The sequence below is a fragment of the Saimiri boliviensis genome, chromosome 7, assembly GCF_048565385.1.
Source record: "Saimiri boliviensis isolate mSaiBol1 chromosome 7, mSaiBol1.pri, whole genome shotgun sequence".
Classification (NCBI taxonomy): Eukaryota; Metazoa; Chordata; class Mammalia; order Primates; family Cebidae; genus Saimiri; species Saimiri boliviensis.
Genome location: NC_133455.1, coordinates 39,684,033 through 39,943,374, shown reverse-complemented (window position 1 = coordinate 39,943,374; position 259,342 = coordinate 39,684,033). Strand labels below are relative to the sequence as shown.

The following is a 259,342-nucleotide window of genomic DNA, read 5'->3' as shown; positions in this document are numbered from 1 at the left end:
GCCATTCTGCCAATATTCACAAGCCAAGAGGCTCAATTTGCACCCTAGTAGGAAAAGCCTTTAATGTTGCTTGAATAGGGAAGGAGAGGGAATAGTGGAACTAATCTTGCTGGGGGCGGGGGGGATCAAACCAACTAAACACGAGTGAAGCCTGTGAAACAATGAATGGAGTGCTTTTTGGAAAAGAAGCAGCAAATTCAATATTTGCAAATGAGTTAATAGGAAAATGTTTTGTAAAGTGTAATGCCTTATATAATGTAATTATATATATATATATTTGAGACGGAGTTTCGCTCTTGTTACCCAGGCTGGGGTGCAATGGCGCGAGCTAGGCTCACCACAACCTCCGCCTCCTGGGTTCAGGCAATTCTCCTGCCTCAGCCTACTGAGTAGCTGGGATTACAGGCACGTGTCACCATGCCCAGCTAATTTTTTGTATTTTTAGTAGAGATAGGGTTTCACCATGTTGACCAGGATGGTCTCAATCTCTTGACCTCGTGATCCACCCGCCTCAGCCTCCCAAGGAGCTGGGATTACAGGCGTGAGCCACCGGGCCGGCCCTGTAATACGGTATTTCTATCCCAAATATATTTCGTTTTTTATTATGTGTGTGTTTCAAAGGTGCAGCAGAACAGTCATGCCTACAGCTAATATATTAATAATCACTAGTGGTAATGCACTTACAAACCACATACTTTTCCATCTTTCTATTTTCAGACAACATGGGAAACATTCTCAGTGACATGGGGTGATAAAAGTAACTTTTTGGCTGGGAGTGGTGGCTTACACTTGTAATCCCAGCACTTTGGGAGGCCAAGGCGGGTGGATCACCTGAGATCAGGAGTTTGAGACCAGCCTGACCAACATGGAGAAACCCTGTATCTATTAAAAATACAAAATTAGCTAGGTGTGTTGGCACATGCCTGTAATCCCAGCTACTCAGAAGGCTGAGGTAGGAGAATCGCTTGAACCCAGTAGGCGGGGGTTGCGATGAGCCAAGATTGTGCCATTGCGCTCCAGCCTGGGCACCAAGAGTGAAACTTAATCTCAAAAAAATAAAAGTGAGTTTTTTTTCTCTTTTTGGTTTGTTTTTCAAAAATTAGTTTAGAGTTAGGTACACTGGTTTATGCCTATAACCCCAGCACTTCAGGAGACAGAAGCAAACAGATCTCTTGAGCCCAAGAGGTTGAGGCCAGCCTGGACAACACTGCAACACCTCGTCTCTACCAAAATAAAAAAATTAAAAAATTAGCTGGGTGTGGTGGCATGTGCCTGTGGTGCCAACTACTCAGGAGGCTGAGGTGGGAGAATCACCTGAGCCCAGGGAGGTTGAGGCTGCAGTGAGCTATGATCTCACCACTGTACGTACTCCATCATGGGTGACAAAGTGAGACCCTATTTAAAAAAAAAAAAAAAAAAAAAAAGGCCGGACGTGGTGGCTCACACCTGTAATCCCACCACTTTGGGAGGCTGAGGTGGGCGGATCATGAAGAGATCGAGACCATTCTGGTCAACATGGTGAAACCCCATCTCTACTAAAAATACAAAGATTAGCTTGGCGTGGTGGCATGTGCCTGTAGTCCCAGCTACTTGGGAGGCTGGGGCAGGAGAATTGCTTGAACCCGGGAGGCGGAGGTTGCAGTGAGCCGAGATCGAGCCACTGCACTCCAGCCTGGCACCTGGAAACAGAGCAAGACTCTGTCTCAAAAAAAAAAAAAAAAAGTTTAAAACTACTTATTTGTGTTACATGCCAAGGCCTTCTTTACTGAATTCTCCTGTAGAATCCTTTGAATAATATAATAGGCTGTCGTCTACAGCTGAGCTAGATGGATTATTTGAAAAATCTGTGTGCTCCCCTGCACAGTTCATGATAACTCCATCATGGGAATAATACACTAAAGAACTTAATTACTCCAAAAGAAAATAAGCAGTGGGTGAGACATAACCATGTGAGAATACCCTTCACTAATCTAACAGTTCTGCTTACCCTGTCTGATCACTAATTCCTATCCGTTCATCTCTTAACATTAATATCCACCCAGTCCCCATCTATTTATTTTGATCCCCAGCAAGGCTTCAAATCCATTGGCCCCCTCTTACTTACTATCAGTCATTTCCCTAGCCTACTCATTTCCATCAAAACCCAGCCTAAAGCCCGTGGTCCAACTTTAGTTTTCCCTTTGCAAAAATGCTTAACTTCTTTACCTTTCTCTTCCTCCATTGCTTTTGTCTAGCAGAGCTCAAACCCTGGTTAAAGTTCAATTAACCACCTACTCTTTGCCGAACCAGATCAATAGGAACAGAAGGCTGGCTATGGTGGCTCATGCCTGTTATCCCAGCACTTTGGGAGGCCAAGGCAAGTGGATCACCTGAGGTCAAAACTTCAAGACCAGTCTGGTGAGCATGGTGAAACCCCGTCTCTACTAAAAATACAAAAATTAGCCAGGGATGGTGGCACATGTCTATACTTCCAGCTACTCAGGAGGTCAAGGCAGGAGAATCTTCAATCCAGGAGGCAGAGGTTGCAGTGAGCTGAGGTCACACCATTATACTCCAGGCTGGGTGACAGAGCGAGACTTCATCTACAAAAGAGAGAAAAAATAGAAATAGGAATAGGAAAGTGTCATTGCTTATCTGTCTTTTGGCTAAGATCAAGTGTAGAAATAGGAAAGTGTCTAAATATCACTAGAGATACATATATCCAACTGGGATTGTTGGGCTCATTTTGCATTAATAACCACAGATCTCAGATAGGCATATATCTCCCCAACGAGAATGTCAATTTTTTTAGCACAAGCATCTTGTCCCCCCTCTTCAGTGCTGTGACCCCAAAACTAAAACATTGCTCAATTTATGGTAAGCACTAAATAAATATTTGTTGAATAAAGGAAGGAAGGATTGAAAGAATGAAAGGTGTGTAATTACTCCTATAACAGTTGCCCAGCAGCATTCCTGCTATACTTTATTTCTGTCTTCTATCTCAAGATCATCAAGATGGCCTACACATCTATAGTTGCTGCACTTTCTTACTCTATATTTTCTTCTCAACCCATTCCAATCAAGCCTCTGTAGCCTGTGTCCCACTGACTCCAATAAGGCTGCTCTTATGATCGCTAATGACCTGCATGTTGCCTATTCCAGTGACTTTATTGTTTTGACTTTGACTGTTTACTGTATAGAAAACAGTTGACCACTCTCTCCTTGAGTTATTTATTCCTTGGCTTCCTTGACACTATACATTCTGGTTTTCCTCCTCAATGCCCATTCCGTCTCTGTCTGATGGCTTGTCTACTATGTATCTTTTTTTTTTTTTTTTTTTTTTTTCATTTTTCCAAGATGAAGTCTTGCTCTGTCACCCAGGCTAGAGTGCAGTGGTGCAATCTCGGCACTTGGCAACCTTCGCCTCCTGGGTTCAAGCGATTCTCCTGCCTCAGCCTCATGAGTAGCTGAGATTACAGGCACCCGCCACTGTGCCCGGCTAATTTTTTGTTTTGTTTTGTTTTGTTTTGTTTTGTTTTTTCAAAAAAACAGTGTTTCACCATGTTGGCCAGGCTGGTCTCAAACTCCTGACCTTATGCTCAATCCACCCCAGCCTCCCAAAGTGCTGGGATTATAGGCATGAGCCACCACGCCTGGCCAAATCTATCTTTCTTTCTCTTTCTTTCTTTCTCCTTCCTTCCTTCTTTCTTCCTTTCTTCTTTTTTTTTTTTTTTTTTTTTTTTTTTTTTTTTTTTTTTTTTTTGAGACGGAGTCTTGCTCTGTCGCCAGGCTGGAGTACAGTGGCACAATCTCAGCTCACTGCAGCCTCCAACTCCCAGGTTCAAGCAATGCTCCTTTCTCAGCCTCCCAAGTAGCTGGAATTACAGCCATCTGCCACCATGCCCAGCTAATTTTTGTATTTTTAGTAGAGACGGGGTTTCACCATGTTGGTCACGATGGTCTCGATCTCCTGACCTCATGATCTGTCCGCCTCAGCCTCCTGAAGTGCTGGGATTACAGGCGTGAGCCACTGCACCCAGCCTACTGCATATCTTAATGTTGGAGTGCCCCCTTCTCTGTTCTGGGGCCCTTGCTTTTATCTGTCACACTCAGCCTAGAAGTAATCTCAACCAGTCCCCTGGCTTTAAATTTTATCTATCTGATCAGGATTTCCAAATCTGTATCTCTAGCCCTACTCGCCCCAGATTTCCAGACTTACGTAACAATCTACTTCACATTTCTTTTTGGATATCTAGTGAGCATCTCAAACTTAACATGGCCCAAACAAAACTGTTTCTTTCATTTTCATCCTCAAAATTTCATCACCAGTTTTCTTGTCTCAGATGTGTCACTACCAGCTATATAGTTCAAACAAAAATCTCTTTATCTCACCACTTCTTTTCCTTTCAACTAATCCATCAGGACATCCTGACAGATCTGCCTCCAAAATACATTGCAAATCTTCCACTTCTCGCCACTTTCGCCCCAGGTTATAGCCTCTTCATCTCCTGCCAAGACTGCTAGACCAGTTTCCTAGTTGGTCTCCTGGCTTCTACTTTGGCTTCTCTGTAATCTGTGCATTACACAGAAGCAGGGCACAACTTTTTAAAATGCAAATCAAAAATGACACTGCCCTCCTTGATTGGAGCTTCCCATTATAATCACAGTGAAATCCAAATACCTCCTCCTGGCTTACACGCCCTGCTGATCCGGGTCTGTCTGCTTCTCTGCTTTCCACTTAGAACATCCTCCCCTTGGTTCACTATTCCCCCGCTGCTCTGGACTTTTCTCAGTTGTGCAAAAGCTATTCCTGCCTATACACCAACTAGTTCCTATTTAGGGAATCCTTTCTCCTGAAGTCTCGTGGTTAATTTTATGTCATTCACATTATTCCCTTAATGTCACCTCCTTAGAGAAATCTTCGAAGACTGCCTCATCTAAAGTGCTTCCAGTCTCTAGACACGCATTCTAATTCGCTACATGATAGAGAAACTAACATTTCTGACTTCTCTTGTTTGTCTGCATATGTCTTCCCAACAAGAATGTCAATTTTCTGAGCACAAGGATCTTGTCCCCCCTTCAGACTTGTGACTTTAAAACTAAAACATTGCTAAATTCATGGTAAAAACTAAATAAATGTTTGTTGAATGAAGGAAGGATTGGAGGAATGAAAAGCATATAAATACTCCTCTAACAGTTGCCTTCCAAGGTTCCTCAAGCTAGTATCTTCCTATTTATAAAGATATGCTCCAAATGCAACAATCCTGAAAGCAATTCAACAATCGTTTGATCCTATCTGACAATCTTGTTTCTTTTGACATAATGTGTATGTATGTTTCTTGACTCTTCAGAATTTCCCAGTGTTTATGGGAAATAACACATTTCTTACTTTCCATAAATTAGAACATTGGGCTGGGCACAGTGGCTCATGCCTGTAATCCCAACACTTTGGGAGGCTGAGGTGGGTGGATTACCTGAGGTCAGGAATTCAAGATCAGCTTGGCCAACATGGTGAAAACCTGTCTCTATTAAAACAAAAAATTAGCCGGGTGTAAAGGCAGGTGCCTTGTAATCCCAGCTACTTGGGAGACTGAGGCAGGAGAATTGCTTGAACCTGGGAGGCAGAGGTTGCAGTGAGCCAAGATCACACCACAGCACTCCAGCCTGGGCAAGAGTGAGACTCTGTCTCAAAAAAAAAATAAAAATTAGCTGAGCATGATGGCAGGTGCCTGTAATCCCAGCTACTCAGGAGGCTGAGGAAGGAGAATCTCTTGAACCCAGGAGGCAGAGATTGCAGTGAGCAGAGATCTCACCATTGCACTCCAGCCTGGGTAACTCCCTCAAAAAAAAAAAAAAAAAAAAAAAGGAAGAAAGAAAGAAAGAGCGAGAGGAAAGAAAGGAAAGATTGTTACGGCATCTTTCTTGTCAATTTTCTGTGCTATAACCAAATAATTCATTTGCAACCAGAAGCAAGTCCATTAAAGAGTCACAACAAAAATAAGCGAAGTGTAGAGATGATGGCTCTGTAAGTAAGGCCAAAACAGTTTATGGATTCTAAAGAATACAGACATGACCACTAAACAACTAAAATAGCTTGCTCGCTTGCTCTTTCTTTCTTTTTTTCTTTCTCTCTCTCTTTCCCTCCCTCCCTCCCTTCCTTCCTTCCTTCCTTCCTTCCCTCCCTCCCTCCCCTTCAGTTTTAAATTAACAGAATTGTTCACAACTATGGTAGCATCATTGAACTAACTAGTTGAAGCCTAGCATCAATCTATGCTTCTTTCAGCCCTTGAGGGCAGGGTAGGGAGGGCAGGAAAGGTGAGGACCTTGAATTCTCTAGTACTTCCTGCTGGTTTTCTCCAGGCCCTAGCTGACTTGCTAACCTCAGGAAAAGTATCTGTTCTCCATTTAATTTATTTGAAGTCAGGACTAGGGTAAATTCAAAATAATAGAACTAAGTTCTGATTTTTTTTTATCTTGCCCAAATTCCTTCCTAAGGGGTCTAGGGAGTCATGTCCTACAAACCATAAATTCTCATCAGATGGGTTTTATTTGACCCTATATATTGTGACTGACTTTTCAATGTGACTCTGGTATAACATTATGAGACAAGGAAAAATATTTAACCCCAAAACATATTTTCTTGCCATACCTTGAAATTGCACTGCAAAATCCCTTATGGGAAAAATCCACATTCTGTAGAGAATCACCTTTTCCCTTTGTTTTTCCTGACCTCCTTTCCAGATCCAGGAGACAATCATCTAAGAGCCAGGCACCATTTCACAACCTGCTCTCTTTTCTTTTTCACCCTAGATGGAGTTTTGTTTCCAGGCTGGAGTGAAGTGGCATGGTCTTAGCTCACTGCAACCTCCACACCTCCCCACCATTCCCCACCACCTCCAGGTTCAAGCGATTCTCCTGCCTCAGCCTCCTGAGTAGCTGGGATTATAGGTGCACGCCACCATGCCCAGCTAATTTTTACATTTTTAGTAGAGACAGGATTTCACCACATTGGCCAGGCCGGTCCTAAAGTCTTGACCTCAGGTGATCCACTTGCCTCGGTCTCCCAAATTGTTAGGATTACAGGCGTGAGCCACCATGCCTGGCCTGTACCGCCTTTCTAAACCAAACCAATGTATTTCTTAAATATATTTGATTGATGTCTCATGCCTTCCTAAAATACATAAAACCAAGATATACCCCAACCATCTTGGGCACATGTTCTCAGGACTTCCTGAGGGCTCTGTCATGTGCCATGGTCACTTGTATTTGACTCTGAATAAATCTCTTAAAATATTTTATGCAGTTTGACTCTTTTTGTCGACAACGGTTACATTTTAAGATATATTATAAATAATGCTCTTTCAGCCTAGGCAACATAACAAGATTCTGTCTCTACAAAAATTTAAAAATTAGCCAAGCGTGGTAGCACACACTTGTAGTCCTAGCTACTTGGGAAGCTGAGGCAGGAGGATTGCTTGCATGTAGGAATTTGAGGCTGTTGTGAGCAATGACAGCACCAGTGCATTCTAGCCTGAATGACAGAGTAAGACCTTGTCTCTAAATAAATAAATACATTTTAAAAACAAATGAAAATAAAAATGATGTTCTTGGCTGGGTGTGGTGGCTCATGCCTGTAATCCCAGCACATTGGGAAGCTGTGGCAGTGGATCACATGAGGTCAGAAGTTCGAGAGCAGCCTAGCCAACATGGTGAAACCCTGTCTCTATTTTTTTTGTTGTTGTTTTTTTTGACACTGAGTCTTGCTCTGTCACCCAAACTAAAGTGTAGTGGTGCGATCTCAGCTCACTACAACCTCTGCCTCCCAGGTTCAAGTGATTCTCCTGCCTCCACCTCCTGAGTAGCTGGGATTACTGGCAGCTGCCACCATGCCTGGCTAATTTTTGTATTTAACCCCCTCTCTATTAAAAGTACAAAAGTTATCTGGGCAAGGTGGTGGACACCTGTAATCCTATCTACTCAGGAGACTGAGGCAGGGGAATCACTTGAACCTGGGAGGCGGTGGTTGCAGCGAACTGCAATCACACCACTGTTCTCCAGCCTGGGTGACAGAGTGAGACTCTGCCTTAAAATAAAAATAAAATAAAATAAAAATTTTAAAAGTGATGTTTTTAACATATGTGATAAGAGATGGCTGGGTCTATCACATTTAAACTTCAAGTTTGTAGGGTACAAAATAGACAATGTAAAGGTGGCACAATAAAAATTCCCATCTATGATAACAGGGTGAGTCTCAAATGACAATGTCTCCTAAGCAAGGCCTGCCTGTGGACCCCAAGTTGAGTGCCAACAAAATGTTATACAACATATAAAGTACTACAAAAGATGGTGTGGATAAATTTTAGAAACGGAACTAATATATATGAAGCTATTTTCTGAAATATGTTTGTGTGATTGTGGAAACTAAAGTAACTCCATCTTGGATGCTAATCCACCATGTTGACTTCTGATTAATCCCTGTTCCAGGAAGGCCTCTAAGATTTCTACTTTTTCAACTGTTACAGCGAATCCTTCCTGTGTGTCAAAACAACCTTGACCATAAATCCTACCTTACCCATACTCATACAGCATTCCTGCCTTTCCCTTGGAAGTCAACTTCTGTCGTCCAACACTATCTTTCCCTGCGGTATATAAGCCCTGGGTCTGAGGGGTAATGGAATGGGGGTCCACCATCTCCCGTGTGGACATCTGAGGCTATGCCTTGTGTTTGTAAATCTCTGTTAAATGTTTCTTTCTGAGAATTGGTTATGCTAGCCTCTTTCTTCAGCCTCTCAACTTCCTCAGACTTTGGGGTAGATTTGCATAGACCTACTAAGCACAGAACAGTGGCCAGGTAAAGTTATTCAGAGTGCAGTTTAGAGATGTCATCCCAGCATGGGTCAGAACTTACATTTCTTTACATTTGTGGAGTTCAGTGTTTTTGAAAGTGTGTTTCTTGAAGCCCTAGAGTCCTCAGGAGCTACCTCAGCAGACGGAGAAAAGCAAGCAATTGAGGCCCCGTGTTACCTTTGCATTAGCTGGTGCAGCTTTATTACACCCAGGCTGGAGTGCAGTGGTGCAGTCTTGGATCATTGCAGCCTCAACCTCCTGGTGTCAAATGATTCTCCCGCCTTGGCCTTCCAGTGCTGGGATTACAGGTGTGAGCCACTGTGCTCAGCCTGACATTATTTTTTTTACACTGTACACTTCAGGCATGCAGAACTATGACACATTTCTGGGCTCATCATAGTCTCTCCCTTACTTCTGAACCATTATAAATGCTATTTCATATGCCTAGAATGTTTCCTATGCTCATCCTACTGTTGCCTGTCTAATTCCTACTCACCTGCTAGTCTCACCTTTCCTCCCAAACTAAACTACATGGCCTATGTTTACCTACATTTGTGTACTCAACCCTGTAATTACAGGGAAGAAGAGATCTTGGGTCACACATTCAAAACACTCCAGGCCATGTGACAAATTTGACAAAAATGTAAGGCACATCTTCCAGCTACCTTCTCTTGTGCTTAATACACACCCTGCAAACTTTCAATTATAATTGGCTACCCATGTAGGTTTGTCTTTAAAGAGTAAATGCAGACAGGTGCGGTGGCTCACGCTTGTAACCCTAGCTTGTTGGGAGGCTGAGGCGGGTGGACTGCCTGAGCTCAGGAGTTCGAGACCAGCTTAGGGCACAGGGTGAAACCCCATCTCTAGTAAAAATACAAAAAATTAGCCAGGCTTGGTGATGTGCACCTGTAATTCCAGCTACTTGGGAAGCCGAGACATGAGAATAACTTGAACCCGGAGGTGGAGGTTGCAGTGAGCCAAGATCACACCATTGCACTGTAGCCTGGGTGACAGAGCAAGACCCTGTCTCAAAAAAAGAAAAAAAAAAGAAAAAAAAAGGGTAAATGCACTGGTCCTATTGATACAGCCTAACTCACATAAAAATTTTGTGGCCCATTGCAAATTAACACCATTTCAGCCTCTGTAAGTTTGAAAAATATGAGTCTGCTAAGAGAAGAATTTACTTTCAACATGCTGACAAAAATTCAAGTTTTGAACCTGCAGAGCAGAGATTCAGAGCCTGTACCACAGTGAATTTACCAATGTAAATGAGCTTCCTGAGTCTCTTGACAGCTAGCCAGCTGGTCTCCCTACATGATATAATTAGGATGATGGGCTGCATGCAATTTAGACCTACAGCACTTCCATCTCCCCTTCGAATTTGATAGAAACTCAATGGTAGAAGATTCCAGAGGCTAATTCTAATAGTACTATTGATTAAACTCATAGATTACTTAATGGTCTGAACATTTAAAGTAATATAGTAAGGACTCAAATAAATGGTTTTTGTGAAATACAAATCTGAAAATATCTTGCTAGCATCTAGTAGGCAGCATCAGTAAAGAATAGAGATGGTAAGGTACTCTTGTTAACATAAATATTATTACTAGTTACATTATTATTTTATAAAAATATATTCTGGTGAAAGAGGTATACAAACACACAGCCTTTCCTCTTACCTGTAGCTATTTCTTCCTAGAAAAAAATTTTTCAGAGAGAAAAACTTACTTGATAACTCAGTGAAATCATCCCTTATTTAAATCATTGATATAAAATGAAATTTAATATCAAAATTTGGAAATAACATCAAAAACACAATACACTTTTTTTTTTTTTGGAAACAAAGTCTCATTCTGTCACCCAGACTGGAGTACAATGGTGGAATCTCAGCTCACTGAAACCTCTGCCTCCTGGGTTCAAGCGATTCTTCTGCCTCAGGCTCCCGAGTTGCTGGGATTACAGGCACACGACCACACTTAGCTAATTCTTTTCTATTTTTAGTAGAGACAGGATTTCACCATGTTGGCCAGGCTGGTCTCAAACTCCTAACCTCGTGATCCACTTACCTCAGCCTCCCAAAGTGCTGGGATTACAGGCATGAGCCACCATGTTCAGCCCAATATGCCTTTTTAAAACATTTTCAGGACAATACTTGTAATGACTTGGTTGGCTAAAAATGGGATCCAAAAATACATTTTTTGACATATTTTGGTTAATATACAAAATGTACAATTAGATGACAAAGCAACACACAAATTAACCTGGGAAGAAAATTATAATTTATTGATTGGATGTACCTTGTTCTTTGGCTGTACCTTGTTCTTTGTATCACAATTTCAGGAACATGAAGCTACTAGGCAAGTCAGCTAGTCAAAAACAAAATGCCTTTTATTTTTCTTCCAAATAGTTGTATTTAAATAGAGACAGGATTTCTCTATGTTGCCGAGGTTGATCTCAAACTCCTGGCTTCAAGTGATTCTTTTGTCTTTCTAAAATGCTGAGATTGCAGGATGAACCACCATACCATTGTTTAAAATGCTTGTAAACAATTGTCCCTGACTAGGCGCAGTGGCTCACACCTGTAATCCCAACACCCTGGGAGGCCAAGGCAGGAGGATCCCTTGAGCTCAGGAGTTAAGACCAATAGGGTAACAAAAGCCATGATCATGCCACTAAACTCCAGCCTGGGCAACAGAGTGAGACCCTATCTGAAACAAAACAAAACAAAAAAATGATAAAGGGCATGTTGGCTTGTGCCTATAATCCCAGAAATTTGGGAGGCCGAGGAAGGAGGATTGCTTAGGCCCAGGAGTTCAAGATCAGCCTGGGCAACGTGGTGAGACCACATCTTCATACTCACACAAAAATTAGCCGGACATGGTGGCATGAACCTGTAGACCCAGCTACTCTTGAAGCCAAGTGGGGAGGATTGCTTCGGCCAGGTAGGTAGAGGCTGCAGTGAGCTGAGATCATGCCACTGTACTCCAGCCTGGGCAACAGAGCAGGACCCTGTATCATAACAAACAAACAAAAAACCTCCAACAAAAAACAATTACCCCTGGCATGGATGCAAGATGGTGGGGGAGTATAGAATGTGACTAAAGTCACGTACTCATGTCTCTCTGGGCCTGGCACCTTTTGCAGACCTGGCATAGGTCAGACTGCTCTGAGCTATATTTTTTTGCTCAGTTCACTCAAGAAACTGCTATATATGTTGTTACTGCATGAGATGGTGGGAAGAAATGTAAAGCTAATAAATAATTTCTTTTTTTTTTATGCGAAGTGACAAAAACCTTTAAGCCCTTTCGTATACTGAAGAAATAGTCTGAAATAGCATATATTGTAATTTTAAGTAGACAAGTTAGGGGTATTGAAATTGCCTTTGCAAAATTATGAAAGAGATCTGACCTAACTGACTCCATCTTATTTATAATCTCCAAGCTACCCTTCTTCATTCCTGAGTGCAGGCCAAATTAACTTTGGGAGGAATTTAATATATAGTTTAACTTTGAAACAAAGATGATAACAGCAGTTTCCCGAAACAAACTCCCTTCTTGCCAGCAGGACCAGAGTGCCTTTGTTAAGACTAACATTAACCACAAGATTAGAAGTTATGGTTTAGGAGTCATACAACCAGAAGCCACAAGATTTCAAGCCTCCCCAGTTGCTCCTAGGGATAAGATTACTATTGTAAAACCTAAGATTGGTGCTCAAGATATTTTTTATATCCTGAATTACGGTGCATCAGCTGGCATCACCTGATTAATCAGCACTCTCTACTCCCTGGCCCTCTACCCACCAAACTATTTTTTTTTTTTAATGCAGTCTCTGAATTTTTGGGGAGACTGATTTCAGTTATAAAATTCTAGTCTTTCACTCAGCTCACTCTTTGTGGATTAAACTCTTTCTCTATTCCAATTCCCCTGTCATGATAAATTGTCTCTGCTTGGGCTCTGGGCAAGGAGTAGTATTGGGCAGTTACAGTATTGTTAGGTAAATAAATATATTTGTCCAAGAATTTGAGTCCAACCTGGGCAACATGATGAAACTCTGTCTGTAAAACAAATACCAAACAAATTAGCTCAGCAGGTTGGCCCATCCCTATAGTCCTAGCTACTCAGGAGGCTGAGGTGGGAGGATTGCTTGAGCCCATGAGGCAGAGGTAGCAGTCAGCTGTGATGGGAGCCACTGCATTACAGCCTGGATGATGGAGCGAGTCTCTGTCTCAAGAAACAAAAACAATATGTATTTTTCCCTCCATATTGACAATCTTGCTAAATTTTAAATACTGTAAGGGAGAGTAGATTACAGGGATCTATTGTACCTTTCACTCTGACTTAAAAAGTTGAAAACACTTGGAAAGACCCAGCCATTTTTAAAAGCTGAAGGCATGCAGAACCACCAAGTCATTTTTCTTCCTTCCTTCCTTCCTTCCTTCCTTCCTTCCTTCCTTCCTTCCTTCCTTCCTTCCTTCCCTCCTTCCTTCCTTTCTCTTTCTTCCTTTCTCTCTCTCTCTCTCTCTCTCTCTCTCTCTCTCTCTCTCTCTCTCCCTCTCTCTGTCTCTCTTTCTTTCAGAGGAGTCTTGCTCTGTCACTCAGGCTGGAGTACAATGGCATGATCTTGGCTCACTGCAACCTCCACCTCCCGGATTCAAGTAATTCTCATGACCCAGCCTTCTGAGTAACTGGGATTACAGGCTCCTGCTACCATGCCTGGCTTATTTTTTTGTATTTTTAGTGGAGACTGGGTTTCACCATGTTGGTCAGGCTGGTCTCGAACTCCTGACCTGGTGATCCACCTGCCTCGGACTCCCAAAATGCTGGGATTACAAGTGTGAACCACCACACCTGGCCAGAACCACCAAGTCATTTTTCAAGTTTGCATAGTAGCTTCTGACCTCTAGTGGGAAGTTGGCTTGAATAACTATTCCTACAGTTTAGAGGGAGCCATATCTATTTTTGTTTTGTCTCATTTTATTGAATTTTTATTGTTGTGGCTTGCTTCCGTTGTTTGAAGAATTAATAACTACTAAAATTTGGTGTAAGTATAAATCCCCTGATATTTTTGTGGCTTGTTTCTATTGTTTGAAGAATTAATGACTTCTAAAATTTGATATAAGTGTAAATCCTCTAAAGAAATGCTTGCCAGATCTTTTCTTCACATTTTAACTTGCTTACTCAAGCAACAGTTCACTTAGGAAGTTTTTTGGGACGTGTGTGTGTGTGTGTGTGTGTGTGTGTGTGTGTGCGCGCGGGCGCGTGCGTGTGTGTCTGTCTGTCTGTCGGTGTGTTCCATGCAAAAGAAGTATCATTCGTTGAAACCTGGGTTTCAAGAAACAAAATAAAGGTAATTTGATAAAATACAAGACTCTTTTGGTGGATAAAAATTAATCAATTTTGACTTTAAAGAAGCTTTGGTAAGAATGTTACAATATTGAGTAACATTCTTCTATTGAACTTTGCAAACATTGTTTATGATTTTTAAAGTAATTTATGCAACGATAGGAAGCTGCATTGGTTACTTACTTGCTCTGTGTTACTTTATATATTGTAACATTTCATTGGAAGATACAAATAACTATACAGAAGAAAGTTTGTAACTAACATTGAGTGAGCATTAGTAACAATGTTCTAAGCATCTTAGTTATTTCATTTATTCCTCACAACAATCCTGTGAGGTAGAAAGTAATGAGGTTTAAAAAGATTAAATAACTGGCCCAAACCAAGAAGTGATTGAGCAAAGATTTGAAACCGGACAACCTGACTCGTGGGTCTGCACTGACACTTAAATATCTAGTGTGCTAGTTAAACTAGTAAAGAGCCAATATTATTCTATTAATTATATAATAAAACATTATTAAATGTTTTATTTATCTACATATTTTAAAAAACATTCTCATAAGCTTTCGTCACATATAACTCTATGGTCTTCATAGTTTTCATTTCTAATGCCTAACAGTAATGTAGCAAATCAATCCATAAGGATGGTTTTTTTTTTAATCTCTATTGTTTCGTTTATATATATATATATATATTAGGTTTTTGTTTGTTCACTCAGTAAAAAATATATAACAAATTAGAAGCACATGAAGTGCATTCTATATGTCATAGTATATATTTTTTTCTTTTTTCTTTTTGAGATAGTCTTGTTCTGTCACCCAGGCTGGACTGCAGTGACACAATCTCGGCTCGCTGCAACCTCCACCTCCTGGGTTCAAGTGATTCTCCACCTCAGCCTCCTGAGTAGTTGGGACTACAGGTGCCCATCACTACACCCAACTAATTTATTTTGTATTTTTTAGTAGAGATGGGGCTTCACCATGTTGGCCAGGCTGGTCCCAAACTCCTGACCTCAAATGATCCTCCTGCTTCAGCCTCCCAAAGTGCTGGGATTACAGGCATAAGCCACCATGCCTGGCCCATTGTATAATTTTTAAAAAGCTAAAATCATGGCTCTCATAGTACATATATCATGAGTTGGCTGAGCTTGCTGGCTCACATCTGTAATCCCAACACTTTGGGAGGCCAAGACAGGAGGACTGCTTGAGCCCAGGTATTTAAGACCAGCCTGGGCAACATAGTGAGACCTCGTCTGTATGGAAAAAAAAAAAAAAAACTTAGCCAGCTGTGGTGGCATGTGCCTGTGGTCCCAGCTACTCAGGAGGCTGAGGCAGAATGATCTCTTGAGCCCAGGAGGTCAAAGCTGGCAGTAAGACATGATTGTGCCAGTGCATTCTAGCAGCCTGGCTGACACGGTGGGACCCTGTCTCAAAAAAACAAAACAAACAAAAAAGACAAAAACAAAGTCAAAGAGCTCATAGATAAGAGAGGCAGAAAGCAGAAAGCCAGTTAGAAGGGCCATAGGACAGATAGTCACTGAAAGAAAAAACAAATGTTATACTATGATTACTAAATTACATAAAAACTGGTTAGTGCCCCATAGGGTAATAAAACTAGCTGTTGGATTGTAGTCCCTTTACCAGCCTCAAATCATCTGCCTCTCTATGGGACAAAAGTTATTTGCACTAATATTACACAATGATTTTTTAAAATCACTATCTGGTTCTCTTCAATTCACTTTCTGCTCTTAGTTATCTTTACCAATTATCACTGTTTATTATTTTGCATATCTTACATATTTACCTTGTTTACTGTCTTCTCCATTAAAACATTTTCCCACTTTTGTGCACTGCTGTATCCCCTATGCCTAGAACACTGCCTAGCACATAGTGTGTACTTAAAAGTATGTGTGGAATAAAAAAAGGTGAATTTTTTTTTAAATGCAGATCAATTCGCCTTTAAAACCACAAGCTATTTTTTTTTAATTTTACTTTTTTTTTTTTTTTTTTTTTTTTTTTGACAGGGTCTCAATCTTTTGCCCAGGCTGGAATGCAGTGGCATGATCTTGGCTCACTGCTGCCTTGCTTTGGGGCTCAAGTGATCCTCCTGCCTCAGTTTTCGGAGTAGCTGGGACTACAGGTGCATGCCACCATGCCTAGCTAATTTTTCTTATTTTGGGTAGAGACAGGTTTTAATATGTTGCCTAGGTTGATCTTGACCTGCTGGGCTCAAGTGATTCACCTGCCTTGGCCTCCCAAAGTGCTGGTATTATAGGTGTGAGCCACTGCACCAGACCTCACAGTTATTTTAAAAGAAAAAAATAGGGCTGAGCGCGGTGGCTCATGCCTGTAATCCCAGCACTTTGGGAGGCTGAGGCGGGTGGATCACAAGGTCAAGAGATCGAGACCATCCTGGTCAACATGGTGAAACCCCATCTCTACTAAAAATACAAAAAATTAGCTGGGCATGGTGGCGCGTGCCTGTAATTCCAGCTACTCAGGAGGCTGAGGCAGGAGAATTGCCTGAACCCAGGAGGCGGAGGTTGTGGTGAGCCAAGATCGTGCCATTGCACTCCAGCCTGGGTAACAAGAGCGAAACCCCATCTCAAAAAAAAAAAAAAAAAAAAAAAATAGGGAAAATGTAAACAACCCCGAAGTACATTTAAATGTAAATTAAATCAGCTTTATGAAGGATACCCAAGCCCTCGTATTGGTGATTCAACAGAGCAAAGCTTCTGTCTACCAATTTGTGGAGAGATGAATAGAAATGACGTGATGATTTAGTAAAACATGGAGAACCTGGAGAAAACCTACTAACCCCTCATTCTAAAGGGGAAGTGGGAAGGATACAATTTGAGTATGTAGGGCAGAAAAAAAATTTTTTTTCGTCTATTCTTTCTCATTGTGTGAGTTCCTGCAAATTAGACTGACAAAAGACAGATTAGGCTGGGCACGTTGGTTCACGCCTGTAATCCCAGCACTTTGGGGGTCCGAGGCAGGTGGATCACCTGAGGTCAGGAGTTTGTGTGACCCACGTCGCAAAACCCCATCTCTACTAAAAATACAAAAAATAGCCACATGTGGGGGCAGGCACCTGTTATCCTGCCTACTCGGGAGGCTGAGGCAGGAGAATTGCTTGAAGGAAGGAGGTAGAGGTTGCAGTGAGCTGAGGTCACACCATTGCACTCCAGCCTGGGCAATAGGAGTGAAACTCCATCTAAAAAAAAAAAAAAAAAAAAAATTAACAGGAGGAAAGACATACACATTTTATTTAATTTTAATTTTAACCAACAGAGGTGCTTTTTGTTTTTTGAAGAGATGAGGGTCTCACTATGTTGCCCAGGCTACTCTTGGACCCCTGGGCTCAAGCAATCCTCCCACCTCAGCCTCCCAAAGTTCTGGGATGACAGGCACGAGCCACCATGCCCAGCCACAGGGGCTTTTCTAGAAAAGAAGTGAAGACTCAATGAAGCAGGCCTAAGAGCTTAAGTACCACTTTAAACAAAGAATGATAAATTGTGGAGATGGGACAACAGAAAAGGTTTTAGGTTTCCAAGGGCAGATGGTGGGAAGGTAAATACACAGGGGGAGAAACTACTGGAGTAACATTGATTTGTGCAGGTTCACTTCAGTATTGACAAGCTACAGAATGGGAGGAAATGTTTGCAATCTATCCATCTGAAAAAGGTCTAATATCCAGAGTCTACAGGGAACTTAAATTTACAAGAAAAAAAAAAAATTCAGAAGTGGGCAAATGACATGAACAGACAACTCTTATGGGAAGTAGAAAATTTCCTTTTCAAAGTTTCCTTTCTTGTTTAAGAAAAATTCATAAGTATTCGAAATAATAGCTTGTTTTAAACACTTCAAAAGCCTTCTTGCCTTTTTCCTAGAAGCTTTATGCTATGTAGCTGTTAGACATGCTTACAGGCATGTAGTACACTCTATGACCTTGTACTTTAACCAAAATATCTGTGCTGGACATGCTCACAAGCATGCCCTAGCTCTCCATTGCTTTTACCTGTTTAGAAAGTTTTAAGTTGTTAGCCAATTGGGTTTTACTTTAGATTGTGAGGTCTGGCTCCAGCCAATGGAGATCAGACACAGCAGTATGGACAACCCCAAATACATAAGAAATAAATATGTCTGCTTTCCATGAGTTTGTTGTACTCTTATGGCAAGATTGCTAGTGGAAGTACCCTTACTGCATGAAGTAGAAAGAATTGCTTTGCTGGGAGATCCTTTGTCCCAATACTAATTTTTCTTTGCAGCCCCAAAAGAAATATGTTATACATAACACTTCTCAAAAGAAGACATTCAAGCAGCCAACAAATATATGGGGGAAAAAAGCTCAACATCACTAATCATTAGAGAAATGCAAAGCAAAATCGCAATGAGATACCATCTCACACCAGTCAGAATGGCAATTATTAAAAAGTCAAGAAACATGGCAAGGTCCATGTTGGTGTTGATGTGAACATGCACAAATCAACCTTGCTCCATTAATTTCTCCTCCTATGTATTTACCTTCCCTCTACTGCCAGCTAAGCTTTTTATTTTTATTATTTATTTATTTATTTATTTATTTATTTAGAGATGGAGACTCACTCTGTCACCCAGGTTGAAGTGAGTGGTGGTGCAATCTCAGCTCACTGCAACCTTTGCCTCTGGGTTCAAGTAATTCTCCTGCCTCAGCCTCCTGAGTAGCTGAGACTATAGGTGTGCACCACCACCACTGGCTAATTTTTGTATTTTTAGTAGACATGGGGTTTCACCATGTTGGCCCAGCTGGTCTCAAATTCCTGACCTTGTGATCCACTGCCTCGGCCTCCCAAAGTGCTGGGATTACAGGTGTGAGCCACCACACCTGGCCCAGTTTTTAATTTTTTTATTAAGAGAGTGTCTCTATTTTGCCCAAACTGGTCTTGAACTCCTGGACTCAAGCAATTTGCCTGCTTCACCTTCCCAAAGTGCTGGGATTACAGGTGTGAGTCACCATGCCCAGCTACTCTTCATGGTCTCTTTATGGAAGAGGTGCTTTATGGTGATCATCATTTCTCAGGAGTTCTGCTTTTAGTTAGATAAAGGACGTGCTGGAAATGATTTTTCTACATCTGTTGAATCTTAAATTCGTTCAGGTCAAAATAATTCTAAGCCAAAGTGGTCATTTGGGGGTGACATATTTTGATCTCCTATTCAGCAAATCATACTAATTGATTTTCTAATGTTGAACCAATCCTGCATCCCGGCAATAAATCCAAGTTGTCAAAGCTGCATGGCCTTTTGCTATGTCTTATTATTTTCAGTTTACCATTGTTTTGTTTTACAAGTTTGGCATCTGTATTCACAAGTGAGAGGGCCTAAAAATTGCATTTCTTATATTGAACTTGTCTGATATTTATAATATGAGAAGTTCAAGAAAGTTGTTAAAAAAAAACACCTGGCCAGGCACGATGGCTCTCGCCTATAATCCCAGCACTTTGGGAGGCTGAGGTGGGTGGATCACTTGAGGCCAGGAGTTTGAGACCAGCTTGGCCAGCATGGTAAAACCCCGTCTCTAATACCTTCAAAAATAAAAATACAAAATAAACAAATAAAAATAAATTTTTAAAAACCCCTTAAAATTGGTTGGGGGTGGGAATGGGGGCTCATGCCTGTAATCCCAGCTGTTTGGGAGGCCAAGGCAAGCAGATCACCTGAGGTCAGGAGTTCAGGACCCTCCTGGACAACATGACAAAGCCCCCTCTCTACTGGAAATACAAAAATTAGCTGGGTATAGTGGCAGACACCTGTAGTCCCAGCTACTCCAAAGGCTGAGGCAGGAGAATCACTTGAACTCAGGAGGCAGAGGTTGCAGTGAGCCGAGATCAGCCTAAGTGAGAGTGAGAATTCGTCTCAAAAAAAAAAAAAAAGAGAGAGAAAGAAAGAAAATTGGTTGGGAACTGTTTTTCCTCTCCTCTCTCATTTTCTGTTCCTTGGTAGTGTGGTAGTGGCCAGATGCAGTGGCTTATGTCTGTAATCCCAGCAGTTTGAGAGGTCAAGGTAGGTGGATCACTTGACTCCAGGAGTTCAAGACCAGCCTAGGCAACATAGTGAGGTCCTGTCTATGCACTTTTTTTTTTTTTTTTTTTTTTTTTTTTTTTTTTTTTTTTTTTGAGACAGAGGCTTGCTCTGTCACCAGGCTGGAGTGCAGTGACTTGATCTTGGCTCACTGCAACATCTGCCTCCCGGGTTCAAGTGGTTCTCCTGCCTCAGCCCCCAAAGCAGCTGGAATTATAGGCACCTGCCACCACGCCCAGCTAATTTTGTTTATTTTTAGTAGAGATGGGGTTTCACCATGTTGGCAAGGCTGGGCTTAAACTCCTGACCTCAGGTCATCCACCTGCCTCAGCCTCCTAAAATGCTGGGATTACAGGTGTAAGCTACTGCACCTGGCCCTATTTATTTTTTGAGACAGAGTCTCATTCTGTCAACCATGCTGGAGTTCAGTGGCAAGATCACAGCTCATCACAGCCTCCATCTCCCCATCTCAGGTAATCCTCCCACCTCAGCCTCCTGAGTGGCTGGGACTACAGACACTCATAACCAAACCCAGCTAATCTCTGTTTTTTGTTTTTTGTTTTGTTTTGTTTTGTTTTGTTTTGGTAGAGAAACAGTTCTGCCATGTTGCCCAGGCTCGAACTCCTGGGCTCAAGCAGTCCTCCTGCCTCAGCCTCCCAAAATGCTGGGATTACAGGCATGAGCAATTCTTTATTTTTAACTTTGCATTCTGGCCTACTTGATCATTATCTTTTCCCTAGATGACTATAGTATCTTCCTCCCTAAATCATTGTTTGGCTGGGTACAGGGGTTCATGCCTATAATCCAACCACTTTGGGAGGCGGAGGAGGAGTATTATTTGAGCCCAGGGGTTCAAAACCAGCCTGGCAACAAAGTGAGACTCTGAAAGAAAGAGAGAGAGAAAAGAGAGAGGGAGGGGAGGGAGGAAGGGAGGGAAGGAGGGAGGAAGGAAGGTAGGTAGGCAGGTAAAGAGAGAGAGAGAGAGAGAGAAATAGAGAGAGAGAGAGAAAGGAAGGGATGGAGGGAGGGAGGGAGGAAGGGAGGGAGGGAGGGAGGGAGGGATAGGGGAAAGAGAGAGGGATGGAGGGAGGGAAGGAAGGAGAAAAGAAAAGAAAGAAAAGGAAAGAAAAAAGAAAAGAAAAGGAAGAAAATTAGCCAGGGGTGGTGGTAAATGCTGGCAGAAGAAGTAGAAGGATCGCTTGAACCAGGAGGTCGAGGTTGCAGTGAGCCGTGATCACACCATTGCACTCCAGCCTGGGCAACAAAGCAAGACCTTGGCTCAAAAATAAAAATTAAAAAGTGCTTGTTTATATCACAGTCAGAATAGTCATATTTAAACATAAACTAGATTCCTTTTCCTAAACATAACCTAAACTATAAATCATTAATCAATGTATACACGTTATTCTGCTCCTTGTTCTATTCTCACTTAACAATATATATTGGACCTCACTATATTCAAATATAACATGGGACATACATTTTTTTTTCTTAATGTATTCCTTGTGTATATGAAACTCAAATGTAACAGGGTGTTCTGTATTTTAGTTGCTAAATCTGCCAGCCCCACTTCTGCTATTGGTGCAGCACAAGGTGGCTGTTCCAGTTGTAGCCTCCACTCAGCCATGGGAAAGGCTTAAGCAGGCTCGAAGAGCACATGCCCAGTTCTCTTTTTTTTTTTTTTTGAGACAGAGTTTCGCTTTTGTTACCCAGGCTGGAGTGCAATGGCGCAATCTTGGCTCACCGCAACCTCCGCCTCCTAGGTTCAAGCAATTCTCCTGCCTCAGCCTCCTGAGTAGCTGGGATTACAGGCACGCACCACCATGCCCGGCTAATTTTTTTTTTTTTTTTTTTGTATTTTTAGTAGAGATGGGGTTTCACCATGTTGACCAGGATGGTCTCGATCTCTTGACCTCGTGATCCACCCGCCTCAGCCTCCCAGAGTGCTGGGATTACAGGTGTGAGCCACCGCGCCCGGCCTAGCCCCGTTCACTTTAAGGCAAAACCTGGATATGTCACATATGACTTCTGTGCATATTCCATGGGTCATTTTTTCCACATTCAGCTTCTAAGGAAGCTGGGAAATGTAGTCTTTAGCTAGGCCAGCAAGTAGCCAACTAAAACCGAATGGGTAGGGGAGAACAACTAGTAGTACCACATAGATAATAACCTCAGCCTGGTGCGCTAGCTCACGCCTGTAATCCCAGTACTTTAGGAGGTTGAGGCAGGTAGATCACCTGAGGTCAGGAGTTCAAGACCAGCCTGGCCAACATGGCAAAAAATCCATCTCTACTAAAAATACAAAAAATAGCTGGGTGTGGTAGTGGGTGCCTGTAGTTCCAGCTACTCGGGAGGCTGAGACAGGAGAATCTCTTGAACCTGGGAGGCGGAGGTTGCAGTAAACCAAGATTGTGCCACTGTACTCCAAGCCTGGGCGACAGAGTGAGACTCCATCTCAAAAAAGAAAATAATAATAATTATAATAATCTCTCCCTTACTGGATACAATCTTGATGGCATTGTCACCAGAAGTACCCAACCCAACTCCTCATTCCAACTAAGACATGTGATCCAAACTAGGCCAGTCAGGCGCTTCCTCTCTGAAACTGAACAAAGTGAAACAGAGTGCTTAAAATAACTGATAGTTGAGTGATTCAGAGACTTAACATAGTTAAAATTCATTCGTCCTATTGAATGGAGATCTTCTTCAGGTCTCTTAGCTTCTTCAGCTAAGCATTGTGGATTTATACTACTTAGATTTTTTATTTCTGGGATTTTTCTGGTTCCTGAGATTTCCCTTTCTTAGTCTGCCTTTCAACATCCAGATTGTCCTTGTTCTGTGAGATATCCTACCCTTTTTTTTTTCTTAAGTTGGTCAGACTTCGTTTGTGTTACTTGCAGTCATAGAAACCTAACAGATCAAAGGTCAAGTCTGTATGCATTCCAAAGATGAGAAGATATAAAACCAGTTCATGAGTTACCCATTCTTGAGGCTTTTTTAAAAAGTACATTTTCAAGGCCGGGCGCGGTGGCTCAAGCCTGTAATCCCAGCACTTTGGGAGGCCGAGGCGGGTGGGTCACGAGGTCAAGAGATCGAGACCATCCTGGTCAACATAGTGAAACCCCGTCTCTACTAAAAATACAAAAAAAAAAAAAAAAAAAAAACATTAGCTGGGCATGGTGGCATGTGCCTGTAATCCCAGCTACTCAGGAGGCTGAGGCAGGAGAATTGCCTGAACCCAGGAGGCGGAGGTTGCGGTGAGCCGAGATCGCGCCATTGCACTCCAGCCTGGGTAACAAGAGCGAAACTCCGTCTCAAAAAAAAAAAAAGTACATTTTCACTATCGCAGTTTTCAGACATAAGGTAACAAGACAAACTATAACCTCAATGATAGTAGCTTAAAATGAGAACATAAGGCCAGGCATGGTGGCTCACACCTGTAATTCCAGCACTTTGGGAGGCTGAGGCTGGCAGATCAACTGAGGTCAGGAGTTCAAGACCAGCCTGACCAACATGTCGAAACCCCGTATCTACTAAAAATAAAAATTAGCCAGGCATGGTGGCTGGCATCTGTAGCCTCAGCTACTCAGGAGGCTGAGGGAGGAGAATCGCTTAAGCCCAGGAGAGGAAGGTTGCAGTGAGCCAAGCTTATGCCAGTGTACTCCAGCGTGGGCAGCAGAGTGAGACTCTGTCTCAAAATGAAAACAAAATGAAAACATAGTGAGAAATGAAAATTAAATCTGATAAGGCTAATACTTGGGTTTGCCAGGTGCTTTGCAAAATATTATAAACACATTATCTTGTTAAATCTTTTTTTTTTTTTTTTAAGACAGATTCTCTGTCGTTTAGGCTGGAGTGCAGTGGTGCAATCTTGGCTTGCTGCAACCTCCACCTCCTGGGTTCAGGAGATTCTCCTGCCTCAGCCTCCCAAGTAGGTGGGATTACAGGTATGCGCCACCATGTCTGGCTAATTTTGTATTTTTAGTAGAGACAGGGTTTCACCATGTTGGCCAAGCTGATCTTGAACTCCTGATCTCAAGTGATTCACCCGCCTCAGCCTCTCAAATTTCTGGGATTATAGGTGTCAGCCACCATGTCCGGCTTCATTAAATCTTTATTGCAACAAGAGGAATTATCATTATTATTATTATTATTTGAGACACAGTTTAACTCTGTCACCCAGGCTGGAGAGCAGTGGCACCATCTAGGCTCACTGCAACCTCCGCTCCTGGGTTCAAGTCATTCTCCTGCCTCAGCCTGCTGAGTAGCTGGGATTACAGGTATGCGCCACCATGCCTGGCTAATTTTGTATTTTTAGTAGAGATGGGGTTTCACCATGTTAGACAGGCTGATCTTGAACTCCTGACCTCAAGTGATCTGCCCACCTCAGCCTCCCAAAGTGCTGGGATTACAGGTGTGAGCTACCAAGCCTGGCTAAGAAGAATTATTATAATTTGTATTTGGCAATAGAAAAAAATGGAGCTTGTAAGTGTTAAGCAACTTTCCTAAGTCATATAGCTGATAAAAGATGTAGCCAGTATTCAAAACTGAGGTTAACTTCATTATGTCATATCACATTCATACCTTAAAAAATAAAATCAAGCTATCTGATATGTAGACAGAGTTTTGCTCTCTTGCCCCAGCTGGAGTACAATGCTATGATCATGGTTTTTTGCAGCCTCAGCCTTCTGGGCTCAACAATACTCCCACCTCAACCTCCCAAGTAGTTGGGACTATAGGCATGTGCCACCACACCTGGCGAATTTTTGTATTTTTTGTAGAGATGGGGTTTCTCCATGGTACTCAGGCTGATCTCGGAACTTCTGAGTTCAAGTGATCTGTCCACCACAGCCTCCCAAATTTCTGGGATTACTGGCATCAGCCATGGCTCCTGAACTTTAAACCTTTTATTATGGAAAATTTTGCATGTGAGAATAGACAGACCAACATAATAAAGCCATATGTACCTATTGCCCAGCTTCAATAATTATTTATACTCTGCTATTCTTCTTTTATGAATCCTTCTCTGCTGCCTAAATTCTCACATTTTTTCTTTTATCATGGAGTATTTTAAAACAAATCCCAGTCATCATATTTCTCTACCTGTAAATACTTCAGTATGCTTCTCTAATGCATAAGAACTTGAAAAACAAACATAACAGTAACATTGGCATGCCCTCAAAGAATAATATGTAATATCCAGTCCAAGTTTAACTTTTATTGATTGTCTAAAGAGTATTTTTATGGCTGTTCAAATAAAAATTTAAACAGTGCAGACACTACATATTTTACATATTCTCTTAAGTCTGTTTTGTGCTCACTTCGGCAGCACATACTAAAATTGAAATGATACAGAAAAGATTAGCATGACCGAGGAAGACATGCAAATTTGTGAAGCGTTCCAAAATAAATTATTTACTAAAATAATAACAATTTTATTATTATTTGAGATGGATGCTCACTGTATCACCCATGATGGAGTGCAATGGCACAATCTTGGCTCACTGCAACCTCTGCCTTCTGGGTTCAAGTGATTCTCCTGCCTCAGCCTCCCAAGTAGCTGGGACTACACGCACGCACCATGACACTTGGCTAATTTTTGTATTGTTTTTGTTTTTATTTTTGAGTAGAGATGGGGTTTCACCATGTTAGCCAGGCTGGTCTTGAATGCCTGACATCAGGTGATCCACCCACCTCAGCCTCCCAAAGTGCTGGGATTACAGGGTGAGCCACCATGCCCATCCTAAAATTAAATTTTTTTTTAAAATTCTATTTTAATGTATGACAGTCCCCTTGCCTTGTCTTTCCTCCCTTTCCTAATGTTTTTAACTCTGGTATCACGAATTAACTTTGTAACATGGTATGTGTTCATTGAAAAAGTAAGGCTGTTTGTCCTGTTGAATTTCTTACTTTCAAGATTGGGCTGACAGTTTTCTCCTGGTGTCATTAATGGGTTATGTAATTGCCCATATTTTCTGTAAGCTGGTAGTTTGTTGAAGAGACTAGATTAAATTCAGGTTCAAGTTTCTTTTATTTCTTTATTTGTTTTTAATTTTTTCTTCTTAAGTTATATATATGTAAATATGCAAGGTTAGACCATAGGTGGTACAGTAACTTACTTTTAAAATAAACCGTATAAACTGTGTAACTGATTTATTGAATGGGCTGAGTTGGTTATTATAATCAGTAAGCTGCTTTTTCTTTTCCACTGCTATTTTCTTTTTTTTTTTTTTTCTGAGACGGAGTTTTGCTCTTGTTACCCAGGCTGGAGTGCAATGGCACGATCTCGGCTCACCGCAACCTCCGCCTCCTGGGTTCAGGCAATTCTCCTGCCTCAGCCTCCTGAGTAGCTGGGATTATAGGCACGCGCCACCATGCCCAGCTAATTTTTTGTATTTTTAGTAGAGACAGGGTTTCACCATGTTGATCAGGTTGGTCTCGATCTCTCGACCTTGTGATCCACCCGCCTCAGCCTCCCAAAGTGCTGGGATTACAGGCTTGAGCCACCGCGCCCGGCCTCCACTGCTATTTTCAAACAAGCAATTCTACCTTCTTGGCCCCTGGATAACATTTCAGGCAGATCTCTTAGCTTTGGGGCCATCCTCAGATGTGAGAAGAGTCTCATTTCAGCTATGGAAAATTCCAGTTCAGTTTATATTAAACTTTATTTTCTCATCCAATTTAAATCTCCTGCTCTCTCTTCTCATCCCTATTCCTCCCCTGTCTTCTATAACAGTTGACAGGCAGGACCAGCACTGAGGAAATGGTGCATGGCCTGTCCTTTTACTCCATCTGGTGAACAGTCTTCATAGTGTCTTCGTGGTTCATGGGTAACCTTATGCCAAACAATGGAAGTATAATTGCTCCCACAGCAACCTTCTGTCATTGCCATGCCACTGGAGGTCACTCTAGTTCCTCTATACCCCTCAAACTCCAGAAGACCTGATGCAGGATTTTTACTCCTTAGCTCAGCTAAGTCTGGGTTCTTGTCTCACAACCAAGAAGAAAGGTATACAAACATCAAAAAGTGGAATAGAATTTATTAAGTGAAAAGAAAGCTCTCGGCAAAAAGAGGGGACATGGCAGGGGGTGGAGGTAGTTCTCAGACCCAAAGGACAGGAAATTTCCCCAATATGGCTGAGCACGGGGCTTTTTATGGGCTCAGAATAGGGAGTGTGTGTTGATTGGTTTGTGAGTATGCAAAAAAGTCATAGCAAAGACACCACTCAAAGGTGGACACAACAATGTTGAAAACGAATGAGGAAGGGGTAAGTATATGTAAAATAGGTGAAGGGTAGGGATCAATCAGAGGAAAGTACACCAAACAGGAAGGGAGATTCTCAATTCGGTCTGAGTATTTACCTGGGACAGTTTCCGTCTTGAAGGTTGGCTTTCACCAGGGACCTGCTGTATATCTACCTAGGTATTTGCCTGTCTCCTGCCTCTATCAAACACTTGTTAGGTTCTCCCCAAAACTCAATTGACTTCCACTCCTGTAGTAGCACTGGGCAGGCCTATACATTCCTCCAGCCCAGCAAGCATCTGGCCAAGGAGTGAAAGTCCCTCACCTGTTTCTGGCTAGTCCCCCGATTCTCTAAGGGGTGCTCTGACTGCCCCCCTTCACTTGGCTCCATCCCATGTAGAACAGGGAAGAAATGCCAGTGTGCTCTCTCTTTTTGTGAAGTCCCCCCAGAGATGCACCTGTCTAAATGAATCACTGACCTTCCCTGCTATAGGATTTTGGCAGTGATGATTCTTGGACCAGAAAGAATGACTGTGTCATAGTAAGGCCTGTGCACATGTGTTCAGATCTTTAAAATGAGGGCTACTTCCCACCCATTGTCAGCACCACCAAAAATTATCCTAAAAATAAATAGGAAAGTCCTAATCTGTATTCAGATAAATTTGTTAAGATTTACCCTTGACTTCGTTTTACAAAGTAGTTTAGCTAAACATACAGGATTTTCTAGTTTATTTTAAAATGAATGACTTACAGAAACTATTTTTTTTTTTTTTTTTTTTAGACAAGGTCTTATTCTGTCACCCAGGCTGGAGTGCAGCAGCGTGATCACTACTCACTGCAGCCTCAACCTCTCAGGCTCAAGCACCTCCCACCTCAGCCTCCCAAGTAGCTGGGACTACAAGTGGGCACCACCATGCCCAGCTAGTTTTTGTATTTTTACTAGAGATGGGGTTTCACCATGTTTCCCAGGCTGGTCTCAAATTCCTGAGCTCAAGCAATCCTCCTACCTCAGCCTACCCAATTGCTGGGATTACAGGTGTAAGCCACTGTGCCCAGACAAGAGAAACTCAAATATAAAAGATACCCTTACAGACACTTTTTCATGTGTCATTGGGATGTTAATAAACATCACGGACGAGAGCTAACAAATTCTTATCTTTTGTCCTTACTTTAAAAGACCTGGGTAGCCTACCAAATATCAACAGCAACAAAAGCAAAAAGAGAAAATCATTTCTAAAAACAGCAGAAGACATGGAAGCAGGTCCATAGTGATATATCAGCTACATTAAACATACTCAGTTTTATTTTCTATTTTAGCCTTTGTACATAGAACTACTTATTTGATTCCCATGCTTTATTAGGCACAATCTACAACCATTTTAATTGATGTGTTAAGGTCTATGTGTACTTTTTAAATTAATGAGTTTAATTACAATTGCTGGGTAGAGAATTGCTTATTCAATCCCGAAGTAGAACTAGAATTAGAAAATGAAGAGAGGGTCCACTGACTCACTAAAGAGTCAGCTGAGCACACTCTTATTTTGCTTTCAAAGTAGGGATGAACAATAATCTAATCAGGAACTACATGGTGGTGAGTCAGTATCCAAAGATGAATGGACCGAAATGAGAGTTTAAAAACATGTGAGATGTGTGGATGGATATTACAATAGGTCAACTGCATCATATTACACTTATTCTGGACATGGCTGGTTAAGTATGCTTGAATCTAAGTATCATATCTTGCAAATGTGTGCTCTTAGAAAAGCTTCAGGCTCATACTAGGATAAATGTTTGTGGGAGAAAGGAGGGGGGAATAAAAGAAGTAAAGGAGAAAAAGGAAAGGAAGGAGAAAGAGAAAGAGAGAGAGGAAAGACGAAATGGTTTTTACTACTTCGTTTCAACCACTGAGTAAGTATAAATTGTCTAATCATCTTTTCATGGCGCGGTTAAAATGTGGATTTTAGGTCTAATCATGTAAATGAAATAAAAGTAAGAGTTTAATAAAAATCATGTTATGGTAATAAAAGGATGACAGCACAGCTTGTGTTTGAAAAAGGAATGTTGACTGCTTGGTTTGTATGTTTTTGTTTTTAACTCTGGCATCATGAATTTACTTTGTAACATATTTAACATTCCAGAATATCAAGTCATTGATATGTTCTCTTAGAAACTCCATTTTCCAAGTCACTTGGATTTAATTAGAAATGTATTCAAACACAAAGACATGGTAATAGGAAGCATATGTTCCCTTAAGGGATACAACGTAGAATGCATGTTTAAAGCAAACTTCTAGAAATAGAATTTCTGGGCAAGACAATACTTCAATCATTCTTCTCAATTCTGTGTCACGTGTAGATTTCAAAATTATTCTTTGTGTATGTCTGAGTCTTTGACACAGATACTGCAGAGAGGGTCACAGCCACAGTCTTGTGGGGCTCGAATAGAGGTTGCATCCCTTGAACTGCCTTCTTGCTTCATCCTCCATTGCCCAGGAATATAGTTCAACCTGCTGTGCATTTGTCATGTAGTGTTATCACCCTTCCCTCATTTCAGTCCCTTGGAGTAATCTACAAGGACATGGAAGGAGTTGTGAAATTGCCTCATGGCCAAAGTAACCCTTCTCTTCAGGGTGTTCCTGTGGCATTTTATTTGGTTTATATTTTATTTTATTTTTTGAGACAGAGTCTCGCCCTGTCACCCAGGCTGGAGTGCAGTGGTATGATCTCGGTTCACTGCAACTTCTGCCTCCCAGGTTCAAGCAATTCTGCTGCCTCAGCCTCCCAAGTAGCTGGGATTACAGGCGCCTGTCACAGAGCCCAGCTAATTTTTGTATTTTTAGTAGAGATGGGGTTTTGCCATGTTGGCCAGGCTGGTCTCAAACTCCTGACACGGGTACACTTCCCTCGTTTGCAGCCAAGCTTGGGGTGAAGGACTCCTTTGAGGAACTGTGCCAAAACCAAGTTGTAAGAAAAGCTATTTTAGAAGACATGCAGAAAATTGGGAAAGAAAGCAGCCTTAAATTCTTTTAACAGATCAAAGCCATTTTTCTTCATCCATAGCCATTTTCCATTGAAAATGGGCTGTTGGCACCAACATTGAAAGCAAAGCAGGGAGAGCTTTCCAGATACTTTTGGACCCAAATTGACCGCCTGTATGAGCACATCCAAGATTAGGATAAGGTATTTAAGGCTGGAAAGGGCTCAAGGCAGCCTGCCTGCCCACTGCACTGCTTGTGAGACCATGGATTAAAAACTATTCTTACAGGGAAAAAAACCAAACAAACAAACTTGTAGAAATAGAAGTTTGAATCAGGTGATTCACTGCCGTCAGCCTGCCATAGTGCTGCTATTACAGGCATAAGCCACCATGCTCGGCCTTTTCTTTTTTTTCTTTTCCTTTCTCTTTCTTTTTCTTTCTTTCTTTCTTTCTTTCTTTCTTTCTTTCTTTCTTTCTTTCTTTCTTCTTTCTCTTTCTTTCTTTTCTTTCTCCTTTCTTTCTTTTTTTTTTTTTTTAGATTATGTTTCCCTCTGTTACCCAGACTAGAGTGCAGTGATCTTGTCTCACTGCAATCCCCGCCTCCTGGGTTCAAGCGATTCTCCTACCTCAGCCCCGCAAGTAGCTGGGATTACAGGCGTGTGCCACCAGGCCTGATTATTTTTTAAACTTTAGTAGAGATGGGGTCTCAGCATGTTGACCAAGCTGGTCTCAAACTCCTGACCTCAGGTGATCCACCTACCTTGACCTCCCAAAGTGCTGGGATTACAGGCATGAGCCACTGTGCCCAACTGACTTAATTTTTTTTTAACTTCTTTTAATTTTAATAGAGATGAGGTCTCACTTTGTTTGCCCAGGCTGGTCTCAAACCCCTAGCCTCCAGGGATTCTCCTGCCTCAGCTTCCCAAATTGCTGGGATTCCAGGTGTGAGACACCATGCTCGGCTATTTTTTTTTTTTTTTGTAACCCTCATAACTTTCATTGTTTTCTTGTCCAGAATTCAAACTGTAAGGTCTTTTAGGCCAACTGATAGCACCATGGATGCCATGGTAACCTTTGTGACCTGCACGAACACCCCAGACGAGTTCCTGGAAAATCTGAAGTAACTGGAAGAGCATGAAAAGGAGAAGAAATAATCAACTCCTGCAGCACCTAATTAACTTTGAGACACTCTTTTTGTTCCTTATTCCCACCTCAATTGATAAGGCAATTGGACTTTGTATCTGACCTTGGTCAACCAGACCCTAGGATCCACTCCCAGCTTGCAAAAACTGCCCTAAACCGTAACTTCTAAACTTTCGGCTGCCTGCTCCAAACCTATAAAACCAACTCCTTATCCCACTCCCCTCCGCTGACTGTTTTTGGACTCAGCCCACACGCACCTGGGTGAATAAACAGCCATGTTGCTCACATAAAGCCTGTGTTAAAACATGCGATCTTCATTCAGAGCACATGTTTTAACACAAACATTTCAGTCCAAGTTAAATACTGAATTAAAATCATTTTGGCAAGGCTAGCAAGTATCTCTTAAATTTTAAACAAGAAAAATTCACCTGATATCTCAACAGATTTTCATACTTTAGGTCAGCATATTTATTTGAATTTAAATGTGTGGAAATACTGTGGTATTTGGTTTATAAAATAGGCCATTCAGTTAAATAGTAATGTGAAGAGAAAGTTCTGTAGAACATAGCAAGCCAGGCACAGTGGCTCACACCTGTAATCTCAGCACTTTGGGAGGCTGAGGCAGGTGGATTACCTGAGGTTGGGAGTTCAAGACCAACCTGACCAACATGGAGAAACACCATCTCTAGTAAAAATACAAAAAAAAAATTAGCTGGAAGTGGTGGCAGGCACCTGTAATCTCAGCTACTCAGGAGGCTGAGGCAGGAGAATTGTTTGAACCCAGGAGGTGGAGGTTGCAGTGAGCAGAGATCATGCCACTGCACTCCAGCCTGGGAAACAAGAGCAAAAATTTGGCTTAAAAAAAAAAAAAAAAGAAAGAAAGAAAGAAAAGAACATAGCAGCATGGGGAATCAAGTAATTTTTTGCTAAGCTTACTCCAGGCACTCAGACATGGCCCAATTCTTCAGTGAAAGAGAAAAGTGTAATGAAAATTTTCTAACATTGTATCTTCTTCTTCTGTTCTTATGCACAAAATTGCACTCCCAACTATGCCCTTTACACCTCTTTTCCAACCTCTGCACTTCCAGGGTATGACTATACTGTTTGATTCCATTTGTCCAGAAATATATCGGGTAGATTCCAAAATTCTGAGAGAGGAAACCATCATTCTTTCAGGAAATGTTATTCTGTTGGCACTTGGAACAAATCATTTACATGCTCAAAGTGTTTCCATAATGTAACTTAGAAAAGAAAAAAAGAAGTCTAATTTGCACATCAGGAACTTTTTCAGAGAAAATAGTATCTCTGCAAAACATGACCAATAAAACTGGTCATGTTTTATTGCCTTGGCAAAACAAATGAATAAGAAATATTTGTTCCATAAAAGTACAACTGTGATTGCAAGAATTCTGAAATTTGATTTGGTTGCTAGTGGAATGAGTCTGACCACTGATCTCTGAACTATGACCCTTTTCATACACTAGAATTTGAAGTCAACCCCAAAATGGGAGGATTAGCCACATTTTGGAATTCTAGAAGTTTGGATAATGTGTTCAAAAACATCAAAAGGTGTGAGGACTAAACTCTGATTTTTTTTTTATGTTGCCCAAATCCCTACCTAAGAGGTCTAGGGAGTCATGCCCTACAAATCATAAATTCTCATCAGATGGGTTTCATTTAACCCTATATATGATGATTTACTTTCCAACCTGACTCCGGCATAACAATAGGAGACAAAGAAGAAAATCAGAATATTTCACTCCCAAAACATGTTTCTTTGCCATATTTTGAAATGGCCCCGCAAAGCTGCTCTTTGTTGGGGGCAAAATTGTATCTGTAAAGAATCTCTATTAACAGAGCTAGATCTTTTTCTTCCATACCCTCCCAATCCTAAAGAGATTAAAATCTGAATAGGAAACATTTGTCATCTGTTGTCTCTAAGGGCAGCCACTATAAGACTTCAAAAGAACTTTGGTCTCCACAATCTTTATCTTAACCTGAACATTCCCTTTTTATCTATTTCAGGTCTTTAGACAAACTCAACCAATTGTCAACCAGAAAATGTTTATATTAACCTGCAGCCTGGAAGCCCCCACTTTGATTTGTCCCACCTTTCTGGACCAAACCAACGTATTTCTTAAATATATTTGACTGATGTCTCATGCCTCTCTAAAATTTATAAAACCAAGCTGCACCTTGACCACGTTGGGCTCATGTTCTCAGGACCTCCTGAGGGCTGTGTCATGGCCCATGGTCACTCATATTTGGCTCATGTTACAAATAAAATTTCAGTGCTGCAAAAGAAATAGCACTCAAAGATAAACCCTCTCAGCAAGGCAGTTTACTTCTATAGAAGGCTGTCGCTCACAGATGGGGCAATGGTGGCTGCATGCCTGGACAAGGAGGGGAAGCGGTATTTACCCCTGACAGGGATCACTCCTATTGCTGTGTCGTTCCCCTAATGGCTAGGGTTAGACCACACAAGCTAGACTAATCCCGATTGGCTATTTTAAAGAGAGCAGGGGTCAAGCTGGAGTGGTAGGGTGGGCGGTTTTGTGTGAAGGACGGTTATGGGCGGGTCAGAGCAGGTAGCCAGGTGTGACTTAAGTCAAAGAAGGTGACCTGAGCAGGTGACTGGAGCAGTTGACCAAAGCAGGTGACAGGGATGAGTCAGGATAGAGCCAGGGGTGGGGTGAGGGGGGGAACAGATGTAAACTACTGATTAGGACTAGTGGAGAAGGTTTTTTACTGAAACTACAAGGAAGTTAAACTTTAAAATAGACAATTAAAGAATAAGAGACCTGAACATACTAACATACTGATACTTTGAAGAAAAACTTGGGGTTCACTATCGCTAACACTCAGAATAAATCCCTTCAAATATTTTACAGAGTTCGACTCTTTTCATCTACAGGTGAATGGTCATTTTTAGATAGCAAGTTTTAGAAAATTGAAGACAGTTTGACTACTCACTTGGTAATTCCTTATTGCTATGCAGCCTTCAAGCGTAGATTGCCCTGACTACTGTTCCACTTCACTGTTCCCATAGAAAGGTGATGTTTCTTTTTTTTTTCTTTATCTCTTAAATAATATGTTACTTATTTTTGCTGGTTTGGGAGGGGCTTTTTTGTTTCATTTTACTTAAAGTTCTGGGATACATGTACAGAATGTGCAGGTTTGTTACATAGGTATGATGTACCATGGTGTTTTGCTTCACCTATTAACCTGTCATCTAGGTTTTAAGCCCCGCATGCATTAGGTATTTTTCCTAATGCTCCCCCTTTCCTCATCCCCCATTCCCTGGCAGGCCCTGGTATGTGATGATGTTCCCCTCCCTGTGCCCATGTGTTCTCATTGTTCAACTCCCACTTGTGAGTGACATCATGCAGTGTTTGGTTTTCTGTTCCTGTATTAGTTTGCTGAGAATTATGTCTTCCAGCTTCATCCATGCCCCTCCAAAAGACATAAACTCATTCATACATATGTATATATGTATGAATATATACATATATATATTTTTAATTGCATTTTAGGTTCTGGGGTACATGTAAAGAACATGCAGGATTGTTGCATAGGTACATACATGACAATATGGTTTGCTACCTCCATCCTCATCACCTATATCTGGCATTTCTCCCCATGTTATCCCTCCCCAATTCCCTATCCTCCATTGTCCCTCCCTTAGTCCCCTCCCCAACAGACCCCAATGTGTAGTGCTCTCCTCCCTGTGTCCATGTGTTCTCATTGTTCAACACCCGCCTATGAGTGAGAACATGCAGTGTTTGATTTTCTGTTCTTGTGTCAATTTTCTGAGAATGATGGTCTCCAGGTTCATCCATGTCTCTACAAAGGACATGAACTCATCGTTTTTTATGGCTGCATAGTTTTCCATGATCTATATGTGCCACATTTTCCCTTTCCAGTCTATCATCAGGGGCATTTAGGTTGGTTCCAAGTCTTTGCTATTGTAAAAGTGCTGCAATAAACATACATGTGCATATGTCCTTATAATAGAACAATTTATAATCCTTTGGGTATATACCCAGTAATGGGACTGCTGGGTCAAATGGTATTTCTGGTTCTAGATCCTTGAGAACTCACCACACTGTCTTCCACAATGGTCGAACTAATTTATACTCCCACCAACAGTGTAAAAGTGTTCCTATTTCTCCACATCCTCTCCAGCATCTGTTGTTTCCTGACTTTTTAATAATTACCATTCTATTTTTTTTTCCTCCCTCAAGTTTATTTGCACAAACAGGACAGGGGGACCCCAGCCCCATGCAGATGGCAGCCCCGGGGGGTCACACCAGTCCTTCTGTCCTCACATTGGCAGAGATATCGACTCTGAAGCCTTTGTAGGGGCCTGGGCACCTTTGGGAGACTGAGCTGGAACTGAAGCCGGAGCTGCAGTCTGGGCCTTGTTTTGATCCTTGGTCTTGGCCTTGGCCTTGGCCTTTGGCCAGCAGAGCCTGAGCCCCTTGGCAATGTGAGCACGAGCATGCTTCCCAAGCTTGGGGTGGGCAATGTAGGCAAATCAACTGAGATTACGGCTGACACCCTTTGGGATCTTGGGCTTAACCTCCTTGGCTTTCCGAGGGCCGTGATGGCCTCGGCACGTGCACACATGGCCTTGGCACTGTTGGCCTGCATCTTCTTTAGGCCCTTCTGTGCTTCTTGGCAAAGCGCATGTTCCTCAGGAACTTGGGGTCCACCCCTTTAAGAGATTCGTATCTTTGTGATCGGGGTTTCTTGATACCATTTCTGTGCCATTTTCGGGACTGGTTGTGTGTGGTGTGGTTCTTGGACTTGGCCATGTCTGCACCTAAGCCACGCTTCCCCAATAATGACCATTCTAACTGGCATGAGAAGGTATCTCACTGTGGTTTTGATTTGCATTTTCCTAATGACCAGTGATGATGAGCATTTTCTCATACATTTGTTGGCCACATAATGTCTTCTCTTGAGAAGTGTCTGTTCATATCCTTCACCCACTTTTTGATTTTTTTTCTTGTGAATTTGTTTAAGTTCCTTGTAGATTCTGGATATTAGACCTTGTCAGAAGGATAGATTGCAAAAATTTTCTCCCATTCTGTAGGTTGTCTGTTCACTCTGATGATAGTTTCTTTTGCTGTGCAGAAGCTCTTTGGTTTAATTAGATCCCATTTGTCAATTTTGGCTTTTGTTGCAATTGCTTTTGGTGTTTTAGTCATGAAGACTCTGCCTAGGTTTTCTTCTAGGTATTGCCTAGGTTTTCTTCTAGGGTTTTTATGGTTTTAGGTTTTAGGTTTAAGTCATTAATCCAGGTTAATTTTTATATAAGGTATAAGGACGGGGTTCAGTTTCTGTTTTCTCCATAGGGCTAGCCTATTTTATCAGCACCATTTATTAAATAGGGAATCCTTTCCCCATGGCTTGCTTTTGTCAGATTTGTTGGAGATCAGATGGTTGTAGATGTGTGGTGTTATTTCTGAGGTCTCTGTTCTGTTCCATTGGTCTACTTATCTGTTTTGGTACCAGTACCATGCTGTTTTGGTACTGTAGCCTTGTAGTATAGTTTGAAGTCAGGTAGCATGATGCCTCTAGCTTTGTTGTTTTTGCTTAGGATTGTATTCGCTATATGGGCTCTTCTTTGGTTCCATATAAAATTTAAAGCAGATTAGAATGGTGATATTTCTTTTTTGTTGTTGTTTATTTTTGAGACAGAGTGTTGCTCTTGATGCCCAGGCTGGACTGCAATGGTGCAATCTTGACTCACCACAACCTCTGCCTCCCAGGTTCAAGTGATTCTCCTGCCTCAGCCTCCCGAGTAGCTGGGATTACAGGCCACATCACCACACCTAATTTTGTATTTTGAGTAAAGACTGGGTTTCTCCATGCTGGTCAGGCTGGTCTCTAACTCTTGACCTCAGGTTATCTGCCCATCTTGGACTTCCAAAGTGCTGGAATAACAGGCATGAGGCGTGAGCCACCATGCCCAGCAGAAAGGTGATAGTTTTTTGTTTGTTTGTTTGTTTGTTTTTGGGACAGAGTTTTGCTCTGTCACCCAGGCTGGAGAGCAATGGTGTGATCTTGGCTCACTGCAATCTCTGTCTCCTGGGTTCAAGCAATTCTCCTGCCTCAGCCTCCCAAGTAGCTGGGATTACAGGTATGTGTCACCACCCCTGGCTAATTTTTGCATTTTTAGTAAAGGCTGGATTTTGCCATGTAGGCCAGGCTGGTCTCAAACTCCTGACCTTGTGATTTGCCCGCCTCAGCCTCCCAAAGTGCTAGGATTACAGGCGTAAGCCACTGAGCCTGGCGGTGATAGTTCTTAAGGATGGTATAATGGTTAATATTGAGTGCCAACTTGATTGGATTGAAAGATGCAAAGTATTGTTTTGGGTGTATCTGTGAGGGTGTTGCCAAAGGAGATTAACATTTGAGTCAGTGGACTGGGAGAGACAGACCCACCGTCAATTTGTGTGGGCATCATTTAATCAGCTGCCAGCATGGCTAGGATAAAGCAGGCAGAAGAGCTGGATGCAGTGGCTCATGCCTGTAATCCCAGCACTTTGGGATGCCAAGGTGGGCAGATCACTTGAGGTCAGGAGTTCCGGACCAGCCTGGCCTACATAACGAAACCCCATCTCTACTAAAAATGCAAAAAAATAGCCAGGCATGGTGGCAGGAGCCTGTAATCTGAACTACTTGGGAGACTGAGGCAGGAGAATCGCTTGAACCTGGGTGGCAGAGGTTGAAGTAAGCTGAGATTGTGCCACTGCACTCCAGCCTGGGTGACAGAGCAAGACTCAGTCTCAAAAACAAAACAAAACAAAAAAAGCAGGCAGAAGAATGTGGGAGGACTGGACTGGCCTCCATCTTTCTCCCATGCTGGATGCTTCTTACACTCAAACATCAGACTCCACGTTCTTTAGCTTTTGGACTCTCGGACTTACACCAGTGGTTTGCCAGGGGCTCTCAGGTTTTTGGCTACAGACTGAAGACTGCACTGTTGGCTTCCCTACTTTTGAGGTTTTGGGACTTGAACGGCTTTCTTGCTCAGCTTGCAGGCAGCCTATTATGGAACTCACCTTGTGATCACATGAGTCAATACTCCTTCATAAACTCTGTTTTGTATTTACATATATCCTATTAGTCCTGTCCCTCTAGAGAACCCTGACTTATACAGATGGAGAGTGGGATACACTTTTCCCAACTCACTCTACAGAGCCTTCGGTCACACAAACATAAAAATGTGTATTCTCAGCTGGAAGGGGGAAGTCAAGTTTATATACTGATTAAAATTTGTCAACAGACCATAAAAATTCATGGTATAATACTGTGCCATGCATTCAGGTAACGAACTATTGTCTTAGCCCTGGTTTGAAAAAGCAGCTTACCCTGGCTAAGAAGGAAGGTTTCCTTGACAAATAAAAAAAAAAAAACCGTTTTGTGGCTGAGGGTCTTGGTTGGTTAGTGTAGGTCAGTGCTTTCAAAGTGCCGCACAAATAAGAGATGAGTTTTAGTAGCATACAGACACAGCAAAGCTAAAATAGTTATCTTACGATTTCTTTTCCAATTCTCTTTCATCCTTCTGATTACATCAAGAAGAAAATTTTGGTTTGGTATTGCAATTTATTTTTTAACCACTTCTTTTCCTCTTAACTTTTTTATTGCTGCTGCACACATTAAACCACTTCTCTTCTTAAGAACAACAGCAAGAGAAGATGCAAGGAAGCCTTAGGCTCAGAGCTTTCAGTAGACAATCCTGTTAGGATTTGATAACGCTGTTTTGCTTTCATTGTGATTAGTTTTACAATTACCTTCTCTTTCTGATAAATGACACCAATCATTAACATAATAGTGGAGCACCTGGCAGCTTGCTTCCCCCAGATCAAGGGATGGGGCATGGGGACCCATGATGGAAGTGAGTCTTTTTATTACCTAATCTCAAAATGACATCCTATCACTTTACCATATTCTACTTGTTAGAAGCAAGTCATAAGTTGAGCCAACACTCAGGAGAGGGGAATCACACAAGGACATGAATACCAGGAAGCAGGGATCCTTTGGGACATCACAGAAGTGCTTGCCACAGGGATATATTGCAACTGCTGTTGTCCTTCTGTTCTCCAAGGAATAATATGCTCCACGAGAAGAGAGATAGTGTCTTGTTTACTCGGGGTATTCCTAGCACTGGACACAGTGCCTGAGACTTAAACTGCTCATAAATGTTTCTTCGAAGGAAACAAGGAAGGAAAGGGGTGAAGGAAGAGGGAGGTGGGAAGGAAAGGAGGAAATGAGTTTGTATGAGAAGATCAGGATAATTTGCTAATTCATAGAGAACAGGGGATGGTTCTTTGGGGAAGGAAAACTCAACCGTAAGAAGGATTGTGAAGCAAACAGTCAGTACTTGTATTTCTTTCCTAGTCTTGAGCATAAATGAGCTTCTAGGGAAGTGGAAGCACTCTGTGAAGGGACAGCGCCCACCATCTCGCTTCCAGGATAGCTTCTGCGGATAGGGAAGAGCTGAACTATAAAATAGCACAATGTGTTACTCCAGGAAGGTCAGTCCTGGTTGAGGTTCTTCATTGTGGATGTACAAGCTGTGTTGAAGGAATAGTGATAATTGCAGTATCCTCTGTTTATCAGTAAAGAATCAATCAGGGAGAACTCCATGGTGCTTTTTTTCACTTGCACTTGCAGAATGCAGCAAGATGTTACACTGAATACATACAGACTGTTTTGGCATTTAAAATCATTTAATAAATATATTACTTTGTTAGCATAATTTTTTGGGGGGGGTGACAGCATCTCATTCCATCACACTGGCTGGAGTGCAGTGGCACGATCTTGGCTCACTGTCTCCAGGGTTTCTTGAGGTGCCTCAACTTCTTTCCAAGAGATTCTCCTGCTTCAGCCTCCCAAGTAGCTGGGATTACAGGCACCTGCCATCATGCCCTACTGATTTTTGGATTTTTAGTAGAAATGAGGTTTCACCACTTTGCACAGGCTGGTCTCGAACTACTGACCTCAAGTGATCTGCCTGCCTCGGCCTCCCAAACTTCTGGGATTACAGGTGTAAGCCACCATGCCCAGTCTTTGCTAGCATAATTTTAATGGCTCCACAATATTTAATCTAACAGATATGGCATAAGCTGTTTGGTCATTACTCTATTGCTGTGTTTATGAATTGTATACATTTTCAACCATTATATAAAATGCTTCAATGAATACTTTTGTAAATTTATCTTTTCACAATTGTTAAATATCTCCATAGGTTGACTTTCTAGAAATGCAATTGCAGGGTAAAGAGTATGCACACTGTGTGTGTGTGTGTGTGTGTGTGTGTGTGTGTGTGTGTACATATGTATTTGTGTATACTGTCAAATTACCCCAGAATTGACGTATAAACTTTCATTTTCAATTTACACATTTGATGAGACAAGATTTTAGCTGGGCTGGGTGCAGCGACTCACACCTGTAATCCCAACACTTTGGGAGGCAGAGGTGGGAGGATCCTTGGAGTCCAGGAGTTTGAGATCAGCCTTGGCAACATAGGGAGACCCCATGTCTATATTTTAACTTTTTTTGAAAAAATAAAAAAAAATAAAAATAAAATGGTTTTAGCTGTCTTTGTAAAGTTGCCAATCTGTTAGCTGAAAAATAATAACTTATTGTTTTGATGATACGTTATAATCATTAATACTCCCCACCAAATACCTCTGGTTTTCTACCTCCTAGCATGTGGTAAGATTTAATTTTATGGGCTGGGCGTGGTGGCTCACATCTGTAATCCTAGCACTTTGGGAGGCTGAGGCAGGCAGATTTACTGAGCTCAGGCGTTTGAGACCAGCCTGGGCAACATGTCGAAACCCCATATCTACTAAAAATACAACAAAAATTAGCTGGGCATGGTGGTTCATGGTTGTAGTCCCAGCTACTAGGGAGGCTGAGGCACAAAGATCACAAACCAGGGAGGCAGCAGAGGTTGCAGTGAGCCAAGATTACACCACTGCACTCCAGCCTGGGCAATAGAGCGAGACTCTGTCTCAAAAAAAAAAAAATTGTGTTATGGCCCTTGAGGTTAGGTGGGGCCCTGCGACCTGTTCTGGTCATTGAGTTGTAAATAGCAATGGTATGTGTCACTTCTGGGCTGAGCAAGATCTTACAGAGCTCTCTTTCACTTCTGCTGTTGATTACCAACAATGCTTCAGAAAATGGCCTGGGTCCTATAATTGATGAACATGAACATACTGTATTCAATTTGATAGAACAATATGGAATAGAGACTCCAACTAAGGCATGATGAGTATGAACAAAAAATAAAACTTTGTTGTTGTAAGCCACTGAGATTTAGGGTTGAGCATTATGGCAGCATTATCTATACCATTCTGACTAATACATCTTTGCTCACGATTGAGACTAAACATATTTTTCTGTATTTATTGGCCATTTGGACTTTCCTTTTTATGAATTTTCTGCTCATGTTCTTGCATGTTAATTTTTTTTTTTTTTGTCTTTTTGGTTTTTTCCTTTTTGTGGAGAATGGGGTCGCGCTATATTGCCCAGGCAGGTCTCGAACTCCTGGGCTCAAGGTATCCTCCCGCCTCTGCCTCCCTAAGAGCTGGGATTACAGGCGTGAGCCACAGCGCCCGGCCGCGTGTTAATTTTTTAAACATATGACACTCAGCTACACATTTGTCAAGCCTCGACCTAATTATCACTGAGGTATCAGGGAGAAAGATGAAGTCTGTGAACTACAAGAAAAATAGATGTATCGCAATAGTCTGTAATACCCCAGGGCCAGATTTCTCAAACCTGTCTTCAAGGATCTGAAAATCCTTTACCACAAATCGCTTTTTTAAAACCATGTGCTTTCATTCATTGATAATGTCAAAAAATAATAGAAGCATATTCTGGAGCATTTGAATGGCCACTTTATAGCTGAAGGATGTTATTTTCTTTTATGATCAAAATGGTTTTTTATGGGCATCAATATCACTACACTACTTTTATCCACACAGACTCATAAGAACAAATGTGGGCCTAATATATAATGCAATATTTTTTCACCAAGTAAGGGACAAGTGATATTTCAGCATATTGTGCACTGTAAGATCAGAGGTTGCCCATAAGAATTACTAAAGAAAATTGTGGGAACATTGGGTCATCCCACAGTCTGTAAGCAGGCTCAACTCAAAAGAATCTGGCCCAGAACACAGTTCCACTTTCACATTGTCACTTGTCTTAGTTATGGTCCTTTGCTTGCAAACAACAAACATAGATTCTGACTAATTCAAGCAATAAAGAACTGATTGGAATAATACAAGAAAACACAGAATTCAAGGAAAAAAAGAACAAATTAGGTTTAAAAAGAACCAGACTAGGGGATCTCCAGGGGCCCCAGTACCAGGAATTCCTGAATCAGTACATCTTGGATGCTGCCAAGAAAATGACTCAACCCAGTCTTCCTCCTTCTCCTCCTCTCCCTCCCCCTCTCCCTCTCCCTCTCCCCCGTCCTCCTTCTCCTCCTCCTCTCCATCCTCCTCCTCCTCCTTCTTCTTTCCTCTTCTTCTTCTTCTCCTTCTTCCTCTTTCTTCTCCTTCTCCTTCTCCTTCTCCTTCTTCTTCTTTTCTTCTTCTTCTTCTTTCTTCTCCTTCTCCTTCTTTTTTTAGACAAGGTCTTGCTCTGTTACCCAGACAGAAGGCAGTGGCCCTATCATGCCTCACTGCATCCCTGAACTCCTGGGCTCAAGCAATTCTCTTGCTTCAGCCTCTCAAGTAGCTAGGACTATAGGTGCATGCCACCAAGCCCGGCTAATTTTTAAAAAATTAGTTGTTGTAGAGACATCGTTTTGCTAAATTGCCCAGCAATCCTCTTGCCTCAGCCTTCCAAAGTATTGGGATTATAGGAGTGAGCCACCGTGCTGTGTCCATCAACCCCAGTCTTCTGCGTGTCTTTATGTTCTGGATTCAAATTTCTGCTTCATTTGGGTCATATGTTCTTCATTTGGGTGGGGTAGAGGGGAGAATGTTTGGGATTTCAAAATACTCAAGACATCCAGATGCTTGACAAAAAAAAAAAAAAAAAAAAAAAAAGGCTGTTATGGTGGGGCACGGTGGTTCATGCCCATAATCCCAGCACTTAGAGAGGCTGACACAAGAGGATCACTTGAGTCGAGTTCAAGATCAGCCTGGAAAACATGACAAAACCCCATCTCTACAAAACTGCAAACACTAGCAATACATGGTTGTGTGCACCTGCAGTCCCAGCTACCTGGGGGACCGAGGCAGGAAGATTGCTTGAGCCTGGGAGGTAGAGGCTGCAATGAGGTGAGATAGTGCCACTGCACTCCAGCCTGGGCTGAGACCCAGTCTAAATAAATAAATAAATAAATAAATAAATAAATAAATAAATGTTTACATATTTCTCAAAGTATGTATGAGATATTAAGGGCCACTCCTAGAGGATATATGGGGTTTAATCCATCCTGGACAGAAGAGTGAATGGGACTTTTTCCTTATAAAGACATTTTGGTTTTTTTCTTGGTGTTTGTTTGTTTGTTTGTTTGTTTGTTTTTGAGAGAAGAAGTCTTGTTCTGTCACCCAGGCTGGAGTGCAGTGGTGTGATCTCGGCTCCCTGCAACCTCTGCCTCCCAGGTTCAAGTGATTCTCCTGCCTCAGCCTCCCAAGTTGCTGGGACTACAGGCGTGTGCCACCATACCCAGCTAAATTTTTTTTTTTTAAGACCGAGTTTCACTCTTGTTGACCAGGCTGGAGTGCAGTGGTGTGATCTCGGTTCAGCGCAACCTCCGCCTCCCAGGTTCAAGCTATTCTCCTGCCTCAGCCTCCCAAGTAGCTGGGATTACAGGCATGTGCCACCATGCACAGCTAATTTTGTATTTTTAGTAGAGACAGGGTTTCCCCATGTTGGTCAGGCTGGGCTTGAACTCCCAACCTCAGGTGATCTGCCCACATCAGCCTCCCAAAGTGCTGGGATTATAGACATGAGGCACCGTGCCCAGCTGTCTTTAGTTTTTAATAGTTTGAATACATGTGTCTAGGTGTTGGTTTGGTTTCGTTTGTGGCATGGCTTTTTCTTGGAGCAGTGCTTTTCCAGCTTTAATGTGCATATGATTCTCTCAGGATCCTGTTGAGACACAGATTTGATTCAGTAGCTCTATGGTTAGGCCAAGGTTTTTTGCATTTCAAACATACCACCAATGTAGGAATGTAGGCAAAGGTTTAAAAACTCACTGTCAAGAGTAGGAAAGCTAAGCAATTTATCTGCCAGCCATTTCCAATTTCTTGTCTCTCACTGGCCAAATTTATAGATTACCCTGTGGAGAGTTAATATTCCTCTATATTTTGGGGCTGTATTACCAGTCCCTTCAGGCAGCCCCTCAGGAAGCCTAGTGTCTTTGGGCATGGATATAAAAGATATTCCATAGTATAGAGGTAATAGCCTGCAAGGCTAAGCAATGGTTGGTTTTAGAAAACAAGCAAATGAACCATGGTGGCTTATGCCTATAATCCCAGCACTTTGGGAGGCTACAGCAGGAGGATCTCTTGAGTTCCGGAGTTCAAGACCAGCCTAGGAAACATAGTGAGACCCCCATCTCTACAAAAAAAAATTAAAATTAGCTGGCTGTGGTTGCTGGAGCCTGCAGTCCTTGTTACTTGGAAGTCTAAGGTGGAAGAATCACTCGTTCCATATGTCTTGTTCTCCATTATTTCTGCTATGTGACCATGCTTCCCTAGTCACAGCCGATTGATTGGACCAACAATGGGCCCGTAGTCTGATAGCAGCCAACAGCCAAAGCTTACTGCATAGAAACAAAGCTTGAAATGTGTCACTGTGGCACTGCACTCCAGCCTAGGCCGCAAAGCAAAATCCTGTCAAAGAAAAGAAAGGAAGAAAACTAGTGGTAGCAGCCACATGAATGGCCCAAGTCAGAAGCAGGGTAAAGAGCAAGGAAGACCTTAAGAGGGAGTGTAAGTGAACCTGCATAGTTGCATAAACTGAGACCAGTATGAAAAGAATGACTTTTATTTTTATTTATTTATTTCGAGACAGGGTCTCACTCTGTCGCCCAGGCTGTAGTGCAATGGCACCATCTTGGCTCACTACAACCTCTGCCTCCCAGCTTCGAGCTCCTTCCTCAGCCTCCCGGGTAGCTGGGATTATAGGTGCACGCCACCATGCCCAGCTAATTTTTGTATTTTTAGAAAAGACAGGGTTTCACCATACTGGCCAGGCTGGTCTCAAACTCCTGACCTCATGATCCACCCGCCTCGGCCTCCCAAAGTGCTGGGATTACAGGCATGAGCCACCATGCCTGGCAGAGAAAGCCTTCAAAAACATTTTTTTTTAATTTGCCCCCCACACAGATGTAGAGCATGCCTTTTAAGGGAACCATCTGTAACAGCCATACAAAACATCTATTCACACCCCATTGGCATAAAGCTAGTTACATGGCCACATTTAACTGCAAGAAAGACTGGGATGTGTTGACTCTAGATGGGAAGGCATGTGTTCATCCGAAATTTTTATTAATATAGAATTAAAAGGGTACACATGTTGGAGAATCAATTAGTAGTCTCTGCTACAACACACATAACTATTCTATATAACTCAGATCAGGCCCCAGGTGCTGAAGAAAATTTATCCCACCACTTAGCATTAGCTGAATGTCAGAGATTGACCAAATTAAGGAAAGAAGTTTAGACTGTGATTGACATTTAGCACATCATAGACAACCCTGTTAATGTATTGCTAAATCATCTCTACAAATATGACATGGATATTGTCTTTAGGATATCGACAGTCTAAAGCATAAGGTCTGTCCATTGTGTAGTAGATCTTCTCTCTATTCTCCCTCTCAACTTTGGTCTTAAATGAATAGACTTTTCATAAACAAAGTTTAAGATACTTAAGTGTCCCTCTGATACAGAAATATATGCAGGTCAGGCACAGTGGCTCATACCTGTCATCCCAGCACTTTGGCGGGGGATCAAGACAGGATTGTTTGAGTCCAGGTGTTTGACACCAGCCTGGGCAACATGGTGAAACCCCATCTCTACAAAAATTAATCAGGCGCAATGGCATGCACCTGAGCCCCCAGATACTTGGGAGGCTGAGGTGGGAGGATTTGCTTGAACCAGGGAGGTCAATCCTGCGGTGAGCTGAGGTTGTACCACTGCACTCCAACCTGGGTGACAGAGCAAGACCCTGTCTCGAAAACAAAAAAGAAATATTAAAAATGTGATGGAACTGAACTATCTGAGACAAATTTTAGGTACCTGACCTGTCATCAAACTTTAGAGTAATTCAGTGGAAGCAGGCATGAAAGATGAATGACAGGTCTTCTGTACAAGTGTGAATGTAACACCAAGTTCTAAAGACCCAGCAACCTATCTTGATGTGGAAGTTTCATATTTCAGTGCTTGCTTTTTTATATGAGACAGGAATAATAGTTTTATGATGGACAGGTTTTTACCTGGGTTGAATATTTCATAAATCTACAATTACACCTTTTTTTTTTTTTTTTGCAAAATAGGACTCCTTAACTTCTACAATACGTGTCCAACAGAGAATCTAAACAAGTTGCCCTAAGACATTCCAGAGCATTAAGAATATGATGGTAATTAACATTTCGGTAGCATTTATTTATACTCAGGACATCATTATAATTTCAATTAGCTAAAAAAAGTCCTGGCCCAGTGTGGCTCATGCCTATAATCCCAGCATTTTGGGAAGCCAAAGCAAGTGGATCATTTGAGGTCAAGAGTTTAAGATCAGCCTGGCCTACATAGTGAAACCCTGTCTCTACTAAAATACAAAACAACAACAACAAAAACAACAACAACAACAAAAATTAGGTATGGTAGCAGGTGCCTGTAATCCCAGCTATTCAGGAGGCTGAGGCTTGAGAATCGCTTGAACCTGGAAGGTGGAGGTTGAAGTGAGTGAAGATTGCACCACTGCACTCCAGCCTGTGTGACAGAGTAAGACTCCATCTCAAAAAAAACAAACTAACAAAAAAGGGGGGGCTCAACATCGGATACAAAAATAGAGTCAGAGAGACATATATAATAAACATTGTTAAATACCAGTTTATCTCATTATAATGAAAAAAAAGAATAATATTTCTTCCTTATAAAAAGCTCCATAAATTCTAAGGAAAGGCAGTTATCCGAATATGTAAAAAGGTAAAGTATATGAACAAGTAAAATACAAATGGCCAATAAGCTCCTGGAAAAAAAAATCCACCGCATAAATTGTTAAGAAATGTATACTTAAATCCCTATAAAGTAGTATTAATCTAACAAATGTGGGGAGATTTCAAAATTATATCAATTGTTGCCAATGGTTTGGAAAACCAGCACCCTATACACTGCTAGTGGACAAACTACTATTTTCTGGAAGGCTATTGCACATGATGTAGTGAATTACAGTGGTGCCTTCATCAGAAGCCTGTCTGGTTCTCCATTGTTTCTACGTGACCATGCTTCCCTAGTCACAGCTGATTGATTGAACCATCAATGGACCCTTAGTCTGATAGCAGCCAACAGCCAAAGCTTACTGTGTAGAAACAAAGCTTGAAATGCTTAAATACCATGCAAGCATGGGCTATTGCATGAGAGTTTTGTGTGAAAGTCATATGTAAAAGTTTCACCATAGGAAAAGAGTAAACCATCTCTTTTAGAGATGTTGAATTCAAGGCATACAGAAGAGTCCAGAGTCATCCCTTCTTGGCTAAGATCAAATGCAGAAGAGTTCGTAAGTTAGTAGCATGAACAAAAAACAAAAAAACCCACAAGGCAGTAGAAGTCTTGAAGGGGAAGAAGCTAGGAGCAAGCGGAAGTCATGAGTTGGAGAGATGATAGAAGTCAGTAGAGGCAGAAGCAGAGGAAGTTATAATACAAGATACAGCAATGGTAGCCCAGTAGAGTAAAACCATAGATAAAGCTAGAATTGCTATCTTGTTTCTCTTGAATGATATCCCAATTTCTATTTTTTCCCTTCTTTTTCATGTACTCTTATAATAAATCTGAAACATTTGAAGAAAACCAAATGTATTTCTTTTCTTTAATATGTAATAATGCCTAACCAACTCACTTATTGCACCTATTAATTTAAAAAAGAAAGTACATAAATTTTGACCCAGTATTATACTTCTGGGAATATATCCCAAGGAAATGATCTTGATGGTGCTTAAAGATATGGTGTTTATGTCAGGGAAAAATTACAACCATTTAATGATCAAAATAGGGAATCGTAGGCTGAACACAGTGGCTGCATCTGTAATTCCAGAGAGGCTGAGGCAGGTGGATTGCTTGAGCCCAGGAGTTCAAGACCAGCCTGAAAAATATGGCAAAACCCCATTTCTACCATAAATACAAAAAATTAGCTGGGCATGGTGGTGCATGCCTGTGGTCCCAGCTACTCAGGAAGCTTGAGGTTGGGGATGACTTAAGCCTGGGAGGTGGAGGTTGCAGTGAGCTGTGATCATGCCATTGCACTCCAGTCTGGGTGACAATGTGAGACTCTTTCAAAAAAATAAAACAAAACAAGACAGGAAATTGCAAAATAATTTTTCTGCACTCACACAGTGGCATGCTATGCAGCCATTAAAATGATGTGATAAAGAAATTTTTAATGACATAGAAAATAGTCATAATGTATTGTTGCATAAATTAAATGATTTATCTAGCATGTAGACTTGATTTGAAAAGTTCAGAGACCTAAAGGATAAGGACTTCTTCTTAGAGGCATTAATAAAGCAATTTTTTTTTGAGACACAGTCTTAGCCTAGCGCCCAGATTGGAGTGCAATGGTGCAATCTCATCTCACTGCAACCTCTGTCTCCTAGATTTAAGCAATTCTCCTGCTTCAGCCTCCTGAGTAGCTGGGATTACAGGTACGTACCACCAGGCCCAGCTAATTTTGTATTTTTAGTAGAGACGGGGTTTCACCAAGTTGGCCAAGCTGGTCTCAAACTCTTGACCTGTTGATCTGCCTGCCTCAGCCTCCCAAAGCGCAGAGATTACAGGTGTGAGCCACTGTACCCAGCCCACTAGCAAAGCAATTTTTAACACAAAAATATCCTAATAAGAATGCTATATCCTCTTTTCTGTTTTGTTTTTGTTGCCTATACTGGATTGCAGTGGCACAATCCTGGCTCACTGCAGCCTCAACCTTCAGGGATCAAGAAGTCTCCCCACCCCAGCCTCCTGAGTAATGGGAACTACATGCATGTGTCACCATGCCTGGTTAATTTTTTAGAAGAAAATTCTGTAGAGACAGGGTCTCACTATGTTGCCCACGCTGGTCTTGAACTCCTGGGCTTAACCAATCCTCCTGCATTGGCCTCCCCAAGTGTTGGGATTATAGGTGTTAGCCCCTGCACTCACCCTCTGTTATTCTTTTATATTAAATATTTTATCGAGATGTAATTCAATTAGCATAAAATTTATACTTTAAAAGTACATAATTTGGTGGGTTTTAGGATATAAAGCTCACAAATCTCTACAACCGTCAACACTATCTAATTCCAGATATGTTCTATTACTCCCAAAACAGACCCCATACTTTTTATCAGTCATTCCTTATTGCCCTCTCTACCAAACCCCTGGAAGTCACTAATCTAATTGCTGTCATGGAGACATGGACTGACCTATTGTAGAAATTTTATGTAAAAAGAATCATGTGCTAGGTGGTCTGTTGTGTCTGGCTTCTTTCACTTAGCATTTTTTCAAGATTCATCCATGTTATAGAGTGAATAAATGCTTTATTTCTTTTTATAGCTGAAGAAAATTCTATTGTGTGGATATACCACATTTTGTTTATCCATTCATTACTTGATGAGTATTTGGTTCCCACTTTTGGCTACTATAAATAATGCTGCTATATCATTTTTATTATTTATTTATTTATTTATTTATTTATTTATTTGAGATGAAGTCTTGCTCTGTTGCCCAAGTTTGAGTGCAGTGGGGTGATCTTGGCTCACTGCAACCTCTGCCTCCTGGGTTCAAGCAATTTTCCTGCCTCAGCCCCCATCAGTAGCTGGGATTATGGGCATGTACCACCACACCTATGTAATTTTTGTATTTTTAGTAGAGACGGGGTTTTGCCATGTTGGCCAGTCTGGTCTCCTGACATCAGGTGATCCCACCTGCCTTGGCCTCCTAAAGTGCTGGGATTACAGGTATGAGCCACTGTGCCCAGCCTATGCCATTTTGTTTATTTAAGACAGGATCTCACTCTGTTGCCCAGGCTGGAGTGCAGTGGCATGATCATAGCTCACTGCAGCCTTGAAATCCTGACCTCAAGCTTTCTGCCTGTGTTGGCCTCCCAAAGTCCTGGGATTGGGAGCCACTGTGAGCCACTGTGCCCAGCTGCTATGAATATTTATGTCTATATTTGTACACATGGACGTAAGTTGTCAATTCTCGCTAGTCAGTTTGCTTCATGGTTAGGTAATGATTGGACTGAAATTTTCTTAACATCTGGAATGCACAAGTCTCTCAGTCTTTGCTAAGGAGCTCTGTGTGCCTGTTGGAAAATGCCTTTAACACTCAGCCAGGCAGTTTTCAACTCTGACTTAGCATTCACTTCCTGCTAGTTTCAAGATCAGCCAGAGGTGAGAGTCTAGGGCCTTCTCAATTCTTTCCTGAGCTTGTACACAGCCCTGGGTATGCATACAGTTCTATTCATTTGTATTACTTTATAGACTCTTAGGAATCTATCACAGCATGTCAGAGGCCCCTGTGAACATCTTATTCCTTTTATTTTCCTTTTTAAAAGGTTTTTTTAAATTCTATTTTTTGCCCTTATGCTTATCTACCAACTCAGTGTAAGTGCCTAGTGGATTCCTCTTGCTTGCTGTCCAGAAAAGCCATTGCACTCAGAACAGCAAATTTATGTAGCAAAGACATAATTTAATAATTGCAGGTATGGCCAAGTAGAAGGATGGGAGTTATTATTTAAATCAGTCTCCTTAGAAACTCAAAGTCTAGAGTTTTTATGGATAATTTGGTGGTTAGGGAGCTAGGAGATGGGTGCTGTTGATTGGTCAGGGATGAAATCATAGAAGTATGAAAAATGTTCCTCAAACGCTGAATTAGCCTTTGGGTGGGGGCCATAGGACCAGCTGAGTCATGAGTCACAAGTCTAGGTGGAGTTAGTCAGTCATCAGAATGCAAAAGTCTGAAAAACATCTCAAAAGACAGATCTTAGGTTCTATTTAGTGATGTTATCTATAGGAGCAATTAGGGAAGTTACAAATCTTGTGACATTGGGCCACATGACTCTTAAGCAGTAATGTATTATAGAAAAGCAAGCTAGGGAACAAATGGCTGGTTATCATTTAATGATGCCTACATTTTTTTTTTTTTTTAGCAGAAATCAGCTCTGCCTCTCACCATAATCCTAATCTTGTGGCCTTTCTTTAATCTTACAAAGGCGGTTTCAATTTTAAGGCAGGAGTCAGTTTTAGGAAGGGACGATTGTCATCCTTGATGCAAAGTTAAACTATAAAGTAAATGTATCCCATGGTTAGCTTGACCTACACCCAAGAATGAATGAGAACAGCCAGTCTATGAGGCTATAAACAAGATGAATTCAGCTATGTTAGACTTCTTTTGCTATCATAAGCTTTACAAACGTGATTGCATCAGGCAGCCATGATGTTAAACAAATGCCTCTGACTGTTTTTAACAAACACCAATGGAGAAAAGTCTCTTTTCACTGCATGAGCTCCTACTCAAGTGAAACAATGACAACCTTGCAATTGGGGTCTTCCAGGGACTTATGAGACCATTCCCTGGGAATGGGGCTTTGAAGGAGCCCCAGTATCATTCTACCTTTCCAGTGGATGCCAGGCTGCTAGTTTCCACTGTAATCATTACAAAGGTGGTTGCATCTTGTTGCTTTTGTGGCTTTTGGCTGTCCTGTTACTTTTTAAGGCTTTCTCAGAGCTGTAAAAAGTGGGGATGGAAATAGAGTTAAAATGACACAAAGCTCTCCCTTTCTGAGATTCAGTCAATTTTCTTGAATAAACATTCTCCAGATTGCTACAAGCTTTTGGTTTTCCAGAATTCTGATAAAGCTGATTGCATCAATTTTTGAATCATTCTCATTGTTTTTAATGGAAGAGAGAATTTTGGTGGGCAGTCCTTACTCAACCACTTCACTGACATGACCTTATAAAAACCTTTTGATCTAAAAATAATCAACCATTTTATAGATTAGTAGTATTGTAGTACATCTCACCCATTATCTAGTTTCCAAGCTGTATAAATTAGGCTAATTTTTTTGTCCTTTTCTTTTCTATAAGGCTGTTGTTTTTCTTTGATATTAAGTGAAGTACTTACTGATTCCACCTGATGATCAGATTATCTCAGAGGATATCAAGCCATTTTAGCCAAGAGATTAGCTGTTTCTCAGGTGTTAAAATGAAAGGATGCTTACTATTGTAAACTAAGCAGTTTTAAGGTTGGGTTGCCAGATTAGCAAATATAAACACAGGACCCCCAGTTAGATTTTAATTTCAAGGCAGGTGAGGTGGTTTATAATACTTGCAACCTTGTGATGCTAAGGTTGGAGGATCAGTTGAGCCCAGGAGTTCAAGATCAGCCTGGGCAACATAATGAGACTTCATCTCTACAAAATGTTTTTTTAAAAATTAGCTTGGCATGGCAGTACACACCTGTACCACCTCCTCAGGAAGCTGACATGGGAGGGTCACTTGAGCCCAGGATTTCGAAGCTGCAGTGAGTCTTGATCATGCCACTGCACTACAGCCTGGGCCGCAAAGCAAGATCCTGTCTCAATAAATACAATAACATTTGAACTTCAGATAAACAACGACAAAATATTTGGGACACACTTAAACACTAAACTTTGTTGCTTATTTGAAATTCAAATTTAACTGGGTGTCATATATTTGATCTGAAAGCCCCATTTTTGGTGAATAATAAACAAAACAATACCTGTAAAGTCATTCTCAGATGACTTGACAGTGATACTTTCTTCTGTTTTCTTTTAAGCTACTGTCAAAGCTCTTTTCTAGTCTATAAGAGTTAACTAGTTTTGATTAATGTAGGTTTAGGTTCTTTATGAAAAGATATGTTAATTTGGCATGATGACAATCCTGTCCATATTTCTCATACATTCAACAAACGTATTTAAGATGGCCTACCTATAAATACTAATCAAGGTTTGTAGTCTGTACAACCAGAATTTTCAGTTTAGCTGCTAGGAAAATACACATATAGAACAAATATGCTTATGAAAGGCCTCTAGAGAACCAAAACACTCAAATCAGGAAAAGAAGCCAAATCAGTAAAGTCAAGGACTTGTAAGTAGATAGATAAATACGTAGGGAGAGAAAAAGAGAAACAGAGAGAGAGAGAGAGAGATACACGAATTTAAGCAACTAAATACAATGGCACAGTTTATTCCATAATATGCAATTTATTATTCATTAATAGCCATCAGTTTTCAATCATACAGAGCAACAGTAATTTGAAATCTAGTTGTCACTAAAGAAGACAGAAACTCAAGAAAGACTCAAATTAAAAAAAAAAACCCTCAAAATATGTGTAATGAAGTATGAAAAAAAATTGAAGCACCCTCCAGACACAGCTAAGGCTTTGAAGAACTTCCTCGGGCCTCAGAGGCAGCTTTTTACCCCTAGTAACACATAATTTCAATCCACTGTAGTTCTCTTACTTGATCATTCAAAAACTCAAGAAATTGAAATCTATGGCATGATAGAAATTTCAAAAACCCTTAAGAAATCGAAACCCATGGCATGACAGAATTCATATACTATTCCCAACTCGAATTGCTTTTTCATATTTCTTCATTAACCATGTATTAATAAACTATTGTGGGTTAAGCACTGTGCTATTACCCTATCTTTTCAGAATCAATTTTTCTTTGGGCATCCGTCAATCATTTTGCCTTATAAAAACACTGAGCAACTCTAAACATGGAAGCAAGCCCTGGAAGAGACCAATTTGATCTGTCAAATGTTTTCTTTCTCATTACTTTCACCACACACCAGGTGCCCCCATGACTGCTCTGCTTCTGTCTGGCTTCTCTTTGAAACACTGCTTTGGTCCACTGTCTTGAGACTAGCAATGCCATGAGGCAATTTGGTTTGGAGAGACAGGGAGGAGTGTGCATGCAACACTGCCCAGCCCAGTTGCTGTCCAGGGGCATCAGGCTGCCCTCTAAGTATCGCTTTGTGCAAGACTCAGCCAGGAGGAAATGACATTCTCAGCCTCCTGCCCAATGACTCAATCACAAGACTTCCTTTGATTAAAAATCTAACCAGAATTCTCTACAGCTGCTTGATGTCCTGAGTGTAAGCTTTGCATGGAGAAGACAACATCAAACATTCATAAAATGAAACTCATTTCTTTGCTTCCGCCTGCTACTCTGAGCAGCAGTAGCCACTCTGCAGAGGCAGATAAATTGTCAGTTCTGAGAAGCTAAAAAGATGACCCCCTCAAAAGTGCAAATATCCTCACCCAAGCTACCAACTCTCCAGCCCATCACCATCACCATGTCCTGCAGTTGACCAGATTTTCCGACACTGCTACTTCCACGGTGGTTAAGGTTGGGCAGTGACAACAGTTCAATATTCTTTTTTAAAACATTTCTAGCCTTGTTTCTGAAGATGGCCAACTAGACACAGCCAGGAAGAGCATCTCTCACTGAAAGATCAGACCATCAGGGAAACCTGGCATACTCTAAGCAGATCTTTGGAGGTAAGGCATTGAGAGTGAACGGAGGCAGGACGTAGACCCTGAGCTGAAGGCAGAGGAAGCTGAGAACACTGCACAGGGCTGCCAAGCACCAGGACTCATTCCTGGTCCCCATTGATTCCTTGGGAAGGGGTAAGTTATACAGGTAGGGAGTGACTCACTCTCACCATGGACCTCCAGACTTCTAGTGCAGGAGACTCCATGACTCCCACTTGAGCTGGTAAGGAGAGTTGTTCAGAGAGGTGGCAGGAGCAGAACTCTAGTCTGTGTGGAGCCCATAGGTTTTGGCATGAGAATGGCTACAGTGTAGCATGGCCAGGGAGGCCCATTCTTCAGGGCTTGCCATATTGGTGGCTTTGGACCTTGGTGATTGTCAAACCTGGACAGAGTAGGGCAGTCTTGCCTGTGGGATGGGGTCAGTCCAATCTAAGTGCCCTGCTGTCAACCAACTTCTTCTGGAGCCCCAGCAATGCTGAGGGTGCTTCCTGGGGGTATTCATTTTAGCTTTTTCACTACCAGACTACTCTTAACCATTGAAAAGTTCCAGCAGACTGACCTCTGCTAACATGCAACCACCCACCTGCAGCCTCCCTGAACCACAGCCTCCCCCTGCCACTTTACCTGTGTACATTTGCCCATGCCTGCCCCCTCAACACACATGCACACTGCTTTGCCTTTGTGTCTGTGTGGGTGGCTCCTGCCTTTTCCCACTGGTATATATGTGTGCACTCTGCCACCACACTGCCAGTGTGAGCATGTGCCTGGATGCTACTACCCTGCCCCCACCCCATCCCCATCAGTACCACTGCTGCTGTTTGCATGCACATGAGCACAGATCCTGCCACTACCATCACAACAAAGCACTTTGGCCAGCATCCTTCATCAGAGTATTGTTGCCACCTAGCCAGGAATACTTCAACCCCCTCACCAGTCCATCAAGTTCTTAATCTCAAGGGGCCAAAGAACAAAGCTGAGGCCCTAGTACAAGCCCCTCAGGGTTAGAACACAGAGCTTAGGAGTGCTGAGCTAAGCCTTGGGACCCTAAAATCTTCCAGAAACAAAACCAGTCAGCTGAACCCAACTTATATCACCATCAAACCCTCAAGGATGTCAAAGAATGTAAAAGCAAAAAATCCCATCCAAAGGACTGCAGCTTCAAAGATTAAGGAAACATCAGCTCACACAGATGAGAAAGAACCAGTGCAAAAACTCTGGCAACTAAAAAAGCCACAGTGTCTTCTTACCTCCAAACGACTTCATTAGTTCCCCAGCAATGGTTCTTAACTGGCTGAAATGGCAGAAATGACAAACATAGAATTAAGAATCCGAATAGGAAAGAAGATCATTGAGATGCAGGACAAAGTAGAAATCCAATCCAATGAACATAAAAAGTCCAATAAAACAATACAAGAGATGAAAAAAATAAAATAGCCTTTTAAAGAAAGAACCAAACTGAGCTGATAGAGCTGAAAAATACTACAAGAATTTTATAATACAATGGCAAATATTAATAGCAGAATAAATCAAGCTGAAAAACAAATTTCAGAGCTCAAAAACCAGTTCTCAAATCAACTCAATGAGACAAAATTTTTTAAAAAATAAAGAAATGAACAAAATCTCCGAGAAACGGGATATTATGTAAAGAGATCAAGTCTATGACTCATTAATGTCCCTGAAAGAGGAAGAGAAAGCAAGCAACTTAGAAAATATATTTGAGAATATTGTTCATGAAAATTTCCCCACTTTACTAGAGAGGCCAACATTCAAATTCAGGAAATGCAGAGAGCCCCTGTGAGATACTATGAAAGACAACTATCTCCAAGACACCTAGGCATTAGATTTTCCAAGGTCAACATGAAAGAAAAAATATTAAAGGCAACTAAAGAGAAGAGGAAGGTCACCCACAAGGGGAACCCCCATCAGGATAACAGCAGACCTTTCAGCAGAAACCCTACAAGCCAGAAGTGATTAGGGCCTATATTCAACATTCTTAAAGAAAAGAAATTCAAACCAAGAATTTTATATCCAGCCAAGAATTTATAAAAGTTTCATAAGCAAAGAAGAAATCCCTTTCCGATAAGCAAATGCTAAAGGAATTCTTTACCATCAGACCTGCTTTTCAAGAGGTCTTCAAAGGAGTGATAAATATGAAAACAGAAGACCATTACCAGCCACTACAAAAGCACAAATACATAAACCATTGCATTTGTACTATAAAACAACTGTACAATCAAGTCTGCATAGTAGCCAGTTAACATCACAATGACAGGAAAAAATCTGCACATATCATTATTAACCTTGAATATAAAGGGGCTAAATGTCCCCCTTCAAAGGCACAGAGACCAGGCATAGCAGCTCATGTCTGTATGCCTGGCATTTTGGGAAGCTGAGGCAGTTGGATCATTTGAGTTCAGGAGTTCAAGACCAGCCTGGCCAACATGGTGAAACCCCATCTCCACCAAAATTACAAAAGTTAGACAGGCATGGTGATGCACATCTGTAATTCCAGCTACTTGGAAGCCTGAGGCGGGAGAATTGATTGAGCCTGGGAGGTAGAGGTTGCAGTGAGCCAAGGTCACATCACTGTACTCCAGCCTGGGCAACAGAGAGGCTCCATCTCAAAAAAAAGAAAGAAAAAGAAAATGCTCAGAGTGGCAAGTTGAACAAAGAAGCAAGAGCCAACCATATTCTGCCTTCAAGAGACCTACCTCACATGCAATTACATCAATAGGCTCAAAGTAAAGAGATAGAAAAAAATCTACCAGGCAAACAGAAAAAAAGCAGGGATTGCTATTCCAATTTCAGACAAAACAAACTTTAAACCAACAATGATCAAGGAAGATAAAGGGCATACATAATGGTAATGGGTTCAATTCAACAAGAAGACTTAGCCATCCTTAATATATGTGCATCCAACACAGGAGTACACAGATTCATAAAACAAGTTCTTAAAGATCTACAAAGAGACTTAATCACATAATAATAGTGGGAGACTTCAAAATCCCACGAGAGTGTTAGACAGATCATCAAGGCAGAATAATAACAAAGATATTTGAGACCTAAACTCAACACTTGACCAAATGAACCTAACAGACATCTATAGAACTCTCCCTCCCAAACAACAGAATATACATTCTTCTCATGGTCATATGACACCACCTTAAAATTGACCACACAATTGATCCTAAAAGAATTCTTATTAAATTCAAAAAATGACAATCATAGCAACCACACTTTTGGACCATTGGACGAAAAAAATAGAAACTAACACTAAGAAGACTGTTCGAAACCATACAATTATATGGAAATTGAACAATCTGCTCCTGAATTACTTTTGAGTTAACAATGAAAGTAAGGCAGAAATCAAGAAATTCTTTGAAACTAATGAAAACAAAGATAGAGCATGTCTTTAGATATAGCATATCTCTGGGACACAGCTAAAGCAGTGTCGAGGAAAGTTTATAGCACTAAACACCCATATCAAAAAGTTAGAAAGATATCAAATTAACAACCTAATATCATACCCAGGAGGAAAAACAAAACAAAACAAGAACCAACCAACCTTAAAGCTAGCAGAAGAAAAGAAATAACTAAAATAGAGATGAACTGAGAGAAATCGAGACATGAAAACCACACAAAAGATCAACGACACCAGAAGCTGACTCTTTAAAAGAATAAATAATATTGATAGACTGCTAGCTAGGCTGTGATGGTTAATATTGAGTGTCAACCTGCGTGGATTAAAGGATGCAATGTATTGTTCCTGGGTGTGTCTGTCAGGGTGTTGCCAAAGGAGTTTAACTTTTGAGTCAGTGGACTGGGAAAGGCAGACCTACCCTCAATCCAGGCGGGCACAATATAATCACTGCCGGTGATTATATCTTCTGCCAGAATAAAAGCAGGCAGAAGAATATGGAAGAACTAAATTGGCTAAATCTTCTGGCCGCCATATCCTGTGCTGGATGCTTCCTGCCCTCTAACATCAGATTCTAAGTTCTTCAGCTTTTGGACTCTTGGACCTACACCAGTGGTTTGCCAGGGACCTCTCGGGCCTTCAGCCACAGACTGAATGCAACACTGGCAGCTTACCTATTTTTGAGGTTTTAGGACTCAGACTAGCTTCCTTGCTCCTCAGCTTGCAGACAGCCTATTGTGGGACTTTACCTTGTGATGATGTAAGTCAATACTCCTTGATAAACACCCTTTCATATATACATCTATGCCATTAGTCCTGTCCCTCTAGAGAACCCTGACTAATATATAGACTAATAAAGAAAAAAGATTCATATAAATGCAATCAGAAATGACAAAGGGGATACTACCACCTAATCCACAGAAATACAAAAACCCCTTGGTTTTTGTGGATAAAGGTATTAATAACAGTCAGAACTATTGTGAAATAAAAGTCATCCAAATAGGAGGAGAGGAAGTCAAACTATCTTTCTTCATAGGCAATATGATTCTATATCTAGAAAACCCCATAGTCTGTCCAAAGGCTACCAGAACTGATAAAAAACTTCAATAAAGTTTCAGGATATAGAATCAACGTACAAAAGTCAGTAGCATTTCTATACAACAATAACATCCAAGCTGACATCCAGATCAAGAGCATAATTCCATTCACAATAGATACACACACACACACACACACACACACACACACACACACACACACACACAATGGAATGCAGCTAACTAGGAAGGTGAAAGACCTCTACAACAACAATTAGAAAACACTGGTGAGAGAAATCAGAGATAACACAAACAAATGGAAAAACATTCCATGCTGATGTATAAGAAGATTTAATATTATTAAAATGACTATATTGTCCAAAGCAATTTATCGGTTAAATGATACTCAATATATATTTATATATTCAATGATATTTTTCACAGAATTAGAAAAAATTCTAAGTCATATGCAACCAAATAAGAAGCTGAATATCCAAAGCAATCCTAAGCAAAAAGAACAAAGCCGGAGGCATCACATTACTTGACTTCAACTATTCTACAAGGCTTCAATAATCAAAACAGCATGGTACTGGTACCAAACCAGACACATAGACCAATGGAACAGAATAGAGAACCTAGAAATAAAGCCTTCAATCATCTGATCTGCAACAAAGTCTACAAAAACAAGCAATGGGGAAAAGTCTCCCTATTCAATAAATGGTGCTAGGATAACTGGCTAGCCACATGCAGAAGATTGAAACTGGACCCTTTCCTTTCATCATATACAAAAATCAACTTGAGATGTATTAAAGACTTAAATGTAAAACCTAAAACTACATTAAAAAAAAAAAACCCTAGAAGAAAGTCTAGGAAAAACCATTCTGGACATAGGTCCTAGCAAAATTTTCATGATGAAGACAATGAAAGCATTTGCAACAAAACTGAAAACTGATGAACAGGACCTAATAAACTAGAAATCATCTGCACAGCAAAAAACTGAAAACAAACAAACAATCAACAGAGTAAAAAGCAAAGCTATAGGAGAAAATATTTGCAAATGATGCCTTTGACAAAGGTCTAACATACAGAATCTATAGGAAACACATTACACAAATTAATAAGCAAAAAAATCAGCAAGCCTATTAAAAAGTAGGCAAAGGACATGAACAGACACTCTTCAAAAGAAGATATACACATGGCCAACAAACATATGAAAAAATGTTTAACATCACTAATCATTAGAGAAATGCAAATCAAAATAAAAATGAGATACTGTCTCTCACCAGTCAGAATGGCTATTAAAACAGTAAAAAAATAGGCTGGGTGTGGTAGCTCATACCTGTAATCTTAGCACTCTGGGAGGTTGAGGAGGGAAGATCCCAGCTAAAGGTATGTGAGATGGGAGGCCGAAGTGGAAGTATCACTTGACCCTGGGAGGTGAAGGTTGCAGTGAGCTGAGATTGCACCACTGCACTCCAGCCTGGGTGACAGAGTAAGACCCTGTCTCAAAAATGAAAAAAATTGGCTGGGCACAGTGGTTCATGCCTGTAATCCCAGCACTTTGGGAGTCCAAGGCAGGTGGATCACCTGAGGTCAAGAGTTTGAGGCCAGCCTGGCCAACATGGTGAACCCCTGTCTACGAAAAATACACAAATTAGCCAGGCGTGGTAGCACACACCTATAGTCTCAGCTACTCAGGAACCTGAGGCAGGACAATTGCTTGAACCTGGGAGGTGGAAGTTGTGGTGAATGGAGATCGTGCCACTGCACTCCAGCCTGGATGACAGAGAAAGACTTTGTCTCAAAAAAAAAAAATTAAAAATTAAAAAAATACATATGTTTTATATATATAGTTAAAAAATAACATGCTGGTGAGGCTGTGGAGAAAAGGGAATGCTTACACAGTGCTGGTGGGAATGTAAATTAGTTCAGCCACTGTGGAAAGATGTTTGGTGATTTCTCAAAGAATTTAAAACACAACTGCCCTTCGACCCAGCAATTGCATTACTGGGTATATGCCCAAAGAAAATAAATCATTCTATCATAAAGACAGATACGTGCATATGTTCGTTGAAGCACTATTCACAATATCAAAGATATGGAATCAACCTAAATGTGCATCACTGGTAGACTAGATAAAGAGCTGGTACATGTACACCATGAAATACTATGCAGCCATAAAAAATAAGATCATGTTCTTTGTAGCAACACAGGTGAAGCTGGAGGCCGTTATCCTAAATGAACTAATCTAGGAACAGAAAACCAAATACTGCATGTTCTCATTTACAAGTGGGAGCTAAACACTGAGTACACATGGACACAAAGAAGAAAACAATAGGCACTGGGGTCTACTTGAGGGTACAGGGTGGGAAGAGGGTGAAGATGGAAAAACTAAGTATCAGGTACTATGCTTATCACCCAAGTGATGAAATAATCTATACAATAATCCCCTGCGACATGCATTTACCTGTATTATAAATCTGTGCATGTAGCCCTGAACTTAAAAGTTTAAAAACACTAAACAGCTGGGTGCGGTGGCTGACGCCTGTAATCTCAGCACTTTGGGAGGCCAACGCGGGCAGATCACTTGAGGTCAGGAGTTTGAGATCAGCCTGGCCAACAGATGAAACCCTGACTCTACTAAAAATACAAAAAGTAGCCAGGTGTGGTGACAGGTGCCTGTAGTCCCAGCTGCTCAGGAGGCTGAGGCAGGAGAATTGCTTGAATTTGGGAGGCAGAGGTTGCAATGAGCTGAGATGGCACCACTGCACTCCAACCTGGGTGACAGAGCAAGACTCCATGTAAAACAACAACAACAACAACAACAACGAAGAAAAAAAGAAAAAGAAAAGTTTATGATAAATCTTTCAGAAAGCAATATTCCATTTATGTTTCAGGACTGGATTTCTTTATGGGCTTATTTGTGTATATGGGAGAAAGTGTATTATAATAAATTTTCTCAATATTTGCTTACGACAAATTTCCTTCTTCTTTTGTAAAATTTTCTTTATTTCAGTTTGAAAAAAATAGAGATGGGGGTCTCACTATGTTGTCCAGGATGAGCTCGAACTTCAGAGCTCAAGTGATCTTCCTACCTTGGCTTCCCAAGTGCTGGGATTACAGGCATGAGTCATTGTATCCAGTCAGTCAGTCAGTCTCTCTCTCTCTCTCTCTCTCTCTCTCTCTCTCTCTCCTCTCTCAATAAAATAGAGACAGAAGCCAGGTGCGGTGGCTCATGCCTGTAATCCCAGCACTTTGGGAGGCTGAGTTGGGCAGATCACGAGGTCAGGAGTTAAGAGACCAGCTTGGCCAACATGGTGAAACCCCATCTCTATTAAAAATACAAAAATTAGCTTGACCTGGTGGTACATGCCTGTAATCCCAGCTACTTGGGCGGCTGAGGCAGGAGAATCACCTGAACTTAGGAAGCGGAGGTTGCAGTGAGCCAAGATCACTCCATTGTACTCCAGCCTGGGTGACAGAGTGTTACTGTTTCTATATATATATATATATATATATATATATATATATATATATACACACACACACACACACACACACACACACACAGAGTTTCACTACCTTGTCTAGGCTGTTCCTTAACTCCTGGCTTCAAGCAATCCTCTTGCCTTGCCCCCTCCAAATATTGGAATTACAGGTGTAGCTACCATCTCCAGCCTTTTTTTTTCTTTTCTCTCTCTCTCTCTCTCATAAATTAGAGATGAGGTCTCACTATTTTCCCTAGGCTGGTCTCAAACTCCTGGCCTTAAGTGATCCTCCCACCTCATAATGTGGTCACATCTCAGCATAGAGTTTATGAATCTGTCTCCTCTTCACTCATTTGCTAAAAATCACCTCCTTCTGGAGACCCTCCATGACTGTTCTATCTAATATAGCTTACCCCACTGCCCTATCACTCTTTACACCACCCTCATTTTGTTATCCTCAGAGTATTTATTATTCTCTGAAGAAGCATCCCATAAAAATCTAGCTAGTAATCTTATCTCCTTATTAGAATATAAGCTCCATGAGCACAGGGATCTCTCTGTATCAGAACCTGTGTGCTTGGCATGTAGTCGAGTCAATAAATGTTTCTGAGTGAATAAATTATATGGAAATTGAAGAATACAAGCTTCTCCACATAAGTGATGGGAGAAAAGATAAAAAGAGAGGTAGAGAAAGACTATCTCTTTCTTTAATCTTCCATCCCTGTTGAAATTCCACTACTCAAAAAAGGGAGACAGAAACTAAATCAAAACATAAACAAAAGAAATTAATTATTGGTTTTTATGCTTCCTGATAATTTAAGGGATTTTCAGGGATAGCTTTGACAAATGCAATTTTTTTGCTTTAGGCGCTGGCACTAAAACTTTGAGATGTGGTTTCTTGTACTTATAACAAGGTTGGCCTATAGAGGGTGCTAGTTCACTTCAAAAAAGTAAAAGAAGTGCATGAGTTTCCACTGGGTCTGGAAGTTTACAAAGCAAGCCGGGACACAGCTTAGTAACAATTGCTACATTTTGCTTCATAACCAAAGTTTAGGGGGAAAAAAAGAAGCAATCTGTGACAATACCAGAGGCATTCAAAGATGTCCCCTGAGGAAAATAATTGGCATCATTCTTCAAATGCAAAGAGAAGCCAAGCTAAGAGAATCGTCCATTTTCAATTTTTTTTTTAGTTCTTATTTTTTGGTAGAGAAGGGTGTCACTATGTTGACTGGCCTGATTTTGAACTCCTAGGCTCAAGGGATCCTCTGCCCCTCAGAGTGCTGGGATTCCAGGTATGAGCTACCAAGAGATGCATCCAGAAGTTGAAAAGACTGAATCTGTAGTGAAACAGAAGACCCAGGTTGGGGGAAGTTAAGTTCTCAGCCCTGGAGACAGGGGAGGTTGACAGGCCTCTGCCACATTCCACCCCACACTTCATGCTGGGACGTTCGGGAGACTTGGTGTGAGATGCCTATAGACTCTGTAAATTGAGGAGTGTTCTGACAGCTGTGTTTCCTGAAACTGAGTCTTGATTTCAGAGATCAGCATGGGATATGCATGGTGGTGGTAGGGTTGGCACAGAAGTGGGGCACTACTTGAGAGTTTTGATACATGTAGTTTGTCACGGCAAGGACCAAAGCAAGTGAAGCTGGCAGGAGGGAGAAGCCTCTTCAAAGTCTGGATCTGCGAAAGAATATTCAGAAGAGGAAATGAAACAAGCGAGTGAGTTCTTAAAAAAGCTATTGAGCTCTCTAAATGAGCAACAACTGAGATGGCTTTGGTAGTCCAAAGCTAATCACAAGGCTGGGATTATTTTTTTTTTGACAGTAAGTTTCACTTCTGTTGCCCAGGCGATTGTGCAATGGTGCAATTTCCGCTCACCGCAACCTCTGCCTCCCGGGTTCAAGAGATTCTCCTCCCACAGCCTCCGGAGTAGCTGAAATTAAAGGCATGTGCCACCACACCCAGCTAATTTTGTATTTTTAGTGGAGATGGGGTTTATTCCTGTTGGTCAGGCTGGTCTCGAACTCCCAACCTCAGGTGATCCACCTGCCTCGGCCTCCCAAAGTGCTGGGATTACAGGTTTGAGCCACCAATTCTGGCCTGGGATTCTTTTATTTATTTATTATTTATAGAAATAGGAAGGGGAGGGGCCTCACTATGTTGCCCAGAGGGGTCTTAAACACCTAGCCTCAAGCAATCCTCCAGCCTTGGCCTCCCAAAGTGTTGGAATTACAGGCATGAGCCACTGTATCTGGACAAGGTTAAGATTCCTTTTTTTTTTTTTTTAACCTCAAGGCTGAGATTCTTAATCCTAGTACTCTAGCCGTCATATTCCAGTGATCAGATGCAAAATCTGTAATTGCTCTGACAGGTCTTATCACTGCGTGTGGTGCTTTCACTGAGTGAGTGCCCTTGTTTTTGTCAGTTCAAGGTGGCTTAGTTACTTTATTGTAATGTTCAATGGCTAAAGTTTAAACAAAAATCAATAAAGGACAAGGAATGAGTTTGCAAAAACAAACAGCCACCTCCCTCAATTTAATTGTAAAATCAATCAACTCAGTTTTTTGGCACGGTGCAGGGAAAACATCTATTTGTCCAATAAACTGTCTCATTGATTAAATGGCTCATTTGGAAGAGATGAGGAAAGTCTAAGATTTTAACCTCAAAGAAGAAAATGTATCTTCCAAACACGTTTTTAAGACTCTGAAATTAGATTATTTTCCTTTAAGGATTTGCTTCATACCAGGTGCTCATCTAATCCTTCTTTTGCTATTTTTAATCATTATTCATCTATGTAAAAGGGAAACTATTTAGATGCTTAAAAGTCAATGTCAGCTCACAAACCCAAATTTCAGCAACTGAAAAGCAATAAGTAACAATGATTCAGATCTTACTGGCAGCCACTTTATACACTATTTTATTTGGACCTCATAACAACTATATGAGAGAGAACTGTGCACTCTCTGCCAGGGGTTAGCATTAACATAAAGCCAAAACCCAGGTAGGCCATGAAAATGAGCAAAGCTGGCCAGTTATGGGTACTGTCACCTTACAAGGAAATGGAAACCATGTTTCTGGGTCATGTTTCTTAAGAGAAGCCAAAAGATTTATGTAAAGTCTCCTGATTTTTTTTTTTTCAATGGTGGTAATTGATTAAAGAAAATATTTTCAATACTGTGTGAATTGAATAAAGGGAATTTGAGCTGGCACTTAGCAATGTCCGGTATTGAGGTGAAAATAAGGCTGAGGGCTGGGCATGGTGGCTCATGCCTGTAATCCTAGCACTCTAGGAGGCCAAGACAAGTGAATTGCTTGAACCCAGGAGTTCAAGACCAGCCTGGGCAACATGGTGGAATCCTGTCTCTGCAAAAATTACAAAAAAAAAAAAAATTTAGCTAAGCATGGTGGCATGTGCCTGTAGTCTCAGCTACTTGGGAGGCTGAGGTAGGAGGATTGCTTGAGTACAGGAGGCTGAGGTTGCAGTGAGCTAAGATCAACCACACCACTACACTTCTGCCTGGACAACAGAGCAAGACGCTCTGCTGTCTCAATTACGTTCACGTAATAACACTCATGGCTATAATCCTAGCACTTTCGGAGGCTGGGTGGGCAGATCACTTGAGATTGAGAATTCAAAACCAGCTTGGCCATCAGAGTGAAATCCCATCTCTACTAAAAATACAAAAAATTAGCTGGGCATGGTGGTGCACACCTGTAATCCCAGCTACTTGGGAGGCTGAAGCAGGAGAATCGCTTGAACCAGGGAGGTGGAGGTTGCAGTGAGCCGAGATGGGGCCACTGCACTCCAGCCCAGGGACTGTAAGAAGACCACCCTGGTGAGAAGATCTTGACCACAGGTATTTACGTTGGATTAAAACATTCTGATAATTCAGAATGTTTGTGCAAATAAGATTTCTAACCCAATTTTATGGTGGTATAATTTATATATGGTAAAATTTACCTCTTTAGCTATTCAGTTTAGGAATTTTGAAAAATGCAATCACCACTACAGTGAAAATGCAGAACATTGCCATCACCCCAGAAAGCCTCCTAGTGACCCTTTGGAGTCAATCCCCTCCCCTCAGCCCAAGCTCCCGGTGACTACTGATCTGATTTCCATCAGTGCACGTCTCGCTTTTCCAGAGTGTCATCTGAGTGCAACCGCACAGAATTTCTCATAGTGTTTTGCGTCTGGCTTCTTTTCCTTGGCATGTGCTTTTGAGATTCATCCTATGCTGTTGTATTATCAGTGGTATTTTTTTTTTTCTGAGTAGTATTTTATTGTTTGGATATACCACAGTGTGTTTATTAGCTTACCACCAGTAGATGGACATTTGTATTGTTTGCTGTTTCTGGCTGTTAGAAATAAAGTTAATCTAAATATATATATATATAAAAAAAAGGAAGTTAGAAAGTTGCTAGTTTTCAGTAGAGAGGGACAGAAGGTCAGGACTGCTCTGCTCTTGGCTCGCAAAGGTGAGGGTGGTTTGCTGAAGGCAGTCACTTGAGGAGTCATAACTCCACCAAGGTCAAGGAAGCTGGTATAGAACAGGCAGGTCATAAGTGGCAATCTCGGGTCCCAAAAGACCCTGGAAAAGACCTGGAGCCATTTCAGGATTGGGAAACAAAGAGAAAAAGTGGAGCAAACAAAATTCCTCAGGTTTCATTTTGTTTGTTACCTAGGCTGGAGTGCAACAGTGTGATCTCGGCTCACTGCAACCTCCATCTCCCTGGTTCAAGCAATTCTTCTGTCTCAGCCTCCTGAGTAGCTGGTACTACAGGCGCTATCTCAAGCCATCAAGAAAGATTCAGAAAAGCTCCAAGTATCAGTAGTTGGGAGCTAGTGCAATATAATACTTTTTGTCTTAATTATTAGTGTCTTAATCCCTCTCTCAGCTCTTAGGCTGACGTCACCTGGAAGGTAATATTTACTACATTGCATTTCTATAAATGGTGACCTTTTTTGTATGGATGTTGGACATCAGGGAATGCTTTTAAGTTAACTTTGCATTTCATCAGATCCTCCTACTATTTAATTTAATCTCATTCTGTCATTTCAACTCAAGATTTATTGTTCTTGTCTTACATTCTAAAGAACTGAGGGCTGTCTTTGAACTGGATATGAAAAGTGTCACCTCAAACAGTCTACCAATATATCACTGAAAATTTAAAATGACAAATACAACAACAAAAATGCTCTCCACTGGTCCACACACCCCAGAAGTTCTCTGTATTGTTTAAATTACTTTTGAGTTTAAATTGCAATTGTTGTAGTAAATTAGCTAACATCTGCTTTCTGCCTGACAGTGAAGGCCACCCTACTAGCAACCAAATACACTCTTTGCTTGAGTCATTTATTTACTATCCAGGACAACACTGGCTCACAGAAGTATTATATGAGCCACATTTTATTTTAAATGTTGTAGTAGTAACCACATTAAAAATAAGTGGGAACAGATAAAATTAATTTAATAATATGTATTTAGCTCAGTACATCAAAAGTATTACCATTTCAATACATAATCAATATAAAAAGTATTATTGTTATTTTGAGACAGGGTCTTGCTCTGTCACCCAAGCTAGAGTGCAGTGAAGCTCCCTGCAACCTCAACCTCCTGGGCTCAAGTGGTCCTTCCACCTCAGCCTCCTGAGTAGCTGGGGCCACAGGTGCACACCACTGTGCCTGGCTAATTGTTTTATTTGCAGAGACATGGTATCACTATGGTGCCCAGGCTGGTCTCTAACTCCTGAGCTTAAGTGATCCTGCTGCCTCAGCCTCCCAAAGTGCTGGGATCACAGGTGTGAGCCACCATGCCCAGCCAATACAAAAATTCTTAATGAGATATTTTATGTTCTTTTGTCTTCATACTAAGTCTTCAAAAGTCTATGGGTAATATAAACTTACAGCACATCTCAATTTGGACTTGTTACTGAAGATTAGCTACCCCAAAATATGCCACTTTGGCAAAAGGATTATTTTGAGCTGAAGGCAATTGTAAATTAACAGGCACAGAAAGAGTTCTCGGTCCTCTCCTTATCTGCCTAAAATCAGATCATAAACTTCACTTGGGGCAGGTCCCCTCTCCAAACATCACCTGCCAGGAAGGGAAGAATGACTATTATCACTGGAGATGAGGATTCAACACTGAGATGAGTTTGCATAAACAGAACTTACTAAAATAACCCTTACCTACCATTGATTCTCCCATTGTTTCCTACTCACTTTCTATGATTTACCATCCCTTGAATCCCACTCTTTTTTCTTTGTTAAAATGGTATATAAGCCCTCAAGTCTAACTGCTTCTTTGGGTTTCACTTCTTTTATGTGAACTCCCATGCACATAACTATTAATAAAAATTGTGTGCCTTTTTTATTTATCTGTCTTTTGTTAGTTTATTTAACTTAAGAAGATAGAGGAAAAGTTTTTCCTCCTCATCACTATATTACAAGTGCTTAATAGCCACATAAAGCTAGTGGCTTTCTACTAGACAATGAAGGTCTAGGAGAATGATATGTAGCATAAATCATTCCAATCTACACTTTATTTTTTAATGCAAAAAACCTATTTTGTCTGTACTTTTTCTGAGGTCGCAAAAAATCAACATAAACAGTGTTACATTTTAGCAACTATGAGCAATTAATAACTTAATGGAGTCTGTAATACTTCAGTTTTATATTCTTGAAGGTTTCAGACCATGAGAAAAAGACCAATCTTTTCCCAAATTTCTTTATACTTTGGTCCTAAAAAAGCTATTATTAATAGTTTTTCAAAGTGAAAAAAAGGTAGAACTCAATTAAAAAGTTATATGTGGTTTTTAAAATAAATACATACAAAACAAGATTGAATAAAAAAGCTAGGCACAGAGGCTCACACCTGTAATCCCAGCACTTTGGGAAGCTGAGGCAGGTAGAACACAAGGTCAGGAGTTTGAGAGAAGCTGGGCCAATAGGATTAAACTCCATCTTCACTAAAAATACAAAAATTAGCTGGGCGTGGTGGTGTGCACCTGTAATCCCAGTTATTTAGGAGGCTGAAGCAGGAGAATCGCTTGAACCTGGGAGGCAGAGGTTGCAGTGAGCTGAGATCGTGCCATTGCACTCCACTCTAGTCTAGGCAACAGAGTGAGATGCTGTCTCAAAAAAAAAAAAAAAAAAAATTATATGTGGTTTAAAAAACCAATAAATACAAACCAAGGCTAAATTAAAGTAAGAATTAGTTTTCTTTGAAATTCTGCAAAGAGCTTTGTATTTTGCTGGAATTTTCTATTTTGTAATCCGTCGTTTCTAGTAGTACAGGGTAAGGAAACCCCAGAGCCCAAAGAAAATAACCACATGTTCTGAAATTAATTAAAAGTACAAATCTGTGTTTTAAATAGCAAGATGTCCCATTCAGCGGTTTTAATTATTTCACATCTTTGAAACAACAAATGGATTTGATTAAAGTATAATTTGATCTATTAAAATGTAATTAAAGGCATGTGTTCAAGCACTTCTATTATTTCTCCAAAAATATAAAGATGTGCCCTTTATCCCTTTGCATATTTTTTGGCTTCATTTAAAATTTACACAAGTGTTCAATATCTAAAATCTAAAATTAGGATTAGATGTAAAATTTCCACGACTGTTATTTTAATCTTCCCACCATCACATCAGACATGAAAGATGAATTGCAAATCTTCTTCCTGCTTTTCTTTCATGCTCTGGTCTGCTCTGAATGAAGACTCATGCTGTGGCAGTTAAATGAAAATAAGATCTTTTTTCCTTTGGCTTAACTTTACTCACAGAGGATTTGTGTGTGTATGTGTGTGTGTGTGTGTGTGTGTGTGTGTAATTCCTGGTAGAGGAGAAGATAAAAACTCATAATTAACGGGCCTAGTAGACTTTATGGTGATATCAATTAAATTTTTGATAAATGAATGACTCTCTGAGTAAATGAATGAATATGGCTGTGACATATAATGTAACAAATACCCAGGACCCTGGTATTAGAATCAATGCCTGGCTCTGAGTGTCATCCATAGTCCTCATGCAGTCTTCCACAGGTGATCACTCCATGATGACTATTCTCTAGAAGATTATATAAAAATAAATCTGCAGAAGGTTAGGGATGTTTGGGGCTGTTAGCACAATTCCTCAAAGGAACTGAAAGTCTGATCGGATCTGTACAACTCTGTACATCTTGCATCCTGCCACGTCACAAAATCTCTGCCGTTTAGTTCTGCTATCACCCCAACAATTCACCTAAAAAGCTGGAACTGTCCAGAAAACAAGCTGTGGCCCTACTGAAATCTAAAGCCAAACACATTGTGGTGCTTCTAGCCTTTTGTGTGTTCTAATTCTATGTCAGGGGTTTAACTTACAGTTCACAGATTCCTACTCAGATTGTGGCTTTGGGAAGTCTTTTTTTTTTTCTTCATTTTTCTGCAAAGAGCTTTCAGTGGATTCTTGCAGGACCAAGAACCACTGCACAAAGCACACATGCACACTGCGAACCGAGAAGCAACGCTGTCATAATCAGTCAGCTGAGAAGAACCCTCTGATGCCTGACTGCCAAGGACCCTGCTAAGCTGCTTTGCATCAAAAGAACAGACAATCTTGGCTTGGCACATCACATTTTAGCAACGGGGTGTCCTTTGGACTGGTGGCTTCAGTTCAGTCCAAACACAAGTGTAAACCACACTGGGCTTTATGGATCAGAATTTTTAACTGTAGAGAAAAGATCACGCACAGGGGTGGTATATCAAATATTTATGCCTGGGTCTTCACCACACCTATACAGAGATGGTAATTGAAATTAAAAGCATCACTTTTTTTTTTTTTTTTTTTCAGACGGAATCTTTCTCCATCACCCAGGCTGGAGTGCAATGGCGCAATGTCAGCTCACTGCAATTTCTACCTCCTGATTCAAGCGATTTTTGGGCCTCAGCCTCCCAAGTAGCTAGGATTACAAGCACCAGCCACTACGCCTGACTAGTTTTTGCATTTTTAGTAGAGACCGCGTTTTGCCATGTTGGTCAGGCTGGTTTTGAACTCCTGATCCCCAGTGATCTACCTGCCTTGGCCTCCCAGAGTGCTGGAATTACTGGTGTGAGCCACTGTACCTGGTAGAGAGAATAATCTTTTGATACAATGAACAAAAGTAGAACTTGACCATGAGGTAATTGCCATGTCATACCATGGAAATAGCGGCATGAGGGATGGCTGAGGATATTCATCTCTACAAATCATTTTCAAAGTTTATCTAGGTTATTAAACCAATAAAACATGGGAAAAAACAATGGTATGCATTCTTTCACACTTGATCTTAGCCAAAAGCCAAGAAGTGATGGTATGTATTCTTTTTTCCAAATACTTATCAAGGTCACCTAATAAGAGCAATTTATCTCCCTGAGACGTTTTCTGCTTCTGCCTTGTCCCATGTTAATGAGCCGTGGTGGCTCGTGGTGGCTCATGCCTGTAATCCCAGCCCTCCTTAATGAACTAAAGGATGAAATCACATGATTTTCTCTTATATATGCAGAAAATAATGTTTAAATCAATGGTGAACTTTTGAAAAAGGTGTTTAGAAAACCAGGAATAGAGAAAACGTTTTTTTTAAGCTGCCAAAAGTCAGCAGCAAATTTAGTATTTCTTCGATAAATATTAGAAGCATTTCCTGTAAGGTTGAGAATAAGTCTAGGATGCCTTTTTTGTTTTGTTTTGTCTCAAAAAATTTTTTTTGAGACAGTCCTACTTTGGCCTGCCCAAAGTATTTTGGGATTACAGGCATGAACCAGCATGCCTGGCCTCTAGGAGGCCTTGCAAATTATCCTTACTTTCCATGTGATATTGGAAGTTTTGACCAATAAAATCAATGAAGAGAAATAAAAAGGCATAAAGATCAGAAGAAAGAGAGTCAAGGGACTCAGCCGTCGTTATTTACAGATGACATAAATATTCACAGAAAACTCACAAGAGATTTGGCAGAGTCTATTGAGAATTGTGAATAGTGTTCAGGCAAGTTCTAGAGACTTTTCTGCACTCTAGTAACCTAGGAATTAACCTAACAAAAATGCACAGCTTCTCTTGAAGAAATCTTTAACATTCTACAAAAGGTGTATTATTCCAACTTTAACGTACCTACAAATTACCTGGGGATGTTTAAGAAGCAGATTCTGATTCAGTAACTCTAGGTCCCATGCTGAAATGCTGTGGCATCATCACAGCTCACTGCAGCTTCGACCTCCCCAGCTCAAGTGACCCTCCTGCCTCAGCATATGGACTAGCTGGGACCACAGCGGGGTGCTACAACAACCAGCTAATGGTTTTGTTTGTTTGTTTGTTTGTTTGTTTGTTTAGTAGAGACAATGTTGCATTACATTGCCTAGGATGGTAGCTGGTCTTGAACTCCTGGCCTCACTCAGGCAGAGCCTGAGTTGACATTTCAAAGCCTCTCAGGTGATGCAGCAGGCACTGTACAACCCTTTGAGTTGAGTGGTCCTGAAGCACTTAAAGAATACATGCAGGCTAGGCGGGGTGGCTTACGCCTGTAATCCCAGCACTTTGGGAGGTCGAGGTGGGTGGATCATGAGGTCGGGAGTTCAAGACCAGCCTGGCCAAGATGGTGAAACCCGAACTCTATTAAAACTACAAAAATTAGCTGGGCGTGGTGGCAGGTACCTGTAATCCCAGCTACTTGGGAGGCTGAGGCAGAGAATGGCTTGAACCTGGAAGGTGGAGGTTGCAGTGAGCTGAGATCACACCACTGCACTCCAGCCTCGGTGACAGAGCAAGACTCTGTCTCAAAACAAAAAACAAAAAACAAAAAAAAATACATGCAGACAGAAGTCATGCTCATGTGGAGACTCTACCATTGTAAAGATTCTAATTACTTCCAAACTAGTCTATGATTTTTAATACGATTCTCACCAAAATCCCAGTAAAATTCAGGGGTATAGAGTACTTACTTAATTTATATGAAAAAAGGTCAACTTTTAGAATAAAGAAAGTGGGGAAAACAGAGAATTTGGCTACCATATATTAAGACATGTAACAAAACCAAGGTAATTAAAAAACACCACCACCAACTGGATAATTCCCAGGAACAGACAATAAAACAGTGGAACAGAATACAGAAACAACCCAGAAACAGACCACATGATCTTGATTTATGAAAGAGATGGCATCAAAGCTTTGTGTCCCATGCCTCTAACTAGAATTTTGAGAGGCCAAGGAGGGAGGATTGCTTGAGGCCAGGAGTTCAAGACCAGCCTGTGCAATATAGTGAGATCCCATCTCCATTAATAATAATAATAATAATAATAAAAAGCTTGGTGAAGAAAAAATACTTTGGTAAATGGTATGCATAAAACTGGCTTATTGCTGGGTGCCGTGGCTCACGCCTATAATCCCAGCACTTTGGGAGGCTGAGGCGGGTGGATCACGAGGTCAAGAGATTGAGATCATCCTGATCAACAAGGTGAAACCCCATCTCTACTAAAAATACAAAATTAGCTGGCCATGGTAGTACACGTCTGTAGTCCCAGCTACTCAGGAGGCTGAGGCAAGAGAATTGCTTGAACCCAGGAGGCAGAGGTTGCAGCTAGCCGAGATCGCGCCATTGCACTCCAGCCTGGGTAACAAGAGCGAAACTCCGTCTCAAAAAAAAAAAAAAAAAAACTGGCTTACTATATGGAGAGGATAAAAAATTATCTCTCTCTCTCTCCCTGACACACACACACACACACACACACACACACACAAAGCTAAAGACCTGCAGTTCTTATGCTTCTGGTAGGGACTGGTCTTGGGCTTCTGATTCAGAGGCATGAAGCAGAAGTGAAAGAAACTCTTTCAAGCAAGTTGGCTTCCTGCATCAGCACATGGGGTCCACTGCTTACCTCCTTCAATGACTCACTCTTGGCCTTGCCATTCATAGAAATTCCTCTGAGATTCTCATAACAAGCCAATTCTCACCTGTCGTCTCAGTATATGGTAACTTGAGTTGAGTTTTATAATTTTTCTTTTGGTCTTCATTAATATTTTATTGCAAACTTGGAAAAAGGCACATGAGGAGCTGCTAATCTTATCCAGGTTTAACTATACTCAACTTTTTGATTATTGAAGCCAACACATTAGTGGTTTTCTCTAACTCTGCGTTATTTACAAATTTTATTTTCATATCCTTGTTTTCATTCAAATTCATAATGACTGTTTGATAGGTCAGAGTCGTTACACAAAGCTCTCAAATAATTAGAGCTTTCCTACAAAGCTGGTATAGACCCACTGATTGACCATATCTGGGGATAAGACACTTCCTGAATCTTTCCCTTTGTAACCAGACTCTCTCTAGCTTAGACACCTGGCCTCCCCATGTGTCTAGGAATAATACTCAAAATTTGAAGGTCTCCAGACCAAACATCCAGAACTCGGTGCAGAATAGTGATTGCTTCTTGTACAGTGCTGGCCCTTGTTCAAGGGCTAACAGCTGAGCTTCTGCTATGTGGGACTTTCTTTTTCCTTTTCTTTTTTTTTTTTTTTTTTTGACAGGGTCTCATTCTGTGGCCCACGCTGGAATGCTGTGGCATCATCACAGCTCACTGCAGCTTCGACCTCCCCAGCTCAAACGATCCTCCTGCCTCAGCATCCTGACTAGTTGGGACCACAGCGGGGTGCTACAACAACCAGCTAATGGTTTTGTTTATTTGTTTGTTTAGTAGAGACAATGTTGCATTATGTTGCCTAGGCTGGTAGCTGGTCTTGACCTCCTGGCCTCAAGAGATCCTCCAGCCTCGGCCTCCCAAAATGCTAGGATTACAGGCGTGAGCCACCATACCTGGCCAACCCTTTCTTAAATTACTGTTCAATGAACTGCTTTTTATCCCCATTATTCTCGAACTGGAGCACCTTCCACATTTTTTTGAAAACATGTTTAAACTTGGGATCTTTTCATCCATTTCCCAAATATCTCCATGCAGAAATTTCCCCCCCATCCATACCCCAGTGCTAAAATTACAAGCCTGTGACCTGTCTCTCTTTCTGTAGTGCCCACCTTTGCCTGCCGAGGATTATCATTTGCACCTGACTTGAGTACACTGCCCACTTGTAAGTGTGCCCACTGTTCCCATTAGACACTTGCCAACCTCCCCCATCCTCTTGGCTGGTTTGAACCATTTACCTATTTGTCACCTGTCACAGTGCCTTTATTTCTTAAAATTTATTTTAATTTTAAATTGACAAATTATAGTTGTATATATTTATGAGGTTGTTGTGGCTCAGAAAACAATATCCCCAAGTGAAGGCCTCAGAGGTAGCCTCAGAAGCAAGTTCTCTCTGACCTTCTCCTGCCCTCCTGCCTCTGCCCCATCAATCTTCCCTGAGACTAGCCATAAAAACTATAATCTCTCTTCCCCAAGGTGGGTTATAGAAACCAGAACTCCTGTTTCCCAAACCAGCCATAAAACCTGAAAATATTTCTCTAACCTCTCACCACTCCCCCACCTTCCTGTGTAAGGCCTGGCCATAAAGAAATCTCTGACTTACATTGTTTGACAGTAGGTCATAAGACTCTCTTTCCATGAAGGGTTCTGCCTCATACCTGGAAGGGAGAACAGCTGCACAGAGAGGTCAAGAAGAACCTTAGCAGGCAAGCCTTGCTGAGATTCCCCACTTGGCCTATTTCCATTAGATTATATCTTTTCGGTCCAACCACAGTTCTACACGGCAGTCCATTCTTCACAAAACCTAAGTATAAAAATGGATGGGCCGGGCGCAGTGGCTCAAGCCTGTAATCCCAGCACTTTGGGAGGCCGAGGCGGGTGGATCACGAGGTCGAGAGATCGAGACCATCCTGGTCAACATGGTGAAACCCCGTCTCTACTAAAAATACTAAAAATTAGCTGGGCATGGTGGTGCGTGCCTATAATCCCAGCTACTCAGGAGGCTGAGGCAGGAGAATTGCCTGAACCCGGGAGGCGGAGGTTGCGGTGAGCCGAGATCGCACCATTGCACTCCAGCCTGGGTAACAAGAGCGAAACTCCGTCTCAAAAAAAAAAAAAAAAAAAAAATGGATGGTTGCATCTGTATCTTTGGGTCTTCATTCTAAGGTTCCCATGTCATATAAAACTATGATAAAATAAATTTGTATGCTTTTCTCTGTTCTTTGTTATAGGAGTGTTGGCTGTAAGCCTCAGGATGGGGAGAAAAGAGATCACCCCCTTTCACCCCTGCGAGGTACGAAGTGATGTTATGATTTCCTTTCCTTTTTTTTTTTTCTTTTTTTTTTTTTTTGTGACAGGTTCTGGCTCTGTCACCTAGGCTAGAGTGCAGTGGCACAATCTTGGCTCACTGCAACCTCTGTCTCCCATGCTCAAGCAATCCTCCCACCTCAGCCTCCTGAGTGGCTGAGACTACAGGTGCATGCCATCTCTGACCCCTACTAACCACCATTCTACTCTCTGTTTCTACGAGTTCGATTGTTTTAGATTTTAAATATAAATGAAAACATGCAGTATTTTTCTTTCTCTGCCTGGCTTATTGCACTTTACATAATGTTCCCTAGTTTTTCTAATTTTGATAGAGACAGGGATTTACCATGTTGCCCAGGCTGGTCTCCAATTCCTGGGTTCAAAGCAATCTACCTGCCTCGACCTCCCCAGGTGCCGGGATTATACGCATGAGCCACCACGCCCAGCCCATGATGTTATGACTTATAAATACAATGCAGAGTGAGTAAATCATGCTAAATAACACATCCATCACCTCAAGTACTTATTTTTTGCATGTGTGGTAAAGACATTGGAAATTTACTGTTAGCGATTTTGAAAAGTACTATACATGATTATTAACTACACTTACCACACTGTGACATTTATCTCAAAACCAAAATAAAACACAACCTTACTCCTCCTGTCTAACTGAGGCTGTACTGGTTGATGGTCATCTCCTTGTTCCCTCAACTGCAGCCTTTTGTAACCACCATGCTACTCTCTCTTTCTATGAGTTTGATTATTTCAGATTTTAAATATAAGTGAAAACATACAGTATTTGTTTTTCTCTGCCTAGCTTATTGCACTTTATATAATGTTCCCTAATTCCACCTCTGTTGTTGTAAATGACAGAATTTCTTTCTTTTTCAAGGCTTTTTCTTTCTTAATGGATATGTTATTTAGCTTAATTTAACAGTACCTCTAAAATGCCATAATCTGTTAACCAGTTTCATCTTCCTCAGAATCTTGTCTTTCTTCAACACTATATCATCTCCCCAATAGTTTTCCATTCAATATTAACCAAAATATTATAAGCAATTTTCTCAAATGCTTGCTGAACTCCAATATGTGATGCTGGTGACTCCCTCTGGTATGTAACCTACTAATCCTATCAAAAAAGGAATGTTTAGCTTGGCATACTTGATCTCAGTGAATCTAAAGTAGATATTACTGTTTACCATTCCTTTCTTTAAATGCTTGCATGTCAAATACTGTTCCATTTTCTGGAATGACTTTTACCTGTGTATGGAAATTTGAATGTCATTCTACAGTAAAATTCTAGACAAAAAATAAAGAAAATAAACCACTGATTTCTAGTCACGAATCTATAAACACTAAGGACATTTTACTATGTCATTTAGCAAAAACATTCTGAGGTAGCACGGTTTGACGTTGGTTGATTCAGCACCTCAATAATATTATCCAAGACTCATATTCTGGCTGGGCAGGATGGCTCACGCCTATAATCCCAGAGCTTTGAGAAGCCTAGATGGGTAGATCTTTTGAGCCCAGGAGTTCGAGACCAGCCAGGGCAGCATAGTGAAACCTTGTCTCTACAAAAATACAAAAATTAGCAGAGCATGGTGGCTAATTGAACCTGTAGTCCTAGCTACTCAGGAGGCTAAGGTGGGAGGATCACTTGGGCCTGGCAGGCAGAGGTTGCAGCTAGCGGAGATTGTGCCACTGTACTCCAGCATGGGCAACAGAGGGAGAACTTGTCTCAGAAAAAAAAAAAACCCAGATTTTTTCCATATCTGTGCTCTGCCACCATCACTATGATGGCCTTATCCTTGACTGGCTCTCTTCATGGAGGCAAGGGAGCTATGGCAGCAATGACCTGCTTTCCTACAGACCTTCATTTAGGAACAAGAAAAATATCTAGAAGCTCCCCTTACCTGACCTGCCATTATGTTTTATTTCACAGAACTGGATCACTTTCTGCCTCCAAACCAATCACGGGCAAGCTGAGACAGATCGGAATTTAGTCCCGAGACATACAGGGAAGAGATGGGTAATCCCTTGAAATTGGCTCTTTACCAGCAGGAGAAAGTCCTTGGCTAGGAAACCCTACTGTCTGGTCCAGGCAGAAGGAATTGCTCTCTAATTTGGAGGGTAGTAATATTTGAAGACAGTTACTGATGAAGACCCATTAAAATAACATGGACTTTTTATCTATTCAAAACAGTTTAAAACAGGACTGTGTCCAAAACAAAGGGGCAGATTAAGTTATCTCTAAAATTCCCTGCCAACTGTTCAATGCTGTGATTCTGTTCTCATTGTTTTCACTGTGGAAACGGCTTGAAGTTTGGAAGACTGCATGTCAGCAATGTTTGTGCTGCCAGCAAAAGAGCACAGTTGCTGATCTGTGCACATTTCCCCAAATAGCACATTTGTGGAAAACTGAGTCACAGGGATTCTAGGTACTGTGAATCCACCATCTGAACAATTTTCTGAATGCCTCACATCTTAGACACTGGTGGCTTCCCTGTAAATAAACAAACCGTAATGAGATGATTGACACCTAACATGGGATTGGCCAAAGCAAAGCAGGTTTAGCTAACCGGTTTTCCTCTGGCAAATCGTTTCTTTTTATTTATTTTGGGCTGAAAGCAGATGATTGTGTTAAATAAAGCAACAAATTAAATGTGGATGTTGGTGTCGCGATGGAGGAAAACTTGCAGAAAAGTTGAGGCCTGACGTATTTCATCATGTGCAGAGACAGTACTGTGCTACCTGGAGAGCTATTCAAATAAAATACAATCTATATGCCTTCCACCTGAACAACCCAAGTTCTTGCATCGCTAATTAGGGAAGGTGCAGGGGAGGGTGGGAGGACTAGATAAAGTTATTTTTGTGGCAGTTAAGGTTTGGTTACTTGGAGATCCATAAATCATCAGCCAAGGTTCTTTCCAGCAGAGAGCACAGGGAGAAGCAGCTGCCTGCAGGTGATACTGCAGAGACAGAATCAGAATCATCAGCACTTAGCAACTGGTTAGATTTTCGGAGCAAGAAAGAAGAGTTGACGATAATGTTGAACTTTCTTATTGGGAAATTTTACTAATATTATTGCACAATTACTGCGTGACAGATACTACGCTAAGTGTATTATATAATTATTATATCTCTTACATCTCCTAGAAGTTCTATTAAAAGTACTATTGTTTTTGTTTTAGAGACAGGGTCTCGCCCTGTCACTCAGGCTGTATGTAGTGCAGTGGTGTAATCTCAGCTCACCAGAGCCTCGGGCTCAAGCGATCCTCCTGCCTCAGCTCCCCAAGCAGTTGGGACCACGGGCATGTACCACCATGCCCAGCTAATGTTTATATTTTTTGTAGAGACAGGGTTTTGCCATGTTGCCCAGGCTGCTCTTGAACTCCTGAGCTCAGGCAATCTGCTCACCTCCACCTCCCAAAGTGCTGGGATTACAGGCATGAGCCACCGTGTCCAACCAGTAAGTACTACTGTTATTTCCATATTATAACTAAGGAAACTGAGGCTTTATGGGGTTAATTTAATAAATATCAAAGATGAGATTAAAATCTGGATCTCAATTCTTCATTCGTCACTGCACTCTTTTCTTTCTGATGGGGAGGAAAATGAGAAGTTTCCATTTAGAATTATTGAGTTTTTGTTGTTGTTTTTGTTCTTGAGATAGTTTTGCTCTTGATTGCCCAGGCTGGAGTGCAGTGGTGTGATCTCGGCTCACCGTGCAACCTCTGCTTCCCAAGTTCAAGCAATTTTCCTGCCTCAGCCTCCTGAATAGCTGGGATTACAGGCATGTGCCACCACGCCCGGCTAGGTTTTTGTATTTTTAGTAGAGACAGGATTTCTCCATGTTGATCAGGCTTGTCTCGAACTCCCAACCTCAGGTGATCCACCTGCCTCGGCCTCCCAAGGTGCAGGGATTACAGGCGTGAGCCACGGCACGTGGCCTTGACTTATTGAGCTTTAAATGCTGCCAGGACATTTGACTGAAGATGCCCAACAAGATGCAGGAAATGTTAAATTCAGTTCAAGAAACTATTAAGATTGAGGATAGATCTGATAGTCATTTGCTGAAAGTTCAAGTTAAAGTCATGAGTTTGCCCTGGGAGACTCTGAGTTATACCGCTCCAATTTTGTTGTGTGGATTTTCTAATGCAACTCAAGCATTAGAAATTAAAAGAAAAATTGATCTACAGGCTGGGCTTATTCATCTGACTGGCCCACTCATAACCCATATGACTTTGGACAAGTCAGATATGCACTCTGAGCCTTTGTAAAATGAAGTGTCTTCAGCTCTGAAATTCTAGACAAATGAGGTCCCGGACTAAGGTGATTGCAGTGAGGAAGAAGATGAATACAAGAGTGATTTCAGAGACAACCCGTTGGATGCCAAATGTGAGAGAAGATGGATAGAAGATGGAGACACCTCTGTTAGCCTGAGAGCTTTGGAGACTCAGAGCACTATTAAACAAGATAGAGAAGGGGGTGGTGCCAAAGGTTTTTGAGAGATGATAATGAGCTTTGTTTGGATATGCGGAATTTGAGAAGTTGCTCACAACGTATTTCTTTGGCATTGGTAACTAAATTGCCAGAACACAACAATTTACTTATATACACACTGAACATAGATTTGAAGGTAAGAGGATAGAGCCAGATGACATTAGCCAAACTTTGAGATCCCTTCTGTCTCTATGCTTCTCTGACAACAGTCTCCATAGCAACGTGACTCACTGACCATGTTGGAATACCTTACTGTGGATTAGCCGGTTTTTGTGCTATCTGACGAAGGACAAAGCACTTAATATTTTCTGAATGAGTGGCAGTATGTTTCAGCGTATTTCAAGTATTTTCCCATACCCTAGTTTACTGTTCTTCTCTTTCTCTTTGCACTCCTTTCTGATAGGCCCCTCCTTTACCTTTTCCTATCTTGACCTTCCTTCCCCTAGTCTTTGTCCTACTAGGTACTAGGTGCTTTTTCAGTGGGGAGCTGTTCACTATTTCATCCATTCCCCACCCCCACCCCCATTGTCATCACCATTTCATTCACACTCTTTCTTACACTGCATATAAAAAGCCTCTTGCTTCCTTAATTACTAACCAATAGTAATACTTTTTTTTTTTTTTTAAAGAGACAAGAACCCAGGCTAGAGTGCAGTGGTGCCATTACAGCTCACTACAGCCTCAAACTCCTGGGCTCAGGGGAGCCTACCACCTCCGCCTCCTAAGTAGCTGGGACTACAGGCATGTGCCATCATGCCCAGCTAATTTTCCAATTTTTTTTGTAGAGGTGGGGGTCTTGCTAATTGCCCAGGCTGGTCTTGAACTCCTACCTCAAGCGTTACTCCTACCTTAGCCTCCCAAAGTGCTAGAAATTGAGGTATGAGCCACCATCCCTGGCAACCAACAGTAATTCTACCCCTCAGTCTCCTGCGTCTTTACCCTTATCATGTGTCCTTATCATCATCATCAATAGCTCATTTGGCCAGGCACAGTGGCTCATCCTGGGCAACACAGCAAAACCTCGTCTGTACAAAAAAATATAAGAATTGGCCAGGTGTGGTGGCACATGCCTGTGGGCCCAGCTACTCAGGAGGCTGAGGCAGGAAGATTGCTTGGGCCAGGGAGGTCAAGGCTGCGGTTAGCTGAGATCATGCTTTTGCACTCCAGCCTGGGTGAGACAGCAAGACTCTGTCTCAAAAATAAAATAAAATGGCTGGGTATGGTGGCTCACACCTGTAATCCCAGCACTTTGGGAGGCCCAGGCGGGTGGATCATGAGGTCAAGAGATCGAGATAATCCTGGCCAACATGGAGAAACCCCGCCTCTACTAAAAATACAAAAATTAGCTGGGCGTTTGGCATGCGCCTGTAGTCCCAGCTACTCAGGAGGCTGAGGCGGAAGAATTGCTTGAATACGGGAGATGGAGGTTACAGTGAGCTGAGACTGTGCCACTGCACTCCAGCCTGGTGACAGAGAAAGTCTCCATCTCAGAAAAATAAAAGAAATAAAAATAAAATAAAATGAAAGTTAATTTGTCTCAGACTTTGAATTAATCTGCATTAGCTCATGTAATTGTTGCAATAACGCTACATGGTAGGTACTCTCAGCCCTGTTATACAATGGGTTTGAAATGATCACTGATACACAGATGTTTGAAATGATGGTTACTTGCCTAAGTCTCATGTTGAATGGAGGAGCAAGGAATGGAACTCAGATCATTTGACACCAAAGCTCTGACCACCACACAGCACTGCCTTCTCAGCCAAATGAATATTGTTTTGTTTTGTGTGTTTTTGAGACAGAGTTTCACTCTTGTCGCTCAGTGCAATGGTGGGATCTCTGCTCACCACAACCTTGGCCTCCTGAGTTTAAGCGATTCTCCTGCCTCAGCCTCCCAAGTAGCTGGGATTTCAGGCATGTGCCACCACACCCAGCTAATTTTGTATTTTTAGTAGAGACAGGGTTTCTCCATATTGGTCAGGCTGGTCTCAAACTTATGACCTCAGGTAATCCGCCTGCCTTGGCAGCTCAAAGTGCTGGGATTACAGGCGTGAGCCACTGCGCCCAGTGATATGTTTGTCTTTCTTACCTTTGACCCATTTTATTCCACTTTTCTCAGGTATTTTCAGCATTTTCATTAAGATAATAAATATAACAACTATTTAAGCAGCTAATCCTTAACATAGTTCTGTAAAATGTCCTTTCTGTTTCATTTATTCCTTTATCACTCCCCAAACCCACCAGACCTATACTTCATATTTTCCCAAACATGTGTATACGCAAAGCATTCACCTGCTTTTACATCAAGTCCTTTCCTGTTTATCTCAACCTGAGAAGATTAACAAGGAAAATGATTTTACATATTAGAGGGGGAGAATGCTACAAAAGAATATGAGATACAGATAATTTTGTAAAAAAAAAAAAAAGCAAGCAAGCTTGTATGAGATACTTTATGTACATACATAGAACAGTTAAATCCTGGGCAACATGAAAAAACCTCGTCTCTACCAAAAATGCAAAAATTAGCTGTGCCATGGTGGCACATGCCTATGGTCCCAGCTACTTGGGAGGCTGATTAGGAGGATCGATTGAGCCCTAGAGGTCAAGGCTGCAGTGAGTTGTCATTGACAGAGTGAGACTCTGTATCAGCAAAAAAATAAATAAATAAAAATATAATAATAAAAAAGTAAAGTACACCTGTAATCCCAGCACTTTGGGACACTGAGGTGGGTGGATCACCTGAGGTCAGAAGCTTGAAACCAGCCTAACTAACATGGAGAAACCCCGTCTCTACTAAAAATACAAAATTAGCTGGGTGTGGTGGTGCGCACCGGTAATCCCAGCTGCTCAGGAAGCTGAGGCAGGAGAATTGCTTGAACCTGGCGGCAGAGGTTGTGGTGAGCTGAGACCCTACCATTGCACTCCAGCCTGGGCAACAAGAGCGAAACACATTTCAATTAAAAAACAAAACAGTACAGTGAGTGGCTAAGTGTTCTAAAAAATAAATAAATAAAAGCAACAACCCATGGAAGAGGTAGACCTTAAAGATGAGTAGGATTTGATGGGAAGACAGTAAAGGCAGAAATCAGCATCTCATCACTGACAACTATTTATCAAGCATCTCCATGTGTTTGGCCATTAAATTCAAGTTTTGGGCATAAAGAGATGGAAAAGCCTCTTATTGTCTTTCTCCTAAATACTCTGTGTTTGGGAAAGGCTTAAACAGATAGCAAAAGACACAGCGACACAAAGAAGCAAGCAATACACAGAGCAAGAGTTTCAGGTATTCTAAAAATGCAGGGAACGTATCCCTGGGACAGAGAGTGAGCAGTTTACATGGATCAAAGGGCTCACTCATGAGAACGACAGCCTTCTCTAAGCCAGGCACTGAATACTATGGCTACAAAGAGCTCAGAGTCAACAAGAGGAACCAGGAACTCTAACACGATGTGGGGAGCAGGTTATGAAAAGAGGGGCACCTCTCCCAGTCAGAGGCGTCAGAGAAGGCTTCCTGGTGGTGGTGAGTAGGAATCACATGCAATCGTGCAGGCGAGGTGGGGAGAGGACGCGTCTGCGCAAAGAAACTGGTTAGAAGATGTACTGGTGTGTAGGGAGAAGGAGGACCTCCAGGTCACTCAGGGTTGCTGTGCGAGCACGAGGTGTAAGGCCAGGAGCAGTGAGATGACATGGAAGGGGAAGGTGGTGATTGGCTGCCTTAGGGAGCCTGGGCTTGATATTGAGCCAGGGAAATGTTTTAAGCATCCTTCCGGTTAGGGAGCTGTAAGAATTAGATTCAGGTTGGGCCAAGATTTTAGCGAGCTTCAGATGCCAAACTGAGCAAATCTTCCCTCACTGTGAGTTTGCTATGATCACAGTTCTTACACTTCAGAGAATAACTGTGCTCTAGATATTCGGCTCAATTCAAAGTGCAGCTGCTGAAAAATTTATTAGCGCTGGAGTGCATAGGATGCTGTTCATGGGTGACTAGCATTTCAAAGGGCTGTAGATTAAAAGCAAGAGGTCTCTGAAGTCCAATTTCAAAACCCAGAGCCTCTCCCTCATTTATCTCCTGCTTCCCACCAATCCTGGAATGAGTCTGCAGACCCTGTAACTTCTCATCATCATAGACATCTTTTCTTCTCTATTATCAACCTTTAAATTCCCTTTGGGTCTTTTCTTTTTCTTTCATCACTTACGATGACCCCTTGGTCAGACTACGGAAATGCAGAGCTGAATCCCATAACGGTCCATCGACAGACTGCTGTGCCCCAGGCATTGTTTGGGGCATTTTAAAGCATTATCTCATTTAATTCCCCAAGCAACAGTAAAAGGTGAGTGTCCTTTTACATGAAGAATTTGTGGCACAGACAGGATAAATTACTTGGCCAAATTCACACAACTAGTAATGGACAGAGATTTTTCACATAAGCTTTTGGAATATGAATTGGAACACACTCTTTTCTGTGATTTCCCAAAGCTCTTGGGATAACAATACAAACATTTGTCATGACCTACAAGGGTCTGGATGGTGATTCCTCTGCTCTCTCACCCTACAACCAAACCCAGACAGTTGGCATCCAGGGCCTGAGGTCCTCGCTACTCTGCTATAGTGTCTCTGAGTTTTGAAACAGTTAATTTAGGCTCCTTTATATACAATGAGTTACAAATCATGTTCTATGAGTTTCTGATCTAAGTTAACAGCTTTTTCTCACCAAGGAGATGATCAACAAACACAGAGACAACAAAGAGCTTCAAGGGAGTAATGATCACCTCCAATAAGTTCTTAGCTGGAATGGACCCATCATAACAGACAGACAAACAGGGTAAAAACAGAAATGTCTTAATACGGATATTTTATACATTCATGGGAGACATCCAGAGAATGAGTTTTCAAAGAGGTGGCTTTAAGTTCCACTTTATATATAGCATCTTCAACAAAGAACTATAGATTTTTAGAGAAGTGGCAGGACAACAAGAAAGGACTTTGAGTTTCTGTGAGTAGGCTGGCAGCTTGAGGAGAGGCAAACAAACAGCAGATAAACGCTAGCTGGGAAAGCCTGCCAATAGAAATTCCTCCGGTACCGACTCCAGGCTCATGAGGGTCTAAAGCTGTCTTCAGCCATTAACCTTTTCTTGGGGGAAAAAGTGGGGGTTGGTGGTGGCCAGGATAATTTTGCCTCTGTAAATCTATGTTCTCCTTTTGGGCAAATAGGGGCAGAGACCTCTCCTGTATCTGTTTCTTCTTGAGCATCTTTAGCTCAACCATCCTTTATATTTGGAAAAGTTATTCTGATCTCCCACAGACCCTTTCAGAGTAGGTTCAGCTCTGGCCTGGATTCCTCATTTCTCACTGTTATCTGAGTTTTTTGGGGTCTCCCACCCTCAGGCCATAGTGGTCTGTGGAAGAAGTCTGCTTCCCTGAATAAAGGCCCTAAAGTTCTATTTGCACAAAGCTCAGTCTTTCTCTGTGTTGAACTTGGCTTTGTTACTGTGAGATTTTCGTGTTGTCAACTAACCTGTCTCCGTCTCAGTTTCCTCATCTGTGCAAAATTAGTCATCCCCAAAGTACTACAGATCTAAAATTTTAGAATTCTATGAAGAGCTTTACCCACTAGTAGAAAAGAGAATTAACAAATTCATCATGAGGACGCTGTTTGCACTATTGTCCAGTATAATTATTTAAACTTTCTATCTTTGTGGCATTTATAATTACTTATTGTAAATGAAACTGGTGTGAAGGACATACATTTCTAATGCCTTTAATTGTCATCCAAAGGTACTTTCCAGCTGAAAAATTCCATGATTCTAAGTGTGTATCAGTTTCATGTCAGGCAGGATCAGAGGCTTGGTCAATATTATTTTTTCCACAGTGAAATTGTGTAAGGCAGGAGATCTTACTTAAGCTAACAAATGTGTATCCTTCATAATGGAAGAACAAATAAAAGTGTAATTTGTGGATTTGCTAATAGTTTCTTCCTGCTAAAAATATTAACCTCTTCTATTCCTTAACAAGAACCTAATACACATCGTTTTAGGTTAAAATGTCTGGGAATTTTTGGTGTCTTAAAGTATTTTCTGCAAATTTATTTCTCATCTACAAATTCTATCTCCCTTTTCTGAATGTTCTTGATGCTTCATTTTTTGTGTATTCATCAACTTGAGATGTTTGGCTCCTTTATTTTTATTTTTTGACAAGGTCTCACTCTGTCACCCAGGCTGGAATGTAGTGGCATGATCATAGCTCACCACACCCTTGACCTCCTTATCTTAGGTGATCCTCCCACCTCAACCTCCCAAGTAGCTAGTACAACAGGCACGGGTCACCATGCCCAGCTAATTTTTGAATTTTTGTGAAGATGGTGTTTTGGCATGTTGCCCAGGCTGCTCTTCAACTACTGGGCTCAAGTGATCCTCCTGCCATGGCCTCCTAAAAGGCACTGAGATTACAGGCGTGAGCAATAACACCAGACCTTTTCTAGTGCTCTCTGACCTCACCAACATTTTCATATTTCCCAAATTACTATTGTCTGCAGAGAAAACTCCATCAAATATTTCATTATTTGAAAGAAGTGACACCAATAAAGAATTTGCTGTCTGTTTACTTGGACATGAAAAGCTACCCCAAATTAAGACCTGACATTTTCTCATCTCCTTCTTTGCGATAAAAATAAAACTGAAATTATATTGGGATAAGTATAACACATTGTATCTAAGCAACCATTGTCTCAAATTGTTTCTAAATATCGACAGTAAAAGCTCTAATCTGAGTCAATTTTGGAAGGCACTTATATTCCAAAGGGAAATGAATTTTCAAAATGGTATAGTACTCAACGTTGCACATTTTAGTCTCCAGGGCAAGCAGGGAAATGCTAACAAGCTACCTCTTCCAATTTTGCTATTAATGCAAATTGACGTAAAACTACCTGCTGTGGGCGAAACATTCAGCCTCTGCAAATGGTCTCATTCGGAAATTGTCAGTGTCAGGGAAATGGTGTTTCCCTTCCACAGCTCATTGAAATGGAGATGGCATAAAATGGAGTAAAGGGATCTGCTTTCTAATGAGGCAAAATTAGATGCATTTGAATTGGTGCAAGGACTAAAATGAAGGGAAAATCCCGCCAGTGCCTATTTTTACCTCCTTTGACAGCCTTTGAGCAGCTAAGCAGAGTAAAACTCCACACATACTCAAAATTTCCCACATTGATACAGAATTCATGAGGAAATTATTTTCACACTTTAATGGAATGGCTCTATTGCTTACATTATACAATGTAAGGGAAAAAAATTACTAAACACAGAAGCACATTTCCATGTTTCTCATCAACTTAATTTCTCTGATACAAACGTTAAGAAACTACCCCAACAACTACAGAGCACATTTTGCAACTTTCACTAATGCATAGTATTCACGTGAGGTCAAGAGCAAAAATATTAAAGCAAACAAACAGAAAACAAATGAAAGTAAACCTTTACAGCATATCGTTCCGTGAAATATACATGTTCTGAAGAGTTGTGATATATGATACTGTGGAGCTATTCCAGTTTCTACAATTTCAGTTCTTTTCAGATTGGGTGTTCATAAAATGACCTAGTAAGGAAGTGATAGAAGAAAGTGAAATTTTTTACAGTGGATTATGTGAAACACCGCTAACAAAACCAGCCAAAGTTTCTGAGTTCTTTTTTTTTCCCCAGCCTTCTCACCAGCCAAGTGAGTTTTAAATTTACATAGAATTTTAAAAAATCATCTATTTAATTCACCTATATTTTAGAATAATAGCGTTCTCTGGTTAGCAGTTTTCAGACTTTAAATTTTCAGGACAGTCAAATTTCCCAAAGCAGTAGAAAGAACTAACAGAGAGTTGCCAAACTGTTAATTTTGCCAATAACAACAATAACAAAAAGCTATCATTGTCATTATTTCAGACAGGAAAGGATATTTCAACACCAAAAATGTAGGAAGTTCATAATGTCAGAACACAAAAGAGCTCTTCCCAAGAAATACAATTTGTTAACCGCAGATAATTTTAAAGGATATACTTACAGTTTTATATAAAGTTAGAAACATTTATAACATTAAAATGTATTTTATACTACAACAAATGTTATGTTCCCTTGGTACAATTTGTTAAAAATTTATAGCACTAGGTGTATTTCATACTCTGGTAATTGATAGCACCCACGATAAAGGGCACTAAGGTGTAACTTGTTTTCATGTTACATTTTTATTACTGCCATCATCAAAAATTCTGTTTTATAGATATGAGCAAAAATTAAAACACCAGTATTAATAGTTTTTTTGTTTTTTATTTTTGTTTTTTTGTTGTTGTTTTTTTTGAGACAGAGTTTCACTCTTATTGCCCAGTCTGGAGTGCAGTGGTGCAATCTGGGCTCACTGCAACCTCCACCTCCCAGGTTCAAGTGATTCTCCTGCCTCAGCCTCCTAAGTAGCTGGGATTACAGGCATGAGCCCCCACACCTGGCTAATTTTTTTTATTTTTAGTAGAGGAGAGGTTCCACCATGTTGATCAGGCTGGTCTCGACCTCCTGACCTCAGGTGATCCACCTGCCTTCGCCTCCCAAATATGCTGGGATTATAGGCATGAGTCACTGACCCGGGTCTAATACTGTTTCAATTATTTTGACACAGTCTAGGCAAACCAAGATGCTAAGGAACAGTAGCTCCCAAATTCTCAAGTCCTTTCTTTTACCTTGCTTACAAATGGGTAGGTAGGAAGGCTGGCTGAGCCAGGCCAGGTGGGTGGTTGGGACCCTGCAGGAAGTAAGCTCAGGGCTCTCCCCTCACTTTCAGGGCAGAACCATATAGTCTCCTTTCCTTATGGAGAGAAGCTGGAAATTTCTACAATAGGTGTTCTATGGGCCAGTAAAAACTCTGGCCCTTCTCACCATTTGGGAACCATTGCTATGCCCCATTAAGTCTTTGAATTCCTGCATTTTGTGTAATCCAGAGGACCCTGAGACTCTAGTGGATGCAGGTTGAATCCACAGCCATCAAAAAGCACCTTCCCCTTGGTAAGTTAAACATAGTAGAAAAAGCACTGGCTCACGGGACAGAAAAGTTGGGTTCAAGTCCCTATTCACCACAGACAATTGACTCTTGAACAATGTGAAAGTTAGGGGTGTTGACCCTTTGTGTAGTTGAAAATCCAAGTATAACTTTTGACCCTCCACCAAAACTTAATTACTGATAGCCTACTATTAACCAGAGGCCTTACTGTTAACATAGTCGATTAACACATATTTCATATGTTATATGTATTATATACTATATTCTTGCAAATAAAGTAAGCTAGGGAAAAGAAAATGTTATTAACAAAATCATAAGAATGAGAAAATATATTTGCTACTCATTAAGTGGAAATCATAACGGTCTCATTCTCATCATCTTCACATTGAATAGGATGAAGAAAAGGAGGAAGAGGAGGGGTTGGTCTTGCTGTCTCAGGTGCAGCAGAGGTGGAAGAAAATCTGAGTATAAGTAGGCTCACACTGTTTAAACCTATATTGTTTAAGAGTTAACTGTACTTGATTTCATGATGTTTTCTAATGTTTTTCTCATGTTCAGATTGGGGTTGTGGGTGGGGGGGTGGGAGAAGACCAGACAGATAAAGTGCTGTCAAGAATTCTTGATAGAATTCTCATTATATTCTCTTCAGAGTACATACTATCAATAGAACATCACTACTGATATCAACCTTGATCAATTGGTTGAGATAGTGTTTGTTACATTTCTTCATTATGAAGTTACTCCTTTTCCCTCTTTCCATACTATTCTTTAGAAGGAAGCCACTTAAGGAATGGGAAGCTATGTTCCACCTTCTTGAGGGTACAGTACCCTCATACATTATTTGAAATTCATTTGCATGAAAGATTTGTCTATTCTCCTTCATCTGTTTATTTCTTTGATAATTTATTTATATCAATACATTGTCATTCGTTTTTATTTCAACAGTTTGAATGTGTGCATAGTAATGATCTTAATTTACATTTCCCTTAATGGCTAGTGATACTAAACATATGTTCAAATGCTTGTTTGCCATCTTCGTATCCTCTCTGGTGAACTCTCTGGATGCCTTTTGCCAACTTTCAACTTTATTCTTTTTAATGTTGAGTTTCAGAGTTCTTTATATATTCCAGATACTACTCCTTTGTCAGATGTGTGATTTGCAAATGTGTCTCCCAGTCTCTAGCTTGTCTTTTTATCCCCAACAAGGCCTTTTGCAGAGTAAAACTTTTCAATGTTGATGAAGTCCAATTTATTATTTTTTTAATGGATTGTGCTTTTGGTATCACATTCAAGAACTCTTCACCAAGACCGAGGTCCCAAAGACTCCTCTATGTTATTGTCTAAAAGTTTTATAGTTTTTTTTTTACATTTAAACGTATAATTCACTTTGAGTTAATTTTTGTATAAGGCATGAGATTCAGATGAAGATTTATTTTTGTCTCTGAATATCTAATGAGTCAAGAATATTTTTAAGGAAATGATATCAGTGGAAATGAACTCTAAATCAGATGGAAAGAAAATGAAGATGGGGCCAAGTGTGATGGCTCATGCCTGTAATCCTAGCACTTTGGGAGGCCAAGTAGGGGGGATACCTTGAGCCCACAAGTTCAAGACCAATCTGGGCATCGAAGTGAGACCCCCTCTCTACAAAAAAAAAAAAAAAAAATTAGCCTAGTGTGATGGTGCATACTGTGGTCCCAGCTACTCTAGCGGCTGAGGTGGGAGTGAGGTGGGAGAATCTAAGGTATAAGTTGTTGTGAGCTGTGATCATGCCACCGCATTCCAGCCTAGGCAACAAAGGGAGACCCTACCACCAAAAAATAAATAATAAATAAAGACGGAAGAAGGCTTACAGATAATTCTTAAGTGTTTTAGGCAAAATAAATGCAGCAACAAAGCCAGTCAGCCAATGACTAGGAAAGAGATAGTAGTTGGAGATTTCAGAAAGAAAGCAGGTACTGGTGGTGTAAATAAAAAGCTCAATAGTGGCCAATGGGGCGACTGGCCGAGATGACGTGAAGTGGGGTGAAGAATTTAAGGAACTGCGATATCGCCGCCTGTGAACGCTGAGGTCAGAGAATGATGCAGATATGGAGTGGACAGAAAGCACATTGGTCAGGGGCTCAACTATTTCTTAAAGGAGCAGGAGTGAGCGGAGATCAAGGAGACGACTGGTCCAAGATGGTGGGAAAGGAGCAAGAGGACACACTGTCAGGAGGGAGGGAGAGAAATGCTTCGCGGTCAACAGTGAGAAGCCAGGGGGATGCCTTTTCTGCTTCTCAGCCTTACGGTGCAAGGAGGATGAGGAAGAAAAAACAAAACAAAACAAAACAAAAACCTACCTTGTCCATGAAGAGGCAGTGGGAAGAAAATGTCCTCAGAAGGCCGGGCGCGGTGGCTCAAGCCTGTAATCCCAGCACTTTGGGAGGCCGAGGCGGGTGGATCACAAGGTCAAGAGATCGAGACCATCCTGGTCAACATGGTGAAGCCCCGTCTCTACTAAAAATACTAAAAATTAGCTGGGCATGGTGGCGTGTGCCTGTAATCCCAGCTACTCAGGAGGCTGAGGCAGGAGAATTGCCTGAACCCAGGAGGCGGAGGTTGCGGTGAGCCGAGATCACCCCATTGCACTCCAGCCTGGGCAACAAGAGCGAAACTCCGTCTCAAAAAAAAAAAAAGAAAAAGAAAATGTCCTCAGAAGACTTCCAATGTCCATGAAAGCAAACAGGTGAAGGGACTATTTGGAGAAAATGCTCAATGAGCTGATCACAGAACAAGAGGCAGGAGGGCAGTTCCAGGAACTCAGAAATACCAGGAATAGGAAGAAGGCTTTGAGCCAGACTAGAGAGCAGAGCTCAAGTGACAGAGCTGGCCTTGGGTATCATGAAATTCTGAGGAACACATAGTTGTTAGACTGGGACTGAAAGTCAAAAGTGGAAGTTCTAACAGTCCTCAGAGAAGAAGAGGGTGAGCTGATGTTCAGGCCTCTAACTGAGATAATTATGTGAAAGTGCTTTGTTTATTTTATTATTATTAATTAATTAATTTTGAGATGGAGTCTTGCTCTGTTGCCTAGGCTGGATTTCAGTGGCATGATCTCGACTCACGGCAGCCTCCACCTCCCGGGTTCCAGTGATTCTCCTGCCTCAGCCTCCCAAGCAGCTGAGATTATAGGCATGTGCCACCATGCCTGGCTAATTTTTTGTATTTTTAGTAGAGATGGGGTTTCAACATGTAGACCAGGCTGGTCTCGAACTCCTGAACTCAGGTGATCTGCTCTTGTGAACCTCCCAAAGTGCTATAGGATTATAGGCCTGAGCCACCGTGCACAGCCAAACACTTTGTTTATAAAGTTGTAACTTAAAAAGCTAGAGATCATAGCTATAGTTAGGTGGTGAAAGGCATTGCACAAAGCAAATTAATATGTTTGATACTTGTCTAGAAATTACATATTTATATCTACACACATGATAATATTAAAAAATATCTATCGTTGCTAGGAGCAGTGGCTTACTGCTACAGTCCCAGCTACTCTGGAGGCTGAGGTAGGAGAATTGCTTAAGCCCAGGATTTGGAGGTTACAGTGAGCTATGATCATGTCCCTGCACTCCAGTTGGGGTGACAGAATGAAACTCTGTCTCTAAAAAACAAAAATAAAAATAAAAATTCCATTGGCCTAGACATAATAATTTCATGTTTATATAGACAAACGTACAAATAACACACATACGTGTTAGCCAAAATGGTAAGTTCAAGCAGCTGAAAATGCAATCCGACGTTTTCCAGACTGTGTTTTAAGACCCTGCCTGTCTCAGTTCAATCTGTCTTCTCACTGGTTCCTGCTTCTCTCTTCTTTGTTCTACTTCTACTTCTCATCATGTTTTGACAGGTGAGGTTGGTCATGCAAAGGGATCCAACAAAAATACAGGAATGCCACCTTTGCCTCCTCATCCAGGACGGAGCCACCCTCCCCTTCCTCCTTGCAACAAAGCAGGCACAACACACATTCTCCTACCACCCCACTGCCATGCTCAAGCACGAACGGCATCGGTGCTGTTGTTTTGCTCACAGGGAGGGAATTTTTATGCGATCAGTAAGTCACCTGCCCTCTTTGCCCTGGATCAGCTCTCCGCCCAAACCCCTGTGAGCTTCAGTCTTAGATACTTCAAGCTTCAGCCAGCACAAACATGTCACAGCAAGAGGGACAGCGATTGTATTTGCACGCACAATTGGTTTAAGTACAGGCTTTATTTGATCCTTAAAAAAAAGAACAGCTTTGGTATTACATTACAACCAAAGGAATTTAGCCTTTAACCTGCAGTTTCCCTACTCTCAGGGATACAAAACCTTTTTCTGATAAGAGGTGAGGCCCAGCGAAATTTTCTTCTTTCCCCTCATTCCCGGAGGTGAGGTAATGAGCTAACAACTTAATTAGACCCTGTTTTATACCAGCTGAAATAATAGAAGGGAGTCTTTGAGGTGGGGGGGGGGAAACCCAGAAACTCCAGGCATCATAATACAGAGAAATACACAATTAGAAGTAATCAGTATGTGGAAAGATATGTTTATCCTGTAGTAGCTTCACCCTGAGGCCATGCCATTTTTATTTGCCCCCCACTGGGCATAATGGAAGGGACTTGAACCCTCTGCAATGGACTGAATGTGTGTCCCCCCCGCAAATTCATATGCTGAAGTTCTAATCCTCAAGGTGATGACATTAGGAGTGGGGCCTTTGGGAGGTGGTTAGAGTTAGCTGAAGTCATGAGGGTGCAAACTTCATGATGGGGTTTGTGCCCCATTTAACAGACCCCAGAGAGATATCTTGCCCCTTCTACCATGTGAGGTTACAGTGAGAAGACGACCATCTATGAGGAAGCAGGCCCTCACCAGACACTTAAATCTGCCAACACCTTGGTCTTGGACTTCCCAGCCTCCAGGACAGTCAGCAATAAATTTCTGCTGTTTACAATCCACCCAGTCTATGGCGTTTTGTGATAGCAGCCTGAAAGCCAGAAGGGACTAGGACATTCTTCCCCACCGCGCAGCTCTGCCGAGAGCTTGAGAGCTAGGACTCCAGAGGACACGTGAGAGGGAGAGGCTGCCTGGAGAACAAACGGAGACAGGCTGGTTCTTTTTGTTTGCTTTTTAAACAAAGGCCTATTGTTGTCCACCAAAGAGGAGGATTCTCATATACTAATTTCCAAAAACGAAAAAAAAAACAAGAAGAGCTTTGCACCATCCTCTGAACTCGGTGTCTCTCCAATCATCACACAGCAAGGTTTTTTTTCCTCTCAGGCAATGGTCTGTGTATTTGTTTTCTATGCTGTGTGACAAATTACCACACACTTAACAGCTTAAAACAACACATGCCTATTCTCTCACATGTTCTTTGAGTCAGATGCCTGAACACAGCTCAGCAGGGCTCTGTCCTTAGGGTCTCACCAGGTGACAATCAAGGTGTTGGCCAAGGTTGGGTTCTCATCATAGGCTTGACCAGGTAAAGATCTCTGTCCATACGCCCTCAGATTGTTGAATTTATTTCTTTGCCATTCTCTATTGCTGACTTTGAAGAAGTGAGTTGCCGTGAACTCACTTCTTCGAAGTCAGCAAGAGAGAGAGAAAGAAAGAGAAAGAGAGAGAGAGAGACTCTACCCAAGTTTATTAAGAAGATAGAGTTCTACATGAACTAACATAATCATGGGAATGACACCCCACTACCTTCACCATATTCCACTGGTTACAGGCAAGTCACGTGTCCTGTCTACACTCAAGAGGGTGGGAACCTCAGCAGGGAGAGATCCTGAAAACCACCATAAAGTCCGTCTGTATCTCTCCTGTCTAGAAATTTAAGGGTATAGCCAAGGAGTTCTAGAAGCAACATTTGTAGAAGAATCATAAGACGACGGTAGATGTTTTAAGTCTACATACATATTCACACACCCTAACCTGCAAATAAAATAAAGGTAGGAGTTTTTCTTGGTGGTCAATGGCATGAGATATTGTTGTCATACCACGGGGCTTTGAATCTCTGATCTATAATGTAGTGGTTACTTAACTTTACTAAACCTCAGTTCCCATCTTTAAAATGGGAATCATAGTACTTATCTTTGAAGTTGTTATGAGAATTAAGTTAGATAAAGTAGTACCCAAAACACTTAGCACAATACCTGGCATAAAAGTGCTCAAAAAATGATCGCTGTTGTATCTGGGTAAGATCCTGAGGTGCCTCAAACAAGGTAGAATTTTAGTTTTTAAATGTTATTCATTTAATTAACTAATTAATTTTTGGAGACACTCTGTCACTTAGGCTGGAGTACAGTAATGCGATATGACTCACTGCAGCCTCTTGCTCCCAGGCTCAAGCAATTTTCCCACATCAGCCTCTTGCGTAGCTGAAACTATAGGCATGTACCACCATGCCTTGCTTTTTTTTTTTTTTTTTTTTTTTTTGGTACAGCTGGGGTCTCACTATGTTGCCCAGGCTGGTCTCAAACTCCTGGGCTCAACCCATACTCTCACCTTGGCCTCTCAAAGTGCTGAGACTACAGGGGTGAGCTACTGCACTTGGCCCAAGGTATGATGTTCTGTAGACACAAATAACTCAATTTTCAAGGCTGGGTTCCCTTCTGAGCCCTAAGAGGTTTGACAGCATCTTGGCTCCATGCTTCCCTCAAAACCATGGGCTTCCGAGTCTCCTGAATCTCCCAGGATCTCATGCCTACCTTTTCCTACATCTTCATCAGTAAACTTCTGCAATGCTGAGTTCAAAGTCCCTGCAGACCTTTACACCTCATAACACAAATGCCCTGAAGAAGGCTGGCCTCTTTCCTACTCACCTATGCCTCCACCCATCCTATCCTTAGGCAGAAACCTACAGTTCCTAGCTGACTGTCTTAGCACAAGCTTCCTATATGCTAGACCTGCTTAGACCTTGGAACCTGGCTTCTGAGCTGGATTCACTCAATTATTCACTCACTAAACACCTAGGTGACAGGTGACACTTATCATGTGCCAAGCACAGAGCTAGTTTGGGAGAGAGAAGAGTGGTGAAGACAGAGCCCTCTCTTCAAGCAGGCCATTGGCCAAAGGAGAGGCAGATACACACCAACAGAGTAAAGCCAACCCACGACTTTGGACAGGAATATATCAGGCATCTTATACCAGTCACTCAGCCTGTGAAAATGCAGTGTTCAGTCGGGCCCCTTGCTTTCTCCCATGTCTCAGGTCCAACAAGATTCATGCTTCCCGTACAGTCTCACACCACCTGTGCGTTTCCAACTTCCGCTACAGTTTTGTGCCTCACGTGATAAGCAATTTTTCTGCTAGCTGTTTAGTCAATGCTTAGTACTTACTAAAACATTGCATACACCCTGCTTTCCTTTCTCTGCAGAATGTGTGTGATGGACTCATGGACTCATTCACTGCATCGATCTTGGACACTGCCCAGCTTCCCCTCTCTCCCATGTATCCCAAATTGCTGAGGATTTCCTGGCTAAGAACTATCACTTTCCAGAGCTCATTATTTTCTGTTGTTTGGCTCAGCAGCACAAGTTGATATCCTTTTTAAAATATTGTTTTCACAAAGAAATAAAGTGTCTTCTAGCCCAGAAGAGTTCTTGTATGCATGTCGGTGAGCACACAGCACAGAGCCATGCTGAGGTGTGTGTACCTTGTTGTGACTGTCTCTCCTCTGGGAGGAGCATCAGACTCTTGTACACCAGGCTTCCCACAGCCCAGAAGGAACACATCCAAGCCTTGCCAGTCATTTGCATCTTAGTAAGACTAAAACTAACAAAACTAATAAAGCTTAAAATATATTGAAGGATCACAGCATGCCAAGCATATAGGTATTGCGTTATTTAGCGCTCACAATCACTTTTTGAGCTAGGCACCAGCATCAGCTTTAAGAACTCAGGAAGCTGAGGGGGTCAAGATTTTAAGTCATTTGCTCAAGGTCACACAGCTAGGCAGTGTAGTGGGAGACTCAATCCCCCATGCGTCCAATGCAGTGCTGTCGCCCAGGTGTGAAGAGGGATGTGCGGGTCTGAGAACAAAGTTAGCCTACTTAGTACTTTGTCCAAGATCAGCCCTGGCTCTGAGCCCAAGAAACAAGGCAGGATCAGCAGCCACAAAGTCCAACATTCAGCCAGGCTCCCATACTGTGGGAGTCTCCATCACAGCCTGGCTCTGGATATGGGCAAATGAAAGCTAGCAGCAGAGTACCCAGGCTACCTCTGCGCAGGGAATGACTTCGGGGTATTAAGAACAAAAGAGAGGCAAAAGACGTGGAGTGGCCTGGCTGGGAGGGACTAGGAAACAGGGACACCTTGCAGGTACTGCTCAGGAATGAGGAGTAAGTATCTTTTATGGAACAAAGCTTGTAATGGCATTTCTAACAATGGCAGGACTGATGGTTATAAAAGGCACTAATCAGACACAGTAGACTCGTGTTTACACTGGGAAGGGCTGCTGATCCTTCATAGGCCTTTGAAGCCACCCATGCTCACACAGATTGTAATGCACTAACTATGAAGTCATGTCTTCAAATAAAAGGGAGGAGTTGAAATAGACCTGTCTAGCCAGTTATTTCTCTAAGGCACTTCAAAGAAGCACTTTCTTTGATCGTTTTGACTTTCCATCTACAAGAAGTATGAACACATTACTCACAGAAATTACTTAGAGACCTCAGGCTGACAGAGGTTTCAGTTTGACCCATTGCCAGTGAAATGGGAAGGGTAAGGTAGGGAAGGGCACACTAGTTCTCGAAACATCCACCAGGAAGTGACACACGTCCCCTGCTCCCTCACATTTCACTGGCCAAAGCAAGTCACCTGGCTCATCCAACTTCAAGGGGGACAGAGAAGCACCATCCTGCCACATGCTGAGAAGGAGGGTGGGCAGACACTCATGACAAACAGCACTGATGACTAACACAAAGGCCAAGTGACAAAGAGGCGTTTTTAGGAGGTCAAATGAAGGAGTACATTCTTGGAGAAAATAAAGCACTGATGAGCTTTCTTACATCTCCATAGTATCTCTAAAATGGAATTTTTCCATGAAGTCCTTTAATATGAGCATTACAATTGTTTAAGAAAACAAGGTGGGCCGGGCGCGGTGGCTCAAGCCTGTAATCCCAGCACTTTGGGAGGCTGAGGCGGGTAGATCACGAGGTTGAAAGATCGAGACCATCCTGGTCAACATGGTGAAACCCCGTCTCTACTAAAAATACAAAAAAACTAGCTGGGTGTGGTGGTGCATGCCTATAATCCCAGCTACTCAGGAGGCTGAGGCAGGAGAATTGCCTGAGCCCAGGAGGCGGAGGTTGCGGTGAGCCGAGATCGCGCCATTGCACTCCAGCCTGGGTAACAAGAGCGAAACTCCGTCTCAAAAAAAAAAAAAAAAAAGAAAGAAAGAAAACAAGGTGTTCTGATTTGACTAAATTATCAAGGAAAAATGTGGAAATTACAAAACTGAGACCAAAGCAATTTTCTTGTGTGTAACTAGAGGATGAAACGATCCATCTGTCATTCTGGATTGTTGGTGAGAAAATCCCTCGTAGGACTCTGCAAGGGAAAACTACCAAAACTCAGATGGCACCTTTAACCTTTTCTCCCCGGAACTTGCCTATTATCTTGCTTTTTCTCCCAGCAATTTCAGTGCGTTTTGCTGTGTATCACCACATCGGGAGCTCCAAATAACCTGTCAATGACTATGTTTCACTCATGCACTCACGTGTTACTTTATTCAACGAACATTTATTTTGAGAATCTACTACATGCAGCATACTTCTCAAGACACTAGGGATACAAAGATAAAACATGGTCCTATCTTTACGGCACTCATTAGCATATTGAGCTGGGGAGACAAAGCAAGTAAATCAGAAAATTATAGAATATTGCAAAAGTACAGGCTGGTCTGAAGATAGTGAGGTATCTCGATTGATTTTTCACAGTCAGTTGCCAATCAAATTCCATGTCCTACTCTTCCCTTCTCACTACCATACTTGACTAGACTTCAAGAAAAAGAAAAGTAGGCTGGGCTTGGTGGCTCACACCTGTAATCCCAGCGCTTTGGGAGACCGAGATGGGCGGATCACCTGAGGTCAGGAGTTCGAGACCAGCCAGGCCAATATGGTGAAACCTCATTTCTACTAAAACTACAAAAAAAAAAAAAATAGCTGGGCATGGTGGTGCACCTGTAATCCCAGCTACTCAGGAGGCTAAGGCAGAACTGCTTGAATCCAAGAGGTGGAGGCTGCAGTGAACCGAGATCACGCCAGATATTATGGGAGAGCTGAAATGGTATTTACAAGGACATCACCTTCCTTGGAAGGGAGTAGTGTTCCTGTAGGGGCCACTCAGTACACAGGGACATGACTTGGGGTCGTGCAGGTGTTCATTGCACAATTTCAAGGCACACTCATCCCCTTACAGGCTTCTTAGATTTATGTGGATGTCACTTAGGTATCTTGAACCACAAGTACTCCTATCTGTGCCACCATTTGAACTATGAATAGGACAGCCATCAGCTAACTAACACTTAGTTCTCTGAAATATGTTCATCATATGCTTACTCTTATTTTTATTAATATGATATAATGATAATCTCTAACTTGCTGAACAATGTTTTTCAATAATCATTGATTATACAGCTAGTCTGACTAAGACTATTCTAACCACATTGGAAGTCCTAGATAAATATATACCACTGTCCTTGACCTCAGAAAGCTTTAAAACTAGATAGGGAAGAGAGACAAAAGCACATCGATTAATTAGAGAAAAATTAAATGCTAATCTGTGTCACATTAAGTTTAAATACAATCTGAATTATGAAGACCCAGAAATCAGCCTTAGATGGAATTTCATCTGGAGCCTAAAGGACATGGAATATTTGGGTAGGCCAGGGGAAAAAAAAATTAGAATGTATAATTCTATTAATCTTTGTCCATTACTTCCTGAGCAAAACACCTCAAGGCTCATACCTTGCTGATGCAGAACAGCAGCTGCCCCTGTTGTCACAGTGAAGAAGGTGGCACAGCTGACAGAGGGTAGGAAACTCTGCTCATCACTCCCTGACCTGCTCTGGCTCCTTTCAGCACATCAGGTCACCCTGGGCCATTGTCCCAGGTTCCTCCTGTATAGAGCAATCCTTCCTTCTGCTGCTACCTTGCAGCTGTTAAGAACATAGGCTGGTTCACTAATTCTCCAGATGTGGTCCCCAACCAGCAGCATGAGCATTACTGGGGAACTTGTTAGAAATGCAAATCCTTGACCCCTGCCCCAGACCTAGTGATGCAGATACTCGCGGGCTAAGGTCCAGCAATGTGTGGTTTCCCAATCCCTCCAGGAGATTCTGGTGCATACATGTTTGAGAACCACCGGGCTCCACAGACACCCTGGCTTCAACTCCTGGCTCTGTTGGTGCTCATTGACTCCATGCCTCAGACAGACGGTTAATCTTGCTAAATCTCGAAAGGGTATAACAGTAGTACCCACCCCTATGGGGCTATTGCGAAGAAAAAAATGAGTTAATGCATAATGCAAAGCCCTTAGCCTAATTAATCTTTGGTAATTGGTAAGCACTCAATAAATTAGTACCCGACAAGATTTCCCTTTACTTTTTTTGTTATTGTTGTTGAGACAGGGTCTCACTTTGTCACCCAGCCTGGAATGCAGTGGCTCAGTCTTGGCTCACTGGGCGTCGACCTCCTGGGCTCAAGTGATTCTCCCACCTCAACCTCCTGAGTAGCTGGGACTACAGGCACGCGCCACCAAGCCTGGTTAACTTTTTGTATTTTTTTGTAGAGATGGGGTTTCACCACATTGTCCAGGTTGACTTTGAACTCCTGGGCGCAAGCAATCCAACTGCCTCAGTCTCCCAAAGTGCTGGGATTACAGGTGTGAGCCACTGGGCCTGACTCATTTTCTTATCATAACATAGTTGGGAAATCTTATCTAAGGATCCATTTCTCAACATATCTAAAGACGTATTTCTTTGCTCCTTCTCATCTGCTTCACCACTATCATCTCCAATCGCACCATTCCCACCACTCTTTGGTCTACTAGTCTTTTATTTAATAGCATAAGATTTACCATTTTCATGATTTTTAAGTGTACAGTTCGATGACATTAAGTACATTCACACTGTCATGTTGTCATCACCACTATTGGTCCCCAGAACCTTTTTTATCTTTCCAAACTAAAATTCTGCACCCATGAACAGAAATTCCCATTGCTCCTTCCCCTTCTCATCCTTGGAAACCAGCAATCAATCAATCTTTCTTTCTTTGTTTCTTTCTTTCTTTTTCTTTCGTCTCTGTGAATTTGACTACTTTAGATACTTCACAAAAGTAAAATCATACGGTATTTATCCTTTGCGATTGGCTTATTTCATTTAGCGTAGTGTCCTCAAGGTTCATCCACGTTGTAGCACAGGTCAGAATTTTCATCCTTTTTCAGGCTAATATTCCATTGCGTGCATAGGCTACATTTGTTTCTCCATTCTTCTGTCCATGGATACTTGGGGTGCTTCTGTGTTTTGGCTATTGTGAATAGTGCTCCTACAAATATAGGAGTACAAACGTCTCTTGGACTCTTTGCTTGTAATTCTGTCTTTTTTTTTTTTTTTTTTTTTCACTGCAACCTCCACCTCCTGAGTTCAAGCGATTTTCCTGCCTCAGCCTCCCGAGTAGCTGGAACTCCAAGTGCCCACCACCACACCTGGCTAATTTTTGTATTTCTAGCAAAGACGGGCTTCCCTGTTTTAACCAAGCTGGTCTCAAACTCCTGACCTCAGGCGCCTCAGCTTCCCAAAGTGCTGGAATTACAAGCGTGGGCCACCGTGCCCAGCCTCTGCTTGTAATTCTTTGGGGTTTATACCCAGAAATCAATTGCTGGTGGTTTACCAATCTGGACAGCCGCCATCTTTATGAGAAGCCTCACTTTCCTGTCCCCTCTGTCAAGGTGGCTTACCCTCTGCTACCAGAGAGCAGTACATCCTCTTTCTGCATCCAGGAAAATGTTACAAGAATGTCTCGTATTCTTCAAAAACTTGAAACTGGGTGAGTAAAGGGCTAGTTTTGTTATGTTTGTTTGTTTGTTTTTCTTTTTTCTTTTTTTCTTCTTTTTTCAAACCCTTGTGTCGAGGGCTGACTTTCAATAGATCGCAGCGAGGAAGCTGCTCTGCTACGTACGAAACCCTGACCCAGAAGCAGGTCATCTAGGAATGGTTTAGCGCCAGGTTCCCCGCCAGCCGCCTTTCTGGCCACGCCCCGTTTCCCAGGACGAGGGGCACTCCGCACCGAACCCTGGTCCCGGCGGGGCGGAGCAGAGGGCCAGTTTTTATCTAAAACATACTTAGGCCCCTCTAACCTTAGACTCCATTTCATCAGGGTGAATGGTATTTTTTGTCTGTCTACAAATACAAAGTCCTCAAAGAGAAAACTTCATTTTCTGCCTGACAAGGACCTGAGAGTAAAGGATTATAGGGCAGACTGTCTGCTATGATAATTTAGCTTTCTTCCAGTTGTTTCCAACCAAACACACAGTATTATTAACTTTGACTGTGGTCATCACTTTGGCTTCAGGCTTAATCTATTTTGACTAGGAATATTGTCCTCGGAAACACTACAATTTCCTGAAGAGACTGCAAATCAGCAGTCTTGACTAACCTCACACAGGGCCGTTATCTTTCCTCTGCTTGAAAGATGTACAAAGACAGTATGTCATTGTGAGCCGGGAGGTTTTCTTTATTTAGTGTCTGCCTACTGGCTCAGCTATAAGGTAAGGCAATTAGGTACCCAACATTTATAACAGACATGTTTAACTTCCTTGATATGTCCTGCAGAAGTTAGGCAAACACAAATATAATAGACTTTAACTAGCAGTTAGGAAGTTTAGACTTTAAACTTTTGAGACTGTATAATGGACAATGTGTTCATTTACTACTTAAAACCATCTTGCTTAAGGTAGAATCATGCCTACCTGTGAGGTCCACAAGAAAAGGGTACTAAACATCTTTTAATGCAAAACTTTGATGTTGGGCACGGTCAAGAATAAGCAGAACAAATGAGATCCCTCTAGGAGGCAGTGTTGTGTGGCGGAGATGTCTTCATTCAGGTTGGCTAAGTGGCTGTTAGCCTCCACCTCATACCGGTTATACGACCTTGAGCAAATGACTTAAGTTCTTCACATCTCAGTTTCTTCACCTGAAAAGTATAGATACTATTAGCACAGGCAGGCCATTTCCTGTCATTCAAGGGTAACTGGTACCTAGAAATTGCCACATTCATTGATTGAGACAGGGTCTTGCTCTGTTACCCAGGCTGGAGTACAGTGGTACAATCATAGCTTGCATCAACTCAAACTCTTGAGTTTAAGGGATCCTCCCACCTCAACCTCCTGAGTATCTGGGACTTCAGGTGAGCACCATCATCCTTTACTAATCGTTTTTTACTTTTTTTTTTTGAGATAAAGTCTCCTTATGTTACCCAGGCTGGTCTCTAACTCTTGGCCTCAAGTCATTCTCCTGCCTTGGCCTCCCAAAGTGCTGGGATTCCAGGAACGAGCCACTGCACCTGGCCTATAGGGCCGCTTAAAATAAATGCAACAAAATATCATTTGGAAAAAAAAAAGAGGATGTTATTGGGACATTTTCTTGAAAAAGGAACTAAAAATTAGACAAATTATAAAATTGTCTTACATTTAACCAAATTTAGTTTAAAATTTCAACTGTATAGTTATTCTAAAAAAAACTCAACAAATAAATTATTTTGGAGGTTTTTGTTAAATCTTTCAAGCAAAATTATGTAATAGAACTGTATATTCTTCATTTCATATTTGAACCCCAAAGGAAAACCAATTAGATATGCATTTTGCAAAACTCTCTGAGGTTTATTCAAGTGTTCCAAAGACTTCTCCTATTGCTTTGGTATTGGAGTCTCCCTTTTGAAGTACTTATCACTGTTCCCATCATTGTTTTCTTCAACTGTTAGCAGGTTGTGTCATGTCAAACCCTCATTTGCCAATGGCTTGCAAGTATTTCTAGTAGCTCTCCTGTATCACTTTCATCAACTTCAGAAATTCTACATGTTTAGCAAATTGTGCTTTTTCCCTTTGCAGTCCTTCTGCTTTATATTTTCATTGTACAGTTTCATGTTGTAATTATTTGGCAATTAATGAGACTATGGCCAACAAGGGTGACTGGCCCACTGGTCGGGATATATGATGGGATCAAACAGGAATAGACATCTGGATGGAGACTAATTTTAATAAAGGGCCAGCTCAGGACAATTTTTGCTTACCCAACACCTATTAACTACAGAGACGTGGAAAGTGAATACTCAGATAGCATAAACCCTCCATTTGTCATTAAATTGTTAAATGCCATGGCTCAGCAGAATACCACGTAAATGGCATGTGCCTTAGCTATTCAAAAATATTCTCATTATTTACTTTAAAAAACCCGCATGTTCACAAAGGTGCTGAAGGCATTTAAGTACAAATTGTAATATAAGCTAAGGAGAATATTTTCCTTAAATTACTCAACTTTTCCATCAGTAAACACAATTGGGGAATAAAGGAATCTGTCACTCCTCAACCTGCCTGTATACCTTATTCCCTTTTCCCCTTATTTTATCTTATCTTCTCTCAATAACACTCACTGCCATCTGACATGCGGAATGTTTGTATATAAAGAAATGTGTGTGTGTTTTAATCTTTCTCTGGAATCTAAATTTCAGAGTCCAAGGATTTCATTTGTTCATTTATGAGTCTCTAACACCAAGAACAAGATCTGACGGATGGTGTGTGTTCAGTAAGCTTTGCTGAATAAATGATGAATGGAAGACTCCTTATTCCAGGTCCCAAACGCCCAGGGGCCATCACAGCAATTCTATGGCTAGGGATCCCAATGCACTATGTCAGGAAAGAGCCTCTGATGTGAGTAAGAAACACAGTCAGTGGATTCCGTGCAAATTCTAAGAAGGGAAGACAGCACAGAGATTCCAAGGAGCACACAAAGGCTGTGCACCGTTACTGCAAACTCAGCCCTGATCTGTCTTTGAACTAGGCTCCATTCTAATTCAATTCAGAAGGAATAAAAGGGTCTTCCATGGGGCAAAGGAAGGAAGTTGGAATTCTCCTTACCACAAAGAAAAAGATAAGTGTTTTGCATCATGGTGTAGTAGAAAGAACTACCCGTATGGGTCAGAAAACCTGTGTGCTGATCTCAGCTCTGACGTGACTTGGGTCTGTAACTCAGCAAAATCACTTCAAGCTTTCAGGGCTCTGCAGCTTCATCTGTATGACCGGAGGGTGTGACTAGATCAGCATTTCCTAAAACATGTTCCTTGAAACATGTGGCACTCTAGACCTGGACTCACAGGTAGCTAGACACATTTGGTTACTGAGCACTTGAAATGTGGCCAGGGTCACATTTTAAAATGTGAAAACTAAAGCAATAGACGGGGGGAAAAAAATTAAAGTATCTCACTAAGAATTTTTATGTTGATTAATGTTGGAATAATAATCATTTTGTGGATTGGGTTAAATACATTAATAAATTTGGGACATCAGGGGAGGCTGGGCATTTTGGGGGAAAGGGGAATATAAGGACCGTCAGTACTTTCTGTTCAATTTTGCAGAAAATTGAACCTAGCACCTCTCTAAAAAATAAAGCATATTTATCAATAAATAAAATTTATATAAAAAGTTAGGTTTGCCTGTTTCTTTTACTTTTTAAATGTGGTGACTGAAACACTGAAAATTATGTAGTTTCAGCTATGGTTGGCAGAATATTTCTACTTGATGTACATTTGTATTGCTGTTCTATAATCTGAAAGAAGAAAAAATGTTTCTCTGATCAAACACTGCACATCATATCCCCACACTTCACCACCCCTGTCCAATGTCATCACGCTCATTATTAAAGTGTGAATATTGACATGGGTATAGGGGTGTGGAAAGATAGACATTGGAGATTTGGAAGGGCGATGGGATGGGAGAGGGCTGGATGATGAGAGGTCACTTAATGTGTATCAAGCATGTTATTTGGGTGATGGATACCCTAGAAGACTTGACTCCACCACTATGCAATCTATGCATGTAACGAAATTACACTTGTACCCCATAAATCTATGCAAAAAAACCCAAATTTGTTGTTTAATACACAGTGTGTATTAATATGCTGGAAGTCTGTTTAATACACAGTGTGGAGAAACATGTTTGATTGGCATTTTCTAGATGCATTTGAAAATGGAATCTATTTTCCACTGACCACCTATTCACACCTTTCAGTTCTGAGGAAGATATTCTGGAAAAGTCTGATCTAGATTCTCTGTAAAGTCTTTTTGGATTCTAATAATTTGTGATATTAAGATTCTAAGGATGTGGAAGGAGGCTGTGAGTAAGAGTCTAACATGCCTGTTTACACAGGGAGAGTTTTAAGGAGAACTCGTGTTCCTCACCAACACTTCGTAGGAGAGGCAGCAGCTGAGTGCTGAAAGGGAAGAAAACTGGGAGACCAGAGCCCGGAATTGAGGGTTTGGGAAGGAAAGCCAAGCTCAGGCCTGGGAGTCTCCTAAGAGAACTAAACCTGGCTTTCTACTGTGTGGGATGCTGATGCCCTTGAGAAACCAGCGCCACAGGAAATGCTGAGGTCCTGGACAGAACTCAGAAATGGAAAGCATGAAGTTCCAGCAGCAGCAGCAGTATGAGCAACTAGAGGGCTGCAGAAATCCCACCGTTGAGAGAACACCCTCCATGTCAGTGAGTCAAACCCAGCCAGGGAGGCTGTGCTGCTCCACACTCCACCCTCTCACCTCCAGGGAGCAGATGAGGAGAAACCCATAAGGATTTATCTAGCCAGATAAAGCACTGAAGCCACGGCCTGTGGCCTTTGGCTGAGATTTCTATGTGAGTGATAAGAAACCTATTTCTGTGCCTGACATTTCTGCCTATATTTCCAGACTGGGTGCCCCAACTCAAGTGCTACGTGGCTTAGGATTTCTGGGGTTCCATTATGAATGGGAGTTTCTCCAGGATGAACCTCAGAAATTCTCCTACTATATTGCTTACTAACTTCTTTGTCCTCTGAAACTGCCAAAGTATTGCTTTATAGAATTGCTTTCTATAAGCTCCAAGTGTGTATTTATTTTGAATTAACATTATTTACAGCTTTATTGAAGAATAAACTTCACCAACTTAAAGTGTTAATGGTTTTCGGTAAATGGAAATAGTCATGCCACCACCACCACAATCACATTTTGGAACTCTGCCATAACCCCAAAATTGTCCTCAGGCCCCTTTGCAGTCAACTCCTGTCCGTATCTCCAGCCCCAGGAAACATAGACAATCTGTTTATTGTCCCTTTCGTTTTGTCTTTTTAGGATTTTCATTAAATATTTTGAGACAGCCAGGTGGGAAAGGGTCCGCAGAGAGATTCCAACCAGCCTGCGCACTGGGGTGGAGCCTTGAAAAGTTCCTGCCAATCGCAGTGGGAGGAGCCTGGCCTCTCCTTTTGCTGGGTAGAAGCAGGAATTCAATCTGTAAAGCAGGAAGCCTACACTAGCAGGACTCTCACTCTGCTGAAGGACCTGTTGCCCCCTTTTTACCTTTTCACCCAATCAATTCCATTTTTCTCACCCTTCAATGTGTGAGCCTAATATTTCATGGCTGTGTGACAAGGACCCGGCTCTTAGCTGAACTAAGGAGAAAGTCCTATGATTTCAGGTAAATGGAATCATACAGTACTATGTGGTATTTTGTTTCTGGCTTCTTTCACTTAGCCTAGTGCCTTTAAAATTCATCCACATTGTTGTATCAGCACTCTGTAGGGGAGGCAAAATAATTTTTCCTCTACCCTTCATAAGTTCTTAATTGGGACAGATCCTTATAACAAAAAGCAGATTAATAAGAAAAAAACAAACAAGATTAATCACATGTAACTTTACGTACACGTGGAAGACACTCAGAGAAAAGCGAATAAAGCCACCAGAGTAGATCCCAAAATCTTGCTTAGACCTGAGACTACAGTCACATACCACGTCCCCTGAAATAAAGAAAGAAGGCTGTGGGAAATGCCTCGTTACGGGGAGCTGGCCAGGAAAAGCCCCATACACGAGGCTTAGATTTATTGTATAGATTTAAGCCTGTGCCTTCTCCATTGGTTAAGAGTGTCTGGTGATCTACCATCCTTTCTTCTTGGTGCAGAGAGGGACACGAACCTACAAATGAAGTTTCCTCTGCTCTCATTTTCAGAGCTTCTCCTGTGTCTGCTGTTTCCCAGAATAATCAGCTCAAAAAAATCCTTATGCCAAAAAGGCATATTTCGAGGTGGCATATTCTGGTCTCCCACAATCATATTTTGGGGGTAGTGTGCCCGGTACCCTCATCAACTCCTTTCCTTGTAGTTGTTAATATTTAACTGTATATCACCATTTCCTTTTTATCTATATATCAGTTGATGGCCATTTGGATTGTTTCCAGTTTTGTATTATTAAGGAATACTATGAACATTCATGTAAGTCTTTCAGTGGGCTATTTTCTCATTTCTCTTGGGTAATACCAAGAGGTGGGATTACTGGGTGGTAAGCGTATGTTTAACATTTTAAGAAGCTTCTTTCTTTGAAACGGCTGTATTGTTTTCCATTGCCATCAGCAGCATATAAGATTTCTAGTTGCTCTATAGCCTCACCAACACTTATTATTGCCAGTATTTTTAACCTTCGCTATTCTAGCAAGGGTGTAGTGGTACCCCATTGCGGTTTTAAGTTACATTTCTCTAATTATCAATGATGCTAAGCATTTTTTCATGCGATTTTTGACAGTTCATATATTTTCTTTTGTGCACTGTCTGTTCAAATATGTTTCTCATTTTATTATTGGATTGTTTTCTTATTAAGTTGTAAGAGAAATTAACGTTATCTGGATACAAATCCTTTGTTAGCTATTTACCTTACAAATATTTTCTCCTAATTAGTGGCTCAGCTGCTCATTTTCTGAACTGGGTCTTTTGACAAGCTAATGTTTTAATTCTTTATGAAGCCCAGTTTATCCATTTCTCTTTTACAGTTCATGCTTTTTGTAATCTATTACATAAGAAACTTGACCTAACCCAAGGTTACAAAGATTTTCTACTATATGTTATTCACAACGTTTATAGTGTCAGCTCTCAGATTTAGGTCTACAATCCGTTTTGAGTGTCATTTTGTGTATGCTGTGAGGAAAACGTCAAGGTTCCTTTCTTAATATAGAGATCCGGTTATTCTAGTCTAATTTATTAATGGCTGTTCTTTTCATACCTTGGCACTTTATCACAATTCAATTGACTATGTAAGTGTGGGTCTATTTCTGGACCCTTAACTCTGCTGCATTAATCCACATACCTGTCCTTATGCCACTGCCACACTGTCCTGATTACTGTAGCTTTTCTAGAAGTCCTAAAATCAGATAGTATAACTTCTTTAACTTTGTCCTTCTTTTTAAAAATTATTTTGGCTATTTTAGTTCCCTTTGCAGATGCTGTATTTTAAATAATGCTTTAATGTCTGGGAAATATAGCATATGTAATGGTATATCCATTTTATTTTATTCTATTTTTTGAGACAAAGTCTCCCTCTGTAGCCCAGGCTGGAGTGCAGTGGCATAATTTGGCTCACTGCAGCCTCTGCCTCCTGGGTTCAAGCAATTCTCCTGACTTAGCTTCTCAAGTAACTGGGATTATAGGTGTACACCACCATGCCTGGCTAATTTTTGTATTTTTACTAGAGATGGGGTTTCTCCATGTTGGGCCAGGCTGGTCTCGAACTCCTGAACTCAGGTGATCTGCCTGCCTTGGCCTCCCAAAGTGCTGGGATTACAGATGTGAGCCACGGCACCCAGCTGTACCCATTTTATAGACAAGGAAGCCACAGACTTATAGACAAATATCTGACTTCTCATCACGAGGTTGAGTTTCCGTCTCTTTGTGGTCATGTCTCATTTTCCTATCGGATTGTCAGCCAGGAACCTATAACGGCATAAACTATGTATGTTTTCTTCACTTCCGAATCCCAGGTAAAGTAGTGTTTATGATAGGTTTTCAACAAATATTTCTTGAACAAAAGAAGGAATCAGGCCCAAGAGAAATTCAGTGACTTGTGTCTGGTACTAAGGGCAGTAGCAGAACTGAATTCAGTAATTGAGTTTCAAAACCCTTCATTTAGTATTTTTTCTATCATATAGTCTGAGTGGAGGAGACAGAGAAGACAGGAAAAGAAGCGGGGAAAAAAAGAAAATGATGTTGGTGTAAATAACAGCATTATTAGAAAGTTTTATAAATGCTTTTGTTTTGATACGTCTCGGCCTATAGCCTGCAGCTCCCAGCCACCAAACAGTTGCATGTTTATTCTTTGCTTGGAATACTTTTTAACATTCAGAGGAACGTCCAGATGATTCACAGATCCCAAACCACAGGCTAAACAGGAGACAACATTTCCTTCCTGAGCATGATGCTAGGAAAATAGAGAACAGGTGCATGAGGCCAGAATGGGTCTCTGGGGTTCCTAGCAGACAGACCCCAAGTGAACTCTTCTGGGCTGACAATGCTTCCAATGTGGAAAGATCTTCAGGAAACAATGTTTGGCAACAATTTTCTCCCTACAATCTAATTGTAAAATAATTTCAAACTTAAAAAATATAGATATCTTGTGCTATAGTTCTTCTCTTTTAAATCTGGAAAACCAGGTGCCAGAAAATAATAACAACATGTTAATCTGAGAAGGAAAGTAACTGGGAAAGGGGATAATATACAACAATCAAACGGTGGAGGTGGCTCCGACTCCACAACCTCTAATTCATGTGACATGTAATCTTCTTAAACAATGATTATAGATACTAACTGTGCATTTGAAAGGGATGAAATTGTCATTAAGTGCCGTGCAATATCCTGTCAATCAGATTCTCCCTTCAAGTAAACACATGTTGCTTCTATTGAAATTAATAGGTGTCACAGGTAACTGGGAGGCAAATTTGGTTCTGGGACCTTACAAAGGCACTATGAAGACTTTGATTTACAAGCAATTATTAAGGAAGATTTCTACCAGAAGTAGTCATTCGTGGGGGAGAAATTAAGTATCTTTATTTCAATAGAGTCAAGAAACATTCGCTGATGGTACACTTTGTTGAGAGCAAGATGCTAAGTGCTGCTGTGACAATCCAAGAAGAGACATTGACAACCCTGCCCCAACTTGCTCCCAAATCTGCAGGTGAAAGGCAGACAGACCATCTCTTGTGTCTGCATCATTCCCTCAGGTCCCAGCTTAAATGTCACTTTCTCTGGATGAGATTAGGTTTGCCTAGTAAGATGCATCACATTTGTAATTACTCGTTTAAGCCTTGTTTTCCTCTCTAGCTCCAAGAAGAAAGGGACCATGCCTGTCTTATCTTGGCAGGCTGTGGATGTCTTGAGAAGAACACAGGTTCTAGAGCCAGTAGCCTGTGTTCAAACTTCATCTTCACCACTTACCCTTAGTGTGATCTTGGGTAAATCACATATCATCTCTAAGCTTTGGCATCCTCATCTGCCAGACAAAAATAATAATTTTGTAGTACCGACCTCATAGCACTGCTCTGAGCTATGATTAAATCAGTAAAGCCACTAAGTGGTCTGGCATGTATTAAGCCCCCAATAACAATGAAATAAAATATCAGCAGTTAAATGAAGTTCATCTCTTCAGTGAATAAAAAAAGACAGTGGTTGCCATTCTCTGGTTATGAACATGATGATACAACAACAATAATTCTTATTGAACCCTTGCTGTGGGCCAGGCCCTGTGATAAATGCTTTACCTATAGTCAGTGAATTTAGGAGATGTGGACATCAAGCCATCAATGACAACCTGGCCTTTTAAACTCTTCTCTCTGGGCGTATCAGCATTTATTAGGGAAGTAGGGCCATCAGAAGAATCAGTATTGGTGGCATACAAATGTCTGTGTTAGTCAACGTCTTGGAAAGAACTAAATGACATGCTCAAAGGGTTAATTGAGGAGCATGAAATGAAGGTACTGTGTCAAGGATCTGGGCATGGTTAAGGAAACCAATAGGCATCAAGCAATACCTAGGGACTAGCAACAATTGCGGCTGTTACCTCCCCTAAGCTTGAATGAACAAGAAAGAGAAATGTGTTTCCAAGGTGCAGTGAGATCTATAGTTAAGGGAGGGGAGCTGCCCTACAGATGCAGTAGTGGGAGACAGAGGATTCCAGCCACGCCAAAACCATGGTGAGGCAGGGAGCATCCAGAGAATGCTCAGCCCACTCTCCTCCTTGCTTCAGCTCCTGTTGGCCAAACCGTGCTGGAAGCCAGAGAATGATGGAGCCCAGGCAATGCGGCCCGTAATGATCTCCTCCTGAAGCAGAGGATAAAACAGAGAAGGGCTGACAATGAACCTATCGAGAACAAACAGAATAACCTGCACAAAACCACTGACCATCACGTCTACCCAAACTTGAGTAAATTCATATTGACTACATGAAGAACATTAGAGGGAAGTGAAGAATCTAGAGAGTTAAACCAAACAAGACCATCATTCTCAGCAAACTGACACAAGAACAGAAAATCAAACACCGCATGTTCTCACTCATAGGCAGATGTTGAACAATGAGAACACATGGACACGGGGAGGGGAGCACTACACACTGGGGTCTGTTGGGGGCAAATGGGGGAGGGACGGGGGTGGGGAGGTGGGGAGAGATAGCATGGGGAGAAATGACAGATATTGCTGAGGGGAAGGAAGGCAGCAAACCACACTGCCATGTGTGTACCTATGCAACAATCTTGCATGTCCTTCACATGTACCCCAAAACCTAAAATGCAACAATAAATAAATAAATAAAGACGAGCTTTTCTTTCTTGCTACAACTACTGAAGACGCAATAAAGGTAAGGGGCATTAGATATAACCAGTGTCTGTTTTTCCTCCTTCTGTTACTATCATTGAAAGATGAAAGCTCATGCAATCAGGGTCCATTCTTGCAAATGACCTAATTATCCTATTTAGTTGAATGTAAAACCCTAGTTTTGCTGATGAATCGGAAACATCACAGCCAATCACCTTCCCTTCCCATTTTTCTGTCTAACATCAACTGATTAAGATTGGGAGCATCTTCTGTTTGTTAAATGAAGCACAATTCTTCTGGAAGATGTATTTTATTTTTATTGTGATAAAACAAATATTGCCTAAAATTTACCTTTTTAACCATTCAGAGGTATATGTACATTCACACTGTTGTGCAACCATCATCACTATCTATCTTCAGAACTTTGTCAACATTCTGAAAAGAAACTCCATGTCTATTAAACAAAATGTCCCATTTTCCTTTTCCCCAGCCCCTGACAACCACCATTCTACTTTCTGCTTCTGTGACTTTGCCTATCGTAAGTACCTCACGTGAGTGGAATTGTATGGTATTTGTTCTTTTGTGACTGGATTATTTCACTTAGCACAATGTCATCAAGGTTCATGCATGTCATAGCATGTATCAGAATTTCCTTCCTTTTCTAAGACTGAGTAATATTCCATATTATGTGTACATCCCACATTTCATTTATTCATTCATTTGTCAATGGACACTTGGCATGGTTCCACCCCTTGGCTAATATGAATAGTATTCTGAATACAGCTGTGCAAATATCCGTTCTAGCCCTCATTTTCAACTCCTTTGGGTATATACCCAGATGTAGGATTGCTGGATCATATGGTAATTCTATGTTTTAGTTTTTGAGAACACACCATACTATTTTCCATAGCAGCTGCAGCATTCCCACAGCAATGTACAAAGGTTCCAATTTCTCACCATCCCTCACTAATGATGCGGAAATTTCTCCTTAGCTCAGCTAAAACCAGGCTCTTATCACATGACCAGGCTTGCAGGCACGTAGAAGGGCGAGGAAAATGAAATTTATTGGGCAAAAAGGAAAAAGGCAAAATAACTCTTAGCAAAGAGAAAAAGAGAGTCCTGCTAGCAGATTTACCGCTCACAGATTGAATCCCAGGTCACCACACAGGACCAGGAGAGGCCAGGCTCCTCCTCGCTGCAAATGCCATGAACCTCTTGAGGCTCCACACCATCCCCCCAGTGTGCAGGTGGGCATTATTCAGAAAGAATCAGTTGGGAAATAGCAGGCCTCATCCGGGACCAGTGGTCCGGTTTTTCAGCCTTCAGGCTGCTTTAGGTTTAAGAGTGGAGTTTCAACAGGGGACCTTTGGCTGCCTCCTGTCTCTATTACTAACACATATTTACTATTTCTATTTTATTTTATTTCTTTTGAAGACAGGGTCGTACTGTGTTGCCCAGGCTGAAGTGCAGTGGCACAATTGTTGCTTACTGCAGCTTCAGCCTTCTGGGCTCAAGCAATTTTTCCACCTCAGCCTCCCAAGTAGCTGGGACTACAAGTGTGCACGACCACGCTTAGCTAGTTAAATTTTTTTTTTTTCTAGAGACAGGGTCTTACTTTGTTGCCCTGACTGGTCTTGAACTCCTGATCTCAAGTGATCTGCCCACCTTGGCTTCCCAAAGTGCTGGGATTACAGGTGTGAGCCACCATGCCCGGCAGAAGATATCTTTTAATGTAGGCTTTGATTGGCTAAAATTTTTGAAGGGACAAGGCTCAGATTGCATGTGGTTGTGGTGGATTTTTATTCTATTCAATTTATAGCAGAGCAAAAAGAATAAAGGTTTAGGTTTCATAACTCACAAAACTACCCTAACTGATTCACATATGTTGGATGCTTCCATCATATGTCCAGCATTGAAATTTTTCCTCATGGCAATTGAGGAGTACAGGTCTAATCGCCTCCTCTCCTGTCTACTGGATGTTCTAATATCCTGCTGGGAGGTACATGAAAATTACCTTTGACTTGCAGGTCACAGTGTATTAGTCTGTTCTCACGTTTCTATAAAGAAATTCCCGAGTCTGGGTAATTTATAAAGAAAAGAGTTTTAATTGGCTTATGTCTCCTCAGGCTGTACAGGGAGCATGGATGCATCTGCTTCTGGGGAGACCTGAGGGAGCTTTTATTCATGGTGGAAGGCAAAGCAGGAGTAGACATCTTACATGAAAGGAGTGAGTGTGTGTGTGTGCATGTGTGTGTGTGAGATAGAGAGAGAAGAGAGGGATATGGGCGTGTGTCAGACATGTTTAAATAACCAGATCTCATGAAAACGTACTATTAGGATGACAGCACGAAGCAGGATGGTGTTAAACCATGAGAAACCACCCCCATGATGCAATCACCTTCCAGCAGGCCCCGCCTCCAGCACTGGGAATTACATTTCAACATAAGATTTGGGCGGGGACTCAAATCCAAACCATATCACACCGTAATCCAACTCATTTTCTTCATCAAAGACAAAACTGCAGAAAACATTTACATTCTGCTCAGAATTAATCATCTCATAAGAGTGAAACAGAGTGGTATCCTGGCTTCAGGTATGGGTGGCTCCAGGTTTTCAAACAATGTCCCAGCTCTGCTTTTCTTGGGTTGGCACCATTTTTAGTTAGCATTTCTCTTTATGATAACAAGATGATGCCTGTTGGCTCTTAAATTACTTCTTACCCTTAAGATAGGTTCTCTCTTCCTATAGCTCTAAGAAAGCCCCTGTGTGATCTTTTGTCTTAAAACTGACTACATTGTTGGCCCCACGGATAAGAAAACATCAGGGGGTCAGCTGAAGTGCTTTCTTTGTTGGGCAGACACGTTCTCTGATGAGCAACAGTGGTCAGTATTGATACCTGCTATACTATGGATTTATTTATTCCCATCATTAACTTGCTTTAACTCTTACATGGAGGAGGTACTTATCCTGATGGTACATTATTTAGAGCCTCATGATGATCACCTTGCTCACAGATGCAAGGGACCAGTGGGCTAAGAGTAATAGAAAGAAAAATCCATAGAAATATTTTGTTTTGGAAACCAGTGTTTAGGCATAGATCACTGCCTCATGTGATATTTCAAAGTAAGTAGAATCAGCTTCACTAATCACTCAATTCTGCCTGTTTTTTAAAAAATATAAACACCAGCTAAACCAAAGACTTGAACAGGATTAAGCCTATGTGCATATAACATAAGGAGAAAAGCTGTGATTATAAGAAAAATGTCTATCCTATTTTCTGACACCTGTCCAAACAAGCAGAGGAAGGTGAAGACAGAAGACCATTCTGACATATATAGATATGAGAAAGAGAAATAAAAATGCTCTGGGGCCTATGAGTCAATGATCTATCCTTTGACAGAACTGTTCTTTCTTTCTTTCTTTCTTTCTTTTTTTTTTTTTTTTGAGACGGAGCCTGGCTCTGTTGCCCAGGCTGGAGTGCAGTGGTGTGATGTCAGCTCACAGCAACCTCCAGCTCCTGGGTTCAAGTGACTCTCCTGTCTCAGCCTCCCAAGTAGCTGGAATTATAGGTGCGCCACCATGCCCAGCTAATTTTTGTATATTTAGTAGAGATGGGGTTTTGCTGTGTTGGCCAGGCTGGTCTTGAACTCCTGACCTCATGATCCGCCCACCTCGGCCTCCCAAAGTGCTGGGATTACAAGCATGAGCCACCGTGCCTGGCCAGAACTGTTATTTCTATAAAGTACAATTTTGAAGCTCCTTGACAGCTGAAAGTTGAAAAATTACTCGTTTATCTTTTTCTCTCCTCCTTAAATCCCAAGTTTACATATTACTCTTCATACCAGTATGTTACTTTCTACTTATTCTGCAGCCAGTCAATTTAAAATAGGATGTATCTGGACGGGTGCAGTGGCTCATATCTGTAATCCCAGTACTTTGGGAGGCCAAGATGGGTGGATCACCTGAGTTCAGGAGTTCGAGACCCACCTGGCCAATATGGTGAAACCCTGTCTCTATTAAAAATACAAAAATCAGCTGGGCATGGTGGCAGGTGCCTGTGATCCCAGCTACTCGGGAGGCTGAGGCAGGAGAATTGCTTGAACCTGGGAGGCAGAGGTTGCATTGAGTCGAGATTGCACCACTGTACCCCAGCTTGGGTGGCAGAGCAAGACTGTGTTGCAAAAAAAAAAAAAAAAAAAAAAAAAAAAAGATGTATTTGCCTCCTTGTGAAAGAAAATTTTAAAATAAAATAAAACATATTCTCACCCCAGGACCTTTGTACTTCCTGTTCCCTTCACCTGGAATACTCTTTCCCCAGAGAGCTACATGGCTCGCTCCTCTACCTCATTCAAGTCTCTGTTCAGTTGTCACCTCATTATAGGGGCTTTTCCAGTCACCGTATCTAAAATAGCCTCCTCCAACCCCATTACTCTCTTGCTACCTTTTCTTATAACACTCATTCCTACCTGGCATTTTATATGGTAACTTATTTTTGTCTGTTGTTCCCAATAGACCGTAAGTACTGCAAGAGCAAATGCGTTGCTTTGTACAGTACCTAGGGACTGCTTTGTCTCCAGCACACAGAACACTGCCTTGTACATAGTAAGTGTTCAATGTATAGTATCCAGTGAATACATCTCAATCTTTTCTTCATTGTTACAGACAAGATAGCACTGTTCCCATATAAGGACACATTCCCACAGGGATAAACATGTTATGGCAAATCTTAAAATTAATTTTCTGGCAAGTACAATCAATAGTGCCATTTTGCTTTAACTGGAAATGGGGTTTGGAACTCAAAAGCATTTTACAATTATGTCAGTGATAAAGATCACCCATTTAAAGATCCCAAAGCTCTTATAAGGGAGAAAAATAGAAATATAGCTTACAAGACAAGATGGCAAATCAAATTTAAAACTTTTAAATATATTTTTTAAATAATCTTGATCTGGGCCTTACCGGGAACAAAAATGGCTGTGGCCAGTGATTTCTACCTGCACTGCTACATGGAGCACAAGGGCAAGTTTGGGCACAAGCTCTGGAGTTCGAGTTTTGGATGGACAGAAAGCTTAGATGTGCCAACAACAGCAATTACAAAAACCATGTCACGATCAGAAAAGAGGCTTATGTGCACAACAGTATAATGGAACCACTGAAGAGAATTATTGAGGACAGTGAAATTACAAAAGAAGGTGATGCATTATGGCCTTCCCCAATAGGGCTGGCCAACAAGAACTCGAAATTGTAATTGGAGATGAGCACATATCTTTTACCACATCAAAAATAAGTTCTCTTATTGATGTAAATCAATCGAAGGATCCTGAAGGTCTTCGAGTATTTTACTGTTTGGTACAAGACTTCAAATGTTTAGTTTTCAGTCTCATTGTATGACACTTCAAGATTAAGCCAATTTAAGTTGTGTTTTTCAAGCTGTTTGTATATTTAATTAAGGGATGGGAGGATTTATTTGTCATTTACGATATTGGGGTTTTTATGAATGAGCAGCAAACAAAAAATTTGTATGTAGACTGAAAATAAGAAAATACATTAGCAGGCTTAATAGTTATTTTTACCAGTTATCCTTACTGAGTCCTCCTGGGTTGAACAGTCCCCATAGATACTAAATTCTGTAAATAAAAGCCACCTTTTGTTTAAAAATTTTCCCTAATAAAACATACCAACTCCTGAAAAAAAAATCCAAAACATTTATTTTTTTTCCCTAAACCTGTACTCTACAGGTCACATTGTAAGTCAGCTTGCTTTTCATTCTTTATATCTCAACTTAGATATAACTTTTCTCTTAAAAACTTCCCCATGACCCCTGTAAATTGGGTTTACATGTCCCTCTCTATGTGCCCTCATGGGCCCCCAAAATTATCCTGCCAAAAAGCTGTAGCTCTTTAAAATTTTGATTAGGGACAACTTACACAGGGCAAAAATCATGTGATCCATATGTTCCATCCAATGCCACTTTCCAATTAAAATAAAGACCTCAATAACCTCAAAAGCAAACTTTTGGAAATATTAGTTAGATCAAAGATAATACAAATTGAAAAGCATGACCAACTCAAGGCAAACACCTGTGAAGCTTTGATAACAGAGACACTTCCCAAATGTAATGAGAAGTCTGTGTATATGCACACACAGTGAGAGTTTTGTAAAGTTGACAAGTATTGTATGCGAACAAACTATTTCAGTGGAATACTCAACAAACTCGGTCAAATCGTTATACCTAATTTTAGAACCTTTAGTAAACTCACCTACTAGTAAGTGGGTCATAGTATGTAACACTGAAAATCAAGGAACTCTGGAATAGAAGGGACTGTATTTTCAATTTATTCATTCAGTGCCCATCACATGGATCCTACCAACCTTCAGTGGACCATGGCATATACTTTGGGAAATGTTGCCATAAAACAATTACTTGATCAAGTATTCATTTTAGTTCCCAGTATGTGCCTGATACAGTTCACTGCTTATGAAAGGGATATAAAAATATGGACAGGCCCTTGAGGAGCTTATAAATGAGTAAGTACTCAATAAATATTTAGATAGATGAAATTTTAGAGATCAAAGCAATGTATATGACTTCTAATGTATCCTTAGAAAGAATGAAAACAGTGCCAGGTTTGGTGACTCATGTCGGTAGTCCCAGCACTTTGAGAGGCTGAGGCGGGTGGATCGCTTTAGCTCTGTAGTTCGATACCAGCCTGGGGAACATGGTAAAACTCTGTCAAAAAGAAGGAAGGAAGGAAGGAAGGAAGGAAGGAAGGAAGGAAGGAAGGAAGGAAGGAAGGAAGGAAAGAAGGGAGGGAGGGAGGGAGGGAGGGAGGGAGGGAGTGGGAGGGAGGGAAGGCATGGGAGAGGAGGGAAGGAGGAAGGAAGGAAGGAGGAAGGAAAGGGAAGGGGAGGGTGGGGAGGGGAGGGGAGGAGAGAGAAGGGCGGAAAACACCTTTGTCCAGTGTTGAGAATACAGCTCTTCCAACTCTGGTCTCAAGATTTGTACCACTGTTATCTAATGCAGATGACCTTTCTCAGCAAGACACCCATGAACACATAGAAGGTTCATGTGTTCTCTTTCCTTCCTCCCGTCTTCCTTTCTTGCCCCTCCCTCCCTTCCTTCCTTCCTTTCTTCTTTTGAGACAAGGTCTTGCTATGTTGCCCAGGCAGACTCAAGTGATCCTCCAGCCCCAGCCTCCCGAAGTTCTGGATGACAGGTGTGAATCATCAGTGTTAATCATGCCTTGCGACTGTGGCAATAAAACTGAAGAAACTCACACGCCTGAATTTGCAGCTTATTTGGCTGCAAGCGGCCATGGGAAGTGGGTATGAACCATCATTGTATGATATGCTCAAGGCTCAGGAATGTGTGTACAGCTTATTATGTCAAAGTAGCTGTAAAACACTGCATGAGAGTTGATTCAGTCTGTTAAATATTTTATACCTGTTACAAAAATATCTGACATAAAAGAAAATTAGATACCGTGAATAATTCACAACATGAATGGTCTTGTGTGGGCAGGAGTTAGGTGGTGTTTGCTTTTATGAGGTGAAATCTGCAGTTACAACATAGACTTCTTTCTAGAATGGCAAACGGGATTCTAAGCTGACAACAGGCAGCTGCACCTGATGTGAATTTATAGGTTACTTAGTAGTGCTACTAAAAGATAGAATGTGCGGCAGGAGGTTTCCTCACAACTTTTTTCTTTGTCATTGCTTTTCTTCTTCTTTTCCCTGCGCAGGCTGTAAACAGATTGTGAAGTGTGGGACACCCCAGAATCTGAGAAAAAATACAAAGCTACCTTTGGTATCCTCCACCATAGCCTAAAAGTTCTCGTTCCTTCCTCCCTTCTTCCCTTCCTGCCCCTCCCTCCCTCCCTCTCTTCCTTCCTTCCTTTCTTCTTTTGAGACAAGGTCTTGCTATGTTGCCCAGGCAGACTCAAGTGATCCTCCAGCCCCAGCCTCCCAAAGTTCTGGATGACAGGCGTGAATTATCAGCACCAGGCTGCTCTTGCTTTTCCACTACCCAAAACTGCCGGGCATGTACACTTGACCTTGATACCTATGACTTTATCTGTTTTCAGAGAGCCATGAGGGTTAGGGGACAAGGGAGGAAGGTGGGGCCTGATAAATGAGTACGTCAATCATGTTTTTCATTTTACGTATCTTTCGGTATTTCAACATTTTGGGAAATTTACAGATTCCAGCAGAGACCACCTCTCCCAGGACTAGCTAATTCCTAAAGATAATAACTTGCCTATAAGCATGACTTTTATACACAAACCAACCAAACTCAAGCCTATATTCACTAATCACCTCCTTATCTATCTCTCACATACTGGCCAATATTTCCCCTGTGCTAAATTATCTCAAGGCCAGGTATGAGGCAACCACAGACCACCTAGATCACCCAGAGTCTGCTAGAATCATTCAAACTACCCAATGCTAAGATGTTTACTCTGCCTTGCCACCCTTTCCTGCAGAAACAAGGCTCTAGCCGAGGTGAGCTCCTGGCTCCTTTCTCCCTCCTGACAGAACCTGCATGATGTGGCCTCCCTCCTCCTCTCAGGAAGAGCAAGTAATACATTTTACTTTCAATAGCATCGGCCTCTCTTTGTCATTACTCAGTCAATACCCCCATAAATTAAAATCCCACAGATGCAAATTGAGAAAATGGACTTTTGTAGCCATTTTTAGGAACACGGCAGCTTGGCTTCAAATCCTGCTCAGAGACAAACTACTTTCCTCAAAGCCTCATCAGTGACTGTAACACACCTTGTGCGGTATGGGAGCCAGGCATTCTCTCTGCACGTCTTCCTACTTCACATGGGACCTAAGGTTGCATGGCCATGCACATTCCTGTGTTGACTTTCTATAGCAACACTGAGGTTCTGAAAAATTGTGGGGCCTCCTGAAGAAAGTAGGAATGCAGATCTGTAGAGGTGGGCAAAGGTAGAGCCCTGCTCTTCCAATTCCTCACACGGAGCCACTGAAACAATGACACCAATGACAAGCATGGCTGTAAACATTTATTTACTGAGTGCCTCTCTCTGTGCTTCATGTTTTACAAATACCATCTCACTAAACCCTTGCAACAAGGCCATTATATAAGTCCTATTATTATCCCATTTTTTAGAGATGGGAATTTAGTGTTGAAAGACACTGGTCACATAGTTGGTAACTAGCATCTTGGGACTTGACAGACCAAATCTAAATTCATAGCCCATGCTCTAAACCCCTACTCTACACCATCTGTCAAAGCTGAATGAGGCTATTTCCCCCACATGACACAAAATTCAAGACTCCAGTTCCCTTTGTGAATGAAGCATCAGTCTGAAAACCTCAACCCCTAGTTGGCACCTTCAATTGGCTGGTGGATGGTACCATGTTTCCTTCCAAACTAAACATATTTTTGGTAGGTTTTCAGAAGCGGGATCAGCTCCAGGCAACATTGTGAAAAAGATAAAGCTCTTGGTTTCTGGTGATTGCTTTTCTGGAATTTAGTGCCCTCACTACGTCTGCGGGTGACATAGATGCTCTACTCCCAGTACTGTCCTCTGCGGTCTGTGCCGTAGGCCCCAAATCCATTCTCTATACTCCTAAATGTATCAGAATTCTCATTCCTCTTTTTTTGAAATCCATTAAGGGCTCTGGATTCAAATGAACCTAGCTTCTAATTCCAGTTACATAGCTTTTAGCTATATCACCTTGAGCCCCAATATCCTTATTTGTAACACTGCCACAATAGCACAGACTTTCTCAGTTTTTTTTTTAAATAAGAATAAAATGAAATATCCAGTGTGTTGTGCCAAGATCAATTCCTAACACATGGTGCCCCAAAATGATAGTTCAGCCATGAGGAATATTTACCCAGTTTTCATATATGCTATTTAAATAAAAAGTAATAGCACTGGCTTTCAGAACCACAAAAGTCAGTATTTTTCCATTATAGATATATGACACAAATATGTCTAGATAGACCAACCAGGAAAAACTACTGGCCTAGCACATTTGCTGGGAATTCAAATAGCGTCTTCAATTGTAGCTCCCATAATTCCCATGTGTCATGGATGTGGTGGGAGGTAATTGAATCATGGGGGTGGGTCTTTCCCGCATTCTCATGATATTGAATAAGTCTTATGAATCTGATGGTTTTATAAAGGGGAGCTCCCCTACACACACTCTCTTGCCTGCCACCATGTAAGCTGTGACTCTGTTTCTCCTTTGCTTTCCCCCATGATTGTGAGGCCTCCTCAGCCACGTGGAACTGTGAGTCCATTAAACCTCTTTCCTTTACACATTACCCAGTCTTGGGTATGTCTTTGTTAGCAGCGTGAGAACAGACTGACTCACAGGAAGTGCTAGTAAAACTAGACAGTAGAATACATAAAAATTAAGCAGTTGCTCTAATAAGAGATGTAAGAGAATGCAATCTACTTTATAATTTCGCCAAATGTTTGGAGCTCTCATATCATAAAATTCTAGGAGAATTTTGTAATAAATTCATCAAAGGAAAAGCACTAAATCAAGCGTCGTAAGACAAGTGTCCTCATCCCTGCTCTGCCACTTATTGACCGTATAACCTTGGATATATCACTTGACCTCTATGGATGTCAGTTTCCTTCTCTGTAAAACGAGAATGTGGGACCAGATAATCCCAAGATCTTTTCCAGTTGTACCACTTTTTGAGTCAATGACTTCGCCATTATCCCTCCCCTTGTTGTCTGGAGATTTTGTTGCCACAATATTTAGTGTTGCCCCCAAGTAACATCACGTAGCAAAGTCCAGTCACGCACAGGAATTCCAGGCACTGTGACTGTGAATTCTAATCCCTCTTTGGCCATGCCATCATTGAATGACCTTGGGAAGGCACTTAACTTCAGCTAACTGCCTCACCAGCCTTCCAGGGATTTGCCAGATAAATTTCCAACTCCTTACTCTCCACAAGCTGCCCTCCAAAATGCCTTTATGATGCTTAACTTGGGACCACCCATGAGAAATCTTAAAACTAGGCTTTTTCTCTGAATAATTCTCAATCACAGTATGTTTCTGCCTCAAACATAAAAGCCTTCTTTTCTTCCTATTAAAATCATAACCATCTTTCAAGGGAGGTGAAATATAAGCGAAAACTTGAAAGGCTGCAAAATTTGCCAAATCTGTGGCAAACTCAAGCCTGGGAAAGAGAACTGATACACATTGTATAATAGACCCACCATGATTTCATTAGGCTAGAACAAAGGGTGGAGACTAAGAAAAATTAGTATGAACCCTCAGCAGATATTTTTGGGCAGATATATCTTATAATAGAATTGGCACTACAATCCCTGACCTACATTTAATGGAAAATAAGTCTAATATTTCTATTGTTAATAATAATATAATAGCTGTCATTTGCTGTGCACATATTGAGTTAGGCATTCTGCTAAGGGATTTACATGCTGTATCTGTTAGAATGCTTTTAGCTGCAAGTAAGAGTACCTAACTATAAGGGGCTTTGTGGTTTCCTGTCTCACGCTGGCTGATGAGTGATTGGTCCCAGGGTTGGCTAACTGAGCAGCATGACACCACGGAGAATCCATCCTCCAGCTCTGCTATTCTCCATGTGTGGGTAACGTCTCCCTTTGTGGCTGCACAATGGCTGCAATGATTCCAGGTGCCACACAGATATTTCAACATCTACCAAAGCACACCTCCCACATGTCTCTTTCTACTGGTTAGAAAAACTGTACCCCAAAACTCCCTAATTTCTCCTGACATTTCATTGTCCAGGATTAAATCACATTACCCATACCACAACCAATCAATGACAAAGTAAATGGGACTGCCAATATTATCTTAGATCAATCATGATTCACCTCTGGTTCACCTTCCTTGAACACATGGAATGGTGACCATCCCACCCAAACAAAACTGAGCCCCACTGGCAAAGAAGGGGAGGGTGAGCTGGGAATTGGCAGCTGGGTAGATAACAGTGTCCACTACACATACATTATTGTTTCAACAAATATCCTCTGAGGAATGATTGTATTCATTTTGTAGATGAGAAAATTGAAACTCAGAGAAATCAAGTAAATTGCCCATGGTCACACGGCTAGAAGTTGAGAAATTCTGTGTTCTTAACCACCATTATTGATAGTTCTGAAGTTTCAGTGTATGTAAGAAACATTAGCAAGTTTAGTACAAACACAGAATCTCAACTCCACACCCAGAGATTCTGATTCAATAGTTTAGGAGAGGAGCCCTCAGCCTTCATTTTTAACAAATAATTTCAGTTAATTTGGATACAGGTGTTCTATGAACCACATTTTAAGAAAATAAGATTGGCTATTACTTGAACAGAAGTCTGATTTAAAACAAAAACCAAAGCAAAAACTGTAATTTTCTGGAAGTCCCAGACTCACTATCTACAAAAGCCATTTGTCTGTCTTAAGTATCACCACAGAAACATCTCATCCCAGTCCCTCTATATTCTGCGCAGGTCAGACTCTATATAGTGTCTAGATCTTGCTCTCTAATTTAAGAAAGTTATAGATAAAACTTTCAGATGAGGGAAATGAGCTCCAAGAGAGATATAACAGGTCATGTAAGTAACCACTGAAGAATCATATGGTTCAATGGGAATTATATGGTTCATATGGGAAGATTTACAGTTGAGGGCAGTCAACTCTTATGGGTAGGGATATGAGAAATCCATCATCACCCTTTAAATATTGACCAGGCTATTACTTGTAAAGGACACTCAGAGGTAGGATCAATGTTAAGAAATTATGAGGCAGCTCATTTTTTTTTTTTTTTTACTATAAAGGAGAACAGACTAATAATTAACTTGGTCAACAATGGTAAAGGCTCTCCAGCTCACAAAACATTCTGAATGCATTCTAGCAGAGGTTGGCAGACCCTATATCTGTCACCAATGTTGTAGAAGGGAGTCCTCTATTGAAAAGAAGCCTTGTGGACTGCTGGGAAGATGGCTGACTGAGAACAGCTCAGGACTTCAGCTCCCAGTGAAAGTGCAGAGGGTGAGTGGACGCCACATTTCCAGATGAATTTTTATTGCCCACAGACCAGGAGATTCCCAGGCAGAGGGGTTGCCAGCACCGCTGTTTTGGCCGGAGTGGTTGTTTTGGCCCCCGTAGGGCTGATTTGGCCCAACGGCTGCTTTGACCATGCCCTGTTGCAGCGGTTCTCCATACAAAAGCCACTAGTCTGGGAGCCCTCTTAGCTGGCGATTGGAGCCCTAAGACGGCAGAGTTGCCCATTCATCTGAAACAGCGAGCCAGGCCAGGAGATTCCTAGGCAAAAAAACCACCAGGAACCTCGGCCCCGCTGTTTCAGCCGGCTCAGTGAGTCATGGCACGGGAGATCCTGGTGCCTTTTCAACAGGTGACTGGAACACTGGGTCATTCAATTAAAAAAAAAAAAAAAGACTCTGAGTCAGGGAGCCAGGTGATCAGGCTCGGTTGGTCCCACCCTGCCCCCCCCCAACAACAACAACGACAACAAAAACAGTCGTTGAAAACGCTCTGGGTTGAGCATTTCACAGCAAGCACAGCTGAACCTGGGATGGTCCAGCTCTGTGGAGGAGGGGCGTCTGCCATTACTGACACTTTCCACCACTACGGAGGCAGGCCGTTGCTGAGGCAACCTGCCACTACAGAGAGAGTCCGCCATAACAGAGGCAGGGCCACCATTGCTGAGACAGTTCTAACTATGCCCATATAAACAGGACTGCAGGGAGGATCACACGGCAGCTGGGCAGAGCCCACCCCACAGCAGCTCAGCGAAGCCTCTGCAGGCAGACAGCGAGTAGGCAGGCTGTTAGCTGGGCAGGGCAGCCCTGAAAGAAAAAACAAAAAGGGCAGCAGCACAATGGAAACTCATAAAGCCCTAACTCCCCGGGACAGAGTACCTGGGAACAAAAAGCGGTTTATGAGTTCAGCTGCAGCAGACCTAAGCGTACCTGCCCAGCAGCTCTGAATAAACAACGGAGCTCACAGCTCAGGACTTGAGCCCCCATAAAAGACAAACTGTCTCCTCAACCAGCTCCCTGACCCCCATAGTTCCAGAGTCACCTCATAAAGGAGAGAACAGACTGACATTTGGTGAGCATCCTTCTGCGACAAAGATAGCAGAAGACGAAACTGGTAGCAACCCTTATGGTTCTGCAGCTGCTGCAGGTGATCCCTAGGCAAGCAGGGCCTGGAGTGGACCTCCCCAGTCCTACAGCAAAGGGGCCAGACTGTTAGAAGGAAAGCTTAAAAAAAAAAAAAAGAAGTAACTTCAGCATCCACAAACTGGAAGCTCACTCAGAGACCCAATCTGAAAGACAGTAACTACAAAGACAACAGGTGGATAAACCCACAAAGATGGGAAGAAACCAGCACAAAAAGGATGAAAACTCCCGAAACCAGAACACCTCTCCTCCTAAAAGGGATCATAACTCCTCACCAGCAAGGGAACAAGACTGGATGGAGAAGGATTGTGATGAAATGACAGAATCAGACATCAGAAGGTGGGTAGTAAGAAACTACAGTGAGCTAAAAGAACATGTTCTAACCCAATGCAAAGAAACTAAGAACTTGAAAAAAGATTGGACGAAATGCTAACGAGAATGGACAACATAGAGAGGAATGTAAGTGAATTGATGGAGCTGAAAAACAACACGAGAACTTCGTGAAGCATGCACAAGTTTCAACAGCCTAATTGACCAAGCAGAAGAAAGGATATCAGAGGTCGAAGATCAGCTCAATGAAATAAAAGGAGAAGGCAAGAACAGAGAAAAAAGGGCAAAAAGGAATGAACAAAATCTTCAAGAAATGTGGGACTATGTGAAAAGACCTAATCTACATTTGATAGGTGTACCTGAATGTGACGAAGAGAATGAATCCAAGCTGGAAAATACTCTTCAGGATATTATCCAGGAAAACTTCCCCAACCTAGCAAGTCAGGCCAATGTTCAAGTCCAGGAAATACAGAGAACACCACAAAGATATTCCTCAAGAAGAGCAACCCCAAGGCACATAATCATCAGATTCACCAAGGTTGAAATGAAAGAGAAAATGCTAAGGGCAGCCAGAGAGAAAGGTCAGGTTACCCACAAAGGGAAGCCCATTAGACTCACAGCAGGTCTCTCAGCAGAAACCTTACAAGCCAGAAGAGATTGCGGGCCAATATTCAACATCCTTAAAGAAAAGAACTTTCAACCCAGAATCTCCTATCCAGCCAAACTAAGCTTCATAAGTGAAGGAAAAATAAAATCCTTTGCGAACAAGCAAGTACTCAGAGATTTCATTACCACCAAACCTGCTCTACCAGAACTCCTGAAAGAGGCTCTACACATATAAAGGAACAACCAGTACCAGCCACTCCAAAAACATACCAAATGGTAAACAGCATCAACACAATCAAGAAGCTACATCAACTAACCAACAAAACAGCCAGCTAGCATCAAAATGACAGCATCAAATTCACACATAGCAATACTATCCCTAAATGTAAACGGACTAAATGCTCCAATCAAAAGACACAGACTGGCAAATTGGATAAAAAGCCAAAACCCATCAGTGTGCTGTATCCAGGAAACCCATCTTCCATGCAAGGATACACAAAGGCTCAAAATAAAGAGATGGAGGAAGATCTACCAAGCAAATGGAGAGCAAAAAAAAAAAAAAAAAAAAAGGCAGGAGTTGCAATTCTCATCTCTGATAAAATAGACTTTCAAGCGACAAAGATCAAAAGAGACAAAGAAGGACATTACATAATGGTAAAAGGATCACCGCAACAAGAAGAGCTAACAATCCTAAATATATATGCACCCAATACAGGAGCACCCAGATACATAAGGCAAGTTCTTAATGACTTACAAAGAGACTTAGACTCCGACACAATAATAGTGGGAGACTTTAACACCCCATTGTCAATATTAGACAGATCAACCAGACAGAAAATCAACAAGGATATCCAGGACCTGAATACAGACCTGGAACAAGCAAACCTAATAGAAATTTACAGAACTCTCCACCCCAAATCCACAGAATATACATTCTTCTCAGCACCACATCACACCTACTCTAAAATTGACCACATAATTGGCAATAAATCACTCCTCAGCAAATGCAAAAGAACAGAAATCATAACAAACAGTCTCTCAGACCACAGTGCAATCGAATTAGAACTCAGAATACAGAAACTAACTCAGAACCACACAGCTTCATGGAAACTGAACAACTTGCTCTTGAATGTTGACTGGATAAACAATGAAATGAAGGCAGAAATAAAGATGTTCTTCAAAACCAACGAGAATGAAGACACAACATACCAGAATCTCTGGGACACATTTAAAGCAGTCTCTAGAGGAAAATATATAGCAATGAGTGCCCACATGAGAAGAAAGAAGAGATCTAAAATTGACACTCTATCATCAAAATTGAAAGAGCTAGAGGAGCAAGATCAAAAAAACTCAAAACCTAGCAGAAGACAGGAAATAACTAAGATCAGAGCAGAACTGAAGGAAATAGAGACACAAAAACTCTTCAAAAAATCAATAAATCCAGGAGCTGGTTTTTCAAAAAGATCAACAAAATAGACAGACCACTAGCCAGATTAATAAAAAAGAAAAGAGAGAATAACCAAATTGATGCAATAAAAAACGATAAAGGGGATATCACCACAGATGCCACAGAAATCCAAACCATCATCAGAGATTATTACAAACAACTCTATGCACATAAACTAGTAAACCTGGAAGAAACGGATAAATTCCTGGACACTTGCCTCCTCCCAAGCCTAAACCAGGAAGAAGTTGAAACCCTGAATAGACCAATAACAAGGTCTGAAGTTGAGGCAGCAACTAAGAGCCTACCACCCAAAAAAAGCCCAGGTCCAGATGGGTTCACAGCTGAATTCTACCAGACATACAAAGAGGAGCTGGTACCATTCCTTCTGAAACTATTCCAGATAATCCAAAAAGAGGGAATCCTTCCCAAATCATTTTATGAGACAAACATCATCCTGATACCAAAACCTGGCAGAGACTCAACAAGAAAAGAAAACTTCAGGCCAATATCCATGATGAACATAGATGCAAAAATCTTCAATAAAATACTGGCAAGCCGATAGCAACAGCACATCAAAAAGCTTGTCCACCATGATCAAGTAGGATTCATCCCAGGGATGCAAGGCTGGTTCAACATATGCAAGTCTATAAATGTAATTTACCACATAAACAGAACCAAAGACAAAAACCACATGATTATTTCAATTGATGCAGAGAATGCCTTTGACAAAATTCAACAGCCCTTTATGCTAAAAACCCTCAATAAACTAGGTATTGACGGAACATATCTCAAAATAATAAAAGCTATTTACAACAAACCAACAGCCAAGATCATACTGAATGGGCAAAAACTGGAAGCATTCCCTTTGAAATCTGGCACTAGACAAGGATGCCCTCTCTCACCACTCCTATTCAATATAGTACTGGAAGTTCTAGCAAGAGCAATCAGGCAAGAAAAAGAAATAAAGGGTATTCAAATGGGAAAGGAGGAAATCAAATCGTCTCTATTTGCAGATGACATGATTGTATATCTAGAAGACCCCATGGTCTCAGCCCAAAATCTCCTGAAACTGATAAACAACTTCAGCAAAGTCTCAGGATACAAAATCAACATGCAAAAATCACAAGCATTCCTATACACTAGTAACAGACTTCAAGAGAGCCAAATCAAGAACGAACTGCCATTCACAATTGCTACAAAGAGAATAAAATACCTAGGAATACAACTAACAAGGAATGTAAAGGACCTCTTCAAGGAGAACTACAAGCCACTGCTCAACGAAATAAGAGAGGACACAAACAGATGGAGAAACATTCCATGTTCATGGTTAGGAAGAATCAACATTGTGAAAATGGCCATACTGCCCAAAGTAATTTACAAATTCAATGCTATTCCCATCAAGCTACCAATGACCTTCTTCACAGAACTGGAAAAAACCACCTTAAATTTCATATGGAACCAAAAGAGAGCCCGCATAGCCAAGTCAATTCTAAGCAAAAAGAACAAAACAGGAGGCATCACACTACCGGACTTCAAACTATACTACAAGCCTACAGTAAGCAAAACAGCGTGGTACTGGTACCAAAACAGAGATATAGACCAATGGAACAGAACAGAGGCCTCAGAGGAAACACAACATATCTACAACCATCCGCTCTTTGACAAACCTGACAAAAACAAGCAATGGGGAAAGGATTCCCTGTTTAATAAATGGTGTTGGGAAAACTGGCTAGCCATGTGCAGAAAGCAGAAACTGGACCCATTCCTGACACCTTACACTAAAATTAACTCCAGATGGATTAAAGACTTAAACGTAAGACCTAACACCATAAAAACCGTAGAAGAAAATCTAGGCAAAACCATTCAGGACATAGGCGTAGGCAAGGACCTCATGACCAAAATGCCAAAAGCATTGGCAACAAAAGCCAAAATAGACAAATGGGACCTAATCAAATTCCACAGCTTCTGCATGGCAAAAGAAACAGTCATTAGAATGAATCGGCAATCAATAGAATGGGAAACAATTTTTGCAGTCTACCCATCTGACAAGGGACTGATATCCAGAATTTACAAAGAACTAAAACAGATCTACAAAAACAAACAAACAAACAAACAAACAAACAAGCCCATTCAAAAGTGGGCGAAGGATAAGAACAGACACTTTACAAAAGAAGACATACAGGAGGCCAACAAACATGAAAAAATGCTCATCATCACTGGTCATTAGAGAAATGCTAATCAAAACTACATTGAGATACCATCTCACACCAGTTAGAATGGCGATCATTAAAAAATCTAGAGACAACAGATGCTGGAGAGGATGTGGAGAAATAGGAACACTTTTACACTGTTGGTGGGAGTGTAAATTAGTTCAATCATTGTGGAAGACAGTGTGGCGATTCCTCAATGACCTAAAAATAGAAATCCCATTTGACCCAGCAATCTCATGACTGGGTATATATCCAAAGAATTATAAATCACTCTACTATAAGGACACATGCACACAAATGTTCATTGCAGCACTGTTTAGAATAGCAAAGACCTGGAACCAACCCAAATGCCCATTGATGATAGACTGGACAGGGAAAATGTGGTACATATACACCATGGAATCTTACGCAGTCATCAAAAGCGATGAGTTTGTGTCCTTTGTAGGGACATGGATGAACCTGGAAACCATCATTCTCAGCAAACTGACACAAGAGCAGAAAATCAAACACCACATGTTCTCACTCATAGGCGGGTGTTGAACAATGAGAACACATGGACACGGGGAGGGAAGCACTACACACTGGGGTCCATTGGGGGGAAATGGGGGAGGGACGGTGGGGTAGGGAGGTGGGGAGAAATAGCATGGGGAGAAATGACAGATATAGGTGAGGGGAAGGAAGGCAGCAAATCACACTGCCATGTGTGTACCTATGCAACAATCTTGCATGTTCTTCACATATACCCCAAAACCTAAAATGCAATTAAAAAAAAGAGAGAGAGAGAAGAAGCCTTGTGCAGATGACTCCTAAAATATGCTGCTATCCTTCAACCACATCCTCTGCAAACTGACTCGTAATCCTTTTTCACTTTTTTTCACTATGGTCATTTCTGCTGAACACTTTGGGGTACCATTTAATTTCTAATGTATTAATGTCCTATTTTCCCACATTGGTAGAATGTGTCTGACTCTTCTTTGTGTGTTTGTGGTACCTAGTTCAAAACCATGCTCATCATAAGTACTTAATGAAGAGTTGGTAAATGTGAAAAAATGGTGTAGAATGGTGGGTAAGCACATCCAGATGATGCGTAGAAGGTAACTGTTAGTACTTCTGTTTGTTTACTACCGTTCTTCCCTCTCTGGACGGTGGCATGGAGGCTATGTTTGCATTATGCACCCTCCTCTCTGGCCATCATTGACTGGGTCAGAATTAACATCTGATTCAAGCTGGGCCCATAAGACTGGCACTAAGATATTAAGACAATCTTTTAAGGTGACTCTAATTATAACATGTGAGCTAAGAGCCATGATCTACTGAAAAAGAATGAGGCAGATGACAGGCAAAGACTGAGTTCCCTGGCTTTCTGTCTCCGGGGTCCCCATCCCTTCCTGAGGCTCATGTGTAAGTATGTGTTTGGTCTCTAAGATGAACCCCTCTGTCTTTGTAAAATTCTTCCTCCCTCCTTCCCTTCCTTCTTTTTTTCTTTTAGATTTTACTGACGTTAGCTTTAGTTGGTTTTAGTTCATCTCAATCAGAATCTTGAATCCAAATAAAATTGTTCCTGAGTTTGCTGTTGAGGCTACTGATGCAAATAACTCATGCTCTTAGAATTCCAAGAAAAACCAGGCTTTTGGAGACCCCAGTGACTATAGAGCATTTAGACCTTTGCATGTTACCAGATATTTCAGAAGGTTTGAGACTGGTGCTACTGCAAGCTGATTTCCTTACTACTTCAAACTTTAACCTGCAGCGGCATCAAAGCTCTTATGAAGGCTCCACCACCAGATCACAGGTCTCCTTATAATGAAGATCCCATCCCCACAGTAGAAATTTTGAGGTAGGTAGGAACTAATGTCTAGCGCAATGAAGCAAGGCCGGCCCAAATAACAGATGGGAATACTTGCAGGTATCTACAACTTCATTATGGAACAAAGTGTTTCTCCATACATCTTGGGTCCACATAAGGCAACACCCCTGTAAGGTACAAATCATCTTTTGAAATCAGGTTTATCAGTGAGTAGTCAGTCACATGAATCTTTGTACTTCAGTTTTGTGGCAAAACCATTTACCAATATGCTTGTGTTTTTCTTAATCTGTGCCCCATGCTGTTAAGCAGAGCATGGGGCTCATCACTTTGACATACTTAAACAATCTGTGAACAAATCCAGCCAATGCTTTTCCAAAACCCATTTCAATCTTGGCTGGAAGGGCATCCCTGACTGTAAGGGGTAGGTAGAAATGAATAGTCCAGGAGTAAGGAAGGAAATCATTGAGAATTCCACGTTTTTCTCTCCTGCAATTAGGATATCTCTTATGTTGGCTAAAAATGGCAAATCACTAATACATGAGAGATAAGAAAGAACCAATCCTTTCCCCCTTCGCTCTTATTCCTTAGAGTTCTGATGATCATACTTTGCCTAGGACATTTGGAGGCCCCTGCCACGGTCCTTTTCATCAGCTCTTCCTGCTTTTTGATCCTTTTGTTTTTCCCCAGGCATAACTACCACCTGTGCTGTCTTCTCAAGTTCCGTTAGGAAAGGAATCACATTTCATCAAGGTCCTCATGTTGTAGAATGAAATCTCTCTGACTCATTATATAGTTTAAAGATACAAAACCCTGAATTCCCTTAATTAAAAAAGTAGAACCAGAGAAACCAACTCGACTTCTTGCTCCGAATCTGAACAGAAGTGCTATTTGGTGAAAGCACCTCCTCAGATGTATGACCAGTTCAGCATCCACAGACAGTAATGAAGAATAACTTTAATAATCAATACTCTATAAGGATAGGGACTGTCATCAGAAGAGACACTGAAATCTTCCCTTGTAAATGAACAAAAATCACTCCCATTTGCTCACTGATGCTTGAAATTTCTTTAACATGAATTAAATATTTCTGGAGAAGCTATATGTAATTTTTGTTAAAAGTTTAGATATTTACCTGGAAAACTGAATGCAACAGACAAGAAAAAGAAATAAAGGGTAATCAATTAGGAAAAGAAGAAATCAAATTTTCTCTCTCTGCAGACAACATAATTGTGTATTTAGAAGACCCCATCATCTCAGCCCAAAATCTCCTTAAGACTTGCAACTTCAGCAAAGTCTCAGGATACAAAATCAATGTGCAAAAAATCACAAGCATTCCTATGCACCAATAACAAACAAACAGAGCCAAATTGTGAGTGAATTCCCAGTCATAATTGCTACAAAGAGAATAAAATACCTAGGAATACAACTAACAAAAGATGTGAAGGACCTCTTCAAGAAAAACTACAAACCACTGCTCAAAGAAATAAGAGAGGACACAAACAGATGGAAAAACATTCCATGCTCATGGTTAGGAAGAATAAGTATCATGAAAATGGCCATACTGCCCAAAGTAATTTATAGATTCAATGCTATCCCCATCAGGCTATCATTGACCTTCTTCACAGAAGTGGAAAAAAACACCTTAAACTTCATATGGAACCAAAAGAGAGCCCACATAGCCAAGACAATTCTAAGAAAAAAGAAAAAAGCTGGAGGTATCACCCTACCTGACTTCAAACTATACTACAAGGCTACAGTAATCAAAACAACATGGTACTGGTACCAAAGCAGAGATACAGACCAATGGAACAGAACAGAGGCCTCAGAAGTAATGCCACACATCTACAACCATTGGATCTTGACAAACCTGACAAAAACAAGCAAGGGGGAAAGGATTCCCTGTTTAATAAATGGTGTTGGGAAAACTGGCTAGCCATGTGCAGAAAGCTGAAACTGGACACCTTCCTACACCTTATACAAAAATTAACTCCTAATGGATTAAAGATTTAAACATAAGACCTAACACCATAAAAACCCTAGAAGAAAACCTAGGCAATACCATTCAGAACATAGGCATAGGCAAGGACTTCATGACTACAAAGCACCAAAAGCAATGGCAACAAAAGCCAAAATAGACAAATGGGATCTAATTAAACTTAAGAGCTTCTGCACAGCAAAAGAAACAAGCATTAGAGTGAACTGGCAACCAACAGAATGAGAAAAAATTTTTGCAATCTACCCATCTGACAAAGGGCTAAAATCCAGAATCTACAAAGAACTAAAACAAATTTACAAGAAAAAACAAACAACCCCATGAAAAAGGGGGCAAATGATATGAACAGATATTTTAAAAGAAGACATTTATGCTGCCAACAAACATGAAAAAATGCTCATTGTCACTGGTCATTAGAGAAATGTAAATCAAAACTACATTGAGATACCATCTCACACCAGTTAAAATGGCAATCATTAAAAAATCTGGAGACAACAGATGTTGGAGAAGATGTGGAGAAATAGGAACAGTTTTACACTGTCAGTGGGAGTGTAAATTAGTTCAACCATTATGGAAGACAGTGTGGCGATTCCCCAAGGACCTAGAAATAGAAATTCCATTTGCTTCAGCAATCCCATTACTGAGTATATATCCAAAGGATTATAAATCGTTCTATTACAAAGACACATGCACACATATGTTCACTGTGGCACTGTTTACAATAGCAAAGACCTGGAGCTAACCCAAATGCCCATCAATGATAGACTGGATAAAGAAAATGTAGCATATATACACCATGGAATACTATGCAGTCATAAAAAGGGATGAGTTGATGTCCTTTCCAGGGACATGGATAAATCTGGAAACCATCATTCTCAGCAAACTGACACAAGAACAGAAAACTGAACACTGCATGTTCTCACTCATAGGCGGGTGCTGAACAATAACACATGGACACAGGGAGCGGAGCATCACACACTGGGGTCTGTTGGGGGGTGGGGGACTAGGGGAGGGATAACAGCGGGTGGGGAGATTGGGGAGGGATAACATTGGGAGAAATACTTGATGTAGGGGATGGGAGGATGGAGGCAGCAAACCACCATGGCAAGTGTATACTTATGTAACAATCCTGCAAACACGATCTGTACGTGTACCCCAGAAATTAAAGTATATATATGTAGTAAAAAGTTTAACTATTTACTTGTTATTGCAACTAGGCAATAGGTATAAAAATTTTTCAAAATATGCATACCCTTTGACCTTACATGGCCACTTCCAGAAATTTATTCCTAGTAAATAATCTGAAAGTTGCACAAAAATGTCTGTATGTGAAGCTCCATTATAGCTTTGTAAAAACTTTTTATAATGCAAATTTCAAACATACACAAAAGTAAAGAGGATAATATAATGAGCCACTGTGTATGTACCAACCAGCTTTATTGATTATCTACATTTGCCCAGCTCCTGTTTTATTTATTCTCCACTATTCTCTTTCATTGTTGTTTTTGCTGGAATGTTTTAATTTCAATCCCAGCCATCTGCCATTAGTCTCTTAAATACTTTAGTTGTAATATTTTAAAAATAAAAAATTTTTTAGAAATTAATATTAGCCTGATAGCTTTCTTTCACCATTCAAGTTAGCAATAATTTCTGCATATTCTCTAATACACATTCATATGCAATTTCAGAATGTTCAAAATGTCTTTTTACAATTTGTTTAAATCTGTATCCAAAAAGTTTCATAGGTTGGATTTAGTTGGTATTTCTCTTAAATCTCTGTAATCCATGACAATGTTTCCATTTTTTTTATTATGCCATTTATATGTTGAAAAAATAAGGTCATTTTGTCCTGTAGAATTTCGCATATTCTGGATTTGGCCAACTGTCTCCTTCTTGTATCATTTAATCTGTTTTTTTATCCCCTGTAAACTGGTAATTAGAGCCTGAGGCTCAATTGAATCCAGGTTCTGTTTCTTTTTCAGGTAAAAATACTTTATAGGTGGCTATGTGTGCTTCATATTACATCATGTCATTAGCCACATAAGGCTGTCCATCCCATTTTTAGTGGTGTGTACATCAATTAGCAGATTCAAGTGCTCTCAGCGTAATCCCCTCATTATACACTTTTTCATCAATTTTTCACCTAATGGTTTTAGCAGGTATTGATGTTCGTTGCCTAGATCCATTATCTTATTCGCAATTTTAAAGTGTTGATGTTGTAATTTTATAATACCATATTGTTACATTAGCTATTTCTTTTATAATGAAGCAGCTTTGGAACCTCAGCTTTTTGTTTTTTTTAAAAATGTCAACATCACCAAATAATAAACACCTATACCCTTTGCCTAAATTCACCAGTTTTTAACATTTTGCCACATATGCTTTATCACTCTCATTATATGTACTTATTTTTTGCTGTTTCATCCAAATTAGTTTATAGATATTATGACAAACTTTAAATATTTCAGCTTTTGTCTTCTAATAACGACAACATTCTCCTCATAACCATAGTTCCACCCTCAATACATTTAGCATTGATTATATTATTTAATACAGATTTTTTACATTGCCAATTGTCACCAAATGATCTAATATATAATTTTAAAATTCAGAATCCTTCAAAGGTACATTTTCTACAGTGGCATCATGTCCAGTAATTTTCTACTTCCATCTTCTTTCTACATTTGTTAGCTGGCATTCTTTTGTAAAGAAAAACTTTCCCTTTTCTCCCATTGCCATCATTATTTTTTAGATGCTCAAATTGACTCCATTTGTCCAATGGGAGCAACCATAATCTGGTTACGGCGTCATTTTGACCCAGTGCCATTGGTCTTTGAGCATTTCCTTACTTTCTGGCACACGATCCTAGGCTCACCTTGCACTTTCCCTGTCTCACACCTAGAATCAGCAGTTTCTCCAAGCTTCTCTGGTTCTTTTCAATGAAGAATGCTGTTTAGAAACCAAGATTTGGCTGCTACATGTGCTCATTGCTAGTGGAATAGCATTGTTTCTGGACCCTGTCAATGCACAGAACTAAGAAGTATATCTTTCAAGAAACGTGAGTTGATACTGATACCTCTTATTCAAATCCTATATTATAGAAAAATCTTCCTTTATTCTCCCTTTTTATGTTTTAACTTCTCCCATAGTGGAAACCCTCATTTCCAAAACATTTATTTTTTGTTTGCTATATGTTTCAATATGCACAAAATATTCTTAGTATTACTTAGTAATTATTCTTAGTATTATACCGCTATAAAAACAAATAAAATTAAATATTTCTTTGAAGCTCTTTCTCTTCATAAAATATATCTTATTAAGGTGTATTAAAGATTTATTTGAGGCTGGGCATGATGTCTCATGCCTGTAATCACAGCAGTTTGGAAGGCCACGGAAGGCAGATCACTTGAGTCCAAGAGTTCAAACCAGTCTGGCCAACATGACAAAATCCCATCTCTACTAAAAATACAAAAATTAGCTGGGTGTGGGGACGCATGCCTGTAATTACAGCCACTCAGGAGGCTGAGGTGGGAAGATCTTGAATCTGGGAGGCAGAGGTTGCAGTGATACGAGATCGAACCACTGAACTCAGTCTGGGCACAAAGTGAGACTCTTGTCTCAAAATTAAAAAAAAAATGTGGCCAGGCGCAGTGGCTCACGCCTCTAATCCCAGCACTTTGGGAGGCCAAGGCAGGCAGATCACGAGGTCAAGAGATCAAGACCATCCCGGCCAACATGGTGAAACCCCATCTCTACTAAAAATACAAAAAATTAGCTGGGCGGGGTGGCGGCGTCCACCTGTAGTCCCAGCTACTCGGGAGGCTGAGAAAGGAGAATTGCTTGAACCCGGGAGGCGGAGGTTGCAGTGAGCTAAGGTCGTAGCACCACTGCACTCCAGCCTGGTGCCTGGTGACGGAGTGAGACTGTCTAAAAAATATATATATGTATATATATATTTGAATTAATTCCGCTTTCTATGTAGGAATATTTGCTGTACAATTTGATATATAATTAGGTTTGTTTCTCTTTATATTCAATTTCAGTGTTGCCCTTATTTCTTTTTTGAATAAGTATAATTTTTACATGGTTCAAAAGTCAAAACTACAAGAAAGCAAATTCCAAAAAAATCATAACCCTATTCCTATCCTTTATATTCTCTTATTGTCCCCAACCCTCTTCAGTGTCTAGTTTTCTGAATTTATAGATTATTCTTGATATGTTTATGCTTACAAATATAATCAAACATTTCTCCTTTTTATTATTATGTATATATTGGTATTTTAAAAGATTTATATTTTTAATACAGTGGTTACCTTTTTACTAATACTTAATTTTGTAATGATCATAATCCGTTTTTCTTACATGGACTTCTACAATTGGTTTGTACCTTTAAATGGTATCTTCAGACTGTCACTTATTACCTACATATCAATCAATGGTCTTATTTTACTTCCTCCTTTTCCTTTTTCTTCTCCAGTGTTTTCGGTTGTGCTATCTCTAATTTATCAGAATGTATAATATTTACATATGATTATTTCACCTCTGTTCTCATCTTTGTTTAAGTCTTAGAGGTACAATTAAATGTAATCAGTGCTCGCCATCAATGCTTTGCTGATGTCTCATCATTTCCTGGTGGGATACATTTATTGTCTAGTAGATTTTCTCAGAATGGAATCAGATTAAATGTATTCACTTTCCATGTTACAACTATTTGCCTACAGCCTTGATAACTGAAGGTTAACTGGGCTAGATAACACAGGCTTGTTTTTAAAAGTGGGAATGGAAACAATTCAAGAAATCAACGAAGATTGGTAATATAAATAAATAATGGTCAGTTAAATAATTTCATTTTTTTATGTATTGTGTACAATGGCCAAATAAAATTTTGTGTTAACCAATAAAATTTTACTCAACAACAACAACAACAACAAAAAGAACTTTGGTCCATTCAACCATTGTACATACTCTAAACACTGTGGAAAAATAAAAAATGATACAGATACTTGCGATGGTCAAATTTATGCATATAAAGTATAAGGATGCTACAAATGTGTGTGCACGTGTATTCAGCAAAAAGAGGGTTGGATATACATGAAAAAGTTAACAGTAATTTTCTCTGGTTAGTAGAATTATTGGTGATCTTTAGCTTCTTTGTGTGCTTTTCTGTATTTTTGAAGTTGTAGCACTTGTGGGATTCGAGAGAATACAATTATTTTTGAAAAGCAAGACAAAGAACTAAAGTTTTCAAGATTTAGTTTTTAATGAGCTGGTTTTCATCAATACCACAAGACAGGGTGTACCAAGGAAAGAGCAGTGTGATCTAATTAGCAAGCTCAGGACAGCATAAGCTGGCCTCAGTGCCCTGCCTGTACTAGACACTCAATCAATATGTGCTCATAATGATGAAAACTAAAATGAGCCCATTCCAAGCAAGAACCTTTGGAGGAGTCCAGTTCCTGCTTCCAGGTTTGTACTGAGGATGAAATAGAGTAGTATTTTATATGTAAAACTCCTTGTCACTTCATCCAGGCAGAGAAGATAGATTATTAGTACTTTGTTCTCAAAGCTAACAGGGATGTGTTGAGTTTTACTTATTCTGAAGAATATATAAACAATATGGTTAAATGGCCAGTAAAAGGAGCCAGAGGCGGCCTATGAGAGTGTTCTAGAAAAACATGAAGGGTAGAAGAAAAACACAAGAGGGACAGATGAATAAGAAGGGAGAAAAAGATAAACAGAGGACAAGATGAAGTTTAGAGCCTATCATTAGAACTGTAATACTTGGGACTTCGCCTTCCATGTAAGTAAAATGGAAGAAGTCTGCTGTGCCTCTACATCCTGCCCGTGCTGTTATTATAAGAACAAGAAGGCCACGGAGTGCAGGGTGCACCGTACACCTGCTTCTTTAGGTAATCCTTGCCAGATAGCGAACTAATCCCTGGGATTCCAATGGTTGTTCTTCGAGTAGGGCTGAATGTGAACTGTATCCCAAAGCAACTGAATCAGAATATGAATGGGAAATGTCAGCCATAGAATTTGTCTAAAACATCTCTTCCAATGATTATGATGTCTAGCCTGGTTTAAGAACTGCTGACCTATAAATAGGACTACCATCTATCCCATCTGCTGGGATAGTCTCAGAGCAAGTATTACTAGCAACTCTTTCTCTTACAAAAATCCCTCCGCGGGCATATAAATGATGTGGTTTCCTACGTGTACGTTGCCTCCCCTCACGGCATTCTCAGTGAAGGTGCCTAGGGATAGCCTTGTGCCATTACTTCCAATCCACAACTGAACACAAGACTTGGAGAGAAATTATCCCACGAAATTAAATTCGCATCGGGGTGTAGACCAGCTCCTTCCTGAGAATGGAATTTGATGCGTAGGGAAGACAAAGGCATAAATTTAAGTGGGGGAGAAAGCAGAGGAAATCTGAGACATCTCCAAGACAATTGCTTCTGCAACTTCACCATTTAGTCCAAGTCAATTGAGAGAGCCACAAGTGAACATGGGTTTGGTTTTATCTGCTGGTTATTTAAGCACTTTTGCTTATTTCTTCTTTACCTCTTTTTGGTCCCCAGTTTCTGGAAGGGTCAAAATAAGGTAATCGATTGGCAGTTATACAACACTGCTCTTCAACTGCTGAGAAACGAATCAATATTCCCCATCTAGCTAATGTGTCATTCAGTATTGGGTGTTACCTTGTTCTAGTTTAATCCTGATCTGTTACCTCTAAAATAAGGACATGCAAAGATAAAGTTTAAAAACTTGGGCACTCTCAAAAATATTCATGTTATAAATATGTAAGGGAAAATAGTTCAGGTCACAGTCTTCAGTACACAGTGATACATTTGCGGGGTACTCACCTTCCAGCAGCACCAGACACCTTAGCTTCCTCCCACCCTCTGGATATTTTCATTCTTCCTCTTTTTGCTCATCCTCTTCCTGTACCCCTTATCATGGGCCTTTTTCCCCAGAAAGCCTTTTCAGTTAATTCACTTTTAAATTCATATTCACGTTATCAAAGTTACAAATTTTAAAACACGGTTTTCATTACTTTCAGTTCAAACTATGATTCTATTTACAAAACTAGTAAAACAAGAAAATTGCCTTCAAAATTTCTCCGACAAGTTTCCAGAAACTCCAACTGACAGACTAAACTACTTAAAGGATCAATCTCATGTACAAATTTAATCAGTTAAATAATCTTGATTTTAAACTGCATTTATAAGTGTAATATATTCAGATTTATTTTTATGTGCTTCAAATTCTCGACAGGATGAAGTTATAACCATTACAAGGAAAAACCTCTCTAGCATTTAAAGATCTCTTGTTGCAACTCTAATCAAATAAACTTAAAAATATAAATTGAATTATCTTAAACATTCCAGTTCTATTTACAAACTATCTCTATAATCTTTCACCTTTAAAATCCCAAGATTAAAATGTTACAGATTTTATATTGCTATTATAAAGATAGCCTTTTAGGGTCAGAACATGTTGGATTATCCTGCAATAGCAAACATACTGGCCCTTTTAGAGCAGCTTAATTTGGGCAGATGGAATTCAGCAACCCCTAGCCTAGGCTGGATACAACTAATCTCTTTACTGCCTGATTGAATTCTTCATTCTTTTCATATTCTTTTTGTCCAGCTCCATCCACAAAAGCCCCGATCTGTCTAAAAATGATCAGCTTTTCTTTGACCAAAAATTTAACCAAATCATAGTCATTCCTTCAAGTTGTGTCTGAAAATCCCTTTGAAATGCACATACTCTAACTTGGATGGAAACCGTATCACGGCTTTAATTCTCAAAACACCATCAACACCGCACACACATTGGTTTCACTTACTCAGCAAGAGGCACAGTGAGGTTACAGGCTATTATGAAATGAGTTTCAGTGTCTTTTTAAAACTTTTTTGTTGTTGTTGATATTTGTTTAAAACACCCTGTGGAAAGAACACAGGCCTTTTTGTAAGGAATTGTTGAAAGGCTTGTCTCCTAGGCAGCTACAAACTCAAGACATTGCTAGGAGAAATTCTGTTATAGGAAGACAAGGAGACCTGGAAGGGATCAGATGACCATTTGGTCCCACCCCATGCTGCACAAAGAAGAAACCTCAGCTCCAAAGATCAGGGGCAAAGGAGGGAGAAACACTTTCACTTTTATGTTCCAGTTAATATGCAAGTTGAAAATTCAACTGAGGTGTGCAAAGTGGCACTCCAACTTTTTACACCTTCTTTCCCACTCATGCGCATTGCACACGTTGCTATGCTCCTCAAGCTCACCCATCCCCTGGCCCTGAATTCCTAGAAGAGCACTCAGCCTTTGCCTCCACTGAGTCAGTGGCAGGTATCCTACATTCACTCACCACCCTCAAACTTCTAACCCAGCCTCACATGAACCTAAATACTTTGTGGACAGAAGCCAAATTTCAGTGGAGCAAAGGGTGAAAAGGAGATGAGTATGTATAGACTCTCTTTCCAGAAATTTGGAGAAGGAGCAAGGTTGCACAGCAGTGGAGGGAGGGAAGTAGGGTCAAGGGCAAGAGGGAGGACGGAGAAAGTTGAGCCTATTCACCTTCTAGAGGGAGACAGAGGGAAAGAATTGAGCCTGGCCACAGGGCCATGGAGGAAGGTGAACACATAGGGCAGAGGGGGAGTGATTGACAGGGAAGGAAGAACCTTGAGAAGGGAGAGCAGGCACGGAGCGCACAGGTTGAAGTATTGATTTTGAAGGAAGGAGAGATGCTTCATTCTCCAAAACAGGAGGAAAAAAAAAGGTGGATATGGGCATAAATACTGCTAAGGATGTGAATGAGAAAACAGTCCAGATGACCGTGAGGATGGGGAATAAGCCAGGAGGGAATGTAGACCGGGTGGATAAGGAAGAGCTAGGACCCGGACACGTCCGTGAGCTGACTGATGGCATAGTGGGGGGAAGGCAATGAGGGAGCTGTGAGGACACAGGAGTTTGAGATTTGGGGACGAGGGAATTCTGAGCCATGGCACGGCAATGTAGGGCTGTTGAAATCCCACATGGCAAAGTAGAGGCTATGTGAAAACATCAAGGCTGAAACTCAAGATCAGAAGAGTTAGTGCATCAGAAGGACTATCCTCCTGGATCCTGGAGTCACCCAGCTGGCAGTTGGCAGAACACGAGAGACAGAAAAGTCATAAGCCTGCTGCCAAAATCTTTTTTTTTTTCTTTTTTTTTTTTTTCTGAGACACACAGAGTTTCAATCTTGTCACCCAGACTGGAGTGCAATAGTGGGAACTCGGCTCACTGCAACCTCCACCTCCTAGGTTCAAGAGATTCTTATACCCCAGCCTCCAGAGTAGCTGGGATTACAGGCGCACACCACCACACCTGGCTAATTTTTGTATTTTTAGTAGAGACTGGGTTTCACCATGTTGGCCAGGCTGGTCTCAAACTCCTGACCTCAGGTGATTCACCTACCTCAGCTTCCCAGAGTGCTGGGATTACAGGAGTGAGGCACCGCACCCAGCCCAGACTCTCCTATGAATGTTGGAGATTGAGGGGCAGATTGACACACAATAGGGATGACATAGGATGAGGTATGAACTACAAAGTCAATGGGAATTTTACATAAGAGAGAAGAAATAGTGACCTGGCAATAGCTTTGGAGAGCAAGAGAGATATTAATTCCTAACTCCCAGACCAGAGGGGCAAAGGGCAGGTGAGCATGAGCCCTCACTACTTGAGAAGGATAAAAGGGAAGCAGGAACCCTAGGAAGGACTAAGGTTCAGCTGATAGCAGAAGACAGATGAAACATTTAGGAGAAATGGTAAGCATATAGGAATACAGTTCCAGAGGGCACAGTTGAATGACGTGGAAGGAAAGGAGAAAGGGGAGGAAGAAAAAAAGCCTCCCCGTGTAATAGGATAAAGATTAAAGAGGCTTTTATCTGAGGCAATGGCTGAGAATGAGAGAGGCAGGAGGTAGAGAGACCTCTGGCCTTAACTGACTAGCTGTGTGACCTCAGGCAAGTTACTTGCCCTCCCTGTGCCTGTTTCATCATTGTGAAATAAGGATAATACTAATACTTACCTCATAAGATTGTTGTTGCTGTAAAGATTAAATATGTTAATATATGTAATGCACTTAGAAAAATGATCAACATATAGTCAGTTGTGAAAAAGTTTTAGTTTTGGAGGGAACAAGAGTCCACTCCACACTTTCCTTCAAGTGACAGACATTCAATTATATCAAGTCCTGAAGAACACATCCTCATTTCCCATCACTTACACACTGCAAAAGCCCAGCACGCAAAAATAAATAAATACATAAATCCACAAAAACCGAACCCTGCAGAGTCATTGATAGATTCAATTTTTTGGTAATTAACTATTGTCTGTCCCTGTGAAGAAAGAAAAGAGGGTTTAAAAAGTTGATTGAAGACAGAAAGGATCTAGAAGCATAAATGTTAAAGATGAACCGTCAATAATCGTCAGAGAAATGCAAATCAAATCCAAACCACAAAGATATATCACCTCATGCCAATTAGGATGGTTACTACGAAAAACAGCAAATAATAACAAGTGTCGAGGAGAATGCAAAGAAATTGCCACCCTCGTTTGCTCTTAGAAGGAAGGTAAACTGGTACAGTCATTGTGAAAACAGTATGTTCATTCCCCAGAAAATTAAAAGTAGAACTAGGATGTGATCCAGCCCTCCTACTTCTGGGTATATATGCAAAGGATCAAGAGCAGGGTCTTGAGCAGATATTTGAATACTCATGGTTATAGCGGTACTATTCACAATAGCCAAGAGCTGGAAACAACCCAAATGTCCATCAGTGGATGAATGGATAAACAAAATGTGGTATATACACGCAATAGAATATCATTTAGTCTTAAAAAGGAAGGAGATACTGACACCTGCTACAATACGAACAAACATTGAGGATTTTACGCTAGGTGAAGTAAGTCAGTCGCAAGCAGAAAGATACGGTATGGTGTCCCTTATATGAGGTCGTAGAAGAGGCGTAGACACAGAAAGTGTAATGGTGGCTGTCAGAGGCTTCGAGAAAGAGAAGAAGGGGACTTGTTTCACAGCTATAGAGTTTCAGATTTGCAAAATGAAGTTGTTCTGGAAATCTGTTTTATAACGATGTGAATATACTTAGTACTACTGAAACGTACACTTGAAAATGGTTAAGATGGTAAGTTTTTGTGTCTTTATAATAAAGAGAAACAAAAACCAAAAGGTAATCTCGTGTCTCCCCGTCACCCTTTACAGATGACTAAAGTAAAGCTCAGAGAAGGTAAGCGACTTATCCAAGGACACACAGTTCATGGAGGCAGAATCAGGACCAGAACCTGGGATTCTGAGCCCTGCAGTAGGGCTCCTTCCATTACATCATGCTCTCTATGTGAGGTGCTGAGGTAATGGAAAAGATGACATCATTGATTTATCCGTGGTGACAGTGACATTTCGATGAACCTGAAAGGGATAAAGATTCTACTCTGCCTATAAATGTTCATGTGCCTGTGCTCTGTCTCCAAATCTCATCAGGATTATTCAAACCAGCAGTCTCTGACAGGCCACATGGAAACCTCAAGATATTCACAGCTGCTGTAGTCTGGAGACAGGCCAGAAAGCAGATGAGAGCAGTTTTTCCATTCCTGGGCTGTTCCCCCTGTAATTCAGAAGTCCCAACACTGGAAAACAAGAAGAACTCAGGGGCTCACTTAAAAACAAGCTCAGTGTGGGGTCTCCAACGTCGAGCAGGGAGGCTGCTAGTCCAAACTTGCTAATTTGAAACCGATTCACTGACTCCTTCTTTAGACTCAGGGAATGAAGTCTTTTTTTCCCATTTAGGAGTTTTCCTTTAGCTCCTTATTTCAAATTCCATAAAAGAGACAACAGGAAAAGCTGGCCCCAGCCCAAGAAGCAGAGATGAAAACCAGATCTCTAGTTTTGTAAGGGTGACGTCTATAGGTTGCGTTCTATTTTATATCAGAAAGTTCTATTGTTTCCATGAAAACAATGAGTGTGACTGAGGATCCCTACAGGACCTCAGTACTTTTGGGGTTTGGGTGATTGGTGCTATTGGCTTTGTGATTCTGGAAACCTCCATAACTTTAAAGCTGAAGCCAACCTTCTTATACCCCTACTGTGCTCCTCCCATCTTGACACACAGATATCTCATGCATATGGCACCCCTCTGAGCTCTGAAGGTGTTAGGAATATCCTCCCTGCAGAAATATGACCTGCGATAAAGAACTAAATAAAACATTTTTGGCAAGAATATTTCTGAAGATCTTTCCACTCCAGAAATATTTTTTTGTTTTCAGCAACCCTACCAAGGCTGAACGAGGATGCCTATAAAAAGCCTTCTGTGTTCCCCTAGGCACTAATGAATCCTCAGGAAGGATGGAAGAAGAGGGGGGTCAGAGACCTGGAGCTTGTGCCAGAGGCTGAGCATGCCAGCTTGGCTTGGTGCACTGATGGCAGTGCTTAGGGACCCTGCCTCCTGTCCTCCCACTGGCATGGGCTCTGCCCACACTCCTTAAGGGAATTGGCTGTGCTCCTGGCTTGTCTCGCCTGCGTGTCTGCTAGTTATCGAACAAAGGGTGGGATTACTTCCATGCCCAGTTTCCCAGATGCTCACAAGCACAGAGCCAAGAATCAGCTGAAACAGAAGGACAACTGAGCGGAGAAGCCCTCTTGATGAGACTCGGCCACACTCGAGCTGTTGTTCCTGCCACGAGACACACCTGTCACATAAAAGCCAACAAGCCATACAGGAAACATGGTGTGCCTCCTGTTTACAGCCAATCCTAGAAAACAAAAACTTTGCAGAGATAGCACCAAACACGAAAGTGGGGAGACCAGCTGAGGGCCCTGGAGCGTGTACAGCCCCTCCCCCTGTTGCACAGACAGGAGGAGGAGTCAGAAGATAAGAAGGTATCGCTCCTTCCAGAAGCTGTTCCCTCACCTTCTCCTCTTCTTCACTAGGTATATTTTTCCCAATCTTCAGGGACTAGCTTCAAAACCTGAAACTCCAGGAGCTGGCCCCTGATAAAACTTTTCAGCCCAATGTCAATACAGGCAAGATGCTTGCTCCAGGTGGAATGATGGGCACCTCTTGGTTCATGGCTACCGTCTGCAAGCTAAAAGGACCCACAGGATAAGGGTGGATACTACCCTTGGAAACAGAAACACAAGAGGGTCTCTTACAACTATCTTAATCACCCAAATGCCCAGAGGTCATTAGACCATCTGAGGCTTCTCCAGAAGCAATTCCTTCAGGACATAATTCCAGAAGAATTTCAAAAACAATCTCTCATCACCTTGTCCAAGGAAACCAGGACTCAAAATATCAGAAAGTTGTGAAAATGGTGTCTCCAGTGGATGACCAGATTCAAGGTTTGGGGAGAATTGGAAGGGAGATAGGAGAATTGGAGAAAGTAAGAACAAAAAGGAAGATTATTCTGGAGCAGGAGAGAAAAAAACAAAAGTATTAATTGGAGTCAATGAGAAAAGTATTAATTGGAGCTGTTTTGACGGATCCAAAGAGGAAACCATTCCCCTGGCACAAGGCGCATGTTTTAAGGGAAAGAGAAAAAACATGAAGAACACTGAGTAAAAGTGCTGAATTTTTTGCTGACTAATCCTCTGGAAAGAGGAAAGAGGAACTGTATCCCCAATTATGTCATCTTTTTTTAAATTGAGACAGAGTTCATTCTGTTGCCCAAGCTGGAGTGCAATGGCATCGTCTCGACTCACTGCAACTTCCAGCTCCCAGGTTCAAGCAATTCCCAGCCTCCCAAAGTAGCTGGGATTACAGGTGTGTGCCACCACGCCTGGCTAATTTTTTTTTTTTTTTTAAGTAGAGATGGGGTTTCACCATGTCGGCCAGGCTGGTCTTGAACTCCTGACCTCAGGAGATCCACCAGCCTTGGCGTCCCAAAGTGCTGGGATTATAGGTGTGAGCCATTACACCGGCCTATGTCATCTTCTTTATAAAGCTGAGGTTAAGGAAACCAACTTGGTCCTTGGATCAAGACATTTATTTCTATAAAGCAGCTCCAGGCTGCTACAGGTAAGGAGAAGAAACATAATAATACAGATCAGTACTGACTTGGGAGTCTTCTCTTCTATGAGTTTTCATGAACAAAATTTGGGAGTCAGGGATATGGGAATAGAAGGGAACTGCAATTCTTGGAGCATCGCTCTGCTCTGATCCCTGGACTAAGGGCTTCATATTCAAGACCTTCGTACTCCAGGTCATACAAGCATCTGCTCACCCAACATCCCCACTTGGGTGTCTAAAGGCATCTCCAACTCATCACAAATTGAGCTTCTGCTCTTTCCCCCAGATCCTGTTCCTGCCATAGTTTTCTTCCGTCAGCAGAACTCACTCCATCCCTGGTTGAGCAACAGCTCTACACAATAGAAAGGGAGCCATGGCATATTTAACACTCTTTTTAGAAGTGAGATTAAACTTCCGTCATTCTGGGCCCAGCACGAAATTGCAAGGACAACCTGGGAACCTATACATCTCCTAGTGATACAGAAGCGCAAGCGAAGTCCAGCTGCACTAGCACATTGCAAGCCTCCTCTCTCATCCCATCTGTTAACACGCTAGCCTGCTTTAGAATAAACAGTGATAACGATCCAGTTATTTGCAGAGAAGGACTTCCCTCCACTTACCCCAGGTTAGGCTAAAGTAGAATGAAATATTGGTAAAGGCGGCCAGGTACACATTTAATCCATCATTGATTTTTTTCCCGGATGCTTTTGACTACATCTTATGTGCATGTAACATTTCTGCTGATAAATATTTCAAGATTAAAAGATTTTCCTTATTTACCACTGCTTACAGTCAGTTTTTGCAGTTTCACATCAATTTAACTATGAATACCAATTATGGTAGGTGAAGACATACATTATTTTACTTAATGTTTGAAACTACCTCGAGAAAAGGGCATTATTATTTTTTGATTGTGGTAAAAGATCCAAAACATTTTAACCCTTTTGAGTTTACAGTTCAGTGTCATTCAGTACATCCGCTTGTCGTACCACCATCACTACCCTCCATCTCTAAAGCACCACCAACAACCCCCGCTGAAACCTCATACCCACCAAACAGTAACTCCCCATTCCCTCTTTCCTCCCAGGCCCTGGTAACCATCATTATGCTTTCTTTCTTTATGAATTTGGCTACTCTGAAGTCAAATTGTACCTCAGATAAGGGCAATCATATGATATTTGTCCTTTTGTGTCTGGCCTATTTCACTTGGCATGTTTTTAAAGTTTGCCTATATTGTAGCTTATGTCAGGATTTTTTCCCTTTTTAAGGTTGAATATATTCCATTGTGTGTGAGTGTGTGTGTGTGTGTGTGTGTGTGTGTGTGTACATATGTGTATGTATATATTTTGTTTATCCATTAATTATTTAATCAATATTTGGGTTATCCTTTTGGATATTGTGAATAATGCTATTATGAACATGGATGTCCAAATTTTGGTTCAAGTACCTCCTTTCTTTTGGGTGTATACCTAGAGCTGGAACTACTGGATTATATGCCAATTCTATTTTTACATTTTTTTAGGAACCTCCCTAATGTCTTCCATAGTAGCTGCACCATTTTTCATTTTCACCAGCAATGCACAAGAGTTCTATTTCTCCATATCCTTGGAAGCCATTATATTTCATCCCCAACCTTACAGACAAGGAAACTGAGGCTCACAGAAATGGCGACTTCCCATAGTTACACAGCTGCTGAATATCAGATCCCACATGGGAAGCCAGGATTCCTGACTCCCTGTCTTTCGCACTTCCCCAGTCCTACAGCTGCCTCAGTCACAGAACAGCAAAAATAGAAGCCCACTGAAACCCGAAACAAGCAGAACCCAGAACCCAAAACAATTCATCCAGGGAAGAATTTGTATCTGGGAGTTACCACCACAGTTATTCTTGTAATGATGATAGCTCAAAACACACTGTTGCTAGGAACTCTTGAGGTAAAAATGTGCCTGTCCAATGGCAACGTTGATCCTGTTGATTCAGCAAACTTTTCATTCTTTCAGTTTAATGAATGAATGAATGAATGAATGAACCTGGAATTCATTAATTTTAGTGAATGAAGGAATGAATGAATCTGGAATTCATTAATTCCTTCAACATGCATTTACTGAGTGCCTATTAGGTGCCAATCATACTTTTAAGAGCTGTGAACAAGACCACAAGCTTTCTCCTCACATGGAACTCACATTCTAGAGAAGACAGACAATAGAAAAGCAATAAATTGGATCATTTCAGTGTTATGAGCACACTGAAGGATATGATATGAACAGGGTGATGGGACAGAGTAACAAAGGCGGGTGGAAGAGTGACTTTAGAGACTGCGAGGCCTGTCTGGAAAACATGGCGTTTAAGCTCTCCACGTGAAATCTGGTAGAAGAACACACGGGCATATAGAAGAGCAATGTAAATGTGTTAAGGTAGAACGAATTGGAATGTTCTTTCAATCAGGGTGTCAGTCTGGTGGGACCATGAAAACAAAGAATGGAGAGCAGAGGGAGATGTAGTCAGGGAGAGGGCACGCACTAGTCAAATGGGTCCTTACAACCATCACAGCTAATGTTTATGTAGCACTTTGTGGCAGATGCTATTCCAAGTAATTTTTATGTGTTAGTTATTTAATCATGACACAATCCTATAATTAAATATTATTATTATTCCCACTTTGCAGATGAGGGCAGTGAGGCCCAGAGAGGCTGCATAACGTTTTCAAGGAGATCTAGTTGGTAAGGGGTGGAACTTAGATTTGAACCCAGGCAATTTGGCTTCAGAGTCTAGGTTCATCACCACTTTGTCGTAGGACCATCTCGTGATTAGATGTTATTTTAAGATCAACAAGCTATCATTGAAAGGCTTTAAGCAGAGGTGACAGGACTTGTTTTATATTTTGAGATGATTACCCTACCTGCTGTATGGAGCAAAAGGGGAGGCAGAGAAACCAGTTGGAGGCCATTATGGGATTCAAGCAGAGAGAAAATCATGTTGTGGATGAGGGAGGTGGAGGCGAAAGAGACAGAAATAGACACTGTTGGGATATCTTTTTGAAGCAGAGCTGTAGGGGTTTGCTGACACCTTGGATGTGGTGGTGAGGAACCCAGGCACATTGCCAGGTTTTCGACATGAGCAACGTATTGAATGGAGAAGACATCTAGCGAGCTGGGGAAGAACAGGGTGTAGAGGGGATATGTGTTGGGTATTTGAATGTCTAGCATCCATTTCCCTTTCAGCACCCCCATTCCTTGTTAGGGAACACCTCTTTCTTGTGAGTTATAGTCAAGCCCAGAGGCCATACTTGACTGAGACAGTCCCGTCAGGAAATCCTTTCCTGGAATGTGAATCTGAAGCAGGACAAAATTCAGCCCTTCCAGGTGCAGCCTCCTAACAAGTTTTTTCCTTTGCAAGGCAGTTGCTGTGCGTCCTAGTTCCAAGTCCAGGACTCCAGTCTGCCATCAATTCTGCAAGTCCCAAAGCCTTCCAGCACATTCTGCCTACCTAAGTTAGCCTGTGTCAGTTCTTCTTGCTTGTAAGCAAAAAAATACAGGCTGGGGATAGGATAGCATGGGGGTGTGATGCTCATAATCAAGAGACACATTTTGGACAGGGTAAGTGTATTGGTCCATTTTCATGCTGCTGGTAAAGACATACCCAAGGCTGGGAAGAAAAAGAACTTTCACTGGACTTAGTTCTACATGGCTGGAGGGCCTCAGAATCATGGCGGGAGGTGAAAGACACTTCTTACATGGTGGCAGCAAGAGAAAAATGAGGAAGATGCAAAAGTGAAAACTCCTGATAAAACCATCAGATCTCGTGAAACTTAAATCACTACCATGAGAACCGTATGAGGGAAACCACGCCCATGATTCACATGATCTCCCACTGGATCCCTCCCACAACATGTGGGAATTATGGGATTCTAATTCAAGGTGAGATCTGGGTTGGGACATAGAGCCAAACCATATCAGTAAGACTAAGATGCACATGGGATGAGTCAAGAAAGCTGTTTGACCTCAGGGGTGAAGTCTGGATCAGAAAGAAAGAAATTTTTTGAGAAAATATCCTATATCTTTCGCTAAAAAGATCTTGGTTTTCTTTTTCTTTTCTTTTTCTTTCTTTCTTTCTTTGTTTTTTTTTTTTTGACAAGAGTCTTGCTTTATTGCCCAAGCTGGAGTGCAGTGGTGTGATCTCGGCTCACTGCAACCTTCGCCTCCCAAGTTCAAGCAATTCTTCTGTCTTAGCCTCCCAAGTACCTGGGACTACAGGTACATGCCACCACACCCGACTAAATTTTTGTATTTTTAGTGGACACGGGGTTTCACCATATTGGCCAGGCTGGTCTCGAACCCTTGATCTCATGATTTGCCTACCTCGGCCTCCCAAAGTGCTGGGATTACAGGCATGAGCCACCATGCCCAGTTGGACCCTGATTTTCTTTTGGAGAAATATCCCTCCTTCTTGGCTAGGAATCATGACAGGCTGTTAATCAAAGTTCCAGACTCTCCTCTGGCCAAGAAGTGAGGAGTCTCAGTCCTGAACAGTCAGCACAAGCCATTTACCCAGTGATAGTGATTATTCCAGGATATGCAGATAAGCCAGATCATTTGAATAAGAATTAGCCAAAGGACTGTTGGTGGAATAATCAGGAAGAAAAAGTTGTTCTTTGCAGCACAATTGCTAAACTGGTACAAGCAAGCTTGGAGCTACCAGGGCCTTTTTTAAAAAATCACCTTGGGACTATATCCTAATGAGAGTGAGGCCAACACGACAGAAAAATAGATCCAAGTAACAGAGGGAGAGAGGCCAGGTGGTGATGCGGCACTGAGGCCCATGAGGCTGTCAGTCTTGGAGCGGACATCACAATTATGTGAATCAATGAATTCCCATTTTTGCTTCAGAGTTGAGTTAGTTTCTGTTACTTGTAACCAAGTGGGTTCTGACAAGTACAAACTGCACTTAAATGAGTCAGATCACACAGGAGGAAAATGCACAGAGGGCTGAACTGCAGAACACTAATAATTGAAGCTCTAGCAGAGGAGGAGCCAGAATTTGGTTAAATTGTTTCTTGTCTTTGATGACAAATGGGACCAGAAAGATAATGTAATTTATTGTATTGCTGAAAGAGAATCTGTTGGCAGAGTATTGCAAATTTTGTTTAACTGTGTGATAGGTACAAAAAGGGCCTTATGTTTGTGAATTGCCAAAATAAAAAATTTGCTTGTGGCTTAATGTTGGCACATCATTCCTGTGTTCGAAAGTCGGTCTCTCATTGCCAGAGAGCACCATTGCTGCTGAGACTTGCTGAGTCATGCCATCCAAGACAGCTATGGCTACCTGTGTTTTCTTGGCACCCAGCATTCTGAGAGGCTGGAATTCCGTGATTCTGGCACAGACAAGTCAGACATGTGCGGACTGCTGATAAATATGCACCAGGCCTTTGTGGCTTGACGGCTCAAAGTCAGGGAGGAGCTTGGACTGGGTCTCTGCTGGCCCCTGAATTCATTTTGGATGAGGCAGGTTGGTGTGTGCTATCCAGGGTCCCCATTCCTAACAGTCGATAGACTGGCATCACTGGCTCCCGAAAGGATTGTTCTGGCTCCCATGTCAAAAGTGGCTCTGCACAAAACTGATATTTTGAGCAAATTGTACAAAGTTGCGTGCAGTGGAATGATGAGTTTTGCCCAGTAGGGAGTGTTGAGACAGCCAAATGGTGACTCTGAAGTGAGGGCCAGGAAGCTGGTCTCAGGGGTGGGAGCAGAGTCATCATAGAAATGGATGAATGGCAGGGACTGCAGAAACAGTCAAGTAAGAGTCTGCAATTAGAGGAAAGAGTTTGCCCTTTTAGCCAGACACAAGAAGACAAAGGGAAATTCTTCCTTTTGCCACACAGGAAAGAAAATGTGGATATCCTGTTGTCTTATTCTGGGTCAGTAGGCTCTGAGAAGCAGTCAGAGCTCCAGCCAGCCCATGCTTTGAATAACTATCATCATTGACTCTGTGAACACAAGGTTCTTTGATAAACAGCCTAAGGACGCTCTTAAGTACTCAGGCACTGGAGCCAGACTGCCTGGATTTCTATCCTGGGCTCACCACTTCCTTCCTTAATGTTCCTGTGCCTCAGTTTCCTCGCCTATAAAAAGAGGACAATCATGAACATGGGAAGCATTATGTTAAGTGAAATAAGCCAAACACAAAAGGACCAGTACCTCATGATTCCACTTATATGAGGTGCCTATAACAGGCAAATTCCCATAGATGGAAAGTGGGATAGAGGTTACCAGAGGCTGAGGGGAGTAGGGGAAGAATGGAGTTATTGTTTAATGACTATAGAGTTTCTGTTTGGGATGTGGAGAAAGTTCTGGCAGTGAATACTGCTGAATGCATTTAATGACACTGAACAGTAGACTTCAAACTGGATAAAATGGTAAATTTTGTGTTGTATATATTTCACCACCATTTTCAAAGTAAGTTTGTTGCCACAAACGTAATACTAAGCAAAGAAGTCATAGACAAAATAATTAGTGCGGTATGACTTCAGTACATAAAGTACAAAAACGGCAGAAATCCTCACTGGTGTTGGATATTAGGATAGTGTTGTAACTGCCCGAGGGGTTCTTCCAGCCCACTGTACAAAGAAAAACCATGGCATTGTAGTAAAGAAAGAGTTTATAGACACAGGGTGGCCATGCCACATGGGAGAACAATTTAGTAGTGAAATCATTCTCCTCCAAATCTCCTAGGTTCGGAGTTTTTCAAAGGCAGCTTGGTGGAAGTGTTGGGGGTAGCTAGGCCTGTTGCTGATTGGCTGGGGCAGAGATGAAATCATAGGGGGTCATTACAACAGTGATGTTATCTGCAGGAATCACTGGGGAAGCTGCATCTCAGGTAACCTCTGGAATAAGGACTAACAATCCTTCCTCTCTACACCTTCCAGGAATCAGGCTCTTCTCCTTACCCTAGCCTGGAGGCCACCCCTTCACTTTACAAAAGCAATTGAGTTTGAGCAAAGGCCTATTATCATTTCAACTAACACAAATGTCTCTCAAAGTCAGCTCAGCCCCAAAGCCCAGGAATAACGAAGGGAAAGGCAAGATGGGGGTTGGGAGGGTAGCTCAGCTCACTGTTATAATTTTTCTCACTGATACAATTTTTGCCAAGGCGATTTCAGTATTGGTGTTGGAGATGAACACCATCGAGGGGGATGGAGACTGGAAAGGGAGTCTCAGGTGGTTGGTCATGCTTTCTTTCTTGATCTGCAGGCTGATTGCCTGAGTGTGTTGCCTTTGTGAACATTACTGACCTGTCATTTATGTGTGCACTTTATGTATGTTAGACTTCAAGGAAAACCACCCCTCCACCTTGACTACCCTCCTCAGAGGGCTATTTTAGTATTCAGTGAATCAATAGAGATAACCAACTTAGAACAGTACCTGGCATCCAGGGGATTCCTAAGTCTTTTCTAGCAGTATTATAAAACCAAAGAAAAGCTTTCCTCCAGAAAGCTTTGTGGATTTACCTCTGCAATTGAGATGCCAATCATTCCCTTCTTATCTACACTTCTGGTGCTTTGAGATACTTTGTATTCGCTCTTCCAAATTCCCCTCCCTGCCACCACCCCCCCAGACCCCAGCCCCGGCTTTTGTTAGAGTAGACAGTTAGGCAGATATAAGCAGGGAAGGAGAGGGGGGACCCCTTACCCCAGAAATGTCAGGCAACCATCAGGTGATGGTTGGGAGGCTGTAAACTGGCTCACTAAAATAATAATTGGCCTCAGCTGGCACCAGGGAAAGCTAGTCTAATAATAGGCAGAAAACACCTGAAGCTGGTGATTAGCAGCTTCCGGATAAGATCTCAGGAGTTGGATGAGCAGGCTCAAGCATGTGCATTAAGATGCAAAATGCTGGAATTTAACTGGTTTATGACCTTCCTCTAGGAACCTCAACTTGTAAAGGGAAAATGCCTCAAGTGAACTTGAGCGTAACTTCAGTAAACACACTGTCCATGCGGTCCTTCCGAAGTGCAGGCAGGCCACTGTGCATGAGGATAGCCCACCTCAAGGGAAGAATCAAGCGGGGAGAAACAGAAACCCGGGAACTGTGACAATGGATAAAACCCCAAGTCAAGGATCAAACAGGGCACTTGGATCTCTCAAGTCACCAACTCGGTCCTCTTCCAAGTGTATTTTGCTTTCTTTCCTTCCTGTGCTAAAACTTTTTATAAACTTTTACTTCTGTTCTAAAATTTCTCTCACTACCTTATGCCCCTTGGCTGAATTTTTTCCTGGAGGAGGCAAGGATCAAGTTTGTTACAGACCTGTTGGATTCACTGCTGATAACACCTTCATGAAAGGTTGCAGGTCCCGTCCAGCAGGCCCCTCCACTTGGCTCTCTCTTTCCCCAAGTTTTGGTAACTGCCTCTTTGGGCCCAGGAGTAATAGTGGTGCACTGCAGTTATCCCCAAGGATACGATACTACTATCTCTTGTAGTTTTCTTATACCCAGACCTTTATAAATCACTTCTTATTAAAATTTTCTCCAGTTTTCCCCATTTCAGTGTATTATTAACTTCTGGGACCCTAATTCATATTTACCCCCTTAGAAAATCTATGGAAAGCAGCCATGTAGGTTACAGGACCTCGATCAATCAGATTACTGTTGACTAGGGCAGACACAAGCAGCTGACCATGCTGAACCAATCAGAATCACAGGAGCAGAGTGATTGAACCAGTGGAGAACTGCAGAACTATAAGATCATGCAGAGGTAGAGCCAAGGCTGGTGCCATGGCAGCCCAAAGACACGAGCAAGCTGAAGCTACCGTAGAGCAATCGAAAAAATTGGTCTGTGGGGAAAAAGGAACACATGCGAAGTATCATTCATTCATGTTTTAAATGGATTAATGTACTCAAAAATGTGTTCTAACAATACACAATCAAATGTAAAATCAACTAATGTGGTTTTCCCAGTTATTAAACTGTATCTTTTTTGGGGGGAGGGTGGGGGGAATGGAGTTTCACTCTTGTCACTCAGGCTGGAGTGCAATGGTGTGATCTCGGCTCACTGCAACCTCCACCTCATGGTTTTAAGTGATTCTCCTGCCTCAGCTTCCTGAGTAGCTGAGATTACAGGTGCACACCACCACACCTGGCTAATTTTTGTATTTTTAGTAGAAACAGGTTTTACCATGTGGGCCAAGCTGGTCTTGAACTCCCAACCTCAGGTGATTCACCTGCCTCAGCCTCCCAAAGTGCTGGGATTACAGGCATAAGCCACCACACTCAGCCCAACTGTATCTTTTTTTTCTGAGATGGAGTTTCACTCTTGTTGCCCAGGCTAGAGTGCAATGGCAAAATCTCGGTTCACTGCAACTTCTGCCTCCCAGGTTCAAGCAATTCTCGTGCCTCAGCCTCTCGAATAGCTGGGATTACAGTCATGTGCCAACACGCCTGGCTAATAGTTGTATCTTTTTTTAAGAGACAGGATCTTACTTTGTAGTTCAGGCTGGGATGCCATCATAGCTCACTGCAGCCTTGAACTCCTGGGCTCAAGCCATCCTCCTGCCATAGCCTTCCTAGTTGTTAGGACTCCAGGTGCACATCACCATGTCTGGCTAATTTTTTAATTTTTCATAGATATGGAGGTCTCACTATGTTTCTCAGACTGATGTCAAACTCCTGGCCTCAAGTGATCCTCTTCCCTTGGCCTCCACAAATCACTAGGATTCCAGGCATGAAACACCATGCCTGCCCTTGAACTGTATCTTTAAAGCCGCTGAAATGTTGTTCCTACCACGGTAACGTAAATGAGATTATGTCTAAAATTTAACTGTATGAAATGCAAGAATGCTATTCATTATGAAATCCTGTTAATATATGTGTGTTGGGATGGATAAGGTAAAGAATGACTGATGCTACTTAATAAATTGTGGTTATCCATGAGTAAATTTTGAAATCGATTTAAATTACTAATGAAATATAACAAAATTAAAAACCTCAGGATTCATCATGCTTCTAAGGGTAAATATTGACTTGAAAAACTTATTTCAGTGATACATATACTGGGTCAAGTGTAAAATGTATTTCCACAGGGTCAAAAAATTTTAAAAATTCTGGTTAACTGTTCTTAAAATCTGCAGTTTGGAAATTACTCTGATCTACTATCAGTGTGGGATTAACACAGGAAGACAACACAATAGAGTTATTATAAATAATCTTGCTAACATCTATGGGAATCATGTATTTTGAGCCTTAATATATTCTTCCACGGATGGTCATCAAGCTACCATTTCACCATCATCCTTCTCACTTTTCTCTTTTCACAAACTGGAAAAGAGCCTTGATAGTACGGTCATCATGTAGGTATCTCCCCAGTGCTTACAACCCCATATGCACTAGATAAATGTTTGATACATTTCTGGAAAATGGTCTTTTCACAAAGCCATTGTGTCTACATCAGAATCAATGACATGAATAATCTATTTAAAAGTTCCATGTATGTACTGCTATAATCAAACTTCATATGGTCACTGGAATACCTCATTGACAGTGGTTTTATATCAAAAATTTTTCAAAGACTACATTTTTAAAAATGAGCTATTACTACATTATTCTTTATATTATTTTTCATTTGCATTTTTATTCAGATGTAATAATGTTGATGCTAATTCAGGGTCAATAATAAACTTCACTAGCTGTAGTGAGTTGAATTGTGGCTCCCAAAAGATATGTCCACCCGAAACCTCAGAATCTTTTCTTATTTGATTACAAGTCTTTGCAGATGTCATTAAGATAAGGGTCTTAAGAAGAGATCATCCTGGATTGAGATGGGACTTAAATCCAATGAGAAATGTCCTTCCAAGAAAGAGCAAAGAAGAAACAGAGACAAAAAGAGAGAGCTATATGAAGACCAAGGCAGAGGTTGGAGTTAGAAAGTCCCAAAACACAGAATGGCAAGGGTTGCTGAGAGCCACTAGAATCCAGGAGAGAGTCATGAGACGGAATCTCACTCAGAAGCTTCAGAGGGAACATGGCCCTGGCAAGATCTTGATTTTGAATCTGTGGCCTTCAGAACTTAGAAGAAATTTCTGTTGTGTTAAGCCACCAACTTTGAGGTGATTTGTTAACAGCAGCTCTAGGAAACTAATGTTATCAGCTGAATAATTTACTGATTGTTTAACGGTCACACCAATTATAGATTTGGTTTTCCTGGCCCTGGCCTGACCTACATCTTTCACTTAGAGAATGCTGGTGTTTATTCTGAAGTAGTATTGGATTTCCATAGACAATTAAACATACAAGGTCACACAGCAACTGTCTTTCACAGGACTGTAAACTAGACCATTGCTATGGTTTGAATGTTTGTGTCTCCTACAAAGTTCATGTTGGAATTGAATCCCCAGTGCAATTGTATTGAGACAGGACTTTTAGGAGGTAATTAGGTTATGAAGACTCTGCCCTCATGAATAGAATGAATGCTCTTATACAAGGGCTTGAGAGCCTGTGCAATATAGGGGGACCTCATCTCTACAAAAAATTTAAAAATTAGCCAGGCATGGTGGTGCACACTTGTAGTCCCAGCTACTCTGGAGGCTGAAGTGGGAGGATCACTTGAGCCTGGGAGGTTGAGGATGCAGTGAGCTGTGATTGTGCCACTGCACTCCAGCCTGAGTGACAGAGTAATACCCTGTCTGAAAATGAAATAAAGTAAAGAAAAGAGCTAAACAGAGTCCATTTGGCCCTTTTGCCCTTCCACCATGTGAGGACACCACAAGAAGCTCCCCATGAGGCACAGGCCTTCACCAAATTCAGTTGCTGGTTCATTACTCTTGGACTTCCCAGCCTCTAGAATGGTAAGAAACAAATTCTGTTGTTAATATATTATTCAATCTAAGATGTTTGTTAGAGAAGCAAGAGCAGACTAAGACAACCATTCCTTAGATTTTCTCTTACTCCTCAGAAGTCAAATATGTCCATGGTTACAACCAAAGAAAATGGACTTTCATTCAAACTGAAAGGGACAATAGCAGAGTGATGAGGGACATAGGATGGAGTCAGACAGTTCTGGATTGAAATCCTGGCTCCAATCCTTGACTAAGGGAATGAACTTAGACAAATTAGTGAAACTCCGGGCCTCTCTGCTCACTTGTAAAACAAGAATTATTAAGCTCCTTCAAATACTGCCAGACAACTTAATAAGGAAGTCACTACCTTGACAAAGTCTTAGTGGTACCTTAGAAAACAGAAGTTGGTAGTGGATATTTACAGTTTTGAGATCTGGGTTCAAGTAACCTTAAGAGTCTTTCAAGAAGGGAACTGACTGGAATTGGGCTAAGCTCATGATGTAAACTTAGCCCAAGATGGACCAAGGGAGGATCTTAAAGCAAATATCGAGTGAACTATGGCTTGATGAGAGTGAGCAGTTTGCTTAGGGAGAGCAGATTGTTGTCTCAGATAAACCGATGAGCAAGAATTTCCTGACACAAACAGAGAAGTTATTTGTAGGCTTACAGTCTTATCTATTCTAGGAAAAGTTTTCAGAACAAGTAACTTAAGTCGTATTGACACAGGTGGTCTGAGTTCTAAGTCCAAATAGCGATGTCACGTTGATGGCGGTTGTCACGGTTCTCAAGAGAATGAGCTCTACTTCCTGTGGTTGTTGTCAGGAGTAAACGACATTATGGTTCTATAGTCTCCGCCACACAGCAGGGACTAAATAAGATATTATTGTTATCCATTTTAATGTATTTTGAAAGACTGAACAAATGTAATAGAAAATGTTGACCTCTCTCAAATTTTTATTGCTTTTCATAAGTAATAAGCAAAGTAAATGGCTTTCAGCTTTCCTGGCGTTTGGGAACTACTAAGTTACTAAGGTTATAGTAGAATTTGCACTTACGGAGAAAAAATAGTGAGGGGACCAAAGGAAGAAACAACTGAGGGCTCATTTTCGTTGCCGTGATGCTAGTTGTTTGCCTATTTGAATTCCCCCAAGGACTTGGGCGTAATTCGTAATTCGCTCTGCATAAGCTGCACGTCTTTCAGAAGAAAACAGCTCTTTTAAATGCAGAGAGGTTTCATGAGATGGTGTATCATACGGAAATATAACACCTTCTGGAGACTCAGGAGTCTCTGTTCATTCAGTCGGCATATTCTCAGTTGAATCAGTAAAAATGTTTATAAGAGAAAGCTACATCTCTTCAGTCTCTGAACATGCGAAACCCAGAGGAATTTCTTGAGTATTTGTACACTTGAGTGTTTGACTTCAGAATCTTCAGATAGCAGCTGAGACTTAGCCTCAGGAACAGAAGGCAACATGGTCAGCTGCCTGTTTGACTCCAAAGGCAGTGCTCATTCAGTGCCTCCACCCCCATCTCTCTCCACTGAACCCTGCAGCAGCATTCTAAAGACTGCAGGAGGGACCGCCCTGGTTTTGCCCTCTTCACTCCAGGGAATCTGAAATTCCTTCACCCAATTTTCCCATCTCTAAAAGAGAGACAAAAAGTACATGCACTCTTCATGTTTTGATATGTCATTAAAATAAATAAAATAATCCAAACTATTTAGAAGAAAATTATTAACAAATAATAATTGTATATATTTCTGGGGTACAATGTGACATTTTGATACACTGAGGGATGATAAAATCAAGCTAATTCACATATCCAGCCCCTCACCTACTTATCTTTTTTTTCCTAATGAGAACATTTAAAATCTACTCTTAGCAATTTTGAAATATACAGTAAGTTATTATTAACTATGGTCACCATGCTGTGCACTAAAATTTATTCCTCCTGTCTAACTCAAACTTTGCACCCTTTGACCAACATCTCCCCTTTCCCCATTCCCACCCTGCGCTCCCATCCTTGAGTAACCATCATTCTATCCTGTCCTTCTGTAGGTTCCACTTTTAGATTCCACACGTCAGTGAAATCATGGAGTATTTGTCCTTCTGTGCTTGGCTTATTTCACTTAACATAATGCCCTCCAGGTTTATCTATGATGTTGCAAATAACAGAATTTATTTTTATTTATATTTATTTTAATTATTATACTTTAAGTCCTATACATGTGCCATTGTGGTTTGCTGCATCCATTACCCTGTTATCTACATTAGGTATTTCCCATAATGCTATCCCTTCTTTATCCCTCCATCTCTTGCTATCCCTCCCCTAGCCCCCTACCCCCCAACAGGCCCTGGTGTGTGATGCTCCCCTCCCTGTGTCCATGTGTTCCCATTGTTTGACACCCACTTATGAGTGAGAACATGCAGTGTTTGGTTTTCCGTTCTTGTGTCAGTTTGCTGAGAATGATGGTTTCTAGCTTTATCCGTGTCCTTGCAAAGGACATAAACTCATCCTTTTTTATGGCTGCGTCGTATTTCATGGTGTACATATGCCACATTTTCTTTATCCAGTCTATCACTGATGGGCATTTGGGTTGGTTCCAAGTCCTTGCTACTGTGAACAGTGCCACAATAAACATATGTGCATGTGTCTTTATAATAGAATGATTTATAATCCTTTGGGTATATATATACCCAGTAACAGGATTGCTGGATCAAATGGTATTTCTATTTCTAGATCTAGGAATCACCACACTGTCTTCCATAATGGTTGAACTAATTTACACTCTCACTAACAGTGTAAAAGTATTCCTATTTCTCCACATCCTCTCCAGCATCTGTTGTCTCCTGATTTTTTTTAATGATCACCATTCTAACTGGTGTGAGATGGTATCTCAATGTGGTTTTAATTTGCATTTCTCTAATGACTAGTGATGATGAGTTTTTTGTCATATGTTTGTTGTCTACATAAACGTCTTCTTTTGAGAAGTGCCTGTTCATATCCTTCACCCACTTTTTGATGGGGTTGTTTTTTTCTTGTAAATTTGTTTAAGCTTGTTGTAGATTTTGGATATTAGCCTTTGTCAGATGGGTAGATTGTAAAATTTTTTTCTCATTCTGTTGGTTGCCAGTTTACTCTATTGATAGTTTCTTTTGCTGTGCAGAAGCTCTTAAGTTTAATTAGGTCCCATTTGTCTATTTCGGCTTTTGTTGCCAATGCTTTTGGTGTTTTAGTCATGAAGTCCTTGCCTATGCCTATGTCCTGAATGGTATTGCCTAGGTTTTTTTCTAGGGTTTTTATGGTGTTAGGTCTTATGTTTAAATCTTTATTCCATCTGGAGTTAATTTTTGTATAAGGTGTAAGGAAGGGGTCCAGTTTCACCTTTCTGCATATGGCTAGCCAGTTTTCCCAACACCATTTATTAAAGAGGGAATCCTTTCCCCCTTGCTTGTTTTTGTCAGATGGTTGCAGAATTTCTTTCTTTTTAAAGGGTGTCTGGTATTCCATTGTGTAAGCAATTCTTCATAATTCCAAGATATCATTACTATGTGATAATAAAGGCAAGTGTATAAAGTAAAGGAAACTGTAGTGGGTCAAACTTACAAGAAAAATGCTGATCTAAACGTCTATGCAATACATAGACTGTGTTTTTAAAAATGCAACAGCATATAATTTCCAAACCTGCTATGGTCTTGGGAACCAAGCAGTATAACACTTGGCTAGTGACTAGATAAGATGATGTATAACAGACATTTATGTATATGCTTAATTAATCTGAACATTTACCCTACACTATTATTGGTGTTATTAATTTGTTCAATTCGTTAAAAGAGTTTCCTGAGCAAATGTGATTTTATTTCAGCACCTATTCTGAATCCCAAATACTTTTATATTCTGGCTTGATAACTGAGTGACTAAGAGGTTTCAGGGCCTTACTACTTGGCTTTGTATCCAGGCCTACCATTTTCTGGCTATGTTTACTTAGCCAGATTACATAACCTCTCTGCTATTCAATTTCCTCAATGATAAATAAAAATAATCATCATCATCACCTCATAGGGTAGTTAGGAGGACTGAGTGTGTTAATTCTAAGTAAGTAAAGAACAAAATGCATAGTATGTTACTTCTTATTTGTTTATTTTTCTTGAAATTACCTGTAGGAATTTTACCATGTGACATTTACAGTGACATTGCCCTATGGGAATAATACTATGCGGGAGAATTCTACAGTGGTTTTTGATATCGTTTGGATGTTTTCCCTGTCCAAATCTCATGTGGAAATGTAATCCCCAATGTTAAAGGTAGGGCCTGGTGGGAGGTGATTACATCACAGGGCAACTTTCCGCATTGGTACTGTGCTCACCACAGTGAGTGTGTTCTTGTGAGATCTTGTTGTTTAAAATTGTGTGTCACTCCCACAACTCTTGCTCCTGCTCCTGCCACGTGAGATGCCTCACTCCCCCTTTACCTTCTGCCATGATTGGAAGCTTCCTGAGGGCTGCCCAGAAGCAGAAACCACTATACTTTCTGTATAACCTGCAGAATCATGAGTCAATTAACCCCCTTTTCTTTATAAATTACTCAGTCTCAGGTATTTTTTATCGCAGAGAATGGACTAACACATTTTATTTCAAATTTATATCCTGTATAGCCTTGCCTTATGAAAAGAGCACGGAACAGGACATCCTGCTTTGGGGTCTAGCACAGCCATCAACTATGTGATCTTGGATGAGTCACTTCACCTCTCTGAATCTGTTTCCTCAAGAAAAATAAAAAGAGTAGCCTGTCTGCATGATCTCAAGACAACACAATGTGCTGGAATGAATCTTACAGCAAGAGTTCAAAGTTCAAGTTCTAATTCTAGAAGTTGTTGAGCGTAAAATTCACAGCAAGTCATATAGCCTCTTGGAACCCCAGTTTCTACATCTAGAAAAAGGGGCAGAATAGTATCAGAAATGCTTCACTCTCAGGACTGTGGGGAGCATAAAATTAAATAATGAAAATAGGTCAACTATAAAGCACTAAATAAAGGTAAGGTAATATTATTAATTAAAATCTCATTTAGTTTAATATTTCTGCTAAATCTTTTTATTTTCCTATAATCTTTTCCAAGTATTTGTTCTTCTGCAGGTAGAATTCTGTGGGTTGAAACCAGACTATAAAAAATCTGTTTTGTTTTTTTTTTCCTGGCACTCAGACTATCTGCTATAAAGAATGTTTTCCCTTAGTTAAGGTAACAGCTATAAATGTTCAGTTTGCCCCTGAGTCATTATCTGAGTCATGAGTCTGTATGAGTCAAGAAATCTAAGAAATCTAGAAATTATCTATTTGTCTCCTTTCTTTTCTTTGTATAAATAAATCTTTAGATATAACCAAAGAAACAACTTGCCTCTATCTTGGGTTTCTTCATATTTTGAAGAGACTGTTGTAGAGGAATTGAGTAGTGGGATATTATCTCCATTAAGTGTGCATAGAACCTCTACACATACACACACATACACACACACACAATCAACACAACCTTATGCCTCAGACACATAGGGACTTTCTTGCCACTAGGTCCCTATTAGTGCTGTCCCCTCCACCCGGAATTCCCATTCCTCTAATTTCTACCTTTTCAATTATACCTAGAATTCAGGGTTTTGTTATAATCTTAAATTTTCAGTGAGATGGATTGAGTGGTCCTTTGCCTTGTGAATAATCTTTAAGGCCAATATACCTTTTGTTGCAGATGGTGAATCTGACAGAGGAAGAATTAAATGACTTGTTCAAGGTCACCTTTGAGGAATTTGCAGAAAGTTTAACTTATGTATATTTCCCCCCTGTACCCCAGGTATATCTTTTCAAATCACCCTAGTCTGAACCAGTTTACACCCGCCTCCTTACCCATCAGGTTCTCCTGTAACGCATGTATACATGTTGCCTTGCACTGTAGTTCCTTGTGATTAGATACCTCCATCCCCAGAGAGTAGGTCCCACAGAAGAGTAACTATCTTATTCTCCAAATGCCTTAGAGCTTTTAGCACTGAGTATGTACCCAGGTATCACAAATTTTGCATTGTCGAATTGAAGTGGGACATCTCAAGGATATTTTTCTGTTGCCTTTGTAAGAATGAGCTCAGTTTTGTTATGAGTCCACTTTGATTCTCACCTAAAGAAGATCATCTGGAAACACCAAAAGCACCAGTGTAGATGCAAGAGATGGTAAAAACCTGAGGCCTACCGCTGCCTCCTGACAGCCCTGCAGTTCTGAAAGAATGAGGGCCAGTGGGTAATTGGGAGTGACATGTCCTTGACACATTGAGTTAGCTGTGCTCTGAAGGCCCAAAGTGATTTGAAGCATGATTTTAATGACTGTCATTACTTCTGCGATTACTACCAGCCAATAAAAACCATCATCAGCTTGATGTGATTATCCCTCGGTTGTGCAGTGCCTCTGGACTCCAGCAAGCAACAGAGCATATGGTCTTTGCCAATCACATTATTCATCAATGGACGATAAAATTCACAGTAGCTCCCAGCTTGTCACAGTGGGGAATGGCTTGGGGCAAGTCACAGCTTCAACTCAGCTTGGATCTTTCAAAGATGTGAGCTCTTTTTCACAATGCCCTTCATAAAAGTGAAAATGAAACACATGCTGAATGGGATTTTTAGAACAATGAAAATCCTATAATTGGGAAGCAACAGCTAAAATTATATTATCCCTAAGAGCAAACCATAGTAACAAGTTAATGCAATTACTAATCCAGCTTTTTCAGAGATAGAAGCAAACTGTGCAATTAAATCCTTAGTATACATTTTTTTCAGGGGCCTAATGAAAGGAAAATAAATGAACTGGATCCCCTTCTTCCACCCATGCCTCTGCTAAGCCATCAGAGGACAAGTTTCCCACCTCCCTTTCTCTAATTTCATTTGAAGAATAAAACAGGCCTCCAGCTGTGAAATGGCTCATGGATTATGCTCTACAACTGTGCACCTAGAATAGAAGGCGTCATTTTTTACAAAGGTTGACAAGAATTTTGTATCACAGCTTCCTATTCACTCATTAGCCTGCATATCCCACTTAACAAAAGATTCACCATGCACTGACTTGCATGTGACTCTCAGTGTACACACTATGCACTGACTGTGACCTGTCCCCAGATGAGCACAGTACCAGTCTAACATACCACCTCACCTGTGGCTCTTTCCCATACACACCCAATCCACTACAGACACATGATCTACCCATGATCTCCCAAACACGGTCTTCACTGTCTAGTCACTGCTCCTTTACACGTGGCATTCACTCTGCTTGCAGAGGCATTTTAGCATGGATATCTAATGAAGGAATTACTCCCAGAAATACACATAGGAGGGCACTGGTCTGACACACTGATGGACAGTTCACTACTGCAAAGAGGACAGATGAGAAGGCAGCTCAGCTCTTTGATGCTAAGGAAAAAACACAGACCCTCACTTATCTATATGTAATTGTAAACTTTAGTATCCATCAGTGTCAAGCCAAAATAGTTCCTGTTTGGACACGCATTATTAGAAATTAACAACAACATTTAGTAAATGATTGGCCCATTCTGAACACAGAATAGCCACTTCTGAGTGAGCATTTTGATCATTCTAACTCACACATTTCTGGTTCAACAAACTTACTAGAGAAGAAGACCCTAGAGTTTGTAAATGGGATACAAATTTATGAACAGTTAATTTATATCCAAATACAACAAATTAACCTGTATTTCACTAATGTGCCACCAATCCTAAGATATGCCATCACTTAATCTCTCATGAAGAAGTGAAAAAAAAAACCAATTAAACCATGACTTCATGCTTCCTTATTAGCAATTTTTATTTTTTATTATGCTGAATTTAAATACATATTTATTTAAACAACAGAAGACCACAATATGAACAACTATGCCCAAGCTTCTGCATGCCCGGCAACCACTGCCACTCTGACAACGGTGACTGACACCATCAAGTGTAAGAGGCATCGTGATTTAAGTTGTTCAACTGTGACACAATGGGCAGCATAGCACCGATGAAATATGGTACCCGCCTGTGTCACGTGAGCTTCTCATGCAACCAGCAACCTCTCCTCACCTGACACTGGCTCTAGTCCCCAGTAATGAAACTGATCCTGTCTGTCCTAGGAGTCTTCTCTTCCTTGGTTTCCCACTTCCATCACTGGGCTACTCAGTAACCAGTTAGTTGTTAAGGCTCTAGCATTTTTTGTTTTAATTTTTATTTTTTCCAAAACTCCTTAACAATTGCAATTGTCACTTTGTTTCTACTATTATTGCCCTTGGCTTATTTATTTTTTTAAGGTTTCTTTTGTTTTAAAACAAGAAGGCTGGGTACAATGGCTCATGCCTGTAATTCCCAGCATTTTGGGAGGCGCAGGCGGGTGGATCACTTGAGGTCAGGAGTTCGAGACCAGCCTGGCCAACATGGTGAAACCCTGTCTCTACTAAAAATACAAAAATTAGCCAGGCATGGGGGCTCATGCCTGTAATCCCAGCTACCAGTGGGGCTGAAGCAGGAGAATTGCTTGAATCTGGGAAGTAGAGGTTGCAGTGAACCAAGATCACACTGCACTCCAGCCTAGGTAACAAAGCGAGACCCTGTCCAAAAAAAACAAAAAACAAAAAATCTCAAGGCTAAGCACAGTGGCTCACACCTGTGATCCCAGCACTTTGAGAGGTCAAGATGGGTGGATCATCCGAGGTCAGGAATTGGAGACCAGCCTGGCCAACATGGTGACACCCTGTCTCTATTAAAAATACAAAAATCAGCTGTGCATGGTGGCACATGCATGTAATCCCAGCTACTCGGGAGGCTGAGGGAGGAGAATCATTTGAACCTGAGAGGCGGAGGTTGCAGTGAGCCGAGACTGCACCACTGCATTCCAGCCTGGGCACAACAGAGTGAGACTCCATCTAAAAAAAAAAAAAAAAAATCAAGAGAATCTTCCCTGTATCAATTGAAAAATAGTAACTGCCCCTATTCTCACTCAGGAGGACTTTATGCATTTACAGAATAAAAATATGCTATTATTTTAATACCTTATGATTTTAATGTCACGTACATAACATGAAATTTACCATTTTTATTATTTTTATTACAACAAAATTTTTAATTTTTGTGCTATTGTCATATATTTTACCTCCATGCATGTTACAAACACCATGATACATTGTTATTATTCCCCTCCAACCCCACTGAGGCTTTTAGAAGTCTGCAATGAGTTAGGGTAGGAAAAAAACAGTGATCCAGTGTGCTAGTTCAAAGACTGCCTCTCCTTGGCTTACAGGAAGCATCCTAAACCCACCTTTTCTATCAGCCTACATTTTCCCCGCCACCCCGGTCTTTTAAAATTCTATTACAGATGTACAGCAAGATCAAAGGGAACACCTTGTCCCTGGGGCTTTAGCTACTGACTGGAAGAGAAGCATAGAAATGGCTTTAACCCTTTCCCGTGGACATCACTAAGGTTATCCAATCGTCTCAAGACCACTTGGCCAGAGGGGGTGAGATCACCCCACCATGCACAGACACACACACCTTTCAGGCTTACTGTTGCCTTTTTATTTACTTTGTTTCATCTTTGAAGAAGCTGTTAATACTCATGCTAACCTGATTTCACCTGTATAAAAATGTTGAGGGACATGTGGGCATTCTGTGATTTGTCCTGATTCTAAATATCCCCGAGGGTGGTCCTGACCCACATAAAAACAAGTCTGCTTCAGAGCCAGCTTCAAAGCGTCCCTCCCTGACCCCCAAACCTCAGGTGATTGCATTCTCCTCTGGCCAGTGATGGTTCTTAGAGTCTGTTCTTCCTATGTGATATTTATATGCAATGGTGTGCTGGTAAATGTTTAGCACCTGGCTCTGGGGGTGGCAATGGGGGAGTCTGGGTTTGGCAAGTTGGTAACCAGATTCAATTTCTGTGGTGTAAACACTCCCACCATGGCTATTTCAAGCCACCAGCATGATGTCACTGACCACAGTTGGGAAGGGACGCACAGTGACAAACTGTTATGTAGTATTTCCACTACATAGACGTAAATAACTTCAAGATCAGAGATAATAGTGAAAGGCAGTAAATAACTAGGAAGTGATGAGTTTTGACTATTTATTACCTTTGTTAATAGTATATTTAATTATAACTTTATATAATTTAATTTCTAGTAATGGCTGTGTTTAATAATCAGCTCACAAAACTGGAAAACTTAGCAACTGGCTTTTGCAAGCCAGTATGAGAACTCCAGCCTATAAAAGTAATAAAGTATATGCCATCTCGTATCATTATTTTAAATCTTTTATGTCCCCAACTAAATTATACACTTCAGATTATGAAGTTATGTCTTAAATACTTCTTTTCATTAACCATGCTGCTAAACACAAATAGGTAATTAACTTTTTTTTTTTTTTTTTTTTTTTTGAGACGGAGTTTCGCTCTTGTTACCCAGGCTGGAGTGCAATGACATGATCTCGGCTCACCGCAACCTCCTCCTCCTGGGTTCAGGCAATTCTCCTGCCTCAGCCTCCCAAGTAGCTGGGATTACAGGCATGCACCACCATGCCCAGCTAATTTTTTGTATTTTTAGTAGAGACGGGGTTTCACTGTGTTGACCAGGATGGTCTCGATCTCTTGACCTCGTGATCCACCCGCCTCGGCCTCCCAAAGTGCTGGGATTACAGGCGTGAGCCACCACGCCCGGCTGTAACTTTTTTTTTTTTAATGGAATCTTGCTCTGTTGCCCAGGCTGGAGTGCAGTGGCATGATCTTGGCCCACTACAAGCTCTGCCTCCCAGTTTCAAGCAATCTTCCTGCCTCAGCCCACTGGTAGCTGGGATTATAGGCACATGCCTCCATGTTCGGCTAATTATTGTATTTTTAGTAGAGATTGGGTTGCACCATGTTGGCCGGTCTGGTCTGGAAATCCTGAGCTCAGGTAATCCACCTGCCTTGGCCTCCCAAATTGCTGGGATTACAAGCATGAGCTACTGTACCTGGCCAGTAATTAACTTCTAGCATTCATAAGGTTTACTCATTGTAAATGTTTTTGAGAGGCCACTAAAATTCACCAACAACAAAATTTAAACTCGGCCCCAAATCTGACCCTTCCTGAATCATATCTTTAACCTAGAAAGTTTATGCACTAAAAAAAAATATTAAAAAAAAATACATTGGCCGAGTGAGATGGCTCACCCCTCTAATCCCAGCACTTGGGAGGCTGAGGTTGGTGGATTTCTTGAGGCTAGGAGTTTGTGAACAGCCTTGGCAACATGGCAAAACCCTTTCTCTACTAAAAATCAATGAAAAAAATAAGATATATTACTGACAGTGTAATTGAATCATTTCTGATACCAACTATGAGAATGTCTACCATTAACAGCAGCAGTGACCAGCTTTGCTATCAACGCTGTTAGGAACACGGATCAACTCACAACCCCAAGAAGCAAGCAAGCCAACTCCTATGATTGCTGAAGGGAAGACTCTAAAAGAGAATTCTTGGAGGTGGGAGCTCCCTGGTGGGTAAACAAATTGAGAAACTGAATTAACCAAACTTGCAAGAATAATCAATCTCTTTACAATTTACAGTTAAAAAGAACTGGCATGTAACCCAAATGTCAACTTATTACCAAGGAGATACTATCATTATCCCCATTGATGGAATAGCTTCCCAGTAACAATGATATAGGTATTCATTAACCAGGATTCTTCCTTCTCAGAAACAAGGAATCAGATTAGCAATGAGAAGGATTTTTGGTGAATATCGAGCCAGAACATGGAGAATTTAAAGGTCTTGAAAGACGTATCCTCCAGATATGAACAATCCAAGCTGTCTCTCTTCCACAATGGAGTGTATCTATTTGGTGCAAAAGTAATTGTGGTAATTGTGGTTTTTGCCATTAAAAGCAATGGCAAAAACAGCAATTTCTTTTGCATCAAGCTAATATCTAATCCCCAGACTATTAATATCTACCAAAGTGTGTCTGCCATCTATGAAAAGTACTGTTAAAGTCTGTGAAGATTCTTACTGTATGTCAAGGAAAGGCACTATTTTCTCATGCCAGAGAAATTACAAGTAAATACTAGTAGTAGTAACTAGTATTAGTATAGTGTTGTGTATTAGTATATAGTTTATAGTATTAGTACAGTGTAGTGTATTAGTATATAGTATTAGTATTAGTATAGTGTAGCTTTGTACACTACAGCTCCATGGCAGAGATAGCTTACTGAGAATATGCCCCAGTTCAAGGTTGGCCGATATACAGCACATATGCTGCCCCCATCCCTTCCCATACCTTTGGCAGACATCACGAATTGATCACTACACACTTCCTTCATTGAATGTTACAGCTCTTCCCAACACAGCTCTATATGCAGCATGACCAATCCTGACTCTGAGCTCCAGAGGAAGAATTAGGAAGCAAGTCACGTGCAGCCTTCTCACAGGGAGGTAAGGACTACATGGAACTAAGCGCATTATTTCAAGTTCATTTTGACAGTGTGCTCTTAGAGGGTTAATGTCGTTGCCTGTTCTTTACTGTAAACCCTTAGGTCCTGACTACCAAGGGGTTATCAAGGGCTGTATGTTGGCTTTGTTTTTTCCCCGCTCCAGTGTGAAAACATGGAGATGCCTACGTCTTACTTACACAGAACGAATTGTTCACCATCATTCTGTCAGTGAATGCATGTTTTAGAAGTCAGTAACATAGTTAAGCTTTCTTGGCTCTTTGCCACTTCCACTAGAGGGCGCCACTGAAAAGGAAAGGAGGTAAAACCCGAGGGAAGCCATTTTCCTCCTCGGTGGCTTCATGCTGCCTCTCCTCAGGTTTGCCATCCAGGGAGGAAGTCCTCGCCCGGTCTCCACTGCCTCTGGTGACCACGGATGGAGCCGCTCCACACAAACAGAAACATCTCCTTCCCTTGCTATACTTGTCCTCCTCTGAACCCAAACCCCCTTCATTCATCTCAATCACTTTCCCATGGACTTGTCTTCCTCCTTCCGTGAGACCCACAGCTCCACAGGGCAAAGCTGGTCTTTGTGCCCCCATGCCACCGTGGTGCCTGGCACAGAGTGGGTCTTCTACACACAGTTGTGTGTTACAGACCTCATATGCAGAAAAATCACAGGCCTTTTATTTGAAGTGACAGAACTGGAAACCACGCCACCTTATTAAGTTGCAGCAAATTTTCCACAACGTTGTAAGCATGTGCTTGGGCCCTGATCGCTAATTCTTCAAACCAGGAAATAACTCCCATATAGGCACTAGTTTTCTGCTCTTCTACACAGTGGAATTAAGATTCTTAACTCCTCATCTATAAGGTTTGATACAGAAGGAAACTCTGTTGTCATTTGGCCTGACGTTGTAGCAGTTTTCCTTGAAGGTCTCACAAGAGAGCTTTGGGGACAACCCTCTCATCAAAATGATCTCTAGCTGCTACTCTTCTCCCACCTTGAAATCCTTAAAGTTCACTCCCCCACCCCCGTTGACTTTAATTACGTTCTTCCAATAGCCTTGTAAAATTGAGCAAGTTCCTGAGAGCATTTTGAAAGGCCCTGTGAGCTCCCTGGTCAGCATTTTCAATCTCTAATTATAAATCTGTCTGATGGCTTTCACTTAATACTTCTAAGGTGGATCTGAGGGTAATTGATGGTTTTGAAACTAACTCTTCAATAGCAGCCATCAATGTATCGAGGCGTAATTTCTTTTATGATCTCAGAGAAGTTCCTGCAAGTGATGAGGAAACTTATGTTATCATCCATCCTAGGAAAACAGAGAGATTTTATTAGAGTGTAGTGAAATATTTATAAGAACATTAGAGCTTGTGGGACTCAAGAACTGACTTCACCTCAAACTTCCATTTGCATACCTGCTTCCAGGGAAATCTATTATGGGATGGCCTGGATATGCCACTTTAAAAATCCTACCTTTAATGAACAAATGAGAAAAGGTGAGTAGTTTTCTCCAGAAAGAACATTTCTCTCACCCACTGCCTTCCCGGAAAGACAAAAATATGCTCAAAATATAGCATAGAAATAAATGGGGCTATTCTGAAACAGAGACCAAAACATTTTAACTCAAGAAAGAAGCATCAGTCATGATGGAGGATTTCTTTAACAAAAAGAAGAAGCTTTACTTTTTGTTCACAAAGCAACTCTGTTTCTCAGTCTTTAATTGTACCTTTCTGTTTTACTAACTCTTATTCTAATTGTTGGCTTCTCTGTTTTCTCCTTGACCTCCCTTAACATTTCCATGTTACTTTGATGGTACTCATTGTCCTTCTGACAAGCCATGTCAGTCCCTTCCACACTGCCTCTTACATCCCGTGTATACTACAGTACCATCATTAGCTCATTACAGATGCTTTGTTTATTCATTCATTCAACAAACATATATTGTGGGGCTACCATTGGCCAGATGTGATGAGTATGAACAGAGAAAGCAATCCACACTCTCAAAGAACCTGCAGTTCAGTGAGAACTGGACTGTTGAGAAACCGTCTGGCAACATTACAAACTATCTTGTATTTTCAAGCTATATTCAAGTTATCAGGGACGGTCCTCACTCCTCCAAGCTTGAGATTCTGATTGACTGACACATTTGCAGCACTGACCTAGTGGACAAGACGTAACTATGATTCCTTGGCCTGAATTTAGAGGCCTTTAGTACAATAGTGCTGAGAGAGAAAGCCGAGGGAAGACTTCAGCAAAGAACAGACATAAATTCATAGAAAGACAGCCTTGCTTTCCCCTAGTACAACAGTTCTAGGGTAAGATTGTGCAATTGGGAATTAGACTTTTCTGACAGAAAAGCTCTATCAACCCTTCACAGGTTTACCTGGAATAATTCGCATTCCCTTCCATAACATTCTTCCTGGCCAAACTATCCAAGCCTAGCATAAACCTCAGAACCCACAGTGAGAGTCTGATAGTCACCTTCTTGCTCTGACATACTGTAGTAAGAAACCAATGTTTTTGTTTTGTTTTGTTTTTACGGAGTCAATGATCCTTAATTCCAAAAAGTGCACTTGCTTTGGGTACCTCAAGAGGTGTCAATTCACACAGAAGCCTACCTCCAAAGTACAGAGCAGAAAAAAGCATTCCCACAAAAATCACTCTAGATTTTACCTCTCCCTCAAGCCCATGTTTGAAGTCAGCATCTAGGTAATGCTAATGATTGGTAAATCAAAAGGCATTTATTTAATGGAGCTGCTTCAGTATCCAGCAGTAAGTTGCCTTCTGCCATATGGCTTTGGGCATGAAGTGATTAAACTAGAATGTCTGGAGCCTCTGTTGCTGGCTATTTAATGGTGTTATGCATCATGAGCTCGAGATGGCTGCGAATCTGTTTTCCGTTTGCATTCCCAGCAAAAAAGGACTCCTGGCCCAGAGGGATTTAAATTCTCCTCCACTGATCACTGTGGCATACAGACTCACACTGAGCCTGCATATAGTTAGTAGCTAGAGACAACCCAGTCCTCACTCAGGATAGAGACAGGCACCTTCATTAGGCAGCCATTTCCAGGGTTGAAAAACAAAGAAAATGATCATCTGTAATGACTAAGAAAGCAAGAAGAAGGGAAGGAAGACACAGCACAGAGCCCTTGAGATGAGGACAATTTGGGGCACAGTAAACAGGCTGCAGCCTGGACCTTCTCAAACACTATTCCATTGGCTGGGATGGGTAGAATCGCTACCCGGCATTGTTAGCATCTTCTCTGCCAGGCATTCTGGCTGGGCACTTTAACACATGTCACACATGCTGGGTGTGGTGGCTCATGCCTGTACTCTCTGCACTTTGGGAGGCTGAGGCGGGAGGATCACTTGAGCGTTAAGACCAGCCTGGGCAACATAGTGAGAGCCCGTCTCTACAAAGAAATAAAAACCAAAAATTAGCAGGGCATTGTGGTGCATACTGTAGTCCCAGCTACTTAAGAGGCTGAGGTGGGAGGATTGCTTGAGCCCAGGAAGTTGAGGCTGTAGTCAGCTGAGCTCGCACCACTGCATTCCAGCCTGGGTGACAGAGCAAGACCTTATCTCAAAAACAAAACAACACAAAATAAAAATATGTCTCACCTCTTTTAATATTCACAACAGCCTCTATCAAATAGGTACTATTATTGTCCCATTTTACTGATGACAAAACACAGGCTCAGAGGACTTGAGCAAGTTGACCTCTTGGTCACAGCTAGGTAGTAGCGGAGCTGAAATTCAAATTCAAGTCTGCTGCACTGCAGGTCCCAAATTCTCTAACTGCAGTCCTAGTTCAGCATTACCACCAGTTCCTTAGGTAAGAAACCCTGATGGTGAATATCACCATCAGGGGAGTTTTCAGTTGCTTGTTTCTAAATATGATCAGTAGACTATGTGTGATCCTCATTGCAATGGGTAGACTTAGTCATTTTCAACAAATCTTTTTGTTGGGCTTCATAAAATCCAAAGTTAGGAGACTATTTCAAGTGCTGTTACGTACAGACACCTGATCCCGCAAACCATGCCTATTACCTACATGATCCCAGAACCTAGAAAGGGCAAAAGTAGATACGTATCTCCTGTTCAGAATTCTGCCTCAATATGGTTCATGCCATCTTATGTGCTATCCATTATAGTATTATGTTATTAGGAATACACACCAGTTCCTGTCCCCAAGAATCTTGCCTTTCTTCTGGGGAGACTGGAAACAAAGTGGTCAGTAATACTCCAAAGTATAAGCGATTTAATTCCTCCGTGGAATCAAAGTACGCTAGACATGCCAAGAATCAAGAGTTCAAAAGAAAGCTTTGTCTACTTTGTTATGTGCAAGACCAACTACCAGATTCAAATCAGAAAAGAAAATCTTGTTCATCTATTCAACTCAGCATGAATAAATCACTTAAAATTATAATTGCTCTGGAACTTTGGGTGCCTATAGGCAAAAAGTCCTATAGAGAATTTACTAAAACTGTAGGCATTGTATCAATCAATCCCTTTGGAAATTTTTAGCATAACTCAGGAGTTAGAAACTTCCTTCTTGCAAAAGACAGAGGCACTGTCTTACCCTCAGCCAACAGCCTCTTTCCTGATGGGTCCTGCTTCATTAACTTTTAACTGGTGCTTTCACTATTCAGTTTGTACTTTTAAACTTTTAAAGCTTTTATCAGATGTCCTTTGAAACCAAAAGCATACCATTAAAACACACACATTTCCAATGTGACCAGATTTAAAAAAAAAAAAAAAAAAAAAAAAAAAAAAAAAAAAAAAAAACCCTGTTCACAAAGACCTTGAGAGGACAAAGAATGTATTTAATGATAGCAGCTAGCATGGCGCCAGTAATGAATGGTTCTGTTCTGCCAATAATACCCAAAACTAAGGCAATGACTTTTTGTAAGCCTTGTTTTGCTTTAGAAACTTACAGTAATACACTTTCCCATATATTATCTTATTTTGTCCTTCTGACAACCATAGCACCAAGCAGAGTCAGTTTTATTATCCCCATTTTAAAATAAGGAAACTGTGGTTCAGAGCATTTAAATAACAGAACCAGGCTTACAGAAGCAATAAGCAACAGAGTCAGCGCCAGGATTCCAGCTCCCTGGTTTCCAGCCCATTGCCATTTCGACTCAGCTATTTATATCAAACAATATAACTTCTATTCTTATGTGATCTCGGCAAAAGGTTGCAAGTCCTATTTGTCTTTGGATCCCTGGCACCTGACTTGGGACAAGTAAGAGTTTATGGTGGACCAGAAATAAAGACACTTTGTTCTAGTGTCTGTACTTTTCACAGTCACTGTTACCAGTTAGCTGGGTTGGGCTAACACTAAGAAGGCCACAGTTTCAGGTTTTAAACATGCATGGGACAGTGAGTTTTCTGGTATTCCACGGCCACATGATCTTGCTAACCTATCCCAAAAGGGACCTGGCAAGTCAATGGATAGATTGGTTAATGCACTCCCCTAATCCATCCTCCATAATTGAAATCAGGAAGTCACTCCTGCCACTGACTTCTCAGGAAATTTCCTTGCGTGTAGTCTCTCCCAGGAGGATTCCGACGCAGGACCTTGTACAGCGGTAGCCACACTCTACCCGCAATGGTTCTCCTCTCCTTATCTCAGAAGAATGTGTATATGCACATTAATGCATTTAATTTCAAGACATTTCCAGATCCCCTAAGCCTGACTTCAGATTCACTAGGGACCCATGGGCCACAGGGCAAGAAATCTTGTTAAACGATGAGTTTATCTCAGAGACCTATGGTATCATATTCATCTCTGAAGCTCAGCATTTAGTATGGGGTCTGAAACATAGAAGGCATTATATACATCTTGGTAGAATGATTGAGTCAATGGATCAATGAGTGAATAAGTAGATGAGTAAAAGAAATACAACTTGAAGTTTATGTCCGACTGACAGCACATTGGGAGCATCCTCTTCCTTCTTCTTATGAAATACTGTATTAATGTAAGCTGGGTGGTATGTCGGGAAGAAATGCCTTTACCCAGATGACATTTAATATATCCATCAACATAATTGATGGGCACACTGTCACATCTACATCCAGAGCCAGAAGGCCATTGCATCACCAGTTACTTACAAATAAGAACTAATAAGACCTTGGAATGTCATAACCTAGAAGAGCAGCTCCACTTTCTAGTAGATGTAGAAATGAAAAGCAACTATGTTTTCTACCTGAAATGTATGTAATGATTATTTTGAACTGTAAGCTACGTTTTCCTAATATATAACTTGAAGGCAAGGTTATGTGACTTTGTACCTGTCCCCCTTGCCCACTGCAACCTACGTGTGCTACAGACAGAGATATTTTAATGAAGCTTGTCTTGCGGACCATAAAGTGGGTAGAACCGACCTGCTGTTTTGTTTGTCGGGTGGTGGGGAAAATAAAAAGGGAAGTATTGTAGAATATAGTAATCTCAAACTTTAAATATTGAAGTCATCGTTTCAAACTGAATACATCTAAAAGTAAGAGTCGATTCTGTGAGCTATATTTTTTGATTTCTTAATTGTTGACCATAAAACTCCTATATAGTCCAGGCATAGTGGCTCGCACCTGTAATCTCAGCACTTTGGGAGGCTGAAGCAGGATGATCACTTTAGACCAGAGTTCGAGATCAACCTGGGTAACAGCACGACCTTAACTCTACTAAAAAAAAAATAATTAGTCAGATGTGGTAGCATGTGCCTGTAGTCCCTGTTACTTGGGAGGCTGAGGCAGGAGGTTTTCATGAGCCTGGGATATCAAGGGTGTAGTAAGCTGTGATCACATCACTGCACTCCAGCCTGGGCAGCAGAGTGAGACCCTGTCTCAAAAACAAAAATCAAACAACAACAACAAAAATCTCCTATATAAAAAGCTGTGCTTCAATCTAAATCTTCAGTAATTAGAACTGCAAGGTATGGCATACAACTGCAGTTTCCATGTAGACAGTCTTCCCCTCCTTGCGGATCCCATACCCTGGGGACGCAAGAAGAATGAGGGCCCAATTCACTCATAGTGCACCACTTACAGGGTTCCATATGTCTCAGCAGTTCTTTATGGGTACCAGTGGCATGAAATAGTGCATTGTACTTCCATCCAAGGAGCACAAACATTCTCTCATTCCTATATTTAAAGCCCAGTAACAGAAGATCTATACTTGGCATGTGACATAGCTAACTCTAAAAACCTAGTTTTTGCTAGCTCTTGAGTCACTTAGCTTACCTAAGTATAACATTTATTTTATCTTTTTATTTCTTTTTGAGACAAGGTCTTGCTCTGTCACCCAGGCCTGAGTGCAGTGGTGCAATCTAAGCTCACCACAGCCTTGACCTCCCAGGCTCAAGCTATCCTCTCTGCTCAGCCCCTAAGGAGCTAGGACTACACGTGTGAGCCACCATATCCAGCTGATTTTTTTTTTTTTTTTTCCGTAGAGATGAAGTTTCACCATGTTGCCCAGGCTGGTCTTGAACTCCTGGGCTCAAGTGGTCTGCCCTCCTTGGCCTCACAAAGCGCTGGGATTACAGGTATAAGCCACTGTGCCCAGTCACTTTTTTTTTCTCCTTAGTGTGATTCAGCATATTGCTGCTGTATTCAGCATGTGCATGGGGTGAAGGACAGTGAAAAAATAATTTCCTGGCTGGGCACAGTGGCTCATGTCTATAATCCCAGCACTTTGGGAGGCCAAGGCAGACAGATTACCTGAGGTCAGGAGTTTGAGACTAGCTTGGTCAACATGGCAAAACCCTGTCTCTGCTAAAAATACAAACACTAGCTGGGCATGGTGGCACATGCCTGTAATCCCAGCTAATCCAGAGGCTGAGGCAGGAGAATCTCTTGAACCTGGGAGGCGGAGGTTACAGTGAGCCGAGATCACACCACTGCACTCCAGCCTAGGCAAAAGAGCAAGCTCTGCCTCAAAAAAAAAAAAGATTATCTCATTGTATTAGTCTGTTCTCATGCTGCTAATAAAGACATCCCGAAGACTGAGTAATTTATAAAGGAAAGTGGGTTCCTTGACTCCATTCCATATGGCTGGGGAGGCCTCAGGACACGTACAAACATGGTGGAAGGGGAAGCTAGCACATCTTGTTTACATGGCAGCAGCAAGGAGAAGTGCCAAGCAAAAGGAAATGAAGAAAATCCCCTTTAAAAAACCATTGGTTCTTGTGAGAACTCACTATCATGAGAATAGCATGAGGGTAAATCCCCATGATACAATTATCTCTCACCAGGTCCCTCTCACAACACGTGGGGATCATGGGAACTACAGTTCAAGATGAGATTTGGGTAAGGACATAGCCAAGCCACATCACTAATCCTAAGAATTTTCTTTCTTTCTTTTTAACCATTTTACAGACCAAGAAATTGAACTACAGTGAGGTCACACAGCCAAGATCACACAGCCAAGAACTGGGATTTGAGCCTAGAATACTCTGATCTCAGAGTCTGGATGCTAGTTTCTTGCTGCCTTCCCTGTGTTATGAGGTCATGTCTAAATCACCTCCATTACTGAAAATCACTTATGAAAGGCCTATTCTGCTGGATAGAGCAATCACCTTAGTCAAGTATGATCCAAATGTTGCCACTAAATCCTACCCAACCCTATCAAAGATCAGACCCTGGAGGTGTGGTAAGTCCCTCCAGTTCAAAACAAAAACAAGAAACTAAACAAACAAACAAACAAAAAACACCCCAGTAGGTCAGAGTAAGGAGCTGCTCTGAGCCAGCCGTGGGAGGATTAAGTTAAAGAACAGAAAGATGTAACCTGACCGGGAACTTAGCTCTCATTTTCAGCTGGCAAAAGCTCCTTGCAGGATGCTCTTGAGTCAGACCTACAATTCCTTTTTTCTTTTCGTTTTGGAATGGCAATAACAATGTCTGCCCAACATCTACCACTTTAAGTTGTTTTTTACAGTAGAACTGGCACAGCCTTTTAAGCAGGCTCTCGTGTGCAGAGTAACTCTCCCTTTGCACACAGAGCACATCATCGGGCTCCCTGTAGCCCCAGGACCTTTCTCTAATCATAAAAAGGCAATCTGTACCTCTAAACTCCAAATCCTTACCTACCCTATCCCTGCTGCACCCAGCTGTGCAAGGTAAGTCTTAGGAGGTCATGTCCCCCACAATCCCACAATTTTCTCATCAGTATTCTTTGCTACTTCCAGATATTACAGCATCACTGCTGTTTAAGATTAGAACTTAAAAAGTTGAAAGTGTCAGGAAAGATGTGGTGCCTTGTCTCCACATCAAGTAAACAGCCCATAGCATTGGCTTCTGACAAGTGACAAGAGACTCACGGGGCAGCAGTTGAGGAGCTGTGCTTACATAATACTTACTATCCTGAGACGCACGGACATATTGGGATGCCCATACCCAGGTAACCCAACCCCATGGATTCAGACCAATGGTGAACACAAGAGAATCTCCATCATTTGCTCAGCTGTCACCACCTCCGCAGGTGCAAGAAATGGCCGATGGTTCCAGAGGATGCCTCCAGCCTCTTAAATAGAAAAGGGAGTATGTTAGATCTCAGCCAGCCAGTTGCAGGAAAGGTGGCCTTTAAGAAACTGTGGTTAATGTTGTAAGGAAAATATAAGGCAGCTTTTGAAGTTATTTTCATAGCCTACAAAGAGAAATACATGACCAGCGCTGAGGGCTGCAGACGCAGGATGGGCAGCATGACCAAACTCTGTATTCGTTTTATTCTAACCTGTTGGGGGCAGGGGAATTCATGGGTCCACAGACTCATTACATTGTACATTGTCTGATTAATCCTCCCAATCATCAATCCTGCTCTGGCACGAGATAGCTGTGTGACCTTGAACCAATCATTAACCTTTGGGCCTGTCCTCTTCTAATGCCAGGGTAAGAATTACCAACATATACGTTGAAATTCCCAAGGATTATGCCAAGAAATGGAATAGAAAGGAAGACAGTGAGACATGTTGAGGGGGCAGAGGATTCGGATAGAGAAGAGTGAGGCAGAGAAGCAATGTAAGTAAGTGGGAGAATATCTAGGGAGAAAGGAAAAGACAAATTCAATAAGCAGTTTCAAAGCATGAGCCTCAAAATAAATGTCTTTCTTCCTTGCAATATTACTGTTTTGTACTGGCTTAAGAAGCTAGACTATCTCCTGTCTGCAGAAAACAGACAGGATAACAGGAAACAGTTTGGGATTCCACAGTGATTATAGCTACTTAAGTTTGACTTACCAAATACTGTCTCAAACAGATGGTATGTAACATTTGATTAAGGGCTTATCCTGCAAGCCCAACAGGGAACATTTCTTTCTCTCCTAATATAGAAAAAATGTAGAGAAGAAGGGAAATAAACTGACAATCTTGCCCATACTCCATGTATACCAACATTTATGCCTTTTCTAAAATGAATCTGGGCTTATTATGCAACTCAAGACCAAACTACATAATGATGACACCATAGAATTTCAGTGAAGAAGGATATTGAAGATCATCCTCTATCGCCCCTTATTTTATAGATAAGGAAACAGACAGAATGATAAGATGATAAGATTGTTTGCCCACGGTCACACTGTGGCACATCTGGGACCAGGTCTCCTGATTCCAGATCTGGCATTCACATTAGTCTTTTTATATGCATAATGTTCAATATAGGGAAAAACACACAAAGCTGTCAGCACCATTATTACTAAATTAGCGCCAATCTGTGATGAGCAATTATCAGAACTTGAAGCTAATGGGTAATGCCATTCGAGTCCAGATAATGAGCCAAAAGCTTGGTTCTTCAAAACACTTAGCATTAATCAGCATTTGGCTTCCGTTTGTGACAAGTGTTTTCAAAACACGACAGACAATTACAATATTCCTAGCTTTGCCTCGTGTAAATACATGATGAAAGAAAGTCAGAATTTCATAAATGAAAGTCTCCAGAATGGAAATAATGAGTCCCACAGAGAAGGTACAATGTGTTCCTCTTTCTTGCTAGCCAAATGTGATTTGGGAACTAACGAGGTCACTGAGAGATTACAAAGTGTGAACTTCTACCGGGTGAGGACGAAAAGGCCTCTTTTCACAATAGCAAAGCAAAACTAGCATGTGAGATCAGCCCCATAAAGAGTAATGAAGGAGTGACCCCAGACTTCATGCCCCATCAGCCACCCCTACACACACCTCCTTCCCCCCTGGTTACTGGCAATGCCTCAGAGGAGAGGGCTCCCAAGCATGGAGTACTGAAATGGCCATCAGGGGCAGAAGCAGCAGCATTCCAAGAGAACTTGGGAACTCATTACACAGCAGCCTGATGCTGGGAGAGTAGCAGAAGAAAGAAAAGCAGGGAAAAAACATGGTGGCTGGTACAAAAATTATGTCCTTAGCTCCAAGCTCCAGGTTTCCCAGGACAGTTCTTGCAGAATCTGATCCTCTAGGATTTCTGGAGCAGTTTGTCTATGATTGATTGATTGATTTTCTGCAAGCTAAAAACATTAACTGTGGTTAATGTTAGGTTTTCTGAAAGACAGAGAATTGCTTGATTAACTTGGCTTAGGGCAGCATTACTCATTAGCTAGTTTTATATTAATAAAAATATGTTAATTAACCAGTCATTGTGGATCACCTGGTTAATAGCTAATATTTATTAAGAAGTCATTGTGTGACAGGAACAATGTGAAATGTTTTCCCTGCATTATCTCATTCATTCCTCACCATGAGTCTTTGAGATAACAATCATAATTACATTCAGTAATTTATTCAACATATATATTCAGTACCTGCTTATGAATAGACAGTTCTAGGCGTTGGAGGTACAGTAGTGAACAGACAAAGTTTCTCCTGTCTCTTGGAGAGATTATATCAGGTAACTATCACTGCTTAACAAATGTCACCAAAACCTACCAGCACAAAATAATTAACACTAATTATTGTTCATAAGTGTATGGGTTTCCCAAGTGGTTTTTCTGATTTTGATGAGACTCACTCATGTATCTGTTGCCAACTGGCTGATTAGCTGGTCTAAGTGGGTCTCTACTGGGAAGACTCATCTCTACTCCACAAGATCTCTTATCTCCCAGCAGCTCTCCTAGGCTTATTCTTATAGAAAAGGCAGGGGTCCCTAGAGAGGGGCTGGAAATGTACAAGGTCTCTTGAGGCCTAGATTGGGAGCTCATTCAGTAACACTTCTGCCACATTCTGTTAGCCAAAGAATGTCATAAGACCAGCCCAGGTTCAAGAGTGGGGAAATGGAGTTGACCTCATGATGGAAATAGTTGCAAAGTCACATTGAAAACACAGGGTGTGAAAGGTCATTGATGCAGATCATCACCACATATATAACGATGACAAAAATGACACTAAGGGATTCATGGAAATATTCATTTGAGTTTCACAATAATCCTGGGAGGCAAATTCTATTACCAATCTCTGCTCCCCAGATGAGGAAATTGAGGCCTAGAGAGGTTACAAAACTTGTCTAAGGTCTATGAATATTCAGTGATGGCCTCAGAGTTCAAACCCAAGACTCTAGTGCATAAGCGCTGACCCACTATGTGATTCTCTCCAGCCTGGGCACTTTGAGAGAGAAAGTATGGGACACGGTCACTACCTGCAAGACACAGTCCTACTGGGGATGGATAACATAAGTCCCTGAGGAATCAGTAACAATACGTCTCTCTAACCCAAACTTGATAACTGCTCAACAAACAGTAAGAATTAAGGGGGTCAGGACAAGAGACAGAAGCTTCCATAAAGAGGTTCTCCAATAAACTGGCCTTTGTAGGGTGTAGTCACTGAACAGCAAAAGGAGAATTTTCTGATAATGGCATCCTCTCACCTTCATGTAAGGAGACCTTATAGTATAAACTTTCTTTTCTTTAGAATGGCATTCAGTTCTGCAAGCAATAGAAAACCTGATTAACAGTGACTTCTCATATAGGGATTTTTGTTTGTCATGTGCAAGGAGTGTGGGAAAAAGAAGTTCAAGACTTTACAACAGCCGGATGATGTCATCAAGGAACCAGGTTCTTTCTGTCTTTCTCCTCTGCCATTCTACAAACATATCCTGATTCCTGAGGGTCTCATAATGCCAGGATGGCAGCTGTATTCACCAGTATTCTTGTACATTCCCAAGTAGGAAGGAGGAGGAGGTGAGCAGGCTAGTACATCCTGTCCACTTAACTGCTTTCCCATGATTTCCACCCATTGTACCCTTTTTACTCTCTTTGGCTAGGACTCAGTCATGCATAGCTGCAGGGAAAGCTGGAGAAGCTAATGTTTTAGTTTTCTGAAACTCTGTAATATGGGCGAACAAGAAAAAAAAAAAAGAGGGCTGTGAATGACTTTTACATGATCAATCCACAGTGTCGATCCCAACCTGCCCAGCACCATCTCCCAGCTCTTTCCCCAACCACCAGCATGAACCAGCAAACAGAAGTCCTCTGTATTAGTTCATTTTCACACTGCTGATAAAGACATACCTGAGACTGGGTAATTTATAAAGAAAAAGAGGTTTAATAGACTCACAGTTCCATGTGGCTGGGGAGGCCTCACAATCATGGCGGAAGGCGAAAGACACATATTACAGGGTGGCAGGCAAGAGAGTGCATGCAAGGAAACTCCCCTTTATAAAACCATCAGATCTCGTGACACTTATTCACTATCATGAGAACAGCATGGGATAGACCCGCCCCCATGATTCAATTACCTCCCACCAGGTCCCTCCCATGACACATGGGAATTATGAGAGTTACAATTCAAAATAAGATTTGGGTGGGAACGTAGCCAAACCATACCATCCTCATTCCAAGTGCACTTCAATCAAGTGTTCTCTTGGTTCCCTTTTTTATATTCATAATGTCCTTTTGCCTTCATAGGCCATTGAAATTCTTCCATGACTCTTCCCTGATCTCCCACAGCTGGCATGACCCCTGTCTTGTGTTAGGCCCCTTAGTCCTTCTGCAGCTGTCCCTGCTGTAGCACAGAGCATATTCTGATTTCATCATTTCTCTACTAGAATGCAAACTCTTCAAGTCGGGGGTCAGGTCCCGTCCAGTTTTCTACCCACTTTTAGCACCAGCTCCAGGCTCATGCAGGCATGAAAGAAATTGAGTGAGCTTCACAATTTAGCACACAAGGAGGATGAGGAAAATAAAGGTGGCCTAAATAATTGGGGGTGGGGGGGCTGAAGGAGCTGTTGGGGAGGAAAGAAAAGGTCTCCTCTTCCCATTTAGGGCCTCTTCCATCTGAGCCTAAGAATTAAACTGACATACAATAGATTGACAGGAGAAAAGCATACAAGTTTTATTATAATTTTTATATATAAATAGGGACCTCCACAAGAGAATGAAGGCCTGAAAAAATGACCAGATAGAAAGCTTCTTGTTTTGTTTGCCCAGCCTGGAGTGCAGTGGTGTGAACACAGCTCACCGCAGCCTCAATCTCGTGGGCTCAAGCAAATCTCCCACCTCAGCCTCCCAAAGTGCTGGGATAACAGCTGTGAGCCACCACGCCTAGTGCTTTTGTGCCTTTTAGACAAATAAACTATCAATTAGTGAAGAAATGCCAAGACAAAAGGGTTTTGGCCAGAGACAGTAAATTGTGAGGAAATGACCAAAATATATGTTAGAAAGAACTAGAGGAAAATAAGGCTTATTTTGGTAACTTTGTTTGTCCAGATCCATTTCAGCATTGATTCCCAGTCTGGTGATAAGAAATGTTCCCCTCTCTTTAAGGTTTAAAAAAAAAAATGTGGAGGGGAGGGATGGTCATAAAGCCCTTCCTGCATCTGCTATTTCTCAAAGTCATCTATCTGCCAAAGTGGCCTATTTGGGGGCAGCACGTTCTGAGCTCCTTTAGAACAGATGACAGGCACAATGCTGGTGCCATCGTCTGAACACGGCTGAGTTCTCTTTCAGGCTTGTTGAGTGTGCATTGATCATGGAATTCTCAAATAGAAATTTAAAACAGGCATCCGATTTCAGAAGAAAGGTCAAGATTTCAGTTGTAAGTTTGATACAAAGTGAAAAGACTGAAGATTTTATCCACAATCTGAAAAAACCATCTGAAAGAGAAAGGGGTGAGCTCCAAAGAACAAGCATATGTCAAAAGCAGTGCTGGGCCAAGACTCAGATCTAATATCACTGAGGCTTCTGCCAGGCGGAGAGCAGTGGCTGTCTGCTCAACGCAGTGGCCAGTGTGTCTTTGTGAAGAGCAATGGAGGCCAGGATTGAGTGACTATTGTCAGTACCAACTCCAAATTTCAGACTCGCTGTGGATGGAGGCAACAGATATTTACTGCTACTAAGCTGTGAATAAGCAAATGAATTTGTCCAATTTCCTTACACTGCACGTTGCAAAACCCAACTGAAGTTGGCTTGAGGCCAGCTTAAGTGAAGCAGACTGCATTGGCTCATGAAAGAGCAGTATAGCTTTGGCTTCAGCCATGGCTGGGTTCAGGGTCCAAGTAATGTCCTCAGGACTCGGTCTCTGTCCATTCATCTCTCATCTCTCTTCATTTTTTATTCTCTCTTAATGTTGGATTCATTCTCTCTCACTATGGATGGCTTTCCCCAGGTATCCAGAAAAGTGACAGAAATCACCTCTGGTCTATATCATCTTTACAAGCTTATGATCCAATACTGAAAAAAGAGCCATTCTTTTTCTCTCTCTGCATTTAAGCCCCAAATCTCAAGGAAGAATCTGATTGGCTTTTCTAGGGTTTTCTGCCTATCCTCATGCCAAAGAAATGAATTTCTCTGATTGGCTGAACTCAGATCACATGCCAACTTCTCTGAGGAGTGGGGGATCCCCCATAAAATAGTAGTTCCGTTAGCAGAAGAAGAAGAGAAAGCATGCTAGAGAGGAAAAAAACAAAAACAAAAAACAAAACAAATGAAGTCTTCTCTTAGAAGGCCCGTTGCAAACAGGGTGTAATCATTTGAGCCCTGCTTCCTTGTCAGTGAATTCAGATGCATGGAGCTTACTGATAAGCACCTGTGGAGATGTGTTTGACTTGTGCCTCTACTGCTCACTTGCCTGTTTAGCTAGAAGCCAGTCTCTGCCTTTCATACATATCCCCGGCAGCGGAATTGAATAAAACCTTAGGCCAGTTAGTCTCAAGGCTGGTTATTTTTAGTAACTGGATTCTGCCCTAGTTGCCTTATAATTACATCTGTTTTAGATTATATTTGGCTCCCCCTCCATGCCTTCTGAGCTACATATTGACTCCAATTCTGCATGCTATTTCTTCCAGACCTAGAATATTATTTTCTTCTCTCCTGATATAATCCCCTTACCAAGTTCCTATGGCTGGGTCTCCACTCTTTCATTGAATGGCAGCTATCTGTATAAGAGCTACCTGCAACTGGACCTGAGCTCCACTCACTTTCCAAGACTTTTTCCTGTTTCTACTGGTTGGACCACCCCTGCACCATCTCTGAAAGCTAGTTCAATCTCTGAGTCCCACTCCACCCCCCACTGGCCGATCCCCAATTATGACAGCTGCTAACATCCTTATAAAAACTTCCTTAGTCTCTAAATATACAGGGTAATCAGACCACATGGAACAGCATTCATGGAAGCACCCAAACTGTGTTTATTGCATTATAAACATTTGATATTCTGCAGAACCATGAAGAAGTGGGAAGAATGCCCAGTTCCCCCGCTTTATCACACTTTGTCACCTGGGCTTTTAAAGAGTTTGTCCTGCTGAATAGCAGTGGGTTAGAACCTTCAGAAAACAGATCCTACTCTTTCTGCCTGAGCCTTTTCTTCCACAGAGTTCAGACTTTGCCATGGGATAGCTACCATCTGGCCCTTCCGTTTCTCCCATAGCTCTTTCTAGACTTTTGTACATAAAACTCGGGTTTCCCTTCCTTCAGGAAAAGAGCAAAGAACTCATGCATATGGATACATACAAATAGATTTTCTCAAGTCTGCCCCATTAATTTGCCAAACATTCCTGTTGGCTGAACATAAACTCCAGCAGAAGAATAGGCCTAGGTTCAGGTTGAAATCTCTGCAAGAAGAAGAGGTGTGTTACTAGAAAATCGTTTCCCAATCTGGGTATACACTCCTAAGGCATTCTTGGTATGTGTACTGGATGCCTCTCATGCACCATTCACATCCTCTCAGCCCCAACTCCAAGTGCAGCCCCTGCTGCGATTCTGAGCTCCATGTAGTCTGTGTGCAGCTGCACAAGAGTGTCATCTCGTAGGGTCTTACCAGGGCCCCCACCCCATACCTCTTTCACACTTTGTCACCTGGGCTTTTAAAGAGTTTGTACTGCTGAATGGCAGTGTGTTAGAACCTCCATAAAAGTTTCTGTCCCAGGTTTTCTCTCATGTCAAGGTGCAGTATACCTACGGGAACCTGCTTGGCACTCAGACATTACAACCCAGAAGTAAAAGGGTGGCTGAAGTTATGGGGCCACCTTTGGCCAATAGATGACAGGAGTTAATGGCTAGATTGTTCCTTCTTTTGTCTTCTAGGCATGCATTTTTGAGACACAATTCATAAGGCTGCTCAGAAGGTTCTAGTGAGATAGAAGAGAAGTTGTCTATAGCCATGGCCAAACCAATAACTCATCCTCATATGGGCTTTCCCTCCTTCCCTGTCTCACATCCCTTGCTCCCTGCTCCTCTTCTCTGGAATCACTTTTCTGATTATTTATTTATTTATTTATTTATTTATTTGAGATGGAGTCTTGCTCTGTTGCCTAGGCTGGAGTGCAGTGGCACAATCTCAGCTCACTGAAACCTCCAGCTCCCAGGTTCAAGCGATTCTCCTGCTTCAGCCTCCTGAGTAGCTGGGATTACAGGAACCCGCCACCACACCCGGCAAATGGTTTGTATTTTTAGTAGAGATAGGGTTTCACCATGTTGATCAGGTTGGTCTCAAACTCCTGACTTCCAGTAGTCTGCCTGCCTTGGCCTCCCAAAGTACTGGGAATACAGGCATGAGTCACCACACCCAGCCTCTGTGATCACTTTTCAAATAACATATCTCAGGCTCTGCTTTCAGAGCCCCCCAAGGCAAGAGAGTATATCATGGTTTTGTTGAAATTGTCTAACAGAAAGAATAAAATTTTGGTACCAAAGAGACCTAGTGTTGAATTCTAACAGTATAACTCAAAAGAATTTATTTAGCCACCTTGAAACCCAATTTCCTTATCTTTATTACAAGGATAACTTGAGTGGCTCTTATCATGTTTGTCTAAATATTAAATCAGATCATCTCTCTGAGGAGCATGATAGGTACCTCACACAGAGTAGCACAAGCCAATATTCATTTGCCTTACTCTCATTCTTCTGATAGAAATAAGAACTTTTAAAAAAGAGTTATAAGGTAGAAATGAAAACAGACATAATAAATGGACAGTTGTATGTGCAAAGAAAACATACTTCAGATATATGTACTTACTAGCATATAGATGGCTGCATATATAAATTTCACTAAGCTAAACGTTAAAATTTGTGTGCCTTATGTAAGTTATGCTGTAATTGCTTATTTATTTTTTTCAAGAGATGAGGTCTTGCTCTGTTACCCAGGTGGGAGTGCCGTGGCATCATGATAGCTCACTGTAGCCTCACACTCCTGGGCTCAAATATCCTCCTGCTTTATCCTCCTGAGTTGCTGGGACTACAGGCATGCACCAGGTGGTTATTTTTTGTAGAGACATGGTATTGCCCAGGTTAGTCTCAAACTCCTGGGTTCAAGCAATCGTCCTGTGTCAGCTTCCCAAAGTGTTGGTATCACACAGGTGTGAGCCACTGCACCAGGCTTGTAATATTTTTAAGTTAAAAATTTTATGGATGTGCTAAATACTCCCTAAAGTGAAAGGATACAACATTGTTCTAAAATGTATTTAACATAGATCCACAATGGGATGAACAAATGCATTATTTCTATTAGAGCAGTAACTCTTTAACAAGTTTTAAATAAAAATGCCCTTTATAGATAAACAAAACAAAGTGTTTATCTATACCAAACCATCCTTGTTTTTCTTTTCATTTGGGATAGAGTCTCACTCTGTCACCTAGGTTGGAGTCCAGAGGTACAGTGATAGCTCACTGTAAACTCAAACTCCTGGACTCAAGTGATCCTCCCATCTCAGCCTCCTGCATAGCTGGGACTACATGCACACACCCAGCTAATAAAAAAAAAAATTTTTTTGTAGATACAGAGTCTCACTCTGGCAGCCAATGGCACAAGTATAGCTCACTACAGCCTCAAACAGCTGAGCTCAAGCAGTGAGCTCCTCCGCAACCTCCCAAGTAGCTGAGAATACAGATGTGTACCACCATGCTCAGCTAATTTTTATTTTTTGTAGAGACAGGGGTCACACTATGTTGACTACACTGGTTTTAAACTCTGACTCAAGCTATCCTCCCACCTCAGCCTCCCAAAGTGCTAGGATTACAGGTGTGAGCCACTATGTCCAGCTATGAAAATTTTATGAATGACAGATTCTTTAAGACTCTGATAAAAGGGAACATCACATTTTTAATCTCTTGCATACTTTTAAAAATATATCAACAGAGAAAATAAAACACTGGATATTTATATTAGAAAAATTAATCATGGCCAGGAGTGAGGCAGAGGTGGTGGGGCCAGCCAGTCATCAGAGCCAAGCCAGGAGATGGAACATTTTTGGTTTGATCTCTATGGAAATGGGAAGGAAAGCCTTGGTCTTAATAGCAGCAGATAACCAACTGAGATAATCAGCCAACAGCGGGGTAAGAAATCGCAGTGAAGTAAAACCAAAAAGTGCATGTCTTAGGAGTGACCACACAGACAGTTATGGGGGTGCTGCTTGAGCATCTGAGCATAGAAAACCCTTGTCAAATGAATGCTAAGTCTTAGCATTAAAAAAAATTTTTTTAAATGTTTTTTGTAGATACAGAGTCTCACAAGTCTTGACTTTTACTGTACTAGCCCCTGTTCTTATCCTCTTTCCCTCCTAAAATCAGACTGAGGGAAGAGGAATCGTGGAAGACAGGATCCCTCAGTGCAAGAGCAGAAGGTGTCACCAGCTCCCCTCAGTTTTTTCTGCCCACCTCATCTAGGTGAGTGGCAATTTCTTGAACGCCACCACCAGTGCCTTGCACAGGTAGGGAGGCATTTACAGTCTTTGCTGAATTTGTAGAATGGATCCTATGACCCACCGACAGTGACAGGGTGCAATGGATGCTAGCCTGTGGAGTGGTAGAATGCCCATTCCTTGCCTAGAGGCATTCACGATGCAGTTGAGAAGACAGAAAATGCACTCGAGCAGGGGTCCACAGGGGACAAGGCTTCAGGCCAAGTGAGAGAACCCAGAAAAGTCTGGGAAATGACCAATGCAAGGGTGGCCCAGAAATGGAAAAGGTAAGAAATATTATGAGAATGATTTACTCGGGTTATAAGCTTCTAAGGGCAAACTTGTACTTTGATTGTAAGATAATGACAAGTACTGTTCAAAACAAAAACACATATCACTTTTGAGATGTATGCCTTCTTATAACACATCTCAAAATGCCAAGAAAACTACACATAAGCCTGGAGACAAATCAGTAGATACTAAAGAGATAGAGCCATGTTAAAAAAGGTTGGGAGGGCAGTGTTAAAACACTTGCTCTGAATGAAGAGACCCCCCCCCGCCCCCGCAAACAGACTTTGTGTGAACAACATGGCTGTTTAATCCCCTGGGGTGCAGGCGGGCTGAGTCTGAAAAGAGTCAGCAGAGGGCGGTGGGATAGAAGTTGGTTTTATAGGTTTGGGGTAGGCAGTGGGACGTTATAGAAGTTCAAGCTGGGATGGGGTCATAGGGTCTGAAGTCATGAGGTTGACCAAGGTCGGTTACAAAGTCTGGTTGCCTTATCAGTTAAGGCAGGAATAAGGAACAATAGAAGAATGTCTTAAAGTTAATCACACACCACAGGGGTTGGTCATTCCTTCTCCTTTTGTGGTTTTCCAGTTACTTCAGACTTTCCAGGAACTCATCTGGAGTGTCCATGCTGGTCATAGAGGTCACCATGGCATCCATGGTGCCATCAGTCAGACTAAACGACCTTACAAGTACAGCTACGGCAGAAGCTGAGGGGGTACAGGAAGCCCATCCAGAGTACCAGATTTTCCAGGTTACAGAACTGTAGAGCCAGGAAACCCCACGGGGCCTCCAAAGACCCACAGCACGCCGCCAACCCTTGGGTGCCTGCTACGTGGAAGCACTGACAAGCCAACAGCGTAAGGCTGTGGCACAGCATCAACAGCGTGAAAGGACTGCAGACGTGAGCGGGCAGCTGAGAGGCGCTGGCCCCTTCCCCTTCCTCTCCTCCCTGCTCAACACATTGAGGGAGCCCAGGAAAGGGTGGAGTGGAAGAGAGAAGCTGTGAACTAGAATGAGATTTAAACTATGCAGACCTACTTTTCTGAAAATGGCAAATTTCTACAATCTGCCCTAGATGTTGTTGGACAGAAAAAGGGATTAAACATAGCACCACTGAAAGTGCTGATTAGGGGCCAGGCACTGTGGCTCACACCCATAATCCCAGCACTTTGGGAGGCCGAGGCGGGTGGATCATTCGACGTCAGGAGTTCGAGATCAGCCTGGCCAACATGGCAAAACCCTGTCTCTACTAAAAATACAAAAATTAGCTGGTGTGGTGGCACGTGCCTGTAGTCCCAGCTACTGGGGAGGTTGAGCAAGAGAATCGCTTGAACCCAGGAGGTAGAGATTGCAGTGGGCCAAGATCGTGCCACTGCACTCCAGCCTGGCAGCAGAGCCAGACTCTATCTAAAAAAAAAAAAAAAAAAAAAAGGTGATGATTTTAGGAATCAAAAAGTGAATCCATCCCATGTTTATGCCCCCAATATGCTGCAATTTCCCAATTAACTGCTTCCTGAGGTCAGTGATGTGAGAGGCATATATATATGCAGCATCTGTTCATACAAACAAAGAATTGATTTAAAAAGATTCAAATAGTTTCAAGGTAGGATAAAAACAGCGACGTTCACTGGGGGATTCTTACTGTGCCCTGCATTGAACCAAGTGCAATGTCTGATTAACCTATTCACCCTCCCAACAAGTATTGCATCATCCCCATTTCTCAGATGAAGAAACTAAGACTTTAAGAGACTTTGAGAGAGAAGTATTCTGAAGTCCTCCTGTTTGTAAGTGTCTAGTAAGTGGCTGTCTGCCCTCAACCCCCTTTTATTGCTTCTCCTAAACCAGGATTCATTAATTCAGTCTAGTTCTATTTTCTATTACCTGATTTTATAAATGTTTAAACTTAGTCCCAGAGAAATTAAAGGACTTGACTAAAGTCGTCAATTTAGTAGTAAAGATTTCTAACATAAAAAGATCTTCTAAGTTTTACTACAGGGCTTGTAATAAACCCATTAAAATTATTGCCAACTTGCCTATCAACGACATGCACTTTTGTTTTGAGCAGCAATTGTCCTTATCTTAAGAGAAACATAATACAAAAATGGTGACTGGCTCTGGCTGTCCTGTTATCAAGAGCGGGCAATGGAGGAGCCTTGTACAATCCTTGCATTCTCAGCACTTAGCGTAGTGCCTGGCATACAGTCATAACTCAATAAATGTTTGTTGAATGAGTATTAAATATAAGTCAATATTCCCTGGATATTGAACACACACAAAAAAAGTAGTTCTTTTCCCCCTTCACATTGTGAACACTAATGAACAGATTTACTTTGTTTTTTTCTGCCAGCTCACATCATTCCAAGTTTTATTTGCATTTGTAATACAGATGCTTACAAGTGGGCTCATCCATCATCTCCTCTGAACTAACCATCATGACATCATTACCTATCACCAGACACCAAGGCCAGATCTTCTAGGTCAATCTCTCTACATATGTGTATTGCTTGTTCCTTTGCATTACTTCTTTCTTTTTTGTAATACAGCTGATATTCCAGGAGCTGACTCCCAGACTCTTTTTGCCAGCAATGACTTTCAAGGACAAGATTCTGTTGTCCGTCTCTCGTTGATAGATGTTGCTGAAAGGCCTGTGTGGAAACTTACAAAATCAAGTGAGTTTTCTTCCCCTCCCCTTCTGTTAAATTCTAACTCACCATCCCTCACCCGTACCTCAAGCCCAGCTCTCTTTCACAGGCAGTCTCTGCCAGCCAGGCCAGGCCTGATCTTGTTCTCTGCGTGTCTGAAGCAGGGAGTCCTAAAAGGAAATATTGCTCTCATTCCGAGTTGCTTCAGCTTCGTGAGCAAAGAAAAACAAAATTCAGAGAAGGTAAATGCAGCAACTCTGAGAAATCTTAGTTGATTATTTACTGTTGCTTAACTTTCAAAAGATTCCACCGCAGAAGGGAAGTACAGGTATTTATAAAGTTCCTAGGCCAGGTAACTTCTCTTTCCCAAACGTGCTAGGCCAGTTAGCTTAAGCTCATTTGCAAGGGGGCCAATTCTATGAACCCTTTTGTTTCCCAGAATGCCTCACAGTGGACACTCAAAGCAGCCGACTTGCTAACAAGGCTAAAGGAGTTAGGTTTCACATCATTCCTGCATTATTGATGGTGCTTTGCAAATTAGCTTTTCCTGTGCACATGGCTCTCCTCAGCTCATCCTTACAGCATATAAGACTCTTGTCAAAAGTGTTTTGAAATATAATTCTGGGTTTCAGAGTACCATTTTATGGGACTCGAGTTTTCGGGCCAAATCTCTATGCAGAGATGGGAACTATTCTGCTTAATAAGTATTGTTATTATTAATTATCTAAAGCAATTACTCAAGATACCTAAATGCAGTTAAAGTAATCAGGTAACATAGAAGCTCATGTTAAGGGCTACCATTTCAAAGAATGCAGGGAACACTATCCACTTTCTCAGAGTCCTTAGAAAAATATACTCATGCCTGCAATCCCAGCACTTTGGGAGGCTGGGGAATGGGAGGTGCAGATCACTTGAGGTAAGGAGTTTGAGACTAGCCAGGTCAACATGGTGAAACCTGTCCCTATTAAAAATACAAAAAATTAGGCCGGGTGCGGTGGCTCAAGCCTGTAATCCTAGCACTTTGGGAGGCTGAGGCGGGTGGATCACGAAGTCGAGAGATCAAGACCATCCTAGTCAACATGGTGAAACCCCGTCTCTACTAAAAATACAAAAAATTAGCTGGGCATGGTGGTGTGTGCCTGTAATCCCAGCTACTCAGGAGGCTGAGGCAGAATTGCCTGACCCCACGAGGCAGAGGATGAGGTGAGCCGAGATAACGCCGTTGCACTCCAGCCTGTGTAACAAGAGCGAAACTCTGTCTCAAAAAAAAAAAAAAAAAAAAAAAAAATTAGCCAGGCGTGGTGGCACATGCCTGTAGTCCCAGCTCCTCAGGAGTCTGAGGCAGGAGACTTACTTGAACCTGGGAGGTGGAGGCTGCAGTGAGCTGAGATTGTGCCACTGCACTCCAGCCTGGGTGACACAGCAAGACTCCGTCTCAAAAAAAAAATGTGTGTATATATATATATATATATATATATATATATATATGTAATGGTTTACTATACACCTGTAATCCCAGCTACTCAAGAGGCTGAGGCAGGAGAATTGCTTGAACCCAGGAGGTGGAGGTTGCAGTGAGCCAAGATTGTGCCATTGCAACAAGAGTGAAACTCTGTCTCAAGAAAAAAAAAAAAGAAAAGAAAAGAAAAAGAAAAATCAATGGTTACTATCACACATAAGAAAGTCTGAAGGTATGCAGTCCTCTTTCTTTCTTATTTGCCATCCTTAACTTCCTGATCCAAGAAGGAGGCTGGAGCCCTAGGAATTGCATCCATATCCCAGGAAAGAAAATGGGATAAAGGACAAAAGAGGTCGGCCAGGCAAGGTGGCTCACGCCTGTAATCCCAGCACTTTGGGAGGCTGAGGTGGGTAGATCTTTTGAGGCCAGGAGTTTGAGACCAGCCTGGACAACATGGCAAAACCCTATCTCTACTGAAAATATAAAAATTAGCCAGGTGTGGTGGCTCACTCCTGTAATCCTGCTACTCAGGAGACTAAGGCAGGAGAATCACTTGAACCCTGGGAGTGGAAGTTGCAGTGAGCCAAGATGGCACCACTGCACTCCAGTCTGGGTGACAGAATGAGACTCCATCTCAACAACAACAATAAAATGTTCATTGTTTACGGAAATTCTAATTTAACTAGGTGTCTCTCATTTAAATCTGGCAACCCTGACCACCCAACATCTCCTGGGATTTCATTAGCCACCCCTACTGTGAAGGAGGCTAGAAAATGTCGTCTTTTAGCCAAGCACATTCCCACTCTGCAATTACTCTATCAAGGCAGGCACGGAGAGTGAATACTGGGTTAGGAGCCAACAGTCTTTTCAGTAGTGAGGGTGGTTCTGGGAAAAGGTGACAGAGCCACATCTATGCCTCATGCCCTCTGTGAAGAATTTCTTGACTGCAACAGCCTCTTGTGGTCACTGTGGTCTCTCAAAGCCTGTGACCCTTTTTGTCTTAGTTCTATCAATAGATATAAAATAAAGATACTGATTTTTAATTAACATGTAAGAACTGATGTATTCAGATGGCTACTCTCTTCTTCAAAGGGTTATACACACAATATTCACCCTTAAAAACACCTTTAGAACTTAGACCTGGTAGAAACGGAAGTCTCCCTTTACAAGGTGTACAGGAAACTGCAGGCTGTAAGCAGGGCCAGGGATGCCTTGGAAATTTGCTGACTTTGAGTACTTCAGCAAATTTCATTCTACGTCAAACTCATTCCATTCCTCATAGAAAGACCAGTTTCAAATGTCTTCACCCATATGGGGAAGATAAAAATTAAAACAGCTGAAACATGGAGATAGAATGATGGTTACAGAGGCTGGGAAGAATAGCGGGACACAAGGGGAAAGATGGGAATGGTTAATGGGTGCAAACATATAGTTAAATAAGATATAGCATTTGATAGCACAACAGGGTGACAACAGTCAACAGTAATTTCCTGTATATTTTTAAATTATTAGACCAGGTGCAGTGGCTCACACTTGGAATCACAGCACTTTGGAAGGCTGAGGTAGGAGGATCACTTGAACCCAGGACCTGTTTGGGCAACAAAGGGCTTCTTGGAAAAATTTAAAAATTAGCCAGGTACAGTGGTACATGCCTGTAGTCCCAACTACATGGGAGGCTGAGGCAGGAAGATCACTTGAGCCCAGGATGTCAAGGCTACAGTGAGCCATGATCTTGCCACTGCCTTCCAGCCCGGGCAACAGAGCAAGACCCTGCCTCTCAAAAACAAACAAACAAAAAATGAAACTAAAAGAGTAGAACTGGAATGTTCCTAACAAAAAGAAATAAGTGCTTGAGGTGATGGACAACCCAGTTACCCTGATGTGATTATTATACACCTCATGCCTATATCAGAACATCACATGTAGCCCCACCATAAATATGGATACGTATTATGTACCCATAATAATTAAATATAAAATGTTACACTATTTCTCCCCAGAACCTTCTCCTATCATTGTAGGAATACAAGATTATCTTCCAGGATGTCGACAGCTCTGGCCAGTGGGGACAGGACTGATGAGAAACAGCTGGTTTAGGAAACTGACCTTGAAAAGCTCATGGCCCTTCATAACTCAGTCATCTGTGGCCTGATCAATGTCACTAAGGCATGGCTTGTACTCTGTCTTATGTCCTAAAATAAAGGTAGGGAACAATGGAGGAAAACAGGCCTGATTTAAAATATTCTCTATGTTTCCCTCGAAAAATTCCAATTTGGCGGCCCCTTTCGCCTGATAGTGACTGCTTACGGTTTCTACCCAATGTAAACTACACTTCCATGTTTCTTCCCCCTGGCTCTTGACTGGCTGAACTTGTGATGTTTTATAAGGGTCCTTCTCTACTTCCTGTGACATCCAATCACACCCACCTATCCTCCAGTCCCTTTCCCAAATTATCTCTGTGGTCCACTGACTTCCAAAAGTAGGGTCAAAATTATTTTTCTAAGAATAAGCCTTAATAACATCACTTAGATGTTTTATCTTTTCCTGGATGGCTACTGGGCAAAAAATATCTTCATGCAGGTGCTGATAGCAGTAAACACATTATATGTCTTCAGCCTGGGGTTTAACCACATGCATTTCTGGGTTTGTCATATGTTCTCTCGCTATTTATACTGCTTTGGGTCAGCTACTTGATACTTAATAAAATTTGCCTCCAAGCTGTCCTACAGGGAAAATGACCTATCTGGGGGAACGCTGTTCCAACTCTATAACCTCTGATGATTGCCCAATAGTCCTCTGAAAAGGTTGCAGGGCAGCAGCGAGGGAAGGTCCATGCCACTTCCTGGCATTTAATGGCAACAAGTGTTTTAGTGTAAGTATAATTATATCCCCTGCTTTCAGGAGGCCTGGCCAGCCAACCTCTCGGACATGGGAGCAACTGTAGATGGCGTCAGCAATGTGGAAATCCGGCCTCCGCTCAAGGTCAGAGCAAGCCGTTTGCCAGTGCTGATTTTACCAACCTTTCGGTTATTTTGGAAAGCTAAAAGAGAATGCAACAGAGGCAAGAAGGGATCTATGGGATGGAAATAATGAGCCATTTATAACCCAGAATGAGACTGCCAGGAAAAACAAACACACAAAAGAAGTACATTTTATCAGAGGCTTGGGCTGCCCAAGGCTATTGGGGTGCAAAGCACTGCGTGTCCAGCAATCTGGGCCAAGAGCTACAGTAAGTCTGCATCCCCTGCAAGGATCCTCTCCTGTCAGCTCCATCAAGCAGCCTTAGCCACCTGGTGGAGAAGAGCTTTAGTGTTTTTAAAGTGTGTGCTGGGTGGATGTTTCACATTTTTGGTAAAGATGTGGAGTCATGTTACAACACTTAAGTGCTTCTGCGTAAAACTTGCGCAATTCTGACAGGCACTGGGATCCTCGCATCAGGGCCCCCACCCTGACATACAGATTATGTAATGTGTGATCAGGCCCTCCAGGTTTCTTTGTAGCCTTTGAAAACAATTTCGGGCTCTGTACTTGGCCCTGGTTTCCGGCAGTTCTTTGCTCCGAAGGTGCGTGGAATGGCTCAGCTGTCAGCACTGCTGGTGAGATACAGAAAAGTGCCACGGGTAGATCTCCCTTTGGCACCAGCACAAAGGAGGCTGGCGATGGTCCCCAGATGGCCTTGGCCCGCCCTGAGGCACCCTACAGGGAAGGAGACTGAGGACTGTCAATCTAAGGAAGTGTAGGTCAGAGAATTGAACTGGGGCTGCTATGATAGGCTACAAACACGACATGGATTTTCCCAAAGCAGAGCTTTCTAGCTGGAGCAGCCGCACAGTTAATGGTTTACTCACAGCTCCTTTGTCTGCTGATTGGAGATTTGGCACTGTGCTTGCCTCTTGGGCTTACCTGAGCAAAGTCATACAGTAGGTCAAGTGTTTGATGCCTTCTCACCTCCAATCACTGTACTGGCGCCCGCCTCCCTGCCTGGCTTCTGTTTCCATCCAGGCTTCCATCCACTCAACAAAGCTTTCGAGCACCTGCTCTATGCCAGGTGCGGTGCCAAGTGCTGGGCACCAGGCAGAGCTTTCTCAACACCTGGTGGCCCCCTGTGGTGCGCTAGGCCAGTCCTAACACGGGCCTCCTCTCCAGTGTTACTCTCAGCCCCATCATTTCCCGAAATTATTCCTCCCTGCATTCACTTCCTATGACCCTTTTTCCTTTCCTCAACCTTAGGGATGGGACCATTTCTTTATAGTTTTTATCATAGAAATCCAACGCATTTTATTTTATTTTATTTTATTTTTTTGAGACAGAGTCTCGCTCTATCACCAGACTGGATGGAGTGCAGTGGCGCCATCCCGGGTCACTGCAACTTCCGATTTCCACTTTCAAGCAATTCTTCTGCCTCAGCCTCCCGAGTAGCTGGGACTACAGGCACGCACTACCAAGCCCGGCTGTTTTTTGGTTTTTTTTGTTTGTTTGTTTGTTTTTGTATTTTTAGTAGAGACAGGGTTTCAGCATGTTGGTCAGGATGGTCTCGATCTCTTGATCTCGTGATCCGCTGGCCTCAGCTGCCCAAATTGCTGGGATTACAGACGTGAGCCACTGCACCTGGCCAGAAATCCAATAAATTTTATTTTTATAAAAGAATTGTTCTTGGTAATCACAGATTCCTCCCTGTGGAATCTGAGTTTCTGCAGATTAAAAAGTGATGATGTGAGCTAGGCACTGCAGGTGGTGCCTGTAATCCCAGCTACTTGGGAGGCTGAGGCAGGAGGATCACTTGAGCCCAGAAGTTCGAGACCAGCCTGGGCAACATAGAGAACCCTCCATCTCTAAAACATTAATTAATTAATGTTAATTAATTAGTTACAAAGTGGTGGTGTGAAGAAACAATGTCTTCTATGGAATGAACAAGGCATTAATCGAAAAACGTGAAGCAGGAAGGAACAGCAGAGTAATACATTGTCTGGGCAGAATCCCTCCAACTTCACCAGGTAGACAAATTGCCCCTTTCACCTCTCCACTTATTATCGGTGAGCTGTGTGTGTAATAGTTAAGGAGGCAAATTCTGGAGTTAGACTACCTGGGTTCAAATCCCAGCTCTGTAGGTTATAGCCTAAGAAAGCTATTTGATATTTTTTCCTTAATTTCTTCATGTGAAAAGAGGGATGGTAGAAATATCTAAGCACCTCTCAGAGTGGCTTGGGAATTAACATAAATTAATATGTATGAAGTTTTTATAACACTGGCATGCACAGTAAGCACTCTATAAATATTAACTTTGATTTTTCACAAAGGCAACTCTATGCTTTCTACTTTGCAGTCAGATTCTCATGTCAGTTACTGCATTCAAAAGACAGAATTTGTTATTTGGGCTGCCGTTTTCACATCTGCAAAGTAGGAAGAAGTGATTGAATAAAGATGGAGGGGCAGAGGCTGTGTTCTGGTCTGTGATCTCTACTCGCTTCATGACCTTGGACAACTCACTTACTCTCTCTGCATCCTGGAGATTGGACTTGATCTGAATTTCCCAAACTCGGGTCATTCAAATAACACTTAAAGAATCTTTGCCATATTCTAGTCCTCTTCCATATACTCAGCTACTTACTTGATATTTTCCTTTAGATAATCCTTAAATCAATTCACTTTCATATGTAGCCTCACAGGAAGCAGTAATATCCATGTATGCAAGAATCCTGACATGCTACAGATTTTTCTTTTTCCTTTATTTATTTATTGTAATAAGGTCTTGCTATGTTGTCCAGGCTGGCCTTGAATTCCTGGGATTAAGCAATTCTCCTGAGTAGCTGGGACTACAGGTGTGTGCCACCACAAAGGGCGTGACACACTGTAGATTTTTCTAATGCATGTTAAAATAAATGCCTAATGAAAGTTTTAAACATTTGTATAATACCTAAATCACCTTGCATCTTATCAATGAGGTAAACACAACATTTTTTAAAACTCCGGAGCCAATGTTCCCTGTGGATCCAGGCAACTCTAAAATCTAAAATTTTGCATCACGTTCAGGTCGCTGTTTAACTTAGGGTATGTTTCTCTATATTGTTTATCTCCATGAGGGCTCAGACTGTGGCTTATACCTTTTTGGGCATGTAGCACATAGAAGAGTATTTCATGTTAAAATATAAGCATGCCATACATACATACAAACAAATAGATCCATCTCCTACTCACCCCCAGACCCCATCCACTGCCAAAATGCTCATTTCTTTCTCTCCACTTCAGCGTCACTGTATTCCTCAAGTGGCTGTTCGCAAATGAATTAACTGAAGCATGTGGAGTTCCAGGCCTTGTGTGGGCACTCAGGAAATGTCACCTTCCCTGACCCCTTTCTCTCTTCCTGTGTCTCTTTGTTCGTGAGTAGCCCTTTGTCCATGTGAAAAGTGTGCCCACTTCCCAAGGAGTTTATAGCCCAAGCTCTTGGGTCAGAATAATTGTTGTCTTCAATTTTAGCCTTAAGAGAGGTTCCATTCCCAGGTCCAGAAACTTCTACTCTAAGAGAGAAAGCAAGTATACTTCTAAAAGCTATTATTAAAGAAATCTTTAAAAATTGTCTGGTGATTTCCTAAAATTCATCAGCAAAAATTGATGAATTCCTAAAATTCATCAGCACCCACAGTATTATGACACCATGGTAGATTCACGGTCTGAGCAATTTCACAACCAACCAGCTAAATTTACTAAGCCTCTGCTTGAGCCTCTTCTGGGTCCATATCCTTGGGAGACACAAAGCTGAATAAGACAAGTCTATTAGACTGTGAGACTAGAAAAGACTAAAAGACTGTGAACACCTTGAAAGCAAGGAATATGTCTTCATCTTTGCCTCCCCAAGGGCTTAGCAAAGCATCATATGTGTGGTAGCTATGCATTAAATATTTGTTCTGTAAATGAGCAAATGAGTGAATGACAGTGGCCCAGCACTGAAAGAGCTTACAGTCTGAGAAGAAAGAAGCCACGGACAAACTATGGGTTAATTAACAAGGACTCAACATTACGAGAGAGAATGCCAGCTAATAAAAAGGTTAAATGAAGGAGGTGATGTCATTTACCTTCCCCAGAAACACCAAATGTTCATTCAGCCACAGGTCTCAAAAAAGAATGTGCACTGGCTGCTCTTCTGTACTTTGATTTTTCTGTCCATGAGCCCAACTTTAGAGGAAACTTGCTGGGTTGTTGTCATGTGACTGATTTCTTTCTTTTTTTCGAGACAGAGTCTCACTCTGTCACCCAGAGTGGAGTGCATTGGCATGATCTTGGCTCACTGCAATCTCCACCTCCCAGGTTCAAGCAACTCTCCTGCCTTAGCCTCCCAAGTAGCTGAGGTTACAAGCGCTCACCACCATGCCCGGCTAATTTTTGTAGTTTTAGTAGAGACAGGGTTTCACCATGTTGACCAGGCTGGTCTCAAACTCCTGACCTCGTGATCTACCCACCTGGGCCTCCCAAAGTGCTGGGATTACAGGCATGAGCCACCACTCCTGGCCTATGTGACTGATTTCTAAAGGCCACCAACCTTGTTGGCTCCTGGGGATAAGCAGGGTATTATTTAATGTAAATAAATCAGAGAGCGTTTATCCTTCCGTGCATTCTTCAGTCATCCACAGGCAAAGAGAGAAGTGGCAATAACGACTTCTTTGGAGCTATGAACTTGGAATATACAAGAGAGCTGAAAGCTTTCAATTAATGATTTCTTAGTCTCTAAGTCAGGGTGACCCTTCCACATAAAAGGGCCTTAGCCGTCACTTGCTGGAGAGAGACGCTGGGCTTTCTACACAACTCTCTGGGATTCCAAACTGTCAGCATAAAATTGCAGCCCAAATCAATGTTCTCTATTGTTCATTAGTTACTGAAATACTTTTCCCAAATAGACACCTAGCTGAAAGATGCCTTCTTTCAAAAGGGTTTAAACCATTTTTAGTCCATGAATCTTAGCCCATCTTTAAAGGGCACCCATTTTTCTTCAAACCATATATTTCAGTCGATTTCACTGGGCACTGATACCATCACCAGCAAAACCCTAATTAATTGGGAAGAATGACATTTCCATTAAAATTCTTTTTGAAAAGTAATTTATGCACCTGGCTGATAAAAATTTCAAAGAGGGTAAAATAATATGGAGTGGAAAGTAAATTTCTATAGATCTCTGTAACCCAGTCTCCCAATCTTTTTCATAGAAACACCCAGTGTTAAGTTTCTTGAGTATCCTTCTAGAAATAGTCTATGTAGATATAAGTGCACACACACACACACACACACACACACAAGGGATCTTTAAAAAGTTTATGGAAAATGCATATTATGAAAAAACTATGCATGGATTTTCATTTTTCTTGCACCAAAATAAACTCATACTAATCTGTTATAACATGTTGGAACAGAATCTAGTTGAGGCAGTAGGAAGGATAAGACTTTAGTTTGAAAAGAGCCTCTGTCAGAGCAACATGAATACTGCTAAAATTGAAGCAAGAACAAACTTCAAATCTAGGGTGAAGCTTGGATGGAAGAATAGTGAAATCACTGAAACTTTACAAAAAGTATATGGGGACACTTCCCCAAATAAATCAACAGTTTACACGTGGCTAACTCATTTTTAGAAGATATGAGACCATGTTAAAGATGAAGTACACAGCAGCAGACCAATCACATGCATTTTCGAGGAAAAAATTAGTTCTGTTGGCTCCTGCCCATAATCCCAACACTTTGAGAGGCCAAGGTGGGAAGGTCACTTGAGCCCAGGAGTTTGAAACCAGCCTGGGCAACATAGTGAGACCCCCATCTCTACAAAAAAAAAATTAAAAATTAGCCAAGTGTGGTTACACAGGCCTGTAGTCCCAGTTTCTTGGGCGGCTGAGCTGGGAAGATCACCTGAGCCTGTCAGGTCAAGGCTAGAGCGAACCACGATTGTGCCACTGCACTCCAGCCTGAGCAACAGAGCAAGACCCTGTCTCAACAAAAAATTAATATTGTTTGTGCCCCAATTAGAAAGGATTGACCATTAGGAGGATAAATCTAATTATAAACATAATAAGCATAAACCTAAGTATCGCCAACACCATAGACAGCTCAATTGGCTCAGCTTATACAATTCTGACTGAAAAATTAACGTTGAACAAACTTTTCACTGGATAGGTAACAAAATCATTGTGCTCAGATCAGCTGCAGACAGGAGCAGAACTGTCAATGGAATTTTTAAACAAGTGGGATCTAGATCCTGAAGCATTTCATTAAAGGATTGTGAGAGGAGGTGAAACACGGCATTACTAGTATGATCCTGAAGACAAAGCCCAGTCAGAGCAATGGCTACCAAGAGATTCCATTCTTCGTACCTCTTGTACCAAGAAGTGGTTCCGTCAAAGCAAAAGGAGACTGGTCAAGAGCAAAGGTCATGGTCACAATTTTTGAAGATTCTCAAAGCATTTTGCTGTTGGCTTTCTGGAAGGCCAAACAATGATAACATCTGCTGCTTATGAGGGTGTTTTGAGAAAGCCAAAACTTTAGCAGCCCAGACTCCAGGGAAAGCTTCACTGGAGAGTCCTTCTCCACCATGACAATACTCCTGTTCATTCTGCTCATCAAACAAGGATGATTTTGTGAGTTTCACTGGGAAATCATTAGGCATCCAACTCACAGTCCTAATTTGACTCCTTCTGACTTTCTTTTTGTTTTCTAATCTTAAGAAATCTTTAAAGGGTACCCATTTTTCTTCCGTTAATAAAGTAAAAAAGATTACATTGACATGGTTAAATTCCCAGGACCCTCAGTTCTTTAGGTGTGCGCTGAATGGCTAGCACCACTTACACAAGTGTCTTCAACTTCATGGAATTTATGTTAAGAAATAAAGTTTTTAGTTTTATTTTCATCTAATTTTTTTTCTATGAACTTTTTGAAGTCCCCTAGCACAGCAGTTGCCAACCTTTTTGGTACCAGGGACCAGTTTCATGGAAAACCATTTTTCCGCAAACCAGGGTGGGTGCGGGATGGCTTTGGGATGAAACTGTTCCACCTCAGATCATCAGGCATCAATTAGAGTCTCAGAAGGAGCACACAACCTAGATCCCTAGCATGGGCAGTTCACAATAGGGTTCACCCTCCTATGAGAATCTAATGCCCACTGATCTGACAGGAGACAGAGCTCCTTCGCTGACCTCTTACCTTTTGCTGTGTGGCCCGGTTCTTAACAGGCCATGGACCAGTACCGGTCTGCTGCATGGGGATTGGGGACCCCTGCCCTAGTGTGTGTGTGTGTGTGTGTGTGTGTGTGTGTGTGTGTGTGTGTGTGTATTCCCCTCCCCTTTCTTCTATATACTCTTACATTCTTTAGTGAAACTTAACAGACATTGTGAAGTTTGCTGCAAATCTATACAGCTGCACTATATTCCATAATATGGGTGTCCCATAATTTACCCAGCCCCTTCTGAATAGACATAATGGTGGTTTCCACTCTTTTACTTCCACAAACATAATTTTGCACATATGTATGAGTAGGACTACAGAATCAATTTCTTGAAGTAGAATTACAGAATCGAAGGATATGTAAATTTGCATTCTGACAGACATTGCCAAATGGTGACACTTAACTTTTGATGAGAATTGCCAAAAAAGTAAAGTATTTGTTCATGCCAGAAACAAGAGTGAAGATGGTATTTTATTTTACATTTTAGTACCTCAGGCAAGCAAGTAGCACATTTATTCATGAAACCCATTTGCCCTGGTCCTGCCACCTAAAACACACACACAGACACATTGTTATAAACCCATTCAAAATATACTTGTGACAACAGCTTGCTCAATGAGGAACTTGCCAGAAGTTTCTTTTCTTCAAATTGTGTGAGTGTTCGTCACAATGGGGTGAGCTTGCACACTCTCCACTTTGCCCTGGCTGTGTTCACTACCTTTTGTGGCCTTGTCAGTTAGTAACACTGCCTTGCTTTTCTTTTGTAACTGAAGGTCACTTTGTGACCCTGCCCTGCTCCCCACCTCCTCTGCCTTAGTTTCTTCTCGCCTTAATTTCCTCATAAGCATAACCAGTCTGAAAATGTCAGGACAGGCAGATTATTGATATCTCGGTGAAGAGCCCCTGGGCACAATGGAACTTCGATTTGACTTCCTATTACCTGTAGGGGTGAGTTAGTAAACAGATGACCTTGTACTCTGTTCAGCAGCTTCTCTTCCTGGCTTTCCATAATGAAAAAACATTTTCCCGTTTCTCTAGTGTTTACCCAACATGCACTTTGTGCTACCAGCCCCATTTGTGGCTTTTCCCTATTTGCTCTTGTAACATGAGAAACGGTGTGGAGGTTTTATGTTTGTTTTGTAACCAGCTATAACCATTTCCTTTTCTCTGCCTCTGACTACAAACACATTTCCTTCCTGGTAACCATTGAAAATCTATATCTGACCAGGTTGAAACCGAATGAAGTAATTTTAGTTTCACTGGTGACAACCAATTAAATATAATTCTGTTTACATTTAGAATGGGTTGTAAATTTAAGAAGATGATTTAAGCCCTACTTAAAATATTTTTTGGCTCATAAAACCATGAAATGATTTCTGTAATACAAGTAATCAAGAAGCTTCATACTTACATTTACCTTTAAATTGCTCTCAAAGAGCCGGAGACTGGACACAAAAAACAAACAAAAGATTTAGACTCTGCATGGAAGCTATTTCACTATCATTTAAGCTCCTTAGCTCAGACAGCCCTATTTTCTCAGGGAGCAATGGAAAAAACACATCTTCCACTTAAAAATAACAATAAAAATGAGGGCCACACTGCACTGCATTGGTAAACCTCATGTCAGTCACCTGCCCAGATGGGAGTTTAGAAGTTGGTGTTGCTCCTCTCGGTCCTGCCTTAAGAGGTCAGCAGAAAACAGGACCCTGAGTTCTCGGAAAAGGAGTAAGAATGGACAACATTTGGGAGCCACCAAACTATTCCAGACCAGGTGACAGAAACCTTAAAAGAAAAGCTCCAAATACGATCAACTGACCAAATCCCTCCACACAGTGGAGAGGCTTCAAATCAATCAAGACAATTCCCTGCTTGCGGGCACTTACAAAAAGATACAGATGTATCTTTGGCAATGGATTTTTTATCCAGTTCTATCTCCTTTTTTTCACAAGCATGTATCAGGAATGCTTTATGTGTTGTACTTTTACTGACTAAAAAGTCATCATGTGTTGTACTTTCACAAAGATTAAAAAGTTACCAACTCTGCCTCATGGTGGGTGCTCATTAAATATTGTTACATGAATGAATCTATGAATGAATGCATGTGTGAATGAATGAATAAATAAAACTTACAGTATGGTTATGGGGAAAAACACAGCTTTAATTTTCTGTTACTTGTGGGGGTGGTATGTGCAGAACACACTGGGGCGTGTGACCAGTTCTACCCAGGGAGGTGTGGCAAGACCTCAGACTTGAGGTGACAATTGAATGGGCACTGGTCAGATGAAAGGGGGAGGAAGATAAGTAAAAGACCACAGAATGAGCAAAAGCCTAACGCAGAGATCAGCAAACCACAGCCTGTGGACCAAATCCCATCTGCTGTCTGTTTTTGTAAATAAAGTTTTATTTGAACAGAGCCATGCTCATGCATTTATATTTTTTCCATGGCTGTTTTCACACTAGGATAGCAGCACTGAATAGCTGCAACAGAGACCACATGACCCAGAAAACCAAACGTATTAACTCTCTGGCCCTTTGCAAGTAAATGTCTGCTATCCTCTGGCCTAGCGATATGAAAGAGCTGAATATTCAGAAACCTGCAGGAAAGTCCTGATAGCTGACACTCGTAGTCCAAAAACGGGCTCAGTGAGAGAAGAGACAAAACGGTGAACAGAGGTCAACCCTGAAGATTCTTCTGGTGCCATATTCAGAAAATCTCGTTTTGCTCCTTTAGGAAATGGGTAACAAGAGCAGTTTTGCTTTTAGAAATATCTCTCGGAGATCAGGATGGACAAGAGAGCTACAAGATCACGGCAGGAGATCAGCTCTCCAAACTTCACATCTCATAAATTCCTTGATTCAGCAAACACTGAAAAGCTTCATGCTGTCATTATGCATCTTGCTCTATCCTTGGGAAACAGAATCTGACACACAGGCATACTCAGTCAATATTTATTGAATAAAGGAATTAAGGAAAGAATGAAGACAATATTGTAATGGCATCATTATTAAATGGTTTCCTGAATAGGCTGCCTCTGTTATGAAACAAATAGCTGAGATTCTCACAGATTTCCAGTTTCCATATTAACAGGCATTGAGATCCAGGCACAAGGAGGTTAACAGTGAAACACAAGCCAGAGAGAAATTCCTCCCCTTCATCTCTGGTGCCAACATCATCAAATACCAGTCACTGGCCAAACCTGTGTTTATTCCATGCCCTGTGGCTTAATGAGAGGGGATGGGACAAGAAGCAGTTCTGCTAATAACTGTCATGAAAATAATAATATCACTTGGCTCCATGCAGCAACTTTCATTGGAAAATCTTGAATCATTGTTTTCTCTTACATAACTATTATTTCCATTTTTATTTCCACTAAAGGAGAAGCCAAACCACACAGAGAGGTTGTGACTTGCCCAAGGTCATGGAGCAAATCAGAAGATCAGTTTTTAAAAGCTGAGAAGGACATCAGGGTATGTGAAATCCAGTTGCCTTTCCAGCCTAGAATGGGCTGGGTTCATGACTCGGTAAGACACACTGCATTAACTAAGCTCAGTATCTCTGAAAATGAGTCACTCTAAGGTAGACTAAGGGCCTGAGGGGCTGTGTCAGACATACATTTTCAGTAGTCACACACTGTCCCTGCCCATCAGATTTTAATGTTTGTCACTGAAGCCCATCACAGGCAGAGCCTCTTGGGAGGTTTAGCCTACAGAGGTAGGGAGGTCTACCTTGGGGACATCTGTCTTTTCTGATGTTTGCCCAGCTGTCAGTTCTGATGAAGCCCAGGCCACCCCATTCCATTATCCACCAAGAGCCTATGGCTGGGCTAGCCGTGGTTTCCACTGGATCCATGATGATTCTGGTGTTTGCTTGTTGTCCCAGCATAATTACTAATAAGTCCTTTTTTTTACTCTAAAAAATGCCCCAGTTTGGACTGTAAATTAGTTATGGTCACACTAACTGACAAATCAAGAAACATCTATGAGGAAACCAAAAGCCCTCTTTTTTTTTTTTGAGACAGTTTTGCTCTTGTCTCCCAGGCTGGAGTGCAATGCTGTGATCTCGGCTCACCACACCCTCCGCCTCCTGGGTTCAAGGATTCTTCTGCCTCAACCTCCCAAGTAGCTGGGATTACAGGCATGCATCACCACGCCCAGCTAATTTTGTATTTTTAGTAAAGATAGGTTTTCTTTATATTGGTCAGGCTGGTCTTCAACTCCCGACCTCAGGTGATCCACCCGCCTCGGCCTCTCTATGTGCTGGGATTACACCATGCCCAGCCAAAAGCTCTCTTCATCCTGATGGTTCTATCTCAGCCACTTTTGTTTTACGGACCTAGAATCTTGAACTCATAACAGGCCCAAACTCCAAGTCAGTTTAGGAATCTCCTTGGAGCTACGTAAATATTCCTGGTCATAGAGTTAGCCACACAGCCCACAGAGCAGTTAATTACTAATTGTGAGCAATCACTTCCTTACCTTGTACCAAAATCTACCTTCCATATCTTTTATACATTGATCTTAGCACTATTCTCAAGAAGGTGAAAACTCAATCCTCCTTCCTGTCCCATAAGAGAACCCCCTTAAGTCCTCTGTTGTCCAGCCCAAATACCATCAAGCATCAAGAACAAATTCTAAACAGCATTTAGGAATGTAGCTTTGGAGTCAGACACACCTGGATTCAGATCTGGGCTCCATCACTCCCTAGCTAGAGAGCCTTGGGTAAACACTTAACTTCTCCAATCTGACTTTGTCTGTACATTTTGAACAAACGTTTAACTACTTGAGCTAGGCACTACTAGTTATGGAATCAGTAGGCAGTCCTCCTTTCTTTCTTACTAACCAAGGGGCTCACTTAAATGCTCTTGGATTACCCAACTTTCTTGCAGCTAGATGTGGTCATGCAACATGGTTCTGGACAAGATGTTGCAAGCGGAGGTACCAACTGGAGTCCTGAGAAAGCCTGTTGGAGGGAGCACATCCAGCTTGCATTCACCTTGTCAGTTTGTGCTACTTAGCTTCTCCCTTCTTTCAAATACTTCCTGGGTAAAAATTAGTTGTGAAGCACAAAATAGAAGAGCTATGCTGCATACATGAGGAAGAAAGCCTCCAGCAAAAGAGACAGTTCTTGATGGCACCATGGGGCCTGCATACACAGCCTAAAGTGCTTACAGCTGGACTTCCTATTACATGAGAAAAATAAATCCCTCCATTGATTAGGCCACTTAAACTGGGTTTCTGCTACTTGTGGTCAAACCAATCCTAAATGGCACATACTTCAGAAGGTTGTTGTGAACGTAAAATGAACTTACTACAGTGCCCAGCACAAAACATATAGTGAATGGTTTGCTATTATCAATATCATAATTATTATTGCTACTCATTGCCATAGGCCTTAGAGAGAGAGGCAAGAGCATGTAGCCATAGCAATCCTTCCAAACCTCTGATAACACCAGTACAAAAATATCTGTGAGCACACAGAAAAACGTGAGTTGCTGATGTTTCGACAAGCACATCTCTGTTAGTGGCTAATGAAGTCAGTTCTTCAAAGCACCTGATCCTGAAAGCACACACAGATGCAATGCCACCTGGCTGGCAGGTCAGGGAGCAAGTACTTTTCTACACAGGGAATCCATCCATATTGTACAGTGTATCTCCCTAAAGTCCTGTCTTCTCTGAAGGACAAGCGAAGCACAACACTTTAAGGACGCCATTATTTCATGGGACTAGTTTCTGCTCAGAAACCAAAGCCACACCTAAAACCAACCGACCACAGGAGCACATGTTCAAATGGAGCTCTGGGAAGTGGAATTACCTTTCTATAACCTCAGTGAAGCATCTGCCGGGATCAGACAGGGACACGACTGGCCATGCATTTTTCCCTGGAGTCCACCAAGCCACAGATTTGGGTTCACAGGGGCCTATCATGGTTTCCACCCCACCTCCAACTACTCCCTACTCCACTCTGCAGAAAAAGAGCGGTGCAGTGGAAAAAAGAAACAAACCACCACAACCCCCACCACCAACAACAAAAAACAAGACAAAACAAAACATCACAGGTTCCAGAGTTCAACAGACCTAAGGTTCAAATTCCAGTGGGTCTCTGGATTTAACTACAGGTGACCCACTTCATCCAGGTACTTTTGGGCAGACCATTTATTTGCCCCTTCTGAGCTGCAGTTTTTGTATCTGTAAAACACATAAGAAGATTTCACAGGTTTGCAGAGGACTGAAGGAGAAAGTCTGTGCAGCAGTACCTGGTACAGGGTTATCATGAGTCCTTCTTCCCTAGTAGCAGGATGGCCCTGGCTGACTTTTTGTATTCATCACCCAAGCCCAAGGAGTGGACCCAGCTCAGGTCACTGCCGCCAAGGGCAGCTTGTTTGTTGCCTTCTACCCTATGCATCATCATCCAAGTGTTTGGGCCACACTTGGGGAGCCAAAGCCTTCTCCGAAGCTGAGGTCATAAAGCAGAAAAAGACAAAGCTCTGCTTTCAGAGAGCGGGTTCAGTTGGCAGTGAGCAAAGCCACCTCTCTGTAGCCAATCTGCCCTTGGGTATGGGAGTGAGTCCCCAGTAAATACAGCACAAAGCGGCTGGCCCATTCAGCCTTCCCACCCACCACAGCCATGAGTAACACCTGGACAAAGAGCTAAGCACTGGAGAGCAGCTCCACCCAGCCTGTCCATCTCCAGGCACAGCCCCCTTGGGGCCCAGCCTCAGGAAGGATGGAATATGACAGTCACAAGATTCACACCTCAAGCCATGAAACATATTCTTCTCGATACGTCACCTGGCAGGTGTCATCAGCAGCTGGTTTTACAGCTACAGTGGCACACACACAGCATTTTCTTCACCTCTGTGTCACAGGAACGGCCACTGTTACTCTCCTTACTTTTAACCACTGGAGTATCTAGGGATATTTGCCAACAGTGTTTGTGGATATTGAGACTGGCTGGTTATTTGTACATACAATTTTCTGCAACTCCATAAACTGGCAACATAAGGCCATGCAGAAACCAGAAATTCAGGGTCCATACATAATGACTCCACACAAAATGTGTTTTGTCACAGAGTATAAGAATAGATAAACTAGTAATAGCAAATGACGTGCATTCACCGTACTGCAGGCTCTGTGCTGAGCGTGTCACTCTCTATTATTATTATTATTATCATCCCCATTTTACAAAACAAACAAACAAACAAACAAATAAAAAACCCTCGAGTCTTCTTGGTGTATTCTGGATGTTAATTCCTTTTAGGTGTTAGATATTATAAATCTTTTCTTATTCTGTCACCTTTTTGTTAAGTTTGCTTATTGTGTCTACCCTTTACAGAATTCTTAACTTTTAAAATACAGTCAACTCTATTAAATTTTCAACTTATGGCTGGGCACGGTGGCTCATGCCTGTAATCCCAACACTTTGGGAGGCCAAGGTGGGAAGATCATTTGAGGTCAGGAGTTTGAGACCAGACTGGCCAACAAGGTGAAACCCGTCTCTACTAAAAATACAAAAAGTAGCTGGCCATGTTGGCACGTGTCTATAATCCCAGCTACTGGGGAGGTTGAGGCAGAATTGCTTGAACCCAGAAGGCAAAGGCTGCAGTGAGCTGAGATGGCACCACTGCACTCCAGCTGGGTCAACAGAGTGAGACTCATCTCAAAAAATAATAATCACAACATACAGTTTGTGTATTGAGTACCTTCTTTAACATCTCTAATATCTCCTTTTAGCTTTATAATTTTACTTTTGCACTGAATTCCTCTTTGGCATATGCTTGAGAGAGTGAACTAATAAGCTGTTTCTCTACTACCAAGTAATGAGTTTTAGGCAATCCAGCCCTTCCCCACTGACTGATGGTGCCATGTTTATCCCAAAGAAGGTTCTCATGTAGACTCAGGTCTGGCTCTCACTCTCTGCTCTTTCCCTAGATGTATTTGACTATGTTCCAGTTTCAAACTGATTTTGTCTGGAAGGGTGAGTTCCTTCTCTTTTCTCTTCTTTTTCAAAATGACTTAGGCATCATGAACCTTTATTCCTTCATATAGAGTAAGTATGTTGGAATTATTTATTCTTCATTTTAGAGTAAGTATGTTGAGGTCCTCAAAAAAAAAAACTTGCAATAATTTTGTCTGAAATTACATCAAATTTATAGGTTAATTTTGAGGGAAATTAATGTGTTTACATTTCAAAGATTTGGTATATCTTTCTATTTATTCAGGTCTTTTCAAATGAACAATTGAGTTTTACATTTTTCTTGGTAAGTTCTTTGATAGATTATTTTCTATATACTTTGGAGTTTGTGAATAGTACCTTATTTTTTTTAAATATTTTCAAGATGGTTTTGATAAAGAATAATACTTCTTAGACCAGGCACAGTGGCTCATGCCTGTAATCCCAGCACTTTGGGAGGCTAAGGTGTGAGGATCACTTGAGGCCAGGAGTTTGAGACCAGCATGGGCAACATAGTAAGACCCTGTTTCTACAAAAAAAATAAAAATAATCCAGGCATGGTATTGGGTGTCTGCAGTCCCAGCTATTCAGGAAGCTAAAGTGGGAGATCTGCTTTAGCCCCAAAGTTCAAGGCTGCAGTGTGCTGTGACCTCACCACTGCATTCCAGCCTAGGCAACCCTGTCTCAAAAATAAAAAAGCAAAACAAACAGAAAAAAGAATAACAACTGTTTAAAAGTGATCAGGTATTCATCATGTCTGCTGAAGTCTCTTATTTTATTTAGTCTGTTGATGAAATATGCAGATGCAAGCTTTTATTTCTTTTTTCTCTCCTTTTCCTTTTTTCTTATCTTTCTATCTTGCCCAGAAACTGTAATATACAAAACAATTAACAGTTAACTGTTGTTAAACAGTAACAGTGAAAGCAGGTTGTATCTAATTTTTTTTAAACTTATTGTATGACCCTTTAGAACCTTCAAATAACTTCCATACTCATTACACCATTTGTGTTTCATAAACACCCATTAGTAGGGAGAACAGGTATTGGCTCATTTTATAATTAACACTCAATATGGTTGAGTTTTGGAGGATCACATAACTAGCAAGATCAAAATTCATATTCAGGTCTTTAAAGCTTCAAGTAATCTCACTATAACAAGCTGATTTGTATCTAGTCAAAATATATAAAACCACATGATTTAATTCAGTAATACACAAAGTGAATTTGAATTTAAATCCCATTCCATCCTGAAAAAGATGGTCTGATACAATTCTATCATTTTTTAAAGAAAACTGTATTAACTGATATTAAACATCTAAATATTTTCAATTGTTAAGAGCCATATGATCATATCAACTAAGGTTGTAATTCTATTAAGAATTTGGGTCTATACCATGGCAAAACAGTCAGTTAATTTGGTCAGTTTAGATAAAGTTATGGCAAAACAGTTAATTTAGGTCATTTTTGTCGGAGGGAAGGAAATTGGGTAAGAAATATTTATCACGTTAATTTTACTAACATCGCAATACAACTACAAATTTTATTTGTTTGGGCATATTTAAACATTTAAAAGGTGCTGTAAAGATAATATTGCTACTTCATTTTTGTAAGAAGGAAAAACTAAGTAAATCAATTTCTTGGTTGTACAAAAATAGCCCAAGGGGAAGTGACAGACCTGTGAACAGAACTCATGAATTAAACCGGCGCTTGGTCTACCAGTTCTCTGTAATCAAGCCTCATGATTCACTCATGGAAATCAGTGCCTCTTAAACTCACTGAATGACAGACACCTCAACAGACACACATCTGTGGATTCCCATAGCTCCTTTAAAAGTAACCATCAGGAAGCAATTAGGGACTGCATCTGTCTCCAACAATCAAGGTATTTTTCTTTCCATTTCTTGCATCTTCACTTAGGGAATGTGTAAGGGATCGTCCTCTCTAAATGGTGCTGTTACTTGGAATGTACAAAGTATGCTGATTTGCTAAAGGGTCCCAGGCTTAAACAGCAGGAAAGCACAAATAAAGCTGTACTCAAAGAAGAAGAATCTAAATATCTCAGAAGAGAAAATCAGAAAATTGTAAACTTTCTTAAATGCAGCTTTGCAAGTTGAGTAATAAAATATAATAATGTAACTAAGCAGGAGGCTTACATAACTGAAAAAAATGAGGGGCAAGGAATGGTTCCAAATCTATTGTATTTATTAGAACTTCTGATTTCCTCTGAAATGGCACACACAATAAAATTTACTGTGAGCTACCTAACACAATAATCTTGTTTTTATGGGAAATAAGTATTGTCAGAAAAACAGATTCTATTTTAAATCCTCAAGATTATAAAATCAAGCTTTTCACAGATGAAGAAAAAAAAAAAGGCTCCAGAACAGAGGCATCATGGAGGCAGTGATTTCTATTTAATCTCTTACCTGCTCAAGGAAAAAAATCATCTAAATTGAAATTAATATAGTTTTCTGTGGCAGAATATATCATGACAACTAATAATGCAGAGGCTGTCTGTATTGAGCGAATTTTCTTTTTGTTAAAAAAAAAATACCCATGCTTGTTAAACACATGAACTGTACAAGTTTATATTTGGCCAACCCCTGTCCTCCCACCTGTTCATTCAGGCATTAGCCCTAAGGACTTAGAAAGCAAATGAATGATCTGTACAGCAATGGGTAAAAATAAACTGAACTATTCTTGTAACACTATCAGAAATGATCTGACCAAACAGAAGATCACGTTTCATGAGATAAAGTAGTCAAATGAGATGTTTCCTCATGTTTTATGATTGGTTTGGCTTATTCAGTGTGTATAAAATAGCTGACCTTCATTCCAGGAGAATGAGCAGCAACCAAATTTAATGCTATTTGCTCAAGGGTTCAAATCTGGTTTCATTGCCTCTGAGGCAAAGTTTCTAAATGTGCTACTGTTACAGAGACCCAATGCTTGGCATATAACTAAGAAGGAACATTTAAGTCAATGGATACTATATTGGCTTGGTGGGTTAATCATGTAATTTCAATGTGGAATAAACTCTTTGGGAATACAGTTCAAGTAGAAGTTGGATAAATTATTAGTTCTTGGAGTGAGCATATATATAATATATATATATATGTACACACATATATATTGAATACATATATATTTTTGAAGTGAGTTTTTTAATGTTTTTATGTATAATGCTTGTTTCATATAGAATATATAATCTCTGTATTACATATATATATATATATATATATATATATATATATATATATATATAAAATCTCTATAAGAAGAAGTTCCCAAGGATAGCCAATTATAAGATCAACCAGTGCTCTCACTCCCTGGCTTACTATTCTTTAGCCATATTGGCAATTAATTCCTTGAAAAACCTAGATGTGGTTGACAGATTGTTGTTCACAATTTTTCACATCTTTCCTATATTAAATAATTTATCCATATTCATCTCCGTTTCTCCAAAATACCATCAGCTATGGGTATAATATTTTCCCCATCCCATTGATTTTGGGCTGGGCCATATGGCCTATGTTAGCCAATGGAGTGTTCCTGAACATTTTTAAGAGGACTTAAATGCACTTGCATGATTTCATTTGGGCTCTTGGGCTCCTGTCACATGCTATGTAGGGAATATGTTTCAAGAAGCTATTGGTCAACACAGGATGAGTCACGTACAAGGGAGACCTCAACCGTGGAGTCCAGCCAAGCTCTGCCACTTGCAGCTGACCCACAGACCCATGTTGGAGGAATAAATGCTTATTGTTTCAAACCAAAGTTGTGAATAGTTGGTTGCAGCGCACGGGTGTAGCAAAATGTCATCTCACTGCCTTAGCACATACCCCTCCCTCTACTGGCAATCATCTTCCATGACCAGTCTTTGCCTAGTTAATTCCTGCTCATGCTTCAGAGCTCAGTTTAACTGTCTTGACCACAGGATAGATGCTACAGACCGGATTACCTCCCCCTTCATATCCTGTGTTTCCTCTTTTGTGAGATTCATCATATTCACAATGTTTCGCTTCATGGCATTCAACTAGAATATAAGCTTCTTTGAGTGGTGGGACCACAGTGTATTTTTCATTGGTATTATTCCTAGCACACGACACACAATGCTAACACAAAGTGGATTTAATAAATATTTGTTATATGATGTGATCTTTTTAAAAAGGCCATGTGGTTCTACTACTTAAGAGTCAGAAAGGAAACTTAATTTGTATGTGTTTTGGTTTTCAGCAACTATAACATGAACACAATAATACCTATCTCCTAAAATAATGAGGATTAAATAAACCAACCATTAAATTTAATGAATTTGAAGAAAGATTTATAAGTATCTGACACATAGGTACATAAAAGGCACTTAATAACTGACAGCATTTATTATGGTTGGAAAGATAAATATATTTGCCCTCTGTCTAAGAACGCTATTTGTTTTAAAGCGATACTTTTGCAAGTCAAAAAAAGAAAAAAATTAGATTAGGTTGCTACTTACGATTATTCAGTTTGGTATTTCAAAGCATCCTGCTTACTTATCAGGCTCCGAGTCCCTTTCAGAAGCACTTTCAGGTAGAATTCAGCTACGAAGAAACAGGTTGGCAATTGATACTTGGCTTATTTCAAACATTTGTTGCTAAATGACTGTATCCTTTTAAAAAAGAGTAAAATTCGTTTTTGTCATTTATCTTTATTTTTATTTATATTCCTTCTCACCATTTTTGCTATTTAAAATTTTTTCCCTGCTTAATTAAGCTTTAAGGTTAGCAATTACTTATTTTCAAAATGTTTTTTATTCATTCCTACAAATAGTTTCCGGAACAGGATTTTATACAACCTAAATCAGTTTTTTATTTTGTGAAAAGCAACATATATCCAATACAAAAAACTAGAAAATACAGGTAAATATAAGGGAGATTTAAATGTTTTAATCCTACCACCCAGAGAGAGTCACTGTATATTCCCTCAAATATTTTGATTCAAATGCATATTTTTAATAATGGTGGAATTATGTTGTATCTTTACCCTTTTGAAGTTAATGTTTCCTTTAATTACCACAATTATCTTTCTATGCCAATAAATATTCATCTACATCTTTTATTAGTAGCCTTCCAACATAACATCATTTACCTGAGCAATTCCCTATTGCGGAAATTTAGTACACTTTACTTTTTTTCTTTTGCTATTATCAGCAGTACATAAGTGAAGAGATAACAATTAGTTACTCAAACCTTTGAAAACACGACTTAATGAGTCTTGCAGTTCAGAGCAGGACAGATCATTATCCTGACTATAATCCAAGCCTTTCGTTGTATTTCTTATTGTGAGTCTAGAACCATCATTGAAAAATAGTAAAGTTTGGTGGGTGGGCTACGTTAGAATAAGAGAATTTGAGGAAAGACTTTCATTTCTGGTCTCAATAATGAATGTGCAAACCAGAACCTACAAATCAACTCGTGGTCAAAAATACCTTCACAGAAAGCAGGAATTCTGAAATGGGAAGAAGGGAAACAAGGAAATGCACAGATCACTGCTGCTCTCACTCTCTGTAGCTACATGTCCATATTTCCTTTGACAAACACTCCTTGCCCACAGTCTGGTCTCTGGTATGATGAGCAAAGACATTCCTGTTTCACAAATAAAGGTACTGAAGCACACACACAGAGAAGCTGACAACAGTGTCCACAGTCCTACAACCCGTTAGTAACACATCCAGGGTTCTAGAACACAGCCAGGTTTTGGCTCACAGACAAGTACTTGTTTTATGCTCACATAATTCTCAGTAATACTGGGAATTATTCAGAAGAGGAAACAGGACGCAATGCAGCAGGGAGACGAGCAGAAACGTAATTCTCCTGAGAGACAGCATGGAGGCATCTGTTAGCTACTTGACACTGGTCTAACATCCTCCGTAAGAGGATAATACCTCTATCCACCTCCCTAGGGCAATATGAGCATGATTGTTTATTTAGAAATTTGTCCCTGTAAGAGCTTTGATATTCTCAAAGAAGAGGTGCTGCCAAAAAGTAAAAATATTTTCTTTGCTTCCATTGTGCACATGAGAGAAAGGAGATTTGGATCAGGTAAATAAATTATTGGAAGACATATACATTCTTTATCTCATCACATTAGGATAATACCCCTGAGCTCCTTGAATGAAGGTATCCTGGGTACCTGATGTCCTTAGCACATACTTTACAAAACTGAAAATCTTACTCAACCCAATCAGAACTGCTTATTAATGGACTAATCAGAAATGTCAGTCAAGGAAAAAAAAGGGATACATTTATGTTGTAAATGTAATCTGTCGACAGGTTCTTCCCGCCCAATGCATAGAAGAAATCAATTCACTGACACCACGGTATTGGAATAAAAAAAGAATTTAGTTAATGGAGGGCCGCCCAGTGGAATGACTGCCATTATCACTCAAAGTGGTGTCCCCAAAGGCTCAGAGGCTAAGGTTTTTCAAGGATAGTTTGGTGAGCCAGGGACTAGAGAATGGGTGTTTCTGATTGGTTGGAGATGCAATCAGAGGGGTGTAAAAAAAATCATCCCCATGTGCTAGTCTGCCTCTGGGTGGGCGCCATAGGACAGGTTGAGTCATGAGTCATAAGTCCAGGTGGGGTCAGTAGGTTGCCAGAATGCAAAAGTCTGAAAAACATCTCAAAAGATCAATCTTAGGTTCTACAATAGTGATGTTATCTATAGGAGCAATTGGGGAAGTCATAAATCTTGTGACCTCTGGCCACATTCCTGAGCAGTAAGAGATTACAGAAACTCTGCCCATACCTTAGCAGAATTCAGGCCCCTTCCATAATCTTAATCCTGTAGTTTTCATTTGCCTTACAAAGGCATTTTCAGCCCCCAAATAAGGAGAGGATCAGTTTTAGGTAGGTACTATTATGATCCTTGTTTCAGAGTTGAAACACTAAATTCTTCCCATGGTTAGCTTGGCCGACACCCAGGAATGAGTGAGGACAGCCAGCCCATGAGGCTAGAAGCAGGATGGAGTGAGTCATGCTAGACTTCTCTCACTGGTGTAGTCTTTGCAAAGGTGGTTTCATAAGCATTATATTATATTATACACATATATTTAAGATGGAATCTTGCTCTGTTGCCCAGGCTGGAGTGCAGTGGTACGATCTCAGCTCACTGCAACCTCCACCTTCCAGGTTCAAGAGATTCTCCTGCTTCAGCCTCCCACGTAGCTGGGATCACAAGCGTGCATCACCAAGCCTGGCTAATTTTTTTATTTTTATTTTTTAGTAGAGGTGGGGTTTCACCATGTTGGCCAGGCTGGTCTTGAACTCCTGACTTCAGGTGATCTGCCCACCTTGGCCTCCCAAAGTATTGGAATTACAGGTGTGAGCCATCATACCCTGCCCATAAACGTTATATTTTTAAAATGTATTTACCAACCCAGTGGAAGGCCATGGTTCTTTCCCTCACTATAGATTCACTGGCAAGACTCCAGTACCACATTTTTTTGCCTAAACTACACCCATAAGATCTCATTTTTCATTTGCAACTTTCCTTTTTTTTTTTTTTTTCCTTAGAGGCAAGGTCTCACTATGTTTGCCCAGGCTGGAGTGCAGTGGCTATTCACAGGCGTGATCCCACTACTGATCAGCATGGGAGTTTGACCTGCTCCATTTCTGACCTGTGCCGATTCACCTCTCCTTAGGCAACCTGGTGGTCCCCCGCTCCTGGGAGGTCACCATATTGATGCCGAACTTAGTGTGGACACCCGATTGGCATAGCGCACTACAGCCCAGAGCTCCTGGGCTCAAGCGATCCTCCCATCTCAGCCTCCCGAATAGCTGGGACTAGACGCATGCACCACTGCGCCTGGCTAAACTTTCCTTTCTTTGTTGTAGATGAGAATTTAAAGACACTCATGAGCAACATACTGTAGAGTTTATTATTTTTCCTCGTCTCATATCGTTAATTAAACATTAGTGAGTCTTTCCAAAGCATTCCATTTAAATGTCATGGTAATAATTCTCTCTCTTCACCCTTGTGTTGTTAATGTAATATTAAAGTAGATAGCATAATTTTAATAACAAGTAAAACTAGCACAAATACGTCCAGGAACAAACAATTCTGATTATCATAAAACGCAAAACTCAACTCCTCAGAGAAGAAAGGGATCAGTGTGGACAGAGTGGAAATTCTGTTCAGTGTGTTCTGAGTACCGGTCCAAGCCTTACAAAGGGAATGAACATTGGTTCCTCCTATGAGTCACTTAAGTAGAAGTTGGTTAAAAGAGTGCCCAGAATAGATTTTTTATTAATTATTAATATTAAGCAGTGTATTTGTGGACAATGACTAGTGACAGTCCCAGGTAGGAGTTTAAATCATATGTATTCATTCACACTCAAAGTTTTAAAATCCCATCTTGCCTACCCCAGTAAATTTCCAGAGTCTGTCAACTTGCCCCTCTACATGATAGGTTTGAGTTCACATTATCCTGCTCATAGGACCATAAAAGACCCAGTTATTCACCAGGAAAGCCTCTTAAGATGAGAGAAAAGAGCTCCAAGAGCAAATTAAATTCCAAATTTTATTTTCTTCCTACTACTTACAAACATTGTAAACTTTCCTATTATTTCTTATTTTCTGTCTCACACCATTAGAAGGTAAGTTCTGTGGGAGGAAGGATTTTATCTCCCTCATCTACCTCTATATTCTTGGTACACCTAGAATAGTGCCTGGCACAGAGAAGTTACACAATAAACGTTTGTTAAGTGAATGATCAATTTAATCCAGATATATACAACATGCGTGTTTTCTATACACATTTGATCCCGTTTAATGGTTAACTTTTTGTTTTTCCATTTTTTAAATAATGGTAGAAATTTTTCAAATTACTTGGCAAAAAAAATAGCCTGCAAAAGGCTAGCTAGATTTTAATCTTGTCTAAATCAGGTCAGAAAAATCAGTTTTACTCCAGAAAACACAAAGGGCAAAGTACAATGGCCAGAGTTACATAACAGCTATACTCACCAGGTGTGCAAAGCCATTTAATATTGTCATTCAGACACAGCCCTAATGAGCAATCTTGTTTATCTACAAAACTGAGAACAACCAGCTGCTAACAACTGGACATTGTCCCCAAGCTCAGCACACTTCATGTCACCACTCAATGCACCTACAACCTAGCTCTGTTATTAGAACTTCTCATAAGGACCATGATAGAACTGCTGAGAAATAAAGAAAAAATGGATTTCATACACATGCTTTAAAACTTTATGTTTCATTTTTTAAGTGTATGTTTTGCTCTGGTACACTTAGATTTGCAATTGAAAAGGGAAAAACATATCAGAAAGAAGCTTTTTGTTAAAGCAGACTGATGAAGAAACCAATGATAGATAGAAAGCACAACTCATTTTAAGTTACCAGAGGAAGCAACAGAAAGTTTCTCCAAAAGAAAGAAAAAATAAAGTAGTAGCCAGTTGGAGAATTACTTATTTTTATTATACCAATTAAAAATATAGTCGAGGAGCCAGGCATGGTAACTCATGCCTGTAATCCCAGCACTTTGGAAGACTGAGGTGGGTGGATTATTTGATTACTTGAGGTAGGGAGTTTGAGACCAGCCTGGCCAACATGGTGAAATCCTGCCTCTACTAAAAATACAAAAACTAAATGGGTGTGGTGGCAGCTACCTGTAGTCCCAGCTACTCGAGGGGCCGAGGCCATTGAACCCAGGAGGCAGAGGTTGCAATAAGCTGAGATTGTGCCACTACAATCCAGCCTGGGTGACAGAGTGAGACTCCATCTCAAAAAAAAAAAAAAAAGACAGTGAACAGCTTCACATCACATGTCTCTTTTTGTTTGTTTGTTTGTTTTTGAGACAAAGTATCTTTGTCGCCCAGCTGGAGAGCACTGGCTCAATCTTGGCTCACTGCAATCTCTGCCTCCTGGTTCAAGTGATTCTCCTGCTTCAGCCTCCAGAGTAGCTAGGACTACAGATGTGCACCACCACGTCCAATAAATTTTTGTATTTTTAGTAGAGATAAGGTTTCATCATGTTGGCCAGCCTGGTCTTGAACTCCTGACCTCAAGTGATCCACCCACCTCGGCCTCCCAAAGTCCTGGTATTACAGGCGTGAGCAATATGCGTGGCCCGACATGTCTCCATAGAGTGAAGACCACAATCTTTCTTCGAGCATCACCCTTCATCGTCTTCCAAGATGGAGTTATGGGCTTTACTTCAAACATTGCCTCATCTTCCACATTCAGCCATCAAAATCATTGAATACAACCTTTAAAACATTTCGCAAGTTCAGCACTTCTTCTCCATCCCATTGATACCAATTCAGACTCTGTTCCTTATTGCAATGAGCTATTATAACCACTCCTGAATCATATACCTGCCAGTGCTGTCCTTGTGCTATTCCATCTCCATGAAGCCACCAGGCTTTCCTCTACCCAAACTCCCTAGCACACCATTTAAGGCTTTCATCCCAGGTCAATTCACCTCTGAAATCCCGTTTTTAGGCACCCCCTCTGCAGCATATATTTTATGCTTTGGGCGCAATTAGTGGATAGTGGGCTACATGAGCCTGAAGCTCAATGGGACAATCTAGAGCAACTGAACATTTTTAAATAGAGTAGTTCATGATTTCTGTGGTGGATGCTGTGAGGCGCCACTCAGATCCTTCAAGACCATGATACTCATTCTTCCAGCTGCATGGGAGTGCTGGCTCACAGCTAAATCTCTCTCCAAAGAAGCTGCCTTACTCAACCTCACAACTTCTCCAAGCTGGCAGCCCATATCCAGTGATGACTGGTTGAGGCAGAGCACAGAAGCCCAGACTCCTTGCCTTGATGAGTGATAACTCTGAAGAGTGATCCCAGCTCGAGGACTCACCCCATGCCATGGGCTCTGTGTTGACTGTATTATAGCTTACCTTCTCCTTCTGCCCTGTCTTGCTTCCCTTACTTCCAAGAAACTCTCCCCTATAAAGCTCTTGCATAGAAATCTTGGGCACAGGGACTGATTCCAGGAAACCCTATCGAAGGTGGTTTTATTTACATTTTACTTGAAATATTATCTTATAAAAATGACTTGCTTTTTAATTAATGTTTATGCTTGACCATTTAAACATTTTTAATGTTCTCTTTATTTATTTATTTATTTTTTGAGACAGAGTTTCGCTCTTGTCACCCAGGCTGGAGTGCAATGGTGCAATCTCGGCTCACCGCAACCTCTGCCTCCTGGGTTCAAGCAATTCTCCTGCCTCAGCCTCCCGAGTAGCTGGGATTACAGGCACGCACCACCATGCCCAGCTAATTTTTTTTTGTATTTTTAGTAGAGCCGTTTCACCATGTTGACCAGAATGGTCTCTATCTCTTGACCTCATGATCCACCCGCCTCGGCCTCCCAAAGTGCTCAGATTACAGGCGTGAGCCACCGCGCCTGGCCTTAAGGTTCCATTTTAATTCAGAATTTTAATTGAAAGGAAGGAGCATTTATATATTTTTTTAAAAAGTATTCATTCATATCCAGCTCCACAATCAGATATTGCTTAAAATGTTAGAGCCAGAACTCTGAAATCTAGCTCCATCGTTTCCCAGCTGTGTAAGTAGGTTACACAGCGCCTCTGTGTTTCCATTTCCTCATCTATAAATTGCAGATAATAATAATAAAATGATTCTAAACTGTTGGGAAAACTAAATGAGTTATCATATATAAAGCATTAAGAATAATGCTTAGCAAAAAATACATGTGCTAAAATTCATTAGGGTAATACTAGCTGCTGTAATAAACAGACCTAAAATTGTCCAGTGGTTTGATTATATAATAGACATTTCTTCCTCATTTATCTACATGGTTTTACAAGGACTTAGATTAGTAGATATCCAGTTATCCTCAGTACATGATTTCTCCATCCCTATTGGCCAGAAAAGGGAAACATGAAGGAGTTATGTACCAGAGAATTCTACAGAGGTCATTCTTCCTGCTCAAATCCCATTGGCCAGAACATAATCACATGGCCATCCTTAACTGCAAAGGAGGCTGGGAAGTGTAGTCTAGACAATGGATTATAATCACTAGCTGTCCATACAGCAAATTTTACTGTACTGATAATTATTGTTCGTCTCATTTTTATCAACTTCAAACTTGGGCTGTTTTCTCCACTTACCTAGAATGTTGTAAAAGCCTGTTCACAGGTCTAACTCCAGGCTATTCCCAAACCCTTCCTCCACAACAAATCTGGAGTTATTTATCTAAAATCCAAGTCTGACCTTGTCCCTCACCATCCACCAACTTCAGTTTAACATCCTTCTGTGACCCCCCCCCACACTGCCTCAAGTTCCAATCAAATCCCCTTCAGTGCCTTCATGACTCAGTCCCACCACATACCTTTAGTTCCCCTCCAAATTTCCCATCCACTTTGCAGTGGGTGTTTGGGATGTGACACCCACTTTGTGCCTGCAACAGTGCTGGACACTGAGACTACTCCAGCAAAGAAGGTGGGCAGGATCCCTGCTACACTTTAATGAGCTAGTAAAAAAAAAAACAAGTAAATAAATATGAAATATTAAGCTATAAGGAGTACAGTGAAGAAAGATATAGGGTTTTAAAAAATGGGAGCGGTAAGCTAAATAAACAGATGAGTAAATAACATCTTCAGTTTCACGTGCAAGTGATAGCCATTCTGCAGCAGGATGCATTGTGGACTTTTTATCTCCACTTTAATTATACAGCCCCTGAGACTGCATATTACAGAAGAGTTCTTATCATTGACCTATATTTGAGTTCCTTTTAGCTTATTTTATGGCTGCTATTCAGGGAAATAGTACAGAGCACTAAAGATTGCCTAATGTGCTATTTGTGTGGGATGTTGAGAGAGTATCATTTGTTATTGCCCCATGGGGCAGTGACAGTACAAGTGACTCAATTTTTTCCCTACAACCTTCTTTGCAGAAAAATCCAACTAAAAATATTTAATAAAACTGAGTTTTACTCAAGTATGAAAAACTTATTTTTAAAAGCTCCCTGGGCTATGTTACTGTCACCTTGGTAGTTTAAAAAGTATTATATATATGATATTCCTGCCACTTTCCTGGATTTAGGTTTTCAAATTCAGAGCATGTGAAACTGAAGGTTTTCTTACAGAGGCTTTCTTTAAACCAGGATAATTTGCTCCTACCTGACTTAGCCATTTTTGTTTGTTTGTTTTTGTTTTGAGATTGGGACTCACCTTGTCACCCAAGCTGGAGTACAGTGATGGAACTACAGCTCACTGCAGCCTCCGACCCCCACGCTCAATCAATCAATCCTTCTGCTTCAGCCTCCCGAGTAGTTGGAACCACAGAAGGATGCCACCATGCCTGGCTAATTTTAAAAAAAAATTTTTTATAGAGATGGCGGTCTCCCTACGTTACTCAAGCTGGTCTCAAACTCCTGGGCACAAGCGATCCTCCCACCTCAGAGGATCCTCACAAAGTACTAGGATTATAGGTGTAAGCCACCACACCTGGCCCTGACTTAAATATGCATTGGCCTAATATAAGCACATGCTATAATGTGAGATGCACATTAAACCATGGATTTCCCCTTATAATCCTTCTATTAAAACAATGGAACTTTTTATTCAAAACAATGTTTAAAAATAATCTAATTGTTGGCCAGATACAGTGACTTACACCTGTAATCCCAGCACTTTGGGAGGCTGAGGCAGATGGATCACTTGAGGTCAGGGGTTCAAGACCAGCCCAGCAAACATGGTGAAATCCCATGTCTACCAAAAATACAAAAATTAGCCAGGCATGGCGGCACATGCCTGCAATTCCAGCTGCTTGGGAGGGTAAGGCAGAGAATTGCTTGAAGCAGGAAGCAGAGGTTGCAGTGAGTTAAGACCATGCCACTGCACTCCAGCCTGGGCCACAGAGTGAAACCTCATCTCAAAATTAAATTAAATTAAATTAAATTAAATTTAAAATCTAATTGTTGACTAGTTGAGGAATCATTAAATAAAACTTGGAATATTGTATAGTCCTCAAAACTCAAGTTTGTGGGGCCAAGAGTGGTGAGTCACACCTGTAATCCCAGGACTTTGGGACACTGAGGTGGGAGGATTGCTTAAAGTCAGCAGTTTGAAATCAACCTAGGCAACATAGTAGTGAGACCTTGTCTCCACAATTTAAAAAAAAAAAGAAAAAAAAATAGACAGGTGTGGTGGCATGTGCATGTAGTCCCAGCTGCCAGGGAGGCTGAGGTGGGAGGATCGTTTGAGCCCAAGCTCAGTTGCCACTGAACTTCAGCCTGGGCAACAGAGCAAGACTCTGTCTTCAAAAACAGTAACAACAACAACAAAACAGCTGTTGTAAAACACTTAAATACTTAATAGCATGGAGAAATAGTTGGGATATCAAACCGAGAGGAAAGGGGAGAACATAAAGAAAGTATAAAGAGTGTAATTGTATCAGTCAGATTTAGAAAACCCAAAAGAACCTCAAAGAAGTCAGAAGAACAGCAGTCTAAGACTGGCAGAGTAGCTCACAAAACTTAGGATCCCAGAGCATTCAACCTTGCTACTCCCATATCCTCAGCCCATGACTTCCAAATAATGGCCCAAGTTGGTTGCTTGAGCTCCAGCTGGTATACCCACATTCCAGCCATGAGCGAAGAAACAGGGAGTCATACCTGGAGCAAAGTGAGCAGATGGGGACAGGGAGAGTTGCCTTTTGTGATAAACAGAATAATGGCCTGCTTAAGATGCCCAGGTTCCAATCCCTGAAACCTGTAAATATGTCATCTTCCATGGGAAAAGGAGCTTTGCGGATGTGATTAAGTCAAATATCTTTTGATGGAGAAGTTATCCTGGATTATCGAGGTGAATCCTGGATAATGTAATCACAAAAGTCTTTATAAAGGAAGATCAGATTCAGATCAGATGTGATTATGGAAGCATAATATGGGGCGCTCTAAGTCAAGAAAAGCATGTAGCCTCTAAAAGCTGGAAAAGGCAAAGAAACAGATTCTCCTCTTGAGCCCCCAGAAAGAACACAGCCCTTTCAACCCATTTTAGACTTCTGACTTCTAGAATAGTAAGATCATAAATGTATATTGTTTTAATTTCCTAATTTTGTGGCAATTTTTTACAGCAGAAATATGAAACTAATCTATTCACCCTTAATTTACCAAGGAAGAAGATAAAATCGATAATGAGGCAAAACGAATATAGGCTACCACAATGTTGTCCTTTAAAAATGGGAATACATATTCCAAAGGAAAGGGGCTAATTGTGTCTTACTAGAAGTCTTAGGTTGCAAATATGGAACCCCAATCCCAATTCTAGTTAAAGGCTAAGAAAAGTGAGGAGAAGTTTATTTAAATTTATTTAAATGGCTCACCCCATTAAAGAACAAATGAAGGATAAAGTGTATACCCATAATGCCGGTAGCCAAGATTCGTCCAGCATGCTCTCTCTCATTCTATTCCCTCTGCTTTTCTCTGTTTGCATTCATTCTCTTCTACCGAAGATGGACCTAATTCACAGGATGAGAAAGGCAGTGGGCATTTCTGGGTGATTCAGTCTGATGTAAGGATCTTCACCTGATTGTTCATTCCTTTGCCATGTATTTACTGGGTCCCTACCATGTGCCAGGGAATGGGTCACGGAAAACCTCTCAGAGGAGTGGACATCTGAGAGCACGAAGATAAAGAGAGCAGACAGAAGCATGACTGAGGGGACAGTGAAGACTCCAACGGTGATGTCATTAAACAAGAAAGGAAGTCATACCCAGAGCAAAGTGAGCAGATGGGGACAGGGAGAGAGTTGGGGCCGGAGCCAGATCTGGCCGGGTCTTGTGGGTACATCTTAGTTTTCCTGGAAGAGTCCCCCTTGCATCTGTTTTCCTTACATACATATTGATAGCCATCCCAGTTTGAATAATTAGTCATACAGTCATCCTTCCTATGAGCTATAAAAGTCAGGATTTTATCCTAAGAGAAATGAAAAGGCATTGAAAAGTTATAAGCAGAGCAGTGAAATAATCTGATTTTTACTCAGGATCCCTGGAAATCAGAGAATGAGCTAGTAAATGCAGGGAGTTCAATAAGTCAACATTCAAGACACTAAATTTTTTATTTATATGTTTTCCTTACTTTTTGAAATGTTTATTGTTATTTTAGAGACAGGGTCTTGCTCTGTCACCCAGGCTGGAGTGCAGTGGGGCCATCATAATTCCCCGCAGCGTCCAACTCCTGGGCTCAAGGGATCCTCCCACTTCAGCTTCCCAAGCAGCTGGGACTACAGGCGCACACCACCATGCCTGGCTAACAAGAGACAGGGTCTTGTTTTGTTGCCCAGGCTAGTCTCAAATTCCTGGGCTCAAACGACCCTCCTACCTCGGCCTCTCAAAGTACTAGGATTATACACATGAGTCACCATGCCCAGCCTGAATGTTTTTTTAATATAAAAAATCAATGTAAAGACAAAATAAAAATAGGTACAATTTGTGCCTTTAACCTAAGGTACAGATAAACCCCTATCGTTCTCATCGAACACACAGACCTTAATTCTACTGCTAATTTCCTTCCCACTTCTCTTCAATTCAGAAGCACTTTCTGAGGCAAAACATATCTGGTCTCACGGCAACTTGGCAGCACAAGGCTTCTAGGCTAAAATCCCAGCTTCCATGGATGCACACTGTTTCAGTCACAAATATTTACCTTGCCTGGCTCCGCAGGCTAATTAAAGGGGTAGGCGCTGTTCCTCTTGGCTCGCCTCTAAATTGCTCTCAGAGGAAGCAGCAGCGGCAGGACCAGAATGGCAGCCCCATCACTCATCTCCATAGCCACGCAGTGACGGCCTCACAAATATCCTGTTCAGATTAGAAAAGGGGTTTGTAGCCACACCCTTGCCTCTCTCCAGCTAGATCTGAAATTGCACCTCCCGATGATGATTTCCCCTGGAAGCTGGCATTAGCCTTAGCAGCATGTCTGAACGACAGTGCCTCTGAAAGAGGGACTCTCAGGATCAAATACTAAGAGCTTATTATACCAGTTAAAACACAGCGTTTCACTGTGAATATTTCCTTTTATTATATGCTTATTATAAACAATTCAAGGTGAAGAAAAGGTGGGAAGTTTACAGGGAATTTTTCTTCTGCTGTCACTCAGCTCCAGCACTGAAGCAAAGACTGCCCTTCCCCTAGAAACCTCTGTTATCCGCTTCTGGTATTTTCTATGCATACACAAGCAAATGGAGATACACACACACACTCACACACACACACACACAAACATACATACATATGTGTTTAAATAGATCACCCTAAAGGCTCTAAATTGATTTCATAATAACAAGCAAGTCCACATTTGATAAACCATAAAATGGAGTCACATTATAGATCCCATCTGTTCCTTAATGCAGAAGGCTTGGCCCTTCCTATAAAGCAGTCACTGGGTGAATCCTGGTTATAACTCACGATGGAGTCAAGAAAACCAAAACCAGACTGCCAGGCCCAGGAAGCAATCAGAACATCAGGTGAGGTTACAACTCTGAAAAGAGATTTTCAAAGCCTGGGCAGGGGAGGGAAATTGAAGGAGAAGGTAGAAATAGACTTTGAAACAAGAGGCTCAGAGCACTGAGTCTAGTCAGAAGGGGAGACGATACAGTTTGACTGTGTCCCTAACCAAATCTCATCTCAAATTATAGTTCCCATTATCCCACCTACTGTGGGAGGGGCCCAGGGGGAAGTAATTAAATCATGGGGGCAGGTTTTTCCCATGCTGTTCCTGTGATAGTGAATAAGTCTCAAGAGGTCTGATGGTTTCATAAAGGACAGTTCTGCACACACTCTCTTGCCTGCCACCATGTAAGACATGCTGTTTGCTCCACCTTCACCTTCCACTATGATTGTGAGGCCTCCCCAACCATGTGGAACTGGAGTTCATTAAACTTCTTTTCCCTTATAAATTACCTAGTCTCAGATATTTCTTATAGCAGTATAAGAACAGACTACTACAGGTAAGAAAGCATCCCAGGGTTTACTATCATCACTCGGGTGATGGGTAGGAAGCAGGAGTAGAGAAGTGGTAATTTGAGTTTGCATTACAGGAAGAAGCAAAGATACCACTGGAAAAACAGAACACATCCACAAGGTGAGAGGAGACAGAGAAACCCGCAGGGGCTGAGGCTGGATGGCTTCTACTTGGGAGTACGTAAGAGAAATGTCATCTTCCTCTGCCTTTTTTTTTTTTTTTGAGATACTTCTAATAATACTATAAGTTGCATTTTGGCTTTTTCTTTGTTTTAATATGGTAAAATGTACATGTAACATAAAATTCACCATTTTAGCCAATTTTTTAGTGAACAGTTGAGTGGCAGTAAGTACATTCATGATGTTGTACAACCAGCACCACTATTCATCTCCAGAACTTTTTCATCTCCGCAAACTGAAACCCTGTCCTTATTAATAACTCCCCAATCCCTACTGTATTAGTTCATTTTCATACTGCTATGGAGAAATACCCAGGACTGGATAATTCATAAAGAAAGAGAGGTTTAATAGACTCACAATTTCACATGACTGGGGAGGCCTCACATTCATGGTGGAAGGTGGAAGAGGAGCAAAAGGCATGTCTTACATGGAAGCAGGCAAGAGAGCGTGCATAGGAAAACTGTCTTTTATAAAACCATCAGATTTCATAACTTATTCACTATGATGAGAACAGCATGGAAAAAACTCACCCCTATTATTCAATTACCTCCCACTGGGTCCCTTCCACAATATGTAGGGATTATAGGAGCTACAATTCAAGGTGAGATCTGGGGAGGGACACAGCCAAACTATGTCACCTACTTCTCCCAGCCCCTGGCAATCACCATTCTAGTTTCTGCATCTGTGGATTTGACTACTCTAGGTACTTCATATAACTGGACTCACACAATATTTGTGCTTTTGTGACTATCTTATTTAATTTAGCATAATGTCTTCAAGTTTTACCTATGTTGTAGCATGTGTCAGAATTTCCTTCCTTTTTACAGCTGAATAATGTTCCATTGTGTAGATATACCACATTTCATTTATTCATTTATTAGTTGATGGACATTTGGAATCCTTCTGCCCTTTAGCTATTGTGAACAATGCTGCTAGAAACATGGGTATAGGTTCAGGTGCTTTTCTAAATGAAGCATTCCAAGCCATGAAAGATGAACAGGGTTTTTCTAAGCAGAAGACATTCCCAAGTGAGGGGAAGTGTGACATGAGGAAGCACAGCTTGTTCAATGAAAGGTAGGAGGCCCCAGATGGTAGCAACATGAAAGAGGATGAGTGATAAGTGAAGTAAGAAATGTGGGTCAGGCCATTGAAGTTAAAAATACAAAAAGAATAGAATATATTCACCACCTAGTTGTGTTATGTCTTAATATTTTGCCCTATTTACTCATTTTTCAAAGAAATATGGTATTATGGATACAATTTATCTTTCCTGCAAAATCCTTCATCTCATTATTTCATTCCTCTTCATAATGGCAACCATTTTCCTGAATTTTACATTTTTTTCATCTTTTATAATTTTACAACATATATAAACCATACGATGTTTTGCATACCTTTAAACTTTATGTAAGTGGCATCATACTCTGTATATATCCATTTCCAACTTGCTTTTTAAAATCAAAATTATATTATAGGGTTTTACTTAGATTATTTCATATTAATATTCCATAGTATACATATTTTACACTGTATTTTTGTATCATTACAAACACTGCAACAAAAACCAACAATACATTTTCCTTATTTATAAGTGTATGATTTTAGGCTGTGGACCTAACAGCCTCAATTTACAAAGGCAAATTTTCTCCAACTAAGTGGTTTTATCAATTTACACTCCAACAAATGGGGTTCAGTTGTTCCCACTCTGCCATATCCTTGACAAGAGTGAGTATGGTCAGATGATTAAATTTAACAAGTTGATAAAATAGAATAGTAGTTAAGAACCCAGATTTTAGAGCCAAACCACTGGTGTTCAAATGCTGGCTTTACTGCTTACTAGTTGAATGGCTTCCGCCCTACTTTCCCTCTCTGGAAGAAGAAAGAGGTCCTAGTACCTAGTTCATGCACTCATTGCCAAGAATATGTGTGTAAACATATGCAAAGCATTTGGAATAATATATAGTTAATGCTCAATAAAGCCTTTAGAGTAATATACAGTGAGTGCTCAGTAAGTGTGAGCCCTGTTTTAACATTTTGAATTGGCCATTCAAATCTTGTCTCCTGTGAATTTCCTATTCCTTTCCTTACTCTAGGACTTTCCATTTTGACTTGTAGGTATCCTTTAACTACTCTGAACAATAATCACTCATTTGTTGTTATATGTTGGAAATATTTTTTTTTAGTCTGTGGCTTGTCTTTTTAGTTTTTATGACATTTTTTGTCAAGAAGTTTTAAATTGGAATCTAGTCAATGTATCATTCTTTGTATTCTTTTTTCTCTTGCTTAATCAATCCTTCTCTTCAGTGCAGTCATACGAATATTCTCCTATTTTTTTTTTGTAAAAGTTTCTAAAGTTTGTTCTTCACATTTAGGATTTTAGGATGTATTTCATGTAGAATTTAATTTTGTGACCAGTGTGAGGTAAGGAATTTTTTCAATCACCTCTCTACATAAGAAACCAAATATTGTGGTGTCATTAATTAATTTGTAAAGTCATTTTTGTCAGATTATTTCTATATATGAATAGGTCTGGTTTTAGCCTCTCTATTCCATTACTCTTTGTCTTTTTTTTTTTTTCCTACAACAAATCTTTCTGCCTTTTTTCCTTTCTGTCTTTTTGTTGTTGTTGCTTAGTCTTTGTTTTTGTTGTTTTCACGACAAGGTCTCTCTCTACTGCCCAGGCTGGACTGCAGTGGCTTGATAATAGCTCATTGCAACCTCAAACTCTTGGCCTCAAGCAATCCTTCTGCCTCAGCCTCCTGAGGAGCTGGGACTACAGGTGTACTTCACCATGCCCAGCTAATTTTTTTTTTTTTTTTTTTTTTTGTAAGAGATGAGATCTCACTGTGTTGCCCAGGCTGGTCTGGAACTCCTGGCCTCAAGTGATCCTCCTGCCTCAGCTTCCCGAGCAGCTGGGACCACAGGTGCATACCACTGCACCTGCTAATTTTTTTTTCTTTTGTAGAGACAGGGTATCCCTATGTTGCCCAGGTTTTCACTGTCTTAATTATAATAGATTTAACATTCATCTTGACATGCTAGATTATTTCATTACCACTTTGGTTGAACTAGGAATTCCCTTCTCTGCCTGGTTCCAGGTCCAAGTTGGCCAAGTTAAGACCTTGTGTGAGACTTCAGGATGTGGAAATGAAGGGGAGACCTTCACTTTTTGAAGCTCTTCACATTTAGATGGGTGATGGACACAGAAGTACCTAACAGATTCTAACTTGCCCTTGATCGCCTCTGCTTTGCATCCTGTTCCTCTTCCCAAATTCTGGTCTTGTAGTCTAAGACCTACTACCAGATATTTAGCTAAGAGCCACAGAGGAGGTGGCTTCACAAAGGCAATAGCGTCACACAAACATCTCCATGAGTTCCCTCTGCAGTACAAATTCCGTAGCTGGATGTGTACTTGGCTTCTTAGATTTTTCTGTAAACTCTGACATGTCGACTTACACCAGTGCTTTCAGAAGACGGTTTAGACTCTTCTCTGATCTCCTAGCTTCTCCTTCCAGATCTTCATCTCCCCTGCTCCTCCTACAATTGGATAAGATCTGCTTCCTAGAATAAATCCCATGTCATAACACTCTTTGTGGCTCTAGTGCAGGCGTCCCCAAACTACGGCCCGCGGGCCAGCCCCCTGAGGCCATTTATCCAGCCCCTCGCCACACTTCAGGAAGGGGCACCTCTTTCATTGGTGGTCAGTGAGAGGAGCACAGTATGTGGCAGCCCTCCAATGGTCTGAGGGACAGTGAACTGACCCCCTGTGTAAAAAGTTTGGGGACGCCTGCTCTAGTGCCTTGATTGAACCCTGACTGACATATTTAATAGGTTAAAGTGAGCCTTCCTATCTTGGTCTTCTGGAAACTTCTTGGTCCTTTGCTCTTCCACATGACTCTTTTTAAATCATCTTATCAAGTATCCAAAAGAAAAAAAAAAGTTTTGATTTGAGTGGGATTGTTCTGAATTCATTAATTAATTAGGGGAGAACCAAATTTTTTTTTTTGGTCAGGTATTTGCCATTTAATTTCATCAGCTCTTTTTTCTCTTTCCCTTTAGATTTTTTTTTTTAATTTACTTATTTTACTTTAGGTGCATACTATATCTGGCATTTCTCCCCATGCTATTGCTATCCCTCCCCACCCTCCCCTCCCTCCACACCCCCCTCCCCACCCCCCACTGTCTCTCCCCTACCCCACCCCAACTGCCCCCAGTGTGTGATGTTCCTCTCCCTGAGTCCATGTGTTCTCGTTGTTCAACACTCACCTGTGAGTGAGAACATATGGCATTTGGCTTTCTGTTCTTGTGTCAGTTTGCTGAGAATGATGGTTTCCAGATTCATCCAAGTCCCTACAAAGGACACGAACTCATCATTTTTTATGGCTGCTTAGTATTCCATGGTGTATATGTACCACATTTTCTTTGTCCAGTCTATCATTGATGGGCATTTGGGTTGGTTCCAGGTCTTTGCTATTGTACACAGGGCTACAGTGAACATATGTGTGTATGTGTCTTTACGGTAGAACAATATAGTTCTTTGGTATATATCCAGTAATGGGATTGGTGGGTCAAATGGAATTTCTATTTCTAGATCCTTGAGAAATCGCCACACTGTCTTCTACAATGGTCAAACTAATTTACACTCCCACCAGCTGTGTAAGAGTATTCCTATTTCTCCACATACTCTCCAGCATCTGTTGTCTCCAGATTTTTAAATGATCACCATTCTAACTGGTGTGAGATGATATCTCAGTGTGGTTTCGATTTGCATTTCTCTAATGACCAGTGGTGATGAGCATTTTTTTCATATATTTGTTGGCCTCATATATGTCTTCTTTTGAAAGTGTCTGTTCATATCCTTCACCCACTTGTGAATGGGGTTGTTTGCTTTTTCTTGTCTGTTTTAGTTCCTTGTAGATTCTGGATATTAGCCCTTTGTCAGATGGGTAGATTGCATTTTGAAAAGATCAACAAAATAGCCAGATCAATAAAAAAGAAAAGGGAAAAGAATCAAATAGATGCAATGAAGAACGATAAAGGGGATATCACCACTGATCCCACAGAAATACAAACTACCATCAGAGATTACTACAAACAGCTCTACTCACATAAACCAGTAAACCAGGAAGAAATGGATAAATTCCTAGACACGTGTACTCTACCAAAACTAAACCAGGAGGAAGTTGAAACTCCAATAACAGCGGCTGAAGTAGAGGCAGCAATCAATAGCCTACCAACCAAAAAAAGTCCAGGTCCAGATAGGTTCACAGCCAAATTCTACCAGAGGTCCAAAGAGGAGCTGGTTCCATTCCTTCTGAAGCTGTATCAAACAATACAAAAAGAGGCAATCCTCCCTAACTCATTTTATGAGACTGACATCATCCTGATACCAAAACCAGGCAGAGACTCACCAAAAAAGAAAACTTCAGGCCAATATCCATGATGAACATTGACACAAAAATCATCAATAAAATGCTGGCAAACAGATGCAACAGCACATCAAGAAGTTTATCCATCATGACCAAGTAGGCTTCATCCTGGGGATGCAAGGCTGGTTCAACATATGCAAATCCATAAATGCAATCCATCACATAAACGGAACCAAAGACAAAAAACATACGATTATCTCAATAGATGCAGAGAAGGCCTTCAATAAAATTCAATAGCCCTTCATGCTAAAAACTCTCAATAAACTAGGCATTGATGGAACGTATCATAAAATGATAAAAATTATATATGACAAACCTACAGCCAATTATCATACTCAATGGGTAAAAGCTGGAAGAATTTCCTTTGAAATAAGGCACTAGACAAGGATGCCCTCTCTCACCACTCCTATTCAACATAGTATTGGAAATTCTAGCCAGAGCAATCAGGCAAGAAAAAGAAATAAAGGGTGCTCAATTAGGAAAGGAAGAAGTCAAACTGTCTCTATTTGCAGATGACATGATTGTGTATCTGGAAGACCCCATCGTCTCAGCCCAAAATCTCCTCAAACTGATAAGCAACTTCAGCAAAGTCTCAGGATACAAAATCAATGTCCAATTTTTAAATAATATTTAATATTTTAAAAATTATTTATTGATGTTGATGGAGTGTAAATTATCTTTATATTAATATTGTTTTAGTAATGTGTTGATTTTTCATGTTAGGTCCAATTGCTTGCCTGTATTTTCTCTCAGACTCTATGAAGGCAGTCAATTTCTGTGAATAGTGATTGTTTTGTTTTGTTTTTATATGCCTTCCTTTTCCTGTCTTACTGTTCAACTAGAACCCCCAAATAATGATTGGCTAGAAAAAATAATTGTAGGCATTTTGTCTTGTTCGTATTAAAGGAAGTAACTCTAAAGATTTACCACTAAATATGATGTTTGCTACAAGTTTCTGATAGACATATGAAGAAAATGTGCTTCAATTTGTATCTCCTGATTTTAACATGAAAGAGTATTAAATTTTCACAAATAATTTTTCTGCCTCTGTTAAAGTAATCATGTGCTTTTTCTCTTGCAATTTGTTAATGTGGTAAATTGTATTAATAGATTTTTCTAATATTAAATCATCCTTGCTTTCCTGGGAACTTAACCTAGTTATAATATATTACTATGCACTATATGGTATAGTATGTTTTTGTTTTTAAACAAAATATAGTGTATTTTCATGTTTAAAGTTATCAATTTTGCTGAATTTTATTAGAATTTACAAATTTATATTTAGAAGTGAAGTTGGCTTACGGTTTTATTTTTATTTTTTTGAGACGATGTTTCATTCTTGTTGCCCAGGCTGGGGTGCAATGGCACAATCTCGGCTCACTGCAACCTCTGCCTCCCAGGTTCAAGTGATTCTCCTGCTTCAGCCTCCCAAGCAGCTTGGCTTACAGGCATGTGCCACCATGCCCAGCTAATTTTGTAGTTGTTTTAGTAGAGACAGGGTTTCTCTATGTTGGTCAGGCTGGTCTCAAACTCCCAACCTCAGGTGATCTACCTGCCTCGGCCTCCCAAAGTGCTGGGATTACAGGTGTGAGTCACTGTACCTGGCCTAAAATGTTCTTTACTGCCCTTGTCTTATTTTGGATTCAAGTTTATGTCAGTCTAATAAAATGAGCTTCGGGGTACTCCTTCATTTTGTAATCTTGTTATAATCTCTGGAATAGTTTATATAAGATTGGGAGTATATATTCCTTGAAACTTTGGTAGGAATCACCTGTAAAAAATTATCTGTGGCCTGGTGCAGTGGCTCACACCTGAAATCCCAGCACTTTGGGAGGCTGAGGCAGGAGGATCACTTAAGGTCAGGAGTTTTGAGACCAACCTAGCCAATATGGTGAAACCTCGTCTCTACTAAAAATACAAAAGTTAACCAGGCATGGTGGTGGGTGCCTGTAATCCCAGCTACTTGGGAGGGTGAGTCAGGAGAATTGCTTGAACCCAGAAAGCAGAAGTTGCAGTGACCCAAGACTCTGTCTTAAAAAAAAAAATTACTTGTATGTGATTTCATAATATAGGTAGATATAATCATTGAGTAATATCTTTCAAGATCATAGAATTTAGGTTATTTCTTCTTAAGTTTATATTGATTACTGTTTTCTAGAAGTTAACCATTTTGCATGTCTTCCGAATTAATTGACACAAAGTCAGACCTTATTGTCTCTTGTTACCTGTTTTAATTTCTGGTATATTTATGGTTATATTTGTTTCTAATTCACAATTTCAATATTGCTTTGAATATCTTTTGTATGTAACATCAAACAGGCTGTAACAAAGCCCAGTGTTAAATAGATTTAATAACCAATTCTTCCAATAACCCAGAGTTGTGCAGAGGAATAGAAACAGAAATACCACTAAAACTACTTCTCTATAACTTCTGCCTACTGTCCCTAATTCTTCCCTGGGGAGTCACATAACCTCAAAAGTGTACTTCGACAAACTCCTTAGAAATTGTTGCTCTTATGTAAATCCAAAGTGGCAGTGTTTTGTTCCCTCCATTCAGAAAACAAGAGACAATACATCTCCCTCCTGAAAGACATCTTTCTTTCTTTATTTTTATTGCATTTTAGGTTTGGGGGTACATGTGAAGAACATGCAAGATTGTTGCATAGGTACACACACGGCAGCGTGATTTGCTGACTTTCTCCTTATGCTATCTCTCACCAACTCTAAGGAGCCTCCATTTTTCTGAAAGTTACTCAAACACCCTGTACTCCTTTTCTGATGATCCATCCCCAGATGTCAGCATCTGGAACTGAGTCCTTTAGTCCAAGTGTAGTCTGACCAACACGAGGAGAATGAGTCTCAGACCATCCTCTCACTGGACCTTTCCCTTCACACTTCCTAAAATACGTTTCCTGCTTGCTCGTCACACTGTTGACTCATGTTAATTTTGCAGTCAACCAAACATTTGAGTCTTTTTCACATATGCTGTTTAGGAATCTTTGTCCACAATAAAAGAAGAACTCCATTATATAACTCCCTAGTCTACAGACTTCGAGAGAGAATGTAAAGCATGTTTGGGCCTTGAGCAAAGCAATGAGAGAAAAGTTGAGGGTGAAGTAGATTTCACCCTCCTTCAATTTCAGACAGTGCTATCCTCAGCATTAGAGAGGAGTGAGTTCTTTATAAAGGAAGGCACATCAGCTGGGTTATACCATAGTCCAATTTCCAAGTACAGGGAAGGAAAAAGAATTCCCATTTACTGAGTACCGACTGGGTGCCAAGTCTATGGTAGGTGCTTTATGTGTGTTTATCTCAGCCTTCGTGCTGATAACAGCACTGGGTCAAGGTGCAATGTAAATAAAGAAGGATGTAAATAAATGCCAGGTAAAGTTATTCCCATCTTATGTATGAGGGAACAAATTCACAGCATGACTTGCCCCAAATGATACAACTAAAAAGTAATGAGGCCTTGTTCGACTTCTACACTCTCAGCCAGGAATGAATGAATGCAGGTAGAGGGGAGGCAGCAGGCAACAAGGGCAATTGTGTGATGCTTTGTCATTTAATGAAGGACAGACTTTTCACCTACATTAACTCTTTTGTATCACCTGCTTCACCTACCATAAGAAGCTAATTCTCACAACAGCCTCTTACAGTAGGTGGAGCAGGTGATATAATCTTTATTTTATGAGTAAAGATAACAGGGCTCAGAGAATTGAGGGATCTACCCAAGGTCGCCCAGCTAGCAGTGGTAGAGACACTTTGATCCTGGGCTTTCTGACAGCAAACATCTTTTTAGGCAGCAGGTATGGGACAAGGAGAACAGCAGGGGCCTGGGGCAGGGATTGACTGATCAACATGGACATGGGAAAAAAAAGTCCAAAACCCCTCACCAAGAAAATATAATACTCTGTTATTTATTTTTTTTTAATCATCTTAATCCTTCAAGATGCACAGAAGAAAGCAAGCCCAGTGTATTAATCGGTTCTCACGCTGCTAATAAAAACATACCCAAGGCTGGGTAACGTATAAAGGAAAGAAGTTTAATGGACTTACAGTTCCACGCAGCTGGGGAGGCCTCACGATCACAGTCTAGCAGGCATCTCCAAACTTTTTACACAGGGGGCCAGTTCACTGTCCCTCAGACCGTTGGAGGGCCGCCACATACTCTGCTCCTCTCACTGACCACCAATGAAAGAGGTGCCCCTTCCTAAAGTGCGGCGGGGGGCCAGATAAATGGCCTCAGGGGGCCGTATGCAGTCCGCGAGCCGTAGTTTGGGGACGCCTGGAAGGTGAAGGAGAAGCAAAGGCACGGCTTACATGGTGGTGGGAAAGAGAGCGTGTGCAGAGGAGCTCCCCTTTATAAAACCATCAGATCTCGTGAGACTTATCCACTATCACGAGAACAGTGTGGGAAAGACCCGCCCCCATGATTCAATTACCTCCCACAGGGTCCTTCCGAGGCACATAGGAATTATGGGAGCTACAATTCAAGATGAGATTTAGGTGTGGACACAGCCAAAGCATATCACCCAGGTTGATGACAGAAGTAGCTGAGGTGCCTAGGACAGAACACATCACTGCGTCTGCCCCAAGCACTTCTCCTGGATAGCAAGGTAGTCTTGTGCTAGCAAGGACATTAGTGCAATAGATTCTTAGGCAGATGGAGGCTGTAAACCAGAGCCTGGTGAACTTACAGATCTTTGGTTTGTTCGGCAAAACCAGAATCTTAAACAACCACAACAACACTCTAGTGAACAAATGTGTTCATTTTACAATCTGCTGAAGACATGTAGATTTAACATCAGTCAAGTATCCTTAGAACAATCATTTTCCCAGCTATTTAAACTCCACTTAAGTCAAGCACCCAGCTTATTCCAGGCCAGGCTTTGCCTGTTAATTAACAATTCAGCTGCTGGTTACTAGTTCCCACAGGGCCTCAAGTGAGACCAAATCCCTCCAGCTGGGAGGTTCTCTGTTTTTGCAGCACCACTAATTCAGATCTATTGCCCATCCCAAGCCTGGCTGAGAAACTGTTCCCCTGAAGCCCCTTTAGTTGTTCCAGGGATTCTAGAGCCCTCAACATTCAAGCCAGCATTCATTACCTGTCAACAGGTGGTGGACATGTAGTTTTATGATTGTACTCAAGTTCCTCCAAGTTTTGTTTTTTCAACCAAGACCTTCAGAAATCCATACTTCCTATAGAGGATTTAAGAAATAGAAAAAAATGAAATAAAATAAAAAGACAAAAGACATTAAGAAATTCAGAAGCAGAAGCAAAACTTCTCCAGTACTCTCCCAAGCCTGGTTGTGGATCAAATTCACCCAAGTACCTTAAAAGAATATGCAGACACAGAAAGGAATCTGCAGCAGAGGACCACGTTAAACATTACTAGAATGCCATTAGCAAAATGCAGACTCTGGTTAAAAAAAAAAAAAAAAAGAAAAGAAAAAAACAGAGAGAAAGAAAGAGAGATGAAGGAAGATGAAGAAAGAACTTGTACATTAAAAGAGACTTAAGAAACATAACAACCAATGCAGTATTTGAACTTGATTCCCATTTCATTTATTTTTTAGTTTGAGTTTTTATTTTATTTATTTAATGTTTTTGAGATGGAGTCTTGCTCTGTTGCCCAGGCTGGAGTACAGTGGTGCCATCTCTGCTCACTGCAACCTCTGCCTCCTGGGTTCAAGCAGTTCTCCTACTTCAGCCTTTCTGATAGCAGGGATTGCAGACACATGTCACCACATCCAGCTAATTTTTGTATTTTTAGTAAAGACAGGGTTTCACCAATTTGACCAGGCTGGTGTCGAACTCCTGAACTTGTAATCTACCTTGGCCTTCCAAACTGCTGGGATTACAGGTGTGAACCACCGTGCCCGGCCTTGATTCCTATTTCAAACAAACACAAGGTAAAAACAAGACAAATGAAAAAAGAAAATTTGGGACATTTTGGAGACAATTAAAATTTTTAACACCGGATATACGATGATATTAAAGCCTTCTTATTATTTCTGTTTAGATGTAATAATGGTATTGTGATTATATTTTGAAAATATTTCATATCTTGTAGAGATATGTACTGAAATATTTTTGGCTAAAATGATGTGTCTAGGAATTGCTTCAAATATGGAGGAGAGTGATTAAAAATCCAGATGAAGCATGAATGGCCATTAGGTGATGCTTTTTACAGCTGGATGTTAGGTTCATGGAGGAAAGTGGGGTTCATTATACTTTTTGTTCTACTTCAGTATATGTTTAAAATTTTCCGTAATAAAAGTTAATCTCCCCAGGTTTGTGAACTATTCTATTTCTTTTTTCCTCATCCCTTAACACACCTATATACACAGAACTTCCTGTGTAAAATGTGTATTCAGTGTTTATTCCCCAGAGGAGAAGAAGGAAGTAAGACTAGGGTATTTTTGAACTATGTACAAATACAACTGGTTTCAGACCCTTTAATGTGATCTGTACTTATTCTAGACTGAGCCACATGGAAGACCTGTTACTGAGTTAGATCAGCGTGGTTACCTCTAAAAGACGAAAAGATCAAACTAAGACAGTCTTTTTTTTCTTCTGTGGAAGTACACGTGTGTTTGCATGTGTACATGTATAAACGGCTGTCATGTACCTTTGTGTAAGCTGTGCACTGCACAAGGTTGTCGCATCTAAGGGAGCACGCTTTGCCTCATCAACACATTGTAGATCTATATATTTATTGTGACAACAGTCTTGTAAGTGGCAGTAAAATGTCTTTTTCTAACAAAATTGGTATTTTTGATAACTTTCCGAAAGAGAGAAGCAACGATATCTTAAAGTAGGGGCTTCTATTTTAATTACATACTTATGGTATAGGCTAGCAGTGGACCTGAACTGACTGTCTTGCCTGAGTTTGAATCCCTTCCCCAAAACTCACTCACTGACCTTTAGTAGCCCTGAGTTCAAGTTTCTTCATCTGTAAAATGGGATGATAATATTATCTACCCTGAGAGCACTGTTCAGAGCATTAAATGCAGGTAAACAGTATCTGGCCGGTCCATGGGAAGCCTTCAGTAAGTGTTAGAGATTAGCTATTACCATTTCTGTTCACTCATATCAAATTTTATAGGTGTAAGTGTGTGTATGTATGTTGCATTATTCATAAACTCAACTAATAAATTTTGCAGTGGACTGAAGAAAGACTGTCTCCACTATTTTACGAGTTCAAACTATTTTAAAAACAGGAGTTTTCCCCAACTATGAGTTCTGAAAAATGCAAGAAAGCTCAAACTCCAGGTAAGCAGCCGGCGTTTCTAAGCCTCTGCGCACAGAAGCTGTGTGCATATGCTAATGAGAAACCCTTTGAAGAAACATGCTGGGGTTTTTCCATCCCTCTAACTACTTGGTTCTTAAGCCTGTCGTGATGGGAAAAGACCCAGTGGGAGTTGCCAGCCACAAAAGGGGTTTTACCCCACAGTCAGAATAGAGTAAAAATGCCTCAGGAGGTTAAAAGTCAATTTTTAAAAGGAAAGAACACAGAGTATGCTTTTAACTTGATGTTAAAAATAAACTCAGTGAGAGAGTGCGTTTTCCCACCCTCTCCCACTGTCCTTCTGTCCCCTGCGCTGCCCTAAAGGAAAGAAAGAGTGCTTGTGCTTCATTTTTATTCTTCTCATGCACTTTTCTTTCATTATTATTTTTTTACTCTTAGCCAAGCTCGGTTTTCTGTTCACAAAACAAGTTGCATTTTTTTTTCTTAAAAATTCCTCGGGGATCCCCAAGAAGAAGCAAGACGGATTATCAATCAGAACTAGCCTGTGTCAGGATGAGTAAAGATTCTCGCGGACATAAGCAAAGTGGAGCCCTTACGGCGTCCCTCGTGCCCGGGAAGTATCTGCAGGGGACATTGTTGAGGCAAGACGGCCTTTCACTGAAGGCTTTTTCATATTGGGGTTTAAGGACAGCCCCTTCCTGAGGCATGACTCGACATGGAAACACTACTTAGCTGAGCTGGTATCAATACGTTCCATTAAGCAGCCACAAAATTCCAGTAGATTGGATGTGCCAGTTTTTGTTCATGGAAAAGCAAATCTGTGTAGCAGAAAAGCTGCCAGCTGGAGTGGATAATCTTGATTTCTTATTGTACATAGATGGCAGAGTGATTTCAAGACCCCGGGGTGGCGGTGGCGGGGGGAGGAAACTGTTGAAGGACAAGGAGACCCAGGCCTGTGCACGGTACTACAATTTCGCTGGCGGAAACTCTAAGAGATGAAGGGGTGGCTGAGGGCTTGAGACCCTGTTTACATAAAAATATATTTTTTTTTAAAGAGAAAGAAAGACAGCCCTTAGGCAATATAAGATAAAGGAAAAAGCAGCAAAAAATCATTTTAAGAATTAAAAGTCTGCCAGCATGGTGGCAAACACCTGTAATCCCACCACTTTGGGAGGCGGAGTCAGGAGGATCACCTGAGCCCAGGAGTAGGCAATATGATGAAACACCATCTCCACAAAGATACAAAAATTAGCTGAACATGGTGGCGTGCACCTGTAGTACCCGATACTATGAGTGGGTCGGGGAGGCTGAGTGGGGATGATAGCTTGATCAGGGCAGAGAGAGACCCCCCTGAAGAAATCAAGAAAGAAAGAATGAGAGAAAGAGGAAGGAAGGAAGGAAGAGAGGAAGGGAGGAAGGGAGGAAGGAAGGGAGGGAGGGAAAGAAAGAGGGGAAAAGTTGTAGCTGGGTGTGGTGGCATGTGCCTATAGTCCAGCTATTGGGCAGGCTGAAGCAAGAAGACTGCTGGAGCCCAGGAGTTTGCCGCCAACCTGGGCAAAGAGCAAGACCCCATCTCTTTAAAAATTTAGAAAATAAAGTTCTAGTCTAGGGCTGACCTCTAACTTGTAGCACGACCTCAGTTCACATATTTTCTTCCCTACTATTTCTTTTTCACAGAATGAGATCCCTCTCTCCTTAGATATATTCTTTAACAAGAATATATAATTGATAAATAATATAATTGATAACAAAAGATTACATTTGAGTGCTTAAAAAGCGAAAATCACAGTACAAATGCATGCTTAAACACTGGTGAAATTTAATGAAGTGATTTCGACACACGTCTAGAAAGTTAGAAGGGAAATTTTGTTACTAAAGGTTGATTTTGAGCCAATTGTTTTCCAGTTCTCATGAAAGTGAAGCACTCTAGGACAAAAGCATGCTGCGGACTCCAGCACCTCACCCAACATGCCTTGACAAATGAGTAGAGGAAGAATGCCAGGATTTCCAGCCTGCAATGCTTCACCTCTGGGGAATCTATGGCCTTCTTGCAGGGGATCTTCTAGTTTATAAGCTCACCAACATAATCTGAAAGCCAGTGAAAATGCTATTTTCACCATATGTATATGCCACCATTTTCAAATGTATATAGATGGGTTGTGACTAATAAAATACAATGAACAAATTATAAATTCATCATTTGTATATGTATCATTAAAATAGACTCATTTAAAACATGACTAAAATTGAGTCAATTGTCAACATCTATTTCTTCATCAACCAATTTTAAAATTACAGTTTCTTCCAGCTAGGAACTCTGGAGTTTAATATGCTATAGCTTTTTGCCATCAATTGATCTCTGCTGGATTAGTTCATTCTAGAAAGTGATGGAACATTGATACTTTGAGTGCCAGTAACTCAAAGTGCTTTATTAAAGCAAAGTCAGGAATCAAGTATAAGATTAAAAACATTTGAGTCAGTAACTCTTTATTTACTTATTTGCATTGTCCTGGAAAGGACTGAGGATGGCTTACCAAGATGCATACAATTTAGCAAGATGCAATCAGTTCAATAAAAGTGATGCGGGAAAAAGATAGGGTAGAGAAACGAGTGGCAGGGCTGTGGTTAGGACATGAAAGGCGTTCTGGGAATCCCACATTCTTCCAAGTTCTGGCCTATTTGGCTCTGCCCTTTGTAAGCAGCCAAAGGGAAGAGGACACCATTATTAGATATATAACTTATATTATCTATTAATAAATATACATCGGCTTCTCACAAAAAGCCCACCTCTTTCTGCTGGAAAGATGAGAGAAACTTCAAGAAATAGCAGCATCCCCAACAACAGGCGTCCCCAAACTTTTTACACAGGGGGCCAGTTCACTGTCCCTCAGACCGTTGGAGGGCCGCCACATACTGTGCTCCTCTCACTGACCACCAATGAAAGAGGTGCCCCTTCCTGAAGTGCGGCGGGGGGTGGGATAAATGGCCTCAGGGGGCTGCATGCGGCCCGCGGGGGCCGTAGTTTGGGGATGCCTGCCCAACAACATACCAGTTGCAACAGAACAAAAACAGTTTTAGCCCATGTCCTCATGCCAAAGCCAGATTCAGTAACTAATTTTTTACAGATTTTCTCTAATGATGAAAAAGTGCTTTCCAACATTCAGTGAAAATGATCTTGTCCCTCTTCATTAAGTAGGAAAACAGAGGCAGGGGAGTGAATTGCTTTCACTTTATACACCACGTCAATTGCTAAGATAAAAGTAGAAATGATTTGTCCTAGCTAGATTTAATTACCTCCAGATGTGCATTTGCAGATCATGTTATGATTATGAAGTGCCCTTAAGAACTCCTTAATGGTGTCATGGTGACCTTTTACTCCATTTCATTTTCTCTTCCAACCCCTTGATGCAGTTTTCCTCACTCTGACTCTTATCCTCTTGCCTTGGTCGCCACTGAGAACTCAGGAATGTAGAAAACAGATTTCCTCTACAAGGCAGAGGGCCAGGGGGAGCCATCACAGAGACGGATGAAATGGCAGAGCTGGAACACTGGGGCATGCACTGTGGAGATGGCCTGGAATAAGTTTCTGAATTGAGGCCAGGCCTCCAGCACCTCACTGCTGACCAAGAGGTCCAGAAACATGTGTCTGCAACTTACGCTTTCATAGCACCAGCAAATCACCAGGCCATTTAATAATTCAGGAAGCAAATACGCACTGAGTATCTTCCAAGGGACCAGGCGCTGAGCCTGTACTAGGAAATCAAAGGTGAAAGAGGCACAGGTGTGTCCCCATAGAAACTACAGCTTAGCTGGAAGAGAGTCCACCACACAGGAATTTTAATACGGCATACACATGTTGATTCTGATGTCAAATTCTTGAGTCCTACTCCCACTTTTGCTATGTCAGTGAGTCAAACTCTTGGGGCTTCGGTTTTATCATCTGTAAAATGGAGATAGCAACTACCTTCCAGAAAAAGAGGCTTGGACAGTGCTAGGCGCAGCTCCCACGCCCAGACCACTGCCTTCTCCTGGGATCCTTACCTCTGTAAGAACGACCAATATTTACTATGCTGATGCTATTCCAGGCACTATTCAATGTATTTGAAGTGTCGACTCATTTTCCCTTTATCATAGCCCTATACCAAGGGTATCACTATTATTTCCATTTCACACATCTGAGGAACAGTGACCCAGTGCCTGGCCCCAGGTTCTCAGAGTGGCAGTGTAGATCAGTGGTTAAGGGGACACAGTCTGGGGCCAAACTCCCTAGACCTGGCAACTTAGAAGTTGTCAGAGCTTAGAAAAAGTAATTAACTTCTCTGGGTCTTTCTTCTACCTATTTTCTCTCAATTTGTTCCCCATCTTTACCGCGACCTCTGCAGACTGCATTTTCCCAGGCTCCCGCCAGTGAGTGTCTGGTTAGCTCAGCCAATGGGAAGTAGTGGTGGAGCTTAGCAGGTAGGAGAAGGGAAGGTCAGGGTACATCCAAGTGGTAGCAGGTATCAGTGACAGAACAGGCGCACCATCATCGTGGACAAACACTGGGTGCTGTTCAGGGTGGCTGTACGGTGGGTGCGCCTCCTCTAGAGCTCCAGTTCCCACTGGGCATCCCAGTGCCTCACCTCTGGTGACATCCCCACTTCCCTCTGTCCCTCCAACCTGCAGCAGCAACTTCCCACTGGTTCTCAGCTTTGGATTGTGTTGCACCCTCTAGTTGTTTTTTCTGCTCTTGCAGCAGTCTTGTAGTCAAAGTCCTGTGTCAAACTTCCTCTGGTGAACTGCTAGAGTGACAGAGTGACAGATGCACTGTGCTTCAACAGTCTCATCTACCAAGTGGAAATAATAATTGTGTCTACCTCATAGGGTTTTTGCAAGATTAAATGAGTTAATAAAGTGCTTGGGACAAAGCATGGCACACAGAGTGACAGCTATTCCAGAACACACAGCCAAGGCACCAAGTCCCTTTCTAGAACTCAGAGAGGAAATCCCCAAAGCCTTTGAGGATGAACAGGAGTCAAGCAGGTGCAGAAAGATGGAAGGACATTCTTTCTGGCTGCCTTAGGGCCGTTGTGTTGCTATAAAGAAACACCTGAGGCTGGGTAATTTATAAAGAAAAGAGATTTCTTCGGCTGATTGTTCTGCAGGCTGTATAAGAAGCATGGTGCCAGCATCTGCTTCTGGTGAGGTCTTCAGGCTGCTTCCACTCATGGTGGAAAGTGAAGGGGAGCTGGTGTGTGCAGAGATCGCATATTGAGAGAGGAAGGGAGCAAGCAGAGAAGGAGGAGCCAGACTCTTCTTAACAACCAGATTTTGTGGGACCTAAGAGTGAAAACTCACTAATTGCCATAAGAATGGCACCGTGCCATTCATGAGCCATCCGCCCTCATGACCACACACCTCCCATGAGGCCCCACCTTCAACACTGGGGATCAGATTTCAACATGTGATTCGAAGGAGATAAGTAACCAAACTGTATCACAGGCAAAGGGATCAGACAACTAAGTGGCCAAGAGGTGAGAGAGAGGAGGGGGCCTTCCAGGAGCGAGGAAGCAGAAGCAGCAGCGCAGGAAGACCGGGGCATGCGGACAGAGCAAGGGGATAGGATGGAGTCAGGGAGAGGGATGAGGCTGGAGAGAGCAGAGCTCACAGTGTGCCTTTTCAGGCATATTGGAGTTCAGACTTTGCCCTGAGGACAATGGGGAACCATTGGAGCATTTTACTGAAGTGACACAATGGAATATATCTTTTAGAGTGATTTCTTTGGCTGCAATATAGAAAATAGATGGGGTGGAAAGGAGAGAAGAGAGAACAGCAGGAAGAGTTGTTAGGAAGCCATTGTGAGCATCTAGGCAAGAGATAATAGCTTGTACTAGAGTAGTGACCCGGGAGAAAAAACAAATAGAAAGGCTCAAGTTATTCAGGAGGTAAAAGGAACTAGATGGGCATTGGATTGGATATGGGAGGCAGGGGAGAAGATGACATCAAAAATGATGCTCCAGTTTCTGACTTGGGTAAATGTACAACAGCAAGCAGCACAGCCGAGCAGTTAGAAGTGTGGGCTCCAGTTTCAACAGCCTGCATTCAAAGTCTGGCTCTGTCCACAGCTAGCTGTTGAATCCTGGGCAAGGCACCGATTCACTGGGTGCTTCAGAGTTTAAGAGGGGGATAATAATTGTATCTTCTGTATAGGGCTCTGGAAAAGGTTAAATGAGGTAAAGTATGTCAAATGCTTGGAACAGAGCCTGGAATATCACAAGCGCGGTAAATCTTGGCCACAATTACAGAGACAAGATCTCAGGAGCAGGCACAGTCTGCGGGGGTGGGAGCATCATGAGCTCAGTTCAGACACACTGAGTTTGAGACATTTAGGGAACCACAGAACAAGTTCTGGGCTGGAGATGTAGATTTCATTCGAGAGCCGCCATCAGTAGAGATGGTAATTGAAGCCATGGGAATAGATGCGATTGTCCAGAGACTGTAGGTAAAATGAGAATAGATAAGTGCCAAAGGGCACAGCCTGGGAATGTCAACATTTAAGTGACAATTTCAGAAAGAGAAGCCAGGGAGAAAACCAGAGAAAAGCACTGGAGAAGCAAGAAGGCAGCCAGCAGTGGTCCTGGTACAGCTGTGATGGGAAGGCAATGACAAAACAGCAGGAACTGGAACTGAGGGTTATTGGCGTAGCTTGGGCCCTCCTCGCATCGTCCTCTCCAGCTGGGAGTCGTGCAACAGGAGCAGAAAGCCTGTCTCAGTGCACGTATCAAAGAGCCAACTCCAGACACCCACGTCTGATCTGTGCTGACCTACAAGCATGAGGTGGCCCATCTTGGTGACTGAAAATGACACCATTGAATTTTTCTGGCCACTATGTTGCACCCATGATTTTTTCCTTCATATGACAGACTTCACAGCAAATACTCCTACTGAGTCCAAACAACTGCTACGGTTGAGAATAAGTGTGAATCCAGCACCCATCTTCTCCTAGAAATAAGGTGATGTGTCGGTTCCTCGTCTCCTTTCCAATGTCCACAAACCCCTCTGAGTACTTGCAACTTTTTGTAAAAGTACTTGCAAAATTTTTCTGTTTTTTTTTTTTTGTTATAGACACTGATTCCAGAAGAGTGTTCCATATGCTAAGTTTTAAAAAATTCATTTTAATTTTAATTTTTAAGACAGAATCTCACTCTGTCACCCAGGCTGGAGTGCAGTACCACAATCTCAGCTTACTGCAATTTCATCATGTTGCCCAGGCTGGTCTTGAACTCCTGACCTCAAGTGATCCACTAGCCTCAGTCTCCCAAAGTGCTGGGATTACAAGCATGAGCCACCGCACCCAGCCCATATGCTAAATTTATTAGAACCCCAAACCTGGCCAAAGGCTTCACTTCTAAGATTCTGTTGGCAATGCCAGCATACACTGGGCTCAGGGGAGGTCTTCCGATACCAGGAGGATTACTCTAATTCAATGCAGAAATGTTGTGAAATCATTTTACATTCTGTCTAGCACAAGCAAGTGGGGGTGGTTATTTTTATAATCATCACAAAAGCCTTGGACTACATAATTTTGGGAAGTGGTGATAAAAAACAGAGTGCTTCTCCCTTGAATTCTACCACCCCCAAGCTTTCATTAACATCCAATTAATTTTCTTAGAAAAGTTCAGCATGAAACTCCCTGCAGAGCTTTGGCACAGTAGTATCTATGCATTTGGAATGACACAGTAATTTCTTATCCTAGGGAAAAAAAAAACTACTCTGGCAAAATGAATCTTTGAGCCTATAATGAACTTGTCCCATTTCTCATTCCTCTTTTCTCAAGGTTATTGGGTTGCTGAACTCCCACGAACCAAAAAGAAAACACTAAGTGGTATCCAAACCAGCCTGGAAGGAGCAGTGAGAAAAGCCAGGACCAAGGCTGACCAGCCTGAATGCTGGTAAATGTTATCACGGTAACAACTTCTCATGTGTCAGTATGTGACCAATAAAAAGGGAGTGTGCTTGATTAACCAAAAGAATCTCCATGAAAAATAAGGCATATTAGCATGATAACTTTATTATACAGCAATAACATAAATGGCAATCCACTCTCGTAGAATATTTGTGTAGAAATTAGGAAATAGCAGCAGATTCAAACACAAGAGCTAATGGAAGCCCTAAATATAGATGATATTCCATCTGGCTGCCAAGAGCCTGCCTCAGCACATTAACCAGAAGACCAAACCAGAGAAGGGAAATAGCTTTTAAAAAGTGCAAAAGAGAAAAGAGATTCAGTTAGAATTTTATCTGGTAAAAAAACATCTAGTCATAGGATGAGGAGTCATCTGTTTCATGGACTATTTATGACTCAGATGTTAATTCGGATGCTGTCTTTAAATACATGGAGAGAAGAGAGAAATTTTTTCTCCCTTTATTTAGATTTGAAAGAGTTTTGTTGAAGCAGGTAGCTCACAGCTGGTAAATGGCATTCAGTTGTTTAAAATAATTTCTACAATTTGGCTTTCATATTTGATACATTTGTGCAGTAAACAGAGCTGCTGTTTTGATTCCTCCAAAACCATTTTAAACTCTAGCACCACGGGGACCATGTACCCTTAGCATTTTGCAAGAGTTATACTTTGCACTAGATGAACAGCAAGCCTGTGTTTACAAAACAACGTTTTTTTTTTTCCCAGTTTCAGTTTTGCTTATTAACAAAGTGGGTATTTCTCAAGTCAAAATTTCTCCTTTGTTTATGGCTGGAGATCTTGACCCAGATGAAAAAACAAAAATCCACTGATGAGTACAGAAAATCACCACCATGCAGAAATCTCTCTTTATGACAGTCCTGTGGCACACAGGGCCATCATGATTGCCAATGTCCTCATAGAAAGTCAACAACAGCTATTTGCAGTTGACCCAGCTCCTCTGTTTAGGAGATTTTTTGTAGCATAAATAGATTACAGGGTTTGCAAAATGTGCATTTATGGTTGACTCTTATGCTTCTCAGAATCTGTTTGGAGTATTGAGGCATGCTATCCTGGGTGTGTTGATTTTTCTCTGTGCAAACTCTGCTGTAAACCAAGGACAATCAACAGGATGAAGAAAGCTTAATTCAGGACCCTGGCTGATAGAGATTACCTCTGGGTGTGAGGTCAGGGGTGCTTTAGTCCTCCTTGTTAGAATCTCCAGGGAGACCCCAGCTCCCAAATATTCATCAGATCTGTAGAACTCTGCTCAAAACCTTCCAGTGAGTCTGAATTACTCTTAAATAAAAATCCTTACCCCAGCTTACAACACACTATACAATCTGACCCCTGTTCAGACCTTACCAGACCTATTACGGGCTGTTTAGCCTCAGGCCTTTCACCTTGGCTTGCAGAAGGCTGCCTTCTCCTTCTGTCTTTACATGACCTTTCCTCTGTGTGTAACTGTGTGTAACTCTGTGTGTAACTCTCTTCTTAGAAGAACACCAGTCTTACTGGATGACGGCCTGCCCAGAGGACCTCTTTTTGCCTTAATTACCTCCTTAAAGGCCCCATATTCAAAGACAGTCACATCCTGAGGTACTAAGAGTTGGAACTTCAACATACGAATTTTGGGGGGCTATAATTTGCCTATTCTGCACATTTCACACAAACAGAATCAAACAAAATGCGGCCCATCGATTCTGCCTTCTTTCGCTTAGCACAGTGCTTTCAAGGTTCCTCCAAGTGGTAGCCAGTATCAGTGACAGAGCAGGAGCACCATCATCTTGGACAAACACTGCCAGTTCAAGTCCCGGCTCCCTTTCTAACCTATGCATTTCAAGAAAATCACTTCCCTTCTAACAACAAGCAGGCAGAAAGAGCTGACGGTAAAACACAGATAAGAGAGCTCGGGCAGAGAAGGTGGGGGGAAGCCTCTTGGGTAACTGCCAAATTTCACACTTGTACAATGGACTCCCCGTAAAACAACAAGCCCTAATAAGCACATCCCTTTCCCTTTAGGTGCACTAAGATAGGGAAGCTAAAAGCAGACTGGGTATGTCTGCAGCTGCAAAAAAATGTATA

The 259,342-nt window shown here is 41.3% G+C and overlaps 2 long non-coding RNA genes and 3 pseudogenes across 5 annotated transcripts in view; 3 read left to right on the top strand and 2 right to left on the bottom strand.

The window, feature by feature from the left end:
- Window positions 1-16,662: 16,662 nt before the first annotated feature.
- Window positions 16,663-247,379, bottom strand: LOC141585089 (uncharacterized). Of its 4 annotated transcripts, none has more exons than XR_012518379.1 (5): window positions 247,170-247,379; window positions 246,121-246,349; window positions 222,951-223,035; window positions 105,037-105,260; window positions 16,663-17,381 (listed from the first exon to the last, which is right to left on the bottom strand). It is a non-coding gene; the product is annotated as an uncharacterized LOC141585089 (long non-coding RNA). The 4 variants fall into 4 exon arrangements; XR_012518378.1 differs by lacking the exon at window positions 16,663-17,381 and adding an exon at window positions 63,357-89,617; XR_012518380.1 differs by lacking the exon at window positions 16,663-17,381 and adding an exon at window positions 240,902-240,985 and having other exon boundaries at window positions 100,414-105,260.
- LOC120365162 (U6 spliceosomal RNA) lies at window positions 25,540-25,635 on the top strand (annotated as a pseudogene).
- Window positions 35,294-42,987, bottom strand: LOC141585088 (large ribosomal subunit protein eL29-like; annotated as a pseudogene).
- On the top strand, window positions 119,807-120,343 carry LOC101028383 (protein mago nashi homolog 2 pseudogene; annotated as a pseudogene).
- Window positions 247,380-255,685: 8,306 nt separating the features above from the next.
- Window positions 255,686-259,342, top strand: part of LOC104651368 (uncharacterized) — a 7,351-nt gene continuing 3,694 nt past the window's right edge. Inside the window, exons 1-2 of the long non-coding RNA XR_744850.1 lie at window positions 255,686-256,309; window positions 257,134-257,263. This is a non-coding gene — a long non-coding RNA (uncharacterized LOC104651368). The remainder of the gene's footprint in view (window positions 256,310-257,133; window positions 257,264-259,342) is intronic.